At 47.1% G+C, this 288,358-nt stretch overlaps 1 protein-coding gene across 1 annotated transcript; it reads left to right on the forward strand.

The window, feature by feature from the left end:
• Positions 1–137,635: 137,635 nt before the first annotated feature.
• Positions 137,636–242,588, forward strand: STING1 (stimulator of interferon response cGAMP interactor 1). The gene is made up of 7 exons (XM_073649597.1): positions 137,636–137,948; positions 156,759–156,997; positions 160,939–161,116; positions 182,564–182,672; positions 197,382–197,620; positions 209,449–209,635; positions 238,350–242,588. Exons 1-7 carry the CDS (start codon positions 137,916–137,918, stop codon positions 238,457–238,459), a joined length of 1,095 nt encoding a protein of 364 aa, XP_073505698.1. The 5' UTR covers positions 137,636–137,915; the 3' UTR covers positions 238,460–242,588.
• Positions 242,589–288,358: the final 45,770 nt, after the last annotated feature.

The raw sequence follows: 288,358 nt of genomic DNA on the forward strand, positions 1-288,358 counted from the left end.
TAATTCAATGGTAATCCCAGGTCCTTCGTGCATTGCCTCTGGCCGAACCACTTTGGGATCAACTATGGTGAGAAATGCCCCAGAATCACGAAAACCAAGAACTCTCTGACCATCCAGCACAACCTCCTGTAAGTGCATTCTTTGATGATTAGAGTAACTCATGGCTATGGCCCGCACCCCATAAACCCCTAATGGTCGAACATGGGTGTCTGAGTCATTAGGCAAGTCAACTTGGAGGGGTGACACATCTTCCTCCATGATATTTAGTTTTAAATAATTTATAAGCCAAATTGGTGCAGGGTCATTCCTCAATTGACCACAAGGACAGGTGTCTTGCAGATGTCCAGGCTGGCCACATCAGTAACATCTGTGCTGTGTCACAAACCTTCCCATTTGCATTCTGGGGAAGGAGGTAAGGGGACCTGAAGGCTGATATTCCCGTGAAGGTACATGAGGTGGACGTTGGGGTTGAAGACTATTCCTCCTCTTGGTAGGTGGGCATGTGACCTGCAGATGCCCAAGATGCCCACAACCATAACACCTATGCTCACTCTACTACTTTCTTTCCTTGTCGCATTCCAAAGAATGAGGTAGGACTAGCTGGAAGGCGATTCACATAGGTATCAATATGAGGTGATGGTCTAGTTGGACAGCAAACTTTGGGGACTGAAGTGTTGGTAGTTTTTTCTCCATCCACCAGCAGCTTTTTCCACTGAGGCTTGATGGTGAGAACCTCATCAGCTAAAACGGCAGCTTGTTCTACTGTCACTGTTTTTCTCTAACGCACCCATTCTTTGATTTCAGCGGGGCATTTGGCAAAGAACTGTTCTTTTAGAATGACCTGAAGGATGGTCTCCCGAGTTAAGGCTCCCTCTCCCTCCAGCCAGCGATGACATGTCTGTTTGATCCTATGGGCATACATTTTAAAACAGCCTTCCCCATTACAGGCTAATGAGCAGAACTGAGTCCTTTAAGTGTCTGGAATAACCGCATAATTTTCCAGAATGGTTTCTTTAATGTCCTCATACTCACGGTTCCACCGTGGGTCCGTAGCTCGATATGATTCCGCAGATCCACCCTCTAATAGCCGGACAAGATGTCTGACCCATTCCATTTCTGGAACTTCCATTAAATGACATTGATGTTCAAAGTCTTGGAAGAATCCCTCAATGTCCCCTAAAGCCTCATTAAATGGCTTAAAGTACTTTCAGGCCACTCTTGGGGTTTTCTTCATGGTGGGTGTGGTGGTTAATGTCTGCCTGGGGCTTCTACCTGCTTCCACAGTGAGCTGCCTTTCATGAGCTGTGCGAATGGCCTCCCGTTTATCTTCTTTGGTGGCTTCATCCCCAAGCAATGTCACCTCCTCCTCATACCACACAACCCACTGACTTTTCCGAGTATTTACCTCCAGGTCCCGTCTTTCCTTCATTTGCCCTGGTAATCCCTCTCTTGTGCAGTCTTGAAGGCTAATTCCTTCCATAGGCTTAATTAGTTGCTCTTTGGACAGTCCTTTATAACTGACCCCTAATTCACGGGCCTTTGTTTGTAGATTTCCCACAGTCCAATTCCTGTATCCTGAGGTTCTGGCTCCATTAGTTGCTGGGCCGCTTTTCTCCATTCTGCTCTGATCCCTCCGTGGCCAACCAGTTTGTGACGGTTTGTGAGATGGAGTTGGCAGAGACAGCAGACCAATGAACAATCCAACAACCTTTATTGGGACTGGGAGAATAAAACACCCAACGTAGCTATAGTTCCTTAGAGTCTTCAAGGTAGCCACACAAAAAGTAACAAATCCGGGGGCGCCACCTGGTAATCCGGTGCAAAGGAAAATGCAACAACAGTCTCAGACTAAGTCCTAAAATCCAGCAGGGTGGAAAGACATCACAATCCCATGTGGCAACTGATCTCCAATAGTCCAACAGATCTCCAATAGTCCATACATGGCACCAGGATCTGACCTCAGCAACAGATCCTCGCTAGTGTTGAGCATTCCGATACTGAAATATCGGGTATCGGCCGATATTCGCGGTATCGGAATTCCGATACTTAATTCCGATACTTTTACAATATCGAATACCGGAATCGGAAGTTCCCATAATGCCTGCGCTCTGCAGTGTCTCTGAAGTATGACAAGCTGGATGGCAGCGCTCAGCTGAGATCCAGCCTGTCATCAGAATGCCATCCCAGCGTGGGAGAATTCTCCTGATTGTTTAAAAGCTGGCGGGCGGTAAAAAGCCGCCGGCTTTTAAACAATCACACAGCCCCATACTGCTTCCCCGCAGCCTCCCACCCCGATCCTCTGCTCCCCTCGCCACCTCCCATCCTGATCGTAAGTTAGGACCGAGCGGGGAGCGCAGCACCAAGGAGCGGGGAGCGAAGGACCTGGGTGGGGAAGCCGGCAGTGAAAAGACTTCACCGCCGGCTTTCCCGTTCTGTGCTGCGCTTTCCTGCCGGTTATTTCAAATGAACAGCTGAGGTATCAGGTGATGCTGATCAGCTGTTCATTTGAAGTAGCCGCGGTGCCCTCAGAGGGTTCATGTGAGTTCATGCTTGACTGCATGAACTCACATGAACTTTCCCACAGCCGAACAGGTCAGCCTCACCTCCCAGACCCGTCATGATTGGTGTGTGTGGGTGTCTGTGCGGGTGTGTGTGCGGTGTCTGCGGGTGTGTGCGTGCAGGCAGACATAGGCCGATGTGACACTACTACTCCAATCGGCCTATGTCTGTCCCCTGTCCACTCGTGCCAGCAGGATCAGCTCGATGGGAGCATTAGTTCCCATCAGCCTGATCCTGCTATTTAAATTGCCCTACTGTGTCCCCAATAAATTTTAAATACATGTCATTGGTGGCCAGTGGTTGCCTACAATAAATTAGTTCATACATTACCTGTCCCCGCCGATCGCCACCTAAAATAAAGTAAAAAATAAAAAACTACACCTATACTCACCTAGACACCTAATTCCCCGAAGCCATCAATCTCCTGTAATAAAATATAAAATAATAAACCACAACCTTATCCTTACCCCTCCGTAGTAGTTCACGAGTGTCCCACGAAGATCTCCAGTTTAGAGCAGCCACATAGAATGTGACCGCTCTGAACCGCTGCCGCCGCTAGAATGATGGGGCCGTAAAGCAGCCCAGTCATTGCATAAGCGGGTTCGCCGGAGTTCAGGCAGCGCTGCTCCGGTTAGCTCCTTTACGGCGCTGCTGTATCGTGAGAAATTCCCACGGTACAGCAGTGCCGTAAAGGAGGTCTCCGGAGCTGCGCTGCCTGAATGCACTCCGGTGACCTCAGTCAGTGTCTCCCGCTGCCGGGAGCGGACGTGTTCCCGGCAGTGTGAGCTTACAGCAGCCATGCACAGCTGTCACTATCTCCAGATGTGACAGCTGTGCATGGGAGATCAGCGCAGGAACGTGGTAACGCTTCAGCGTGAGAATTTTCCCACGCTGTCAGTGACGTGAATGAGGTGAGGTCATGTCCAATGAACTCAGCTCACCTCATGCACGTCACTGACAGCGTGGGAAAATTCTCACGCTGAAGCACTGAGTGCAGGAGAATTCTCCCACGCTGTCAGTGACGTGCATGAGGTGAGCTGAGTTCATTGGACAAGAACTCGGCTTATCTGGATGCCGTCACAGAGAGACACTGAGGAGCGCAAGCATGCCTGCGCTTCTCAGTGTCTGCGGGATGACAGGCTGGATGGCAGCGTTCTGCTGCGGTCCAGCCTGTCATCTCGATGTAGCAGAGCTGAAGCTGTCGTGGGAACCATGGAAAGGTAAGGATGAGGTTGGTTTATTATTTTTCTTTTATTGCAGGAGATCGTTGGCTTCAGCTGGAATGGGCGTGATGGTAAGTAGAGTTTAATTTAGAACAATAAAGAATTGTGTGTTTATTTCAATTAAAGGACTTTATTCTGGGTGTTTGTGTTTTTTTTTTTAACTTTGACTATGGGGTTAGTAATGGGGGTGTCTTATAGATGCCTCTCCATTACTAACCTGGGCTTGATGTCAGCTGGCATTATAAGCTGACATCAACCCCAACCCTATTACCCCACTGCCACCGCTACAGGTCAGTGGGAAGAGCGAGGCTAAGTGCCAGAATTGGCGCATCCTATGGATGCGCCATTTCTGGGGCGGCTGACGGCTGGTGTTTCTAGCCTGGGAGGGGGCCAATATTCATGGCACCCTTCCTGGGCTATTAATATCAGCCCCCAGCTGTCTGCCTAGCCTTTGCTAGCTATTAAATTAGGGGGGACCCCACGTCATTTTTTTGAGGGGGTCCCCCATTTTAATAGCTAGTAAAGGCTAGGTATCCTTTATTTTAACACTAAATGACAAGTACAGTAATCAACACTGTCACTGTACTTCATATATATGTGACTGACATGTTTCTATCTATCTAATCTATGTGTGAAGCTCTATTCTGTCTGTTATAAATTGTCGGGTACCGCTGCTGAATTGCCGGCCGGCTTTTTTAAAGAGACAGTGCATGAAAACACAATTATTTTTTTAAATAAATCCTTTACACTAAATGACAAGTACCATAAGCAATACTGTCACTGTACTTCATATATATGTGACTGACATGTTTCTATCTATCTAATCTATGTGTGAAGCTCTATTCTTTCTGTTGTAAATTGTCGGGTACCGGTGTATGCCGCTGATGAATTGCCGGCTTTTCGTGTAATACATTCTACATTATTCTTAGTTGTTTTACTTCATGTAGAATTAACCTACAAGGAAAGAAAGGGTTTATTTTCATTCCGATATTTGTGTCCCATTGACTTGCATTGGTTTCCAGTATCGGAATCGGCGATATCCGATACTTCTTGGGTATCGGTCCGATCCAATCCGATACGATATTTCCTGATATCGGAAGGTATCGCTCAACACTAATCCCCGCCCTTCACACAGCACAACAGCAACTAACTCCAAACATATGGCTTATGGTTCTCTTTCTCTTTGGATCAGCCCCCTGGTTGGGCAGAGATACTCACACCCCACCCCTTAAACATTTACTACAGGAAATTCAAAGACTGAAGAATCTTCTAGAACTCCAGTCTCCAGCCGGTCTGCCGAGTTGTGTATTTAAGGGAAGCCCCCTAAAGAAAGGAATAAAGACACACATGCCCCCACTAGCTGCAGGACACAAAAAGCTAATGTGGGCCTGATTACAGTATGGTCCATGAAAACAGGCTGGGGGGACACTCTGTCACAATGGTGTCCGCTACTTATTCAATCAAATTATACATTCAAGAAGTCAAATGGCTCTCATCCTTCCAAGCCCTGCTGTGCGCCCAAATGGTGGTTTTCCCCCACATATGGGGTATAGACTTACTCAGGAGCAATTGCACAACAAATGGTATGGTGCAATTTCTCCTGTTAACCTTATGAAAATGCAAAATTTGACACTGAAAACATTTTTGTGGGAAAAATTTTATTTTCACGGTTCAATGTTATAAACTTCTGTAAAGCACCTCGGTGCTCATCACACATCTAGATAAGTTCCCAGAGGGGTCTAGTTTCCAAAATGGTGTCACTTGTGGGGGGTTTCCACTGTTTAGGCACATCAGGGGTCTCCAAATGCGACATGGCGTCCGCTAATTATTCAAGCAAATTTTGCATTCAAAAAGTCAAATGGAGCTCCTTTCCTTCTGAGCCCTGCTGTGTGCCCAAACAGTGGTTTTCCCCCACATATGGGGTATTGTCTTACTCAGGAGAAAACGCACAACAAATTGTATGGTGCAATTTCTCCTGTTACCCTTATGAAAATGCAAAATTGGGGGCTGAAAAACATTTTTGTGGGAAAAATGTGAAAATGTTATTATCACGGCTCAATGTTATAAACCTCTGTGAAGCACCTGGGGGTTCAAGGTGCTCATCATACATCTATATAAATTTTCTGAGGGGTCTAGTTTCCAAAATGGTGTCACTTGTGGGGGGTTTCCACTGTTTAGACACATCAGGGGCTATCCAAAAGCGACATGGCGTCCGCTAATTATTCAAGCAAATTTTGCATTCAAAAAGTCAAATGGAGCCCCTTCCCTTCTGAGCCCTGCTGTGCACCCAAACAGTGGTTTTCCCCCACATATTGGGTATTGGCTTACTCAGGAGGAATTTCACAACAAATGGTATGGTGCAATTTTTCCTGCTACCCATATAAAAATGCAAAATTTGGAGCTGAAAAAACAATTTTGTGGGGTATTGGCGTGCTCAGGAAAAATTGCACAACAAATTTTGGTATCCATTTTTTCCTGTTACTCTTGTGAAAATAAAAAAATCTGGGTATAAAGTAAAATTTTTGTGAAAAAAGTTAAATGTTCAATGTTTTCTTCCACATTCCAAAAATTTCTGTGAAGCACCTGAATAAACTTCTTAAGTGTGGTTTTGTGCACCTTTTTAAGGGTGTAGTTTTTAGAATGGTGTCACTTTTGGGTATTTTCTGTCATAAAGGCCTCTCAAATTCACTTCAAATGTGATGTGGTCACTAAGAAAATGGTTTTGGAAATTTTGTTGGAAAAATTAGAAATCACTGGTCAACTTTTAACCTCTATAACTTCCTAACAAAAAAAAATTTGGTTCCAAAATTGTGGTGATGTAAAGTAAACATGTGGGAAATGTTATTTATTAACTATTTTGTGTGACATATCTCTCTGATTTAAGGGGATGAAAATTCAAAGTTTGAAAATCCTGAAATTTTCAAAATGTTCACCAAATTAATGGCTGACTTGTTAAAAAGCAAATACACAGCAGCTTATCATATACTGTGAGGACAGCCAGGAGGGAGGCTAAGGTAAGGTTCCCCCAAAATTAAAATTTACAAAGTAGGCTTTAACTAAATGATAAAACTGAAATAAAGAACTGCAAAATATAGATTGGTAAAAAAAAAACAGTATGCTAAATATGAAAAAAATAGATTGCAAATCATCAAATGTAACAATATCATCATCATTAGCAGCTGTTGCACTACAAGGCACAGTTATTAGGCCTCATTCAGACTTCAGTTTTTTGGACATATGAGAAAAATGGACCGGGGTTCATCAGTGATTTTCATCAGAGTTTCATTGGATTTTCATCAATGTCATCAGTTTTTTTTCACTGATAAAAAAAAAAAGTTTTTCCATCTTCTTTCTGTCAGTCAGTAGTGTTGAGCCACCCCCGTAGTGTTCGAGTTCGGTTTGGTTCGTCGAACACCCGTATGTTCGTCGAACTGTTCGTCGAACACCGTCGAACACCGTTAAAACCAATGGCAGGCAAACAAAAACACATAGAAACACATAGAAAACACCTTCAAAGGTGTCCAAAAGCTGACAAACTGCTCAGAAGACACAACTAACACATGGAAAAGTGACAAGTACATATAGTCATGCGAAAAGAAAAGAGGTGGAGGAGTAAAAGAAGGGGGAGACACAGATAAAGGCATGTCATGCCCTTCTAAAATCAAAAAAGTGCGAAGCCGACATGGCCAGTCCGTTCTTGCCCGTGCCACCTCCGTGTCGCCGGGTTTGTGCCAGAGCTGCGGTGGACCCTGACGGCCAGCCCCCCTCTCCCAATACTGGTGCATGTCCGCTGGTGGGTCGAGCGAGCCCCCCTGCGGTGGAGGCAGGTCTAAGCTTTTTAATTTAAATTGTCTCTCTAATTTGAATGAATACACTTTAAATCCTTTTACAAGGATCTACTGGAGGGCAAGTCTCACGCCAGCAGCCGCGTAATTCCAGCTCCAGTAGCGTCCACTAAAGCTGCTGCTGTTAAAAAGCCTTTATAAGGATCGAGCTCGGCGGTCCACCGCAAGGCGTCCTACCGCCAGTCCCAGCCCCTATGCCTTGGGGTGCCTCCTCGATGCTCTTCACTGAGTGTCCCGGGGGCCCGAACCATTTCCTTTGAAAAAATTAAGCGTCTAAACTACAGGTGGTGTAGCTTGCTTAACAGCTGGGATAATCCGCTGACTAGCAGACACTGCTACTAGGCACAAAGTATTTCCTGGGCTAGATGTAGTTAAAAATTTGTAATTAGATACTCTCGTTGGATGCTGAGAAAGCACTCCATAGGGTCTCCTGGCACGCCATATATTATTCCCTTAAAAAGCTTGGGGTAGGGGTCTAGGGGACCCTTTTATAGGCAAAATCACGGCCCTGTATCGCAATACGTCACCTAGGCTGAAGATAAATGGAACATTTTCATCACCTTTCATAATCACCAATGGGACAAGGCAGGGATGTCCTCTGTCCCCTCTCTTATACATCCTAGTGACGGAGCACCTTCTCTCATCAATTCGCCATAACCACAATATTAGGTGGATTGAGGTGGGAGGCACTGAGTACAAGTGCTCTGCATTTGCTAATGATGTCCTAGTATATATCACTCAATCATATATATCCATCCCCGCTGTTATGGCTGAAATAGATCACTTTGTTACATGGTCAAATTTTAAAATCAATGCAGCGAAGTCTGAGGCCCTCGATGTCTCCCTCCCCAAATCCATACAGGATTCCATCCAGTCCAACTTTCCCTTTGCCTGGCCCTCACAGGGTATCAAATACTTAGGAATTCCTATTCATAGAGACCTCTCCCGTCTATGTTATCTTAATTTTGGGCCCTTTATTGAACAACTCCATACAGACCACGGTTGGCAAGTTAGAACTGTAAGATTCACTACGTGAACCACTGGTGTTTTGTGGAAAAGCACATGTACACTGTGTTCCAAATTATTATGCAAAAAGTGTTTAGGAGTGATAAGGTAAGAATTTTTTTGTTTGTCAGTTAAACTCATTGATGGTGATGTGTGTCAGGGCTCTTTATATCACTGTAAGCAATTGCAGACACCTGTGCTAATTAGTTTGGCAGGTGTGTCCAATGAAAGGCAAGACTACTTAAGAAGGCTGTCCCACATTATTAAGCAGCCTACATTTTCCGCCAAAATGGGAAAGAAAAAGGATGTGTCAGCTGCTGAGGAGCAACAAATTGTGGAGTGTTTAGGTCAAGGCATGACTACAATCAACATTACCAAGACACTTCATCCTGATCATCGCACAATCAAGAAGTATGTAGCTGATTCACAGTACACACGTGTGCATGCTGATAAGGGAAAATTGAGGACTCTTTCCTACAGGCAATTACGTCAGGTTAAAAGAGCAGCGGCAAAAAAGCCTTGTCATAGCAGCAGACAAGTTTTTGAAGCTGCTGGTGCCTCCAATGTCCCCCGAACAACAAGATGCAGTCCTTCAAAGGTTTGCAGCTGTGCGTAAGCCATCCTGTCGACCTCCTCTATCCACTGCACACAAGCAGAAACGGCTCCAGTGGGCCAAACAATACATGAAAACTGACTTCAAAACTGTTTTGTTCACCGATGAGTGCCGTGCAACGCTCGATGGTCCAGATGGATGGAGTGGGGGATGGCTGGTTGATGGACACCCCACGCAAACACGGCTACAGCGCCAACAAGGAGGAGGTGGAGTAATGTTTTGGGCTGGAATCAAGGGGAGAGAGATTGTTGGCCCCTTTAGGATCCCTGAAGGGGTAAAGATGAACTCCATAATGTATGTGGAGTTTCTCAAACAGCACTTCCTACCATGGTTCAAGAAGAAGAACCGTGTATTCCGCAGCAAGATCATTTTCATGCATGATAATGCACCATCTCATGCTGCACATAACACATCTGCATCTCTGGCTGATATGGGCATAAAAAGGGACAAACTTATGGTGTGACCCCCATGCTCCCCTGGCCTCAACCCCATTCAGAACCTCTGGAGCATCATCAAAAGGAGTGTCTATGATGGCGGGAGGCAGTTCACATCTAAGCAACAGCTCTGGGAGAGTATTCTGTCCTCATGCAAAACAATTGAAGCAAAAACCATCCAAAACCTGACAAATTCAATGGACGAGAGAGTTGAGAAGCTCCTTTCGAACAAGGGATCCTATGTGCAAATGTAATATCACCTAGAATAAAGTTTTGAGTTGAAAACTGTTTGATTTCAGTTTCTAATAACCTGCTAATGCTTATAATTTCAAAAATGACCATTTTTTTGTTCTTTATTAAAATGAAAAGGTTGATCGAAGAGTGTGGGGGATCTAAGAGTGTGGCAACCCAGTAGTCAGGATTACTTCGAATTCTGACAATTGCAGACACCTGTGCTAATTAGTTTGGCAGGTGTGTCCAATGAAAGGCAAGACTACTTAAGAAGGCTGTCCCACATTATTAAGCAGCCTACATTTTCCGCCAAAATGGGAAAGAAAAAGGATGTGTCGGCTGCTGAGAAGCAACAAATTGTGGAGTGTTTAGGTCAAGGCATGACTACAATCAACATTGCCAAGACACTTCATCCTGATCATCGCACAATCAAGAAGTATGTAGCTGATTCACAGTACACACGTGTGCATGCTGATAAGGGAAAATTGAGGACTCTTTCCTACAGGCAATTACGTCAGGTTAAAAGAGCAGCGGCAAAAAAAGCCTTGTCATAGCAGCGGACAAGTTTTTGAAGCTGCTGGTGCCTCCAATGTCCCCCGAACAACAAGATGCAGAGTCCTTCAGAGGTTTGCAGCTGTGCGTAAGCCATCCTGTCGACCTCCTCTATCCACTGCACACAAGCAGAAACGGCTCCAGTGGGCCAAACAATACATGAAAACTGACTTCAAAACTGTTTTGTTCACCGATGAGTGCCGTGCAACGCTCGATGGTCCAGATGGATGGAGTGGAGGATGGCTGGTTGATGGACACCCCACGCAAACACGGCTACAGCGCCAACAAGGAGGAGGTGGAGTAATGTTTTGGGCTGGATTCAAGGGGAGAGAGATTGTTGGCCCCTTTAGGATCCCTGAAGGGGTAAAGATGAACTCCATAATGTATGTGGAGTTTCTCAAACAGCACTTCCTACCATGGTTCAAGAAGAAGAACCGTGTATTCCGCAGCAAGATCATTTTCATGCATGATAATGCACCATCTCATGCTGCACATAACACATCTGCATCTCTAGCTGATATGGGCATAAAAAGGGACAAACTTATGGTGTGACCCCCATGCTCCCCTGGCCTCAACCCCATTCAGAACCTCTGGAGCATCATCAAAAGGAGTGTCTATGATGGCGGGAGGCAGTTCACATCTAAGCAACAGCTCTGGGAGAGTATTCTGTCCTCATGCAAAACAATTGAAGCAGAAACCATCCAAAACCTGACAAATTCAATGGACGAGAGAGTTGAGAAGCTCCTTTCGAACAAGGGGTCCTATGTGCAAATGTAATATCACCTAGAATAAAGTTTTGAGTTGAAAACTGTTTGATTTCAGTTTCTAATAACCTGCTAATGCTTATAATTTCAAAAATGACCATTTTTTTGTTCTTTATTAAAATGAAAAGGATGATCGAAGAGTGTGGGGGATCTAAGAGTGTGGCAACCCAGTAGTCAGGATTACTTTGAATTCTGACAATCTGAGGGTCATGTTGCAGGTAGTGCAGCAAGAAGGCACTCATGTGTCTTGCGCATCTAGGAGCCCCAAAATTATTTTCCGGGCTAGATGCAGCTAAAAATTATTATTAATTTGAAAGCAGGTGGAGCTTAGTAGAGATGGCCTAATAGAATCAGTACTGCAAACTGCTACAAAGCCCAAATTATTTTCCAGCCAAGATACAGATAAACATGATTAGTAATTTTAAATCTGGTGGAGTTTAGTATAGATGGCCTAATAGAATCAGTACTGCACATGCTACAAGGCCCAAATTATTTTCCAGCCAAGATACAGATAAACATGATTAGTAATTTTAAATCTGGTGGAGCTTAGTATAGATGGCCTAATAGAATCAGTACTGCACACTGCTACAAGGCCCAAATTATTTTCCAGCCAAGATACAGATAAACATGATTAGTAATTTTAAAGCTTAAATCAAATCATCAAGCTTTTACTCTCCCCAGGATGACACAGAGGTAGAAAAGTCGTTTTGGATCCATGATTTGTTCATCTTTATGAACGTGAGTCTGTCTACATTATCAGTGGAGAGCCGCGTGCGCTTATCTGTCAGCACACCACCAGCAGCGCTGAACACACGTTCAGACAGAACGCTGGCTGCGGGGCATGACAAGATCTCCAAGGCGTAAGTGGCGAGCTCCGGCCATTTATCCAGATTGGAAGCCCAAAAAGAGCAAGGGTCCAGTGACACAGTCATGGCTTCAATGTTTACTTGGAGATACTCCTGTACCATCGTCTCTAGGCGTTGACTATGTGTCAGACTTCTTGTCTCCTGTGGCCTTACAAAGGATGGGCTAAAAAAGTGGTGAAATGATTCCGCAAAATTGATGTTACCAGCAGATACTGTGTTTCTGTTACGTTTTGAGAGCTGAACACTCGACGGTCCCATGGTTGGCAAGTTGGAACTGTGAGATTCACTACGTGCACCACTAGTGTTTTGGGGGAAAGCACATGTAAGATTCTGCAATAGTCTCTGCTGATACTCCTGCATGCGTGCATCTCTTTCTATGGCAGGAATAATTTCTGCAAATTTACGTTTGTACCGGGGATCTAACAGGGATCTAGGAGGGATAGCTAATACTAGAGAAGAGAGAGAGAGGATTCAAAAAGACCTAAATAAACTGGAGCAGTGGGCAGCAACCAACAGAATGATTTTTAACAGGGAAAAATGCAAAGTACTACATCTGGGCAATAAAAATGAAAAAAGCATATACAGAATGGGAGGAATAGAGCTAAGCAACAGTACATGTGAAAAAGACTTAGGTATACTAATAGATCATAGACTGAACATGAGTCAACAGTGTGATGCAGCAGCAAAAAAGGCAAATACAATTCTGGGATGTATTAACAGAAGCATACAGTCTAGATCACGTGAAGTCATTATCGGTCTTTACTCCTCTTTGGTCAGACCTCATCTGGAATACTGTGTACAGTTTTGGGCACCACATTTTAAAAAAGACATAGACAAACTGGAGCAAGTTCAGAGAAGAGCGACCAGAATGGTGACTGGTCTGCAAACCCTGTCCTATGAGGAACGGTTGCAGGATTTGGGAATGTTTAGCTTGCAAAAAAGAAGACTGAGAGGAGACTTAATAGCTGTCTACAAATATGTCAAGGGCTGTCACATTGTAGAAGGATCATCTTTATTCTCATTTGCACAAGGAAAGACTAGAAGCAATGGGATGAAACTAAATGGGAGGAGACACAGATTAGATATTAGAAAAAACTTTTTGACAGTTAGGGTGATTAATGAGTGGAACAGGCTGCCACGAGAGGTGGTGAGTTCCCCTTCAATGGACGTCTTCAAACAGAGGCTGGACAGACATCTGTCTGAGATGATCTAGTGAATCCTGCTTTGAGCAGGGGGTTGGACCAGATGACCCAGGAGGTCCCCTCCAACTCTACCATTCTATGATTCTATGATTCTATGATTCTATGAGTGTGGCAACCCAGTAGTCAGGATTATTTCTAATTCTCACAATTCGAGGGTCATGTTTCAGGTAGTACAGCAAGAAGGCACTCATGTGTCTTGCGCATCCAGGAGCACCAAGTCCCTGTTGTATTGGTGGCGAGGTAACAATCATGCTTCCTTCCTCTGCCCTCTCCCCCCAACCTCACACAAGAGAAATGTGATCAAGGTCTCCCTCATCTGATGAGTCTTCCATCAGTTCGTCCTCCACTTCTTCCTGGGCTCCTGCACCTTCCTCACTAGTTTGGCTGCTACCATGCGCCCTGGTAAAACCATCTCCCCCAACCTCACATGCCTGCCGCCTTGGTGCTGCCGACTGTCTGGACCTTGCAGATGTTAGCCCTTCCGCATACAACTCCTCCTCCTCTACTTCCTCCACCTCCTCTTGTGCCACCACCTGACTGAATTCTGTTTAACATGTGCTCCAGCATGTAAATCACCGGAATAGTCATGCTGATAATGGCATCGTCAGCACTAAACATCTTCGTCGCCATTTCAAAACTGTGCAAAAGGGTGCATAGGTCCCTGATCTGAGACCACTCCTCCAGCGTGATTTGCCCCACCTCTGGATCTCGTTGGCCCAGGCTATACGTCACAACGTATTGCACCAGGGCTTGTCGGTGCTGCCACAGTCGCTGCAACATGTGCAGAGTTGAATTCCACCGGGTAGGCACATCGCATTTTAGCCGGTGAAGTGGCAGGCCCAACGACTTCTGTAGACATGTAAGTCGCTGAGCTGCGGGATGCGAACGGTGGAAGTGAGCACACAGCGACCGTGCCCTCTGCAGAAGGCCATCTAGTCTGGGATAGTGGGCTAAAAATTGCTGGACAACCAGGTTCAACACGTGAGCCATACAAGGCACGTGTGTGAGATTGCCCCGGCGAAGGGCCGCACCCAGGTTTGCAGCATTGTCGCACACGGCCTTCCCTGGTTTCAGGTCCAGTGGAGACAACCATTCATGAAACTGGTTCTCCAGAGCTGACCACAACTCCTCAGCTGTGTGACTCACATTTCTCAGACATTTCAAAGTAAAAACTGCCTGATGACGTTGAGCCCTGCTGCCAGCATAGTAAGGAGATGTGCAGGATCCCTTCTGCGCAGTTAGAAAGCTTGTGGCATGACCAGGCAGGCTTTGGGTGCAGCTGGAGGACCGAGAGGAGGTTGAGGAGGCAGAAGCAGTGGAGGAACTTTGAGATAAAGAGGATTGACGCACAACTCGTGGGGACGGCAAGACTTGGACAGCAGCCCCTTGTCCTGCTGTCACCATAGTTATCCAGTGCCCAGTCAGTGACATGTAACGCCCCTGTCCATGCCTACTCGTCCAAGTGTCTGTGGTGAAATGCACCGTCACACACAGAGTTTCTCAAAGAAGCGGTGATGTTGTGTGCGACATGCTGGTGGAGCACAGGCACACCTTTCTTTGAGAAGTAGTGCCGACTGGGCATCTGGTACTGGGGCACTGCGACGGACATAAGGTCTCGAAAATCCTCTGTGTCCACCAGGCGGAAAGGAAGCATTTCTGTAGCCAAGAGCTTGCAGATGGTGAAATTCAACCTCTTAGCTTTCTCATGGCTAGGAGGAAATGGTCTTTTACTTGTCCACATCTGAGGGACCGAGGGCTGCCTGTTGTGCTTAGACGGGGTTGAGAAGGGTGTCCCCGGCAAACTGCCGGTCTGTGAGGAAGATGCAGGCGGACATGTTAGGTTGCCTTGATCCAAAGGTGGTGCTATCGATGTCGGACAGCGCTGAACACCAGCTGGTGTTTCCACCTCCAAAGAAAATGATGACCTGCCAATCACGCTGGCTGTTGCGGGTAAAGAGGTGGCAGGTCTGCGTCCCAAAACAGGTGTGACTGCTGTCCCCTCAGTCACAGAGGATGAAGAGGCCGCGGATGCACAAGATGTGGCAGACGGTGGTTGGCCCGGCCGGCTAGGCCGCATTGTAGCACAGTGAGCTTCCCATTGCAACTTATGCTTCATATCCATGTGCCGGTTCATGCATGAAGTACTCAAACTATGTATTTTTTGGCCTCTACTTAGCTTTTGCTGACAAATGTTACAGATAACACGAGTTGGGTCATCTTTATCGATATGAAAAAATGCCCAGGCTATGCAAGGCTTAGCACCCATGCGACCTGAAGAGCCACCACGACTTGTGGTCAGAGGCAGAGTTGTGTCTGAGGATGCAGTTGTTGACGTGCTTCCAGTACTACGTCTCTGTCCAGGAAGGCGCAACCTGACCTCGTCGTCACTAGCATCCTCCTCCACCTCCTCTGCTGACCTCATCTCTTGGCTGACTGTGGGTTGACAGTAAGTGGGATCTCCAACCTCGTCATCATCACCCTGTGTGTTATCACACCCGTCGTCCTCAGAGTCAACCTCTTCCTGCCCTGACAAAAAACTAAAGTTGTCGCTCCAATCAGGTATTTGAGTCTCATCATCGTCTTCCTCATTGTCTCCACCAACAGGAGTTACAGTTTGGGAACGAGGGTCTACATTATGGTCAGAACTAGTGTTGAGCCACCCCCGTAGTGTTCGGGTTCGGTTCGGTTCGTCGAACACCGGGATGTTCGAGGAACTGTTCGTCGAACTGTTCGTCGAACACCTTAGAACACCGTCGAACACCGTTAAAACCAATGGCAGGCAAACAAAAACACATAGAAACACATAGAAAACACCTGCAAAGGTGTCCAAAAGCTGACAAACTGCTCAGAAGACACTCTCTTTAAAAAAGCCGGCCGGAAAATTCAGCAGCGGCATACACCGGTACCCGACAATTTAGACAAGAAGGAATAGAGCATCACACATAGATTAGATAGATAGAAACATGTCAGTCACACATATAAGAAGCACAGTGACAGTGTTGGTTACTGCACTTGTCATTTAGTGTAAAGGATTTATTAAAAAAAATATTAGTGTTTTCATGCACCGTCTCTTTAAAAAAGCCGGCCGGCAATTCAGCATCTGTACCCGACAATTTAGAACAGAAAGAATAGAGCTTCACACATAGATTAGATAGATAGAAACATGTCAGTCACATATATAATAAGTACAGTGATAGTGTTGCTTACTATACTTGTCATTTAGTGTAAAGGATTTATTTAAAAAAATAATAGTGTTTTCATGCACTGTCTCTTTAAAAAAGCCGGCCGGCAATTCAGCAGCGGTACCCGACAATTTAGAACAGAAAGATAGAGCATCACACATAGATTAGATAGATAGAAACATGTCAGTCACATATATATGAAGTACAGTGATAGTGTTGGTTACTGTACTTGTCATTTAGTATTAAAATAAAGGATTTATTATTAAAAAAATTGGCGTGGGGTTCCCCTTAATTTTAGGCTCTAGCGGAGGTTAAGCAGACGGCTGGGGCAGATGTTTGAAGCCTGGGAAGGGGGTAATACCCACGGAGCTTCCCAGGCTACTAATATCAGCCCCCAGCTGAATACATAGCCTTTACTAGCTATTAAAATGGGGGACTCCACCAAAAAAAATGACGTGGGGTCCCCCCTAATTTAATAGCTAGCAAAGGCTAGGCAGACATCTGGGGGCTGATATTAATAGCCCAGGAAGGGAGCCATGAATATTGGCCCCCTCCCAGGCTAGAAACACCAGCCGTCAGCCGCCCCAGAAATGGCGCATTCATAGGATGCGCCAATTCTGGCACTTAGCCTCGCTCTTCCACGCTGCCCTGGTGCAGTGGCAGGGGGTAATAGGGTTGGGGTTGATGTCAGCTTATAATGCCAGCTGACATCAAGCCCAGGTTAGTAATGGAGAGGCGTCTATAAGACACCACCATTACTAACCCCATAGTCAAAGTTAAAAAAAACACAAACACCCAGAATAAAGTCCTTTAATTGAAATAAAGACACAATCCTTTATTGTTCTAAATTAAACCATACTTACCATCACGCCCATTCCAGCTGAAGCCAACGATCTCCTGCAATAAAAGAAAAATAATAAAGCAACCTCATCCTTACCTTTCCATGGTTCCCACGACAGCTTCAGCTCTGCTACATCGAGATGACAGGCTGGACCGCAGCAGAACGCTGCCATCCAGCCTGTCATCCCGCAGACACTGAGAAGCGCAGGCTTGCTTGCGCTGCTCAGCGTCTCTCTGTGACGACATCCAGATGAGCCGAGTTCATGTCCAATGAACTCGGCTCACCTCATGCACGTCACTGACAGCGTGGGAAAATTCTCACGCTGAAGCGCTGATTGCAGGAGAATTTTCCCACGCTGTCAGTGACGTGCAGGAGGTGAGCTGAGTTCATTGGACATGAGCTCACCTCATGCACATCACTGACAGCGTGGGAGAATTCTCCTGCACTCAGCACTTCAGCGTGAGAATTTTCCCACGCTGTCAGTGACGTGCATGAGGTGAGCCGAGTTCATTGGACATGACCTCGGCTCATCTGGATGCCGTCACAGCGAGACAGTGAGGAGCGCAAGCATGCCTGCGCTTCTCAGTGTCTGCGGGATGACAGACTGGATGGCAGCGTTCTGCTGCGGTCCAGCCAGTCATCTCGATGTAGCAGAGCTGAAGCTGTCGTGGGAACCATGGAAAGGTAAGGATGAGGTTGGTTTACTATTTTTCTTTTATTGCAGGAGATCGTTGGCTTCAGCTGGAATGGGTGTGATGGTAAGTATGGTTTAATTTAGAACAATAAAGAATTGTGTCTTTATTTCAATTAAAGGACTTTATTCTGGGTGTTGTGTTTTTTTTAAATACTTTACTAGAAATTCATGGCGGTCATGTCTAATACTGGCGTGACCCCATGAATTTTGGGCTTGGGGCCAGCTGATAATACCAAGCTGGCCCTAACCCCTTTATTACCCAGTGAGCCACCGCACCAGGGCCCTGGATGAGTTGGGTACAGCGCCAGAAGATGGCGCTTCTATGAACGCGCCATTTTCCGGGGTGGCTGCGGACTGCAATTTGTAGCGGGGGGGGGCCCAGAAAGCTTGGGCCTCCCTGCGCTGCAGATTCCAGCCCCCAGCTGCCTAGTTGTACCTGGCTGGACACAAAAATAGGGCGAAGCCCCACGTACTTTTTTTTTAATTATTTCATGAAATTCATGAAATAATTAAGAAAAAAAGGCCTTCCCTATATTGTTGTGTCCGGCCAGGTACAAATAGGCAGCTGCTGGTTGGGGGCAGCCCGTTCCTGCCTGCTGTACCTGGCTGGACACAAATATAGTGCGAAGCCCCACTTCAATTTTTTTTAATTATTTCATGAAATTCATGAAATAATTAAGAAAAAAAGGGCTTCCCTATATTGTTGTGTCCGGCCAGGTACAAATAGGCAGCTGGTGGATGGGGGCAGCCCGTTCCTGCCTGCTGTACCTGGCTGGACACAAATATAGTGCGAAGCCCCACTTCAATTTTTTTAAATTATTTCAGGAAATTCATGAAATAATTTAAAAAAAATTGACGTGGGGCTTCGCACTATATTTGTGTCCAGTCAGGTGCAGCAGGCAGGAACGGGCTGCCCCCATCCACCAGCTGCCTATTTGTACCTGGCCGGACACAACAATATAGGGAAGCCCTTTTTTTCTTAATTTTTTCATGAAATAATTTAAAGAAAATTGACGTGGGGCTTCGCCCTGTTTTTGTGTCCAGCCAGGTACAACTAGGCAGCTGGGGGCTGGAATCCGCAGCGCAGGGAGGCCCAAGCTTTCTGGGCCACCCCCGCTGCAAATTGCAGTCCGCAGCCACCCCGGAAAATGGCGCGTTCATAGAAGCGCCATCTTCTGGCGCTGTACCCAACTCATCCAGGGCCCTGATGCGGTGGCTCACTGGGTAATAAAGGGGTTAGGGCCAGCTTGGCATTATCAGCTGGCCCTAAGCCCGAAATTCATGGGGTCACGCCAATATTAGACATGACCACCATGAATTTCTAGTAAAGTATTTAAAAAAAACACAACACCCAGAAAAAAGTCCTTTAATTGAAATAAACACACAATTCTTTATTGTTCTAAATTAAACCATACTTACCATCACGCCCATTCCAGCTGAAGCCAACGATCTCCTGAAATAAAAGAAAAATAATAAAGCAACATCATCCTTACCTTTCCATGGTTCCCATGACAGCTTCAGCTCTGCTACATCGAGATGACAGGCTGGACCGCAGCAGAACGCTGCCATCCAGCCTGTCATCCCGCAGACACTGAGAAGCGCAGGCTTGCTTGCGCTCCACAGTGTCTCTCTGTGAGGGCATCTAGATGAGCCGAGTTAATGTCCAATGAACTCGGCTCACCTCATGCACGTCACTGACAGCGTGGGAAAATTCTCCTGCACTCAGCGCTTCAGCGTGGGAGAATTCTCACACTGAAGCGCTGAGTGCAGGAGAATTCTCCCACGCTGTCAGTGACGTGCAGGAGGTGAGCTGAGTTCATTGGACATGAGCTCACCTTATGCACGTCACTGACAGCGTTGGAAAATTCTCCTGCACTCAGCGCTTCAGCGTGGGAGAATTCTCATGCTGAAGCGCTGAGTGCAGGAGAATTCTCCCACGCTGTCAGTGACGTGCAGGAGGTGAGCTGAGTTCATTGGACATGAGCTCACCTTATGCACGTCACTGACAGCGTGGGAGAATTCTCCTGCACTCACCGCTTCAGCGTGAGAATTTTCCCACGCTGTCAGTGACGTGCATGAGGTGAGCCGAGTTCATTGGACATGAACTCGGCTCATCTGGATGTCGTCACAGAGAGACGCTGAGCAGCGCAAGCAAGCCTGCGCTTCTCAGTGTCTGCGGGATGACAGGCTGGATGGCAGCGTTCTGCTGCGGTCCAGCCTGTCATCTCGATGTAGCAGAGCTGAAGCTGTCGTGGGAACCATGGAAAGGTAAGGATGAGGTTGCTTTATTATTTTTCTTTTATTGCAGGAGATCGTTGGCTTCAGCTGGAATGGGCGTGACGGTAAGTATGGTTTAATTTAGAACAATAAAGGATTGTGTCTTTATTTCAATTAAAGGACTTTATTCTGGGTGTTTGTGTTTTTTTTAACTTTGACTATGGGGTTAGTAATGGGGGTGTCTTATAGACGCCTCTCCATTACTAACCTGAGCTTGATGTCAGCTGGCATTATAAGCTGACATCAACCCCAACCCTATTACCCCCTGCCACCGCACCAGGGCAGCGTGGAAGAGCGAGGCTAAGTGCCAGAATTGGCGCATCCTATGAATGCGCCATTTCTGGGGCGGCTGACGGCTGGTGTTTCTAGCCTGGGAGGGGGCCAATATTCATGGCTCCCTTCCTGGGCTATTAATATCAGCCCCCAGCTATCTGCCTAGCCTTTGCTAGCTATTAAATTAGGGGGGACCCCACGTCATTTTTTTTGGGGGGTCCCCCATTTTAATAGCTAGTAAAGGCTATGTATTCAGCTGGGGGCTGATATTAGTAGCCTGGGAAGCTCCGTGGGTATTACCCCCTTCCCAGGTCTCAAACATCTGCCCCAGCCGTCTGCTTAACCTCCGCTAGAGCCTAAAATTAAGGGGAACCCCACGCCAATTTTTTTAATAATAAATCCTTTATTTTAATACTAAATGACAAGTACAGTAACCAACACTATCACTGTACTTCATATATATGTGACTGACATGTTTCTATCTATCTAATCTATGTGTGAAGCTCTATTCTGTCTGTTATAAATTGTCGGGTACCGCTGCTGAATTGCCGGCCGGCTTTTTTAAAGAGACGGTGCATGAAAACACTATTATTTTTTTTGATAAATCCTTTACGCTAAATGACAAGTACAGTAAGCAACACTGTCACTGTACTTCGTATATATGTGGCTGACATGTTTCTATCTATCTAATCTATGTGTGAAGCTCTATTCTGTCTGTTATAATTTGTCGGGTACAGATGCTGAATTGCCGGCCGGCTTTTTTAAAGAGACGGTGCATGAAAACACTATTATTTTTTTTGATAAATCCTTTACGCTAAATGACAAGTACAGTAAGCAGCACTTTCACTGTACTTCGTATATATGTGGCTGACATGGTTATATCTATCTAATCTATGTGTGAAGCTCTATTCTTTCGGTTCTAAATTGTCGGGTACAGGTGTATGCCGCTGCTGAATTGCCGGCTTTTCATGTTTCACTGTTGGCACTGTTCCCATCGATTTGGGCAATCACTGTAATGCCACAACCACCATGGCTGTGGCATTACAGTGAGTGGCAGACAATCCCTGCATGATTGGTGCTCTAAATAGCGCCAGACATGCAGGACACGCTTTTGGTGCACGAACAGTTATCGAACATAACCTCGAACAGCCGAATTTTTTGCAAATCGTTCGGGTTCGTCGAACAACTCCAACACCGCCCAAAACAGCTCGAATTTGAGATTGGCGAACAGTTCTAGTCGAACACCGCTCATCTCTAGTCAGAACCTTCTGCGTCTGGTCCTGGATCCGACTCATAAAGATTCTGGGCATCAGTGCAGATCATTTCCTCGTCTGGATTCACAGAAGCTCTGGAGCCGACCTCTGATTCCCAGGCTATAGTATGAGTAAACAGCTCTGCAGACTCAACCAGCTGTTCTACCCCATACTCAGACGGGCAGCTGGAGACTTGGGAGCTGTGAGCAAGCAAGTGCGATTGGGATGACACCTCTGAGGACTGGAGTATTTGTGATGTTGAAGTTGAGGTGGAGGAGAGCCCACTTAAAGGAGCACTTGATATCCATTGAAGCACCTGCTCTTTTTGTGCCTCATCTGGAATTTGTAGCGATTGGCGTGGCCGTAAGAAAGGGATCTTATCACATTGTCCACTAAAAGAAGTAGACATCTTAGTTTTGCTGGAAGATGGTCTTTCTTCTGCAGATGTTACTGTTGCTTTAACACCTACCCCACGGACACAACCTTTTTTTCCCTTCCCAACACGCCTGTTCCCCTTTCCACCAGCAGCAGGCCTTTTTCCACTCATTTTGGTGGTTATCTAATTCACAACTCTGGAGTTGTTTGCACAAAAAACAATGGATGGGAACCGAGCAGAGCTGAGTGGCCAAACTGTGGTATTAGCCCAAAAGTATTGGCTGGGTTAGATGCAGATAAAAATTATTTTGAATTTGCAACCTGATGGAGGTCAGTATAGATGGACTAATAGAACAAGTCCCACACACTGCTACAAGCCGAAATATTTTTTCAGAGCTAGATGCAGAAAAAAATTATATTGAATTTGCAACCTTATGGAGGTTAGTATAGATGGACTAATAGAACAAGTCCCACACACTGCTACAAGCCGAAATATTTTTTCAGAGCTAGATGTAGAAAAAAATTATATTGAATTTGCAACCTGATGGAGGTTAGTATAGATGGACTAATAGAACAAGTCCCACACACTGCTAGAAGCCAAAATATTTTTTCAGAGCTAGATGCAGAAAAAAATTATATTGAATTTGCAACCTGATGGAGGTTAGTATAGATGGACTAATAGAACAATTCCCACACACTGCTACAAGCCGAAATGTTTTTTCAGAGCTAGATGCAGAAAAAAATTATATTGAATTTGCAACCTGATGGAGGTTAGTATAGATGGACTAATAGAACAAGTCTCACACACTGCTAGAAGCCGAAATATTTTTTCAGAGCTAGAAGCAGAAAAAAATTATATTGAATTTGCAACCTGATGGAGGTTACTTTAGATGGACTAATAGAACAAGTCCCACACACTGCTACAAACCCAAATATTTTTTCTGAGCTAGATGCAGAAAAAAATCATATTGAATTTGCAACCTGATGGAGGTTAGTATAGATGGACTAATAGAATGATGCAATGCCCAAAAGGTTTTACTTCACTAGGTGCAGTAAAAAAATTGTATTCTATACACAGGTAGTGTAGCTTGCAACACAGATAGGCTTCTCCACTGACTAACACACACTGCAAGAGGACAAAAAGGATTTGCTTTGCTAGATTTAGCCAAATGCTGTGAAAAAAACTTGCACAGCACTGGCACAGACCTGCCTGTCAAAAAGTGATAGGAACTGATGTAACCTAGCCCTGAAAAGGACTGCAATTACAATTAGTCTTTACTCCCACAACCTATCTATTTAAGAGCACAGACCTGCCTGATAAAAGTCGTAGGAAATGATGTAACCTAGTCCTTAAAAGGACTGCAATCACAACTATTCCCTACTCCCAAGCTATCTGTAGATTTGTGCGAAAATTGGCTTGAAATTAACAAAGTATAGCGCACAGAGCAACAGCGGTGCCGTCTAACACGCAGCTGCAGCAGTGAGAAAATGGTGGCGACGGGGAAAATGGCTGGGTCTTATAGGGCAAGAACATGTGACATACACTGCCAATGACACATGCCCTTGCTTGTGTGAAAAAAAGCAGTTCGCTCCGTGTGTGCGCTGCTGATAGGCTGACAGATTGCACCTCCCCACTGTAAATGCGGGAAAGAGAAAAAAAATGAAGATCTTCATTATTTCTGCAGAGATCCATCCACTGCCCCTCCCCCCCGCCCCGCTGTACACTCAAACTGCGTATTAACATTAATTTTCAGCATTACTGAGAAAAAATCCAGTTATGATTTTGGTGCACGAACAGTTATCGAACATAACCTCGAACAGCCGAATTTTTTTCAAATCGTTCGTGTTCGCCGAACGGCTCGAACACCGCCCAAAACAGCTCGAATTTGAGATTGGCAAACAGTTCGAGTCGAACACCGCTCATCTCTATCAATCAGTGAAACATGGATGGCATGCGAGTTCTGTCCAATTTTTTTAACAGTCCATAGATTTTCATTGACAAGTTTGAGCTGACACTCGGATCAATATCGGCCAAGGATCTGCAAATTTGCACGGGCCTCTCAGTCCGCAAAAAAAATGCTGACATTTGAACAGTGCCATGGGCTATTACAAGTGCGAGTGCTATTCATAAAAAAAAGGATATTACTCATTCGTGATATACAGTACTAACGTGTGAATGAGACCTTAGTTTTTTATCAGAAGCTTTTTGACCCTTCTCCAGTCCTGTTTTGGACTTTCTCTGTGCTGTTTCACTACCCTTACTTGATAAGGAAGAAAAACTTCAAACAAATAATGATGGTGGGCTATTGGTGAAAAAATGACTTTCTTCACTTCTCTCTACACACAATATCTTCTCTCAATGTCTTTGTCGCTCCTCTTCCTCGGCGGCGGGACCGTTATCTCTCTACACACACTTACATCATTTAAATAAACAATTCTACTCTTTCCATGTGATCTGGTCTAAGGTCAGGTGAGTTTGCTGCCCAATCAAGCACAGTGATACTGTGGTTTTTAAACCAGGTATTGGTACTTTTGACAGTGTGGACAGGTGCCAAGTCCTGCTGGAGAATGAAATTTCCATCTCCAAAAAGCTTGTTGGCAGAGGGAAGCATAAAGTGCTCTAAAATTTCCTGGTAGAGGGCTGCTCTGACTTTGGTATTGATTAAATACAGTGGACCTACGCCAGCAGAGGACATTGCTCCCCAAACCATCATTGATTGTGAAAAAATCGCACTAGACCTCAAGCAGCTTGGATTGTGTGCCTCTCCACTCTTCCTCCAAACTCTGGGACCTTGATTTCCAAATGAAAATTGGAACTCTGGGACCTTGTGGATTGTGTCAATGACTGCCTTCTGGACATCTTTCAAGTCAGCAGTCTTCCCCGTGATTGTGGAGCCTACGGAAACAGACTAAGGGACCTTTTTAAATGTTTAGGAAGGCTTTACAGGTGTTTTTTGTTAATTATTTTAATTTACTGAGATAATGACTTTTGTGTTTTCATTGGCTGTAAGCCATAATCATCAACATTAACAGAAATAAACACTTGAAATAGATCACTCTGTTTGTAATGACTCTATATAATATATGAGTTTCACTTTTTGTATTTAAGAACTGAAATAAATTAACTTTTTGATAATATTCTAATTTAGTGAGTTAAGATAGTGACACAGAGAGAAATTAGATGAAAGGCAGAATAGGCCAGTGGGCTAATAGCATAGAAAAGTACGGAACTTTTGGGAGCAGCATGCGGATGGCTGCCACTAATTTCAGCAGTCCTTCCCAGGATATCCGGGGCCTACGGCCCGAATTAGGTACGTAAGTGGGACCAAAAGTGAGTATTATCCAATTTACACAGACCAAACGACAGACAGGACATTATTTACTTGTGGGGTGCCAGGGTGTGGGAAAACAACAGCCCCTTGCCCATGACCAACCCTCTTTGCACCTTACAAAATACCAAACAAAGAATAAACCAAGTGCTGTTAGAAAATATACTTCCTACTTACTAATGATAAACAGAAGATAGGTGCAAGGTATAGCAAAGATACGGCAAAGCAAAAACCCTTAGCTGGAATCTCACAGACTCGCTCAAAGCATCAAGAATATGTCAGAATATCCAAATGAATTTATCACCAGCGGGAAATGCCAGCAGGGGGACAGAATATAAAACTTAACTCAAAGGTGATAGACACACAAATGAAAACACCTGTGTTAAGCTAAGCAGACTGCAGCCAGAAAAGCAGAACCCAAACACCAAGAGAAAAGGTGTTTCTCCTGTGGCTTGGCAGAAAGAGAAGTCAACCACAGAACACAGGCACAAGGGATCAAATCCAGAAGCATGACAGGAAAATAAAAGTCAACTTCTTTTTCTTCTTACATAGCAACCAAATCTGAGATGTGTATGCTGAGATTGAGAGAATGAACTCTTGAGATATTTACTTTTAAAATATTTATTTTTATTGTAGAATTTTTTTTAAAATCAATATAAAAAAGTGAACAGGAGCTTTCCAAATTGTAGCCAGCTGATAATGTCAGACACTTGCCTAGTTTAAATAGCAGTACTTGAAAATCAGGCAGTAGCAGCCTAATAGCCTATAGGTGATTTTTTTTCCAGCAGAATTTTTGTACATAAATAAATTTATGTACAGGGGCCCCCTGTGGAAGAAGCTTAGGCGAAATGGCGTCATCGGGGTGGTAGCCCTGACATGTACAGACCCTGCATCTCATAATTGTAAGCACACTCTTGTTTAATAATGATATACAGACACCATGAATAACTTATTGCATCTTAAGCCCATATCTCATACTTGAGTTTACATAAATTACATAGCACTTGCACTTTATGTTTAATCATATTTTATTTTTATAAAGACAGAAAAGAACAGTCACAGATTCAATAAAAAATATACTGCCGCGCAGGGCTAAATTGTGAACCACATTATCTGTAGTCTTGCACAAAACCTTATAAAAAGTTCCTTAGCTCTTTTATATGAAGAGTGTGAGTAGTAGTTCCCACTTCTTAAATTCCTTGTTACAATCTAACGAGGTATACAAAACTACTGTATATTTCATTCTTGTCAACAGGTATCTAAAGCATAAAATATGTCGCTTACATCGTAGCAATCATGCTGTTCACAGCCTATAAGTGACTAGTAGTGTTGAGCGAGTATGTTCTATTAACCCTTTCGCCGAGTATGCTCGGGCCGAGCTCCGAGTATTTACAGCAGCTCGGTGATATGGTTGAATCGCTCCCGTGTGCATGATTTGCGACTGTTTGACAGCTTTATTACATGTGAGGAATGTCTATTTCTTACACATTCCTCACATGTAATAAAGCTGTCAAACAGTTGCAAATCATGCACACGGGAGCGATTCAACCATATCACCGAGCAGCTGTAAATACTCGGAGCTCGGCCCGAGCATACTCGGAACAGAACATACTCGCTCAACACTAGTGACTAGTAGTCATGAACGAACGTGCTCGCCACTGCTCGGTATTCGCCCGAGCATCAAGGTGCTCGACAAGCTTGGCGCTCGGCGAGTATTTCCGGGTTGCTCAGGCGGGAACTCGGGTCCCCGTCCTGCATGTTTGGCACTCTTTAGAGAACCAATGAACATGCAGGGATTGCTTGCCACGCACTGTAATGCCGTAGCCATGTTGGTTGAGGGCATTACAGTGAATGGCTTACATTACAGTGGCTGGCTGCACAGCATCATCAGGTCTATATGCTCATCACAGGCTACCCTGGAATCAGGCAGAGTAGGGAGAGCTGCTGCTGAGTCAAGGAGAGATTTGCTTGTTTAGAGTTAGCATAGGTATTCCACAACACATACAGTACAGACCAAAAGTTTGAACACACCTTCTCATTTAAATATTTTTCTGTATTTTCATGACTAGGAAAATTGTACATTCACACTGAAGGCATCAAAACTATGAATTAGCACATGTGGAATTATATACTTAACAAAAAAGTGTGAAACAACTGAAAATATGTCTTATATTCTAGGTACTTCAAATTAGCCACCTTTTGTTATGATGACTGCTTTGCACACTCTTGGCATTCTCTTAATGAGCTTCAAGAGGTAGTCACCGGAAATGGTTTTCACTTCACAGGTGTGCCCTGTCAGGTTTAATAAGTGGGATTTCTTGCCTTATAAATGGGGTTGGGACCATCAGTTGTGTTGTGCAGAAGTCAGGTGGATACACAGCTGATAGTCCTACTGAATTGTATTATGTTAGAATTTGTATTATGACAAGAAAAAAAGCAGCTAAGTAAAGAAAAACGAGTGGCCATCATTACTTTAAGAAATGAAGGTCAGTCAGTCCGAAAAATTGGGCAGACTTTGAAAGTGTCCCCAAGTGCAGTTGCAAAAACCATCAAGCGCTACAAAGAAATTGGCTCACATGAGGACCGCCCCAGGAAAGGAAGACCAAGAGTCACCTCTGCTTCTGAGGATAAGTTTATCCGAGTCACCAACCTCAGAAATCGCAGGTTAACAGCAGCTCAGATTAGAGACCAGGTCAATGCCACACGGAGTTATAGCAGCAGACACATCTCTACAACAACTGTTAAGAGGAGACTTTGTGCAGCAGGTCTTCATGGTAAAATAGCTGCTAGGAAACCACTGCTAAGGACAGGCAACAAGCAGAAGAGACTTGTTTGGGATAAATAACACAAGGAATGGACATTAGACCAGTGGAAATCTGTGCTTTTGTCTGATGAGTCCAAATTTGAGATCTTTGGTTCCAACCACCGTGTCTTTGTGTGACGCAGAAAAGGTGAACGGATGGACTCTACATGCCTGGTTCCCACTGTGAAGCATGGAGGAGGAGGTGTGATGGTGCGGGGGTGCTTTGCTGGTGACACTGTTGGGGATTTATTCAAAATTGAAGGCATACTGAACCAGCATGGCTACCGCAGCATCATGCTATTCCATCCGGTTTGCGTTTAGTTGGACCATCATTTATTTTTCAACAGGACAATGACTCGAAACACACCTCCAGGCTGTGTAAGGGCTATTTGACCAAGAAGGAGAGTGATGGAGTGCTATGCCAGTTGACCTGGCCTCCACAGTCACCAGACCTGAACCCAATCGAGATGGTTTGGGGTGAGCTGGACCGTCGAGTGAAGGCAAAAGGGCCAACAAGTGCTAAGCATCTCTGGGAACTCCTTCAAGATTGTTGGAAGACCATTTTCGGTGATTACCTCTTGAAGCTCATCAAGAGAATGCCAAGAGTGTGCAAAGCAGTCATCAAAGCAAAAGGTGGCTACTTTGAAGAACCTAGAATATAAGACATATTTTCAGTTGTTTCACACTTTTTTGTTAAGTATATAATTCCATATGTGTTAATTCATAGTTTTGATGCCTTCAGTGTGAATGTACCATTTTCCAAGTCATGGAAATACAGAAAAATCTTTAAATGAGAAGGTGTGTCCAAACTTTTGGTCTGTACTGTATACACAGTGGGTACGGAAAGTATTCAGACCCTTTTAAATTTTTCACTCTTTGTTTCATTGCAACCATTTGGTAAGTTCTAAAAGTTCATTTTTTTTTCATTAAAATACACTCTGCACCCCATCTTGACTGAAAAAAAACAGAAATGTAAAATTTTTTGCAAATTTATTAAAAAAGAAAAATGAAATATCACATGGTCATAAGTATTCAGACCCTTTGCTCAGTATTGAGTAGAAACACCCTTTTGAGCTAGTACAGCCATGAGTCTTCTTGGTAATGATACAACAAGTTTTTCACACCTGGATTTGGGGATTTTCTGCCATTCTTCCTTGCAGATCCTCTCCAGTTCCGTCAGGTTGGATGGTGAACGTTGGTGGACAGCCATCTTCAGGTTTCTCCATTGATGCTCAATTGGGTTTAGGTCAGGGCTCTGGCCGGGCCAGTCAAAAATGGTCACAGAGTTGTTCTGAAGCCACTCCTTTGTTATTTTAGCTGTGTGCTTAGGGTCATTGTCTTGTTGGAAGGTGAACCTGCAGCCAAGTCTGAGGTCCAGAGCACTCTGGAAGAGGTTTTGATCCAGGACATCTCTGTACTTGGCCGCATTCATGTTTCCTTCAATTGCAACCAGTCGTCCTGTCCCTGCAGCTGAAAAACACCCCCATAGCATGATGATGTCACCACCATGTTTCACTGTTGGGATTGTATTGGGCAGGTGATGAGCAGTGCCTGGTTTTCTCCATACATACCGCTTAGAATTATCACCAAAAAGTTCTATCTTCGTCTCATCAGACCCGAGAATCTTATTTCTCATAGTCTGGGAGTCCTTCATGTGTTTTTGAGCAAACGCTATGCGGGCTTTCATATGTCTTGCACTGAGGAGAGGCTTTCATTGGGCCAGTCTGCCATAAATGCCCGACTAGTGGAGGGCTGCAGTGATAGTTGACTTTGTGGAACTTTCTCCCATCTCCCTACTGCATCTCTGGAGCTCAGTCACAGTGATCTTGGGGTTCTTCTTTACTTCTCTCACCAAGGCTCTTCTCCCACGATTGGCTGGATGGCCTGTTTGGCTGGATGGCCAGGTCTAGGAAGACTTCTGGTGGTCCCAAACTTCTTTAATTTAAGGATTATGGAGGCTTGTAACCAGGGTTAGACAAAAAGAGGCATACTATAGACACACTACTGCAAAGTGGAAAGACTGCATAGAATAAGCAGACAAAAAAAGATATAAGTAAATAAAAGATCACAGGGATAACCTGAGTGTTGAGGCGGTGGGGGGAGGGGGGTGCTGGAAAACCCCATGCATATCGCTACAAGAAATATAGCTTCCTTCAGGGGCAGCAAAAAAATACAAATGAAAAGAATCAAGCTGTCAGTATTTATACATATTGCAAATTACCAGGTGCAGGAAGCATTATCCTTGGATCCGACGGTACGGCGTTTCAGGAGATGACGTCAACCCATGTTGAAATCATATGCCGTGAATGACCCAATAAGATCAGTCATACGGCAGGGGAAGGGCGGAAGTAGAGAGTTACAGCGCTAGACGCATGTGCGCCCGGCCTGTGAATGAGCCGGAAGTCACAGTTGCGGTGCAGATAAGGGCAAAAATACGATATAGTAGCGCTGTGCGCATGCGTGCCCGGCCTGTAAATGAGCCGGAAGTCACAAATGCGATAGGAGAAAACAAAAAATAGCAAATTGATACAGGTGTGCGCGCCTGACCATGGTGACTCGCCCCCTGGGCAGTGGGGCACGCGGATCCGGGCGATAGGGAAACGATGGGGGTAGTAGTGGCGGCCCGGTCCCGCGGCTCAGGGTGGTCAGGTCAATGGTAGTCTGCTACGTACTGATGATAATGTCCGACTACGCCACCCGTGGATTGCAGTTATTAGGAACCGCCGCTGCAAGGCAGTCCGCTGGGGCTGATGATGTATGCTGCTGGGATGGTGTGACTCCCCACGGGAAGAGTGCAGCCCCAGGGCAATGTAGTGAATGGTGGGAGTGATGGTAGTGAGAGTCCCAGTACCGGTAGTGCTGGAGGAGCGAAAGAGCACACAGACAACGTACTGCAGTCCAAGGTCTTTTACTCACAGTTCAGGTACTCCAGGTCACTTCTGTACAGGTAGTGACCGCCCGAGCCATGCTGCGTCCACCAGGTGAGGGGCTCGGTCAACTCCAAGGCAATTCAGGAGTATGGCACAGGACCCCCTTCCTTCCTTTCTCTGGCCTGCCTCACCAGTGACCCACTTCTGTCCGGTCGCCGCGGACCTGCGCAGGTAAACGTGGGCCCCGTTCCCCGCTGTCCTTTATGGTGCCTTCCTAGCAGGTTTGATGAGGTGCTGCACCAATATATGGTCACAGCCTCCGGTCTTTGGCTGAGGGTTGTTTCTCCTCCACCAACTTGGGATCCGGTACCCTTAATCTGCCTGACCCTTCACCCTGGATTCTCGTGGGTTCTTAGGGTCCCTTCCACCTTCTTGTTCCTGAGCCCTTCTGTTTCTCTCTCTCTTCTCCTTCTTTCCTGTTCTGTCTTCTCCTCCTTCCCTTGGCCTCTTCTCCAGGCCCACTTCTCCTTCTCCTCTCAGGCTCCGGCCTCTTCTCTAGGCCTGCCTCTGGAGCAGCACTCAGCCTGAGCTGCTGCTCCCTGTCAGCTCTCCTCTCAACCTCTCCTCACAGACTGAACACTAAACTAAGATGGCTCCTCCCTTTTATACCTCCCTCTGACCATGAGCCCAGGTGACCAGCAACCAATGGGCTCCTTCCTACGCTCAGGAACCAACCCCTATCTGCCCCTACAGCACTGGGTGTTCCACCCCCCTCCCCACTCCAGACAGGGACATAGTCGGTCGTGCCTGCATTTCTGTCTAGTGGGAGCACCGTTGAGCTGTCCCTCGGAAATGGGGTGTGTGTGCTGTATGCAGCTAACTGAGCCCTGGTCCACACTCCATCCTTACCTGGAAGTGGAATATCACACCTCTGGTCTGAGGTGCAATACCCCTGTAGCGGCCGAACCCTCGGGGCGCTACAATGGCACAAAACGAGGATCGCACACAAAGTCCAAAGGTCAATTCTCTGGAAACAGTGCCAGCACATCGCCCAGGCAACACACACCGCGCCACGCACAGTGCATGTGCACCCAGCCCAACACAGGTTTAGAAATAAAAAATAGGCAATAAAAAAAATTTACGCACAGCACAGAGAATCATAACGCCATAGGCACGTAAAGGGAGGATGCAAAAGGAAAGCCCCAAACCATATCATTAGTACAGATATTGACTCCACACTGAGGTATGTATATGCAGACCAAACAATGAACATGTGAGTCACGAGGTGTAAATGCATATATATGACATATGCGCATCTATGAAAGTGGAGAGAGCCATGATGAAGAAGCGGAGGCACAGGGGAACAACTCTATCCATAGGGGCATGATCCAATACCAACATGATGCATGTATACAAAGACATAAATACATAAAAATAAACCATCCATGTAAAAAATAAATAAATAAATAAATAAGTGCTACTTTATTACTTAGTAACTATTAAGAATGCTTACCCTAAAGGACTAAGGTTAACCACCCCTGATCACACACAATATAGACAAAAAATACAGAAAGATCTTGGACATTTTAGAGGATCTAGGGATGGTCCAAGCCGTAAAATGCATGGATGAAGAAGGCAGTTGTATCATGTGGACCATTCTAGTTGTGAGACCAAAAACCTGGAGGAGACAGAAAAGGGGCACAATAAGGAAAACACACTAAAAATAAATAATAGGCTATGTGTCCTGATAGGAGTCCACATATAAGAGTTCCTCATTAATGAAATAAGGCACCAAGGTGTTGAAGTCGAAAATCCACCTGGATTCGCATCGTAGGAGTTCCTTAGTGACCGAGCCCTCTCTAATATTGACGGTGACCAAGTCAATACCCATGACCCTCAATCCCAATGGGCGACCACCATGGTGTGGTAAAAAGTGGGATGCTACGGACGAAATAGTCTTACCCTTATCCTTGTCACTTCTTGCTGTCGAGATATTAGAAAGGTGTTGTTGAACTCGGCGTTGCAATTCCTGTATGGTTTGGCCCATGTACAACTTGGGACAAGGACAAATTAATACATATATCAAATTGCGAGTGCGACAGTTGAAGTAGAAACGTGAGCGAATGGATCCAGGGTGAATGGGAAGGGATACATCCCTGTCCGCCACCAAATACTGACAATTGCAATTCTCGCAGGGAAAAGAGCCGGTATGTCTAATCCCTCTATTTGTTGTCATAGTGGATCATCTGAAATGGCTCCTTGTTAGATGGTCCTTCAAATTCTTTGCCCTCCTGGCGATCAGCCTAGGTTTGGCTGAGATGAGAGTGGACAACTTGGGATCACTGAGAAGGATGGTCTGCATCGGTGGTCACACACAAGGCTCCAAAGCACTGGAAAAGTCAGTATTCAAAGAATGCTGATACGCTTGGGATATAATCCTACGTGGATAGCCTCTAGTTAGGAGTCTGTCCGTCAGGTCCAAAGCATGTCCCCTAAAGTCATCACTGGAGCTGCAATTTCGTCTCAACCTAAGGAATTGTCCCTTGGGTATTCCGTTCTTCTGGTGTAGAGGGTGGAAGCTCGTATAATGCAAAAAACTGTTGCTAGCTGTAGCCTTCCTGAAGAGAGAGGTCGTTAGGGCGGTGCCAGACTTTGATAATTTAAAGTCCAAGAAATCCACTGTAGAGAGGGAAAGATGAGAGGAAAGTTTAATATTCCAATTATTATCATTTAAATTCTCGATGAACAGATGACACTCGTCCATCGAACCAGTCCACAAAAAAACAATATCATCGATGAAAAGGTACCATTTTTGTACATGCCTCCCAAAGGCCGGAAAGTTGTACACTACCGTTTCCTCCCAATGGCCCATGTAGAGATTCACGTATGCCGGTGCACATCTAGCTCTCATAGCAGTCCCCGAAGATTGTCTATAAAAGACCCGATCAAACGTAAAATAACTCTTTTCCAGGACAAGCCTAAGGAGATCCAAGAGAAAGAAGTCATGTCCGCTATCCCTTGTGGTCCTTTGGTTAAGGAAATATGACACAGCCTCCATACGTTTAGCATGGTTGATGCTAGTGTATAAGGCTTGGACATCCATGGTGGCAAGAATAGTATCCATCTTCACAGACAGGTTCTCCACCTTATGAATTAGTTCCAAAGAATCCCTTAAGTAGTAGCCTAAAGTGAGAACAAAGGGTTGTAAAAAGTAATCTAGATATATACAAGGTCTTTCAAAAAGGCTTCCTATTCCCGATAACAACCAAGGAGTATTGGTGAGAAAGACACAAATGCAATCCAGCAGAGGCAGGGGAACACTGTCAAAGTTCTGGGACAGTTGTCTCAGACCCTCCCATCGCACAGGCCCTGAGGAGCGGGGTACTCTCACAAGGAGGGAAAAGTTTCAAAAGATGCTGAGGGAGTACCTTGCCGACCGTACCAACATCCTCCGTAATTCCTCTGTGCCTTATAATTATTGGGTATCCAAGCTGGACACATGGCATGAACTGGCTCTCTACACCTTAGAGGTCCTGGCCTGCCCTGATGCTAGAGTTTTGTCAAAGCGGGTTTTTAGTGCCACTGGTGGAATTATAACCGACAGATGCATCGGCCTGTCAACTGAAAATGCTGACAGGCTGACTCTTATATAAAAGAGAACAAGGGCTGGATTGGGCCAGACTTCTCAACACCACCGAATGACAGCAGCATAGCATAAACTCAAATACAGTGTCTTTTTTTTTGGAAGGTCTAACTCTATTCGCATGCACCTCTGTCTTCACACCCAGACATGGGTATATGCTTCCTTATTTTGTCTATTTGCTCTTGTCCTCCTCCTTCTTCTCATCCTCCACCACCATATCACCACAATATCTACCATATCACCATATCTACGTCTTTTGTAAAAGGCATTGGAGTTCCTCCAAATTTTTGGCAGCAGTTGCATTCACTGCATAAGCAAACAATATGGGTGACCCACTTCCTAATAATGGTAACATTGTTTTCAGGAGGCCCTACGACCTCTACGTCTCTTGCAAGTGATATTGGAGTTCCTCCAAATTTTTGGCAGCCGTTGCAGTCACTGCATAAGCAATACCAGTAAAGGAGACACACTCCTTTCTAATGGGAACATGTCCTTACTGTGGCCCAGCTCTATGTGTCTTTAAATAGGTTTGGGGGTTTTTCCTAAATTTTGGCAGCCGGTGGACTCACTGCATACCCTATAACTGTATAGCAGACTCGCTCCTTTCTTTTTTTTTCCGTAAATATATTTATTAAAATTTTGTCAAAGATAAGATGCAACAATCAAGAAAAATAGTATACATATGAATACATGTGAATTCAGATTCAGGTATAATGTGATACCTCTAGTTGGACTCATCTTGTCCAAACACCACTTAATAAATTTTAATCTAAACATTCTTAAATTGTGTAGGAAAAGGACAGTAAAGAAGAAAAAAGTCAGGAAAAGAGAAAGGAAAAGAAATAGAGACAAAAGATTGGAAGTGGGGAAAAGTGGGGGAGGAGCAAAACCAGCCTCGGTCCCGATTACCTTATATGGAGGTTATGAGGACTCACTTAACCAGTCCCGAAACTCTAAGCTCACGTTGAATATCTCCCAAAGGAACCATGTTTGGCCCTGAACAGTCACAGAGTCGCTATCTTGAGCCATCATTGACTCCATGCAGCCCAATCTATCCATTTCGGACACCCACTCAACCGCAGATGGAACCCTCACCGCTCTTCAGTATCGGGGGATAATTGTTCTGGCCGCCACTAAGCAGAACCTCAGAATTCCCTTCTTTATGGTTGTTATAGACCCAGGAATCAATGAAAGGAGGGCAATTTGAGGGGATGGTTCACAGTGGACACCCGTCATCAAGCAAAAGGCATTAAAAACCGCACCCCAAAATGGACGCAGAAGCCTACAAGACCACCATATATGAAGCATAGACCCCTCCTCATTGTCGCATCTCCAGCATGTATTCGGGATTGCAGGATTTAATTTATGGAGAAGCACAGGACACCTATACCAGCGTGTTAAAATTTTATAATTTTTCTCTTGTAATCTACAAGAGACAGAGATCTTGTGAGTAAGGGTAAAGATCTTCAGGCAGTCAGCTTCAGAGAGGGTAGTCTGCATGTCTCCCTCCCATGCTGTAATAAAGCTATGGGTGTCAATAGATACCGTTTCCAGGATCAAATTATAAAGCAAGGAGACTGTGTGGGTAGGGCCCTCTGTAGACAGCATAAAGGACTCAAATCAGGTCGGTCTGTTAAAAGAAATACCTGAGAGGAAGTCCTTCAATTGGGTGAATTCAAAACAAGACCGTGGCCTGCCATGGCATACGTCCCCTAACTCCCCCACATCGAACAGCCCAGAGAGCCTGTCCGCCACCTGTCCCAATCTCACTCGGTCAACAGACCTCCAACATAAAAACGTAGTCCTATCCACCGCTGGGGGGAAATCAATGTTGTCGAAGAGGGGGCTTAATCTGCACGGTGTATTACTAAGTTTCAGTTTCCCCCGATTTCTATCCCAAAATCTCAGCACTATCTGCGTAAGTGGTGGAAAGTCTGAGATTAGGGGCCTAGAATTGGCACCACACCATGGTGCCCAATATAGAGAGTCAGGGGAGAAAAGTTTTTCTATAGTCACCCATTGTTTGTGCAGGTCATTATATCTCCAGTCAACCAATCTAGACAAGAGAATAGCTTGATAGTATCGTTTGAAATTAGGAAGACCTGTGCCTCCCTGTGTCTTGGATCTAGTCAAAACCGAGAGCCTAATTCGGGGTCTATGAGCGCCCCAAACAAAACTATTGATAGCAGATTGTAAATGATTAAAAAAATAAACAGGTATTGCTATTGGGGCAGTTTGAAAAAGATAAAGGAAACGAGGGAGAATATCCATTTTAATAACGTTTATACAGCCGAACCATGAAAGCTGAGGTCTACTGTATTTTTTAACCGCTCCCTGACCGCCCACTGTAGATAAACATCCGCGCTGCCTGGGCTCTGTGCAGCGCGGACGTTTAAAAACGGTGGGTGGTCCCGCAGCGCTCAGGACCCCCAGGGTCTTGCAAGCGCTGCGGGAGCGGTGCAGAGCGATAGCTCTGACAGGGAACATCATCGGGACCTGATTGAATCAGGTCCCAGTGATGTTAACCCTTTGCTGTCTTCTATATGCCGCGATCTATAGTGATCGCGGCATATAGAAGACAGCAGGAGGAGAGGGGGTCATCCACTTACCTCTCCGACGGCCCCCTTATACCTTCCAGGACCTGACGTTGCTATGGCAGCTGGAGGTCACATGACCACCTCCAGATCTGCCATATATGGTGTCCTGCTTGGCTCAGCCTGCAGCTGAAGCCAGGCAGGAGACTGACTGTGAAACAGTCAGGGAAGATCTCATGTAATGTAATACATGTCTATTACATTACATGAGATCAGTGATCAGAAAAATAAAAATTAATGTCCCATACAGGGACTAAGTAAAAATGTAAAAAAAAAGTAAAAAAAAATGTTTTTAAACTGTTAAAAAAAATTTACAAAATAAATGAAAATAAATAAATAAAATATTAAACCGATAAATCCGTATATTTATGCAAAAATAAAAAAAGTACACATATTTGGTATCACCGCGTCCGAAACAACCCGAGCTATAAAACTGTCACACTAATTAACTCCTTCTGTGCACACCGTAATAAAAATAAATAAAAAACGGAGCAAAAAACTATGCTTTTTACTCATATTGCCAAACAAAAAGTGGAAAAAAATGCGATCAAAAAGCAAAATGGAAATAAAAATGGTACCGCTGAAAACATCATCTTGTTCCGCAAAAAACAAGCCACAATACAGCTCCATCAGCCGAAAAATAAAAAAGTTATACCTCTCAGAATAAAGCAATGCAAAAAAAATATTTTTTCTATAAAATTGTTTTATTGTGTAAAAGCGCCAAAACATAAAAAAAAATACAGTAAGTGTAGTATCGCTGTAAACGTACTGACCCGAAGAATAATGCTGCCTGATCACTTTTACCACACGCAGAACGGCATAAAAAAAAAACTCAAAAAACAATTCCTGAATTGTTGTTTTTTGTTAATTTTACCTCCCAAAAAACGCAATAGAAAGCGATCAAAAAATGTCACGTATCCAAAAATGGTACTAATAAAAATGTCAACTCGTCCCGCAAAAAACAAGCCGTCACATGACTCTGTCGGCTAAAATCTGGAAAAATTATAGCTCTCAAAATATGGCGATGCAAAAACTAGATTTTGCAAAAAAAAGCGTCTTTTAGTGTGTGACAGCTGTCAGTCATAAAAACCTGATATAAATCTGGTATCTCTGTAATCGCACCGACCCGAAGAATAAAGTAATCTAATCAGTTATATCACACTAGGAATGGCGTAAAAAATAAATAAAACCAATTCTTCACCTGCTACTGATTAGTTTATTATGTCTCCCAAAGATCGTAGTAAGGCGCAGAGCCTTACATTTATCCTGCGCTCTGCGCTGAGCACTTACCCCAGAGTTTCCATGTAAATCTCTGAAATATGTGATTCAGCCGGAACCCATGACGGAAGATTACCTGTAATGAGGCAGATATAGGCTGTAGCGCCGGCGTCCCTGCCCTCTGCTAGGCAGGGACGCTGTTCCCCTCACCCCTCTGCTCCGAGCCCGGCGTCCTCCTCCCGCTCTGCTGGCAGCGCGCGCTCCTTCCCGGCCACTGTGCTTAGGGCGCGCGCGCGCTCCCTCCCTCTTAAAGGGGCCGCGCGCGCCGTCCTAAGGAGTCCCCGGCCAATGGCCGGAGGACTTCACCATATATAAGGCACCTCCTCCAAAATGGAGGTGCCCGAGCAATGTTGTTGCACTGTTCACTACTCTGCTTCAGCCCTCAGGTCCCGTTGCCAGTTACCTGCCAGATTCCTGCCAGTTTGCTGTCTGATTCCTGCCTGATATTCTGCTTACCTGCCTGCTAGCCTGAGGTCCGACGGTCTGCCTACCGACTCCTGTCAGTCTGTCTAAGGACCAGCTTGCCCGCTCACCTGGGAGCGCTCCTCTGCTACCTGCCTGCTAGCCTGAGGTCCGACGGTCTGCCCTCCAACTCCTGTCAGTCTGTCTATGGACCAGCTTGCCCGCTCACCTGGGAGCGCACACCTGTTACCTGCCTGCTAGCCTACCTGGAGGCTCCGCCGTCACGTGCTGTGACCACCTGCCATTCCAGAGACTCCTGCCCGCTCACCTGGGAGCGCACACCTGTTACCTGCCTGCTAGCCTACCTGGAGGCTCCGCCGTCACGTGCTGTGACCACCTGCCATTCCAGAGACTCCTGCCCGCTCACCTGGGAGCGCACACCTGTTACCTGCCTGCTAGCCTACCTGGAGGCTCCGCCGTCACGTGCTGTGACCACCTGCCATTCCAGAGACTCTCGCTTGCTCACCTGGGAGCACACATCAACAATCTGCCTGCTAGCCTACCTGGAGGCTCTGCCATCACAGGTCGTACCTACCCTTTACCCAGAGACTGCCCCGGTCACTTGCCGTGACCTCCTGCCCGTTCATCCAGAGACTGCCCCGGTCACTTGCCGTGACCTCCTGCCCGTTCATCCAGAGACTGCCCCGGTCACTTGCCGTGATCTCCTGCCCGTTCATCCAGAGACTGCCCCGGTCACTTGCCGTGACCTCCAGCCCGTTCACTCAGAGACTGTCCCGGTCACCTGCTGTGACTGCCTGCCCGTCTTCCCTGGTCGCCACCCGCTCCCTTACAAGGACCGCCCCCTTGTATAGTAGCTCAGAGGTTCCGCCTCCCAGACCCGTTACATAGGCACTGTGGATGCCATCTGGCCTGGGATCCCACGGTGTCATTTGTTTTAGGCGTGCATAAAAGTGCGGTTGGCCACAGTTTTGTGCACTTCTGAAAAAAAGGACACCGCTAAACAGAGGCCAGACGGAGTCCAGAGTAACTCTGCTGCCTCATTACAGTAAATGGATCTGGCAGGGGTTTCATCTGAATTACATCACTTGGAAATTTAGATGGAAACCCCGATGTAAGTGCTCAGCCTAGAGTGCCGGATAAATGTTACGTAAAATGTTCCCAATAAAAGCTTCAACTCAGTCCTCAAAAAAAGCTAGTCCCCACTCAGGTCCGTCATCTGTTAAAAATATAAGAGACTTCCAAGTTACTGGTAGCAGAAAGGCTCTGGAAAAGCGAAATGGCCCTTGCCCCCCAAAAGAAATTGAGAAAATTTTGTGCTCCCAAATCCAAATGCCTATTCTACAATAATTTTTCCTCCAATTGTCAAATAGCACTCCGTCCCCCCCAGATCTCGCCGTATGGCTGAGCGGTACCATACAGCCACATATGGGGTATTGCCACTTTTAGAAGAAATTGTGTGACACATTTCGGCACCATTTTTACCCATTGCCCTGTGTGAAAATGTAAAATCTGAGGGTAAAACATTTTTTTGTGGTAAAAATATAATTATGCTTTTTTCACTGCCCAATGGTATAAATTTAAAAATTAAAAAATACTCACTACTTCCCTAGATGAATTCCTTGAGAGGTGTAGTTTACAAAATGGGGTCACTTGTGGGGGTTTCTGCTGTTTCGGCATGTCAGCGACTCTTCAAATGTGAAATGCGCTCCTTTCTCTTCCGAACCCTGCCGTACACCAAAGCAGTGGTTTTCCCCCACATATGGGGTATCGGCGTACTCAGGAGAAATTGCAAAACAAATTTCATGGTGCAATTTATCCTGTTACCCTTATGATAATGCAAAATTAGGGAATGAAAAACATTTTTTGTGGGAAAAATGTGAAAATTTTATTTTTACGGCTCAATATTATAAACTTCTGTGAAGCGGCTGGGGTGCAAGGTGCTCACCACACATCTATATAAGTTCCCTAAGGGGTCTAGTTTCCAAAATGGTGTCACTTGTGGGGGGTTTCCACTGTTTAGGCACATCAGGGGCTCCCCAAATGCAACATGGCATCCGCTAATTATTCAAACAAATGTTACATTCAAAAAGTCAAATGGCGCTCCTTCCCTTCCAAACCCTGCCGTGCGCCCAAACAGTGGTTTGCCTCCACATATGGGATATCAGCGTGTTCAGGAGAAATTGCACAACAAATTTCATGGTACAATTTTTCCTATTACCCTTATGATAATGCAAAATTAAGGGATGAAAAACGTTTTTGTGGGAAAAATGTGAACATTTTATTTTTACAGCTCAATATTATAAACTTCTGTGAAGCACCTTGGGGTTCAAGGTGCTCACCACACATCTAGATAAGTTCCCTAAGGGGTCTAGTTTCCAAAATGGTGTCACTTATGGGGGGTTTCCACTGTTTAGGAACATCAGGAGCTCTCTAAACGCAACATGGCGTCTGCTAATTATTCAGACAAATTTTATATTCAAAAAGTCTAATGGCGCTCCTTCCCTTCTGAACCCTGCAGTGCGGCCAAACAGTGGTTTTCCCTCACATATGGGGTATCAGCGCGCTCAAGAGAAATTGCACAAAAAATTTTGGGGTCCATTTTTTCCTGTTACCCCTGTGAAAATAAAAAAAATTGGGTCTAAAGTAACATTTTTGTGAAAAAAGTTAAATGTTAATTTTTTTTTTACACATTCCAAAAATTCCTGTGAATCACCTGAAGGGTTAATAAAGTTCTTGAATGTGGTTTTGAGCACCTTGAGGGGTTCAGTTTTTAGAATGGTGTCACTTTTGGGTATTTTCTGTCATAAAGACCCCTCAAAGTGACTTCAAATATGATGTGGTCCCTAAAAAAATGTTTTTGTAAATTTTGTTGGAAAAATGAGAAATCGCTGGTCAACTTTTAACCCTTATATCTCCCTAACAAAAAAAAATTTGGTTCCAAAATTGTGCTTATGTAAAGTTGACATGTGGGAAATGTTGTTTATTAACTATTTTGTGTGACATATCTCTCTGATTTAAGGGCATGAAAATTCAAAGTTTGAAAATTGCAAAATTTTCGCCAAATTTCCGATTTTTTCACAAATAAACGCAAGTGATATCGAATAAATTTTACCACCATCATGAAGTACAATATGTCACGAAAAAACAATCTCAGAATCAGGGGGATCCGTTGAAGCGTTCCAGAGTAATTACTTCATAAAGTGACAGTGGTCAGAATTGAAAAAATTGGCCCGGTCACGAAGGCAAAAACAGTCTCTGGTGCGAAGTGGTTTTAAGATCCAAAAACGTTTTGTGTAAAAGTGGGACATAGTTCAATGAAAACAGGTCTACCCCATCTCTGGGGATCCAAACTCCCAGGTACTTTATTGCTTTATCCTCCCATTTAAATGGGAAGGAAGTTTGAAGTCTCCGAACTAAATAGTCAGGGAGAGATATATTTAGGGCCTCTGTCTTGGAACAGTTAACTTTAAAATTAGATACTTCTCCAAACCGTTGGAACTCTCTCATCAGCACTGGGAAGGCAATGATCAGATTAGTGATATAAATCAAAAGGTCATCTGCATAGATGGACAATTTAAAATGATTCTGACCAACATTGACGCCTCTGATATCTGATGCATTCCTCAGTGCTACCGCTAGATGCTCCATTGCAATGATGTAGAGTAAGGGAGAAAGAGGGCACCCCTGTCTTGTGCCATTAGCTATATGAAAAGGGGATGAGAAAATACCATTAACTTTAAGTCGGGCTGTGGGACCCCCATATAGTGCCATAATCCTACCTAGCATGTCCGGACCCAACCCAAGTTGTGTCAAGGCAGATCTCAGAAAGCTCCACCCCAAGCGATCAAACGCCTTTTCTGCGTCAATAGATAATAGACATGCTGGGATCTTATGTTTACGCATATGGGAGGTAAGGAGCAATGTTTTTATAGTATTATCTCTAGCCTCTCTGCAGTGTACAAATCCAGCCTGATCTCCATGAATAGAGCTAGGAAGTAGAGAGCTTAATCTGTTTGCAATAGCTTTGGCATATACTTTTACATCTACGTTAATTAGGGAGATAGGCCGATAATTTACGCATACCAAGGGATCCTTTCCTGGTTTGGGAAAAACAACAATCGTGGCAGCTAAGGTTTGAGGGGCAAAATAGCAAATCTCGGAGATGGAATTGAAGAGCTTCACCTTAAATGATATTAAATTTGGTGCAAATAACTTATAAAAATTAGCCGGGAATCCATCCGGGCCGGGGCTTCTGCCATTTGCCAAAGACTTGACCGTATCCAGTACCTCCTGTTCTGAGAACGGGGACTCAAGGGCCACCACATCCTCAGATAGCAGAGGGGGAATTGGAGTGCAATTTACATAATCATCCACTCTTTCCTAGAAGTCGGACATGGCCATGTCTGCCAAAGGTCCCCTAAGGTTGTAAAGGGAGTTGTAATAATCCCTAAATGAGTCTACAATCTCCAGAGGGGAATAAAGAGATTTACCTGATTTAGATTTAATGATAGGTATATAGGTAGTAGGAATTCGAAGATGCAAAAATCGTGCTAAAGCTCTACCAGGCTTGTCTGAGTATTCATATAGATATCTACGGAAGCGGTCTCTCTGTCTCGCTGTTGCTGTATCTAGCAATGAGCTCAAGACAGTTCAAGCTTTCAGCAGATCAATCATGACCTGTGGATTATGTGATCTTTTGTGATCCAACTCTAAAGCCTGAATACGCGTCAGCAGATTAGTAATGGCAGAAGCCCTATCCTTCTTCAATCGTGCCCCTTGTTGGATGAGTACACCCCGTATGACTCCCTTTAGGGCCTCCCACTGAAATGGCAAAGCTGTGGGGTCATCTTTATGAATATTGGAGAAATCTGAGATTGCTGTCCTGATTGCCTCTTGGCAAGTGGGATTTTTAAGAAGCCCCGGGTGCAAGGACCAAGTCCACTCGCTCGATGAGAGTTCTGGTAATGTTAAGGATAATAAGACTGGGGGGGGGCATGGTCTGACCAAATCATTGGGTCAATTTGTGTCAACGGGTGAAACGAGAGCAGTCTGTGACTAATTAAAAAATAATCTATTCTGCTATATGAATCATGTACTGCGGAGTAAAAAGTATAGTCACGTGTGGAGGGATGGGTCAGTCTCCAGACATTGACCAATCTAGATTCCGTTAGTTTAGCTCTCAGGCTCTCCAACTGGGAGGGGGGGACGGCCGACCTACCCGTAGAAGAGTCCAGGACCCGATCCAGCGTGAAATTGAGGTCTCCTCCGACTATTACCGCACCCTCGGCGAATACTGTAAGGTCGCGTAAGTATGCTTTACAATTTCTAATCTGATCCTGGTTAGGGAGATAAAAGTTAGTGATGGTAAATACATCTCTGATAATTTTAATCTTTAGAAACAAATACCTTCCTTGCGTATCAGGTTTAGAGGCAAGTACTTGAACCTGTAGCGACTTGTGTAGGGCAATACTGACCCCTTTAGATTTTGAGTCTGGGTTGCCGCTGTGGAACCAATGTGAGCAAAATTTATGGTTGAGTGACGGTATCCGATCTGACCTAAAGTGTGTATCCTGAAGAAGTAATATATGAACTTGTTTCTTATGCATATGGTAAAGTACCTGTGAGCGTTTTTCTGGGGTATTAAACCCTCTAATGTTCAGAGAACAAAGTTTCTAAGTGGACATTGTAGATTAATACAAGAATCAGTGGTGGGACCGAGTGATGGTATGAGGGGAAGAGGTATTGGGTGTAGAAGAGTAAGCCCTTAAGAAAGAAGATATGGAAAATAATTCAGTAGGAAGATTAGAAAGGACAGAATATGTATAAAAGGTTCAGACGGAGAAAGAAATTCCGTCTTATTAGACCACAGGTAGCTACACCTATGGACTAAGTTTAAACAGAGAAATCTCTGTAAGTAGTGTCAAAGACACACCCTAACTTGGGAGGTGACTGTACCCTAAAACACGAGCAATCAGCCAGGCCCCCACAGCAAATTAGTTATACATGCTAATTAATTTATGCAACTAAACAAATCCAGTGCCCCAGACTTATCAAAATTCCCCTTAACACTTCATAAAACCAGAGGCAATTAAAAGGTGGTGGAAATCCCTGTGGACTATTTACTAGACATAATAAGCCAATGCAATGCATAGTGAGGTTCCACCCAAGGACTGCAAAGCCCCCCATAAGAAATCTACTAATATTAAAATTAATAAACTCCTAAGGCTCAGGAGTCACCAGAGGGACCAGTGGAGTCACTGCGTGGGTATCTTCTCCTCTTCCTCACAGTTCCCATTGTCTCTCTCCCACATCTCCTTGCTCCTCTGAACCCAAAAGAGGATAAACGGGGCCACTCTCCCAGGGTGACTGGTGGCAACCCCAGAGACGATGAGAAATCCAGAAGATCCAATGGCGATCTCAGGGTCACCGTGCCAGTGTCCCCACAAGCATGAAACTGAAAGGGGTATCCCCACTTGTAAGTAATGTTCTTCGCACGCAGAGCCTCCAAAAGAGGTCGCAGAACCCTTCTTTTAGCCAGCGTTATAGGGGAGAGGTCCGCTAGAAGTTGAATATTTGAGCCATTAAGCTATGGCATCGTTCTCTCTAGCTTTACGCATAATGTCTTCCTTAATTTGGAAGAAGTGGATCCTGCAAATGACGTCTCTAGGTCTAGATGAGTCAGGGTGTTTGTGGCCCAAGGATGGGTAAGTTCTGTCCAGCTCGAGATGTTCTTCCGTGGATCTACTCAGCAATGAGTTGAGAAGGTGCTGTAGGGCTGAGTTCAGGTCCCGTGGAGCCACCAACTCCGGGAGACCTCGGAGTCTAATGTTGCTTCTCCGATTTCTATTTTCGGAGTCTTCTAGCATATCCAGAACTAGATCAAAATTCTGGGAGTGCTGATCCAAAAGATGCTGCTGGGTGTGGAGCTGGGTAGATAGTTCATCCACTTTAGCTTCAAGTCCAGTGACGGCAGAGTTTATATTAGAAACATCCTCTTTGAGGGAGCCAATTTCGCCCCTGCATACAGCCTCCAATCACTGGATATAACCCTCCATATTGGTCTTAGTGGGGATGACACTTAAATGGGCCCGTAATTCCCCAGCGTTCATAGTCAGGAGCGAGGGATCACCAAGGTTTGCAAAGTTAATAAGGGTCCCAGGGCCATCCTGGGTAATCATACTGCTATTCTCAGTTACGCCAGCTTCAGATGCAAGGGGTCCCAGAACAGTGCTGCTTGTAGCTCCTGCACTCCTCAGAGATTCAGTTGGGGTAGAGGAATGGGTTAACTGAATAGCTGCTGAAGCTGACTTGGAGGGGGGGGGTGGGACCCGGAGCTCTCCCCTCTCTGCATGCCTGCATTGCTACTGTCTCTAACACCGGATCCCACTTGGACTGCCTCCCACTTTCCCTGTGTCTGTCTCCCCGGAGTGCGGCCTCCATGTGATAATCTGGCTTCAGCAGCAGGTAAGCTTGCTCCCCTCTGGCTCTGCACACTGGGTCCGCCCACAGCAGCAGCCATATCTGCACGTGTGGTCTGTTTTCCCGCGCAGCCTGAGACTGATAAATACCGGGTGATGCCAGGGTCAGTGGATCCAGAGATGAGCTCCCGTGGTGCCTGGGAGCGGAGACCGGATTTTCTTCTCATGTAGAGGCTGGGATCTGCTTGTGCTGGCTAATGCTTTGCTGTAAGGGCTCTGGAAAGCACGAGCTCTCTCTAAGTGCGTCTGCTCTGCTTCATGGCCAGGCCACGCCCCGACTCGCTCCTTTCTAATGGGAACATGTCATTACTATGGCCCAGCTCTATGTGTTATGATCTGCAACAAGAACTAAGGAAAGATAGGGGAAAGCTGTCCCTACAGTAAGACTAAGCTGAATCCCTACGATATAGCGGGCTGCCTGTTCCTTGTGAACAGACCCGCCTTAGTCCTCGGCTAGTCTGAATGAATACCTATAGCATAAGGGGAGGGGTCCCTAAAAGAACTAAGGACTGGGACAAAAATTGGACACCTCCTAAACAGAGAAGTTGTTGCAGAACACAAAAAGACAAACTGACAAAAGGTACTAGAGGTCCCAGAGCGACCAAGCGAACTGACAGAGAATGGCACCGAAGCACCTGGCTAGAGAAACAGTCAAACACTGAAGTCCAGCACAGCCAAAAGGGCGGAGCTGGAATATAAAGGCAGATGGTCACATGACCGCAAAACACAAGATGGAAAAAAACAAACAGGAGGGTTCTAACACTATGTGTCTTTAAATTGGTATTGGGGTTTTTCCTAAATTTTGGCAGCCATTGGACTCACTGCATACCCTATAACTATAGAGCAGACCCTCTCCTTTCTAATGGGAACATGTCGTTACTGAGGCAGAGCTCTATGTGTCTTGAAATTGGTATTGGGGTGTTTCCCAAATTTTGGCAGCCCTTGCAGTCACTGCATGGAAATTACCACTATAGGAGACAAATTCCTTTATAATGGGAAATTTTTTTTTACTGAAACCCTCCTCTGTGTCTCTTCAAAGGGGTATTGGGGTGCGTCCAAATTTTTGGCAGCCCTTACAGTCACTGTATACTCAATAACAGTATAGGAGACCCACTCTTTAATAATGGGAACAACAAAGCATAGCCGACTGCTGGCCCTTTAAGAATAGTATTTGTGATTTTCATAGTCCCTCCTTCATAAATGTGTCTGATCATGTCTCACACACCACATGGGAAGATAAGGTAGTAAAATGAACCAGTGAATGCATTTTTCACCGTTGAAAGCAATGCAGAAGTGCAAAATGCATTAAAAACGCTACGTGTTACCATAGCCCAAGGTGTAGAGAAGAATTTTTTTTTGCATATTTATTTTGACTTATATACAAGTCATTACCCTGGAAAGAATGTTCCTTAACATTTTCCCCCGGAAAATCCATTTTGGTTTCGTTTTTGTATGTTTTATTGTGAGTCCGTAAAAGTGGTGTAATACCTCTGATAACATTGCTGACAGCATTGACCTGGGAGTCAGAGATGCTTCCAGGGGTCTGCCCCATGCTGTTCCCATGTAATTTGAGCACTGTTCCCATCGATTTGGGCAATTTTTAGGCCCGCTGCAGACTGCCAGGGAGGGGGCTACGGGAAAAATGCTCGAGTTTCCCATAGACTTACATTGGGCTCGTTGCTCAGGTTGAGCACTCGAGTATTCCAATTTGCTCGACCCGAGCAACGAGTACCCGAGCAATTTAGTGCTCGCTCATCACTAGTGGCTAGTAAATAGTGTAATATTGAAGTTATTTACCTAGAAAAAAAGGTACTTTAGAGAAATTAGAAAGGAAAAGGAAGAAAGAGATATAGACAAGAGTAAGGGGAGATAAAAAGGATGAAAAAAGGGGGACTGGGGTGTGGGAAAGGGGAGAGAATATATGATAAGGTAAAACTATATATTGTCAATATTATCACTATTCATAGAATGCAAACAGTCTGATTGAGTCCTTACACAGAAAATAGACTCGGAAATTCAGCAGATTCCTTGAAAAGAATCCAAGGCCTCCAAATCTGAATGAATTTGGTATTATCCCCAGAAGCGTCTGCTGTTAATTCCTCCATTTGATGAATATAGGCAAACTCCCTCATCCATTCTGACATTAAAGGTGTCTCTGCTGCACATCAGTATCTAGGGATTGTGGTTCTGAGATGCAATTGAATCTGGTAACATAGAAAAGAGAGCTATCTGAGGAGTTGGCTTAATTTTATCTCCTGTAATTTTATGGTATGCAGAGAAAACCCATTGCTACAAATGTCTTATTTTTTCACAATCCCACCAAATATGTAGCATCGAACCATTCCCATGTCCACAGCGCCAACACAGATCCGAAACCGAGGGGAAGATAGAATGCAGTTTTACAGTACAATGGTACCACATTGTTAGAATTTTGTAATTTTTTTCCTGTGCGAAGCCTGCTGAGCATAATTTCTGGGTAAACAAATATGCCTTCTGAATATCTTCTTCAGAGATGGAGCATCCCATTTCCGACTCCCAGGCTCGCAGATTGTAAGGAATTGCTGCTACTGATGTCTGATTTAGTAGTAGGCAGCACGGCGGCTCAGTGGTTAGCACTACAGCCTTGCAGCGCTGGGGTCCTAGGTTCAAATCCCAAGGACAACATCTGTAAGGAGTTTGTATGTTCTCCCTGTATTTTCATTGGTTTTCCCAGGGTTCTCCAGTTTCCTCCCACAGTCCAAAGACATACCGATAGGGAATTTAGATTGTGAGCCCCAATGGGGACAGCAACAATAAAATACATAAAGCGCTGCAGAATATGTTGGAGCTATATAAAAAAATAAAGATTATTATTATTAGTCCGTATATAAGGGGTATCACATGAGATGGGGGTGATCTCTGTAGGAACAGTTTCTCAAAGGGAGTCACCAAAGAAGGTGGAGACTGCCGTCCCCCTCCTCTCCACCCATACAAAAAGGACCTCAAGTGCCCATACTCTAGCCAAGATCATTTTTGTGGAGGATCCTGGTTTTGCATCTCATCAAAGGAAGGAACCCCTGCTTCCTTCACAATATAGCCGCGTATCTGAGTCAGAATTCCACCTAAGGAACCTACCTCTATTAAGGCCTGGGGTTTAAGTCCAGGTTTGAAAAAATGAGGGTTAGGAGGATATAAGAACTTATTAAACCTTTTTTCTGATTTATTGTGTCCCATATCTTTAACGTGGCTTTAATCAAAAGCTCCTGAGGTGCTATCAGTGCTTTATTTACAATCCAAGGTAAGTATTTTAAGGGAGGATAAGTGCAGTCCTGTTCAATAGTAACCTACTGTTTGGATCTCGCATGAAAATGCCAGTCAATAAGTCTATCTAGTAAGGCAGCTTGATGATATAATTGCAAATCTGGAAGACCGATACCTCCCATAGTTCTGGACCAGGTCAGTATCTGATATTTAAGTCTAGGTCTAGCTTGTCTGCACACAATCAAATCAAAGCTGATTTAAGTATTTTAAAAAAAACTAGATGGGGGTATGATTGGGACCATTAGAAAAACATATAAAAATTTAGGGAGAATGTCCACTTTAAATGTTTTAATTCATCCGAAACACAGAATAGGTTTCTTATATTTTGCAAGGTCTTTTAGAGTTTTTTCACAAAGCGGTTGATAATTTAAAGAATAGAGGTTATTTACCTGTAACGGTATGAAAATACCAAGATATTTAATTGCATTTGTTTGCCATTTAAAATAAAAATTATTTCTGGCCAACTCAACCTCTCTTGGATCCAGAATAATATTTAGTGCTTACGTTTTAGAACCATTAACCTTAAAGTTACTTAAATCTCCAGAACGATCAAACTCTCCCCAGCGCCGGCAGAGTAATGTGAGGCTGAGATATATATAACAGGAGGTCATCTGCATGAAGAGCAGTTTTATACTGATTTTGACCTACACGTAGACCATGTATACTGGGGTTATTCCTCACTGCATTTGCTAGATGTTCCATGACAATCATGTATAATAGGGGAGAAAGCGGGCAACCCTGTCTAGTCCCATTGCAAATTATTATTGGAGAAGACAGGCCGCCGTTAATCTTGATACGTGATGTTGGACACGAGTATAGAGACAAAATTCCATTGAGGAAACATTTACCGATTCCCATTTTCCTTAGAGCTGCTGTCATAAATCCCCAGTGTACACAGTCAAAAACTTTCTCCGCATCCACCGATAGCAGATCAAGTGGCTGTACAGTAGATCTGGCACTGGAGATGAGTGAAATCATCTGGTTTACATTATCCCTGGCTTCTCTCCCCTGCAGAAATCACACCTGATCCGAGTGTATTATTGAAGGTAAAAGCGGTGTCAGTCGGTTTGGCAAAATTTTTGAGAACATTTTGATATCTATATTAGATATTATATATACAGTACAGACCAAAAGTTTGGACACACCTTCTCATTTAAAGATTTTTCTGTATTTTCATGACTTTGAAAATTGTACATTCACACTGAAGGCATCAAAACTATGAATTAACACATGTGGAATTATATACTTAACAAAAAAGTGTGAAACAATTGAAAATATGTCTTATATTCTAGGTTCTTCAAAGTAGCCACCTTTTGCTTTGATGACTGCTTTGTACACTTTTGGCATTCTCTTGATGAGCTTCAAGAGGTAGTCACCGGAAATGGTCTTCCAACAATCTTGAAGGAGTTCCCAGAGATGCTTAGCACTTGTTGGCCCTTTTGCCTTCACTCTGCGGTCCAGCTCACCCCAAACCATCTCGATTGGGTTCAGGTCTGGTGATTGTGGAGGCCAGGTCATCTGGCGTAGCACCCCATCACTCTCCTTCTCGGTCAAATAGCCCTTACACAGCCTGGAGGTGTGTTTGGGGTTATTGTCCTGTTGAAAAATAAATGATGGTCCAACTAAACGCAAACCGGATGGAATAGCATGCTGCTGCAAGATGCTGTGGTAGCCATGCTGGTTCAGTATGCCTTCAATTTTGAATAAATCCCCAACAGTGTCACCAGCAAAGCACCCCCACACCATCACACCTCCTCCTCCATGCTTCACGGTGGGAACCAGGCATGTAGAGTCCATCCGTTCACTTTTTCTGCGTTGCACAAAGACACGGTGGTTGGAACCAAAGATCTCAAATTTGGACTCATCAGACCAAAGCACAGACTTCCACTGGTCTAATGTCCATTCCTTGTGTTCTTTAGCCCAAACAAGTCTCTTCTGCTTGTTGCCTGTCCTTAGCAGTGGTTTCCTAGCAGCTATTTTACCATGAAGGCCTTCTGCACAAAGTCTCCTCTTAACATTTGTTGAAGAGATGTGTCTGCTGCTAGAACTCTGTGTGGCATTGACCTGGTCTCTAATCTGAGCTGCTGCTAACCTTCGATTTCTGAGGCTGGTTACTCGGATAAACTTATCCTCAGAAGCAGAGGTGACTCTTGGTCTTCCTTTCCTGGGGCAGTCTTCATGTGAGCCAGTTTCTTTGTAGCGCTTGATGGTTTTTGCAACTGCACTTGGGGACACTTTCAAAGTTTGCCCAATTTTTCGGACTGACTGACCTTCATTTCTTAAAGTAATGATGGCCACTCGTTTTTCTTTATTTAGCTTCTTTTTTCTGGCCATAATACAAATTCTAACAGTCTATTCAGTAGGACTATCAGCTGTGTATCCACCAGACTTCTGCACAACACAACTGATGGTCCCAACCCCATTTATAAGGCAAGAAATCCCACTTATTAAACCTGACAGGGCACACCTGTGAAGTGAAAGCCATTTCCAGTGACTACCTCTTGAAGCTCATCAAGAGAATGCCAAGAGTGTGCAAAGCAGTCATCAAAGCAAAAGGTGGCTACTTTGAAGAACCTAGAATATAAGACATATTTTCAGTTGTTTCACACTTTTTTGTTAAGTATATAATTCCACATATGTTAATTCATAGATTTGATGCCTTCAGTGTGAATGTACAATTTTCAAAGTCATGAAAATACAGAAAAATCTTTAAATGAAAAGCTGTGTCCAAACTTTTGGTCTGTACTGTATATTATAAGTAATGAGATTGGGCTATGGTTGGAGACTACCGATGGATCCTTCCCGGGTTTTGGTATTACTGCAATATGAGCTTCTAAGGACTGCGGTGCAAAGGGGAAGAATCTGAGAACGAATTAAACACTTTGGTGATAAAAGGGGATAGAATTTCCCTATTTTTAAAAAATAAAGGTATAAACCCATGTGGGCCCGGACTCTTGCCTGCTGGAGTATTTCTTATTGCATTGTCAATTTCTTCTACTGAAAACTGGTTCTCCAATTGTTCTATGGTCTCATTACTCTAAGCGGGAATGGCTGTATCAGCTATACAATCCGTTGTTGTAAGATCTGAGGGTCTATATCTGACAGTTTACCTTTTATGTTATATAGGTTGGAATAATATTTACACATTATATCTAATATTTCTACTGGGATATGTGTATCTTTCCTATTCTGCCCTTGAAGTTTGGAGATAAATGATGTTTGATTACGTGGATCTAGTAATCATGAAAGGGGGCGGCCACACTTATTGGCAAAATCTTAAAAATAAATCTTCTAAACTAGTTACTATATCTCAAAAATGTTTCATTTAGGAGGGATTTCAGTTCTTTTCTGTGTTTTATTAAATCTGCCAATATTACCAGGGAGAGATTATTCTTATGTGCCGTTTCTATTACAAGTATCTTTTCGATGAGTTTAGCAACCTTGGAAGCCTTCTCCCTTTTATGACGTGTACTTTGTTTAATTAGTGTTCCCCGAATGATGCTCTTAAGAGCTTCCCATTGTAAAGTTAGAGGAGTAGTGTCTACTGTGTGGGTAGTCAAGAAGAGATCTATTGTTTCTTTAATATCCTGAACACAAATACTATCTTTAAGCAGATTATCTCCATGTCCAGGAGCGATTTAAGATGTCAGGGGGGAGAGGTTAAAAAGATAGGAGTGTTAATCATGGAACCTTTTGCCAAAACCATTAGAACAAATTACTTAATAAAGGGAATACCATTTAACTTTAGGCAACTTAAAATAAGTCTATTCACGGATGACGTGCTAATCTTTACCACTGACCATATCAATTCATTGACAATTATTACTTCTATTATAAGAGACTTATCAGCGGTTTCATACTTTAAAATAAATGATAAAAAAATCAAAGATTTTAAGCTTTTTCATAGGCAATATAACATCATATCCCATATTTAGGAATTATAAGTACCAATTCTTTACGTAAGGTACTAGATGAAAATCTGAATCTCCTGCAAAAACAAATTAAAAAAATATTGATAATTTTGATAAAACAAATACCTCGTGGCTTGGTAGGATTGTCTTATATAAAATGATAATCCTAACAATACCGGTAAGTGGATAATTAGCTTGCACTCAGTCGATATAAAGAGGTGCTGATCCAACAGGCTTGTAGTAACCAGACAATGTAGTTAGAATTAATTCATTGCACACTCATGAATCGCTAATGCGGTGTACATTTATTTACAGGCAAAGTAAAATCCATACCATAGACGTGAAGGTGACAATAGTAGGCGACAGTATAGACGTTTCGGCCACTAGACAGGCCTTATTCATTAAGTCGCTACTGCAAAACGAGAAAAAATATCAGGATGAGAACATAAAATATGCAGAAAATATACATATACATTTTTCCAAAAAATGAGAAGTAAAGAAAGCATGACAGAGGAAGGGGAGAAAAAGGGGGAGTGGGGGAGGAAGAAGAGGTGGGAGGTAAGAAGTAGAAGAGGGAGACAGTAGTTAGGAAATAGGGAAATAAACAGGTACATATATACATTTACTTATATACATTTATATACATTCAGGAAGTATCATAGACAGCCCCGAGTAGAGGAGGGGGGTTCCTTACTTGAGTTGAGATTAGAGTGTGCCAGCAATTCATGAGTGTGCGATAAATTAATTCTTACTAAATCCTACCAATACTTCACTATATCTTTAGAACTGTTTCAATTCAAATTCCAGATACATGGATTAAGAACTTCCATAAACAAATGTTGAAATATATCACCAAGAGTAGCCAAATCATTACTATATAAGAACAAAAGAAATGGAGGCATTGTCTCCCAAATCTACAGGCCTACTCCGAGGCTAATATCATAATGCAGAGCAGGAAATGGCTTATAGATGAAGCAAAAACCAGCAGGGCAGAAATGGAAAAATCATACAATGGGAATTCTCCCGTAGACGCGCTTATTATTGCAAATTTACTAGACCAATCCCTCCCTCTACCACAGAATATACTAATAAAATCTACAATTATGACTTGGAGGAAATTATATAACATTTCTAACAACAGCCAAGTTAGTTACCCATTAGAAAACCTTTCTTTATTTATATTATGCCCTGCTCTTCCGAACTTCCCTATAGACAAATGGAGAAAGAATGGTATAACAAATTGTTCGGCCTTATTTACTGGACCTAAAAAAGATTCAATCATAAATTTTCTATCCTTGGCTCTATCATGCAACCTTCCCAAAGAGGAAATTTATAACTTTTTAGAACTAAGGAAATATATTAGGGAGGAATTCTTTCTCCCCATATCTCTTCCAAGAGTTATCATATCTTTTCTGGAAAATCCCTTAAAAAATGCTATTTGTAACACCAAAAATCTGTATACACTCTTCAATAGTGACATAACTATTGAAAAATCAAAACACATGGTTAAGTGGGAAGAAGATATGAATGTATGTTTTTCGCCTGAGACATGGAAAGGAGCAATTGAAATAACATACAAATCAAATGTAAATGCTAATATTCATGAGAATTATTTCAAAATCTTATCTTGTTGGTTCTATACACCTGTCAGATTAAAGAAGATTTTCGAGGACGGATCGGACTTATGCTGGAGGATCTGTACTCAAAAAGCTAACATATTACATATTTTCTGGTCCTGTCCTAAAATAATCGACCTGTGGAAAGAAGTAGCTAATTTATTGAGCAATATTAACAACTCTGTAGTTGAAATCTCTCCTCAACTAGTTTTGTTCTCGCTTGTTTCAAATCGACTCCCCCCAAAAATTCAACATTTCTCAATCCATCTATTTTCTGTAACAAAAATACTTATAGCATCTAAGTTGAAATTAATATAGGTTCCTTCCATTCTAGAAATAATGAAAAGAATGTCTACCCATAATTCTTTTGAACATTCTTACGCTCTAAGAAATAATTAAAAAAAAAAATACTTTTCCACATGGTCACCTTGGAATCTATTTCTTTCCTCAAGTCAGAATGCCCCCTTTTAGATAAAAAGTTATTAAATGCCAAGAAGTACAAGTACATTTATATATTTAACTAAGAAAATTGAAGTGTTTTGTTATAAATATTGTTTCAATAAAGGATGATCTTTTCCCCTGTCCCAACTCTCCACATTTATCTGATCCAACTTTCCCCTTGGCCCTTTTCTTTCTTTACCCTTCCCCTCTACCTTTCCTAACTTTTCCTTCCACATCCTTTTCCTCTTGCACTTACCCTTTTTTCTCTCTTGATTCTTCTTTGGGTAGAATTTACTTGTTTAATTGAACAAGTTTTAGATCATACTGTTATGTTTTATCACTCACTTTATTGACTAAAACTATAATCCCTTCCCTAAAAATTGTTAATAAATCACCCAAATAAAAAGAATATTATTAAAAAGATAGGAGTGTGATCAGACCATAGGAAATTGCCTATGGAAGGTTGTGGATGCCATGACAGTGCATGATGACTAAGCAAAAAGAAATCAATCCTGCTGTGTCATGTGGGGTGAAATAAAAGGTGAAATCTCTGCCTTTTGGATTCATAACCCGCCATACGTCAAATAACTAAAGGTGTTGGAGATCTCTTTTCAGCAAAGCAAGTTGATTGGGGGAACAGCACTCTGCCTCGCAATGGTATCCACAAGAGGGTTCAGAGAAAGGTTAAAGTCTCCTCCGACAACTATTATTCTTGCAAAATCAGACAAGACCTTTAGGAAAGAACGACAAGCATTAGTTTGTCCCTGGTTTGGTGCGTTCCATCCTGCCATAGTATACAGAGTTGAGTTTATTTTAATTTTTAGAATGATGTACCAACCTTCCACGTCAAGATGCACATCTACATTTGTATGTGCAAGGGACTTATGTATTGCTATAGAGACTCCCCTCGATCGCTCCTCTGGGCTGATGCTGTGGAACCATTTGGTATAATATCTATCTCTAATATTGGGGACATGTCCCTTCTTAAAGTGTGTCTCTTGAAGGAGCAGTACCGGCACCTGTTGTTTATGCATTCCATACAGTATCTGTGATCTTTTTTGAGGGACACTGCACCCAGGGTCGGTCTGGGCTGGCGGGATACCGGGAAATTTCCCGGTGGGTCCCGCCCCCTGCTGCAGAGTAGAGGGGGGAGAAGAGAACAAAAAAAAAATCCTGCGGTTTTAAGGGGCACGGGCCCTTTAAAAGCGCAGGCACAGTGTATGCAGGGACGCGCGCACGCAGCGTTCATTACCTGAACCACCGCGGCGCACGTCCCAGTGAATCAGCTGAAGCTGCGTGTCTCCCTTCGCCGGCCGGCGTATGACGTCATCGTCATGCGCCTGCTGTGAGAAGGAGGACACCGCAGGAGAAGGAGGACACCGCACGGGAGCGCAGGAAGGTAAGAGGTGTGTGTGTGTGTGTAATGGTCTGGACCCACTGGCTGGACACACAAGGGGGGCCCAGCTGGACACACAAGGGGGGGCCCAGCTGGACACACAAGGGGGGCCCAGCAGGACACACAAGGGGGGCCCAGCAGGACACACAAGGGGGGGCCCAGCTGGACAGACACACAAGGGGGTAGCCTGACTGGACACACAGGGGGGGAACCCTGGATGGACACACAAGGGGCAACCCTGGCTGGACACACAAGGGGAGCCCAGCTGGACACACAAGGGGGGGCCCAGCAGGACACACAAGGGGGGGCCCAGCTGGACACACAAGGGGGGGCCCAGCTGGACAGACACACAAGGGGGTAGCCTGGCTGGACACACAGGGGTGGAACCCTGGATGGACACACAAGGGGCAACCCTGGCTGGACACACAAGGGGGGGCCCAGCTGGACACACAAGGGGGGGCCCAGCAGGACACACAAGGGGGGGCCCAGCTGGACACACAAGGGGGGGCCCAGCAGGACACACAAGGGGGGGCCCAGCTGGACACACAAGGGGGGGCCCAGCAGGACACATGACGCGCCCCTGGGACTGTGTCGCGCTGCGTTGCGCATGCGGGAGCTTACCCGGAGCCGGATCTCTTGAGGGTTGTAGTCTCGTGGCGGTGATCCGGTCCGTGCCCAGGGAGTCAGACTAAGTGGCGCTGTATCAACGGTAGATGTTGGACGACTACGCCACCCGTTGAGTACAGCTAAGGAGCTGCTGCTGCAGGGCAGACCGCTGAGGCCGGTGGTAGAATTGTGCAGCGTGATAGTATAACCCCCAACGGGAGGGGTATGGCCTCAGGGCAGCCGACGTGGATGATGGGGGTAGCAGGAACCACTCGGAGACGGTACGGTGTAGTTCAGGGTCTTTACTGGTGACAAAGATAGACCCTCCCGGAGTACTGGCTAGCGATTGGGGCCTGGTCAGTCCTTGAGCAGATGGGATCTCCCCTAGCCAGGCGGAGTTGTAGGCCTCCCAAACTAACTGTACTCTTCTGGCTACCTTGCTAGAGGCGGGTATAAGTAGCCCACGTCCCTGAGTGTACCGTGTGGTGCTCACCCGTATGGCCGGTGACTCGGGGCCTTCTAGTAGCTTCCGCTCCACGACGGCGGTGCTGGTCCCATGCGTGTGACCGTGCCTTCGGGTTTCTTGGCCAGAGGACCTGGAATCCCCTGCCTGACGGATTCTGCTGCTGGGTAGGAGTTAGTCCCCACAGCCTCGGACTCCGGGTCCGGTAAGAAATCTTCTCAGTCAGGGCGAGCTCTGCAGCTGCCAGCCCCTGACTCCTTGAAACACTGCTCCCACAGAGCTCCTGTTGTTTCTTCCCATAGCTGCTTCTCTTCTCTGTCTCTACTTCTGGCATGGCCCAGGAGCTGGGCCCAGCCGGAGCCACAGCTCCCTGTCAGCCCTCCTGGCTGAACTCTCCCTCTGAACTCTCTAACCCTGCCTCAGCCCCAGGTTTATATAGGGGAAGTTCTTCCCCTCCCAGGACTGGGCAGGAGGTGTGGCATGCATAGGATTCCTGACCAAGAGACCTCCCACCTGCTCTCAGACATAACATTGCCGTTACTGTGGAAACCAGACCCCTGGGGTGCCACATTCCCCCCTAGTGAAATTTAGTACTCCGGGACTAAACATATTTTTAGAAAAACATAACAAGGTATAAACAATAATAATACAATAAGAAAAACACATAAAGATGGTTTCGGCGTGTCCGCAACCGGGTGCAGTCTTTGAAGAAAAGCAAGGTGTCCATTTCACCAAAACAGGGAGACGTAACCAGGTAGGGGTCTGTCCTGCCCCGAGTCCTTAACAGTCTTTAGTCCGTCCTGGGTTACGCTCCAACCATGTACAAAGGATTCCCGGTAAATCCACCAAAGACTCCCATAAATTACTAGAAACACATAATTATTTACAGGATATGGCCGCTCTCAGTCCTCGGCCAGTGGGCATAAGGAATGGCTGCTCACAGTCCTCAGCCTGGTTTAAGATAGGGGCACATGGGGAACAATTCACTAATCCCAACGGGGACCATATTTTAATTAGCAGCAGTCCTTGTACCCTTACGGGTAACTATTTACAGCTCTTTATTCACGCTACTTCCCTTCAGTAGCTATGTCCTCTTTGTGCTCCCTCCTGAGGGTAGTCCTCAGACCCGTCCGGGTCCTCTTGGCTTTCCTCGTATTGGTAGTACTGCAGCTCCTCCTCGGTTAGCTGGGTTAGTATCTCTGCGACAGTCCTCCTCCCAGGTGGCCAGGACTTTACCTCCCTTTGGGCTGCCCCGGTTAATTGGGCCACCAGGATGCTCACTTTTTGCTCCTCTGTGAGGGGGTACACCTGGAAGAGGCTATCCAGCTTTTCTCTATAGTCTTGCAGGGTATGTGACTCCCCTGAGTACTGGGGTAGCCAGGCTGCCCCCGGGATATAGGGCATGGTAAAGGCATGACCGCAACAGCGGTGGCGCTGGCGGGGGTTGAAGCGGTGAAGCTCTCCTCCGTATCCGACATCCTTCTCCCCCCTAGTGGACCGTGGCCTACCTTGCGATGATCCTCTTCCGTAGGCCGCGGCTCCGCAGTGGATCGTCAGGGTTGAGGACCTTCCGTCGCGCTCCTGTGACGTCGGCGTCTGCTGGGCTCCTTCCAGGACCTTACGCAACGTCCGGACGTGAGGCGGGGCTTCAGTTCTCGCGCGCTTTCGGAGTCCACGCCCCTCTTCTTCCCGCGCGGCGTCCTCAAGATGGCGTCCAATGGCGGGAAAACTCCACGTATGGCGGGAAGAAGGCCGAAGATGGCGCCGGATGGCGGGAAAACTCCACCGATGGCGGGAAGGAAGCGGAAGATGGCGCCGGATGGCGGGAATCTTCACCACAGGTAAGTTTGAACAGTCTTTTTCAGGCACGCAGTACCCGGTGGTTGCGGGCACGAGATCCTGCCGACTACGCCAAAAGTTGACGCGCCCCTGGGACTGTGTCGCGCTGCGTTGCGCATGCGGGAGCTTACCCGGAGCCGGATCTCTTGAGGGTTGTAGTCTCGTGGCGGTGATCCGGTCCGTGCCCAGGGAGTCAGACTAAGTGGCGCTGTATCAGCGGTAGATGTTGGACGACTACGCCACCCGTTGAGTACAGCTAAGGAGCTGCTGCTGCAGGGCAGACCGCTGAGGCCGGTGGTAGAATTGTGCAGCGTGATAGTATAACCCCCAACGGGAGGGGTATGGCCTCAGGGCAGCCGACGTGGATGATGGGGGTAGCAGGAACCACTCGGAGACGGTACGGTGTAGTTCAGGGTCTTTACTGGTGACAAAGATAGACCCTCCCGGAGTACTGGCTAGCGATTGGGGCCTGGTCAGTCCTTGAGCAGATGGGATCTCCCCTAGCCAGGCGGAGTTGTAGGCCTCCCAAACTAACTGTACTCTTCTGGCTACCTTGCTAGAGGCGGGTATAAGTAGCCCACGTCCCTGAGTGTACCGTGTGGTGCTCACCCGTATGGCCGGTGACTCGGGGCCTTCTAGTAGCTTCCGCTCCACGACGGCGGTGCTGGTCCCATGCGTGTGACCGTGCCTTCGGGTTTCTTGGCCAGAGGACCTGGAATCCCCTGCCTGACGGATTCTGCTGCTGGGTAGGAGTTAGTCCCCACAGCCTCGGACTCCGGGTCCGGTAAGAAATCTTCTCAGTCTGGGCGAGCTCTGCAGCTGACAGCCCCTGACTCCTTGTAACACTGCTCCCACAGAGCTCCTGTTGTTTCTTCCCATAGCTGCTTCTCTTCTCTGTCTCTACTTCTGGCATGGCCCAGGAGCTGGGCCCAGCCGGAGCCACAGCTCCCTGTCAGCCCTCCTGGCTGAACTCTCCCTCTGAACTCTCTAACCCTGCCTCAGCCCCAGGTTTATATAGGGGTAGTTCTTCCCCTCCCAGGACTGGGCAGGAGGTGTGGCATGCATAGGATTCCTGACCAAGAGACCTCCCACCTGCTCTCAGACATAACATTGCCGTTACTGTGGAAACCAGACCCCTGGGGTGCCACACACACAAGGGGGGGCCCAGCTGGACAGACACACAAGGGGGAAGCCTGGCTGGACACACGGGGGGGAACCCTGGATGGACACACAAGGGGCAACCCTGGCTGGACACACAAGGGGAGCCCAGCTGGACACACAAGGGGGGGCCCAGCAGGACACACAAGGGGGGACCCAGCTGGACACACAAGGGGGGGCCCAGCTGGACAGACACACAAGGGGGTAGCCTGGCTGGACACACAGGGGGGGAACCCTGGCTGGACACGCAAGGGGGGAACCCTGGCTGGATATGCAAGGGGGGAACCCTGGCTGGATACGCAAGGGGGGAACCCTGGCTGGACACGCAAGGGGGAACCCTGGCTGGACACGCAAGGGGGGGCCCGGCTGGACACACAAGGGGGGGAGCCCTGGCTGGACACACAAGGGGGGGAGCCCTGGCTGGACACACAATGGGGGGGAGCCCTGGCTGGACACACAAGGAGGAGCCCTGGCTGGACACACAAGGGGGAGCCCTGGCTGGACACACAAGGGGGGACCATGGCTGGACCCAGGCAAAGGGGAGTGGGCAGGCTGGACACATGGAGGCCGGGATGGATATATTGGGGGCAGGATGGATATAATGGGGGGCAGGCTGGACTCATGGAGGTCAGGAAGGATTTATGGGGGGGGCAGGCTGGACTCATGGAGGCCAGGATGGATATATGGGGGGGGCAGGCTGAACACATGGAGGCCAGGATGGATATATGGGGGGAAACAGGCTGGACACATGGGGGGCTAGGATGAATATGTGGGGGGGGCGGGCTCGATACACATGGGCTAGCATAAATATATGGAGGGGCACGCTGGATATATGGGGGATGTCAGGATGGATATATGCAGGGGGTAAGGGCAGTATGGATATATGAGGGGGGAGGCTGGACACATGGAGGCCAGGATGGATATGTAGAGGGCAGGCTGGACACATGGAGGATATATGGGTGGGATATATGGGGGCGCAGGCTGGAAACATGGAGGCAAGGATGGATATGTGGGGGGGCAGACTGGCCACATGGGGGGGCTAGGATGGGTATATGGGAGGGGGCAGGCTCGATACACGTGTGCTAGGATAAATATATGGAGGGGGTCACACTAGACAAATGGTGGCCAGAAGGGACATATGGGGGTGCCTGGCTAGACAAGGGACTTAATTACTGTTTGGGAGCCAGATTGAGGAACATACTTTATTAGTTTATGGTGACCAGTGGGGAACATTATTACTTTAGATTCCAATTATTATTATTTCATTATTACTTCTGTAATATAATTTACTTTTTAGGAAATTGTTTTCCATGGGATGGGACAAAAGAGGGCTCCTGTTACTGTGCAGGACGGCACTATGTTGCTTTTTTTCTTCAACTGGTGTAGTGTAGAAGTCGGGGGGTGGGGTGGGAATATTCTCTAGAAGAGATCAGTTATTGATAACTGTGTGTTATTTTCTGCAGAGATGATTCCTGGCTGGAAGAAGTGATGGCCGTCTGTGCCAGATGAAGAAGAAAAGCGAAGATGAAGGACTTCACCTAGAGACGTCACTGGTGAGTCAGTGTATTACATGTACACTTACACTACACACGTGGTCAAAATTGTTGGTACCCCTCGTTTAATGAAAGAAAAACCCACAATGGTCACAGAAATAACTTGAATCTGATAAATTACTAATTTTTGAAAATGAACAAATGAAAGTCAGACATTGCTTTTCTGCTTCCACAGAATTAAAAAAAAAATGAAACTCATGAAATCGGCCTGGACAGAAATGATGGTTCTTCTTCTTAAGTTAATATTTTGTTGACCCTTTTGAGGCAATCACTGCAATCACACAATTCCTGTAACTGTCAATGAGACTTCTGCACCTCTCGACAGGTATTTTGGAGACTCCTCATGAGCAAACTGCTCCAGTTGTCTCGTGTGTGAAGGTTGCCTTTTCCAGACGACATGTTTCAGCTCTTTCCAAAGATGCTCAATAGGATTTAGGTCAGGGCTCATAGAAGAATAGTCCAATGTTTTCCTCTTAGCCATTCTTGGGTGTTTTTAGCTGTGTGTTTTGGGTCATTATCCTGTTGCAAGACCCATGACCTGCGACTGAGACCAAGCTTTCTGACACTGGGCAGCACATTTCTCTCTAAAATCACTTGATAGTCTTGAGAATTCATTGTACCCTGCACAGATTCAAGACACCCTGTACCAGATGCAGCAAAGCAGCCCCAGAACATAACAGAGCCTCCACCATGTTTCACAGTAGGGATAGTGTTCTTTTCTTGATATGCTTCATTTTTCCATCTGTGAACATAGAGCTGATGTGCCTTGCCAAAAACTTCCATTTTTGTCTCATCTGTCCATAGTACATTCTCCCAGAAGCTTTGTGGCTTGTCAACATGTAGTTTGGCAAATTCCAGTCTGGCTTTTTTATGATTTTTTTTTTTCAACAATGGTGTTCTCCTTGGTCGTCTTACATGAAGTTCACTTTGGATCAAACAACGGTGGATAGTACGATCTGACACTGATGTTCCTTGAGCTTGAAGTTCACCTTTAATCTCTTTAGAAGTTTTCCTGGGCTCTTTTGTTACCATTCATATTATCCGTCTCTTTGATTTGTCATCAATTTTCCTCCTGCGGCCACGTCCAGGGAGGTTGTCTACAGTCCCATGGATCTTACATTTCTGAATAATATGTGCACCTGTAGTCACAGGAACATCAAGCTGCTTGGAGATGGTCTTATAACCTTTACCTGTAACATGCTTGTCTATAATTTTCTTTCTAATCTCCTGAAACAACTCTTTCCTTTGCTTCCTCTGGTCCATGTTGAGTGTGGTACACACCATGTCTCCAAACAGCACAGTGAGTATCCGTAGCTCTATATACAGGCACAGTGAGTATCTGTAGCTCTATATACAGGCACAGTGAGTATCTGTAGCTCTATATACAGCACAGTGAGTATCTGTAGCCCTATATACAAGCCCACTGACTGATTACAAGATTGTAGACACCTGGGATGCTAATTAGTGGACACAACTTGATTTAACATGTCCCTTTTGTCACATTATTTTCAGGGGTCCCATCATTTCTGTCCAGGCCGATTTCATGAGTTTAATTTTTTTTTAAATTCAGTGGAAGCAGAAAAGCAATGTCTGACTTTCATTTGTTCATTTTCATAGATTTTTAATTTATTATTACTTTTGTCAGATTCAAGTTATTTCTGTGACCATTGTGGGTTTTTCTTTCATTAAACGAGGGGTACCAACAATTCTGACCACGTGTGTATATAGTATATACAGAACTCCTGTGTATGTCACTGGTGATCACTGTATTATGTATACACTATATACAGAGCTTCTGTGTATGTCACTGGTGACCACTGTATTACCTGTACACTATATACAGAGCTCCAGTGTATAATGTCACTGGTGATCACTGTATTACCTGTACACTGACACTAAATACAGAGCTCCTGTGTATAATGTCACTGGTGATCCCTGTATTACCTGTACACTATACACTATATACAGAGCTCCTGTGTATAATGTCACTGGTGACCACTGTATTACCTGTACACTATATACAGAGCTCCTGTGTATAATGTCTCTGGTGACCACTGTATTATCTGTACACTATATACAGAGCTCCTGTGTATAATGTCACTGGTGACCACTGTATTACCTGTGCACTATATACAGAGCTCCTGTGTATAATGTCACTGGTGATCACTGTATTACCTGTACACTATACACTATATACAGAGCTCCTGTGTATAATGTCACTGGTGACCACTGTATTACCTGTACACTATATACAGAGCTCCTGTGTATAATGTCACTGGTGACCACTGTATTACTTGTACACTATATACAGAGCTCCTGTGTATAATGTCACTGGTGACCACTGTAATGCCTGTACACTAAATACAGAGCTCCAGTGTATAATGTCACTGGTGATCACTGTATTACCTGTACACTGACACTATATACTGAGCTCCAGTGTATAATGTCACTGGTGGTCACTGTATTACCTGTACACTGTACACTATATACAGAGCTCCTGTGTATAATGTCACTGGTGATCCCTGTATTACCTGTACACTGACACTATATACAGAGCTTCTGTGTATAATGTCGCTGGTGGTAATAACAGTGTTGTTAGTATTGTGGTTTGTATTCATGATCAGTATTGTAGTATTTGGTCACTTTGGGGTGGTAATATGTGGTCTGGTCATGGTGTGGCCGTATTTGTTCCTTGTATGTGGTATTATTCGGTCACTATGTGGTGGTAATATGTGATCTAGTCATGGTGTGGCGATATTTGTCCCTTTTGTATGTGGTATTATTGGTGTTGATATAGTGGACTGTGTTGTGTATGGCAGTCATTTTGTTCTTGCTGATATTAACTAGGAAAATATGTTTTTCCATTAGGCCACGGCCCCACCATTAGTATTCGGTCAGTATTTTTTCTCAGGAGTTGCTGCCAAAGCCAGGAATGGTTGATAAATGCAGAATTGGTGACTTGTTTCTATTCTACCTTTTCTCTGATTGTTCCTCACCTGGTTTTGGCTCCCACTCCTGAGAAAATATACTGACCGAATACTGACCAAATACTGATAGTGGGGCCGTGACCTTAGAGATTAAATACTTGGACCAGAGCTGCAGAGATGCACTTACAGGGGTTCTCCGGTGAAAGCAAGTAATCACCTCTCCACAGGATCAGTGATAATATTGATTGGTGGGGGTCTGACTGCTGGCACACACCGGCGGAATGTGGAGCTTTTCTCCCCATTAGACTGGAGCGGCATGTGAGATGCGACCACTGATCCATTCATTCCCTCAGTGACTGTGAGCGCTGTTCTTTTTTGGAAGCTGAATTTTAAAATGGGGATAAGTGTCCTGTCAGGGATGAAACTTCCCCATTCTTCCGATAGGTGCGTTTTCCAATGTTCGGACCCAAACGATCAATAAGTGATCACCGATCCTGTGGATCCCATGGATCGGTGATAACTTGTTTTAACCAAAGAACCCCTTTAATGCAAACTACCGTAATTGTACATCCCAGTTAGTGTCGCCCAGTAGATGTGCAGGAGCCGCCAGTCAATGCTCCACTATAACAGGGAGAGCGGATAACAGATATTTGCATATGGCTGTAGGTGGGCCCCTAGAGTCAGTTCTCCCTGTGGGCCCCAGACACCCCAGTCCGACCCTGATTGCACCCCTTCGTATTCAAGGAACCAAACTTTAAAGGTTGCAACCTTTACCTTATCCTAAGGTAAAGATATAGGGTGGGATGGGGAAAAACAGAGTATGGGATAGAAAAACAAAGAAAGGAAAGATAAGAGAATAGAGAAATATAGAGTATTTAGATTATAAGCTCACTACTTAGGAGTGAACTATGTGTAGCCCCTTAGCCAGAGGTTATGCAATCTATAATATAACGGTTGATGTGTCCGTCTGTCCTTAGCCTCTGTAGACTGCGCAAGCACGATGCACCTGCGCAGTCTGGCCAGAGACAGAAGAAAACATCAGCCGTTATAGGTGAGAGGGAGGAGGATGAGGATGAAGGACTGTGGTGCCACATACTGCTATCTCCGGTGCCATTAGGACACATACCTCCATCTCCAGCAAGTCAGGAGGAGGAGTGTGGTGCCGGAGTTCGCACCTGCACACAGCTATGCGCAGGTGCAAACTCCAGCACCACACTCCTCCTCCAGACTCGCCGGAGAATGAGGACGCGCTACAAGGGAGAGGGGGAAAAAGGTGAGTAGGAGTGTTTTTCTTTTTGGATGGATGGGGGCAGCACAAATACCAGGATGGAGGCACCACAAATACCAGGATAGGGGAGCACAAATACCAGGATGGGGAGGCAAAAATACCAGGATGAGGAAGCAGGACGGGGGCACAAATAACAGGATGGGGGAGCACAAATACCAGGATGGGGGAGCACAAATATCAGGATAGGGGCAGCACAAAACAGGATGGGGGCGCAAGATGGGGACTGCACAAAACAGGATGGGGACCAGGATGGGGGGAGCAGGATGGGGGCAGCACAAACAGGATGTGGCGTAGGATAGGGGCAGCATAAAATAGGATGGGGGCGCAGGATGTGGGCAGCACAAAACAGGATGGGGGCAGCACAAAAACAGGAAGGGGCAACACAAATACCAGGATGGGGAAGCACAAATACCAAATTCCAGGATGGAGAAGCACAAATAACAGGATGAGGAACAAGAATGAGGGCACAAATACCAGGATAGGGGAGCATGGACCATGATGAGGGTGCAAATATCAGGATGGGGGAGCAGGATGGGGGCAGCACATAACAGGATGGGGGCGCAGGATGGGGAAGCACAAAACAGGATGGGGCACAGGATGGGGGCTGCACAATAGAGGATGGGGGCTGCACAAAAGAGGATGGGGCAGAACAAAAGAAGATGGAGAGCACATAACAGGATGGAGGCACAGGATGGAGGCACCACATAACAGGATGGGGGAGCAGGATAGGGGCAGCACATAACAGGATGGGGGAGCAGGATGGGGGCAGCACATAACGGGATGAGGGAGCAGGATGGGGGAAGCACATAACAGGATGGGGCGCAGGATAAGGGCGGCACATAACAGGATGGGGGCAGCACATAACAGGATGGGGCAACACATAACAGGATGGGGGCAGCGCATAACAGGATGGGGGAGCACATAACACGATGAGTGCAGCACATAACAGGATAGTGGGCAGCACATAGCAGGATGGGGGCGCAGGATGGGGGCAGCACATAACAGGATGGGGGAGCACATAACAGGATGAGTGCAGCACATAACAGGATGGGGGTAGCACATAAAAGGATGGGGGAGCACATAACAGGATGGGGGAGCACATAACAGGATGGGGCAGAACATAGCAGGATGTGGCAGAACATAACAGGATGAGGACAGCACATAGCAGGATGGGGCAGCACATACCAGGATGGGGGCAGCACATAACAGGATGGGGGGAGCACATAACAGGATGGGGGGAGCACATAACAGGATGGGGGAGCACATAACAGGATGGGGCAGAACATAACAGGTTGGGGGCAGAACATAACATGATGGGGGCACAACATACCAGGATGGGGGCAGCACATAACAGGATGGGGGCAGCACATAACAGGATGGGGGCGCAGGATGGGGACAGCACATAACAGGATGGGGGCAGCACATAACAGGATGGGGGCAGCACATAACAAGATGGGGGAGCACATAAGATGGGGGAGCACATAACAGGATGGGGCAGAACATAACAGGATGATGGCAGCACATAACAGGATGATGGCAGCACATAACAGGATGAGGGAGCACATAAGATGGGGGAGCACATAACAGGATGGGGCAGAACATAACAGGATGATGGCAGCACATAACAGGATGGGGGGCGCACATAACAGGATGATGGCAGCACATAACAGGATGGGGGGAGCACATAACAGGATGGGGGAGCACATAACAGGATGGGGCAGAACATAACAGGTTGGGGGCAGAACATAACATGATGGGGGCACAACATACCAGGATGGGGGCAGCACATAACAGGATGGGGGCAGCACATAACAGGATGGGGGCAGCACATAACAGGATGGCGGCGCAGGATGGGGACAGCACATAACAGGATGGGGGCAGCACATAACAGGATGGGGCAGAACATAACAGGATGATGGCAGCACATAACAGGATGGGGGTTGCACATAACAGGATGGGGGAGCACATAATAGGATGGGGCAGCACATAGCAGGATGGGGGAGCACATAACAGGAAGGGGGAGTACAAAACAAGATGTGGCAGCACAAAACAGGATGGGGGAAGCATATAACAGGATGGGGGCAGAACAAAACAGGATGGGGGCAGAACAAAACAGGATGGGGGAGCACTTAACAGGATGGGGGAGCACATAATAGGATGGGGGCGCAGGATGGGGGCAGCACATAACAGGATGGGGGCAGCACATAACAGGATGGGGATGCAGGATGGGGCCAGCACACAACATGATGGAGGAGCAGGATGGGGGAGCACATGCCAGGATGGGAGACCATATACCAATAAAAATGCTTGCCACCCAGGCGTAGAACGGGTTCAATAGCTAGTAAGAAAGAACGATACCACGACCAGTGAGGTACAGCTCCTCCGTCTGGGTAACAGGCATTCCATAAAGAGATCCTCCCTGCAAGCCAAGAAAGTGCCCATTGTTGCACTACTGTACAAATGATTAAGCTAACCAAGAGCCAACATTTTTAGAAGAAAAACCACAAATGGGTGCAATTTAAATAATGCCTCTATTGTGAAAAATACGCCCACCCCTAACAGTATAAATCATTTTAACCATTAACTTGTGTGTATGACCGCTGTTACTTATTAAGATTACTTTTTAGAAGCTAACAGCATAACTAGGTATAACATTCTATATCCAAGCAATTATATACTATACTCTTGAAGGCTATCAGTCCCCAAAGGTGGGACTTACTATACTTAGGTACACTATATTATATGTTCATGTAACAAAATCAAAAGAGTATAACGGTATTATACTAGATTATATTGCATTTGGAGCCATATTATATTCCAATTTTATGCCCAATTATACCTTGTCACTTCCCAACAAAAGCAAAAAGCAATCAACTGTTGTATAGGACAGTCCCAGTATCCAAACTGTTTAGGTCTAAATGTTTATAGCTATGTATATCTATACAGATATTCCATCAAATAAAGGCGGCACGAGCCTGTGGAATGTCGTCTCCTCTGGCTCGCCTCCTGTCATTTCTCCTTCTAGGTTCCCTTTGTCTTTGTGGAGGGGAATGAGGAAAATCTTCATCCATGGCTCCTGTAGGTAGGGAAGGCCAATCCAAGACATCCACATGAGGAATGCATAGGGCCTGGGTGAATGCCAAAATGCCACTAAGATGACTCAACACATGAACCTTTCCAGCCTGACGAGCCCTTAATCGAAAATGGAATCCCCAGGTATAAGAAATATTGTGTCTTCGTAAAACTTCTAGAACTGGTTTCAGAGCTCTTTTTTTTTGCAAAGTCCATCTGGAAAGATCTGGGAGAATATGAATATTTTTTCCCTGCCTAATATTGTGGATTGCCTGTTAACCAAGCCTGACATTATGTTATCCTTTAATTGATACCTATGAACTCGGCAAATCGCTTCTCTAGAATAGTCAGGGTCCAGAGGTTTGGGACCCAGCTCTCTATGAGCTCTAATCAATTCAATTGGGGAGTACAAAGGAGCGTTTTATTCAGCTCATTTGGTTCGATTGTTTTGCGTAAGCCTCTAATCCTAATATTCTGTCTGCCCCTGTTCTCTGCATCATCCAGCATGTCTGTAAGCAGTATCTGGTATGAATGTGTCAACAAAGTAGAGTCCTAGGTATCCACTCTAGTGGGCAGAAAGGATGTAGCAGATTCAGTGCCTGCAACCCTTTCACCCCACTGTTGTACTTCATCTCTTAGAGTAGATAGTTCTGTTCTATGTGTATTTTCAAGGCGTGAGACATAGTGTTTCATGTCTTTCCTAGTAGGGATGTCTTTAATCCTTGCACTTATTTCACTAAAGTTCACCATCACTGTATTAATCTTAGATGACTGCAATTGTTGTGAAGAGATTTTCCGGATAGAAGTAAAACGCGTTTGTCCCTTATGAGAATAAACTGTGAGATTGGCATGCTCCTCACTTGCATCTGTGGCGCCCTGCTACGCACAGGTGCCACAGAACCCAGTAGGGTGCATGGATGGACTTCTCCACAAGAGGCCCTCATTACATTCACACACCTCCACCCTACCACCTCAGACCAGCAGAGGGAGCCCGTTAGGGATATATATAGGGAGGGTAGAGCCAGGCAGCTCAGTTTAGTTTTGTGCAGTGCGTGAGTGAGGGCGTGCTGCCGGCGAGAGCAGCGAAGACGCAGCTCGTCTGCTGCTGCTGTAGTGAGGGCCCTAAGTGTGGCCGACGGCAAGGAGGAAAGGAGAGAGGAGTTGAAGGGGCAGAGGAGCGTACCAGGCTCACCCTGAACTATACACCGGACACCGGGTCCGCGCCTACAGGGACCCTTTACACCCAGTAGGGACCACCGAGAGCACCCTGCGTACCGAGTACCCTGGACCATACCTGCATCAACACCAGTAAAGGTACCGAAGCGAACCCCTGTGTGAGTGTCTGTCATTTCTCCCTGAACCGTCCTGGCCGTCTCTCCCCTGTACCACCATCCATTACCCCACGCTGCCCTGAGGCCCGCTCCACCTGTGGGGAGCCGTTCCATCACAAGCTGCCCTACCATCTGCTTCAGAGGACTGCTCCGCAGCGGCGGCTCCCTTTAGCCGCATTCCACAGGTGGCGTCACAAACTTTCCAAATCCCCTATAAATAATTCCCCTTTTCGGTGACCGCCCTGGGCCACGTACCGGGCCAGCCACCGTGATATCCCCCACCGGCATCCAGAGGCCCGGCTGCCGAGTACCTCACGGCCCTGGGGGCGCATCATCTTCTGGCGTCATGAACAGTATTCCCTTCCCCTTTCCACCGGGTACTGTGCGCCTTAAAAGACTGTAATACTCACTGTGGTGAAGTTTTCCCGCCAATTGCCGCTGTTTCCCACCATTGTCCGCCATTTTCCTGTCGCCGCGCGGGAAGAAGAGGGGCGTAACCGCGGGAACCCGAGAGGCGCGACTGTGAAAAGCGCGCAAAGCCCAGGACACGCCCCGCCCCTGACGTCGAACCAGGAAGCGTCAGGTCCTGGAAGGAGTCCAGAGGACGCTCTGACGTCAGACTGGAGCGACACAAGATCCTGGAAGAAGACCGTCGCCCGCGGAGCTGCGGCCTACCTGATAAAAAAAAGTGAAGAAGGTAGGCCAGATGCCCAACTTGCGCCCGGCGCTGCACAGGCCGGAGCGGCCGCCCCACCAGCAGGGGTCATGACTCTGTTGATACCCATGGCCCTGCCGTATATCCCTGGAGTGAAATGGCTTCCCCGGTATGATGGCAGACCGGACACCCTGTCCGGGTTCAAGAGGAAAATATGCGGTGTACTGGACATGTATTCTATGACTGGTAAGCAGAGAGCCGCTGTCGTGCTGGGACAACTGACTGGTGCCGCAGAGCGGGAAGTGGAAACGTGGCCAGCTGCAGACCAGGAATCAGTATCCATCATCTTTAAGAGACTACAAACTGTGTTTAAAAACCGCACTGAGACAGATCTCCGGATGAGGTTCTACCACTGTGTCCAGCAACCTGAGGACAGTATCCGGGACTACTCCTGGCGCTTACAGGAAGCCCTGCGGGCACTGAAACAGGTTAGTCCAGCCAGCATACAAGATGAAAATAAGATGCTGATGGAACAGTTCATACGGGGGTTGAGGTCCCAGGAGGAGAGCAGAACTGTACGGTGGCGTGCCTTAGATCATCCAGATGCCACCTTTGACACCCTGAAGGACATGGCTATTAAGGGCCTTCAGCCCCTGGAAACATCAGGGACTGCGATCCAGCGCTACCAGGGTGGGGCCACCCCAGTGCCCGCAGCACCCACTGCTCCTTCATTGACGGCTGAAACAAAGATGCAAACAGTGCCCCCTAGCGAGCTGGACAGCCTGCGCTCTGAAGTGCGTCAGCTAAGTAAAACCCTGGCCACTGTCCTGAGCACCCTGCAGCTCCAGGAGGAGCCCGAGCCAGAAGGGAGGATCCTACTTGCCGACACCCCTGAGGATGTCCCCTGGATGAGGAGAAGAAGGAGGACAACACCACCCCGTAGGAGGACAATGCCACCCCGTAGGAGGACAATGCCACCCAGGGGAGGACAATGCCACCCCGTGGGAGGACCAACGACCCACATCGCCCTCCAGCAGACTTCATCTGCTACCGTTGCCACAAGGCAGGCCACAACGTGTGGAACTGTCCTTTAAACGGGTAAACCCTGGGGCCGAGGGCCGACACCCAGGAGTAAATCAACCAGGCCCATCAAGCTGGTACCACCGGTTCGTAGGAGGAAGGCCTTTCCTGTCCATCGTGCTGGACGGCATTGCTACACCTGCGTTACTGGACACCGGTTCACAGGTAACCATCATATCTGATGTCCTCTAAAAAAGGTACTGGTCCGTAGATGAACTCCGCCCGCCAGCCCCGAACCTCTCTGTGTATGCCTCTAATGGCCTTCCTCTTAACCTAGTAGGGGTTAAGGACATGACAGTGAAGGTGGGGAGAGTGGAGCTAAAGGACCAAGGACTAATTGTCATAGAATCGAACCCTGGTGATACAGACTTGTATATGATACTTGGTACAAATATTGTTGGTAACTGTTTGGGAGATGTGCTCTTTTTGCTCCAACAGATTGCTGACACAGCCAAACCAGGGCAGAGGAAGGTGCTCCAGAGAGAGATTTGAGCCCTCCTGTACCAGCAACAGGTAAAGCTAACAGGTGGTGAGATTGGTAATGTACAGGTGACAGACCTGATACCCATTGTGATTCCCCCAATGAGTGAGAAGCTGATTTGGTGTAGGGCAGCAATAGGTCTCAATGGACAGAACTACCAGGCGGTAGTGGAGCCCATTAGCTCGGAGCACAGACCTACACTCTTGACTGCTAGAGGGGTAGTTGATGTACGCAATGGGAGGGTACCCATACGTCTCCTAAATTGTGGGGAGGAGAAAGTTAAATTACCAAGATACGCCACTGTTGCCAGGTTGTGTACTGTGAATGATGATGCCATACACCCAGTGGAATCCTTGACCCCACCAGATACAGTGGAGGACAATGACTCCGAAGCTCAGCTGGAGGATTGGTGTCAACAGCTCCATGTTGGGACTGACGCCACTCCTGTCCATCAAAAACAAGGTGTACACAGGGTGGTCCAGGAATACAAACAGGTATTCAGCAAACACCCACTTGATTTTGGGAGGATTAAAGGGGTACAACACCATATACCCACAGGTGACCATCCACCCATCAAAGAACGTTACAGGCCCATACCACCAGCACACTACCAGAAAGTGAAGAAAATGTTGCATGACATGAAGAAAGCAGGGGTAATAAGAGATAGCTGTAACCCCTGGGCAGCTCCCCTGGTCCTGGTCAGGAACAAGGATGGAAGCATGAGAATGTGTGTAGATTACAGACAGGTAAACCGCATAACACATAAAGAAGTATACCCTTTTTCCCGTATAGAGGAATCCCTGGCTGCATTAAAGTCTGCAAATTACTTCTCTTACCTTTGACCTCACTAGTGGGTACTGGCAAGTAACAGTTGCTGAGGAGGACCGGGAGAAGACGGCCTTCACTACCCCGATGGGACTCTGCGAGTTCAACAGTATGCCGTTCGGACTCTGCAACGCCCCCGGAACGTTCCAGAGATTGATGGAGTGCTGTTTGGAACACCGTAACTTCGAGACCGTGCTGCTATACCTGGATGACGTGATAGTGTACTCCAAGACGTATGAGGACCATTTGAAGCACCTTGCGGAGGTATCTGAAGCATTGTCCCGGTATGGAATGAAATTGAAGCCATCCAAGTGCCACCTGCTCAAACAGAAGGTTCAGTACCTGGGGCACATCGTCAGTCCAGAAGGAGTAGCACCAGACCCGGAGAAGGTCACTGCCATCCAGAAATGGCGGGAACCGAAGAATCTCAAAGAGGTACGTCAGTTCCTGGGACTGGTCGGGTATTACTGGAGATTTGTAAAGGACTACACCAAGAAGGCAGAGCCTTTGCAAGATCTCCTGGTAGGACAGTCCCACAGAGGCAAAAACATCCCCTTCCAGTGGGGTAAAGAGCAGGCTGAGTCCTTTGCAGTGATGAAAGAGATCCTGACTGACGAAGAAATCCTGGCCTACCCTGCCTACAGCCAACCATTCCTGCTGTACACTGATGCCAGCAACAAGGGACTAGGAGCTGTGTTAAGCCAGAAGCAGTATGGCAAAGAGAAGGTGATTGCCTATGCCAGCAGGAAGCTCCGTCCTACCGAGAGTAATCCAGAAAACTATAGCTCCTTCAAGTTGGAGCTCCTGGCCTTGCTCTGGGCCATCACTGAACGATTCAAGCACTACCTGGCCTCCACTAAGTTCACGGCCTATACTGACAACAACCCCTTGACACATCTAGAGACAGCCAAGTTGGGAGCCATGGAACAGCGTTGGATGACCCGACTGTCAAACTATCAGTTCACCATCAAGTACCGGGCAGGCCACAAGAACGCCAACGCCGATATCCTATCCAGAATGCCTCACCAGTCGGTCACTGAAGAAGAAGTGGATGACCTGGAGGGGATTGAGCTACCTGCCTTCCATAGAAATGGGATGGTCCACGAGCAGCGTACCTCCAGGAGGTATCGTGGTAAGACACTAAACCCTTTACCTCATCACAGTTGGAAGGAGACCCAGGACAGCGACCCGGTTGTCAGCCATATCAAAGAACTGATAACCCAGGAAGGTTCCTCCCTGGAGAAGGAAGGTTCCTCCCTGGAGAAGGACGCTTCTTCACAAGCCAAGCAACTGTGGAATGAGAGAAGCCGGCTGTTCATCTATAGAGAGAAGCTGTGCCGGAGGTATGTTAACCCTAGGACCCATGAGATGGTATGGCAGATTGTAGTGCCCAGGACAGACATCCAGATGGTGTTGGAGGCCTACCACGATGAAGCAGGGCACTTTGGCTGGAAGAAGCTGGAAACCCTCCTGAAGAGTCAGTTTTATTGGGTTGGAATGCGGAGTTCCATAGAGAGGTGGTGCCGGGATTGTGGACCCTGTAGCCTCAGAAGAAAGGAGTACAGCAGCCAGAAAGCACACTTGCAGTCCATCAAGACAACCCAGCCCCTCTAGATCGTTGCCCTGGATCACGTCAAGCTGTCACCCAGCAGGTCGGGCTACTCTTATGCACTGACCATGGTGGATCACTACTTCCGGTTCCTGGTGGTAGCCCCCGTCAAGGATCTGACGGCAGAAACTGCAGCAAGGACGTTCCAAGCATACTTCTGCAGGCCCCATGGATACCCAGATAAGGTGCTGACGGATCAAGGCCCTGCCTTTGAAGCCGAGCTGTTCAAAGAGTTTTGCCTTCTGTAAGGGTGCAAGAAGATTCGGACTATGCCGAACCACCCTCAAACTAATGGTCTATGTGAAAAGATGAACAATATCGTCATAGACCTGCTGAAGACCTTACCTCTAGAAGAAAGGAATCAGTGGCCAGACAAACTACCTGACCTAGTAGATCTGTACAATCACATACCTGTGAGTTCCACCAATTGTACTCCAGCGTACCTCATGAGAGCAAGACCCGGAAAGTTGCCCATGGACCTGGAGCTTGGAGTGGTAGAGCCAGAAGCAGACATCTTCACTGAAGACTGGGATACGACTCGACAGGAGCAGTACAAGAAAGTACAGGCCTGTGTCGAAGACAGTCTAAATAGGGTGAGAGATAAGCAGGAAGCGCAGTACAAGCGTGCACCCGCAGAACCCTTAGCACCTGGAGAAGTTGTGCTGAAGCGAAAGAGAAGAAACCACAAGCTTGATGGCCAGTGGAAAAGAGAGCCTTACACTGTTTTGGATTCCAGGTTCGATAATAGAAATAACTGCCTAATCAGTAAACATGGAGGTAAGACAACTGCAGCAGTCTCAAGAGACCATTTGAAGTTGTGCCCAGGTCTATTGAAGCCACAGGAAGAAGTACCTCTTATAGTGACTGAAGAACCCAAAGAAGATGTACTCCATACTGTCTTAGGAGATTTCCCGGCAGATTGGCCTCAACTGGATGGAGCCGTAATAATACCTGTGATGCACTTCTACCAACAGCCAGAAGACCCGCCACCGCAAGTAAGACCTGTAAGTGCCCCAGAAGAGCCTGCTCAGGAAGAATCCTCGGAAGAAGGATCACCGGTAGAAGCAGAGCCAGAAGGCCCAGTAACCAGTGTACTTGCCAGTCCCATCGAGAGGTTAAGACAGTTTTACAATTTCCCCACACGTAGATCTGACAGGGTAGCAGACAGTGCAAACACAAACATCAACAACACCCCAGTACTACGTAGGTCAACACGCAGTACAAAAGGCCAGGTCCCTGCCAGGTACAAGGAATAAGTTAGAAATACCTGCAGTGTAAATAGTTACCCAGTTGGGTATTGCCTACTGTATTGTTTATTGTATAAACTAAAATATATGTGTTTATTTAGTTACCCATCAGGGTATAAAGACTCGTAGGCTGAGGACTGTGAGCAGCCCAAAAACTGTTCCTGTACATAGTTGCACTCCCTGGAGTGCCCCTTTAAGTGACCACGGAACAAAAACCCGTTTGGCGTGGCCGAAGATCCAGCACCTGGATCTCCTATGCCCTGTAGCCACGCCCAGGGCCTACGCTGAGGGTTTTTAGACGGGTCCCTCATGTTCCTTCATCGGTGAAATGGACACCAGGTTACGGGACTTACTGTAACTTTATTAATGTTCTTATACTTGTTGTTATTATAATTGTTATTTGTTGACCTGTTACAAAATGCTTCAGTCCAGGAGTACTGAATTGTACTAGGGGGGAATGTGGCGCCCTGCTACGCACAGGTGCCACAGAACCCAGTAGGGTGCATGGATGGACTTCTCCACAAGAGGCCCTCATTATATTCACACACCTCCACCCTACCACCTCAGACCAGCAGAGGGAGCCCGTTAGGGATATATATAGGGAGGGTGCAGCCAGGCAGCTCAGTTTAGTTTTGTGCAGTGCTTGAGTGAGGGCGTGCTGACGGCGAGAGCAGCGAAGACACAGCTCGTCTGCTGCTGCCGTAGTGAGGGCCCTGAGTGTGGCCGACGGCAAGGAGGAAAGGAGAAAGGAGTTGAGGGGGCAGAGGAGCGTACCAGGCTCACCCCGAACTATACACCGGACACCGGGTCCGCGCCTACAGGGACCCTTTACACCCAGTAGGGACCACCGGATACTTGGAGGACTACAAGTCCCAGGTCGACCAACGCTGACTCTTGTACCAGGGCTAGGAGTCACGGAGGCCCCAGCGTCCAGGGAGAGTGATCTCCAAGAGAAGGCCCTACCACCACATCAGCAGGTGCAAGAGAGAGAGACAGTAATTAAGCCAGGCCTAGCTCCAGGCAGGTCAGAAGCTTAGCAAGTGGAAGCAATGGATCAGGAGGACCTATACCCACTCACTGGGGAGAGTCCAGAAGTGTACCCTGCGTACCGAGTACCCTGGACCATACCTGCATCTACACCAGTAAAGGTACCGAAGCGAACCCCCATGTGAGTGTCTGTCATTTCTCCCTGAACCGTCCTGGCCGTCTCTCCCCTATACCACCATCCATTACCCCACGCTGCCCTGAGGCCCGCTCCACCTGTGGGGAGCCGTTCCATCACAAGCTGCCCTACCATCTGCTTCAGAGGACTGCTCCGCAGTGGCGGCTCCCTTTAGCCGCATTCCACAGGTGGCGTCACAAACTTTCCAAATCCCCTATAAATAATTCCCCTTTTGGGTGACCACCCTGGGCCACGGACCGGGCCAGCCACCGTGATATCCCCCACCAGCATCCAGAGGCCAGGATGCCGATTACCCCACGGCCCTGGGGGCGCGTCACATCCACAGAAGAAAGGTCAGTTGCCGCCATGCTGGGGATCTCTAGGGCTAAGGAGGAAGGAGATAATGGGTGCCGTTCCATAGCCAACATTCCTCCCCGTCTCACATTTGGCCCCTCTGTCTATGAAGTCGTATTCCTCCAATATACTTTTGGTTTGATGGAGGTGTGGTTCTGAGATTCCTGCATCTTGGCGCCATCTTGATTTTGCTGTGCCGCAGAAGACACATCTTCCGATGCTGTGGATGGGCCTGGGATGTTCCCAAATGATCCCTGAGTTGCCTTTTCTGCTAACTGAGCTCCATTGTGCTCAGACTTGGATGCCTCAAGTGTCGGCTTCTTATGTGAGGACGTGAGATTGCCGTCGGCCATTTCCCCCATGTGCTCCTCTCTGGAAGGCCCCGACAGAAAGCGCTCAATGGTATGGAGGGGCTGATCAGGAGATGTGATCAAGGTACTCTGGGATACCTTCTTCTTTTTGGCTCCCATCTGTGGTATTGAATACTCCGTTAAAGCTTGCAGATTAGTGGTTTCTTTGGCTTGGCTTGGGTTGGGAGAGAAGCAAACACGCGTCTCTATCCCTTCATGGCCAGGCCACCCTCCCCCCCAGCTGCATTTCTTTTATAAGTTTTCCCCCTTATTGATGCGTTTTTGATGCAAAATGAAGCTGCACTTTTAACTCTTTATTTTAATAGTACAAACAATATTTGATTCTGCACTTGAAAATGCAGAGGAATTTTTTATTATGAGTTTTTTTCAGGTTTCACTTAGAAGCCTACGGAGAAAAAATGCACCAAAACTGCACAGCACAAATTCTGCTGTGTTTAACTGTCCAAACAAAGTGGATGTGATTTCATGAGAACTCTGCCCACTGTCCATCTAAAGATGCTGCTGAACTGTGTGGTCTTGGTGCTTTTTATCACTAGAGGCTTCAATGTGGAACCTAAAAAAATGCATGTAAAAAACTGCAGTTTTTTTTTCCAAAGAAATGGTAAATGGGTGTGGCTTGGGGTGTGGTCAAATGTATTGCAAGGTTTTGTTTGCCCCTCTTTCTCTTCTGCAAAAGTTGGAAGGTATGCTACAAACTACTTCTACACTAGACTATTTTCTGCTGAGTAAAAAGCCACAGCTGTAGCAGATTTACTGTAGCTTCTTTGAGCACCTGTCCAGAAGGCTGCCACTTCTGAGATGGTGTGCTAGAAAGAATGTTAATTTTGCTTACACACTTGGGCCTGACTGTTGTGTGATTGGATTTTTCACCAATGTATTCCTCTGATCTGTGAGGACTAGTGTTGAGCGAGCACTAAAATGCTCAGGTGCTTGAAGCTCGGGCCGAGCTCACAGTGATACTCGGGTGCTCGACCGAGCAACGAGCCCAATGTTAGTCTATGGGAGACCCGAGCATTTTTGCGGCGGCACCCCCGGCAGTCTGTAGAAAGCCTAAAAAGTGCCCAAAACGATAGTGACAGTGCTCAAAAGACATGGGGACAGCATGGGGATCGCCCCAGGAAGCATTTATGACCCCCAGGTCACTGCTGTCAACAACGTGGTCAGAGGTATTAAGCCACTTTTACGGGCTCACAATAAAACGTTCAAAAACTAAACTGAAACTGTTTTCCTGTGAAATATGTTAAGGAGCATCCTTTCCAGGGTAAAGACTTGTGTATAAGGTAAAATAAATAACCAAAAACAAAAATACTCCTCCACACCTTGGGCTATGTTCACAAGTAGCATTTTTTATGCATTTTTGCACTTTTGTATTGCTTTCAACAGTGACAAATGCATTCACCATGAAATGTCATTTTAACATTTTACAACCTTATCTGGCCATGTGCTGTGTGACACATGCATACAGTGCTGGGAACAGCATGGGGAAGACCCCTGGAAGCATCTCTGACACCCAGGTCACTGCCTAAAAGTGTGCCCATCAGAAGTGATCCTTGCCGCATCAGAAGATGCAGACTTGCAACTATCCCCGTGCAAGTTCTTGTCTATCTGGGATGTATATTAGTCCTCAGAAGGACTGTTTGTTTGATTTTGCAGGCTTTTGAGACCCTACACTACGTATTTCGCAGTATAAATCTCTCCCTAGCTCAGCAGCACTCTCCCTACACTTTCTGATCCGGAGCGACTGTGTCCAAGATGGCGACACCCGGTTTTAAATACTCGAGGTGACGCTGTGCGGCGAGCCAATCACTGTAATGCCCACAACCAACATGGCTACGGCATTACAGTGACTGGTTGTCAATCCCTGCATGTTCATTGGCTCTGTAAAGAGCGCCAAACATGCAGGGCGGAGACCCGAGCTCCCGCCTGAGTAACCCGAAAATGCTCGGTGCTCGCCGAACATCCCGAGTAGTGAGATGCTTGGGCGAGTACCGAGCAGTGTCAAGCATGCTCGCTCAACACTAGTGAGGACCTTGTAAACAATGCTAAACAACCTCTCAAATGAAGCATTGTTGTTGGGAATAAGAGGAGATTTTTCCAGCCTGTATAACACACTATACCGATATTGCCAGGTTATGGGATCCTTGAATTGTGACAATTCATGCCATAATTCATGAAGTCTTTCATTTGCAAATCCAGATCTTAAGTACTGGGTCCCAAAAAGACATCACCTTTTTCATATAGTCCTTTGCTTAACAATAAAAGTCAACTGTCTCCCTGGCAAATTGCAGGAATATTTGCGTTCTTTTTTTTTGATCCAATTGTTCCAAGGGCCATAGCTGTTTTTTTCAATTCACGAAGAGGTATGAGAGTTCTGTCATTTTGCAGTATGAATTGTACTTTGGAATGACACCTTTTTATCACACGGGGAAAATTCCAAGTGCGATGAAATAACGAAAAAGGCGTAATTCTGACATTGTTTTTTGAGAATGGTGGTTACGGCATACATTGTGTGGTGGAAATAACATGACACAATGATTCCCTGTGTCAGTACAATTACTGTAATACCAAACTTGTCAAGTTTTTCTTTCATTTTAGTGGTGAAAAAGGAAATTTATAAAAACAAAAACTATTTTTGATTGTGTCACCATTTTCAGAGATCTGGAATGTTTTCATTTTTTGGATGATGCGGCTGTAGGGGCAAGACAACATTTTTATTACCATTTTGTGTTGTATTAATTTTTTCGATGTATGGTGTTTTTTTATTTGAATATGAATTTTATATTTTCATATATCTGACTTTTCTGGACAAGGTGATACGACATGTGTATTTTATTGTGTATTTAATTGTTTTAATATCCTTAATTTTAAAGGGAATCTGTCAGCAGGTTTTGCAATTTAATCTGAGAGCAGCATAATATAGGGCACAAGAACCTGATTACAAGGATGTGTCACTTATTAGGCTGTGTGTTTTTGGATTTTATCAGAAGGAGATTATCATTACATGACTACATCTCATGTGCAGGCCAGTCAGGCTAATCTGTGTAACCCTGCCCCTACCACTGATTAGAGGCTTGCTCACAATGCACAGTGTACACAGGAAGCTGCCAGTCAGGGGTGTGGATGGGGTTATACACAGCCCAGAAGTTTTAGCTTTGCTATATTTAAATCAGGTATTCTATCAAATCTACAACAAGCAGACCAGTAAGTGACACATTTCTGGAATCAGGCTCTCTGTCTGTTCATTATGCTGCTCTCAGATTATATGGCAAAAACCTTGTGACACATTCCCTTAAAGAAGTTGTCCATTACTTTATATTACCCCCCCCAAAGTATCCCCCTGGGGTCCCTAAGGATTTTTGCAAATACCTTACGTTGCTTTTTCTGCCTGTGAGCGTCGCTATCCTTGGCCGCTCACAGGCATCACGTGACCCCGCGCTGACATCGCGACAAGTGAGGCGTGACTCAGCGCTTGGGTCCCCGCGGTGGCTGCTGGGCTGTGGGCGGGGTTATCCCCCGCGTCACACCCAGCATCCACCGCGTGCTTTCCCAATGAATGGGGAGAGGCAGAGCACGCGGTGGATGCCGGGTGTGACGAGGGGGTAACCCCGCCCACAGCCTGGCATCAACCGTGGAACCAGGAAGACAGAGACCCCGGCTGCTGCCAGTACTTGCAGTGACGTCAGCGGATGTCAGAGCCGGCTGCAGCCGGGGGTCACGTGATGCCTGTGAGTGGCCAGTGATAGCGCCGCTCACAGGCAGTATCTGCAATGTAAGCTAATAACAAAAATCCTTAGGGGTCCCGGGGGAGATACATTTGGGGGGTAATCTAAATTACTGGACAACCCCTTTAATGGGGGAAATGGTGGTTGATTTGAAATTTTATTTTTTTTCATATTTTTTTTTACTTTGTTAGTTCCCTTAAAGGACTTGAACCTACAATCTTCTGGTTGCTTGTGCTATACAGTGTATACACACCAGTAACACAGTATTGCTACACACCAGTAACACAGTATTGCTGAATATAGTGAAGAACACACTCTTCTTTGAAGCTCAACCATAGGCTTGGTTTCAACAGAGTTTTGTGATTGCAGGCACAGGGTTCTTCAGCCAACCCCCGACTACCATAGCAACCCATCGGCACCCCACGATCACATCACAGGGGCGCAAATGGCCACATAGAATGCTGCCCCGCCATGCAGGCTAGATGCCGGGTATGGGGCGGGATCGGCCTGTGAGCCAGCTTAGTACACATGCTCCTGAGTTTCCGTGCACGCGTATGGCGGATGTTGGTAAGGGGTTAAAAGCAGGGCCGGCGTCAGCACCCGGCGTACCCGGGCAAGTGCCGGGGCCCTGGAAAATCAGAGGGGCCCAGCCGCCCACTCACTGTCGGGGCCGGGCCCACACACCCACCCGCCCACTCACTGTCGGGGCCGGGCCCACACACCCACCCGCCCACTCACTGTCGGGGCCGGGCACACACACCCACCCGCCCACTCACTGTCGGGGCCGGGCCCACACACACACCCACCCGCCCACACACTGTCGGGGCCCTGGCCGCTTCCTCGGCACCTGTTCAGGGACGCAGGCGCTGCTTGATTGCCGGCACTTCCCCCAGACATGGCCGCGCGCTGTCCGACTGTGTCTGCTAGTAATGACACGGCAGGGTCGACGGCACTGCACCTTTAATTGTGCTTGTGTGTCGCTCCTGCCGCGTCATTACTAGCAGACACAGCCGCACAGCGCGCGGCCATGTCTAGGGGGAGTGCCAGCAATCAAACACCGTCGGAGCGGAGGTCCTGCACAGATGGGCGGGAGGGGCCCGGACCCGACCGCAAGTGGGCCCCTCTGATGTTCCAGGGCCATGAAGTCTGTGACACGCCGGGGGCCCTGCACTGCCCCATACCCGAGGAGCTGCTGGACAGGACACTGGACCGGGGACAGGTGAGTGAGGCTTCCCCAATCCCCATATTAAAAATATTAGTAATGGGTCTGTGTGAGTGCATGTATGTGAATGTCAGTGTGTATGACTGTGTATATATATTTGTCTGTTTTATCTATGTGTATGTCTGTATGTGTACATATGTCTGCGTACCGTGTGTGCGCACGCATATGTCTGCGTACCGTGTGTGCGTGCATATGTCTGCGTACCGTGTGTGCGCGCGCATATGTCTGCGTACCGTGTGTGCGCGTGCATATGTCTGCGTACCGTGTGTGCGCGCATATGTCTGCGTACCGTGTGTGCGCACGCATATGTCTGCGTACCGTGTGTGCGGGCATATGTCTGCGTACCGTGTGTGCGCGCGCATATGTCTGCGTACCGTGTGTGCGCGCGCATATGTCTGCGTACCGTGTGTGCGCGCGCATATGTCTGCGTATGTGAAGGATGAGGGGGCAGGCTGGGCCATGTGTAATAAATAAATAAATATATATATGTATATATATATATATTTATTTCTCCGCCGTATCTGTGCGTCACGAATCGTGTATGTGTTAAAAGGGCCCACTGAGACTCTTTCGCCCGGGGCCCAGAAAAACCTGGAGCCGGCCCTGGTTAAAAGAATCAAATTCAGTAATAACAAAGTGAAATGTAAAATGTAAGTTTTTATCATAGCATTTTGGATACTGACAAGAATGTGCTTTCCCTAGTGCCAAGTGAAACACTGTCTTCCTCAAATGTACTTATAAAATATAACTTGAGAGCATCCAAATTAAAGAACAGGCTTAGATGGACCAGGTGGCAGGGACGGCGTACGGCATATATCTCGTTCTGAAGTCTGAGTGCGTCTAATTCTTGACAACGCACTGCTATTGTTTCCCTGCATACATATTCCAGCCTACATTATGTTTTTTTGAAAACATTATATCTGCATCATTAATAATGTCTTGAGCTTAACTAAATGGGCATGATACCATGTCTAAAACTCCATCATAATTAGGCAACACGTTCAGTATTTGGTGAGTAATATTTTACATCAGTATTTGTGGCCAAAACCAGGAGTGGGTGATAAATACAGAAGTGGTGACATTTCTATTATACTTTTCCTCTGACTGCTCCACTCCTGGTTTTGGCTTATAAATACTGACGCAAAATACTGACCAAACACTGAAAGTGTGAACTTGGCCATAGCCTATTTCTGGATGTGCGTATGTGATAATTAGGGTTCGATCACACTGGCGTATAAGTCGGATGAGTGCAATTCGATAAAAAATGGGATTGCACCATGTTACTCAATGAGGCAGAACACATCTACATATTTTTTCTCAGCTGTATTCGGCAAGAGAAAAAAAATCACATCATGCAGCGATTTCACTCCGAAATCTGTACAGTGAGAGAGAAAAATCGCATGTCATACGGACCATCAGTATGGCATCCAATTCATACAGATACATTACAATTCTGTAACATAGGAAACTGTAAATAGTCCAGCAAAAGATTAATAGCTGCTGAGTAAAAAAACGGATTGCACACGGACAGCAAACATATGACAAATGAGAAAAAATCATCCCACTCTCCTGCATGACAATGGGACCAATTTTTTTATGCGCTAGTGTGAGCAAACCCTTTTACGGGGAAGTATTTTACAAATTCATCAGAACTTGCATCCAAAGGGCTGCCAAAATATTTTTTCAAGCCCAAGATGACATCATTAACATTATGGAGTGCCTATGGAGCTATAGCACCATGAAAAATATATGTGGCCATGCATGGTCACTTGTGGCTGCTGAGGTGTTATGCTCAGCCAAAAACTAGTAAATAAAACATCTGCTTTGATGACATTTTCTACAAATTTTGAATAGGAAACTGGAAAGGATGTGGACACTGGTTTGGACCGTGCAATCGCTGTGGCTAATCCTACCTGCTTATAAGAACTTGTATATATGGTTACAACATTATAACCAGCATTGGTCACTACAAAATCAGTTGCACAAAGTTCACAAAAAGCATATAAAATTCCTCGCCATAATCTATATATATAATCGTCTTATCCCGTCTGTCTGTCTGTCTGTCTGTCTGTCTGTCCAGGAAATCCCGCGTCGCTCATTGGTCCGGCAGCGGCCAATCAGCGCCGGGGGATTTCTAAAAAAAGATGGCGGCTGTTAGCGGCTCATCTGCGGGACGGAGCTGAGCGGCGATGCAGAGGCGAGGCGCTCATCTCCCGGCCGGCAACAGCAGAAGGAACCCGACCGCTGGACCCATCTGCGGGACGGAGATGCAGCCGGGAGATGAGCGGTGCGAGGCGCTCATCTCCCGGCCGGTATAAGCGGAAGGACAGCCGCTGCGGGTCGGGATACTTCTGCTGCGAGCGCCCGCGATGTCCCGGGTTCTCGCAGCGTAAGTATCCGCACAGGCAGCGCCGCTCCCCGGTCCTCACCAAGACGATTCGATGATTGGTCACGGTCTTCGGACCCGACCAATCAATGATCTTAGCGCAAAACTTAAACACCGCTGTGCTGATTGGTCGCCGACGCTGCCCGCGACCAATCACCGATTTGGGCGCCAAATTTAAATATCGGCCGCGACCAATCACCACAGCGGTGTTTAAATGTGGAGCCAAGATCGGTGATTGGTCGCGGCCGATATTTAAATTTGGCGCCCAAATCGGTGATTGGTCGCGGTCAGCGTCCGCGACCAATCAGCACAATAGAGTTTAACTTTGGCGCCAAGATCAGTCATTGGTCGCGGGCCAAGACAGCGACCAATCACCGATTTGTGCGGCAATTTTAAATAGTGTCCGCGACCAATTGGATGTCAGCGCCGCTGCCTGTGGGGATACTTCCGCTGCAAGAACCCGGGACATGAGCGGGCGCTCGCAGCGCAGTGATTTTGGCGCCAAATTTAAACCCCGCTCTGCATCGCTCTGCTGATTGGTCGCGGTCGGCGGCCGCGACCAGTCAGCAGTATTGGCGCCAAATTTAAACACCGCTCTGCTGATTGGTCGCGACTAATCAGCGATTTTGGTGCCAAATTTAAACACGTTCTCCAGTCCTCACTAACACGGTTCACTGATTGGTCGCTGCCGCCGCCCGCGACCAATCATCGATATTGCCGCCAAATTTAAACACCGCTTTGCTGATTGGTCGCGGTTGCCGAACGCGACCAATCAGCGATTTTGGCCCCAAATTTAAACACAGCTCTGCTGATTGCGCCCGGTCGGCCGCATACCTATTCTAGAATACCCGATGCATTAGAATCGGGCCACCATCTAGTTTCTTTATAATTGAGTACTCTTTTAGCCAAGTATCTTGGCAGAGCCTTTTGCCTTTATCTTAGGTGATTCACAAGATTCTTCAGACATGATGTTTTCTGGAACACGTTTGATAGATTGAAAGGTATTTGTATCGAAAAGAGAAGCATGGAGAATACATTACACTTAAAACAGATGTTATTTTGTAGCAAAAAATATATAGCCCCTAACAGATATACAAAAAGGCTTGTTTTACATGTTCAGTTTATGATATGTTATTTAACTACCACTGAAACAAAAATAAAGAGTATAGTGTCAGTCAAACCTCAGTATCACAAAAAAGTATTACGTGCACATGTAAAATGGATAAATGTTTGGCTATGGGTTTATGGACTTGAGTCTTTTTGAAGAGTTTTTTTGATTGGAAATTAAGCAGAAATTCCAAGTTTTTGAGTAGTGGTAAGTTTTTCAAAAGTATTTTGAGATATGGCTATTTTCAGATCTCATCTCACAGTGGATGTCAGCTCTCAACCTCCTCCCACACTGATTGCCATGAGAAGTGGAAGTGTTTGTAATGATACATAACTCAGCTCTGTTGTATATCTACACAGCAGCTGCAGAGATCAGTGAAGAGAGGAAGGTGTGTTATTTTCTTCCCTGCAAGACATTGCCTGCTTACTATTGGTCAACCTCTAGCAGACTTAAACACCACAGTGACATATCTCTGGTAACACCCAGTTGAAGTATAACATAAATTCTAACCTAAACTTTACAAGCTACAACAATGGAGAGAAGAAATTAAAAAATAAGAAGTATATTTTTCTGCATCCAGTATTCCATGTTGTAACCAGTTTAACATACTTAAACTTGTGAAAGGTCCTCTTTGAAGAATCCAAGAAAACTCTATATGCCTCAGTTTAAAATTAGAGGTAAATAGAGTTATAAGGGAAACCTCACATACATTTATGAAAGCCCATAGTTTATGGATATGCGTATGATAAGTGGTTATATATTAGTGTGGCTATATTGGTCACTGGTATTTTTTTGACATGTCATTTATGTATCTTGTGCTTTGTGAGTTATTTGGCCATTATTTTCACTAATGGGAAAATTTACATTTTTCATTTAGTTGCATAGTAATTTTGCACGCTAATAGTTGCCTAATGATTATCACCTATAGATATTCTCCTAAGAAAGACAAAACATATTATATGTAGGTTTATAACCTTTTGGATTGACCAACACAGTTGTAGTTGTTCAATAATAAAATTAATAATCAAAAATACAAATTGCCTAATAATTGTGCACACAGTGTAATTTCTAATCCTAGCCTTATCCCTAGCCCTAATCCTTATCCTTGATCATCCCTAAAACTAATCCCTAGCCCTAACAGTATTTAGTAAAGTATGTAAAATACTAAAAGCAGCTCCTGGCAAAGCACAATTCAGTCTGATTTAATTCAATCTTATGTGTCTGACAATGTTCCTGCACGGTCAGACACAATCATTACACAGCACACAGCAGGGGCACATTTATAAGATTATCTCAGGACAGGAACATTTTTTTAACACATTCAATTGTGGAACTTATTTTTATGCCAACAGATTCTGATTAAAATGTACTTTGCTTGTGGGATAACCCCGTTAAGTTCCCTGTACTCAATACATGGTATTAGATCACCATTTTTTAGAAACCCCCAAAAAACCTACCCAAACTTTTGACTTGGAAGGTCTGATGACCTCTACTTGCAGACTATCTGCTATATAATTTTTCATGGCCTGACTTTCTGGATCCAAAAGATTATATAATTTACCATTGAATAGGAGGGAGATAGGTATCAGATGAATGGACCAATCATATTCACTATGTGAGGATATGTTTTCAAAATCGGACAAAGAAAAAATTGTTGTTGTTTATGGGATTGGGTCTCCCCAATCTATATGTGCTCCTCATCAGATGTAGTAAATACATACCGTACTTTTCGGACTAGAAGACGCACTTTTTTCCTACAAAATTTTGGAGGAAAGTGGGGGGTGCTTCTTATAGTCCGAATACTAGCCATAGTATATACTATATACTGTGGGTGGTGGGGATTGTGGGGGGGAGCGGCAGCGGGGGATGAGCGGGGCACAGGAGGCAGCTGCTGCCTGCTGCAGCCTACGCTGTGTGCCCGCTGCTAAAGAAAATGAATATTCACCGCTCAGTATGTCCATGGGCATGGAGAGCAATGAATATTCATTTTCCTTAATAGCGCGCACACTGTAGCCGCAGCACAGCTCCTGCTGTGCTCGGCGATCAGTGTGTCCGCTATTAAAGCCCATGAATATTCACTACAACCCACTCCCATGGGTTGTAGTGAATATTCATGGTCTTTAATAGTGGGCACACAGACCGCCGACGCAGCAGGAGCCGCGCTTCAGCTACAGTGTGCGGGCTATTGAAGAGAGTGAATGGTCACTGCTCCCCACACAAACAGTCCCGGCATGGGGAGCAGTGACTAGTCCGGCACAGCACTTCACTGTGTGATGGTGCATGGCAGTGAGAGTGTCGGCAGCAGAGCGGGACCCAGCGCTGGAGGAGAGAGGAGGTGAGTATAACTGTTTATTTTTGTGTGCGCAGTGTAATGGTGATCAGGGGGGCCATGCATTACCAGGATGAGGATCAGGGGTGCCATGCATTACCAGGATGGGTATAAGGGGGGCGTGCATTACCAGGATGGGTATCAGGGGGGCAATGCATTACCAGGATGGGTATCATGGGGGCCATGCATTACCAGGATGGGGATCAGGGGTGCCTTGCATACCAAGATGGGGATCAGGAGGAGCCTTGCATACTAGGATGGGGATCAGGAGGTGCCATGCATTACCAGGATGGGGATCAGGAGGTGCCATGCATTACCAGGATGGGGATCAGGAGGTGCTATGCATTACCAGGATGGGGATCAGTGGGTGCCATGCATTTCCAGGATGGAGATCAGTGGGTGCCATGCATTACCAAGATGGGGATCAGAAGGTGCCATGCATTACCAGGATGGGGATCAGGGATGCCTTGCATACCAGGATGGGGATCAGGGGGTGCCTTGCATACTAGGATGGGGATCAGGAGGTGCCATGCATTACCAGGATGGGGATCAGGGGTGCCATGCATTACCAGGATGGGGATCAGGGGTGCCATGCATACCAGGATGGGGATCAGGGGTGCCATGCATACCAGGATGGCGATCAGGGGGGCCATGCATTACCAGGCTGGGGATCATGGGGGGCCATGCATTACCAGGATGGGGATCAGTGGGTGTGATGCACTACCAGGATGCGGATCAGTGGGTGCCATGCATTACCAGGATGGGGATCAGTGGGTGCCATGCATTACCAAGATGGGGATCGGGGGGGCCATGCATTATCAGGATGGGGATCAGGGGTGCCATTCATTACCAGGATGGGGATCTGGGGGTGCCATGCATTACCAGGATGGTGATCGGGGGTGCCATGCATTACCAGGATAGGGATCAAGGGTGCCAAGCATTACCAGGATGGGGATCAGGTGTGCCATGCATACTAGGATGGAGATCAGGGGGTGCCATGCATACCAGGATGGAGATCAGGGGGTGCCATGCATACCAGGATGGGGATCAGGGGTGCCATGCATTACCAGGATGGGCATCAGGGGGTGCCATGCATAGCAGGATGGGGATCAGTGGGTGCCATGCATACCAGGATGGGGATCAGGAGGTGCCATGCATTACCAGGATGGGGATCAGGGGTGCCATGCATACCAGGATGGGGATCAGGGGTGCCATGCATTACCAGGATTGCGATCAGGGGGGCCATGAATTACCAGGATGGGGATCAGGGGTGCCATGCATTACCAGGATGGGGATCAGGGGTGCCATGCATTACCAGGATGGGGATCAGGGGTGCCATGCATACCAGGATGGGGATCAGGGGTGCCATGCATACCAGGATGGTGATCAGGGGGGCCATGCATTACCAGGATGGGGATCAGTGGGTGCGATGCACTACCAGGATGGGGATCAGTGGGTGCCATGCATTACCAGGATGGGGATCAGTGGGTGCCATGCATTACCAAGATGGGGATCAGGGGGGCCATGCATTATCAGGATGGGGATCAGGGGTGCCATGCATTACCAGGATGGGGATCTGAGGGTGCCATGCATTACCAGGATGGTGATCGGGGGTGCCATGCATTACCAGGATGGGGATCAAGGGTGCCATGCATTACCAGGATGGGGATCAGGAGGTGCCATGCATTACCAGGATGGGGATCAGGTGTGCCATTCATACTAGGATGGAGATCAGGGGGTGACATGCATACCAGGATGGAGATCAGGGGGTGCCATGCATACCAAGATGGGGATCAGGAGTGCCATGCATTACCAGGATGGGCATCAGGGGGTGCCATGCATAGCAGGATGGGGATCAGGGGGTGCCATGCATACCAGGATGGGGATCAGGGGTGCCATGCATACCACGATGGGGATCAGGGGGTGCCTTGCATACCAGGATGGGGATCAGGGGTTGCCTTGCATACCAGGATGGGGATCAGGGGGTGCCATGCATACCAGGATGGGGATCAGGGGGTGCCATGCATACCAGGATGGGGATCAGGGGTGCCAATCATACCAGAATGGGGATCAGGGGTACCATGCATACCAGGATGGGGATGAGGGGAGCCATGCATATGGAGATGGGGGCCACGTATAACAGGAAGGAGGGAGACATATATACCAGGATGGGGGATATTAACAGAATTGGGGGACATTACCCCTAACAGTATCAGCAGCGGACCCCCTCCCCCTTAAAAGTGCATCAAGACCACATTTTTTGCTTAAGTTTTCTTGTTGTTTTCCTCCTCTAAAACCTAGGTGAGTGTAACGGGTCTGGGAGGCGGAACCTCTGAGCTACTATACAAGGGGGCAGTCCTTGTAAGGGAGCGGGTGGCGACCAGGGAAGACGGGCAGGAGGTCACAGCAGGTGACCGGGACAGTCTCTGAGTGAACGGGCTGGAGGTCACGGCAAGTGACCGGGGCAGTCTCTGGATGAACGGGCTGATGGTCACGGCAAGTGACCGGGGCAGTCTCTGAATGAACGGGCAGATGGTCACGGCAAGTGACCGGGGCAGTCTCTGAATGAACGGGCAGATGGTCACGGCAAGTGACCGGGGCAGTCTCTAGGTAAAGGGTTGGTACGACCTGTGGCGGCTGATGATAGACGTGAGCTCCCAGGTGAGCAGGCGAGAGTCTCTGGATGAACGGGTGGTCACAGCATGTGACGGCGGAGCCTCCAGGAAGACCAACAGACAGGCGGCAGATGAGCGCTCCCAGGTGAGCGGGCAGAAGTCTCTGGACAGGCGGGTGGTCACAGCACGTGACGGCAGAGCCTCCAGGTAGGCTAGCAGACAGGCAGCAGATGAGCGCTCCCAGGTGAGCGAGCAGGAGTCACTGGACAGGCAGGTGGTCACAGCACGTGACGGCGGAGCCTCCAGGTAGACTAGCAGGCAGGTAGCAGGTGTGTGCTCCCAGGTGAGCGGGCAAGCTGGTCCATAGACAGACTGACAGGAGTTGGAAGGCAGACCGTCGGACCTCAGGCAAGCAGGCAGGTGGCTGATGTGCGCTCCCAGGTGAGCGGGCAGGCTGGTCCTTAGACAGACTGACAGGAGTAGTAAGGCAGACCGTCGGACCTCAGACTAGCAGGCAGGTAGCAGATAATCAGGCAGGAATCTGGCAGGTAACTGGCAACGGGACCTGAGGGCTGAAGCAGAGTAGTGAACAGTGCAACAACATTGCTCGGGCACCTCCATTTTGGAGGAGGTGCCTTATATATGGTAAAGTCCTCCGGCCATTGGCCGGGGACTCCTTAGGACGGCGCGCGCGGCCCCTTTAAGAGGGAGGGAGGGCGCGCGCGCGCGCCCTAAGCACAGTGGCCGGGAAGGAGTGCGCGCTGCCAGCAGAGCGGGAGAGGGACGCCGGGCACGGAGCAGAGCGGTGAGGGGAACAGCGTCCCTGCCTAGCAGAGGGCAGGGACGCCGGCACTACAGTACCCCCCCCTTTAGGCCCCCCCTTTTTTAGGCCAGATAGAAATTTAGCTAGGATGAGAGGGGCATGGATGTTCTCCCGGGGCTCCCACGTTCTCTCCTCAGGACCAAACCCCTTCCAATCTACCAGAAAAAAGGTCTTTCCTCTTACCCTTTTGGTGGCAAGAATGTTCTCTACCTCAAACTCGTCCTCAGCAGAAACCGGAGCAGGAGGCGTACCTGTAGACTTGGAAAAAGAGTTAAGCACCACGGGTTTGAGGAGAGATACATGGAAGGAGTTAGGGATCCGTAAGTTGGCCGGGAGTTTCAATTTATAGGCCACCGGGTTGATCTGACTGATGACCTCCAGAGGACCGATGAACCGAGGCCCTAACTTGTAAGAAGGTATCTTGAGTCGAACATATTTAGATGAGAGCCAGACTTTATCTCCTGGACGAAATTGTGGAGGATCCAGGCGTTTTTTGTCAGCGTGTCTTTTCATACGCTCGGATGACAGAAGGAGTGCGGACCGGGTACTCTCCCATATGGAGGAAAATTTGCTAACGAGAGATTCCGCAGCCGGGTTGTCCACAGAGGTGGAGACAGGAAAAGGAATCCGAGGATGCTGACCAAAGACTACAAAAAACGGGGATTTGGAGGAGGATTCGCTCTCGTGATTATTATAAGAGAACTCGGCCCATGGTAGGAGATCCACCCAGTCAGAATGGTGGGCATTAACGAAGTGCCGGAGGTAACTGGTCAGGTTCTGATTGATCCGCTCCACTTGACCATTGGACTGTGGGTGGTAAGCGGAAGAGAAGTCCAGGGTGACGTCTAGTAGTTTACAAGTGGCTCTCCAGAAACGTGAGGTGAACTGTACCCCACGATCCGACACGATGTGGAGGGGCAGGCCATGAAGACGGAAGATGTGGCGGATAAAGTCTTTAGCCAGCTCGGGTGCAGACGGAAGGCCTGGCAGGGGAATAAAGTGAGCCATCTTGGAAAAGCGGTCAGCGACCACCCAAATGACCGTACAACCGGCAGAGACGGGGAGATCAGTTATAAAGTCCATTGCTATATGCTGCCAGGGGGCAGCAGGTACAGGAAGCGGAAGGAGGCGTCCGGCTGGCAGATGTCTCGGGACTTTGTTGCGGGCGCAGGACACACAGGCAGAAACAAAGTCTATTATGTCCTTGTGCAGGGTAGGCCACCAATAGTGCCGGGCAATAAGCTGGAGGGTCTTTTTCTGACCGGCGTGGCCAGCTAGTTTAGACGAATGGCCCCAGTGTAGGATCCTCTCCCGATCAGGTACTGAAACAAACGTCTTACCGGGAGGGAGACGATTTAGACTCACGGGAGCCACCTGCATTACTCTGGCGGGATCGATGATATGTTTAGGTTCTTCCTCGAGATCGGACACCAGAAAGGATCGGGACAAGGCGTCTGCTTTGACGTTTTTGTCAGCCGGGCGAAAATGAAGAACAAAATCAAAGCGAGCAAAAAACAAGGACCACCGGGCTTGGCGCGGGTTAAGTCTCTGGGCATGCTGGAGGTAAGCCAAGTTCTTGTGGTCAGTGTAAATTATTACCGGATGAAGAGCCCCCTCGAGTAGGTAACGCCACTCTTCCAACGCCAGCTTGATGGCCAATAACTCTCGGTCTCCTATGGAATAGTTGCGCTCAGAAGAGGAGAAGAGTTTGGAGAAGAAGCCACAAGTTACCATTCTCCCGGAAGATGATTTTTGAGTAAGTACCGCTCCGGCTCCAGAGGAGGAGGCGTCAACTTCCAGGAAGAACTGCTTGTTGCCGTCCGGGCGATGCAGCACCGGGGCGGAAGAGAAGGCCTGTTTTAGGGAAAGAAAGGCCTCCTCTGCTTCGGGCGGCCACTCTTTGGGATTAGTACCCTTACGGGTGAGCGCGGAAATTGGGGCAGTCCGGGAAGAGAAGTGCGGGATGAAGAGGCGGTAATAGTTGGTGAAGCCCAGGAACCGTTGAATAGCCTTCAACCCCTCTGGTCGGGGCCATTTCTCGATGGCAGACAGTTTCTCAGGATCCATTTGTAGGCCGGTCTGAGAGATAATGTAGCCCAGAAACGGAAGCGAGGTCTGCTCAAAGAGGCACTTCTCATATTTAGCGTAGAGATGGTTCTGCCTGAGCCTGAGCAGGACCTGACGAACATCCCTCCGGTGAGTCTGGAGATCCGGAGAGAAGACCAAGATGTCGTCCAGGTACACCACTACGCAGGAGTAGAGAAGGTCCCGGAAGATGTCATTGACCAACTCTTGAAAGACGGCAGGAGCGTTACAGAGGCCAAAGGGCATTACCAGATATTCATAGTGGCCGTCCCGGGTGTTGAATGCCGTCTTCCATTCATCCCCCTGACGGATACGAACCAGGTTGTACGCCCCACGGAGGTCCAGTTTGGTGAAGATTCTAGCCCCCCTCAGACGATCAAATAACTCCGGAATGAGCGGAAGGGGGTACTTATTCTTCACCGTGATCTGGTTAAGGCCTCTATAGTCTATACAGGGACGGAGAGAGCCGTCCTTCTTTTTGACGAAAAAGAAGCCTGCTCCCGCCGGGGAGGTAGATTTCCGGATGAATCCCCTGGCCAGATTCTCCTCAATATATTCGGACATCGACCGGGTCTCAGCAGCGGATAATGGATAAATACGCCCACGGGGAGGAGAAGTACCAGGTAACAGGTCGATAGGGCAGTCGTATGGTCTATGAGGGGGTAGTGTCTCTGCCTCCTTTTTATTAAAGACATCAGCATAAGACCAATAAGGAATCGGAAGTCCAGGTAGATTAGCTGGGGTAGGAGAAGGACGGACGGGATGAACGGGAACCAGACAGGTCTTATGGCAGCCCTGTCCCCAGCGAAGGACTTCTCCGGTCTGCCAGTCAAGAACGGGTGCATGTTTCTGGAGCCAAGGTAGGCCTAGCAAGAGGGCGTGAGAGAGTCCAGGCAGAACATGGAAGGAGATACTTTCAGAATGCAGCATTCCCACTTGCAGAGTAATGGATTCGGTGATGAGTTGGATGGGGCGTGGTAAGAGCCCCCCATCCACGGCAGCAACAGACAAGGGTACAGCCAGAGGTTTGGTGGGGATGCGGTATTTCTCTACCAGGGACTGTGAAATAAGATTCCCGGCTGCTCCAGAGTCCAGTTGGGCTAGTTCGAAATAACGGTTCTCCCCGTAGACGATTGAAACTGACAACAGCAGGGATGGAGAGGATTTATTCTTGTCTAGGTGGACCTCTCTGAGTGAACCTAGACACAGGCGTTTCCCGACCTCTCCGGGCAGGCACGGATCCGGTGCTCCTTACTGCCACAGTAGAAGCAGGTCCCCTCGGCACGGCGTAAATCCTGACGGGTCTTGACCATCTTGGTCTGGTCGACCTGCATAGGCTCAGGAGGGTGTACCTGGTTAGAGACAGAAGGAGTGACGGGTTTCTGAAAAGAAGGAGCTAGACGTGGTAACCTCCTCTCACGGGTGACCTCTCTGGCACGCTCCTGGAACCGTAGGTCAATCCGGGTGGCAAGAGTTATTAAGTCATCGAGAGTGGTAGGAATGTCCCGACCGGCAAGTTCATCTTTAATACGGCCGGACAGACCCTCCCAGAAGACGGAAACCAGAGCGTCGTTATCCCAGGCCAGCTCCGAGGCAAGGGTACGGAACCGTATGGCATATTGACCCACGGTGAGACTTTCCTGACGGAGGCGTAGCAACGATGATGCGGATGAGGTCTTCCGTCCGGGTTCGTCGAAGACTTTCCGGAAAGCCGTGAGAAAAGCAGGCAAGTTGGACACCAGGGGGTCTCCTCTCTCCCATAGAGGATTTAGCCAGGCCAGGGCCTCCCCGGTGAGATGGGACATGATGAATGCAATTTTGGCTCAGTCGGAGTTAAACTGGTGGGACAATAGTTCAAAGTGCAGGGTGCACTGATTTATGAAGCCCCGAGCCTTGGCTGAGTCGCCTCCGAAGCGAGGAGGTGCAGAAAGCCGAGGTCCGGGGTAGGATATCATGGTGTTAGTGGACAGCGGAGCTGCCGGATTGCGAGACATGGCACTGGCGGAGGTTGTTGGTGGAGCAGTCAGAGTGTCCAGGCGAGTATTGACATTCCGCAGGTGACCCAGGATGGACTCCTGTTGGGACCTTTGACGGGACAGTTCATGACACAGGTCCGAGAGCGAGGGAGCTTGGGTGCCACCGGGTTCCATGGCCCGAGCAAACTGTAACGGGTCTGGGAGGCGGAACCTCTGAGCTACTATACAAGGGGGCAGTCCTTGTAAGGGAGCGGGTGGCGACCAGGGAAGACGGGCAAGAGGTCACAGCAGGTGACCGGGACAGTCTCTGAGTGAACGGGCTGGAGGTCACGGCAAGTGACCGGGGCAGTCTCTGGATGAACGGGCTGATGGTCACGGCAAGTGACCGGGGCAGTCTCTGAATGAACGGGCAGATGGTCACGGCAAGTGACCCGGGCAGTCTCTGAATGAACGGGCAGATGGTCACGGCAAGTGACCGGGGCAGTCTCTAGGTAAAGGGTTGGTACGACCTGTGGCGGCTGATGATAGACGTGAGCTCCCAGGTGAGCAGGCGAGAGTCTCTGGATGAACGGGTGGTCACAGCATGTGACGGCGGAGCCTCCAGGAAGACCAACAGACAGGCGGCAGATGAGCGCTCCCAGGTGAGCGGGCAGAAGTCTCTGGACAGGCGGGTGGTCACAGCACGTGACGGCAGAGCTTCCAGGTAGGCTAGCAGACAGGCAGCAGATGAGCGCTCCCAGGTGAGCGAGCAGGAGTCACTGGACAGGCAGGTGGTCACAGCACGTGACGGCGGAGCCTCCAGGTAGACTAGCAGGCAGGTAGCAGGTGTGTGCTCCCAGGTGAGCGGGCAAGCTGGTCCATAGACAGACTGACAGGAGTTGGAAGGCAGACCGTCGGACCTCAGGCAAGCAGGCAGGTGGCTGATGTGCGCTCCCAGGTGAGCGGGCAGGCTGGTCCTTAGACAGACTGACAGGAGTAGTAAGGCAGACCGTCGGACCTCAGACTAGCAGGCAGGTAGCAGATAATCAGGCAGGAATCTGGCAGGTAACTGGCAGGTAACTGGCAACGGGACCTGAGGGCTGAAGCAGAGTAGTGAACAGTGCAACAACATTGCTCGGGCACCTCCATTTTGGAGGAGGTGCCTTATATATGGTAAAGTCCTCCGGCCATTGGCCGGGGACTCCTTAGGACGGCGCGCGCGGCCCCTTTAAGAGGGAGGGAGGGCGCGCGCGCGCGCCCTAAGCACAGTGGCTGGGAAGGAGCGCGCGCTGCCAGCAGAGCGGGAGAGGGACGCCGGGCACGGAGCAGAGCGGTGAGGGGAACAGCGTCCCTGCCTAGCAGAGGGCAGGGACGCCGGCACTACAGTGAGTCTTATGGTACGGTGCGTCTTATAGTCCGAAAAATATGGTAAATGCTAGGTGTAGAGACTAGTGTTGAGCCACCCCCGTAGTGTTCGGGTTCGGTTCGGTTCGTCGAACACCGGGATGTTCGAGGAACTGTTCGTCGAACTGTTCGTCGAACACCTTAGAACACCGTCGAACACCGTTAAAACCAATGGCAGGCAAACAAAAACACATAGAAACACATAGAAAACACCTTCAAAGGTGTCCAAAAGCTGACAAACTGCTCAGAAGACGCTTTCTTTAAAAAAGCCGGCCGGCAATTCAGCAGCGGCATACACCGGTACCCGACAATTTAGACAAGAAGGAATAGAGCCTCACACATAGATTAGATAGATAGAAACATGTCAGTCACATATATATGAAGTACAGTGACAGTGTTGCTTACTGTACTTGTCATTTAGTGTAAAGGATTTATTAAAAAATATAATAGTGTTTTCATGCACCGTCTCTTTAAAAAAGCCGGCCGGCAATTCAGCATCTGTACCCGACAATTTATAACAGACAGAATAGAGCTTCACACATAGATTAGATAGATAGAAACATGTCAGTCACATATATATGAAGTACAGTGATAGTGTTGGTTACTGTACTTGTCATTTAGTATTAAAATAAAGGATTTATTATTAAAAAAAATTGGCGTGGGGTTCCCCTTAATTTTAGTCTCTAGCGGAGGTTAAGCAGACAGCTGGGGCAGATGTTTGAAGCCTGGGAAGGGGGTAATACCCACGGAGCTTCCCAGGCTACTAATATGAGCCCCCAGCTGAATACATAGCCTTTACTAGCTATTAAAATGGGGGACCCCCCCAAAAAAATGACGTGGGGTCCCCCCTAATTTAATAGCTAGCAAAGGCTAGGCAGACAGCTGGGGGCTGATATTAATATCCTAGGAAGGGTGCCATGAATATTGGCCCCCTCCCAGGCTAGAAACACCAGCCGTCAGCCGCCCCAGAAATGGCGCATTCATAGGATGCGCCAATTCTGGCACTTAGCCTCGCTCTTCCACGCTGCCCTGTAGCGGTGGCAGGGGGTAATAGGGCTGGGGTTGATGTCAGCTTATAATGCCAGCTGACATCAAGCCCAGGTTAGTAATGGAGAGGCGTCTATAAGACACCCCCATTACTAACCCCATAGTCAAAGTTAAAAGAAAACACAAACACCCAGAATAAAGTCCTTTAATTGAAATAAAGACACAATATTTTATTGTTCTAAATTAAACCATACTTACCATCACGCCCATTCCAGCTGAAGCCAACGATCTCCTGCAATAAAAGAAAAATAATAAAGCAACATCATCCTTACCTTTCCATGGTTCCCACGACAGCTTCAGCTCTGCTACATCGAGATGACAGGCTGGACCGCAGCAGAACGCTGCTATCCAGCCTGTCATCCCGCAGACACTGAGAAGCGCAGGCATGCTTGCGCTCTGCAGTGTCTGGCTGTGACGGCATAAAGATGAGACGAGTTCATGTCCAATGAACTCGGTGCACCTCATGCACGTCACTGACAGCGTGGGAAAATTCTCACGCTGAAGCGCTGAGTGCAGGAGAATTCTCCCACGCTGTCAGTGACGTGCATAAGGTGAGCTCATGTCCAATGAACTCAGCTCACCTCCTGCACGTCACTGATAGCGTGGGAGAATTCTCCTGCACTCAGCGCTTCAGCGTGAGAATTCTCCCACGCTGAAGCGCTGAGTGCAGGAGAATTTTCCCACGCTGTCAGTGACGTGCATAAGGTGAGCTCATGTCCAATGAACTCAGCTCACCTCCTGCACGTCACTGACAGCGTGGGAGAATTCTCCTGCACTCAGCACTTCAGTGTGAGAATTCTCCCACGCTGAAGCGCTGAGTGCAGGAGAATTTTCCCACGCTGTCAGTGACGTGCATGAGGTGAGCCGAGTTCATTGGACATTAACTCGGCTCATCTGGATGCCCTCACAGAGAGACACTGTGGAGCGCAAGCAAGCCTGCGCTTCTCAGTGTCTGCGGGATGACTGGCTGGATGGCAGCGTTCTGCTGCGGTCCAGCCTGTCATCTCGATGTAGCAGAGCTGAAGCTGTCATGGGAACCATGGAAAGGTAAGGATGATGTTGCTTTATTATTTTTCTTTTATTTCAGGAGATCGTTGGCTTCAGCTGGAATGGGCGTGACGGTAAGTATGGTTTAATTTAGAACAATAAAGAATTGTGTGTTTATTTCAATTAAAGGACTTTTTTCTGGGTGTTGTGTTTTTTTTAAATACTTTACTAGAAATTCATGGTGGTCATGTCTAATATTGGCGTGACCCCATGAATTTTGGGCTTAGGGCCAGCTGATAATGCCAAGCTGGCCCTAACCCCTTTATTACCCAGTGAGCCACCGCATCAGGGCCCTGGATGAGTTGGGTACAGCGCCAGAAGATGGCGCTTCTATGAACGCGCCATTTTCCGGGGTGGCTGCGGACTGCAATTTGCAGCGGGGGTGGCCCAGAAAGCTTGGGCCTCCCTGCGCTGCGGATTCCAGCCCCCAGCTGCATAGTTGTACCTGGCTGGACACAAAAACAGGGCGAAGCCCCACGTCAATTTTCTTTAAATTATTTCATGAAATAATTAAGAAAAAAAGGGCTTCCCTATATTGTTGTGTCCGGCCAGGTACAAATAGGCAGCTGGTGGTTGGGGGCAGCCCGTTCCTGCCTGCTGCACCTGACTGGACACAAATATAGTGCGAAGCCCCACGTCAATTTTTTTTTAATTATTTCATGAATTTCCTGAAATAATTTAAAAAAAATGAAGTGGGGCTTCGCACTATATTTGTGTCCAGCCAGGTACAGCAGGCAGGAATGGGCTGCCCCCAACCACCAGCTGCCTATGTGTACCTGGCCGGACACAACAATATAGGGAAGGCCTTTTTTTCTTAATTATTTCATGAATTTCATGAAATAATTAAAAAAAATTGAAGTGGGGCTTCGCACTATATTTGTGTCCAGCCAGGTACAGCAGGCAGGAACGGGCTGCCCCCAACCACCAGCTGACTATTTGTACCTGGCCGGACACAACAATATAGGGAAGGCCTTTTTTTCTTAATTATTTCATGAATTTCATGAAATAATTAAAAAAAAAATACGTGGGGCTTCGCCCTATTTTTGTGTCCAGCCAGGTACAACTAGGCAGCTGGGGGCTGGAATCTGCAGCGCAGGGAGGCCCAAGCTTTCTGGGCCCCCCCCGCTGCAAATTGCAGTCCGCAGCCACCCCGGAAAATGGCGCGTTCATAGAAGCGCCATCTTCTGGCGCTGTACCCAACTCATCCAGGGCCCTGGTGCGGTGGCTCACTGGGTAATAAAGGGGTTAGGGCCAGCTTGGTATTATCAGCTGGCCCCAAGCCCAAAATTCATGGGGTCACGCCAGTATTAGACATGACCGCCATGAATTTCTAGTAAAGTATTTAAAAAAAACACAACACCCAGAATAAAGTCCTTTAATTGAAATAAACACACAATTCTTTATTGTTCTAAATTAAACCATACTTACCATCACGCCCATTCCAGCTGAAGCCAACGATCTCCTGCAATAAAAGAAAAATAATAAACCAACCTCATCCTTACCTTTCCATGGTTCCCACGACAGCTTCAGCTCTGCTACATCGAGATGACAGGCTGGACCGCAGCAGAACGCCGCCATCCAGCCTGTCATCCCGCAGACACTGAGAAGAGCAGGCTTGCTTGCGCTCCACATTGTCTCTCTGTGACGGCATAAAGATGAGCCGAGGTCATGTCCAATGAACTCAGCTCACCTCATGCACCTCACTGACAGCGTGGGAAAATTCTCCTGCACTCAGCGCTTCAGCGTGAGAATTCTCCCACGCTGTAAGTGACGTGCATGAGGTGAGCCGAGTTCATTGGACATGACCTCGGCTCATCTTTATGCCGTCACAGAGAGACAATGTGGAGCGCAAGCAAGCCTGCTCTTCTCAGTGTCTGCGGGATGACAGGCTGGATGGCGGCGTTCTGCTGCGGTCCAGCCTGTCATCTCGATGTAGCAGAGCTGAAGCTGTCGTGGGAACCATGGAAAGGTAAGGATGAGGTTGCTTTATTATTTTATTTTTATTACAGGAGATCGTTGGCTTCAGCTGGAATGGGCGTGACGGTAAGTATGGTTTAATTTAGAACAATAAAGAATTGTGTCTTTATTTCAATTAAAGGACTTTATTCTGGGTGTTTGTGTTTTTTTTAACTTTGACTATGGGGTTAGTAATGGGGGTGTCTTATAGACGCCTCTCCATTACTAACCTGGGCTTGATGTCAGCTGGCATTATAAGCTGCCATCAACCCCAGCCCTATTACCCCCTGCCACCGCACCAGGGCAGCGTGGAAGAGCGAGGCTAAGTGCCAGAATTGGCGCATCCTATGAATGCGCCATTTCTGGGGCGGCTGACGGCTGGTGTTTCTAGCCTGGGAGGGGGCCAATATTCATGGCTCCCTTCCTGGGCTATTAATATCAGCCCCCAGCTGTCTGCCTAGCCTTTGCTAGCTATTAAATTAGGGGGGACCCCACGTCATTTTTTTGGGGGGGTCCCCCATTTTAATAGCTAGTAAAGGCTATGTATTCAGCTGGGGGCTGATATTAGTAGCCTGGGAAGCTCCGTGGGTATTACCCCCTTCCCAGGCTTCAAACATCTGCCCCAGCTGTCTGCTTAACCTCCGCTAGAGCCTAAAATTAAGGGGAACCCCACGCCAATTTTTTTAATAATAAATCCTTTATTTTAATACTAAATGACAAGTACAGTAACCAACACTATCACTGTACTTCATATATATGTGACTGACATGTTTCTATCTATCTAATCTATGTGTGAAGCTCTATTCTGTCTGTTATAAATTGTTGGGTACAGATGCTGAATTGCCGGCCGGCTTTCTTAAAGAGACGGTGCATGAAAACACTATTATTTTTTTTAATAAATCCTTTACACTAAATGACAAGTACAGTAAGCAACACTGTCACTGTACTTCATATATATGTGACTGACATGTTTCTATCTATCTAATCTATGTGTGATTCTCTATTCCTTCTATTCTAAATTGTTGGGTACAGATGCTGAATTGCCGGCCGGCTTTTTTAAAGAGACGGTGCATGAAAACACTATTATTTTTTTTGATAAATCCTTTACACTAAATGACAAGTACAGTAATCAACACTGTCACTGTACTTCATATATATGTGACTGACATGTTTCTATCTATCTAATCTATGTGTGATTCTCTATTCCTTCTATTCTAAATTGTCGGGTACCGCTGCTGAATTGCCGGCCGGCTTTTTTAAAGAGACGGTGCATGAAAACACTATTATTTTTTTTGATAAATCCTTTACGCTAAATGACAAGTACAGTAAGCAGCACTTTCACTGTACTTCGTATATATGTGGCTGACATGTTTATATCTATCTAATCTATGTGTGAAGCTCTATTCTTTCGGTTCTAAATTGTCGGGTACCGGTGTATGCCGCTGCTGAATTGCCGGCTTTTCATGTTTCACTGTTGGCACTGTTCCCATCGATTTGGGCAATCACTGTAATGCCACAACCACCATGGCTGTGGCATTACAGTGAGTGGCAGACAATCCCTGCATGATTGGTGCTCTAAATAGCACCAGACATGCAGGACACGCTTTTGGTGCACGAACAGTTATCGAACATAACCTCGAACAGCCAAATTTTTTGCAAATCGTTCGGGTTCGTCGAACAACTCGAACACCGCCCAAAACAGCTCGAATTTGAGATTGGCGAACAGTTCTAGTCGAACACCGCTCATCTCTAGTAGAGACAGCAACATGTTCCTGTCTGCAATCATGCAGCCACTTATTCGGAAGGATAGTTAAAGCCTGGCGGTCTCGCTGCAGTAGGGATATCTTAAGTTTAACGCTCTCTGAACCAGATGATTTGTGGATAGAGTCTAAAGTGCAATTGACAGCTCTATCTACAGGTAATAAAATCTTTACCATCACTATAGAAGGTCATGAACAACTTGGTCAGACCTTGCATTTGATCAACCACATTCTTTTGGGCCAATTATATTGGCAGCTCTTTCACGTAGGGCTTCCACAGATAAACTTTGCTCAAACCACTCCACTTAGCAGGTCTCAGGGGAAATCTTGATTTTTCCCTTTTACTCTGGTACATGTATCTGGACTTACTGTAGGGTCTCCTGGGTTACGACTAGAGATGAGCGAACCTTTAAAGGTTCAATTAGTTTCAGATTGGCGGACTTCCCAATGTTCGCCGAACAATTCGTTGAACGGTTCGTCGAACATATCCGAATCCCATTGGATTCAATGGGAGGCAGAACCAAACGCATATATAACACCTTCAAAGGGGCCCAAAACCTGCAAAAACAGCTCAAATTAGGGGCAGATACCATGGAAAGTGGTATCAATTGACCCACAGTACATATTTTATAATGTTTCATGGGCCACGCATGAAGTATCGGAGTCTGGGCCAGCATTTACAGCTTTGAATTTAACTTCTAAATAAGGTGGGTGAGGGATCGGTATAGGTCTGCTGTGCTGGGAGCCCTGATACCACATGCAACCTGCTTTTCTGCTCAGCCACACTCAGATGGCAAAAAAATCAGTTTCATAGACTACTATTGGTACAAAAATGTAAGGATAGTGTAGTGCGGTGGTGTTCACACTGTGTGGTAATGAGGCAGTGACCCAAGGAAAGGCCAACTTAAACGTCTTTATTTGCCAAAAACTCACAACTCAAATGCAAAATCTGTCCTCCGGATGGCAGCTTGGGTATCCACGCAGTCCGTGTAAACCTGTTGCCGTGGGAGATGGCCCACCGTGTCATCAGATATGTTGCCTTCACAGGCCTGAGTTCAGCTTCATACAAGCTTGCAGAGCTTCCTGCTCTGCTGCTAGCAATCCCAACACTGACACCCTAAACCTTTGCTGCAGGTTTTTAAAAGGAATCTGTGGCCATGAGCCACTTGTAAGCCCCAGCTGGAGGGAGTGAACCCCCACACTGCCACCTGTAGTTCACTCCCAGAATAAAAACCCATGCCGGGTTTTCTTAAATCCAGCTTAGCCAAATAGCTTGACCAAGTTCAAACTTTACTTTTATTCTGCACTGCAATCACAGCTGTGTCTGTGATTGCAATGCACTCCAGCGGGGTCAATATGCCTCTATACACATCATAGGCGACACATACCGTCCCTCGCATATGATCCCTCTCACTTACTCACAATAGTAACACAGGTAGTTGGCTGAAAGTAAGTGGAGGTCAGCCTGTCTGGGAGCCCTACTGCTACAGGCAACACACATAAAGGAGAGACCAACCAAGAATCTCCCAATTTAAAAAACTAGGGGCAGACACCACCAAAGTGAAAGTGGCATCAATTTCACTAGAATAGAAATAATATAATGGGGACAGACACTTCTTCCACTACAGCCAACCCAGCAGATAGAGACCCAACCACGAGTCTTCACATTTCCAAAAATTAGGGGCAGACACCAGCAAAGTGGCATCAATTTTACCAGAGTAGAACTAAAATAATGGAGCACTGACACGCCTTTCACTATAACTACATTTCCAAAAATTATTGCTAACATCAGCAACAGCAGCAACAGCAAGAGCAGGCACAGAAGCCACTACAAAGATTTCACAGACTGCAATAATGCGAGAGGAATGCAGCACACTAAAAACTACAACATCGACTAGTCTGCACAGTCTGCAATTGGGGTGCAAAAGTCCTTATGAAAGTTTGGCGGACTACACTTTGAGGGGAAAGCCGGATGCGCTTATACATCAGAACACCACCAGCAGCACTTAAGACACAATCTGAGAGAACGCTGGCTTCTGGGCATTATAAAACCTCCAAGGCGTGACAGGCAAGCTCAGGCCACTCTTCCATTTTGAAGAACAAAATGTAAAAGGATCCAAACTCTCCCCGATGGTATTAATATGGAGCTCGAGACACTCCTGCACCATCCTCTCCAGTCATTCACTATGTATCAGACTTGTACTCTGTTGTGCTGGTGCACGAGCTGATAAAAAAATGTGTGAAATGACTCACAGAAATTGCTTTTGACACACTGCTGCTGCTGTAGCTGCTAATGTTTTTCCATTGACGAATTGACATACCTGGGGTTGGAAGTCTAGAAAGAGGATAGGTCAAGAAGTAGGAGTATAGAGAATTGTCTGTTAGCTTTGGCTGTAAGTCATTAGTAATTTTGGTCAGGGCAGTTTCGATGGAATGGTGGGGGCGGAAGCCAGATTGTTGTTTGTCTAAGAGAAAGTTAGATGAGAGGTGAGAGCAAAGTTCAGCGTGAATGTGTTGCTCAAGGAGTTTCAAAGGTGTACTCCTGCATGGAGCACAATATCAGCACAACAAAGTTCTATGCTGAAATGCGGCCTGGTGTTTCTGTCTGGACCACACTAACAGCAAAAACAATTGATCTGCTGGAAGGTCGATTTCACAGCCACACAGGATCCTATCTATCTAAATTATCTAACTTACAAGCAACCGCCTAGCTAACTATCACAATCTCTCAGTATGCAGTAGCATCAGCAGGTTACACTGACAAATTGGCGCTAAAATAACATGTCCGCTCTTTATATGGAGAGGGACATGTGACTTCAGCAGCCAATGGCACAAGCCCTTATGTCTGGACATTTGGATTGTTCTTGTGCCCTGATTGGCTTGCCGGAATCGCCACACATTAAGTTAAGAAAAAAAAATTTAAGATTAACAGTCCGCCGCTACTCTCACCTCCACCCCTCATCAAACACGTCCCCCCACTCATCATACAGGACCACTATCCTAGGCTCTGTTGTGAATTCTGCTGGCCGGCTGCATCACAGCGGAGAAGGCACACCCACACTGCAGCCTGGTTGCGTGAAGTGAAGGGAGCTACTGGCTGCATTTTTTTCATGCTGGAGAGGAGGTTGTGGACTGGAATGAGAGGAGACATCTGTAAGTAGGAGCTCCTGCTCTCTGTGCAGCAAGGAGGTGGCTGCTGCTCACCTCCTTATAACTCCAGGGCCAGTCCTGCATTGTGTCTATGGCCGCTCTGCTGATGCTCACAGATTTATTGCAGTAGTCTGAACTTTCAGGGTCACTCTGTCAGTGCCGGGTCTTTGGCTCCAGCATCAACAGACTCGCAGGAAAGTTCAGTCTGCTGCAATAAATCTCCCTATACTGAGAGTGACAATAGACACTGTAAAGAATCCAGCACTGGACTGATCAACCCGGAGCCTGGCTACTGGACATCACATGTTACTGTATATATGGCCATCTATATATAATAATGTATATACTGTAATATGTATAGCCATACAGTACAGCATCTTAAAAACATTACTCCCATTATTGGGGAGTGCGTCTCCCATAGTCTTTGCTTATGTCTTCCAAGCAAAAGCTGCCAAAAATTAGGACGGAGGAACTTGCAATGCCCCTTACAAGAGCCATGCAGTACAGCATCTTAAAAATATTATTCCCATTATTGGGGAGTGGGTCTCCCACAGTCTTTGCTTATGCCTTCCAAGCAAAAGCTGCCAAAAATTAGGAGGAAATGTAATGCCCGTTCGAAGAGTCGTGGAGGTTAGAGTTAATTAAAAACAACATTTCAATGCCCCTTGGAAGAGCTGTGGAGTTCAGAGTGGTTTAACAAGACGCTTTTAATGACCCTCAGAAGAGACGTGGAGGTCCCAGTAGCTTAACAAGTCGGTTTTAATGCCCCTCGGAAGAGACGTGGAGGTCGCAGTAGCTTAACAAGACGGTTTTAATGCCCCTTGGAAAAGTGGTGGAGGTCACAGTAGCTTAGCAAGACGGTTTTAATGCCCCTTGGAAGAGACGTGGAGGTCCCAGTAGCTTAACAAGACACTTTTAATGCCCCTCGGAAGAGACATGGAGGTCACAGTAGGTTAACAAGACAGTTTTAATACCCCTTGGAAAAGTGGTGTAGGTCGCAGTAGCTTAACAAGACGTTTTAATGCCCTTTACAAGAGCCATACAGTATAGCATCTTAAAAATATTATTCCCATTATTGGGGAGTGGGTCTCACATAGTCTTTGCTTATGCTGTCCAAGCAAAAGCTGACAAAAATAAGGACGGAGGAACTTTCAATAATGGCAAAACGGACCACGGTCACCCTGGTGGTATAGTGGTGGTGGAGGCTGAGGATAAGGAGAAGAACATAAAACAGCCAAAATGAGGAAGTGTATACCCATGTGTGGGTGTGAAGCGGTGCATGTGAATACACCTCCCGAAATAACACAGTGGATTTGACTTTATGTTACTCTGCTGTCATTTGGTGGTGATGAGAAGTCTGGCCCAATCCAGCCCTTGTTCATTTTGATAAGGGTCAGCTTGTCAGCATTGTCAGTTGACAGACGAGTGTGCTTATCAGTTATAATTCCCCCAGCGGCACTAAAAACACGCTCCGATAACACGCTAGCGGCAGGGCAGACCAGGACCTCCAAGGCGTACAGAGCGAGTTCATTCCAAGTGTCCAGCTTGGATACCCAATAATTAAAAGGCACAGAGGAATCAAGGAGGATGCTGGTACGGTCGGCAAGGTACTCCCTCACCATCTTTTGAAACTTTCCACTCCTTGTGAGAGTACCCCGCGCCTTAGGGTCTGTCCGAAGGGAGGGTCTGAGAAAACTGTCCCAGAACGTTGACAGTGTTCCCCTGCCTCTGCTGGATTGGAGTTGTGTCTCTCTTGCATGTACGCCTTGGTTGGGCAATGAACTGTGACCTCTGCCGCTAGCGTGTTCAGATGGGAATTTTTTTAACAGTTCTGCAGCAAGGGCCTTCTGGTACTGCCCAATTTTTGTAGACCTCTCCACCTCAGGAATAAGAGAATGAAAGTTCTCCTTGTAGCGGGGGTCTAAAAGTGTCACCAACCAGTAATGACTGTCACCCAACATTTTGACAATGCGAGGTTCACTGTTAAGGCAGCGTAACATAAAGTCAGCCATGTGTGCCAGACTGGTAACGGGCAAGACTTCCGTGTCCTCATCAAGATGACGACTGACCATGCTCTCCTCCTACTCCTCCTCCTCCTCCCCCCTGTCCTCAGGCCACCCACGCTGAACCAACGGTATGACAGTTGTACAGGAGCTCCTGCTCTTCCTCCTCCTCCTCCTCCTCTCCCTCATTGTCCCCAATGCACGTTGGGATGAGATGAGGCTGGGCTGTGTGTAATCGACCGCTACGGCTTCTTAATCCATCTCATCATACTCTGGCTGCAATTCCTCCTCTTTAATTCTCTGCAGAGAGCATTGCAAAAGACAGACAAGTGGAATGCTGACGCTAATGATGGCGTCATCACCACTCACCATCTTGGTGGACTCCTCAAAGTTTGTCAAGATGGTACATACGTCAGACATCCAGGTCCACTCCTGAGGTCTTATGTGTGGAGTCTGACCTGAATATCGACGGCCTTGTTGCAGCTGGTACTCCACAACTGCTCTCTTCTGCTCACAAATCCTTTGCAACATGTGGAGGGTAGAGTTCCAACGTGTGGGGACATCACACACCAGTTGGTGTGACGGAAGCTGCAAACGCTGTTGCAACACAGCAAGGGCGGCGGAAGCTGTAGCCGACTTGTGAAAATGAGCTGACAGGCGGCGTACTTTGACGAGCAGATCTGGCAACTCGGGGTACGAATTAAGAAACCGCTGAACCACGAGGTTAAGCACATGAGCCAGGCATGGTACGTGTGTGATCTCGCCTCGCCTCAGAGCCGCCACCAGGTTACGGCCATTGTCACACACGACCACGCCTGGATGTAGGTTCAGCGGTCTCAGCCACAGATCTGCCTGCTCTTTCACAGCTGTCCACAACTCACAAGCAGTGTGAGGTTTCTCATCTAAGCTTATGAGTTACAGCACAGCCTGTTGCCACTTGGCGGAGGCAGTACTGCAGTGCTTCCAGCTTGTAACTGATGTGGTGATATCAGAGATGGAGGCTGAACATGAGGAGGAGGAGGAGGATGATGCGCAGGAGCTGTACACTGTGGGGGCAACTCTGACATAGGGCCCGCAATCCTCGGTGTTTACACAGTGTGCCGTCAGGGAGATGTACCGTCCCTGGCCACAAGCACTTGTCCACGTGTCCATTGTCAGGTGGACTCTCCCAGTAACTGCGTTGTTGAGGGCACGGCAGATGTTTTGGGACACGTGCTTGTGCAGTGCAGGGATGGCACACCGGGCAAAATAGTGTCGGCTGGGGACCGAGTACCGAGGGACGGCCACCGCCATAAGGTTGCGGAAGGATTCCGTCTCCACCAGCCTAAAAGGCAGCATTTCCAATGCAAGCAGTCGTGAAATGTGCGAATTTAGGACTGTGGCCTGTGGGGCGTTGGCTGCGAATTTCCGCTTTCGTTCAAAGGTCTGGGATATGGACAGTTGAACGCTGTGGACCTGGACGTTGATGCTGTTTCTTGAGAAACTGCCATAACAAGTGAAGACTGAGAGTAGGGGGCATCTTTGCATGCAGTATGGACAGGGGATTGCCTTGCACCCCACAAAGTCGGTTGCTTTGCTGCCATGTGCCTGATCATGCTGGTGGTGGTCAGGCTGGTAGTTTTGTCACCCCTGCTGATGCTGGCATGGCAGGTGGTACAAATGGCCTTTTTGGGGTTATCAGCAGAGTCTTTAAAAAAATTCCAGACTCTGGAAGACCTACAGGTTGTACTGGCAACCTCCCTCGTGTTGGTGTTACGGGGAACTGTTGCCTGCCTTCTGTGTGCGGCCACCACACTGCTTCTTCCTGCCTGTTGGGGTACTCTGTCTCCCTCTCCCTGTGTGCTGCTGGCCTCGCTCTGCATGTCCTCCTGCCACGTTGGGTCAGTTACTAGATGATCCACCACCTCCTCCTCTTCCACTTGTGCACCACGATCCTCCTCCTCACTTCCTGCCAATTGTGTCTCGTCATCGTTCACCTCTTGTGATAAATTGCCAGCGTCGACTTCCTGTGGCCGTGGCTGTTCAAATATTTGGGCATCGCTACATGGGATCTCCTCTTCCACCACTTCAAGCGGAGCAGGTGAGGGGCACAAATCTGGAAATGGACCAGTGAACAGCTCTTCAGAGTGTCCAAGTGTGGGATCAGTTGCTGTCTGATGACACTCGGCATGGTGGGAGGAAGGATCATCAGGGTAAGGAGGAGTATGCGGTCGAGACTCACGGCTACTAAGATTTGACCGTGTGGAAGACAGACCGGAGGTGGTGGTGCCCAGGTAACTGGAAGTATTATCTGCTATTCAATTAATAACCTGTTCGCACTGATCAGTTCGCAATACTGGTGTTGTTCTGTGCTTCCCTAGTAATTCGGTCAAGAAGTGGGAGCGAGAAGATGTGGCTGTTGGTTGTGGCACATTTTCACCTTGGCCACGGCCCCGTCCTCTGCACGCACCATCACCAGAACATCCAGTTCCCACGTCCCTTGCCACGCGCCTTGCCCATTGTAAAGGAAGTAAAATAGCTTACAATCGCACTATCAATGGAAAAAGGGTAATAAAAAGTAGATTAGAACCGTGGAAGAGGAAAAACCACAGTTCTATTTCTCTGGCCTACACCCGACTCTTTTAAACAATCTGAACAATCAGGGAGAAACTATTACTGTTTTTCTTTATGGAAAAAATACCAAAAGCTGAATACTAGAGATTTTTTACCGTGGAATGGCAAAACCACAGTTATTGTTTACTGGAGTATACCAGACAATTTTAAATAGATATATTTGCGGCTGAACAGTGAGCGACACACTCAAACTGGTTTTTTTTTAGATACAAATGGCCCAAAAGTGGATAATACAGAGGTTTGAACCGTGGGACTGCAAAACCACACTTCTGTTTCTCTGGCCTACACCGGACTATTTTCAACAGATATATTTGTGTCTGAAAAATCAGGGAGACACTATTATGTTTTTTTTATGGCAAAAAATGCCAAAAGCAGGATAATACAGAGATTTGACCCATGGAACTGCAAAACCGCACTTCTGTTTCTCGGGCCTACACCAGACTATTTTCAACAGATATATTTGTGTCTGAAAAATCAGGGAGACACTATTAGGTTTTTTTTTACGGCAAAAAATGCCAAAAGCAGGATAATAGAGATTTTTACTGTGGAATAGCAAAACCACAGTTATAATTGACAGGTGTATACCAGACTTTTTTAATTATATATATTTGCGGCTGAACAGTGAGCAACACACTCAAACTGGTTTTTTTTAGATACAAACGGCCCAAAAGTGGAAAATACAGAGGCTTGAACCGTGGAACTGCAAAACCAAACTTCTGTTTCTCTGGCCTACACCAGACTATTTTCAACTGATATATTTGTGTCTGGAAAATCAGGGAGACATTATTAGGTTTTTTTTTGGCAAAAAATGCCAAAAGCAGGATAATACAGAGATTTGACCCATGGAACTGCAAAACCACACTTCTATTTCTCGGGCCTACACCAGACTATTTTCAACAGATATATTTGTGTCTGAACAATCAGGAGACACTATTACTGTTTTTCTTTACGGCAAAAACTGCCAAAAGCAGGATAATACAGTGATTTGACCCGTCGAACTACAAAAGCACACTTCTAATTCTCGGGCCTACACCAGACTATTTTCAACAGATATATTTGTGTCTGAACAATCAGGAGACACTATTACTGTTTTTCTTTATGGTAAAAAATGCCAAAAGCAGGATAAAAGAGATTTTTTACCATGGAACAGCAAAACCACAGTTATAATTGACTGGTGTATACCAGACTTTTTAAAATATATATATTTGCGGCTGAACAGTGAGCGACACACTCAAACTGTTTTTTCTTAGATACAAATGGCCCAAAAGTGGATAATACAGAGGTTTGAACCGTGGAACTGCAAAACCACACTTCTGTTTCTCTGGCCTACACCAGACTATTTTCAACAGATATATTGTGTCTGAAAAATCAGGGAGACACAATTAGTATTTTTTTTATGGCAAAAAATGCCAAAAGTAGGATAATAGAGATTTTTTACCGTGGAACAGCAAAACCACAGTTATAATTGACTGGCGTATACCAGACTTTTTTAAATTTATATATTTGCGGCTGAACAGTGAGCGACACACTCAAACTGTTTTTTTTAGATACAAATGGCCCAAAAGTGGATAATGCAGAGGTTTGAACCGTGGAACTGCAAAACCACACTTCTGTTTCTCTAGCCTACACCAGACTATTTTCAACAGATATATTTGTGTCTGAAAAATCAGAGACACACTTTTTTTTTTGGGGGGGGGGGGTGACACCAAAAGGTTAATAAGACGGGTATTTGTACAGTGTGAAGGAGGAAAAAAAAGAGGATTTAGATGAAAAAAAAAGGATTTTTCCTGGCCCCCGAGACCTGGAGCTAAGTCCAGCAATTTCAGCAACAGGAGCACACAGGACTGTAATGCAGCGTTTGCTGGTATAACCACTGCATCTCCTATACAGCCTGCCTGCCTGCCTGATATCTGGGATGGATATTAGTCCTGAGAAGGACTGTTTGTTTGATCTGGCAGCCTTTATAGACCCTACACTAACTATTTCGCAGTATATATCTCTCCCTAAATCAGCAGCGCTGTCCCTACACTGTCTGATCCCAGCCGTCTGTGTCCAATATGGCGGCGCCCGGTTTTAAATACTTTAGGTGACGCTGTGCGGCCAGCCAATCAATGTAATGCCCACAACCAACATGGCTGCGGCATTACAGTGACTGGCTGGCAATCCCTGCATGTTCATTGGCTCTGTAAAGAGCGCCAAACATGCAGGGCGGAGACCCGAGCTCCCGCCCGAGTAACCCGGAAATGCTCGGTGCTCGCCGAACATCCCGAGTAACGTGATGCTCGGGCGAGTACCGAGCAGTGTCGAGCATGTTCGCTCAACACTATATATGACCGATGTATGATACACTGACTACAGACATCACATTATACACTGTACACACTGTCACATATATATATGTACATATATACAACAATGTGTATACTGTATAACATCTGATGTATGTATAATAGTGTATCATATGCCAGTCAGATATTACACTGTATGTGGTATAGTACGAGTACAGACATCAGATGTTGTATACGGGATAATATGTGATGATATATATTATACTATGAGTACAGACATCAGATATGACACCAGCCCCATAGTATACTGAATACTGTATATCCTATACTATATGCACAGATAGATGTTATATAGAGGATAGTATGACTGTTGTACACTATACTATGAGTACAGACATAAGATATTACACCATCACATATTATCTCCTATATAACATCTGATGTCTGTAATGTCTGTAGTCATACTATAGTATATATAGTATATATACCGTCATCTTGTATGTACTTTGTGCACAAACATGGTATATACAGCATAATAAGTGACTCATATACTTTAAACCCTTTCCATATTGTGGAATTTAGTTATGACTTGCTTGAGCAAGTAGATTTAAAAACACACAAAAAAAAGAGACATTCCTAGGTAACTATGTAGGACCCCTATACTTATGTGTGACCACATTTACTCCTGCCATATGTTTTTCTCAGGAGTGTAGAACAGCACAGCATACCTTGCTTTACTGCACCTCTAAAAACGTATACTCTGCCTAAGGCCTCATTCACGCGTCTGTGTCTCCGGTACGTGTGGTAACAGTTTCCACACGTACTGGAGACACTGACACACGTAGATCCAATGGGTGTGCACACATGTCAGTATGTTTCCACAGACCATGAGTCCGTGGGCAAAACATGCTGACATGTCCGGTCTTTGCGCGCCGCACGGGCTGCAAAACGTCCCACACACGTGCACACTGATGACACACGGATGACATCCGTGTGTCATCAGTGTGACATGGTACTGGCACCTGGGAATCAGCGGTGCAGTTCGTGCTGTTCCCCGTCGCTGGATGCTGGAGGCAACTCTCATGATTGTCTTCTGCTTGCATTGATATTAGCGTGAGCAAGTGACAATGGTGAGAGTAATATTCAGCCCCTGCTGTCTCCAACAAGTGTAAAGTTAAGAATAAAATAAAAAACACATTATACTCACCTTTACAACTAATCCCCTGAAGCAATTGTCCCCTGTAAATAAACCAAAATTAAAAAGAATAATATCCCTCACCTGTCCGAAGACGAAATAATCCAGTGTCCAATGTCGTAATCCATTTGTCCGACATTTCTGCATGAGCATGTGTGGTAGCATGAGTCGAACAAACACGCTAAGGAGAATGACTCGCTGCAATGAGCGGACCACTGACCTGCGCTGAGCTCACTGAGTGACAGGACACCGCTCACTAAGGTCAGCACAGTTCAGGGGCCTGCTCGCAGCATCGAGTCATTCTCCCCTGCTCCTCAGCTTGACTTGAGGCAATAGCACACGCTGATGAAAAAATGTCACACAGATGGATATGGGACACTGGATTATTTAATCTTCGGACAGGTGAGGGATATTGTTCTTTTTTATTTTTGGTTTCTTTACAGGGGACAATGGCTTCAGAGAATTAGGTGTAAAGGTGAGTATAATGTGTTTTTTTTTATTCTTATCTTTACACCTGCTGGAGACAGTGGGGGCAGAATACTACTCTCAACATTGTCACTTGCTCGCGCTGATATCAGCGCAAGCAGGGGACAATGATGAGACTTGCCTGCAGCCCCCGGCATCGGGGAAGAGCGCGAACTGCGCCGCTGATTCTCAGGCGCTGGTACGTGTGATTCTAATGTGGCACACGTATGCCACACAAGGATGCACAGAGACGGATATCTCCCATACTGTTTTTTCCAACACCAGAAATATCAGGATGTGTGAAAGATAATAAATGGATATGAATAGCGGTACCAGAGCGCCAATAACAGGGCAAAAATATTAAAAGGACTGATTTATTAATATACACACAACGCGTTTCGGTGGACACAGCCACCTTCATCAGGTGACTGACACCTGATGAAGGTGGCTGTGTCCACCGAAACGCGTTGTGTGTATATTAATAAATCAGTCCTTTTAATATTTTTGCCCTGTTATTGGCGCTCTGGTACCGCTATTCATATCCATTTATTGTCCCTTTCCCCCTGTTGGGGTGCGGTAGAGCTGCCTTTAACTTATTGTTCTTTCACCTGTGGGAGGAATTTAATTAGAATCACTACCCTGGTTTTCCAAGCTGCGCTGCCCTAACCCCTCCGGAACGCTGCCGGGGGTGTTGGTGAAGCTGGGCGTCCATCTCGGCGTTACATGCAACTAACCTGACCACGTGATCCACCACCGAGAGATCAGGATCTGTGAACGCCGCTGGAAATAGATGACAGCCACCAACAGAGCGGAGCTTGTGGAGCTTTACACTGGGGTTGTGCAGAGGTGCACAACTTCATAAGGTTAGTAGCCATCCTCACACCCCTCTAACAATTGCAATACTGAGTCACCCATTGCGCCTTGTTCTCTCCTCTCTTTACAGGATGTGTGAAAGAGGCCTAAAGCCAGTGATACAGAAGCATAGCTGTACCACTGACTACTACAGTGTATGGCTCTGCAGAGCGTCACCTCTCAATTACCGTATTTTTCAGACTATAAGACGCACCTGACCATAAGACGCACCCCAAACTTTGTGGTGGAAAGTAGGAAAAAATTTTTTTTTATAAAATGGGGGGCTGTAGGTCGTCTCTCCTTGCACAGCCGGTCACCAAGACTGTTCTGCGGGTCACTGTATAGCCGCACTCTTGCGGAACAGCTTTTCATACTTGTATTGCATTCACAGGCCTGCAGCAGCTGGGATGGTCGGATGGATGGATTACGCAGCACAGGGCTGCAGCAGCTTGAATGGTCAGATGGATGGATGGATCACACAGCTGCACAGAGCTCACACAGCCCTTTGCAGGGGGTGGTAACAATCTCCCCACCCAGTCTGATGCTAAGGGGAAGGCTGGCACCTTTCAGCTCCAGTGATAGACAATTCCAGGTACAGTCTATGCAAGTGGGAGGGGCCTCTTTTGGCGCTGTTTCCGAGGCTCCGCCCATGATGGGACACCCCATATATCATTAACTCCACATGTGCTGCTGTAATGGCTGCTCTTACAGTTCCAATGCACCACACAGCATGCAGCGTTTCGCACAGTTCACAACAGTTCAGAAGCAGGGATTAGACGCACAGCACTCCGCTTGGCGGCGGTTATTTAATCCTGTTCGTGACGCCAAGTTATTGCCGCAGTCGTGTCGGCCGGGGTGCTCGGTAACCAGGCAGACTGTCCGATGGGGTATCACGGTGGCGATTGCCCAGTCCCGTGGCCCTGATTGGGCAAGTGAAAAGGGGAAATTATTTATAGGGGATTATAGTTTATGGATGATCCATGATGCCAGCTGAGGAATCTGGCCAGGGATGGCCAGCACTGCATGTGGGGTCCCCAGGGGATAGATGGTAGTGCAGCAAGGTAGATCACTCCCCTCAGCTGGAGAGGGCCCCTGGGGTGATGATTGGGGTTGTGATGAGCAGTGCAGGAGACAGAAGCAAAGAGGCAAATTAATTCAGTCTTTACCTTTACTAATGCAGGTTGCAAGTTGATTCCAGGAGGGGTACTGGTCAGTAGGTTTCATGGTCCAGCCAGACTGGAAGCAGATGGAGTCCACTCCACCTGGTGGGATCAGTATGCCTTCCTTCTGCTATTTATATTTAGGTTTTCAGATGCCTGTGAGCTGATCTGTCTCTCTGTGTGCTTCCTTTTCCTTGTAGTTCTTCCAGCAAGCAGAGCGAGCCTAACAGGGTGCTATACTGTGTCTTATAGCTCCTGGCTCTCTATTCTGCTGTGCTGTTGAGCCTACACTTGTGACCAGAAAACTTTGTATTCCTCTGGTTTCCAGACTTGGCTGCTGGGGCTTGCAATCCTCTGAATAGCCCAGGACTCTGGTGTCCTCTTCTCAGCATGAGAATGGGGTCAGTCTTCCTAAACCCTGACCTCCCAGCCACTTCTCCCTTCCTATCCTCCCACTCTCTCTCTGACTCCTCCCCCAGCCAGGAAAAGCCCTGACTCTCCTAAAACTAGGTGCTTGTGCTCCCCCTTCTGGTGAGGGATGAGGCGTGTGTGTGGATGAGTGGATACCTGATGTAGGGAGCTCTATTTTCCTCCAGACATGATACCACCCCCCTTTAGGGAGGCAATACCATTGTGGCGCTTGACCGCAAGGGCGTGACAGGTCACCCGCCCTGTGTCCAGTGAGGAAATGGAGAAGTGGGAGGAGGAAGCAGAGTTTGAGAGAAAGCATCGCCATCAGCGCCTTAACCCCCTTTCTGAACCCATATTCCCTGGACAGAAAAGTCCCTGCAACCACAACAACATAAGTAGGAAGATGGTACCCAGACCCCCATTCATACAGAGGAGAAAAAGAAGGAACACCTTGGCACCGAAGCTCCCCAAGTGGCCGGTTCCGGAACGAGTATGTGCCTGAAAGGTAATGCTTCAGCTCAGGTATTTGTGTCAGGAACAGGACTGTTGCAAGACGACCATGGGAGGCGACAGTATCCAGAACAGCCGTGGAGGAGGGACTGACCTCCATCCCTTGACTCCTTGGAAGCCTGGAAGAAGAGTGTGTGAAGCTGACATTTTCAGGCTGGCCCAGGCTCTTCTTTTTGTTTTTTCCTAACTTGGCCAAGTTCTGAAGGCCTCGTGCTGAATCCAAGGGGACTCCATCTGCTACAGGAATTCCCCCAGTCTGTTCCAGTTTGGCATCCGGTTGCTGCATTGGGCCTGTTGCCCCACCTAAAAGAGACATGAACACTCTCTTGTCCAGGCTCACAACCCAGAAGGACTGGGGTCAGTCAGTTCAAGTGACCCGCAGATTCCAATAGACGAGAATGTTGTACACAAGAGAAGAACAGAGTTGGTTAGACTGCTACCTTAGTTTGAATCTTAAATTTGTGTGACGTTTTAATTATATTTTACAGTACAATATTGTTGGGGACGACCATTATTTGCCGTGGGGGCATGTAAGAGGGTGAGAAGAAAACACCAAGAAGGAGTTGAATCTTATAGTAATTTATAGTACAGTTTTTATTGTTATATGTTTTGTATATAAATCTGCATTTTATCCTTATGGCCGGTTTGTGTCTCGATTTCCTGGAGGTTCTTCCTCAAGGCTGACCCCTGGGTTCAGGGAGGGCTGTCTATTGGGGAACCAGTGGAAGACATAGGGATACATTTAGCAGCATTCAGGGTAAGACATAGTCAAAAGCTTGGGAATTGCTCACATATTGGGAGGGGTTAGATCAGATAAAAAAGGAAAGCACTTCCTAGTCAAGAAGAGAGTAGAGGAAGTCTCAGACAGTGACAGTGAGTGAGAGGTTCAAGTTCAGTGGATGCTTCAGCGGTGAAGGGTCCTGTCAGTTTCAAGTCTCCAAAACAGTATGATGAAGTTTCGCGCAGATCCCGGGGCGAACTTGACCCTAGGTCCTAGGGCCCAGTAGAGGCATCGGATTCCATGGTTCTGTCCCTGAGTGGAAGAGGTCGGTCGGGTCACAATGAGAGGGAAAGGAGGTGGGCATCAGAGAAGCTGTAATGCCGGATAGAAAGTCACTGTTACCAACAGGAGCTGTTTGGTGGGTGCAGGTCAGGCAGAATGGAGGCAAGAACTGATAGTGTACTGGGCAAAAGGAACACCAACTGGAGGGGACTCTCTCATTCTGTATGCCACAACCGCATGTATCCGAATTGCACAGTAAAGCTGAACCTGTTGAAGTGGACTTAATGTCTCCTGTTATTTGTGCAGCTATATCTGGTCCCAAGGACGGGGAGGTAACAAGGACTTCTGAACAACAAGTGAGTACAGAATGAATCCCACATCACAACACACAAATGTCAGATTCCTGTTTAGAAGAGGGAGTTCAGGGTGAAGAGAACTCTGTTCTGGCCCACAGAACCGGCCCTGGCCCCCCTTCACTGCACCACTGCTATGAGAGGTGAGAATACATGGTTTTTGGCTTGCTGTGCTTGACTTTTGGATATGGGATGGACCCCCACTCCATCTTAAAACAACCATAACTACAGTAAACCTCTGGAATAAATACACAAAACCCATTATTTTGGCTGTGAAAATAGTCACAGCTTTTATTTAAATCACAGGATTAAATAATAATAATAATAATCTTTATTTATATAGCGCCAACATATTCCGCAGCGCTTAACAATTCACAGGTTCATGTACAACAGTCATAAGTAACATAGCTAAAGATAATACAATAATTACAGCAAAAATAATGACGACCCTGCTCCTAAGAGCTTACAATCTACAATGATGTGGGGGTGACACAAAGTACAATGGCTTATTTACAAGGATGGTCCAGCCATCTTGAGGGGATGAGGGATAGATGAAGGCTGCATGAGCTTATCACCTGCCAGTATTTGTGGTGCTTTTTGGTTGGGTGGAGACTTATGTTTGGAGAAATAAGGAATGGGCTATGAGAATATAAAAGGACTTTGATTAGGGAACGTGATAGGCCACCCTAAACAGATGTGTTTTTAGGGAGCGCCTAAAACTGTGTAAGTTGTGGTTCATCCTAATTTCTTGGGGTAGAGCATTCCAAAGAATAGGTGCAGCTTGAAGCCGGGAGTGGGAGGTACGGATTAGTGCGGATGTTAGTCGAAAGTCGCTTGCAGAGCGTAGAAAACGGGTAGGCCGATAGACAGAGATGAGGGAAGAGATGTAGGGGGGTGCCACACTGTGGAGAGCTTTGTGGGTGAGAACAAGCAAATTAAATCGGATCCTATAATTCATGGGCAGCCAGTGCAATGACTGGCACAGAGCGGAGGAGTCTGAGTAACGATTAGCCAGATAGATGACCCTGGCTGCAGCATTAAGGATGGACTGGAGGGGGGAAAGTCGAGTGAGGGGGAGGCCAATTAAGAGAGAGTTACAGTAGTCAAGGCGGGAGTGGATCAGGGCAACAGTGAGGGTTTTTGTTGTTTCCAAGGTGAGAAAGGGGCGGATTCTAGAGATGTTCTTCAGGTGCAAGCGACAAGAGCGGGCAAGAGATTGTATGTGGAGGGTGAAGGAGAGATTGGTGTCAAACACAACGCCCAAGCAACACGCCTGCTTGCTCGGCATTATTGTGGTGCCACACACTGAGAGAGAGATGTCAGATTTAGAGAGGTGAGTAGACGGCGGGAACAGAAGAAGTTCCGTTTTTGAGAGGTTGAGTTTCAGATAGAGAGCGGACATGATTTTAGAAACTGCGGCCAGACAGTCACTGGTGTTCTGTAGTACAGCGGGGGTAAGGTCAGGGGATGAGGTGTATAGTTGTGTGTCATCAGCATAAAGATGATACTGCAAACCAAATTTGCTGATTGTCTGTCCAATTGGGGCTGTGTAGAGAGAGAAGAGAAGAGGGCCAAGGACTGAACCCTGAGGAACCCCAATAGTGAGAGGAAGAGGGGAAGAAGTGGAGCCAGCGAACGATACACTGAAAGAGCGGTCAGATAGGTAGGAGGAGAACCAGGAGAGAGCAGTGTCCTTTATGCCGATTGAGTGAAGCATAGAGAGTAGGAGGTGGTGGTCAACTGTGTCAAAGGCTGCAGAGAGGTCAAGAAGAATGAGCAAAGAGTGGTCACCATTACGTTTTGCTGTCAGAAGGTCATTGGTTACTTTGAGTGCAGTTTCTGTAGAATGTAGAGGGCGGAAGCCGGACTGTGATGGGTCTAGAAGAGAGTGAGTGGAGAGGTGGCTGGTAAGGTGGGAGTAGACCAGGCGCTCCAAGAGTTTAGAGATGAAGGGAAGATTGGAGACTGGTCTGTAGTTGTTTGTGCAGGAAGGGTCAAGAGAGGGCTTTTTTAATAATGGAGTGATGATGGAGTGTTTGAAGGAGGAGGGGAAGACACCCGAAGAGAGGGAGAGGTTGAAGATTTTAGTTAGGTGAGTAGTGACGACTGAAGAAAGAGACTGGAGTAGATGTGAGGGGATGGGGTCAGTGGTGCATGTGGTGGGATGAGAAGAAGAGAGGAGCCTGGAGACTTCATCTTCTGTGACTGGGTCAAATGTGGAGAGGGATCCAGAGGGGATGTGCGGGGGGGTGGGAGTCACGGCACTTTGTGGCTGGGAGCTGATTTCCTGACGGATGGTGTCTATTTTCTCTGTGAAGTAGGAGGCCAGGTCCTCAGCACAAATGTCCGTGGTGGGGGCCTGCGCTTTAGGACTGAGGAGGGAGTGAAAGGTATCGAAGAGTTTTTTGGGGTTGTTGGATAGTGAGGAGATCAGGGTGGTGAAGTAGGTCTGTTTGGCGAGGTGAAGGGCAGAGTTATATGTTTTTAACATAAATTTGTAGTGGATAAAGTTTTCTGGTGTTCGAGTTTTCCTCCATAGCCGTTCGGCACTTCTAGAGCATCGCTGGAGAAATCGGGTTTGCGGCGTGAGCCAGGGCTGTTTTAATCTGTGTTTAGAGGTTCTGAGGGTGAGGGGAGCTAATTGGTCCAGCATGCTTCTGAGAGTGTCATTGTAGTGGTTTACAGCCAGATTAGGACAGGAAGAAGAGGAGATTGGGGACAGTGATGAGTGAAGGGAGTCTGTGAGTGTATGAGGGTTAATGGCTTGTAGATTTCTGAATGTGTGATAGGTAGGAGTGTGCTGGGGCGGGCGAGGATTTGTGAGCGTGAAGGAGAGAATGTTATGATCAGAGAGGGGAAGAGCGGAGTTATTTAGGTGGGGGATTGAACTAAGCCGGACAAAGACCAGATCAAGGGTGTTTCCATCTTTGTGTGTCTCAGAGGTTGAAAGCTGTGAGAGGCCGAGAGAAGTGGTTAAAGATAGAAGCTGGGATGCGGATGAGGAGGTGGGGCTGTTTATGGGGATGTTGAAGTCTCCCAGGATAAGGGTTGGTAAATCTGAGGACATGAAGTGTGGCAGCCAGGCAGAAAAATGGTCAAGGAACTGGGTGGGTGAGCCTGGGGGACGGTATACGACCGCTACTCTGAGGGAGAGGGGATGGAAGAGCCTGATGGTGTGTACCTCAAAAGAAGGGAATGAGAGTGATGGTACTGGCGGGATGACCTGGAAGGTGCATTGTGGGGACAGGAGTAAGCCGACTCCACCACCAAGTCTGTTTGCAGGTCTCGGGGAATGGGAAAAATGCAAGCCGCCATGAGAAATAGCAGCAGGGGAGACAGTGTCAGAGTCCTGGATCCAGGTTTCAGTGAGGGCCAGCAGATTGAGAGAGTTGGTCAGAAAGTAATTGTGCAGGAAAGGAAGCTTGTTGCATACAGACCGTGGATTCCACAGTGCGCAGTTGAAGGAGGGAGATGAAGGAGTACAGCTGATGTTAATTAGGTTAGCAGGGTTTCGATGTGAGGTGGGGGAGAGGTTGAGATTGGTGGAGGGTGGTCCGGGGTTAGGCGAGATGTCCCCTGAAATGAGTAGTAGCAGCAAAAAGAGAAAGAGCAGATAGTTTTTGGATTTGTGACATGGTTTCTTGTGCAGTACCTTTGGATGGGACAGAGTGAGATTTTTAAGGAAATTCAAAAGAGCATGGGAGCTGTACATGGGAGAGGGAAGGAGTGAGGGGCAGATATGGATGTGTGGTGCTGGAGGGGGGATGGGGCGGTGAGTGTGTATGAAAAAAGCACATAGAAATAAGGACACAGGAATAAAATACATAGATAGCAAAGAGTACAAAGTGTGGGTTACCTGACTCCTGCCCTGAATGACTGCCATTGAAATGACTGTCAGAGACACTTGTCGAATAGGACACTTTGCTGAAGAGGACACGTGCATGCACCCCACACCACATGCACCCCTTACAATGCATCTAGATTTATAGGAAGGACTATAGCATCAGGTGAGAGGGATTGTGGGAGCTGCTTGTGACTAAATTGCTAGCTGTTCAGCTCACCAGGGGAGTGGAGGCCTGATCAAAGACACAGGCCTAACACTACTATGCCTGACACAGTATAACACCTTTCACCATCAGATAAAGTCTACAATGATGGAAGGACACAGTGACTATTGAATACAATGCATCAAATGACAGAGCACAGATCCAGCAAGCAGACACATTTGTATACCATAGAATAGTTTCAACATGAGGGTTCAGCAGATGACAGAAACAGCAAGCAGAGATTGTATACCATAGAATAGTTTCAACATGAGGGTTCAGCAGATGACAGAAACAGCAAGCAGAGATTGTATACCATAGAATAGTTTCAACATGAGGGTTCAGCAGATGACAGAAACAGCAAGCAGAGATTGTATACCATAGAATAGTTTCAACATGAGGGTTCAGCAGATGACAGAAACAGCAAGCAGAGATTGTATATGACGCACCCCCTGGGCCAGTGCTGTTTGGGGGATACCCGGAGCCGGATCAGATGGGGGTTGTAGTCTCCGAGTGGCGGTGACCCGGTCCGTGCCCAGGGTGTCAAGCTCAGTGTGTGGCAGTCCTACAGATGTTGCTGGATGTTCTTTAGTGTCGACTACGCCACCCGTTGATTTGCGGTCAATACGGCCGCCGCTGCAGCAGGGTCCGCTGAGGCTGATGGTGTGTGTGCAGCTTCTGATAGTATAACCCCCAACGGGAGGGGTATAGCCTCAGGGGGTCAGATGTAGAGGATGGTGGTTGTGAGGGTGCAGGATGAATCAGCAAGAAGACTCAGAGTCGGGCTGTGCAGTTCAGGGGTTTTTACTTACGGGTGTTCTTATGGTCACTCTGGCCTGAAGCGACCACCCGAGCCGTGCTGCGTCCACCAGGTCCTGGACTCGGCTAACCCCCAGGCAGTTCTGGAGCGTGGTCCTGAGCTCCTGTCTGACTTTCCCTCTCTTCTGGCCGTTCTCACCAGGGATCCACCTATGTCCGGCTCCCTCGGGTCTCTTGGTGGGTACACCTCCTCTGGGTTCCCTGACCCTATACTTGGTCTGCCTTCCTGGTGGATTTGGTGAGGGTCGTGGCAGATCCTGCCCACGACCTCCGCTCTCTGGCTAAGGTGTGCTTTTCTCTCTGCCAGCTTGGGATCCGGTACCCTAGGTGCCAACCCTTCACCCTGTTGTTTGTATTCTGGGGTCTTGGGGTTCCTGCTTGTTTTCTCTGGGTCCTTCTGACTCCTCTCTCTCTCTTGGCCTTGGAGCTGGGCCCAGCCGGAACCACAACTCCCTGTCAGCCCTTCTGGCTGAGCTTCTCTGCTCTGCTCCTCTGACTGACTCTACAAAAGACTGACTCTACAAAAGACCCTGTCCTAAGATGGTGCCCACCTTATATACTCCCTCTATGTGTGAGCTCAGGTGACCAGCACCCAATGAGCTCCTAGCTTTACCCAGGCTGCTCCCCCTATCTGCCCCTACACTACTGGGATGTTCCACCCCCCTCCCACTCCAGCCAGGAACAGACACTGTTGTACCTGCACATTTCTCTAGTGGGAGTACCATCGGTCTGTTCCCCGGAAATGGGATGTGTGTAGTGCATGCAGCTAACTGAGCTCAGTTCCACACTCCATCCTTACCCGGGAGTGGAATATCACACCTCTGGGTTGAGGTGCAATACCCCTGTAGCAGCCGAATCCTCAGGGTGCTACATTCCCCCCTGGTAAATCACAGCACGTCCTCGGGCTGTAAGATAACAAAACATCAAAACATACATTTTTTTTTTTTTTCATAAACATCAACATATAAAACAATATATATATATCATAAAACTTTTCATATAAAACTCCTCATTAGAAACATTCTTGTTCCTCCGGCCACGGTGCAACTTGTGACCGGGTAAGGTGCGACAGTCTCTCTTGGAAGAAAACAGTTTCCTATAAAACCGGTAGGGGGCGCTTTAGGAAGCGCAACTATATACAAGGGAATTATGGCCGCTCTCAGTCCTCGGCCAGGTATTAGGGAGGATTGACCGCTCTCAGTCCTCGGTCAGTGGGAATAGGGACACACGGGTTTCAGTTCAATCTGCTGGTCCCAACGGGGACTATATTTTAACTAGAACAGTTCTTATACCCTGACGGGTAACTATGTACAGTCTCTCTCTACTGTACTTCAACGACGGCGTCCTCCTGCTCCTTCTTTAGATTCTTCAGACCCGTCCGGGTCCTCTTGCTTCTCCTCACACCGCAGCTCCTCCTCCGTCAGGCGATGCACATGGAGGGTGTAGGGTCCTTTGGCACACTTGTGCCGGGTGAAGGTGACCTCGTCCCCTACATACAGGTCACGACCTCTGTGTCCCTCCGGCAGATGGCTTTCTACGTCTCTGCGGGTGACCAAGACGTCGCCGGGGGTCTGATGGTCTCTGATAAAGCCACATCCGTGCTGCATGTTGAATTTTATCACAGTCCCGGTGGCACGGGGACCATGAGCTGCACGGGGTTTCCTCCTGGTCCGGCTCTTCTGCTCCGCGCTCCTTATCTGCATTTGCTGTTCCCGGACCCGCCTCTCTCTCCGCTCCCTCTCGAAGACCTCGAGCTGCTGCCGGCAGCACTCTGCACGCTCCGCTGCGGCCGCCCGAGTCTCCTGAGTGAACCCCATGAGGTCTTCTCCGGTGGGGTCCCACTCGAACTGGATCTCCTCCAGTGGGGGCGAGGTCCTCCTTGCGGGCTTCGGAGCCGGAATCAGGGGCTCGCACATGGGCCTTGCTCTCTGGAGTTCCAGCTGAATATACTCCTGAGGCCATACAAAGGGCTGCCCATCCGGGCACGTGTGCTGGGCGAACAGGTCTTCACCCAGGTGCGGCACTCTAGATGTTGAGGGCGCGTTGATGGTAGCTGCGCCCGGGTCGACCAGGCCTTGCGACCAGGCTTGGGGCACCCTAAAGGCAAAGGGCACCGTAAGAACGGCGGCGCCCTGGGTTACTCGGCCCTGCGACCAGGCCGGTGGCTCCGCGGAGGTAGGGGGCGCTGTTGGTATTGCGGCGCCCGGAGGTACTAGGCCTTGCGACCAGGCCGGTGGTATTTCCTGCTTGGCCACGCTCGAGGTCGAGGCGTGTGACGTCACAGGGGTCGCGGCCGCGGTTTCCGGTTGAGGCCTAGTCTGCGGCGGTGACGATGCAGCGACGGGCACGGCAGGGGGAATTTCGGGCTCTGCGACGGGGAGCTGGGGCAGGCACGCGGTTTCCCGGCTCGGGGTAGAGACGTCCCCTTTACCTGCCTCCGTCCGTTCAGCTCCCTTCTCGGCGCCGTCTCCTGCCTTCATTCCTCCTGCGCCATCCTCAGAGGCGGTCTGTCTCCTCGTCTCGGGTGGCGTGCTCCGCTGACGGGTTTCGGTCTGCTGGGCCATCTCTCGGCTCCACTCCGCCAACGTCTCCCGCTGCACCCGGGCCATCCTCCGTGCGAGGCCCTCCAGCGCGGTCTGTGCACACTCCCGGTCTCGGGGGAGCTGTGCTAGGATCTCCAGCAGGCCTTCTGGAGTGGCGACCTGCAACAGGCTCCTGACCACTGGGTCGGTGCTGCCTGACTCTCCCTCCATCTCCGGGTACGCTCTCTCTGGACTCTCCTCCAGACGTCTTGTCTCCGGGTGCGCTCTCTTCAGACTGCTCCAGGCTGCACCCATCTTCGTTCTCTTGTTCTGTCTCCGCCCACATTGAGGGTGGTCCCGGGGCAACTTCAGTTCCAGGGGCAGTTCTCTCACGCTGATGGACACTTCCAGCATCACAGTCTCTGTTGGTGGGCGCGGTTTCCGCTTTTGGCGCCATTCTTCGACCTGGCCCACGATGGGAGGTGGCCTTTTGCCACCCTCTGGCACGCCCATAATGGCGTCCGCTCCCCCAAGGCGGGAAATCTTCGGAAATGGCGGGAATCGTCTCCCAGTGGCGGGAAACTCCATGGATGGCGGGAAAAAGCTGCAAATGGCGGACAACCGGCGGGAAACGACCTGTGATGGGGTCCGTTGGCGGGGACCCTCCGGAACCGGCGGGAGACTTCTTTTTGAGGTAACGGTGAACTTTTCTTCGGGCACGCAGTACCCGGTTGTTGCGGGCACGTGATCCTGCCGACTACGCCAAAGTTGACGCACCCCCTGGGCCAGTGCTGTTTGGGGGATACCCGGAGCCGGATCAGATGGGGGTTGTAGTCTCCGAGTGGCGGTGACCCGGTCCGTGCCCAGGGTGTCAAGCTCAGTGTGTGGCAGTCCTACAGATGTTGCTGGATGTTCTTTAGTGTCGACTACGCCACCCGTTGATTTGCGGTCAATACGGCCGCCGCTGCAGCAGGGTCCGCTGAGGCTGATGGTGTGTGTGCAGCTTCTGATAGTATAACCCCCAACGGGAGGGGTATAGCCTCAGGGGGTCAGATGTAGAGGATGGTGGTTGTGAGGGTGCAGGATGAATCAGCAAGAAGACTCAGAGTCGGGCTGTGCAGTTCAGGGGTTTTTACTTACGGGTGTTCTTATGGTCACTCTGGCCTGAAGCGACCACCCGAGCCGTGCTGCGTCCACCAGGTCCTGGACTCGGCTAACCCCCAGGCAGTTCTGGAGCGTGGTCCTGAGCTCCTGTCTGACTTTCCCTCTCTTCTGGCCGTTCTCACCAGGGATCCACCTATGTCCGGCTCCCTCGGGTCTCTTGGTAGGTACACCTCCTCTGGGTTCCCTGACCCTATACTTGGTCTGCCTTCCTGGTGGATTTGGTGAGGGTCGTGGCAGATCCTGCCCACGACCTCCGGTCTCTGGCTAAGGTGTGCTTTTCTCTCTGCCAGCTTGGGATCCGGTACCCTAGGTGCCAACCCTTCACCCTGTTGTTTGTATTCTGGGGTCTTGGGGTTCCTGCTTGTTTTCTCTGGGTCCTTCTGACTCCTCTCTCTCTCTTGGCCTTGGAGCTGGGCCCAGCCGGAACCACAACTCCCTGTCAGCCTTTCTGGCTGAGCTTCTCTGCTCTGCTCCTCTGACTGACTCTACAAAAGACTGACTCTACAAAAGACCCTGTCCTAAGATGGTGCCCACCTTATATACTCCCTCTATGTGTGAGCTCAGGTGACCAGCACCCAATGAGCTCCTAGCTTTACCCAGGCTGCTCCCCCTATCTGCCCCTACACTACTGGGATGTTCCACCCCCCCCCTCCCACTCCAGCCAGGAACAGACACTGTCGTACCTGCACATTTCTCTAGTGGGAGTACCATCGGTCTGTTCCCCGGAAATGGGATGTGTGTAGTGCATGCAGCTAACTGAGCTCAGTTCCACACTCCATCCTTACCCGGGAGTGGAATATCACACCTCTGGGTTGAGGTGCAATACCCCTGTAGCAGCCGAATCCTCAGGGTGCTACATATACCTGTGTGAAGATAGAAGACATGGATGGACGTTAGTCAGTTGCCATTGAAATGACTGTCAGAGACACTTGTCGAATAGGACACTTTGCTGAAGAGGACACGTGCATGCACCCCACACCACGTGCACCCCTTACAATGCATCTAGATTTATATGATTAAAACAATCTCATTAGGAGTCAGGTGAAATGCTAGTTCATTGGGATTCACCAGTACTGTGATATCCCCAGCTGTCTGACAAACAGCACCAGGACAGACAGCCATAAAGGGGTGGCACGCACTGGCTTGACATTCAAGCAGAGCCAGTAAACTTTCAGGGCACCAATGACCCTATTATTCTCACTCCTGTGCTTATCCACCGTGCCTGCCCCTGATTGATGTTACATTTACAACATCCTTGAGGCTGGCCACCAAAGCCGAGCCTCTTCACCACCATGAGGTTTTACATCCTCTATTAGTTAAAATGAGTCCATCTTAACTTGTCTGCAACTTCCATCTGACTCCTAAACCGGAAAGCTGTGATGGATTTTAAATTCCAAGCCACATATGACACTTATAAATCACTTTGGTAAACTTACAAAGTAGATGCCCCTGCAAAGGGCAAACTTGGCAAACCTCTGACTCACAAAGAGTCATCTTACAGCACTCAGGAAAGGAAAAAAACCCTGTGGAAGAAACCTCTAGGGAAACATGGCTGAAGGATTGCCCTTCCCTTGGGCTTAGAAGGATAATGTTAATCTTAACTCTTTATAGCCATGATAAAATTGGACATGGTACAAGATATACAGTGGCTAATTAAACAAATACAATAAAGCATTCCTCAATATACAGGTTATGGTTGAATATAGTGTTGTAATACGGTTATAATAGTTCGGGAGGGCGGGTGATGTTTCCTACCAGTTCATCCGGTCAGAGAGTTACCTCCTCTAAGTAAGCCCCACCCTCCTCACAGTAAGACACCAGACAATACTGTAATCCTTCCTCTTTAATGCGCTATGATACGCTATGTTCCCTGCGCATGCGCAGTGAAGCGGATAATCACACAGCCTCACTGCACAGGCGACCGGACATATACAAGTGCGCCTGCGTCCCACAATATCAGCGCTTGCCGGGAGCAGGATCTAAATACATGGGCGGCGCCAGCAGTGAGTGAATGCTGCGCCCGCCTATAACTAAATATGACAAGCATGCCCCTATGACTGAAAACGCAGGTAGGATCTAAGTATATTAAACTTTATAAAACCATTATAGCTGCGTCAATTTTCAAGAAAACAGCTTGTTAGTGATGCACATTGCATCACTAACAACGCTATGGGGGCAGTCTAGAGGGCAGCTAGGACGTGACAGGTTCCCTGTAAACAAGAGTGATTCTGCTTTAAGTCTGTACAGCTATACAAAGAAAGCTGCAGGCGTTAAAGGTCCACCCCTCTCAAAGTCATGTTCCCCTATGCTTAGTGCTCTGGGGGTTTCTTTATAATTGCTGCATTACATGAGATGTACCCATCTCAATTCCTGACCAAATAAGAGATGTAACACCATGATGACAATGGTATGGAAATTGTTTTGAAATGTGTCTTCCTATTGAACACCTTCCTACTGCAAAGTGCTGGCTTATTAATAGCACATATAATAGTGCGCAGCCAGGGATGCAAACTAACTTTGTCTGATCATGTGACTCTATTGTTAGGAGGAGGTGATTTTTTTTGTGATTATAAAGACAATTGTTTTTGTTTAAATTAAATGCTGCAGAGAGAACTTGTCTGTTCTTTCTCTGACCTGCTATGTGTTTTATTGTAATTACATTTATATAATTGATGTCAATTGTAGAAAAGTATATTTTACTCAAAGGGGTGAGAAAATGTTTTATCCCAGCAAAGGCTTCTATACATATAACATAACAAACACAGTTGTTCCTCACCCTCTGTAGCTCCAGCGCTGGCTCACCTCCACTGCCCAGGTCTATGTTTACTGGATGCAGCTGTTCATGATTGATGTACGGTATATTATTATTAATGTTATTAATGTATGGGGCCATTAAGGGGGATGTTAATGAATGGGTTTACAAAGGGGGTATTGATATTGTATGGGGTCGCAAAGAAGATTATTAATATCCTATGGTTGCCACAAAGATGGAAACTACTACTGTATAGGGGCCATAAGGTACATGCTCCTACTGTATGGAGCCGCAAAGAGGAATGATCATTTTTATGATAGCATAAAATGTAGACATTAATACTGTATGGAGGTATAAAAGATGGACATTACTATTCTATGGCACCACAGAGTGAGGGGAAGCATTATTAATATAATTGGGATCAAAAAGGAACATTTTGACTGTATGGGGGCACAAAGGGGAATTTCATTATTGTCCGAGAGCCACAAAAGGGGCCATAAGCATTATTATTGTATGTGTGACACAGAGGTAAACATTTAGGTAAGGGCACAAAGTGGGACTTCATTACTGTAATGCACTTTATTTTTGGGGATACTGTTACTGTTATGTATGAAGAAGAAAAGAGAAAATGAGTGTGTCCAGTTGGAGATGTCACCGATGATACTGGATATATCTGTCCTATATGCATATGATGTATATGATTTAATCACCAATTTGTATGTTGGTAATATGTGGTCATGGTGAGACAGTATTTGTATTTGTCCCTTGCATAAATTATTATTGATATATTGGTCATGGCTTAGTGGATTTTGTTCAGTAACAGGATTATGACAATAATTTTTAGTTTTTAAAAACTGTATTATTTTTTAAGTATTATTTAGGAAATTATCTTATTTCTGCATTTGCTGTGAGACTTTAGTAGTATTTTTTCAGGGGGATAAACATATAGAAAAAATTCACTGATAAAAGACCTTCAAACACACAATTATAAATCCACCAAAACAAAATAATAAATTAATTGACTATGGTGGACTAGATTAGTATTAAAATGTAATGTTTAATTATTTATTAAAATATTAAACCTTATTCACTGTGTTTTTTGCAGTCTATCCACTATGCCCTAATAGGTAAGTATCAGGGTCATATCGTGAATACTAATAAAGATAAAATCTACAAATATGTGCCTTTTAATAATCATGAAACCGTCCACTAATAACTCCTTTGGGGGGGATGCTGTCACCGGTGTGTCAGATGTGACAGACAGTCGCTCTGCAGTTGGCTGCAGAAGATCTCTTCGTTTGGCATTGCAGACACCTTCTTCAATCCATCTTACTTTAGGACCCAGTCGCTACCTCCCTTCTGCTCTGATTGACACCCTGGCCTAGGTGTTTAAATACTTTCAGTTTGCTACAGGGAGACGCTGGTAATATTCACATGTTCCTTTGTGAAGGTTTAGAGCTATTGCAGTCTGCTTACTTCCTCTCTGGTGCTTGGAGGACTTTTGGTGTAATCTCTCTGAAGTCGGCTCAAGCTAAGTTGCTTCCCCCTGTGTTTGTCTCCCTTGTTGTCTTTATTTGTTAGTGGGAACTGACAAGTGCTCCCCCCCCTTCCCTATCCAGGGCCTAGCTCTAGTTAAATAGAGGGCTTAGGTTTCCTGTACGGCGATTGGTGAGGAACCAATATAGGGATGGTAGGGGAGACAGGATGATATTAGATCAGCCTAGGAGGTCTCCACTCCCCCTTCCCTTAGTGTCTGGGCTCCCTTCCCCTCATCCCTTCATGTTGCACTTTGTCTTTCCTACACTGTGCGTGACATTTGCCCACTCAAGACTCGAAACCCACCTATATACAGCTATGTCAGAAATGCTTATAGAGGATTTTATATAGAGCCTCATATAGATATAAAGTGCATTGTTCTAATCTGACTTTATTTATTGCATTTTGCCCTATTATTTAGGTTAGATTGTTCATTAACAACAAAGTATCTAATACACTGGGACTTGATAGATCCACATCAGGATATATCCTCTCTATTTGGACACTCTAGTATAAGTTTGCAAATGAGTCTAAACTCTCCAATATAAAAAAACTGACTGTCTGGTACAAAACAGAAAACTGGTGTGTACAATTGCTTACTAAGAGTAGCCATCTCCATATATAACTAACAAATAAAGTAGCACTCTGTGGCGCTAAGTATGCAAATATGAAATATAAGAAATTTGAATAGTATTACTGCTCTAGAGAATAGAAATAGTTGAGAAATCTTAGCGCATAAATTGGCCAATTCATGTGTACTATGTAACCATGGTAAGGCGTTTCTCGTTACCTGGAACCTACCTAATGTGAATCCTCTCTTAGAGACTAAAGTATACATAGGCCTTCTGACTGAGCACTCCGCCTCTAGGCCACTAGCGGTTTTAATTACATAAGGATCTTACCTTCCCACACTCATGCAGACTTTAGTCTCCAGAAGCAGTTTCCATTAATATTTTAATGCAAAATATGCATTGAGGAAGTTTTAATTAAACCAGTACATTATATACCAGTCTAAAGGGGTTGTCTCGTATTTTTCAAATGGGTAGAATTGTAAAGTGCTCTTAAAAAGAAGAATCTTTACAATTTATCCCTTATTACAAATCCTCTTAATTCTCAAGAACGGAGGGATTATTAATTATTTTGTTTACTGCTCATTGCTAGGGTTAACTGGCCACTTTTGCAGTCTACACACACAACCTTACACAGTATCATGGCCCTCCATACAATATAATGGCCCTTCATACAGTATAATACACCCACACAGCCCCTCCTACAGTATAATGGCTCCCATACACCTCCACTCAGTATGATTGCACTATATACTGTATGGAAGGCCCTCTAAATCGTTTAGTGTCCCCCACATAACACTCCAAACAGTATAATGACTTCCACATGACCCTCCAAACAGCATAATGACCCCCTACATAGCCCCCCAAACAGTATGAGCACTCTAATGAGTACAATATACTCATTGATTTAAAAAAATAAAAAATACCCAACTAACCCATTCCCTGGCTGCTTTGGTCTCTGCAGCGTATCTGTAGTGACATCATTGCGCCCACTATGCTGAGCCATCAGAAGTTGGATTCCATAGTTGTTTGTGCTTTATTTTTTACTGTATTACACACACCACTCGCTGTTAAGATCCTTTTCTCTATTATATCCCTTTACACCAGGCTTTTTCTATCTCTGTATCTTATGTACATTCCAGTATTCTGACAGCCTTATCATGTGTGTTGTCTGGTTTTTCTACCACACACATTCTTTGCAATACTCTGTAGATATACTGTACTTATGATTGTGATATTTATTTGCACTTTATTCATATCCTCATTGCCTTGAAATTGTTAGTATTTGACTCACTACTCCTTGATTTCATTATTGCATGGGTATGGCGGCATAAACATAAGTGATACCTACTATTTATAACTCAGGGAGGGCTGGTCTGCATTTGTATTTTTTTGACTGGTTATATGATCCATAATGTGGATATTTAATTGACTTTGTTCTGTACTGAGCTCTTGTTTGGGACATCAATATTGCTGAATTACCTAGCATAATTACATGGATCCATACCGTCTTATATTTATTAACATGCATATTTGTGGCTTTGTATATATGTTTTATTATTTAAGTGCCTAGCTTTTCATATACAGTGCTGGCCAAAAGTATTGGCACCCCTGCAATTCTGTCAGATAATACTCAGTTTCTTCCTAAAAATGATTGCCATCACAAATTCTTTGGTATTATTATCTTCATTTAATTTGCTTGCAAGGAAAAAACACAAAATAGAATGAAGCAAAAATCAAATCATTGATCATTTCACACAAAACTCCAAAAAAGGGCCGGACAAAAGTATTGGCACCCTCAGCCTAATACTTGGTTGCATAACCTTTAGCCAAAATAACTGCGAACACCCGCTTCCGGTAACCATCAATGAGTTTCTTACAATACTCTGCTGGAATTGTAGACCATTCTTCTTTGGCAAACTGCTCCAGGTCCCTGATATTTGAAGGGTGCCTTCTCCAAACTGCCATTTTGAGATCTCTCCACAGGTGTTCTATGGGATTTAGGTCTGGACTCATTGCTGGCCACCTTAGAAGTCTCCAGTGCTTTCTCTAAAACCATTTTATAGTGCTTTTGGAAGTGTGTTTTGGGTCATTGTCCTGCTGGAAGACCCATGACCTCTGAGGGAGACCTAGCTTTCTCACACTGGGCCCTACATTATGCTGCAAAATTTGTTGGTAGTCTTCAGACTTCATAATGTCATGCACACGGTCAAGCAGTCCAGTGCCAGAGGCAGCAAAGCAACCCCAAAACATCAGGGAACCTCCGCCATGTTTGACTGTAGGGACCGTGTTCTTTTCTTTGAATGCCTCTTTTTTTTTCCTGTACACTCTATGTTGATGCTTTTTCCCAAAAAGCTCTACTTTTGTCTCATCTGACCAGAGAACATTCTTCCAAAACGTTTTAGGCTTTCTCAGGTAAGTTTTGGCAAACTCCAGCCTGGCTTTTTTATGTCTCGGGGTAAGAAGTGGGGTCTTCCTGGGTATCCTACCATACAGTCCCTTTTCATTCAGACGTCGACAGATAGTACGGGTTGACACTATTGTACCCTCGGACTGCAGGGCAGCTTGAACTTGTTTGGATGTTAGTCAAGGTTCTTTATCCACCATCCACACAATCTTGCGTTGAAATCTCTCGTCAATTTTTCTTTTCCGTCCACATCTAGGGAGGTTAGCCACAGTGCCATGGGCTTTAAACTTCTTGATGACACTGCGCACGGAAGACACAGGAACATTCAGGTCTTTGGAGATGGACTTGTAGCCTTGAGATTGCTCATGCTTCCTCACAATTTGGTTTCTCAAGTCCTCAGACAGTTCTTTGGTCTTCTTTCTTTTCTCCATGCTCAATGTGGTACACACAAGGACACAGGACAGAGGTTGAGTCAACTTTAATCCATGTTAACTGGCTGCAAGTGTGATTTAGTTATTGCCAACACCTGTTAGGTGCCACAGGTAAGTTACAGGTGCTGTTAATTACATGAATTAGAGAAGCATCACATGATTTTTCAAAGGGTGCCAATACTTTTGTCCACCCCCTTTTTTTAGGTTTGGTGTGGAATTATATCCAATTTGGCTTTAGGACAATTCTTTTTATGTTTATTTCATTGAAGACAAATTAAATGAAGAGAATAATACCAAAGAATTTGTGATTGCAATCATTTTCAGGAAGAAACTGAGTATTATCTGACAGAATTGCAGAGGTGCCAATACTTTTGCCCAGCACTGTATGTACTATTTGGTCTATTATATCTGATACTCATGGTGAGACTATGGTTGTAATTGTTTTGAATTTTGGAGCATTACTGTGTGAATAAAATATATTTTTTGCATTTATAGGCGTGCACTTATTTCTGTATCGTTTTCTCTCTTTTAGTTACAGACACCAGAAGTCAGAGGCACAGGGAGATTGATGGAATGGGAAGCTGATGGCTCCATGATGCAGATACAGGCATGATGCTCGGTGGGGTGGAGGCATGCCTCCCCTGATTCACAGGCCCTATGGCTGCCTCCTGACCTGCCACTATTAGTGGTACACCAGTATCTCTAGCTACTGATTACATGGTCTTGCAGCTATCAGCAGTTAACAGTTCTGCTTTTAGAACAAAAAATCACCATAGTTGTAGTCTTAATGAGTCACATGAAAATGAACACCGAAAGTAACATAGTAGGTCTAACAAGTTCCTCCTTTGTGAACTTCTACTTTTACTTTCATTTCCCAGCCTGAGAATGAGGTGGTAAAAAACACTCCCAGTGATTCTTATGCTCAGCTACAGATTAGTACAAGGATTAAAGGTAAGAGTCTTTAGATTATGCCAGCCTCACCAGTCAATATGTAGGTTACTCCAGTCAATATGTAGGTTACTCAACAAAAAATGTGAACAAAGCTTTAGCAGTATTATTGGCTTGCATAGTATTGATGGACTATATATGTGCATGGCATGGAGTGTTTAATAAGCACAGTACTATTTATGTGTATTTCGGGGCTCTTTATTTGTACTATGTTGTATATAGTAGAACATTACTATTTTTATGTCTGATACTGGCAACGCTCAGTATAGAGTGAATATGATTGTTATGGTTAACATGGTATTGTGAGCAGTATAGCAGGACTATTATGTGTATAGCATGGTAGAAATTTTTTTGTATTGTGTGCCTGCATTAATTCTGTATGGTGACATTTTTAAATTCTTTTTTTTTCATGAAAAGGCAGCTGAATGTTTCTAGCACTACATATATGTTGTTTTACCTGTGTACATACATGTAAGTTATATGCAATTGTTAAAAAGTAAACAATGGTGTCCAAAAAAGAGAGGGGGTCTTAAAGCCAAGTTTAAACTGGTCCACTTATTATAGTACTCAGATTTTCTAATTTTGCCTAGTTTTGACAATAGCTGTATTTGTTGCATAAAAGGCTGGGGAAACCCATACCCTGGTAATTCAATTGAAGGGATTTTGCTTCCTCACCATTGGTCACTACGAGGAGGACTTAAAAAAGAGGAAAGAAGGACTCTGCACAATGTGACAAATAAAAATTTGGGTGTTAAAAACTAATAATATGGATGACCATGAACAGGGCTGCCACCAGGAATTTCAGGGCCCCATACTGGCAAAATTTTCAGGCCCCCTTGAGGCTCCACTCAGGCTTCACCCCAGCTCTGGCTCCACCCCAGCCCCTCCTCCATCTCTCAAACCTTCCACAGTCCCACTGCCCACTCTTGAAAAAACTCAACTTTCTGCACCACATCCTCACCAATCACACATTTAGGCTGTGTGCCCACGATGCGCTTTTTAAGCATTTCCGCAGCGGCAAAAACGCTGCAAAAACGCTTAAAAAACGCATGGTAGAAGGCCTGCCATGTTCCCCAATGATAATCCGCATGTGCTGTGCACATGCTGTGGAAATTTCCGCTGCGGATTATCATTGCGGAAAAAAAAGCAGCACTACCAATTATTTTGCGAAAACGCTGCGTTTTCGCCGCCATTGACTTGTATTGGAACGCATGGATTCTGCATCACTGTATATGTAGATGCGCATTCCATGCGTTCCAATGTGTGGATTGTACCCGGGTGTGGAGGACAGGAGACTCTCCTCCGGACCCAGGTAACACAGAACCAGTAAAAAAAGAATAAAATAAAAAATAAATGTTATATTTACCTTCTGACGGCCCGCGGTGCGCTTGTCTTCACTTGCCGGCAGATCGCGGTTGGCTGAAGGACCTGCGCTGACGTCATAGTCATGTGACGGGTCACGCGATGCTGACGTCGGCGGGTCCTTCAGTGTACCGCGATCTGCCGGCAGCCAGGACGGAGCGAAGCAAGACTGCAGGGGCCATCGGAAGGTAAGTATAGATTTATTTTTTTATTTTTTACCATTCTTTCGGTCACACTATATAAATCCATGCCGTTTGCATGGATTTATATAGTGTGACCAAGTTGACAAGCACTTTCCAAGTGATGCTAAAATCGCTTGGAAAGCGCTTGTCAACCAGCATGCGGAAATGCAAGTGAAGAACGCTTCACATCCGCATGTCACTGGCAGGAAAAACGCATGTACAATCCGCATGTACAATCCGCATGTACAATCCGCATGCATTTTTTCTGCCATGGGAGATGCAGAAACGCTCAGGAAAAATCCGGAGCATTTCTGCATCGTGGGCACATAGCCTAACAGTTCCCATCAAACACCATATCACATACATAGCCAGCAGCTTTTGTTTTTGGCCAAAAGATTTTTTAAGCCGCCACCAGGACAAGGTGAATGTGCATCCGAGGACACACGTTCAGTAACTGAAATGGCAGAACCCTTATGCTGGGGCCCGGTGAGCAGAAGAACGGGGGCCCGACCGAGCCCCTCTGCTCACCGGGCCCCATATGCCAGTATGGGCAGTAATGCCCTGATGGCGGCCCTGACCATGAGGTTTCAAACCATTGCTTATTGTGCCAAAAACTTAATGGGGTTTTCCAGTTTTGAGTATGAATATTTCAATATTTCAGTTTTGTGGTAAACCACACGTGATGAAGAAACCTAAGTCGTCATGAAAGTTTGCTATTTGCCATCTTATCAATTAGGCTACAGCCCCACTATCAGTATTTGGTCAGTGTTTGGTCAGAATATTTCTCAGTATTTGTAAGCCAAAACCAGATGAGGAACAGTTAGAGGAAAAGTATAATACAAACACGTCACCACTTCTGTATTTTTGACCCACTCCTGGTTTTGGCTTACAAATTCTGAGACAAAATACTGACCAAATATTGATAGTGGGACCATAGCCTTAGTCAGTAAATAGTAACAACACTTTTAACAACATTGAATTCAACTCTGAGATGTTTTGCATTGAAATGTGATAGATAACACCCCATTATTATATCTTCTCAAATAATAAACAGCATGAATAGATGTGTGGCGATTTCACAAGAGGAAGTGTTTTTTTTCTCCTATTGCAGAATATGCACATGAATGTCTGCAGATTTTTAGAGCCAAAGGAGGCTGTTGTGATATTCATGTACTGTATATGGAAGCCGATCAAATACATCTTATCTATACAGTGCTTGTCTGCATAGATTTTGCAGATGTGTCCCCCGGGGACACCAGTACAGCTGTTTTACAAATAAAGTTTTTAGTCAGGAAAATTCTTCAAACTATGTTCTTCATTAAATTAAAGTTTGTCAATTTGAGGTTGGCTGAGATGTTTCACATTGTCATTTTATTTGTGTGTAGTACGGTATTTATATTATAGATTCATATGTCACTCTCTATAAATTGATAAAGTTTGAAAGAAGGATGTGTAGCACCCTGAGGACTCGGCTGCTACAGGGGTATTGCACCTCACTCCAGAGGTGTGGTATTCCACTCCCGGGTAAGGATGGAGTGTGGGACTGAGCTCAGTAGGCTGCATGCACTACATACATCCCATTTCCGGGGGACAGAACTACGGTACTCCCACCAGTTAAATGTGCAGGTACGACAGCCTCTGTCCCTGGCTGGAGTGGGAGGGGGGGGTGGAACATCCCAGTAGTGTAGGGGCAGATAGGGGGAGTACTCTGGGTAAAGCTAGGAGCCCATTGGGTGCTGGTCACCTGGGCTCACACATAGAGGGAGTATATAAGGTGGGCACCATCTAGAGACAGGGTCTTTTTAGTCAAGTTCAGCCTGAGGAGAAGCAGAGCAGAGGAGCTCAGCCAGGAGGGCTGACTGGGAGCTGTGGCTCCGGCTGGGCCCAGCTCCAGGGCCAAGCATGAAGAAAGAGGAGGAAGAAGGACCCAGAGAGGCAGAGCCAGAGGGAACCCTAAGATCCCAGAATCAGACCAAAAAGGGTGAAGGGTTGGCAGAAAAGGGCACCGGATCCCAAGCTGGCGGAGGCAAAAGTAACCCTTAGCCAGGAACCGGAGGTCGTGGGCAAGCTTTGCCACGACCCTCACCACATCCACCAGGAAGGTACACCAAGAGTAGGGTCAGGAAAGCCAGAGAAGGTTTTGCCATCAGAAGGCCCAAGGGAACCGGACAAAGGTGGATCCCTGGTGGGGACGGCCAGCAGAAAGAGAGAGAGAGAGAGGGGAGCTCAGGACCACGCTCCGGAACTGCCTGGGGGTTAGCCGAGCCCCGCACCTGGTGGACGCAGCACAGCTCGGGTGGTCACTCAAGGCCAGAGTGACTAAAGCAACATCAGTGAGTAAAAACCCTGAAACTGCATCCCACGTCTCTGTGCCTCCTTACCGCACCATCACAACCTCCATCATCTACTCCTGCTGCCCTGAGGCCATACCCCTCCCGTTGGGGGTTATACCATCCCTGCTGCACCCATACCACCGGCCTCAGCGGACTGTTTTGCAGCGGCGGCCTTGTGACCGCAAATCAACGGGTGGCGTAGTCGACACACATTCTAACATCTACTGCTAATAGACTCGCCGCTTAGTTTGACTCCCTGGGCACGGACCGGGTCACCGCCACGAGACTACTACCCCCATCTGATCCGGCTCCGGGTAAGCCCCCGTGCGCGCGATGCCACACGACACAGAAGGCCCAGGGGTGCGTCAACATTGGCGTAGTCGGCAGGATCACGTGCCCGCAACCACCGGGTACTGCGTGCCTGAAGAAAAGTTTATCTGTACCGTAAAAAGAAGTCTCCCGCCAATTCCGGAGGGTCCCCGCCATCGGACGTCGTCCGGAGTCGTTTCCCGCCGGTTGCCCGCCATCTGCAGTCTTTTCCCGCCATCCACAGAGTTTCCCGCCATTGGGAAGCGGTTCCCGCCATCTGAGACGATTTCCCGCCCTGGCAGAGCGGACGCCATTATGGGCGTGCCAGAGGGTGGCAAGAGGCCACCTCCCATCGTGGGCCAGGACCAAGAATGGCGCCAAAAACGAAGACCGCCCCCACCAGCAGAGACTGCAATGATTGAGATGTCCGTCAGCGTGGGGGGTCTGCCCCTGGAACTGACAATCACCAAGTTGCCCCAGGACCGCCCTCAAAGTAGGCGGATCAAGAACAAAAGAGAGAGGATGGGTGCAGCCTGGAGGAGTCTGGAGAAGCCGTACCCGGAGATGGAGGGAGAGTCAGGCAGCACCGACCCTGTGGTCAGGAGCCTGTTGCAAGCTACTACCCCACAAGACCTGGTGGAGATCCTGGCACAGCTCCCCCGAGACCGGGAGCGTGCACAGACCGCGCTGGCGGGCCTCGCACGGAGGATGGCCCAGGTGCAGCAAGAAATGCTGACTGCGTGGAGCAGGGAGATGGCCCAGCAGGCTGGAACCCGCCCGCGGAGCACGCCACCCGAGACGAGGTGACTGACCGCCTCTGAGGATGGTGCGGGAGGAATGAAGGCCGGAGACGACGCCGTGGAAGGAGCTGAAGAGACGGAGGCAGGTAAAGGGGACATCACTACCCCAAGCCTAGAAACCGCGAGCCTGCCCCAGCTCCCCGTCGCAGAGCCCGAAATTTCCCCTACCATGCCCGTCGCTGCACCGCCACCGCTCCAGACTAGGCCTCAAGCAGGAGCCGCGACCACGCCCCCTGTGACGTCACGCGCCTCAACTACGAGCGCGACCAAGCAGGAGACGCCACCGGCCTGGTCGCAGGGCCGAGTACCCCCGGGCGCCGCCGTCCCCGCTGTGCCCTTTACCTTCAGGGTGCCCCCAGCCTGGTCGCAAGGCCTGGTGAACCCGGGCGCCGCTGCCACCACCGCGCCCTCAACCCACAAAGTCCTACCCCTGGGTGAAGACTTGTTCGCCCAACATACTTGCCCGGATGGGCAGCCCTTTGAGTGGCCACCGGAGTACTACCATCCCCGACTCCGGAAGGAAAGGCCCCTGGATGAGCCCCTGATTCCGGCTCCGGCGCCTGTCAAGATCGTCCCGCTCCCGCTGGAGGAGGCCCAATTTGAATGGGACCCCACCGGGGAAAACCTCATCGGCTTCACCCAAGAGACCCGGGCGGCCGCAGCCCAGCGAGCAGAGTGCTGCCGGCAACAGCTGGAGGTCTTCGACCGGGAGCGGCGAGAGAGGCGGGTCCGCGAGGAGCGGCTGCAAGTGCAGAGTGCAGAACAGAAGAGCCGGACCCGACGGAACCCCCGTGCAGCCCACGGTCCCCGTGCCACCGGGACTGTAATCAAATTCCAACTGCAGCACAGATGGGGCTTCATCCGGGATCACCGCACCCCCGGCGACGTCTTCGTGACCCGCAGAGATGTCGAGTCCCACCTGCCGGAGGGACACAGAGGACGAGATCTGTACCTGGGTGATGAGGTCACTTTCACCCGGCATCAATGTGCCAAAGGTCCATATGCTCTCCATGTACACCGACTGACCGAGAGAGAACTACAGTGCGAGGAGGAACAAGAGAACCCGGACGGGTTTGAAGGTCACCCGCGAGAAGGAGCAGGAGGATGCCGTTACTGAAGTACGGTAAAGTGAAACTGTACATAGTTACCCGTAAGGGTACAAGAACTGTTACAAGTACTTCTGCTAAGTAAAGTATAGTCCCCGTTGGGACCAGCAAACTGTTACCCGTGTGTCCCTATCCCTTAACAGGCTGAGGACTGTGAGCAGCCATCCCTTTATCCCCACTGGCCGAGGACTGAGAGCGGCCATACCCTTGTATATAGTTGCGCTTCTTAAAGCGCCCCCTACTGGTTTTATAGAAGAACTGTTTTTCTTCAAGTGACTGTTGCACTTTTACCTGGTCACAAGTGCACAGTGGCCAGAAGAACAAGAACATTTTATAAGAAGAGTTTTATATCAAAAAGTCTTATAATATAAGTAGTTACCCGTAATGTTATGTTGCTGATAATGTTTATAATGTTTTATATATTCGTGTATGTTTTGAAAAAATTTTGTATGTTTGCATGTTTTGCTCTTTTACAGCCCGAGGACGTGCTGTGATTTACCAGGGGGGAATGTAGCACCCTGAGGACTCGGCTGCTACAGGGGTATTGCACCTCACTCCAGAGGTGTGGTATTCCACTCCCGGGTAAGGATGGAGTGTGGGACTGAGCTCAGTAGGCTGCATGCACTACATACATCCCATTTCCGGGGGACAGAACTACGGTACTCCCACCAGTTAAATGTGCAGGTACGACAGCGTCTGTCCCTGGCTGGAGTGGGAGGGGGGGGTGGAACATCCCAGTAGTGTAGGGGCAGATAGGGGGAGTACTCTGGGTAAAGCTAGGAGCCCATTGGGTGCTGGTCACCTGGGCTCACACATAGAGGGAGTATATAAGGTGGGCACCATCTAGAGACAGGGTCTTTTTAGTCAAGTTCAGCCTGAGGAGAAGCAGAGCAGAGGAGCTCAGCCAGGAGGGCTGACTGGGAGCTGTGGCTCCGGCTGGGCCCAGCTCCAGGGCCAAGCATGAAGAAAGAGGAGGAAGAAGGACCCAGAGAGGCAGAGCCAGAGGGAACCCTAAGATCCCAGAATCAGACCAAAAAGGGTGAAGGGTTGGCAGAAAAGGGCACCGGATCCCAAGCTGGCGGAGGCAAAAGTAACCCTTAGCCAGGAACCGGAGGTCGTGGGCAAGCTTTGCCACGACCCTCACCACATCCACCAGGAAGGTACACCAAGAGTAGGGTCAGGAAAGCCAGAGAAGGTTTTGCCATCAGAAGGCCCAAGGGAACCGGACAAAGGTGGATCCCTGGTGGGGACGGCCAGCAGAAAGAGAGAGAGAGAGAGGGGAGCTCAGGACCACGCTCCGGAACTGCCTGGGGGTTAGCCGAGCCCCGCACCTGGTGGACGCAGCACGGCTCGGGTGGTCACTCAAGGCCAGAGTGACTAAAGCAACATCAGTGAGTAAAAACCCTGAAACTGCATCCCACGTCTCTGTGCCTCCTTACCGCACCATCACAGCCTCCATCATCTACTCCTGCTGCCCTGAGGCCATACCCCTCCCGTTGGGGGTTATACCATCCCTGCTGCACCCATACCACCGGCCTCAGCGGACTGTTTTGCAGCGGCGGCCTTGTGACCGCAAATCAACGGGTGGCGTAGTCGACACACATTCTAACATCTACTGCTAATAGACTCGCCGCTTAGTTTGACTCCCTGGGCACGGACCGGGTCACCGCCACGAGACTACTACCCCCATCTGATCCGGCTCCGGGTAAGCCCCCGTGCGCGCTATGCCGCACGACACAGAAGGCCCAGGGGTGCGTCAGATGTATTGTGAGTTGTACATCCTCGTACATGTACTACCTAAGCCATGTAAGTAGAGATGAGCAAAATAGCTTCACAAAACCCTGGTCCATCAGCCATGTTGATAGTTTATGGCCTCTGGACCAGAGCCCTGCAAATCCCCTCCTACCTGCAGTCATCACCGACACTTCTTCCAATTAGAAGACCTGACGCAACATCATGCGTGTGTCATACAACAAAGATGATGTTGCACTGGGCCTATTAATCAAAAGAGGTGCTGAGAATATCAGGTAGGAGGAGGATCGCAGGGGTCTTGTTCAGCTGCCACAGATGACTGATTTAGCCACTGAACCAGGGTCCTGTGAATATTTTTGCTTGTCTTTGTATCTGATAGGTAATTGAGACATTTGTATAAAATAATATGTCACTATTCTTCTGAACTGTTAGGCTTTGTGCACACGGTCAGCGCTTTGAACACAGCATACTTCAAGCTGCGTCCAAAGCGCTGCATGCAAGTGAATCCGCATGTGTTCATTGATCCATGCGGATTCACCGTAAACAATACATTGCACTGATCTAATTTCTCTTGCGGGCACTAGCGACTCCGCAAGAGAAATTTACATGCTGCAATCTGGAAAAACGCGCCACATCCGTGTCCGCGGGTGACCGCAGGTGGACGGGGACGCATAGTGGGCAAGGGATTTCTTAATATCCCATCCACTTTGCTTGTAATGTAGAACGCTTCAGTTTGCATGCAGCGCAAGCGCACTGCGTCCAATCCGTGTGCACATAAACTAACCGTGTGCACATAAACTAAGGAAATAAGACATCATAAGACTGTACTCTATGTCTTTAATCACTCTGGTATATTCACAAAGTGAAAAAAATGGCATAGAAGCAAACCGGATTCTGATAGACATATTGGCATAGTGGGGTGGTCCAGCACCTAAAATGTTTTTTCTACATATCCATCCTTCCACCCTAACCACTTTTGTAATTTGCTCTATTATACAATACCCTATACTTTTTTTTATCAAGATAATCCCTAAATTTGTTTTTTTTACTGTACTTCCCATGACGTTTCGTTTGAGAGGAGTCTCAACTTTGTTTCTTGCATTGTCACCACCTCTGAAGACGTCCTGCATCCTGGGTGATGGATGCTCTGGAAGTTGTAAGTTCACTGCTGTTACTCTGATTCTATCTCCACCGCAGATTCTAACAGAAGGAAGACATCATTAGAGGGTAAATATAGAAGCAGTAAGTGACTAGAGCGCCACCTCTTAGCTTCTAGCACCACTCTCTAACGTGCCCTCAGCTCCCCTATACAAAGCATGATGGGCCCACAGCTCTCCTATGCACAGTATGATGCTCCCACGGCCCCCCTATATACACATTATAATGCTCCCCACTCTATGATGAAACCACAGTATTCTACACACAGTATGATGGGCCTACAGTAGTCCCCATATTGTTGGAATGCACCTTCAGTTGCCCCAACACTGTCCAATGGCCACTGCACTGTGTAATGGCTCCCACAGTAGACCCCATATTGAGTGATAGACCCACACTGTGTAATAGCTCCTACACTGTATGACAGTCTTCACAGTAAGCCTCATGCTCTATGATTTCCCCCACAGTAGTTCCCACACTGAATGATGACACTCACATTGTATGATGCCTCCATAGTTATCCCTACCCTGTATGATGCCTCCACAATAGTCCCCATACTGTATGATGGCCCCCACAGTAGAGCCCACATTTATAATACCCCCCACATTGGATTGTGGCCTACAAAGTAATCCCCACACTGTATAATGGCCCGAACCACTGTACAATGGACCCACAGCAATCCAGCCAATGTATGAAGGCCCCCACTCTGTGTGATGACCCACATGTTGCATTATTTCTCCTACGCTGTATGATGGCCCTTACGTTAGCCTCCACACTAACCCCTCACTGTATTATGGCCCACACAGTAGCACTCACACTGTATGATAGCCCCCACAGTAGCCCACACATTGTATGATGGCCCCCATGCAGTGTGATGGCCTGCACAGTCTCCCTCTAAGTTATATTAAACAAAAAAAATCATATACTTACCTAACCCCAGCGAGTCCACTGGCAACCAGCGGTAAAGCGCGGGTGGACTGATGCGGTGAGGTCATCATTCTGGGGTATGTACAAAATGTCAATGATGTGTGACATGCAGAAGTAGTGCTGTTGCTTCAAAAGCATCCAGCAACTATAAGAGTTAACACAGTCACAAGAGACAGGAAATGTTGTGCTTCAGAAGCATCCAGCAACTAGAGGGGTTAATACAGTCACAGAAGGGATTGTGGGGCAGTTGTTTACTGTCTGGCTGGAGCCGAAGAGAAAGGTGGTGTGTTATCTGTATCTGACAAAAAGCAACGGAACAGGATTCAGATCAGGAGAGAAACTAAACACAGGTCAGATAAACTCCCTGAACTAAAAGTGCAGAGTATTATCGGGCAGGAAGATAAGGACTGGAAGGAATTGTGTCACAGGGATTATCTCCCTCATCAAACCCTCCCCCCTCCATCTCCATGCAGGATAAAAAAGGCTGTGTACTAGTGAGTCCTTGTGAAGGAAAAGCCTGCTGTTTATGCATAGAAGTGTGCTGCCAAGAGATCTAATCTGTGCTGAATTGTGCTACTGAAGAGACTGCCGTTACTGTGCCTGATTTATGAGACTGTACTGTAATGAAGATTGTTGTTGTAATATCCCTGAATTGCACTGGCCGTGCTTCAGATTAAATTCCACTGTTAAACTGTTGAAAAAGACTCTTGTCAGATGTGTCTGGTCAGTAACTGAATCTATAATGTGCCTGAGAAAAGCTGCCACCTATGGTCACCCTGAGTAATGGTTCCCCTAGAATTCCAACAAATTCATGAAACCCATCTCGCCCTATCTGAACCTAGCGGTGTGCGTGTAACATTGGTGGCCCGTACAGGGAGTCCTGAGCGGGAATTAGCTTGTAGAGGGAGAAGAGGAAAAGTGTCTGGAAAAACACAGCAGCACAGCACCTCAATTCAACTCTGCTACACCAGTTAAAGGGGACCAGCCCTAAAGAAAACTCACTAGCAGCAATGGATGTGGAAATACAAATGGACAGAATTAGTGAGCTGTTTCTTCAGTTAACCTGTGAAGAATTGAGAACAGTAGCAGAACATATAAAGATGTCAGAAGAACAGATTTCTAAAGCACACAACCGCAGGCAACTGATAGCTGCCATTAATGCAAAAATGGATGAGCTGGGGGAGAAAGAAGCTGAAGACATCATGGGGACATTCCTCCAGGAGCTAACACAGTTTCTAACCAGGTTGAAGTTGGAGGATGGAGCGGCGGCACCAATTACCAAAAGCGGGAATCTCCGTCCGCAGACTGAACTTCAGGAATTGAATGAACAACTCAAAGCCCTAACAACAGCCCTGCAGGAATCGACCAAAACCTCTGAACGGGTGACAGACTCAGACAGAACCTTTATCCTGCTTGGGTTATATAAATTAGGGAGACAGTCCTCTCTAACATCACAAATCACCATAAGGAAAGAATTCAAGATCCTGGGACAGATTGGAGAGTGTGAACAGAAAGAGAAACTGTCTTATATGAACTTGTTGCACCAGATCGATGCAGGCTTACAGAAAGGCAACCAGCCAGATAAGATCGTTGAGGGGGTGGTGAAAATGATCAACCCAGGATTGAACCTCCGTAGTATGCTAGAAATGAAGAGTTAATTGACTTTGCAACAGCTGAAGATGATTTTAAAAGAGCACTATAAAAAGAGAGTACTTCAGAATTGTTCCACCGACTCATTAACTTCTCACAGAAAAATAATGAATCACCCCAAAGGTTCTTGTTCAGAGCAATTGAACTGAAGGATAGACTGTTGTTTGCATCCAGAGATGTAGAAGCGGAGGAGAGGTTTGATGCAGGACAAGTCCAGAAGAAGTTTTTGAGATCATTGGGAACGGGGTTAATCAGCAAAGACATCAAGTTGCAGCTGAAACAGTACCTAGAAGATCCTGGCATTCTGGATGAAGTCCTAATTGAAAAAATGAATGAGGCAGCTAGTTTGGAGTCAGAGAGCGAGCAGAAGTTAAAGAAAGGCTCTGCTCCTAAAATCACCAAAATGAGTCAGCTGAAGTTGGAGACCCCTGGTGGCCAGTCCCAAGATAATCATGGAGACCCTCCAGTGCCACCTCCGAGAGGGAACCTTAAAGCACCAACAAAAGAGAGGACCGCCAGCACTGACTGGGAGGAAGTAATGGGAGAACTGCGAGACGAATTGATTGAGGTGAAAAAGTTGATTCGTTCCAGGCCAGAACCTGTATCCCTCAGACCCAGGACTGAGTTCCAAAACAGAAGATACCCAGCTTATGAAGCGTGCCGTTCATCAAATCAGAGTACGATATGTGTCCACTGTCTAAGATGTGGTGAGGAAGGACATTATGCCAAGGAATGCCAATGGTCACGGTCATTTGGGGTTAAAAGACAGGAGGTTGTCAGTCCGGGGCGACTGGTAACCATGACACGGAGGAGGCCCCAGAAGCAAATCCAAATCTCACCAAACCCCAGAACGGCACATGAGATAAAACGGCTGCATCAGTACTATCACCAAGTGTGTTCCTGTCTACAACAGCTGCAAGAGAGACAGGGGCATCAGTTACTTAATGCCCAGTGCAGAGATCAAATGATGTACTCCTGGGAGGAGGAGGATTCCTCGATCAGTAAAGATAGCCTCATCAGCCTAATTGGTGAAAGATGCTTTATACAGTGCCAGCTAGATGGACTCTTGGTAAAAGCACTGTGGGACACAGGAGTCCAAGTGAGCCTTTTAAATGAAGACCCGAGAAGGCGCTACCTGCCACATACCTGCCTTCGGTCGCTAAAAGAACTCTTAGGACCAGTGTAACTCCACGGCAAAGCCGTCAAACAGACCGAAATCCCTTTCATAGGCTGGGTGAAAGTGACTTTCCAGCTAAGAGCCTCGAAGAACAGCAACACCATTGAGCTTTTGGTTCCTTTTCTCATGACCAGTGATCAGAACGTGGCAGAGGATCCTATCCTTGATTATAATGTAATCAGAGAGGTCATCACGAAACACAAGTCAGGGACGCTGGTGGTGGATGCATTTGCCACATCGCTTGCCATACCCAATGCCGTGGCGGAAAATGTGATTCATAGAGTAAAGAAAGCACAGAATACAATGGACCTAAAAGAAGTCAAGGTAGTCTGGTGCCCAACCATCATCCCTGCAAACCAAATGGTGGTGGTGAGGTGTGGAGTCTGGGTAGAACCAGGAAGAAAAGTCCAGAAAAGACTGTTCGTGTCTAAAGACTCTTCAGAACTTCCGGAGGCATAGTTCTGGTGCCCAACCATCATCCCTGCAAACCAAATGGTGGTGGTGAGGTGTGGAGTCTGGGTAGAACCAGGAAGAAAAGTCCAGAAAAGACTGTTCGTGTCTAAAGACTCTTCAGAACTTCCGGAGGCATAGTTCAAGGTAAGACTGTGCTTACGATTCCTATTGGTCGGTTTGCTCGAGTGACAGTACCGGTGATGAATACTACGAAAAACGAAATTAGACTGAATCCAAAGACTGTGTTAGGTCACATTGAAACCATTAAAATGGTATATCCTTCCAGTGTGAGACCCGCCCAGGGGTCTACCGTGAATTCAGTCTCCCCACCAAGGAACAGGAGTTGCCCAGGGGAGGAAATTGCACGTCCTACCTCAGAGTCATGGGATCCCCCAGTACTCCTGGAACACTTGTGTGCTGAAGATATAGCGATAGCAAAACAGATGCTGAAAGAAGAGTGTCATGCATTCCCTAAAGATGACTCTGCTATAGGCTGTGTCCCATCGTTGCAGTTGAAAATCAATTTGAAAGACACAACTCCAGTAACCAGAAGTTATATGTCTGTGCCGAAACCATTACACCGTGAAGTGAGAGAGTATTTACACAACCTAATCAACAGAGGTTGGGTCCCAAAGTTGAAGTCGTCTTATTCCTCTCCTATTGTTTGTGATAGGAAGAAGGACGGTATGTTGAGACTCTGCTGTGATTACCGGGAACTAAACCGAAAGTCAGTACCTGATCGGCACCCGATACCAAAGATTCAAGATATGCTGGATAGCCTATCAGGAGGTACCTGGTTCTCTGTTCTTGATCAGGGTAAAGCGTACCATAAAGGATTTGTTGAAGAGTCCAGTAGACCTTTGACAGAATTCATCACACCGTGGGGGTTATTCGAGTGGTCCACATACCATTTGGGCTTAGTTCAGCTCCAGCAGAATTCCAGAGGAGCATGGAGACATGTTTAGAAGTATTGAGGAATGATATCTGCCAGCTGTACTTGGATGACAATGTGGTACACAGCAAAACCTTCCGGAAGCATGTTGAACACGTGAGGACCGTATTACAGCGGTATCAACAACACGGAGTTAAGTTGACCCCAAAGAAGTATGAACTGTTCAAAAGGCAAGTCCGATTTCTAGGGAAAATTGTGTCCGGAGAAGGATATACCATGGACCCATCAGAAATCGCTCCGGTACTGGCCTTAATATACAAGCGGCCCTCTATTGTCGGGGAGTTGAGGCAGATATTAGGATTCCTCTCTTACTATTGTACTTGCGTTTGGAAGTTCTCCAGGATTGCCGCCCCACTATACCCCCTCTTGGGTATACCCACGGAGAAAAAGAAGAACGCGGGTATGACCGGGTTTAAAAGAAACAATGCCTTTTCGTCCCATCAGCCCATTCTCTGGACAGCAGATCACCAGGAGGTATTGGAAGAACAAGTAGATGACCTGGTAAAACCACCCATCTTTGGATATCTGGATTTCAGTTTACCATTTGTTCTTCATTGTGACGCTTCTCAAGTTGGACTGGGAGCTGCCCTGTATCAGCATCAAGATGGAAAATTGAGAGTCATTGGTTACTGTTCTAGAATGCTGACAGACACTGAGAAGAATTACCATCTACATTCCGGAAGATTGGAGTTCCTGGCATTGAAATGGGCTATCTGTGAACGATTTAGAGATTATCTGTACTGCAGCAAAGAGTTTGAGGTATACACTGACAACAACCCGTTGACCTATGTCCTCACTGCAGCCAAACTGAATGCAACGGATCAGAGATGGGTCGCTGAACTAGCTGACTTCAATTTCAGCATCAAGTACAGGCCAGGAAAGTACAATGCGGATGCTGACGGATTGCCGAGAATGCCACAAGAGCCTGAGGATTTCATGCAAGAATGCTCGGAGGAAGTCAGTCTGGAAGCAATTGAGAGCACTACCCAAGCAGTACAAGCTTATTAAGAGGAAGACACACCATTGTGGTGTCCGTTGACCGTGGAAACCACCATAAAAGCGAGAACAAGATCACCCCCTGTCCATTCAACAACTACCAAAAGGAAAAATCCATAGAGCTCAACGGGAAGATCAGATAATTGGTAGAATACTACTTTATGTGGACCAAAATCGGTTTCCAAGTAAACGGGAGAGACAATGAGTCACCAGCAGTATCTGTTTTAGTTAAAGAATGGACAAAGCTCTACCTCAGTGAAGACGGTATCCTGCATCGTAAAGGAGGACAAAACCGGCAGTTGGTACTACCCAGAGTATTCCGTAGGTTGGTCTTCAAAGAACTCCATGAAAACATGGGACACCTGGGAGTGGAAAGGACAACCAACTTGATCCGTGAACATTTCTTCTGGCGATACATGCAGAGAGATATTGAGAGGTACATGACCAGGGAGTGTGGGTGTCTGAAAGATAAACATCCCAACACATCAACCCGGGCACCTATGGGCAACATCCATATTACGTATCCATTTGAGATGGTCTCAATAGACTTTCTACATCTTGAGACGTGCAAGGGTGGTTACGAATACATATTGGTAGTGATGGACCATTTTACTCAATTTGCTCAAGCATATGCCACCACCAATAAAGCAGGTCAAACAGTGGCAGAAAAGATCTTTAATGATTTTACTTTTGAGGTTTGGGTTCCCTACGAGGTTACACCACGACCAAGGTAGAGAATTTGAGAATCAGCTCTTTGCCAAGCTAGGAAAGTACTGTAGAATTCAGAGATCCCACACAACACCCTATCACCCAAAGGATAATAGACAAGTGGAATATTTTAACCGGACATTATTGTCGATGTTGCGCACTGCTGACGAGAAGAAAGACTGGAAGAGTTCTCTGTCAAAAGTGGTACATGCCTATAACTATACAAAGAGCGATGCAACGGGTTACTCACCCTTCTTCCTATTGTATGAACGATCGCCAAGACTGCCAATCAACATCATGTTCGATACTCCGGTGTCAGAGACTTACAGAATTTATCTGAAGTATGTTCGGAAATGGAAGGAATGGATGGCAGAGGTATACATAGCGTCCAAAGTGGTTACGCAAGGACAGAGCAAGGGTAAGGAGTACTATGATCGAAAATGTTATGGAGCAGAATTGGCACCGGGAAGTCGGTTGCTAGTCAAGCACCTACTTGAGAAATTTGGCCCAGGAAAACTTCTTCATACTGGGAAGATAAGGTGTATGTAGTCGTAAGGAGGAAAGCCGATGACAGTCCAGTGTATGAAATCCGATTGGAAACGGGAGACAAGAAAACCAGAATAGTCCATCAGAATTTGCTACTACCCTGTGATTATCTCCCACCACAACAAGATTTCTCAGAAGTAGACCGACATCGTCCGAGATCGACTAAGGGACTACCACAGACTGAAGCTCCGGAGGTGGATAGCGACCTTGAAAGTTCCGATGGAGAAAAGCACATCGTTCTATTTCTTGGACCGGCAAGGAGAGGGATGTACCATCCACAGAAGAGTGAACTAAGTCCCGAGGCTCCAGAGTCTGTACCAAGGAGTAGAGATGAAGTCCAATTCAGATCTGATGATCAAACACCGGCCCCTGAAGAGACCAATCGATACTCAGGAGGAGTGGAATTACCAGATCGTGCTGAAACAGGTGACTCAGGAGAATTACAGGAACTTACAGAGGCAGCTCCAAGAGCATCTGAGGAAGCACAGGAAATGAATGTGGCGGAAGAAACTCCTGTGACCAAAGAACCCGTGGTCTCTGAGGAACAACCCACCAGGAGGATGTCGACTCGAGAATTGAGGAGGCTCGTTATTCTGATGTATGAGACACTTGGTGAAACGAGTCAAGTGCCGAGGACTGTCGACTGGAAACAGGTATCTCTTTTTGTGGACCAGGTAAGCCCACTTGGATGGTATTCACTGCCGAGAGGCAGTATGGAAGATGTTGCCTGGTGGAAAGACTTGTTTTCATGCTTTGATTTTCCTTAAAAGACTTTGTAGAAACAAAGAACTGTTAAGGCCTAGTGAGAGAGCGAACTGGTTTCTTACAGAAATACTACAAGAAAAAGGTCATAGAATAGGTTGTTATCAATGTTTATAAATGCTATGCCAATTTGACAATGCCCTTTTGTATATAAAGTTACTCAACTTTCACCACTGTTTCAGATTTGGTCAGATTGACCAATTAAGGCGAATGTTGAGGATGACATTCAAAAAGGAGGGAAGAGTGTGACATGCAGAAGTGGTGCTGTTGCTTCAAAAGCATCCAGCAACTATAAGAGTTAACAGTCATAAGAGACAGGAAGTGTTGTGCTTCAGAAGCATCCAGCAACTAGAGGGGTTAACACAGTCACAGGAGGGATTGTGGGGCAGTTGTTTACTGTCTGGCTGGAGCCAAAGAGAAAGGTGGTGTGTTATCTGTGTCTGACAAAAGACAACTGAACAGGATTCAGATCAGGAGAACTAAAAGTGCAGAGTATTATCGGGCAGGAAGATAAGGACTGGAAGGAATTATGTCACAGGGATTATCTCCCTCATCAAACCCTCCCCCCTCCATCTCCATGCAGGATAAAGAAGGCCGTGTACTAGTGAGTCCTTCTGAAGGAAAAGCCTGGTGTTTATGCATAGAAGTGTACCAAGAGATCTAATCTGCTCTGAATTATGCTACTGAAGAGACTGACGTTACTATGCCTGCTTTATGAGACTGTACTGTAATGAAGATTGTTGCTGTAATATCCCTGAATTGCATTGCCCGTGCTTCATATTAAATTCCACTGTTAAACTGTTGAAAAGGACTCTTGTCAGATGTGTCTGGTCAGTAACTGAATCTATTGTGTGCCTGAGAAAAGCTGCAGCTTATGGTCACCCTGAGTAATGGTTCCTCCAGGATTTCAACGAATTCATGAAACACGTCTCGCCTTATCTAAACCTAGCGGCGTGTGTGTAACAGATGTCATTACATCGCTCTTCTTGGGGCTGACTGACAGCTGGCTCAGCATTAGAGCTCATCATTAGAGCTGGCTGTCAGTCAGTGTCTGTGGTGCATTTAAAGCCACCACTCTCTGTACGCAAATCAATGACTTAACCCATGCTGGTGCCACCTCTATGACTGGACTGACTGACAGCTGGCTCAGCATTAGAGCTCATCATTAGAGCTGGCTGTCAGTCAGTGCCTGTGGTGCATTTAAAGCCATCACTCTCTATACGCAAATCAGTGACTTAACCCATGCTGGTGCCACCTCTATGACTGGAAGCTGAATGCTGCCTGAGAGAATAAAATTTGTCTGCTCCCGGCCGCGGGGCTCTCAGTGCTGGTACCGCACAGTGTCAGAATGCTATTAACCTGCAGATTAATGCCATATCTGCAGTTTAAAAGCGTTATTTTACTTGACAGGTTCCATTTAAACAGCTCATTTTCTGGCAACACATTCCCTTTAACAGGATGCAGCATACTTTTTTCATTTTTGTCGCACAACATCTATTTTTAATCTAGATTGCTTTGAATGGTCTAAGTAATAAAGTTTTCGTAAAACCCTGTAAATTATGGTAGTTGCATTACTTCAGGAATAAATATTATGTGTTTTTGTCTAAAGATGTCAAATTTTTATATTTTATTTTATATCTCAGATGACATCTATAATAAGGAATAGCTCAATTATTCCGAAACCAAGAGGAAACCGAGCTGCTAAAGTCACCTATTTTTTTATTCTTGTATGTACTCTGTTACTCCACCTACTTGGAATAGTAAATTGCACAAGGAGTCAGATTGCCTTTGCCATTGCTGTTAATTGTTTAATTTCACAAGGTTGGCACTGCATGGTCGAATTATTTGAATTTTATGAAGAAATTGCTCATGTTCACACCAGGTAATTATAGAAAAAAATTAGATTTTAGTAAATAGTATAGCTAAAGCAGTATATTTCTGTTAAACGTAACCTCATATTACACAGGAAAAATATATCTTTGTACCGTGTTAGCCAGTGGATGAATAATATTTAGATTTGAGAGTCCTTAGTGGTTGATACCTTTTAATGGCTAACTGAAAAGATGGTAGCAGGCTTTCGAGACTACTCAGGCCTCTTCATCAGAGCAGGATGTGACTCTTCAGATTTTCTGTTATACTAGCCTGATGAAAAGACCTGAGTAGTCTCGAAAGTTTGCTATTTGTTACCATCTTTTCAGTTAGCCATTAAAAGGTATCAACCAATGAGGTCTCTCAAATTTTAATATTTCTCATATTGTATAAACTGTCTTGTTATACTCCATTCATATCTGCATTGTGATGCACTTTATCAGATCCATCACTGATGGATCCCAATGGCACTCAATGTACCACTGTGGCTTATAGTAGCTTCTCACACATTGTGAACTTGCATTATATAGCCAAAAGTATGTGAACACTTGAAACTACACATACATGTTATTAAGGAGATAGCCAACCATTTGTAGCTATTACAGCCTCAGCTTTTCTGAGAAGACTTTTAAGTGTGTATGGAAGAATTAGTGCCCATTCATCCAGAAGAGCATTTGTGGGTTCAGACTCTGATATTGGCTTAGAAAGTCCATCCAACAATCTGTGTTCCAATCAAGTTCAAAGCTGTTTAGTGGGGTTTAATATAAACACTGTGTGTGGGCTTCTTTACACAAATGTTATCAATCCATGTCTTTGTGGACCTTGCTTTATACACAGGCCAGTGTCTTACTTAGAACATGAACAATCCTTCAACAAAGTTGAAAGAAGTGCAAGCGATTGCATTGTGCATGGTGACCTTACACTTGGGTGCCATTGTGTGAATACAGAAAACAATTCAATGGAGCTGTCATGTACAATGCAAACAGCTCTGGCAATTTTTATGTACTACAGAAGTCAGCGACTCCGCTATGTGAGTTTGCATGATCAACTGCTATGTGCTGAGTTGCTTTATTCCTAGACAGATACCAATTATAATAAAATAATTTATTGCTAGCTAGGGCAGATTGAGCAAATCAGAAATGTTGCTAACTGGTAAAGGTGACATTCTAGGACAGTGTCATGTTTAAAGTTACTTTGCTCTTCTGTACAACTCATTCTGCTACCATGTTTGTCTATGGGGACTGTGGGCCTAATTTTACATAATTGAAGTAGATTTTCTGCACCACTTCTGTTGCTCCTGCTTCACTAGTATAGCCATTCACCACAGCTATCAGTAACCAGAACTAGAACAAATTCCAAGGCTTCGAGCTCAAATAAAATATAACTTTCAGTTTGTCATAACATGTGGCTTACACAGCTGTTCTCAATGATGCGGAGGGGCGTCCACATACTTTTGGCCATATCGTGTGTTGTTACTATTCTATTACATAGAAGGACAGTGTGCAATAATTGTTATTTCACATGTTCTGTACTTTTTTTGTTTTGGTGCGGAGGCCTAGTGTTATACTCTAAGTTACAGACTTTTACAAATTTCTGATCATCTGCAAAGGCATCCACTTACAAGTCAGTGGACATATTAGAAGACCTGCTTATAAAATGCAATTTAATGAGATTTTAACTGTAAAAGTACCTGTGGGCTCTTCTGACATGTCTGATGTAGTAAATGATTGTATTCCACATTATGTATAAATTCTGGGGGTCACTTTTCTTAGAACTCTGTGTTATTCAGCTTGTCTATTGCATGTTATGATTTGGGGGTGTATCCATATATAAACTGACATACAATCAGCTTTTTTAGAGATATACCCCTCTAAAAACATAAATGGTAACTCCAAGATGCTAGTATATTCTTAAATTTCTAGGTTGAATGAACTGCAGCATTGGTTTAGGCTACGTTCACACCTGCAATTTGAAATTTTGTTTGTTACAATTTTAAGAACCAGTAAACAGAATTAATGTAAAAAATGGATCTGTTGTATGACTGATGCAAACAGAAGCCAAGAACCCCATTGATTATTGTGGGGTAGCTAAATCCTGGTGACATATTTGTTAGGGTATGTGCCCTCGATCAGTAATCGCTGCGCATTGGATGCAGCGCACATGCGCCGCGTGCAAACCGCAGCGGCCAGATGTTACAGCATAGTGGATGGGATTTGTAGAAATCCCATGTTCACTATGCGTCTGTGGATCACCCACGGAAACTGACATGCGGCACATCTTTCCGGAACGCAGCATGTCCATTTCTTCGGCGGGTCCGCATGCGGGCTTTCCCCATAGACCTAATCTCTATGAGGAATGTCCGCATGTGAAATAAAAAAATCGGTGCCTCTCATTAGCATATTGAGCGGAAGCTTCTTTTCAGGCTCCGGATGGTGGGAACGTAGCCTTATAATGAATGTGTTTGTTCACCTTATCTCATTGTAGTTATTTATTTTCTGCTTATATCAATATACAGTACTGTGCAAAAGTTTTAGGCAGGTGTAGACAAAAATCATATAAAGTAAGAATGCTTTCAAAAAGCAGTAATGCTCATAGTTTATTTTCATCAATTAACAAAATTAAAATTACCAAAATGCAAAGTGAATGAACAAAAGAGAAATATAAATCAAATTAATATAATCAATATATGGTGTGACTACACTTTGTCTTCAAATCTTGGAAGAAAAGTAAGCGATGTGACTTTCATCTGCTGCAAGTTTCCTTAGTTGACCACTTTGTCTAGGATATTCAACGTTGGCCATTTTCTGGTGTCCTCAATGCTGAAAAATACCGGGAGAAACTTTTCTATCATGCAATACCAAAAGGGAGGTGTCTCATTGGCCCTAAATTTATTCTTCATCAGGGCAGTGACCCCAAACATGCAGCCAATATCAAATAAAAACAAGGGATCTTGTAAGTGATGATATGGCCCCCACAGAGCCCTGATATCAGTGTAAAGTGCGGCAGAGCGGCGGTCATGACCGAGCTGCTGTCCGGTTACGCTCTGGCACTTTACAGACAAACTGTGTCCCAGTCCCAGTGTGCTGTAGGGTGTCGGATGCATCACACTCACTTGGAGGCATCAGGCCTCCGCAGCCTCCAGGCTTCTGTCCTCAGGAGCCGCCGCACGCCATTATTTTATTAACATTATTTCCCACCCACTCGGCTAGTTCTATCATTAACTATTTCCTATCTCATAAACTGAACTTATTATTCTTATCCTATGTCCTATACTGCTGCTAAACCACTCACTGTGTACACCATACTTATGCTATCCTAAGCTAATCCAATGCTTATCCTGTACTATACCCTACTCACATTATACATTAACACCTTACATGACCCACATACCGTACATTACCATAATACATTACATAACACGCACATCACTTTTTACTTATAAACTCGCATGATGATATACACACAATGCGGTTGTTGTCTTAAGGGGCAGGAACAGGGTAAAACAGTCCACATCCCTACATCAGGATCATCAAGTCTGTTTAGAATTACATGAAGAAACAGAGGGGTTTGCACAAGCCTACATCCCCAGAAGATCTGTGCTTAGTTCTCCAAGATATTTAGAACAACCTCCCTGCTAAGTTCTTTCAAAAACTGAGTGCACATGAACCTAAAAGAATTGATGCCGTTTTGAAGGTAAAGGCTGGTCACACCAAATATTGATTTGATTTAAATTTCTTTTTGCTCACTCACTTTGCATTTTATTAATGGATTAAAATAAACCACTAACACTTCTATTTTTGAAAGCATTCTTACTTTTCAGCATTTTCTCTCACACCTGCCAAAAACTTTTGCAGAGTACAATACTTATAGGGTTGATAAAAGTAGTAAGAACTAGAGACTTTGTGGAAATAAAACATAATGAAAATAAAATAATATAATATTCTATTGTTAAAGGTATAATGGAGAATACCTTAAGGCATTCCATGCAAGTGTCAGCTCCAGGAACACATTTTTTATGATCTTTGCTGCCATTTTCTTCTTCATTCTTTACAAAGAAGAGCCATTGCCAGTAATGATGAATGTGGTGTTGCTGTTCCTCTGTAATTTTCTGTGCAGGTGTTTTGGACTTCAGGTATGTAACAATTTACATTATGTGCCCCTTGCTCTGCATCATTATTATGGTTAGGCTTATATGTATAGATGAAATAATGGTATTTTAATATGATCCTGTACATAGATATCATGACCCCTGCTTTTAACAAGCCCCATCCCCAACAGGGCTAATGCAGTTTGGTGGAGAGCATCCCCACTTTTATACCTTGAAATCTTCTTGGGTGGGGGGGCACAACGTACAATAATTTAATGAAGACTTATAAGAGATCAGAGGGTTAGAACTCCAAGAAAAGCAGGCAAGTCCCCAACATGAGCTGGAGTCTGTACCATGGGAACAGACAACCCCCAACTGATAGGACATGATGATGCTGAGGTCTCAGTACTGGGAGAGAAAGAAGAATGAGTGGACACTCAGCTGATCACCTATAACTCACTGGAGGAGCACAGTTGTGTAATGCGGAAGTGACTATGGCATTTTTTTTTACTCTTTACTTTTTTTATATTTTAAACTTAGGTAGTCTAACCAAACACTATCTGTGAGGGGGCACGCTGGTTGTCATTGACTGTGGCAGGGAGGAAAGGGATTGGGGTTAATGTGACTGTGCAATATCATTTGGAAACTTCTCATTGCAATCATGCAATCATGGGTGTCGAGTGTATGGTGAGAATTGGAAGTTATGCTCATTCATGCCAGTCACCATCATGAGGAGCAGGAGAAGGTGGGGACTTTAGTCATAAATATAGAGATATACAGTATTTTCTACACATAGTTATTTCATATCTAGTTGCTATCCCTGACAAAAAACCCTAATAGTAACCTCACAACAATTCTCTATTACCAGCGGAGTTATGATCTTCAACGATATACGAGGCTAGATTATATAATATGCTGGCTTTACAACATACAGTAGGATAATGAAATTCTATCCATCATCATGTTAAATATGTCTTCCATAGTTAAACATGTCTTTTCAATATCACAGAAGATAGAGAAATGAGATTAGTAAAATATGACATAACCTTTTAACAAGTCCAATTACAATCAATTTTATTCAGCCTTAATTTCAAATTAGGTTTATTAGCAAAATTTACAAACTTTCTGCCATTTCATCTCAAAATAACACTTTTAATAACTACTGTAGTCTCAGAATTATTCAACCCCTTCATGACAACTGTAGCATCGGCGTCTCTGCCTCCTGCCGGGCAGAGACTTAATTCCCCTCACCGCCCCGTTCCTTGTCCGGCGTCTTCCGGCTTCCCTGCTGCTGTGGCGCGCACCGTGCACAGCTTCCTGGGCACAGCTTCCCGGGCACTGTGCTTAGGGCTTGCGTGCTCCCTCCCTCTTAAAGGGGCCGTGTGCGCCATCCTAAAGAGTCCCCGGCCAATGGCCGGAGGACTTCACATATATAAGGCACCTCCTCCAAAATGGAGGTGCCTGTGCAAGGTTGTTGTTCCGTGTGCTAACACTTGCTTCAGCCCTCAGGTCCTGCTGCCTCTCAGTCCTGCCCGCCAGTTTGTTTAACAGTCCAGCCCGCCGGTCTGTCCACAGTCCAGCCCGCCAGTCTGTCTAATAGTTCTGCCCGCCAGTCTGCCAGTTACCTGCTGTGCCCGCCAGCCTGCCTACCTGGAGCACCTGCCAGTTACCCGTTGTGCCCGTCAGCCTGCCTACCCAGAGCACTCGTCTGGCTATCAGCCGAACCAGCCTGCTTGTCTACCCGGACCACCCGTCAGCCTGCCTGCCGTGCTCATCTGCTGTACCGGTCAGTTCCTGCCATTTGACCCGTGGGAGTCACCTCCTCTCATTCAAGGTCGGTCCCAGAGTGGCACCTGGTTCACCTGCCTGGTCCCTCCCTGGTTGACGGAGTCAACTATGCCGCCGTGTGACCTGGGTCAGGCCGAGTAGGCACTTAGTCATGCCCCTCTGGTCCCTCCTTGCACCGAAGCACAGAGGTTCCACCACCCTGTCCCGTAACAACAACTGTCTTTGGTACTTATTAGAGCACTCTTGGGCTGTTATGACCTGCTGGAAACATGATGCAAAGATAAACACCAGCTCCAGGCAGCATTTCTGAGGAATCTCAGCCAATTCCAAGGTGGTCAAGGTCAAAGTGCAAAGGGGTACAGGTTGGTAGCCGCGGGTGAGGTACTCGTATCCAACGCCCTGGCCTTCTACAGAAAAATGAGGTCTTGCTTTGGTGTGTGTGTCGACATGCTACCATAATGGACACCTCCCAGCTCTTCTGGTCTGCCACGCATTGTACGGCTCCGATCCCACGTGACCCCCACGAACAGAAAGCCACACCAGTCCATAAAAACAAAATCCTCTTTACTGACAGTTTGACTTGTACACAAAGAACAGCAGGAGATGCAGATGTCTTTCTCTTGGTTACAATACAGTGACATGTCTTCAATATACATTTTCCAGCGGCCAGTTGGTATATTATAGAACAAGTTAGAAACCTACAACCGTTTTAAATATAGCAACACTTTAGCTGAGCTCTTAGAGTGACTACTATCCTTCAGACCACTTTTCGGGAACAATGTAATGATGTGCCTGCCACCTTACTGAGTGTGTCTCCAGCCTTGTTGACCTATCTGTCACTTGTCTGTTCACCAGAGACCCTTAGAGACTCTAACAAAGTTCCTGGCCATGCTTACCTTTCCTCAACCCGCCTGATAAAAGTATTCCACTGCCAATGATGAAGTTCTTCTTAGACGCTTCCTTTCACTCTCTACTTTTCTGCTCCCTTCATCCACACAACCATCCCAGGTGATGATCATCTTAACCACAGGGTGTCTTTACTTCTCTCTTTCTATTACTTCCCTAATTCCCTAACCCTACAACTAACCCAATCCTACTCCTCACTATGGACCAGGCTTACAGTTAACCCTGTCCTGCCTAACTAACAGGGACTGCAGCCTACTGAAGGATAACAATAGAATAAAGTACAATGAAATACATTTTCCTACATAAAAAAGTCAGGGGTTGTCAGGGAGATGGAACTCCATCCACGCCACACTCCCCTATACTTTAATGATGGTCGTCCGTGACCATTCAGGACCTAAAAAAGAGTTTATAAAGAGTGCATAAATAGTAAAACACAATAACGTGTTCAGGACTGAAGTCTTGATCTAGGCGTATTCTAGTCCATTGGACTACCAGCCCTTCTATTTCAAGGGCCCCAGAAGATCAACAACACAGTCCCGAGGACAGTCCATATTTTTTAAAACTTTCACTCAGACCGGGCCTTCTTGGTAAGGACCACAGAAACCATCAGAGTGTCCATAAAAAGAACAGTCTCTGTTATTGAGGGTATCAGACCCCCACAGATGCACCAGTGCCTGCGATCCAGCAGAAAAAGGTACAGCAGGCGCAAGAAAACAAAATCAAGAAAAATAAAGATTAAGCCTACTCGGCTGTTACAGGCCCACCTGGCCTCGAAGGTATCTCAAACAGTCCCTCAGATCCCTTAAACTGCAAGCAGGGCTTCACGCGGCTACGGAGGTGTCAATACTGAACCCTCAACAGGAACTTATCTCCAACCTCAAGACGTCTTTTCTGAGACCTGATTGGTCTCCAGCCAGTTCAGGGATAGGGGTGCTCCGGAACTCACCCCCCTTAAAAGATGGCCCTTTAATTCAAGAGAACTGTAAGTTCTTGACGTCTTCAAGCTTCTTCAGGGTCACTCCACTCCTCAGCATTGAATTTAAAAGGAGATTTCCTTCCTCTTTCCGGCTGTTCGGTCTGATGCAGTGTAATCTGAGGCTGATTCACGCACACAAATGCCACAGCCTAGCCTGCAGAGTGTGGGGGTCCTCCTCCCACACCTTGGCTGCCTTCTCTCCCTTGCAGGCCTTTTGGATCTTGGCTGCATTCTCCCCCTCATGGGCCTCTCAGATCTCGGCTGCCTTCTCCCCCTCTCATGCCTCTCGGATCTAGGCTGCCTTCTCCCCCTCTTGGGCCTCTTGAATCTCGGCTGCTTTCTCCCTTTCACAGGCTTCTCAGGTCTTGCATGGTGGGATTTCCCCGGACTCACTGTAGAATGGTTCACCGGTCTTTATGATCCTGCCACTAGCCTGCTCTGGTCACTTCAGCAATTATTGCTGCACTCTCAGACCACCAGGACCTTCGGTGTCGTCCCTCCCCTGCCTCCCCCGGCCGCCTTATGGGCCTTCGTCACTGTCGCAATGCTGGGGGTCTCGATATGTAGGATATCCTCCTGGTCCGCCTCTTTGCATGGGACAGCTGACTCCATGTCTCCACCGCTAGCATCAGCTTCTTTGACCGCTCTCTTGGACGCCATATCACCACAAACGCTCTGTGACTCTTTCAGCTGCACCACCATCTTCTCCTTACAACAGAATGGCGCCAGCTCCAACTTATGCACAATGTTTTTCCTTTGGCCCTGCATTTCCGAGGGTCGTTCTTCTGACACGTCCGCAGCATTACACGCCACTCCTAGCGACTCTGTCCTCAGCCATGCCACTTCTACATGTGCAGCCCCTGTGCAGATCAGGTCAGAAAGAGATAAATTGTTTTTAAAATTATTAAACTAAAATTCTTTGAATTCCTGAAATTTTCTGTCAAAAAATTATCAATTTTTTCCAAAATTAAGATGTTTCGCGGCAGGGGGAAATGCCGTATTGACAGGGTATTAAGAGTTCCCTGATTCCTGTAGCTCTTGAACAGTGGACGGTTGTCAAACGTGTCACTAGGTGATCGCTGTGCGCTCCCTGCAGTCAACAATTCTTTGAGGGTTCCGCCCCTTTCTGAAAGAGAAAAATTATCAGAAATGTCAAATAGTTTAAAATGTTCAAAAACAAATTCTTTGAATTTCATAAGTGCAATTTTCTTTCACAACATTTACAATTTTGCAAATACCTGCAGCAGCACCAATTACAATCTACAGTGGTGTGAAAAAGTGTTTGCCCCTTTCCTGATTTCTTCTTTTCCATGTTTGTCACACATAAATATTTCAGATTACAAAACAAATTTAAATATTAGACAAAGATAACACAAGTAAACACAACATGCAGTTTAAAATGAAGGTATTTATTATTAAGGGAAAAATAAATCCAAACCTACAGGGCCCAGTGTGAAAAAGTGATTGTCCCCCCCCTCCTTAAAAAATAATTTAACTGTGGTTTATCACATCTTTGGGAAGCTGAGTTACATTTCCCTAGCAACACACAGGCCTGATAACTGCCACACATGTTCTCAATCAAGAAATCACTTAAATAGGACCTGTCTGACAAAGTGAAGTAGACCAAAAGATCCTCAAAAGCTAGACATCATGCTGCGATCTAAAGAAATTCAGGAATAAATGAGAAACAATGTAATTGAGATCTATCAGTTTGGAAAAGGTTTTAAAGCCATTTCTAAAGCTTTGGGACTCCAGTTAACCACAGTGAGAGCCATTATCCACAAATGGCGAAAACATGGAACAGTGGTGAACCTTCCCAGGAGTGGCGACAGACCAAAATTACCCCAAGAGCGCAGCGACGACTCATACAAGAAATCACAAAAGACCCCACAACAACATGTAAACAACTGCAGGCCTCACTAGCCTCAGTTAAGATCAGTGTTCATGACTCCACCATATGAAAGAGAACAAAATGAACATAAAGGCTCTTCTCCGTTTTGCCAGAAAACATCTTGATGATCACCAAGACTTTTGGGAGAATACTCTATGGACTGATGGAGCAAAAATTGAAATTTTTGGAAGGTGTATGTTGCATTGCATCTGGCGTAGAAATAACACAGCATTTCAGAAAAGAAACATCATACCAACAGTAAAATATGGTGGCGGTAGTGTGATAGTCTAGGGATGTTTTGCTGCTTCAGGACCTAGAAGACTTTCTGTGGTAAATGGAACCATGAATTCTGCTGTCTACCAAAACATCCTTAAGGAGAATGTCCGACCATCTGTTCGTGACCTCAAGTGAAGCGTACTTGGTTTATGCAGCAGGACAATGATACAAAACACACCTGCAAGTATACCTCTGAATGGCTTAAGAAAAACAAAATTAAGACTTTGGAGTGGCTTAGTTAAAGTCCTGATCTTAATCCGATTGAGAAGCTGTGGCATGACCTTAAAAAGGCGGTGTCACAAATAATTTGGGAATTCGTGGCAGCTCTGGGTATGCTGTAATTTAAATGTAGTTTTTTTCCCTTTGGTCCAGCAAAGGTTAATGTTAGTCTCTTGCTGGCAGCCTTCTGAGGATGGTCAGCTGATGTTGGTTGGTGCCACTCCCACCTCCCTTTAAATAGCCACATGATTCATCAGCTGACCACCAGTTATAGTTCATTCTATGTTGACCTCTTTGAAGGAGCCAGTCTTTGGAGAAGCTGTGGTTTTCATTGCTGTTGCAGCGGTGTAGTTTGCTGTAGGAAAGATAAGTGCATTCTGTGTTTTTGTCTTCCCATTGTTTGTCTTACCTTCTTCATGTTGTCCTATTGTATTGGCGAGACTAGTGTCTCACTGGCCTGCGCACTAGCCAGGTTAAGTTCAGGGCCAGCGAAGGCTTAGGCACATGATCGCGCACGGGGGGAAGGACCAGTCTAGTGATGAAAGGGGAGCTTAGGGACAGACACAGGTTAGTCTCAGGAGGTGTCCCTTACCTCATCCCCTACCGTTAGAGCCTTCCTCCCCCCTATATCACCCCGTTGCATCCGTGTGTTGTGCTGTCCGCCGGACATCCCCTTGCCTGTCCGTGACAGGCGGTTCATACTCGGTAATGTGGCTAAATGACAACAATTTTGCAAAAATGAGTATGCCAAAATTTCTCCAGAGCATTGTAGAAGACTCATTGCCAGTTATCACAAACACTTGATTGTAGTTGTTGCTGCTAAGGGTGGCCCAAGCACTTATTAGGTTTAGGGGGCAATCACTTTTTCACACAGGCCCCCGTAGGTTTGGATTTATTTTTCCCTTAATAATAAAGACTTTCATTTAAAACTGCATTTTGTTTACTTATTTTATTTTTGTCAAATATTTACATTTGTGATCTGAAACATTTAAGTGTGACAAACATGCAAAAGAATAAGAAATCAGGAAGAGGGCAAGCACTTTTTCACATCACTGCATACATGACATTTTGGACTGTACAATCTGCCTGCCTGACTGTCCATTGACTGTCATCTACATAGTTCTGCTGCCATCAGTGCCGAAGAACTACACATTGCTGGGCATCAAATCCCTGTCCATCGTGTCATTTGTATTGTAGTACTGCTGTTGCAGCGGCTGCTGTTGCAGTCCCTAAGATTCCCAGCAATTCAAGGCCTGCCCTGTCCTAATTCTCTACCGTGCTGCTTCTGTCGCAGCCACTTCAGTCATTCCAGTCACACATCTCCTGGCTGCCCACTGTGTTTCTTAGTGCTAGACCATACTGCTGCTGCTGGGGCTGCCATTGCTTGCCTTAAACTGCATAGCATCTTCTTGCCTGCCCCATCTTAATTCTCTACCTTGCTGCTCTTGCTGTATTCACTGCACAGCAACGCTAGCCACACACCTCCTTGCTGTCCACTGTGTTTTATAGTGTCAACCAGTACTACTGATGCTTGGAAATGTACCCTTATGTTTTTGTACCCTTAAGAAACAACTCTGAAAATAGGGCTAATTTTTTAAAAGGCTTGGTAACTACAAGCCATAACTTTTTCACGTTCAAAACAAAGCAACTGTTTGGTCTCCAGAAAACAAGAGTATAATTTTTGAATGGCTTGATAAAATGCCTTTGCAATTGATTAATCATTTGATGATTAGTAGTGATGAGCAAGTACTAAAATGCTTGGGTACTCGTTGTTCGAGTAGAGCAAATTGGAATGCTCTAGTGCTCGGTCTGAGTAACGAGCCCAATGTAAGTCTATGGGAAATTCAAGCATTTTTCCGGCAGCTCCACCAGGGGGTCTGCAGAGGGCCTAAAATTTGCCCAAATCAATGAGAACAGTGCTCAAATGGCATGGGAACATAATGGGGAAGACCCCTAGAAGCATTTCTAACTCCGAGGTCACTGCTGCCAGCAACGTTGTCAGAGGTATTACGCCACTTTTACGGACTCACAATAAAACATACAAAAACGAAACCAAAATGGATTTTCCTGGGAAATATGCTAAGGAACATCCTTTCCAGGGTAATGACTTGTATATAAGGCAAAATAAATATACAAAAACAAAAATGCTCCTGCACACATTGGGCTATGTTCACACGTAGCGTTTTTGATGTGTTTTTGCACTTTTACATTGCTTTCAACCAAGACAAATGCATTTACCGGGAAATGTCATTTTAACATTTTACAACTTTATCTGGCCATGTGGTGTGTGACACATCATCAGACACATCCTGTTTCATTTATGATGGAGGGACTCTGAAATTCACAAAGCCTATTTTTATAGGTCCATCAGGCGGCCCTTACTATTCTTAAAGGGCCAGCAGTCGTCCCTCGCTATTGTTAGAGATCCATCAGCTGACTATGCTTTGTTGTTCCCATTATTAACGAGTGGGTTTCCTATACTGTTATTGCGCATGCAGTGACTGCAAGGGCTGCCAAAAATTTAGACACAACCCCATTTGAAGAAACATATAAAGGAGCGGGTCTCCTATAGTGGTAATGCCCATGCTGTGACTGCAAGGGCTGCCAAAATTTGGGAAAAACCCCACTAACAATTTAAAGACACATAGATCTGGGCCACAGTAACAACATGTTCCCATTAGAAAGGAAAGGGTCTGCTATACCTTTATAGGGTATGTAGTGAGTGCAACGGCTGCCAAAATTTAGGAAAAACCCCAATAACAATTTAAAGACACATAGAGGTGGCCTCAGTAATGACATATTCCCATTAGAAAGGAGCGGGTCTCCCATACTGTTTGCCTATGCAGTGACTGCAATGGCTGTCAAAAATTTGTAGGCACTCCAATGCACCTTGCAAGAGACATGAAGGTCAGAGGGCCTCCTGAAAAAAATGATCCCATTATTAGGAAGTGGGTCTCCCATACTGTTTGCCTATGCAGTGAAGCAACGGCTGCCAAAAATTTTAGAGGAACTCCAATGTTCCTTGCAAGAGATGTAGATATGTTGATATGGAACATATGATAGTGATGTGGTGGTGGAGGATGAGGATGCAAAGAAGGAGGAGGACAAGAGCAAATAAACAAGTTGTGAAGACAGAGGTGCATGGGAATAGAGTTAGACCTCCCAAAAAAATACACTGTATTTGAGTTTATGCTACGCTGCTATCATTCGGTGGTGTTGAGAAACCTGGCCCAATCCTGCCCTTGTTCATTTTTATAAGAGTCAGCCTGTCAGCATTTTCAGTTGACTGGTGGATGCACCTATCGGTTATAATTCCACCAGCGGCACTAAAAACCCGCTCTGAAAAACGCTAGCGGCAGGGCAGGCCAGGACCTCCAAAGAAAAGAAAGTCAGTTCATGCCACGTGCCAGCTTGGATACCCAATAATTATAAGGCACAGTGGAATCACGGAGGACATTGGTACGGTCAGTAAGGTACTCCCTCAGCATCTTCCCAAAACTTTTCCCTCCTTGTGAGAGTACAAGGCGCATCAGGGCTTGTGCGATGGGAGGACCTGAGAAAACTCCCAGAACTTTGACAGTGTTCCCCTGCCTCTGCTGGATTGGATTTGTGTCTCTCTCACCTGTACTCCTTGGTTGTCCAATGAACTGTGACCTCTGCCGCCAGCGTTTTCAGATGGGAATTTTTTAAATAATTACGCAACAAGGGCCTTCTTGTACTGCCCCATTTTATTAGGCCTGTCCTGCGCAGGAATAAGAGACAGAAAGTTTTCCTTGGAGCTGGAATCTAAAAGTGTCATCAACCAATAATGACTGTCACCCAAAATTTGGACAACGTCAGGGTCACGGGAAAGGCAGAGTAACATAAACTCAGCCATGTGTGCCAGACTGCAAAGAGGTAAGACTTCTGTGTCCTCACCAAGAGGGCGACTGACCATGTTCTCCTCCTCATCCTCCTCCTTTTCCTCCTCCTTCCTGTACTCAGGCCATCCACGCTGAACAGACGGTATGACAGTTGTGCAGGTAGTACTGTCTATAGCACAGGAAACTAGCTCCTGTTCTTCCTCCTCCTCCTCCTCTTCCTCATTGTCACCCAATCCACATTGGGATGAGATGAGGCTGGGCTGTGTGGAATAACCCTGTATGGTTCCTTGCTCCATCTCATCATGCTCCGCCTGCAATACATTCTCTTTGATTGTGAGCAGAGAGCATTTCAGAAGACTGAGAAGTGGGATGGTGATGCTAATTATGGCGTCAGCACTGCTCACCATCTTGGTGGAGTCCTCAAAGTTTTGGAGGATGGTACATATGTCTGACATCCATGTCCACTCCTGAGGTCTTGTGTGGAGTCTGAACTGAATACTGACGGCCTTGTTGATGCTGGTAGTCAACAACTGCCCTCTTCTGCTCACAAAACCTCCCCAACATCTGCTACATAGAGTTCCAATGCGTGGGGACATCGCAGATTAGTCAGTGAGCTGGAAGCTGCAAACAATGCTGAAGCACGGCAAGGGCGGCGGAAGCTGTAGCTGGCTTTCTAAAATTGGCACACAGGTGGCGTACTTTGACAAGCAGATACGACAGATCCGGGTAGCTTTTGAGAAACCTCTGAACCAAGCACAATGGCCAGGCATGGTATGTGTGTGAGCTCGCCTCGCCTTAGAGCTGCCACCAGGTTCCTGCCATTGTCACACATGACCATGCCTGGCTGTAGGGTCAGCGGTGTTGGCCACAGATATGCCTGCTCTGTCACAGCTGTCTGCAACTCTTCAGCTTTGTGCGGTTTGTCACCTAAGCATATTGGCTCCAGCACAATCTGTTGCCGCTTTGTCGAGGCAGTGCTGCAGTGCTTCGAGCTTGCGACTGATGTGGTCATTTCAGAGATGGAGGATGAAGAGGAGGAGCATGAGGTGCAGGAGCCTTAGAATGTGGGGGCAACCTTGATTGACCCAGGGCCTGCAATCCTTGGTGTCGGGAGGACATGTTCCGTCCCAAGGTCCGACTGGGTCCCGGCTTCCACTATATTAACCCAGTGTGCCGTCAGCGAGATATACCGTCCTTACCCACAAGTACTTGTCCACGTGTCTGTGGTTAGGTGGACTTTCCCAGTAATTGCATTGTTTAGGGCACGGCTAATGTTGTGGGACATGTGCTCATGTAATGCGGTGGCGGCTGGGGACCGAGTACCGAGGGACGGCCGCTGCTATAAGGTTGCGGAAAGCTTCCATCTCCATGGGCCTAAAAGGCAACATTTCGAGTGCATGCATTTAGTAGTGTGGCCTTTGGGGTGTTGGCTGCGTATTTACGCTTGCGTTCCAAGGACTGGGGTATGGACAACTGAACGCTGCGCTGGGACAAGAATGTTGACGTGCTTGCTGATGGTGCTACTTAAGAGTGTGGATGACAGGTGCAGGGCGAGAGGCATCTTGGAATGCGCCATGGACAGGCGATTGGCGTGCACGCACAACAGCGGAAGAAGCAGTGGTGTCACCTGCAGACACTGTTGCTGGACCTGGGGTTCAGCCTACTTAGTTGGGTGCTTTTCTGCCATGTGCCTGATCATGCTGGTGGTGGTCAGGGTGCTGGTTTTGCTACCCCTGCTGATGCTGGCCTAGCAAGTAGTGCAAATGGCCTTTTTGGAGTTATCTGTAGAGTGTTTAAAAAATAACCAGACTTGGGAAGATCTAACAGTTGTACTGGCAACTTCCGTCGTGTTGGCGTTACGAGGAATGCTTTCCCGCCTTGTGTCAACGGCCACCACACTGCTTCTTCCTGCCTGTTGTTGTGCTACCCTCCCCCTGTGTGCAGCTGTCCTCGCTCTGTATGTCCCCCTGCCAGGTTGAGTCAGTTACTATGTCATCCACCATCTCGTCTTCCACTTCCGCAACCTGGTCCTCCTCCTGACATTCTGGCAATTGTGTCTCAACATAATCATCCACCTCCTGCAACAGTAATTGCACTTTCCCACCATCGCCTTTGTGTGACCGTTGCTGCTCCAATATTTGGCATCGCTACACACGTTCTACTCTTGACTCGCTTGAAGCTAGCCAGGCAAGAGGCCCGAATCTACAAATGGAAAAGTGAACAGCTCTTCGGAGTGTCCAAGCCTGGGATCAGTTGTCTCCGGGCACTCGGCATGGTGGGAGGAAAGAGGATCAGGGTGAGGAATATGCGGTCCTGACTTACAGCTACTGAGACTTGACCGTGTGGAAGACAGGGTAGTGGTGGTGGCAAAGTGATTGGAAGCATTATCTGCTATCCAACCAACAACCTTTTGACACTGCTCTGGGTTCAATAGTGGTGTATTGTGGTCCCCTAGTAATTATGACAGGAAGGTCGAGAGACAAGATGTGGGTGTTTGTTGTGGCACAATTTGAGCTTGCCCACCGGCACGTCCTCGGCCTCTGCATGCACCAACACCATCATGTCCACTTCACCATCCCTTGCCACGCACCTTGCCCATTTTAAATGGAGGACAATATTTTCCACGTTCATGAGAAATGGCTGATTTTGGAACGCAGTTATATGTGATACATCTGACAGAGAACCACGATTGTAAATAGCAGGCCTGTAATTTACTAATATTATTCTACACAGAGACCTAGTTTGAATAGCTTCACTGACACACTGCTACAGAATGGAAAAAAAGGCCAATATTTTCCACATTCAGTTTAAATTTCTGGATTTTTATCGCTGAAATATGGAACAGATCTGGCTTTATTCTGCAGTGCTGACAAGCAAATGGAGCAGAAAAATGGTGTTCTCTGAATTGCTTTTTAAGCAAATAACCAGGATTAAGATATAAAAAAAAATTGTCCTGACCCCTGATATATCGGGCTATGTCTACAAATATCTGTAATTATTACAGCAGCAGCAGACAGGAAGTTCAATGGACCCTCTTGTGCTGTATCATACACTGCAGTCTGCCACATACACTGCCTGCCTGCCTAGCATGGATTATATGCAGCTGGATTAGTCCTCAGGTGGACTGTTAGTTCATCTGACAAAAGTAATAACAAATAAAAAATCTATGAAAATGAACAAATGAAAGTCAGTCATTCTTTTTCAACCCTGCTTCCATAGATTTTTTTTAAAAAATTAAACCCATGAAATAGGCCTGGACAGAAATGATGGTACTCTTAACTTAATATGTTGTTGAAAAACCTTTTGAGGCAATCACTGCAATCAAACGATTCCTGTAACTGTCAGTGAGACTTCTGCACCTCTCGACAGGTATTTTGGTCCACTCCTCATGAACAAACTGATCCAGTTGTCTCGTGTTTGAAGGTCGCCTTTTCCAGTCGGCATGTTTCAGCTCTTTCCAAAGATGCTCAATAGGATTTAGGTCAGGGCTCATAGAAGGCCACTTCAGAATAGTCCAATGTTTTCCTTTTAGCCATTCTTGGGTGTTTTTAGCTGTGTGTTTTGGGTCATTATCCTGTTGCAAGACCCATGACCTGTGACTGAGACCAAGCTTTCTGACACTGGGCAGCACATTTTTCTCTAAAATCCCTTGATAGCCTTGAGATTTCATTGTACCCTGCACATATTCAAGACACCCTGTGCCAGATGCAGCAAAGCAGCCCCAGAACATAACAGAGACTCCTACATGTTTCACAGTAGGGACAGTGTTCTTTTCTTGATATGCTTCATTTTTCCCAACTGTGAACATAGAGCTGATTTGCTTTGCCCAAAACTTCCATTTTTGTCTCATCTGTCCATAGGACATTCTCCCAGAAGCTTTGTGGCTTGTCAACATGTAGTTTGGCAAATTCCAGTCTGGCTTTTTTATAATTTTTTTTCAACAATGGTGTTCTCCTTGGTCGTCTCCCATGAAGTCCACTTTGGATCAAACAACAACGGATGGTGCGATCTAACACTGATGTTCCTTGAGCTTGAAGTTCACCTTTAATCTCTTTAGGAGTTATCTTGGGCTCTTTTGTTACCATTCATATTATCCGTCTCTTTGATTTGTCATCAATTTTCCTCCTGTGGCCACATCCAGGGAGGTTGGCTACAGTCCCATGGATCTTAAATTTCTGAATAATATGTGCAACTGTAGTCACAGGAACATCAAGCTGCTTGGAGATGGTCTTATAACCTTTACCTTTAACATGCTTGTCAATAATTTTCTTTCTAATCTCCTGAGACAACTCTTTCCTTTGCTCCCTCTGATCCATGTTGAGTGTGGTACACACCATGCCACCAAAGAGCACAGTATCTGTAGCCCTAAATACAGGCCCACTGACTGATTACAAGATTGTAGACACCTGTAATGCTAATTAGTGTACACAACTTGATTTAACATGTCCCTTTTGTCACATTATTTTCAGGGGTACTATCTTTTCTGTCCAGGCCTATTTCAGGAGTTTAATTTTTTTTTTAAATTCTGTGGAAGCAGGACTGAAAAGCAGTGTCTGACTTTCATTTGTTCATTTTCATAGATTTTTAATTTATTATTACTTTTGTCAGATTCAAGTTATTTCTGTCACTATTGTGGGTTTTTCTTTCATTAAATGAGGGGTACCAACAATTTTGACCACATGTGTATACATACACAACCGTTCAAAAGTTTGGGGTCACCCAGACAATTTTGTGTTTTCCATGAAAACTCATACTTTTATTTACCAAATGAGTTGCAAAATGAATAGAAAATATATTCCAGACATTGACAAGGTTAGAAATAATGATTTTTATTTGAAAGAATAATTTTCTCCTTCAAACTTTGCTTTCGTCAAAGAATGCTCCCTTTACAGCAATTACAGCATTGCAGACCTTTGGCATTCTAGCTGTTAATTTGCTGAGGTAATCTTGAGAAATTTCACCCCATGCTTCCTGAAGCCCCTTCCACAAGTTGGATTGGCTTGATGGGCACTTTTTGCGTACCATACGGTCAAGCTGCTCCCACAACAGCTCAATGGGGTTGAGATCTGGTGACTGCGCTGGCCACTCCATTACAGATAGAATACCAGCTGCCTGCTTGTTCCCTAAATAGTTCATGCATAATTTGGAGGTGTGCTTTGGGTCATTGTCCTGTTGTAGGATGAAATTGGCTCCAATCAAGCGCTGTCCACAGGGTATGGCATGGCATTGCAAAATGGAGTGATAGCCTTCCTTATTCAAAATCCCATTTACCTTGTACAAATCTCCCACTTTACCAGCACCAAAGCAACCCCAGACCATCACATTACCTCCACCATGCTTGACAGATGGCGTCAGGCACTCTTCCAGCATCTTTTCAGTTGTTCTGCGTCTCACAAATGTTCTTCTGTGTGATCCAAACACCTCAAACTTTGATTCGTCTGTCCATAAAACTTTTTCCAATCTTCCTCTGTCCAATGTCTGTGTTCTTTTGCCCATATTAATCTTTTCCTTTTATTAGCCAGTCTCAGATATGGCTTTTTCTTTGTCACTTTGCCCTGAAGGCCAGCATCCCAGAGTCGCCTCTTCACTGTTGACGTTGACACTGGCATTTTGCGTGTACTATTTAATGAAGCTGCCAGTTGAGGAGCTGTGAGGCGTCGATTTCTGAAACTAGAGACTCTAATGTACTTGTCTTGTTGCTCAGTTGTGCAGCGGGGCCTCCCACTTCTCTTTCTACTCTGGTTAGAGCCTGTTTGTGCTCTCCTCTGAAGGGAGTAGTACACACCGTTGTAGGAAATCTTCAGTTTCTTGGCAACTTCTTGCATGGAATAGCCTTCATTTCTAAGAACAAGAATAGACTGTCGAGTTTCACATGAAAGTTCTTTTTTCTGGCCATTTTGAGAGTTTCATAGAACAAACAAATGTAATGCTCCAGATTCTCAACTAGCTCAAAGGAAGGTCAATTTTATAGCTTCTCAAATCAGCCAAACTGTTTTCAACTGGGCTAACATACTTGTGCAAGGGTTTTCTAGGGTTTTCTAAACATCCATTAGCCTTCTTACACAGTTATCAAACACAATATACCATTAAAACACTGGAGTGGTGGTTGTTGGAAATGGGCCTCTATACACCTATGTAGATATTGCAATAAAAACAAGATGTTTGCAGCTAGAATAGTCATTTACCACATTAACAATGAATAGAGTGTATTTCTGATTCATTTAATGTTAGCTTCATTGAAAAAAATGTGCTTTTCTTTCAAAAATAATGAAATTTCTAAATGACCCCAAACTTTTGAACGGTAGTGCATGTTGTGGAATACCTATACTAACTATAAAGAAGCACAACTCTCCCTGACTCATCAGCACCTCTCCCTACGCTGCCTGTTTCTGGGGTAGACTGTGACGAGCATAGCAGTGCTAGGTCTTATATACAGTGGGTAAGGAAAATATTCAGACCCCCTTAAATTTTTTCACTCTTTGTTTCATTGCAGCCATCTGGTAAATTCTAAAGAGCTTTTTTTCTCATTAAAGTATACCCTGCACCCCATATTGACTGAAAAAAAAACAGAAATGTAGAAATTTTGCAAATTTATTAAAAAAGAAAAACTGAAATGTCACATGGTCATAAGTATTCAGACCCTTTGCTCAGTATTGAGTAGAAGCACCCTTTTGAGCTAGTATAGCCATGAGTCTTCTTGGGAATGATGCAACAAGTTTTTCACACCTGGATTTGGGGATCCTCAGCCATTCTTCCTTGCAGATCCTCTCCAGTTCTGTCAGGTTGGATGGTGAACGTTGGACAGCCATTTTCAGGTCTCTCCAGAGATGCTCAATTGGATTTAGGTCAGGGCTCTTCCTGGGCCAGTCAAAAATGGTCACAGAGTTGTTCTGAAGCCACTCCTTTGTTGTTTTAGCTGTGTGCTTATGGGTCATTGTCCTTTTGGAAGGTGAACCTTCTTCCAAGTCAGTCTGAGATCCAGAGGACTCTGGAAGAGGTTTTCATCCAGGATATCTCTGTACTTGGCTGCATTCATGTTTCCTTCAGTTGCAACCAGTCGTCCTGTCCCTGCAGCTGAAAAACACCCCCATAGCATGATGCTGCCACCACCATGTTTCACTGTTGGGATTGTATTGGGCAGGTGATGAGCAGTGCCTGGTTTTCTCCACACATACCGCTTAGAATTATCACCAAAAAGTTCTATCTTCATCTCATCAGACCAGAGAATCTTATTTCTCATAGTCTGGGAGTCCTTCATGTGTTTTTGAGCAAATGCTTTGAGGGCTTTCATATGTCTTGCACTGAGGAGAGGCTTCCGTCTGGCCATTCTGCCATAAAGACCCGACTGGTGGAGGGCTGCAGTGATAGTTGACTTTGTGGAACTTTCTCCCATCTCCCTACTGCATCTCTGGAGCTCAGCCAGAGTGATCTTGGTATTCTTTACCTCTCTCACCAAGGCTCTTCTCCCACGATTGCTCAGTTTGGCTGGACAGCCATATCTATGAAGACTTCTGGTGGTCCCAAATGTCTTCCATTTAAGGATTATGAAGGCCACTGTGCTCTTAGGAACCTTGAGTAATGCAGAAATTCTTTTATAACCTTGGCCAGATCTGTGCCTTTCCACAATTCTGTCTCTGACCTCTTTGGGCAGTTTCTTTGAGCTCATGATTTTCATTTGGTCTGACATGCACTGTGAGCTGTGAGGTCTTCTATAGACAGGTGTGTGCCTTTCCAAATCAAGTCCTATCAGTTTAATTAAACACACTCCAATGAAGGAATATGGCATACGAACTGTGGTGTTATAAAATACAACATTTATTATCAGAATCAGATAAAAATCACATAAAATGTCTTTAGAGGTAAGAGCACGACACAAAAAGAAGGTCAGATTAGGCAGTATAGGCAGATGAAAATAATTAATATTAACAAGGCTGCCACTCAGATGTTGACATTTGATGAGTACTATGCATTGAGATATTACAATACCAAATAGATAAATAATTTCATGAATAAATAGTGAGGTATGTAGAGAGTGAATATAAAGTGCTTAGTGCATGATACACTACTCCACACTATAATCTTTATTTTTATATAGCGCTAACAAATTCCGCAGTGCTTTACATACATTATTGTCACTGTCCCCATCGGGGCTCACAATCTAAATTCCTTATCAGTATGTCTTTGGAGTGTGGGAGGAAAGTGGAGAGCCTGGAGGAAACCCATGCAAACACGGGGAGAACATACAAACTCCTTGCAGATGTTGTCCTTGGTGGGATTTGAACCCAGGACCCCAGAACTGCAAGGCTGCAGTGCTAACCACTGAGCCACCGTGCCGCCCCTGGATATAACCAATGCTATGAGATGTGGTATTGTCAATATCAACAGTAATATCACTTCTACTCAAACCGAATTCTGTGTCAAAAGTCATCAGAGTAGATGATATAAATGATAAATACTATATAACATGTATAACAACAGATGAAAAAGTGGCCACAAGTGTACAACAATGATAGATATTACTGACCCCTGAGTGCTGACCAGATCCAACGCACGTTTCGCCACTGGCTTTGACAAGGATATCGCTCGTTGGATACCACATCTTATAGCATTGGTTACATCCAGGGTAGTGTGGAGTAGTGTATCATGCACTAAGCACTTTATATTCACTCTCTACATACCTCACTATTTATTTATTTATGAAATTATTTATCTATTTGGTATTGTAATATCTCAATGCATAATACTCATCAAATGTCAACATCTGAGTGGCAGCCTTGTTAATATTAATTATGTTCATCTGCCTATACTGCCTAGTCTGACCTTCTTTTTGTGTGGTCCTCTTCTCTCTAAAGACATTTTATATGATTTTATCTGATTCTGATAATAAATGTTATATTTTATAATACCACAGTTCGTATGCCATATTTATAGGAGTTGATTTAATATGGTGGACATATGAACACTGCAAATTTCCCTTTCTCTTTTCTGATATTGTACTCCAATGAAGGAGTAGAACCATCTCAAGTAGGATCACAAGGAAATGGACAGCATGTGACTTAAATATGAGTGTCTGAGCAATGGGTCTGAATACTTATGACCATGTGATATTTCAGTTTTTCTTATTAAATAAATTTGCAAAAATTTCTACATTTCTGTTTTTTTCAGTCAAGATGGGGTGCAGAGTGTACTTTAATGAGAAAACAAATTAACTTTTCAGAATTTACCAAATGGCTGCAATGAAACAAAGAGTGAAATATTTAAAGGGGTCTGATTACTTTCCATACCCACTGTAGACCTGATGATGCTGAGTGGCCAGCCAATCACTGTAATGTCCACAACCAACATGGCTATGGCAATACAGTGCGTGGCAGGCAATTCCTGCATGTTCATTGGCTCTCTAAAGAGTTCCAAAAATGCAGGGAGGGGATCCGAATTCCCACTCGTGCAATCCAGAAATACTCGCCGAGCACCGTGATGAGCTGCACAGTGATGCTCCGGCGAGTACCGAGCAGGTGCGAGCACATTTGCTCATCACTAGTGATTAGACAACCAGTTGCGGACCCCAAAAATAGGATAATTGTTTTAACTTCTAGTTGACAGGCCATTACTTCACATTCAAAACAGTACAGTGTGCCTGTTTTTTCTCCATAATTAAAGGTATAATTTTTGGACAGCTTATGATAAGCTTCTTCATTTAGCAAACTGCAAAGCTTTTTATACTCTCTAGTGATGAGCGAGTATGTTTTGTTAACCCTTTCACCGAGTATACTCAGGCAAGCACCGAGTAGTTACAGCTGTGAGGGATGTGTAAGAAATAGACATTCCTAACATGTATTAAAGCTGTCAAACAGTCGCAAATCATGCAAACGGGAGTGATTCAAACATATCATCGAGCAGCTGTAAGTACTCGGTGCTCGCCCGAGCATACTCGGCAAAAAGGTTAAGAAAACATACTCGCTCATCTCTACAACTCTCCAAACAGGGATATTTGTTGCACCCAACCATGTGAAAAATGTCACGTTTTCTTCCATTTGCACCACCTGTCTATAAACAATAGCAATGCACAAAAAAGGAATAATTTTAGGCCATTTATTCAATTTATGTAGCATAAAAAGTCTGTTAAATAAAATGTTAGTTACTTCTGGGTACCATCCTTTTTCCTGTAAACGGATAGGTTGAAATCACTTGGACATTAAAAATGCAGTGTTTGCATTACAGAGTTGAAAATGTGTCCAAATGTCTCCATTCAGAACTCACAGTATTCTACACATATTTTGGCAAATTCAAATTTCAAAATATTCGCTCATCTCAAGTGTATAAATAAAAATTATAAGACTTTGTTCCCCAGAGAGTGGCACGCTGCACACAAATATGCTTCATGTCTGCATCGTTGCGTGCGGTATTATTTATTATAAACCTGAGTGGATCACGAGCCAGAAGATTTCAGTTTGATCCTACATTAAGTACTCTGACCGGTGTCATTAGACCTTTCAACAAGACAATGATCCCAGGCTTACCTCAAAATCCACCATGGCTCAGTTTCAGAAAAGGTCCTGAAAGATTCTGGAGTCAGTCTGGAGACAAAGTCGCTAAAACTCCCATGGAAAATCTATGGTTGGATTGGAAGAAGGCAGTTGTGTCATGCAAACCCAAGAATGTCTGGCTATTGATCATGTTTGTAGCAGGTCATAACAGCAAAAAGGGCTCTACTAAGTGCTGAAGATGTTTGTCACGTAGGGGCTGAATAATTCTGAGACTGCAGTAAACAGTAAATCTGGCATTTTGTGTCCAATTTGAAGAAACCGCTTGTTGTATTAGTTGTGTTGAACTATGTAAATTGTTCTTGTTTGCCTGGCTTATTGCAAACAGCAGAAAGTTTGCAAAGTTTGCTAAATTTGCAATCAGGGTTGAATAATTTTGATTGATATGTAACTTTGTATTATGCCCAAATCTCTTTTCCTCACCATCTCTAATCAATCAATATGATTGACATACAATGAATCCATTTATATGCCTAAAATGATCAATCTATGTTGTAAAATTTCACTGTTATAATGGTGCTTGTAGCCACTGCTTAGGCCACTTTCAGGAGGATGTAATATGAACATTTTTATTGCTCTAAGGATCATTTGGTGATCAACATGTGGCTCAGTATAACAACATGAACTCATGGTATTGCGTCCAAAATATGGACTCTAAAATCCATCCATATTACAGGTATTGTATCTGAAAACAGCCTTATTATTTTTCTGTTAATGCTGACATTACAGTTTATCAGTTTTGAGCAGCTTTTTCAGTTAGTCATCTTAATCTCATGTACTAATCCCAAAAAAGGCTTCAGCTCTGAGCAGGAAGGACACTGTGCATGGTTCTGCCCATCCCCATCCTTTCAGTAGTTCCCTCAGCATCATGATTCATGACAGCCAAACGAAAAATTACTAATATTGCAGGTAATGCATTGGCGTATTCTATGTGATATGGAGGGTATATAGAAAGCCATGGAAATCTGTTAAAACTGTCAGCAAGGCATATATCATTTGAGCTTTAACAGCAGTACATGTGTTTTCCTGCAGAACCCAACACAGGCTGTGATATCTGAAATAACTGAAAAGAAGAAGTTGAATGTGGCTCATGGCCTTGCATGGTCCTATTACATTGGATATTTAAAGTTTGTCTTGCCAGGTAGGAAGCTTTATGTTACATGCTGTGATGGAAGATCTGGTACATAGTAAAATAAATATTACCATAATCTAACCTTACCTGGTCTCATAAAACACCTAGTCTTTAGGTCTGATACAGTTCAGCGGGTATAGGCCCCCATACATAATAGACTAATGTTGGCTGAACCTGCCAATATCAACATGTTCAGCCGACTGTCTAATGTTTATGGTGGCGATGGCCAACTGATGATCGAGAGAGAGGTAGATCTCACATTTCCGATTTAAGACTGCTGATCACATTGTTCTCTCTGAGATAAGCCTCCTGTCGACGTGTCAGTCGGTGGCTTTGTCATAGAGAACACAGGAGCGCATGGTCGAACGAGTATATGGGATGTCGGCTGAGATGGCTGACGACCAAACCATCGGCGAACCATCGTTCACGACTGCCATCTAATGTGTATGGCAAGCCTTATTTTATGAGTTTTGTGATCCTTTTTGGAAATTATACTGCTATCTGTAACTTTTTATTTTTACTAATTACCACTCCACAGCTTTGATATGCCTTCACAGGACACAGTATTCATTTTTACATTTAGGAAAGTTTAGTGACAACCTCTATACATATACAAACATCGTCAACATTGTTGGTACCCCTCGTCTAATGAAAGAAAAACCCACAATGGTCACAGAAATAACTTGAATCTGACAAAAGTAATAATAAATTAAAAATCATTGAAAATGAACTAATGAAAATCAGACTTTGCTTTTCAGCCCTGCTTCCACAGAATTTAAAAAAAAATTAAACTCATGAAATAGGCCTGGACAGAAATGATGATACCCCTGAAAATAATGTGACAAAAGGGACATGTTTAATCAAGTTGTGTCCACTAATTAGCATCACAGGTGTCTACAATCTTGTAATCAGTCAGTGGGCCAGTATATAGGGCTACAGATACTCACTGTGCTGTTTGGTGACATGGTGTGTACCACACTCAGCATGGACCAGAGGAAGCAAAGTAAAGAGTTGTCTCAGGAGATTAGAAAGAAAATTATAGACAAGTATGTTAAAGGTAAAGGTCATAAGACCATCTCCAAGCAGCTTGATGTTCCTGTGACTAGAGTTGCACATATTATTCAGAAATTTAAGATCCATGGGACTGTAGCCAACCTCCCTTGACGTGGCCGCAGGAGGAAATTGATGACAAATCAAAGAGACGGATAATACGAATGGTAACAAAAGAGCCCAGGATAACTTCTAAAGAGATTAAAGGTGAACTTCAAGATCAAGGAACATCAGTGTCTGATCGCACCATCCGTCATTGTTTGAACCAAAGTTGACTTCACAGGAGACGACCAAGGAGAACACCATTGTTGAAAAAAAATTATAAAAAAGCCAGACTGGAATTTGCCAAACTACATGTTGACAAGCCACAAAGCTTCTGGGAGAATGTCCTATGGACAGATGAGGCAAAAATGGAAGTTTTTGGCAAGGCACATCAGCTCTATGTTCACAGACGGGAAAAATGAAGCATATAAAGAAAAGAACACTGTCACTACTGTGAAACATGGAGGAGGCTCTGTTATGTTCTGGGGCTGCTTTGCTGCATCTGGCACAGGGTGTCTTGGATCTGTGCAGGGTACAATGAAATCTCAAGACTATCAAGGGATTCTAGAGAGAAATGTGCTGCCCAGTGTCAGAAAGCTTGGTCTCAGTCGCAGGTCATGGGTCTTGCAACAGGATAATGACCCAATATACACAGCTAAAAACACCCAAGAATGGCTAAGAGGAAAACATGGGACTATTCTGAAGTGGCCTTCTATGAGCCCTGACCTAAATCCTATTGAGCATCTTTGGAAAGAGCTGAAACATGCCGTCTGGAAAAGGCAACCTTCAAACACTAGACAACTGGATCAGTTTGCTCATGAGGAATGGACCAAAATACCTGTCGAGAGGTGCAGAAGTCTCATTGACAGTTACAGGAATCATTTGATTGCAGTGATTGCCTCAAAAGGTTGTTCAACAAAATATTAAGATAAGATACCATCATTTCTGTCCAGGCCTACTTCATGGGTTTAATTTTTTTTAAAATTCTATGGAAGCAGGGTTGAAAAGCTATGTCTGACTTTCATTTGTTCATTTTCAATGATTTTTAATTTATTATTACTTTTGTCAGATTCAAGTTATTTCTGTGACCATTGTGGGTTTTTCTTTCATTAAACGAGGGGTACCCACAATGTTGACCACATGTGTACGTACACGATGCGTCAGCACACTGCGACTAATCATACCTGATCACCAATATTGCTGCAAATGTTAAAAACATAAAAGGTACTTAGTTAGTGTTTTTTGATTAAAGAGTGCAAAAGCCATCCAACTATGTCCAGGTGTACCTTTTAATGTGGATTGTCCATAGCCACTAAATGTCTTACCTCTCTATGTGCCAAAACAGCCTGATGTGAATGGGGAGTAAAAAGGAAACCAGACATATCTTTCAATTAAAACCTTATGTGGGAAAGATAGGTGGATAAGGATGTGGGGCCCTGGAGGGGGCCACATCCCCCAATAAGTACTACGCAAAAAAGAAAAAATAGGACCCGCACACCTGAGCCTTTTTTGGTACATACAGTGATAAAACGTTTAGTGGCTAGGTACCATCCATATTAAAAGGTCACATTGACATGGTTGGATTTCTTTTGTGCTCTTTGATCAAAAAACCCTAACTAAGTACCTTATGTTTTTAACGTTTGCAGCAATATTGGAGTTTATGTATTCATTAGTCGCAATGTACTGATGCATCGTGTGTGTAGATGTTTATATATTGGCCACATAGTGTGTTTGTTCAACTGTGCATTCATTTAATACTAAAGGTGTGCAGGTGCTATTTTTTCCTTTTTTGTGTAGTAACCTCTATAAATAGATGCTGAAATTTCTACCATTATCATTGTTGCCTTGTTTCTAAAACGATCCCAAATTTTCAGAAATAATCCTATATATTTGGGTATTTGCTGGGCCAAAAAAGGGTGAGGTTAACATAAACCCTGCCCAAACATGATATTAGTTATTATGGTCCCTACCTAGCCTCACAAAAAAAAACTAGTTAAGAAATGAAATAGTATTCAGAAAATAATTGAATGCTAGGAGTCAGTTTTTGTCATACGTAAATTATTAAAAGAAACTGTTCCCTGATGTTTTATTTAATCTTTCTTAAAAAGGAAACCTCAAGATGATTTTTCATTTAGATATTTACTTTGCTTGTATTCTAGCTGTTCACACTGAGCAACAGAAAAGTTTAGTCTCTGTTTCTTTATATTTTGAGAGTTATATAAAACTGAATGTTAGTTTAGTTGCTGAATGTACTAATAGTTAGGACCTCAAATATTTATTGATACTTACTATAATGCATGATGATAATCATTTTTCATTGATTTGTTTGCTAACAATATTTGTATAACACTTACATTCTGATGTCAGGACCTGATAATCATGCAGTGCTACATGCTATTTATGTCCCCTCTTGATGCAGATTACAGTACTGGATGGCTTTTCTGTCCTAAAGCAGCAGCATCTGACGCGCCCCTGGGCCTGCTTTCTGGTGTAGCGTTGCGCACGCAGGGGTTACCCGGAGCCGGATCTATTAGGGGTGGTAGTCCTTGTGGCGGTGACCCGGTCCGTGCCCAGGGAGTCAGACTGAGTGGCGGTGTACGTAGCAGTAGATATTGGACGACTACGCCACCCGTTGAATGCAGCTATGGAGCCGCCGCTGCAGGGCAGACCGCTGAGGCCAGTGACACAGTTGTGCAGCGGAGATGGTATAACCCCCAACGGGAGGGGTATGGCCTCAGGGCAGCCGACGTGGATGATGGGGGTAGCAGGAACCACTCGGAGACGGTACGGTGTAGTTCAGGGTCTTTACTGGTGACAAAGACAGACCCTCCCGGAGTACTGGCTAGCGAATGGGGCCTGGTCAGTCCTTGAGCAGATGGGATTTCCCCTGGCCAGGCGGAGCTGTAGGCCTTCCCAACTAACTGTACTCTTCTGGCTACCTTGCTAGAGGCGGGTAAAAGTAGCCCACGTCCCTGAGTGTACCGTGTGGTGCTCACCCGTATGGCCGGTGACTCGGGGCCTTCTATTTGCTTCCGCTCCACGACGGCGGTGCTGGCCCCACGCGTGTGACCGTGCCTTCGGGTTTCTTGGCCAGAGGACCGGAAATCCCCTGCCTGACGGATTCTGCTACTGGGTAAAAGTTAGTCCCCACAGCCTCGGACTCCGGGTCCGGTGAGAAAGCTTCGATCAGGGCGAGCTCTACAGCTACCAGCCCCTGACCTCTTCTTAGCACGATTCCCACAGAGCTCCTGGTCTTTCTTTCCTATTACTGCTTCTCTTCTTCTCTCTACTCTTCTTCCTAACCCTGCCTCAGCCCCAGGTTTATATAGGGGAAGTTCTTCCCCTCCCAGGACTGGGCAGGAGGTGTGGCATGCATAGGATCCCTGACCAAGAGACCTCCCACCTGCTCTCAGACATAACATTGCTGTTACTGTGGAAACCAGACCCCTGGGGTGCCACATTCCCCCCTAGTGAAATTTAGTACTCCGGGACTAAACATATTTTTAGAAAAACATAACAAGGTATAAACAATAATAATACAATAAGAAAAACACATAAAGATGGTTACGGCGTGTCCGCAACCGGGTGCAGTTTTGAAGAAAAGCAAGGTGTCCATTTCACCAAACAGGGAGACGTAACCAGGTAGGGGTCTGTCCTGCCCCGAGTCCTTAACAGTCTTTAGTCCATTCCTAGGTTACGCTCCAACCAATTGTACAAGGATTCCCGGTAAACCCACCAAGGACTCCTAAAAATAACTAGAAACACATAATTATTTACAAGTAACAGACAGGTGACCACAAATAAAACAATTTAAATACTTCAAATCCTCCAACGTGCGGGTAACTGGCCTCTAGTGGCCCTAGTGGACCTACGGAGCTGACTGTCTGGCCCTGAACTACAGGGTGTAGGAGCTGTCAAGGGTAAACTGGGCAGCTGTCTACGGGCTCTTTGGCTCACTAGGGGTACGGCAGGCTCACTATAAGCAGAGGGTTGATCCTCCTGTTCTGCTTGTGTGGAGTCTCTTGCCTCCTGGACCGGCTGCTCTCCCAGCTCTACCTGTTGCTCCGTAGGCACTTGGGATGCTGGTTGGAGGAACGTGAGGACGGGTACCACAACTGCACCATTGACTTGAGTCCAGGACCGAGGGAAGTCTCCGAGCACAGTACTAACCATATCTTCCCTTTCCTCTACGGGTCGAGGGTCTTCTTGTTCCCCTTCTGGGTTCCGTAGCTGTTCGGGACACTTCTTCAGGTGATCCCGGGATACAATGGCTGTGGTTTCCCCTCCGTCTTTACTGATGGTACAAACCTTTGGGTTGTCGTGGCTTGAGGGCAGTACGGTGTACGGGTCCTTCTCCCACTGGTCGTCCAACTTGTGGAGCCGTCTCTTCCTCTTCAAGACCTGCTCTCCGGGTACCAGGGGAACAGCGGGAGCATACTGGTTGTAAGTTTTCTCTTGTCTTTCCCTAGCCAGACAGAGACTTCGCTCCACGCTCTCCTGTACTTTCTGGTACTGCTGCTGCCTCTCTGTGTCCCAGTCTGCTTCCGGTGAAGTGTCCTCGGGTGTCAGGACTCCCATCTCCAGGTCAACAGGTAGCTTACCAGGCCTTGCCCTCATTAGGTAAGCCGGGGTACAGTTGGTGGAACCTACAGGGATGTACTTGTATAGGTCCACCAGGTCGGGCAGCTTCTCAGGCCACAGACTGCGTTCTTCCAGGGGCAATGTTTTTAGAAGATCTATCACCACCTGGTTCATTTTCTCACAAAGTCCATTAGTTTGCGGATGATAGGGTGTCGTCCTGATCTTCCGGCAGCCATACAGAGTACAGAATTCTTGGAAGACCTCCGCTTCAAAGGCAGGTCCCTGGTCCGTCAGCACCTGCTCTGGGTAGCCGTGTGGACGGCAGAAGTGCTGCTGGAAGGCTCTTGCTGCTGTTTGAGCCGTTAAGTCCTTGACGGGGACGACAACCAAGAACCGGGAGTAGTGATCCACGATGGTTAATGCGTAGACGTAGCCACTTCTGTTTGGGGTCAGTTTTACATGATCCAAGGCCACCAGTTCCAACGGCTGCCGGGTGACGATGGACTGAAGGGGGGTCTTCTGGCTGGCACGGTCCTTCCTTCTTAGGTTGCATGGGCCACAGTCTCTGCACCACCTCTCGATGGTTCCTCTCATGCCTACCCAATGGAACCGCCCGCGCAGCAGGAACTCCAGCTTCTTCCATCCGAAGTGCCCAGCCCCGTCGTGGTATGCCTCCATCACCATAGCTGCGTCCCTTCTTGGCAACACTACCTGCCAGACCAGTTCATGCGTCCGGGAGTTAACCATTCTGCGGCACAACTTCCCCTTGTAAAGGAACAGTCGACTCTTCTCAGCCCACAGTTGCTTGGTCTCCTCCGGAGCGTCCGGGTCAAGGCGAGCTTCTGGCTGAGTCAGCATCTCCTTCACCAGCCGGACGGCAGGGTCACTGTCTTGCGTTTCCGCCCAGTTGTAGTGAGGTAAGGGGTTGAACGTAGCGGCTTGCTTACCCCTTACACGGTGGGAATACTGGACAGTCCCATGACGGTGGAACGCAGGGAGTTCGACCTCTTCCAAATCTTCTGAATCCTCACCCTCGTCTGGTAGGTTTGGCATCCTAGACAGGGCGTCCGCGTTGGTATTGGAGCGTCCTGCCCGGTATTTGATTGTGAACTCATAGTTGGACAGGCGGGCCATCCATCTCTGCTCCAGGGCACCGAGCCTTGCCGTGTCCAGATGCGTCAACGGGTTGTTATCCGTGTACACGGTGAACCGGGAAGAGGCGAGGTAGTGCTTAAAGCGTTCGGTGACTGCCCACACCACTGCCAGGAACTCCAGCTTGAATGAGCTGTAATTCTCAGGGTTTCTTTCGGTGGGTCTCAGTTTTCGGCTGGCGTAAGCAATTACCCGTTCTTTCCCCTGATGGGTCTGGGACAGTACGGCTCCTAGCCCAATGTTACTGGCGTCGGTGTAGAGGATAAAGGGCTGGCTGTAATCAGGGTATGCCAGGATTTCATCCCCCGTGAGGGCCATCTTCAGCTGGCGGAAGGACTCTTCTTCTAACTTCTCCCATCTGAAGGGCGGCTTCTGGTTCTTGGCCTTCCGGGACTGGCCTATCAGGAGGTCCTGCATAGGAGCTGCCTTTTTGGTGAAACCGGGAATGAATCTGCGGTAGTAGCCTACCAACCCTAGGAACTGCCGCACTTCCTTTACACTGGAGGGACTTGGCCATTCCTTAATTGCGGTGATCTTATCAGGGTCGGGAGCCACTCCGTCAGCGCTCACCACGTGTCCCAGGTACTGCACCTTTGGTTTCAGGAGGTGACACTTGGAGGGTTTCACCTTTAGGCCGTAGTTTGCCAGAGCTTCGAACACTTCCGCCAGGTGTTTCAGGTGATCCTCGTAGGTTTTGGAATAGACGATGACATCGTCCAGGTATAGCAGGACCGTCTCGAAGTTTCGGTGTCCCAGACAGCATTCCATCAACCGTTGGAAGGTTCCTGGTGCGTTGCAGAGTCCGAACGGCATGCAGGTAAACTCGCTAAGTCCCATCGGGGTGGTGAATGCGGTCTTCTCCCGGTCCGCCTTTGCTACAGGAACCTGCCAGTACCCGCTAGTAAGATCCAAAGTGGAGAAGAAATTAGCAGATCTTAAAGCAGCCAAAGACTCCTCTATCCTTGGTAAAGGGTACGCATCTTTGTGTGTGATATGGTTGATTTTCCGGTAATCTACACACATTCTCATGGTGTTGTCTTTTTTTTAACCAAGACTAGTGGAGCTGCCCAGGGGCTACAGCTATCCCTGATTACCCCAGCCTCCTTCATGTCTCTGAGCATCCCCTTGGCGTGTTGGTAATGTGCAGGGGGTACGGGTCGGTATCTCTCCTTTATGGGAGGATGATCTCCCGTGGGGATGTGGTGTTCTACCCCCTTGACTCGCCCGAAGTCTAACGGGTGTTTACTAAACACTCTCTCATACTCTTGAATCACCCGATAGACTCCCTGTTTCTGGTGTGAGGGAGTGGAGTCAGTACCCAAATGTAGTTGCTGATACCAGTCCTCCATTGTTTTCTCAGAGCCGTTACCTTCCTCCGGAGAAGATGGAGGCAAGGGTTCTATGGACTGTATGGAATTTCGATTGATGGTATACAATTTGGCCAGCGTGGCATACCTGGGCAGGTACACTTCCCTCTTCCCGATATTCACTACGCGAACGGGCACCCTCCCATGGCGTACATTGACCACCCCCCGTGCTGTCAAAATGGTGGGCCTACTGTCTGAGTAAACTGGTTCTACCATTGCCTGGTAATCTCTACCTCTCAGACCAATAGCTGCCCTGCACCAAATCATCATTTCACTTTTTGGGGGCATGGCAATAGGGAAAGGGTCACACATTCTCACGCTACCAATCTCACCACCGGAGAGTTCCACCTGTTGCTGTCGCATCAGTGCCCGGATCTCTTTCTGGAGCACTCGCTGCTCGCCGGAGCTGGCGTTCTTGGCAACCTGCTGTAAAATGAAAATCACTTCTGCAAGACAATTTTCAATCACATTAGTTCCTAGAGTTATCTTTGGGTGACTCTCGTGTTTGTCAATGTCTACAATGATCAGTCCCTGTGCTGCCAGTTCGACTCTACCGATTTTAATGGTCACCTCTTTAAATCCGATCTGTGGCACGGGCTGACCATTGCTGGCGATGATACTCAAGTCGTCGTCAGGGTAGCGGGTTATATCCGAGTCATTCCAGTACTGCTTGAAGAGCACGTACGGGATGGTGGTGACCTGTGACCCGGTGTCCAGTAGGGCACTCATAGGAATGCCATCCAGTACCACAGGCAAGACTGGACGTCCTCCCACGTATTTGTCACGCCAGTTCGATGGGCCTGATGATCTTTTTCCTAGGGGTTGGCCCTCTACCCTAGCTTGGGCCAGTTTAAAGGACAGTACCTTGCCATATGTCCGGGTTGATTGCAGCGGCGGCAGATGGGTTGTCCGTCCTCGTTGTATCGGTCGCTGGGTCTTCCTCTGGCCGGTGGGGTCCTCCTTGGTCGACGCCACGGGATGTCCTCCGGTCCGGATGCCAGCTGGATCTTCCCCGAAGTGGAAACCTGTAAAGACTGCACAGTTCGGGTTAGCGCAGCAACGCTTTTAGCTAGCTCTTGGACCTGATGGTGCAGGTCTGGAGCCGGGTCATTGCTCAAAGCCTGCGCATCAGTTCCCACAGGCCCTGCCGACAAGGGCGCCGCCTCCTGGTGGTAAGTGGTAGTGGGGCATCTGTGGGTCACAACGCCACCTGGTGCTGGTTCTCGGAGCACCCGGATGGCTCTGTCCTTGAACTGTGCAAATCCTAGATGAGGGTCCTGTAAGGCCATTGCCCGCAACTGAGTTCGGTGGGCATTGCAATATAAACCCTCTATAAATTGTTCAGTCAACAGCCTGTCCTTGTCTCCCACGCCGTCAGGGTCGGTCTGCTTAATGGCTCTCAGGGCCTCTTGTAGTTTCAGGGCATAGTCCCTTATACTCTCTTGTGCTCGCTGCTTGCACCCGTAGAATCTAAGCTTGATCTCGGCTGAGGTGCGGGTATCAAAGGTGTCCCTCAGCCGGGTTAGTATCCCTGCGACAGTCCTCCCCCCAGGTGGCCAGGACTTTACCTCCCTTTGGGCTGCCCCGGTTAATTGGGCCACCAGAATGCTCACTTTTTGCTCTTCTGTGAGGGGGTACACCTGGAAGAGGCTATCCAGCTTTTCTCTAAAGTCATGCAGGGTATGTGACTCCCCTGAGTACTGGGGTAGCCAGGCTGCCCCCGGGATATAGGGCATGGTGAAAGGCATGACCGCAACAGCGGTGGCGCTGGCGGGGGTTGGAGCGGTGAAGCTCTCCTCCGTATCCGACATCCTTCTCCCCCCTAGTGGACCGTGGCCTACCTTGCGATGATCCTCTTCCGTAGGCCGCGGCTCCGCAGTGGATCGTCAGGGTTGAGGACCTTCCGTCGCGCTCCTGTGACGTCAGCGTCGGCTGGGCTCCTTCCAGGACCTTACGCAGCGTCCGGACGTGAGGCGGGGCTTCAGTTCTCGCGCGCTTTCGGAGTCCACGCCCCTCTTCTTCCCGCGCGGCGTCCTCAAGATGGCGTCCAATGGCGGGAAAACTCCACGGATGGCGGGAAGAAGGCCGAAGATGGCGCCGGATGGCGGGAATCTTCACCACAGGTAAGTTAAAAAGTCTCTTTTTCAGGCACGCAGTACCTGGTGGTTGCGGGCACGAGATCCTGCCGACTACGCCAAAAGCTGACGCGCCCCTGGGCCTGCTTTCTGGTGTAGCGTTGCGCACGCAGGGGTTACCCGGAGCCGGATCTATTAGGGGTGGTAGTCCTTGTGGCGGTGACCCGGTCCGTGCCCAGGGAGTCAGACTGAGTGGCGGTGTACGTAGCAGTAGATATTGGACGACTACGCCACCCGTTGAATGCAGCTATGGAGCCGCCGCTGCAGGGCAGACCGCTGAGGCCGGTGACACAGTTGTGCAGTGGAGATGGTATAACCCCCAACGGGAGGGGTATGGCCTCAGGGCAGCCGACGTGGATGATGGGGGTAGCAGGAACCACTCGGAGACGGTACGGTGTAGTTCAGGGTCTTTACTGGTGACAAAGACAGACCCTCCCGGAGTACTGGCTAGCGAATGGGGCCTGGTCAGTCCTTGAGCAGATGGGATTTCCCCTGGCCAGGCGGAGCTGTAGGCCTTCCCAACTAACTGTACTCTTCTGGCTACCTTGCTAGAGGCGGGTAAAAGTAGCCCACGTCCCTGAGTGTACCGTGTGGTGCTCACCCGTATGGCCGGTGACTCGGGGCCTTCTATTTGCTTCCGCTCCACGACGGCGGTGCTGGTCCCACGCGTGTGACCGTGCCTTCGGGTTTCTTGGCCAGAGGACCGGAAATCCCCTGCCTGACGGATTCTGCTACTGGGTAAAAGTTAGTCCCCACAGCCTCGGACTCCGGGTCCGGTGAGAAAGCTTCGATCAGGGCGAGCTCTACAGCTACCAGCCCCTGACCTCTTCTTAGCACGATTCCCACAGAGCTCCTGGTCTTTCTTTCCTATTACTGCTTCTCTTCTTCTCTCTACTCTTCTTCCTAACCCTGCCTCAGCCCCAGGTTTATATAGGGGAAGTTCTTCCCCTCCCAGGACTGGGCAGGAGGTGTGGCATGCATAGGATCCCTGACCAAGAGACCTCCCACCTGCTCTCAGACATAACATTGCTGTTACTGTGGAAACCAGACCCCTGGGGTGCCACACATCCATTATATATTAGTATGTAACTGCTGCAATAGAAGATCATATATAAATGTCAGATGCTGCAAATCTCTCTGAAAACAATGACAGTTTTTTATGTTAGCCAATCAATAGTAGAATGGAAATGCCACCTTATCTTTTGGATAAGCAATTCTGCAGCTGAGGTGTGTATTATAAGCAAATGTATACTCAATGTTATAAAATATTAATAGGATTAGAAGTAGCTTTAGAACACCGGTTACCAAAGTCCTATTATTTTTTTTTTTACAGCAGAGTTACATTATTCTATATCTTGTGCACATGGTCAGTCAGATCCACAAACCTTCAATAATATTGCATATCTTGAGTTAGATGTATACTATGTATGCAGTAGGCAATTATTTCGCAGCCTTAAAAAGTCATGAATAAAACTAAGTACACCATCTTTGAAGTCTATGGTTTCATGTATCAAGGCATAATAAAAAAAAATCTGATCCTTAGAAGGTCTTAAAATTAAGTAAGTATAACCTCAAGTGAACAACATCATATATCACATCTACTTCTCCGCATCTCCGCTCTGCAAATCTCTTCATTGGTTCCCAATTTTCCAATGGTTACAGTCTAAACTACTAACACTGACCTACAAGGCGATCCACAATCTGTCTCCTCCATATATATTTCTGATAATTTTGTAAGTTTTGGCTGACTCTTCTTTGCAATGCAACTAAATGGGAGTCTGTCAGACCAAAATGACAGCATATAGCAAACAAGTAACCTTTTCCACGATATATCACCTATAAAAAGTGTATGCTTCCATTCTGCAGAAACTGAAGTTTAAGCAAATATGCTAATTAGGCTATACACTGCACACTAGGTGTGTCCGAGAGACTCCTTGCACTGTTCTCCCACTGATTTTGCCTCTGCCTCTCTCACTAGTGACTGACAGTGGCGGTCTGAGCTTTCTCTGCAGACAAGCTAATATGAACTGTAAGGGTGGTGGGACATTCCAAACCAGTGGATGGAACATTGCACGGAGTCTCATGCCCACACTAAGGGTAAACCAAATACCCTAAGCAGCATTTTTGATTAAACTTCAGTTTCTGCAGAATGGAGGCAGGGATTAGAACACATAAGAAGCATTTTTTTAGGAGTTATAAGCTTTACAAAGCTATGAACTAATTTATCCTTCAGTGGTAATGTGGAGAAAACTGGAAGGACAAAAAGTGCAATATGATTTTTATCTCGATAAAAGATAGGACAAAAATTAAGCAGTCCTGTTTACCTGGTCAGGCAGTGTGCTACAACCACTGAAAAAAATGAAAAAACTTAGGCTGCTGCAGACCCACGAGGTTGGAAACATGGAAAATTGGAAACAAATGGGTTAAACCTGCTCTGCTGTCAAAGGATGATGAGAAGACAGAGATCCAAAGTATGTAGTTTGTTAGTCAACACTTTTCGAAGTTTCCAACTTCTTCATCGGGACAAAACACGATGAATACAAATCACGGTGGTTCTCCTGATGAAGAACTTTGAAACTTTGAAATGCATTGAGTAATAAACGCATACTCTGGATCTCTGTCTTCTCATCATCCTTTGACGACAGTGCAGGTTTAACCCATTTGTTTCCAGCTTTCCATACTAATTTATCCTGTCAGTTTGGGATGACAGACTCCCTTTAAGTCTATAGAGGTTTCTGAGCATTCGATTATACACAATTATCTTAAGGTCAGCACTTCAATTGGGTTGAGGTCTGTACATTGACTTGGCCATTGCAGTACCTTTTCTTTTTTAGCCATTATGATAAAGATTTGCTGGTGTGCTTAGGATAATTGTCCTGCTGCATTACTTTTGGATAGATGGCTTCACATTTGATGATAAAATACTTTGGTGTACAGAGGAGTTCATGATCATCTAAATGACTACAATGTGCCTATGTCCTTTAGCTGCAAAAAAACCCAAATAATATCTCTTCTACCAGCGTACATGACAATTGGTATGAGATCTTTGGTTGTGCTGCGTTTCATTTTTGACAAACGTGTCATAGGGCATTAAAGCCAAACATTGTCATTTTGATCTTGTCTGTCTATAGGAAATTGTTCTAGAAGTTTTGTGGTTTGTTCAAATGCAACTTTGCAAAGTTTAGCCATGTAGCCACATTTTTATTTTAGAAAGAAGAGGTTTTCTCTGATGAAAAGTTATATTTGTTCAGTCTTTTTCTAATTGATCTGTCTTGAACATTTAACATGACAAATGAGCCCTTTAGAGAGTGAGTTATAGCTCTTGTTTTTTTTGTTAGGTTTTTTTTTTTGCAATTTTTCGATCATTGGATGAATTTGTTGTGATCTGCACTGCTGGGAATATTGTCAACTGTCCTGAATTGTTTGAAAATGGCATTATAACTTTTCCCAGATTTATTAGCAGCAACAATTACTTCTCTAAGATCATTGCTACAGTTTTTCCTCTTTCAGGCAAGCCTGAATGCTCCAGACCAGCAAACTGACCAAACTTATGCTTTTATAAAGGTGGTCACACTTGGTGATAATCAAGAGCACTTGATTAACAACTCCTGTCTGTTATTTAACCTCTCTAATTCTTATGGAAGCAGCCGGAGTGTACCTTATGCACGCTGCTTCTGTATTTTGGTGTAGGTTTTTGTTAAATAAATAATGATAATGTCTAATCCAGTAATCCCAAATTCCATTCCTCATGGCTAGTGTTGAGCGAATTTGCCACGCTGCGTGACAGCGTGGCAAATCAGGGATGTTATGGGCGGAGCCGATTTTTTGGCGCGAACATGCCGGAACCCCGAACACAAACCCGAATTTGAAATGCCGAACAAATTCGCTCAACACTACTCATGGCCTCTCAAAAGATTACTTTTCAGAATTTACTTATTGTTGCTGAGGTGATGGACTTATTATCAAGGCATCAGAAATTTACATTGGTTCTCTCATTTGTGCAATACTGAGGAAATATTGAAAACACAAACTGTTGGGGGCCATGAGGAATCGAGTTTGGAAAACACTGATCTAATCTATCATCTGTTGTAGCTCATCTCAGGTTTACCTTTAATTACCAAATTTTAAGACCATCTAAGAACTATTTTTTTTTATTATATACCTGGTAATTAAGTTCTCATAAATAAAGCCATAGAATTCAAAAAGGGTATACTTGGTATTGCTCATGGCTGTATTTGGTTGTGGACAAGTAATAGTCAATGTCTGAGGTATAACAGAAAATTATTACCGAGTATCAGTTGCTGTATGGAAATCTACAGATAATATATAATTAATCTACACTTCCAATGACTTTTAATATTTCATCTGATTAATGCACATTTGTTTTGTAGCTTTAAAAAATTTGGTAAAAAAATTTAATGAAGAAAACAACAATTTATTGAGGTTTCCAGAAACTATGAAGCTGAATATCTTAATTCCATTAAGCTGCAAAATATATAATGACTTGCATGAGGAAGATGAAAACATAACATTTTTGAAAGAGATTCCTCCATTCCAATTGGATCGAGCTGGCATCAAAGCAAGAGTATTTAAAAACAATGTGTATCGCATACTGGATGATGAGCACAGGGTACGTTTTCATTATTTAGTGTAACTGTTGGAACACTTTTGTGGGGTAAGCACAAGTATATTTACATCTTGGGGCACTGATCACATTCAGGGCATGAAGAAAAGATAGAAAGAATGCTTTGCATATTTAAATGGTCATTCTTAACTTTCATGTTCAGGAGCATACTACTACACAGCCTTTGACTTCCTTGTTTCTGGGAATGGCAGACATTCCTTCTTGAGTGACAGTTCTGGTTCAGTAGCTTCATCATTGTCATAGAAAATATTAATATCTCTGAAACCCCTCTCCGCCTCCCTACTCCCCTCTGTCATTTGCAATCTGAGCTAACACTCTTAGATGTAGGATTGTACAATAGACTAATACAAGTAAGAAATTGAATAGTGAACCAGCTTAATTAACTTGCAAGAGCTGACAGTCTAGTCTATTAGATGTGAATTACACAGTTTAACATATGGGCCAGGTGACTGAACGAGGATTTATATTCTGCACTGACAGAGTACAGATTGGAGAAATAGTTAAGACAGGAAAAGGCTTTTTAAGTTTTGATACGATTAAAGGGAATATCTCACACCCTTTAGAAATAGCCATTGTCACCCAGCATACACATAAACAGGACAGTGGAAGTCCTTTTGTCAACAAGAAATGCATGTTGGATTCATGTGACATGGGTTTCCTGCAAGGGAAATGTTACAATAAGCCTGGTCAGACTTAATACCTCTGAAAGGAAATATTGAATATCGAAATTTGTATAAATCCAATATTGATGAGACATACATTTTTGGTGCCGGGGAAAATTGGAGAAGAAGACTCATCATTTTTCATAAATGTAACTGACGCGTCCCCTGGGCCTGTGCTGCTGCTGCTGTGCAGGGGGAATACCCGGAGCCGGATCGCTGGGGGTTGTAGTTCTCCGTGGCGGTGACCCGGTCCGTGCCCAGGGTGGTCAAACCAGTGGCAGTCTATCTGTATTGGAATAAGTGTCCGACTACGCCACCCGTGGATTGCGGTCAGTGGGGACCGCCGCTGCGCTGCAGACCGCTGAGGCTGATGTTGTTTGCGCAGCTGAGTATGGGATGACTCCCCACGGGAGGAGTATTGCCTCAGGGCAGCTAATGTGGAAGATGATGGGAGTGATGGTGTGAGTGTCCCAGTACTGATGGTGCTGGTGCGGCGATGAAACACATAGACTTGTGGTGCAATTTCCAAAGCTTTACTCACTGTTGTTGTTCAGATCACTTCGGCCAGCAGTGACCGCCCGAGCCGTGCTGCGTCCACCAGGTGAGGGACTCGGTCAACTCCCAGGCAATTCCAGAGTGCGGTTCAGAGCTCCCCTCTCTTCCTTTCTACTGGCCGTCCTCACCAGTGACCCACCTTTGTCCAGCTTCCTCGGGCCTTCTGTTGGTGAAACCTCTCTCCGGTTTCCCTGACCCTATGCGGTATGCCTTTCTGGTGGATGTAGTGAGGGGTCGCACCAAGATGTGGTGACAACCTCCGGTTTTGGCTGAGGATTAGTCGCCTCCACCAATTCGGGTTCCGGTACCCTGCTCTGCCAACCCTTCACCCAGTATCTCCTCTGGGAATATGGGGTTCCTTCTGCCTTCGTGTCTCTGGGCCTTTCTCTGTGTTCCTCGCCTCCTTTCTCTTTCTGTTTCAGTTCCTTTTCTACTCTCCTTGCTGTTCCTTCTCTTCTCTCCCTCTCTGCTGTCTCAGGCCTCTACTCCAGGCCTGGCTCTGGAGCTGGGCCCAGACTGAGCCACAGCTCCCTGTCAGCCCTCTCTGGCTGAGCTCCTCTCTGAACTGACCACTGACCTAAGATGGTGCCCACCTTATATACCTCCTTCTGACACCCGAGCCCAGGTGACTAGCAACCAATGGGCTCCTACCTATGCCCAGGAACCCACCCCTATCTGCTCCTACATCACTGGGTGTACTTTCCCCTCCCCACTCCAGCCAGGAACAGAAGCTGTCGTGCCTGCACTCTGTCTAGTGGGAGCACCGTTGGTCTGTTCCTCGGAAATGGGGTGTGTGTGGTGCATGCAGCTTACTGAGCCCTGATCCACACTCCATCCTTACCCGGGAGTGGAATACCACACCTCTGGTTCGAGGTGCAATACCCCTGTAGCAGCCGAGTCCTCGGGGTGCTACATTCCCCCCTGGTAAATCACAGCACGTCCTCGGGCTGGAAAAGAGCAAAGACAATTTAAACATACAAGTTTTTAGAATGCATTCATATATAAGACAATAACTTTTCACTCATCCCTTTATGGGAGGTATTCTTCTCTTTTTAACGTTACTGGTACTCCTTTTCATAAAACATCTTGCTAATGCCACTGGAACTCTTTTAGCATATAAAACATCACATAAAACTTTTGGCATTACTATTCTAGCAGCACATAAACTTTTTCACATTAAGGCAGTTTCAAGTAAAACATTTTCAAAACATTTTCTTGAGTTCTGGCCGCTGTGCAACTTGCGACCAGGAAAAGGTGCAACAGTCCATTTAATCCGTCTTGAGGTAGACGTTGCGGTTCTTGTATAAAACCAGTAGGGGGCGCTTTAAGAAGCGCAACTATATACAAGGGATGGCCGCTCTCAGTCCTCGGCCAGTGGGGATATGGGAATGGCTGCTCACAGTCCTCAGCCTGGTTAGGGATTAGGGGCAATTTTTAAACAGTCAACAGTTCACTATTTGTCCCAACGGGGACCACACTTTCACAAACAGGAACAGTTCCATTTTACCGCTTACTGGTAACGGTGTCCTCCTGATGCTTCTTCCTTGTACTCTTCAGACCCGTCCGGATCCTGAGGTAGTCCATGTCTGGGCGGTACCGCAGCTCCTCCTCAGTTAGACGGTGGACATGGAGAGCATACAGTCCCTTTGCGCCCTTGTGCCGGGTGTAGGTGACCACGTCGCCGGGGTACAGGTCACGTCCGTGATGTCCCTCTGGCAGGTGGCTTTCGACGTCCCTTCTCGTGACGAAGACGTCGGTGTCAGCCTCCGGGTCTCTGATGAAGCCCCAGCCATGCTCCAGCTGGAACTTGACTACGGTCCCGGTGGCTCTGGGTCCGCGGATGGCGTGGGTGTCTTGTCGGGCCCTCCTCTTTTGCTCCACGCTCCTGGCCTGGAGTCGCTGCTCCCTGATGCGCCTCTGCCGCCGCTCTCTTTCATAGGTGGCTAGCTGCTGACGGCAGCACTCCAGGCGCTGGACTTCTTCCGCCCGGGTCTCCTGGGTGAAGCCCATGAGGTTCTCGCCAGTGGGGTCCCATGCAAACTGGGCATCCTCCGGCAGGGGTGGAGCGATGTTGGCGGGCTCCGGGGCCGGGATCAAAGGCTCACTCAGGGGTCGCTCTTTCCGGAGACGGGGGTTGGCGAACTCCGGCGGCCATTCAAAGGGTAGCCTGTCCGGGCTGGTATATTGGGCATACAGGTCCGCGCCCAAGGGTGGCACTATGGGCTTCGGACGGGTGGCAGCGCCCGGGGGCACTCGGCCTTGCGACCAGGCCGGTGGTCGCTTGTTGGTCGCGCCCGGGGGTGGCACCGCCAAGGTAGGGGGCGCTGGTGAGGCAGCGGCGCCCGGGTGTGCTGGGTCTTGCGTCCTGGCCCGTGACGTCTCACGCTGTACGGCGCCAGGGTTCAGAGGGCACAGCGCGGGGCGGGGCGTGACGATGGTGCTTGCTGCCTGAGGCCTAGCTGGTGGCGGTGGAGGCGTGGTGTCAGGTACGGTCCCCGGGGCTTCGGGTCCCGCAACGGAGGGTGAGGGCAGGCTGGTGTTCCCCGGGCTTGGGGTGGTGGCGTCCCCATTACCTGCCTCGGTCTCCGTGGCCTCCTCCGCGGCGTCATCTGCAGCTGCCGGTCCCTCTTCTCCGCGCCCAGTGGTAAGCGCGCTACCCGGTTCCGGCGGGGTCCTCTGCTGGTCGCCTCCGTGCTGCCGGGCCATCTCCTCTCTCCACCCGGCAAACACATCCCGCTGCGCCCGGACCATTCTTCTATTCAGATCTTCCAGCGCTGCGCGCGCACGGTCCGGGTCTCTAGGCAGTTGGGCCAGCAGTTCTGTCAGGCTGCAGGGTGGTTCCGCTTGCAGCAGGCTGCGGGCCAGGGTGCTGGTGGAGTTTTCTGCTCCCTCCATCTCCGGGTGCAGCAGGTCCAGACTGATCCAGGCCGCACCCAGCCCCTCAGTTTTCTTTCCTATCCGCCCCCATGGGGGTTGGTATTGGGGGCATCTGCTGACAATCACCTTCAGGGGCAGCCCCCCCACGTTGATGGACATCTCCATTGCTGCATTCATGGCTGGTGAGGGCGGGCTCCTTCTTTGGCGCCACTCTGGGACCTGGCCCACGATGGGAGGTGGCTTCCTGCTGTCCTTTGGTGCACACATAATGGCGTCCGCTCTGCCAGGGCGGGAAAAACGAATCAAGATGGCGGGAAACGGTCCAAAATGGCGTCTGATGGCGGGAATTGGCTCCGGATGGCGGGAAACGACTCCGGACAGCGGGAAACTTCTGGAAATGGCGGGAGACTTCTTTTTAAGGTACATGTGCAGTTTTCTTCAGGCACGCAATACCCGCTTGTGGCGGGTTGGTAATGATCCTGCCGACTACGCCAAAGTTGACGCGCCCCCTGGGCCTGTGCTGTGCAGGGGAATACCCGGAGCGGATTGCTGAGATGCTGGGGGTTGTAGTCTCCGTGTGGCGGTGACCCGGTCCGTGCCCAGGGTGGTCAAACCAGTGGCAGTCTATTTGTATGGTAATAAGTGTCCGACTACGCCACCCGTGGATTGCGGTCAGTGGGGACCGCCGCTGCGCTGCCGACCGCTGAGGCTGATGTTGGTTGCGCAGCTGAGTATGGGATAACTCCCCACGGGAGGAGTATTGCCTCAGGGCAGCTAATGTGGATGATGGTGGTAGTGATGGTGAGAGGATCCCAGTGCTAATGGTGCTGGTGCGGCAAGGAATCACAGAGACTTGTAATTGCAGTTTCCAAAGCTTTACTCACTGTTGTTGTTCAGATCACTTCGGCCAGCAGTGACCGCCCGAGCCGTGCTGCGTCCACCAGGTGAGGGACTCGGTCAACTCCCAGGCAATTCCAGAGTGCGGTTCAGAGCTCCCCTCTCTTCCTTTCTACTGGCCGTCCTCACCAGTGACCCACCTTTGTCCAGCTTCCTCGGGCCTTCTGTTGGTGAAACCTCTCTCCGGTTTCCCTGACCCTATGCGGTATGCCTTTCTCGTGGATGTAGTGAGGGGTCGCACCAAGATGTGGTGACAACCTCCGGTTTTGGCTGAGGATTAGTCGCCTCCACCAATTCGGGTTCCGGTACCCTGCTCTGCCAACCCTTCACCCAGTATCTCCTCTGGGAATATGGGGTTCCTTCTGCCTTCGTGTCTCTGGGCCTTTCTCTGTGTTCCTCGCCTCCTTTCTCTTTCTGTTTCAGTTCCTTTCCTACTCTCCTTGCTGTTCCTTCTCTTCTCTCCCTCTCTGCTGTCTCAGGCCTCTACTCCAGGCCTGGCTCTGGAGCTGGGCCCAGACTGAGCCACAGCTCCCTGTCAGCCCTCTCTGGCTGAGCTCCTCTCTGAACTGACCACTGACCTAAGATGGTGCCCACCTTATATACCTCCTTCTGACACCCGAGCCCAGGTGACTAGCAACCAATGGGCTCCTACCTATGCCCAGGAACCCACCCCTATCTGCTCCTACATCACTGGGTGTACTTTCCCCTCCTCACTCCAGCCAGGAACAGAAGCTGTCGTGCCTGCACTCTGTCTAGTGGGAGCACCGTTGGTCTGTTCCTCGGAAATGGGGTGTGTGTGGTGCATGCAGCTTACTGAGCCCTGATCCACACTCCATCCTTACCCGGGAGTGGAATACCACACCTCTGGTTCGAGGTGCAATACCCCTGTAGCAGCCGAGTCCACGGGGTGCTACATTACCCCTTCCTTTAAGCCCGAAATCCATAGTAACCAGATAACTGCCAAAAGCCATGCCATGTTTGGTCTCTAAGTAATGATAAAATCCCAATGGAATATATGGCGGCGATCTCGAACTTATGTGATCATCAAGAGAGGAATTATCACAGAAGTTGGGTTTTCATAAAATCCCAGAACCCTGCCCAAGTGAGGTCATCATGGGGGGATGTGTGGGTGGGACTCAGGGGCTGATAAAAGATCAGACGGAATTATGATCTGGGTTCCTGTATCGTGTATGCAGGAATCCCGTCCACTGAACGTCCAATCGAGCTGCTCTCCTTTGGTTAAACTGAATCATCTCTGCGATCGGTGTAGTAAATTTTCTTGTTAATCCCTTTTATTTTCTGTAACGGTATGTGCTGTATTGTTTTGTTCCCTTTGTAAATTCTTTTGTTTTTTATAAACACTGCCTCCTTTTGGATTAAATATAACATTTAATAGTTCTGTTCCTTTTGTTCTGTAACCGCACCTCAAAGCCATACGCTGTCAGAAAGCAGGCCTCCAATCAGCCTGTGTATTTTGAGTAAAAAACAACTGGTATTGACAGCGAGTAGTCTGGGGTTATCGCGCAGCTAGCCGTGTCCATTTGGAGGTATATATACATATATATATAGTCCATGTGTTTTAATCCGGAGGTGTATATACCATACACTCACTGTCAGTTTTCCGATAACCGGCCTGTTAGTGCGAACTGCCTGCGGCCTCCTCCGTTGATCGTCAGCCAATCTTGTAATTTCCATATGATAGGGGGCAGCAGAATGCTCCAAAGATCACAGCGGGTGGTTCTGCGTTACTCCCGGCCTGTGATATTTTGGATATAATTTTGACAGTCATACTGCTGATTTCTGGCTACTGTGCCACAACCTGTCAGTGCTTGTTCTAAAGTTTACACTGTTATTACTGTTTTTGTATAGATATATACAGTTGTGCTCAAAAGTTTACATACCCCGGCAGAATTTTTCCTTTCTTGGCCTTGTTTCAGAGAATATGAATGATACCAAAAAATACTTTTTCTCCACTCATGGTTATTGTTTGGGTGAAGCCATTTATTGTCAAACTACTTTTTAAATCTTAATGACAACCAAAAACATCCAATTGACCCTGATCAAAAGTTCACATACCCCAGTTCTTAATACCGTGTATTGCCCCCCTAACATCAATGACAGCTTGAAGTCTTTTGTGGTAGTTGTGGATGAGGTTCTTTATTTTCTCAGATGGTAAAGCTGCCCATTCTTCTTGCCAAAAAGCCTCCAGTTCCTGTAAATTCCTGGGCTGTCTAGCATGAGTTGCGCACTTGAGATCTCCTTAGAGTGGCTCAATGATATTGAGGTCAGGAGACTGAGATGGCCACTCCAGAACCTTCAATTTGTTCTGCTGTAGCCAATGACAGGTCGACTTGGCCTTGTGTTTTGGATTGTTGTCATGTTGGTACATCCAAGTACATCCCATGTGCAGCTTCTCAGCTGATGAGTGCAAATTTGCCTCCAGTATTTGCTGATAATGTGCTGCATTCATCTTTCCTTCAACTTTTTCCAAGTTTCCTGTGCCTTTGTAGCTGACACATCCCCAAAACATCAGCGATCCACCTCCGTGCTTGTCTGTAGGAATGGTGTTCCTTTCATCATAGGCCTTGTTGACCTCTCTCCAAATGTAACGTTTATGGTTGTGGCCAAAAAGTTCAATTTAGGTCTCATCACTCCAAATTACCTTGTTCCAGAAGTTTTGAGGCTTGTCTCTGTGCTGTTTGGCGTATTGTAGGCGAGATACTTTGTGGCATTTACGCAGTAATGGCTTTCTTCTGGCGACTCGACCATGCAGCCCATTTTTCTTCAAGTGCCTCCTTATGGTATATCTTGAAACAGCCACACCGCTAGTTTTCAGAGAGTCCTGAATTTCAGCTGATGTTCTTTGTGGGTTTTTCTTTGCATCCCGAACAATTTTCCTGGCAGTGGTGGCTGAAATTTTTGTTGGTCTACCTGACCGTGGTTTGGTTTTTACAGAACCCCTGATTTTCCATTTGTTAATCACAGTTTGAACGCTGCTGACTGGCATTATCAATTCCTTGGATAAATTTTTTTGTACCCCTTTCCTGTGTTATACAGTACAGCTACCTTTTCCCGTAGATCCGCTGACAATTCTTTTGCTTTCCTCATGACTCACAATCCAGAAACGTCAGTGGCTGGAGGAAAGATGCAAGAGTCTGTCTGGATCCCAGAAACTCACTCAGCTTTTATGCACACACCACTGATTACAAGCAAACAAGTCACAGGTGAGGATATTACCTTTAGTAGCCATTCAAACCCATTTGTGTCAAATTCTGTGCATGTTATCAGGCCAAAATCACCAGGGTATGTGAACTTTTGATCAGGGTCATTTGGATGTTTTTGGTTGTCATTAAGATTTAAAAAGAGAAAACACAGCAGTTTGACAATAAATGGCTTCACCCAACCAATAACCATGAGTGGAGAAAGTTTTTTTTTGCTATCATTCATATTCTATGAAACAATGGCAAGAAAGGAAAAATTCTGCTGGGGTAGGTAAACTTTTGAGCACAACTCTGTATGTGTATGTATACCAGGTACCCCAGCAGACCCTTCAGACTAGCAGAGCATATCTGTACAGTTTTTAGACATTTCTTGCAACAATTAGGGCCCCATTTAACAATAACCCTCTGACACCAATCAATGAGAGGATTGTGAATCTGCAACCATGGAAGCCCCAGTACCAACCAAGCAGGTAAATTATCCAACACAAAACATGAGAGGGATTCAGAGTGGAGAGCTCCTACTTGAAGCGTGAAATCCACCGTAACCTTCTTGACCAAATTCCTGGATAAGTTTTGTCAAGGGCGAAGACTTGCAAGGGTCTATCTAAACTAACTGTCCCTAAACCTAACTACAGAACCAGTCCTGAATCAATAAAGTTAGCAGCAGACCCACAGTCGATGAACGCCAATGTTGATAACACCTGGCTCTCAAAGGATAACACAGTATTTATCAGTACCTTAGAGGAGGAAGAAAAAGGTACCTGGGAGTCTGAATGACCTCCTCGGCCGTCACCCAGACTCAGACGTTCTGGTGGTTTAATAGCCTGAATATGAGTAGGACAATCCTTGAGAAAATGTCCAGAGAGACCACACTACAGACAGAGTCTGAGATCTTGTCTGCGTCTTCTCTCCACAACACCAAGACTGGCAACTCTGATCTCCAATGGTTCCACCTCAGGTAAATGGCCTTGCTCCAGGGAAATATAACGGGCTGCCTGCTGTTCATCTCGTAACTCACGGATTCTATGGTACATTTGTATGGCCTGGGTCATGGCCTCTGCCAAATAACTAGGAGCGTCAGTGAGGACCAGGGCATCCTTAAGGGTTTCAGAAAGGCCTTTCGCAGAACAGGCACATGAGAGCTGCATTGTTCCACAGAACTGCAGTAGACCACTGCTGGAACTCAGTATAGTAGTCCTCAGCTGTGCGACCCCCTTGTGCCAGGTTTGTGATCTTAGCCTCAGCAACCTGGATCATGTCGGGTTCGTCATATATCAGTCCTAAACTGTCAAAGAACGTATCAACACAAAACCGTTCTGGTGCTAGGGGGGATAAGGAATATGCTGAGGTCTGAGAACCCCCTCACAGTAGGGACATGATTATTCCCACCCGCTGGAACTGCTCCCCTGACGATGGGGGGTGCAGGGTAAAGAATAACCTACAGCTCTCCCTGAAGACTCAAAACTGGTCTCTCTCCAGAGAATTTATCAGGGAGGTCTATTACAGGTTCTGGAGAGACCAACTATACATCAGTGGGTACTGACATCACAGCGACTGCCGGCAGTGAAGGGCTATCAGAGGTTTTCATTATATTACTTATCTGACACTGCAGCTGACATTGTGATGACTCCAGACTCTGGCATTCCTTAGCCAGATCCTGAGTCATCAGCTTCAAATGCACCATCTGGTCACAGAGCGTGTGAATAGGTTCCATACAGGCGAAAAAGAAAAACGTATTGGCCAGACGTAATTTGACGCTGAGTCACTTTTCACGGCCAGGCCGTGAGACGGGATAGTCAAGGAGTCCGAAGTCAAAGCCAGGAGAGTACGTCATAAACAGAGGGAAGAGGCAAAGGCATGGCCAGGTAACGTTCCATAGATAAGAATACCAGGAGGAAAGCAGATCAGAGCAGAAGGGGGTTAAACAGACGGATGGTCAGAACAATTTCTAAGGTCAGGCAACAGAAGATCAATAAACAGAACTCAAGGCACGGAGAACAAACCAGACACTAGCAGAATGTACGTGTGGCAGAGATCTGGGGGAAACAGCTCAGTTAAGTAGCCAGGCATTCAACTGGGATAATGAACACCTAAAGATAGCCAGTGCCTCCCAGTCTCAGATTGGACAGCCGAACTGTCAATCACCACTCTGACAGCTATTGCATGCCCCTGTACCAGATAAGATGGTCAAGCTGTCAATCACAGTACTGACAGCTGCAGCACGCCCCTGTACAAGATTGGATGGCTGAGCACAGTGAGGGGTAGAACCGTGACAGTAGGCATACCGGTCCACCCATCAGCTGAAATTGTTGAGTAGAAATTTTACAGTATAGTCACAGTATTACATCTTTGGTGATATTTGTGATTCAAGATGAACAGGCCTTTAGCAGTCAGTTTAAGAAATTTGAAATGGTTATGCTCATTTCTCCAGACCAATTGTACTACTATAATATTGAGATTGCAACACCAAGAAGGAAAAGTTGCAGAATTGTTGAAATCACAGGAACAAAAGACATGGTAATGATATACAAATGATAAAACAATGGAAACAACATTTTCAATGCATCTCAATATTGAGATTCATCATGTTGGACAAGTATTCATATCTATGCACTATCGCTATGTCTGAGGAATGTTCTGACATGCGGAATGCACTTGGGCACACAAATTATCAAGATCCAATTCTGGTAGCTCACTTTACAATTGCCAACCAATAACATACCGCAAGTGCTTGATGGGAGACATGTCCGGATATATTTCCAGACCAATCTCCAGTTATCATTGCATCCAAAACAGAAACTCATGACTCAAGAGGATAGAGCTTCATTCCAGTCTCCATTGCTCCATTACAGACTCCAGTCTCTGTCTGGAACCTATGTGGAAAACGCCATAAAGAGACCTTCACAGGGGAACATCTCACTAGTCATACTTTGGGATTATGATGTTGGGTGGTATAATGTACAGTAGCCGAGCCCCTCTAGTCTTCATTCCATATACAATAACAGCTCAGTGATACATTGATTTCATGGTGGAACCATTGGTACAGCAATTTCAACATGGCCGTGCTACTTCAGCAGTCTGCATGGCCTAAATATGATAACATGGCCTGCATCGTCTCTCATTGAGCACATCTGGGACATCATTAGTTGGCAATTAAAAAGGGAGCTGCCAGCAGTGGATCATGATGATTTGCATACCCTAGTGTATTTAGTATGGCAGAACATTCTTCAGACAACCGTAAATAACCTCATTGATAACAGCTAAGGCGTAAGTGCATATATTTCTGCATTTGGTGCTTAAATTCGATACTGAAAAAATCAAGATGTTTTGAAAATGTTGATTCCATTTTTTCATCATTTACATAATATTAACATGTTTAACCATCCAGTGATTTCCTTAATTTCATGACTTTTCCCTCTTAGAGCTGGAATTTCGCTGCTGAAGAGAAGTATATAAATGTCTCACTGGATTTAAGTGTAGTATCATAATACTCCAGAAAAGTGGTGGTTCACTCTTAAAATGCACTATGGATGACTGCTGATAGACCGAACACCCTTGGCATTTATCTTATTTCATGTTGTTTCCTTTTTACATGACATAGCCACATTACTGTATCGTGGAATATGCTACACCTCTTGCATCTCTGTGTGAAATGTCAAATATCGCCAGTGCAGGCTTTAGCAAGCAAGATCGCATGGAGCAAGCCAAACTGTTTTACCGCACCCTAAACGATATCCTAGAGAGTGCACTGGAATGCAACAACACTTTTCGATTAGTAATATATGACGGTAAGAAACTACTCTTCTAATATGCCTTTTAACTTTATCTCAATATTTATCACTATTTGCATTGCAAAAGCAAAATGCATTTGTCTATTTTTCGATGGATCCCTTATACTGGTTCGCATTGTGAAACATCTGCAAATCCTTCCTGTTACCACAGACTTGTGGTTTTATGCTATTTTATTTTCTCCCAAACAGCAGCAGTCATAAAAAGAAAGAAATATTAATTTTACATGACTACAGGAAGGAAGTGCACTCATTTGCTGAACACTATCATCCTATTTTAGGAACTTAGATTGTATAATTCATCCATCTAGAGCTGTGAAATAGGAATTCTGCATCCCTGTTAGTGCCGAGACTGTGTTACACTGACTAATGTGGAGCTAAGAGATAAAGTCGCAATATAGAATGGGGTGGCCTTGTGGTTGGAGGTATAATATACACATTGACAAGGGAATATTAATAATGTTTGTGATATTAAATGTTATTTTATAATATTACTGATACTTAACATTGCAACAAAGGAGCACAGGAAAGGTACCAGGCCAGTTTATAGAGATGTATGTTCTTATCTGTAGTATTAGTTAGATTCATGCCCATGGCTTATTCAGATTTAATTCTATAGGTGCATAATATATTGTATCTGCATATATCTCAGATTCTAAGAAACACATATGTAGTTTTCTCACAGATTCTACTAGAGTTTTTAAAAGGAATCTGTCATTGGGTTTTAACTCCGTACATTATGATGTTCTCACTATGTGGCAGAGACCCTGATTCCAGTGATGTCTCACTTACTGGGCTGCTTGCTGCAGTTTTGATAAAATCAGTGTTTTATCAGCAGGTGATTATCACTGGCGTACTAATAAACCGGCTGCCATGTAGCCTTCCATACTCATGAGTTCTAAATAACACCAGCCCCACCACTGATTGGCAGCTTTATGCCTATGCACAGTGTACACAGGAATCTGCCAGTCAGTGGTGTGGGTGGGGTTATACAGAGTTCAGCATTCAGAGAACTGGAAGATGTGCAGCAGATAAAACACTGATTTTATCAAAACTGCTGCAAACAGCCCAGTAACGATCCATTTTCACAGACTGACCACCGATCGGTAAACCTTTAGTGTAACAGAGTGTTTACACAGGTAGACCAAAGTAAACAATGTGCACTGAGGAATATATAATAGTGGTTAACGCCGGTGCCAGTCAAGTTTACACAGGACCGCAGAGAACGATGATTTTTTTGCACTGCACAAAAGATCTTTTCACCCAATGAACAAGCCTTTTGCTCATTCATTGGGTGATTAGCAGCATACTTACAGTACAACAAACGATAATCATGAAACAAGCATTTTTAATGACCGACTACACAAAACAGCCTGCTACCACCCTCCACTCCCACTTTCTCACCTTATAGGATTCTATATTAGGAAGCACCATTCTGATTCTTCATCGCAAATTCTGTTTTGTCTCTTTCCCATTTCTTCTTCCCACATACATTTAAATATCTATATATGACCATGTCACATCCTATTTCTACATGTGTCACTGCTGTCTAACAGCCATGACACTTGCAGGCGCGGCGACAATGAATGAAACGCCGAGCAAGCCAAAATACTCGGCGAGCACCCGAGCATGCTCACCGAAAGGGTTAATGAGGCATACTCGATCATCACTACTAAAGACCCATGCTGTATTAGTAACTCTGTGGCAGATCTCAATAGAAGAACTTTGACAGGACACAAATCTCTATTGTGCCAGCAGTCAAGCAATTACATGTTCAAGTCCGGAATTCTAGCAAAAAAAGTGTAAAAAATTTGTATTGAAAAAATCAGAAAAAAAAACCCTCAAAACCATACAGTAACAGTCAAAAGTTTGGACATACCTTTGCATGCAATGTTTTTTCTTGTTTTTATTCGAATGCTCCCATTACAACTGAAATCAGCAAAACCATAAATGAACACATATGGAAACAAGGAGTGAAGAGACACATGTGAAACCAACCAGAATATGGATTAATCTCAGATTCCTTAACCCCTTCACAACATTTGACTTATATTTATGTCATATGTCGTGTCCCTGACCTTGATGCAAGCTTCCACGCTACATGTTTCCCATCAGATGATCGCTGATTTAATCAGCCATCATGTGCCTTTAACAGCCATAAGTGGAGCGGAGTTGAGCCTGTGGCTGTTAACCTGTTAAATGCCACTGTCAGTCTATGCCACAACATTTAACACGCGCTGGCGCCATTCCTCGCGTCCATCAGCATGCCCATGAGGTGATTGCGAGGTGCCGATAGGTTGCCATGATAGCCGGACGTCTGCTGAAGACCCCTGTGCTTGTTATTACAATACTTCTGTGAAAGCCAGCCTCTAGTTCTCACTCATAGGGGATCGTGATTTTCACTATACAGAGCAGTGCTAAATACCACAAGCTATCAGACCATTACAACATCAAGTCTCCTAAGGGGACTATTAAATACAGTAAAAAGTTTAAAAAAAAGTTTTGAAAAATATTTAAAAAAATGTTAAAAATCCCACAGAAGTTCAAATCGCCCCTCTTTTGCTCCATTAAAAATATAGCAATTAAAAAAAAATTAAAAATACACATATTTGGTATCACTGCATTCATAAAAGTCTGATCTATCAAATTATAAAGTAAATGAATCCGATCAGCAAAAGACGTAACGAGAAAAAAAATCAAAACGCCAGAATTACATTTTTTAGACCACCTCAACATTCCAATAGAATGCAATAAGAGGCGATCAAACATTGTATCTACCCCAAAATGGTATCATTAATGTTAGCTTAAGGCACAAAAAAGAAGCCCTCACACAGCACTATATCTCAAAAATTGAAAGCGTTACGGGTCTCAGAATACAAGCCAAAAGGCATAAGACACAAAACAGAAGCAGAGGCTTATACCCTCACCGATTTCTGAGCCAGGGCCGAAAAGTATGTATGAGTTATACACACTCCCAGCCAGGGCCCGTCTAGTGGGTGTGGCCTCTCTCAACACACTTGAATTGAGCAAGGCCGCACCCTGACTAGTGACAGGGCTGTCCAGTGGGTGTGGCCGATTAGAGGGTGCAGCCTCTTTCCATAAAAGTGTATGAAAGCGAGGACGCTCCCACTGGCTTGGAGTATGTATAACGCATACATACCCTCTGGTCTTGGCTCATAAACTAGTGAATCCCCTTAGCTCATAGTGCTTGCCTTGGGGGGGATTCATAACCCTGCAGTCACACAGAGTGACTGCAGACTTATCGATTTGGACCAGACAACCCTTTTAAGGTACCCTCCTTTAAAGCCACGTTCACACTTTCAGTATTTAGTTAGTATTTTATCTCAGTATTTATAAGCCAACACCACTCTGCCCTGTCAGTCCTCTGAGCTGGCACTATCTTTCTCTCTGCGTCTCTGTAACTCTCTCTTTGTCTTGATACATTCCTCAGAATTACGCAATCTCTGACCTGGTCTATTTTCTCTCTTGCCACAAAACACCCACTGCATATGGTCTTGCTGAGCACTCAGACCAAATGTGACATGCAGAAGTAGTGCTGTTGCTTTAAAAGCATTCAGCAACTATTAGAATTAACACAAGCACAGGAGACAGGAAGTGTTGTGCTCCAGAAGCATCCATCAACTAGAGGGGTTAACACAGTCACAGGAGAAGTGCTTCAGCAGAGCCCCAGGGGGAATGTGGGGAAGTTGTTTACTGTCTGGCTCGAGCCGAAGAGAAAGGTGGTGTGCATGTTCTGTATCTCACAGAAGCGCCCCTGTAAGTGAAAAGGATTCAAGTCAGGAGTGAAGCTAAGCACAGGTCAGGTAGAGTTCCTGAACTATCAGTGCAGAGTATTGTCAAGCAGAAATATAAGGACTGTAAGAAATGGCGTCACAGGAATTATCTCCCTCAGCAAACCCTCCCCCTCCTCCATCTCACTGTGCTGTATAGAATGCTGTGTTCATTAATGTGCCTTTGCATTAGAACTGTGCTGTCCTGTACTACTGGGAAGAATGTGAACTGCTGTGCTGCTAAGGAAACTGTACTGTTTGTCACTGGAGCCTGTTGCTCATAAGACTTAACTTACCCTGGTTGTGCGGCTTCTTATTAAATGCTACTATTCTACCGTTCATGAGGACTCTTGTAAAGTGTGTCTGGTCAGCAAGTGAAACAACCAACATGTCTGTGCCTGAGGGTCAATACTCCTGTGTGCCTGAGAGAAGCTGCAGCACATGGTCTATGGTCGCCCTGAGTAACGGTTCCCCCAGGATTCAAGAGAATTCATGTAACCTGTCTCGCCCCTATCTGATTCTAGTGGCATGCGTGTGACACAAATGTCAGCTCTAGCTGCAAGCTAAACCCTGTCTGACTCACTACCAGGAATTCCTTTCTGATCCTGCTACATAGTCCTTTCTTCTCTGGGCTAGTCTCAACACTTAACTCTATCTTACCCTACTCACTGTTGCTGGGCAGAACTCAACTTCCTCACAGTAAAGTGCAAAACATTACAATACACCACATCACAATAACTCATGACATTATACACACTACACTTTACTTTATATACAGCACTGATGTCTTCAAGGGCAAAAAGGGCAATATGTCCATCTCCTTACAGTTATATAATCTTGAATTCATGTAACTTAGAGGTTCGGCAAAATGCCAAATTAAAACTAGCATTAGAGGATCTGGACTCGATATTGTTGAAATGTGAGAATGAATGGATCTTTAAGATGAATTTGAAAAACCCACTAGGATTGAATGAGAGCTTTCATTTTGGCTTCTTCTTATACAGCTATCTTTTAGATCTTGGGATTTTATATAATATCACAATGGTGTTTTTTTAACATCTCATGGTTATGAGATACAAAAGACTGAAATAATTAAAATCTGTAAAAGACCTTTCCATGAGAAGTTGCTATTCTTATGAATGATAAATAGCTTATCTAGCGACCTATAAAAGGAAAACTCCCTATAGTTTTAAGTTCCATAATAATGTCCTGTAGAAATTTGACAGCCGTTCAAATAGCCGCATAGGCTGTCAATCAATATGAGACCTATAAAGATGCTGCTTGTCTGGCAAAATGCATTGGGATGATTGTCCTGACCTGGTATAGGGAGATAAACACATATACGTGGTGACCCCCAGAACCACGGGGCGCTCACCCCGAGCTACGCTACACCGATATACTGAAGCAAAGCCACGGCTGCACGGCTTCCCTGTGCTCACTGCTCAGATGTATTCACGTCTCTTAGACGTGAATACATCTGAGCAACACTGCAGCGCTAGGAGGTAGGGGAGCGCTCGTCATCTCCCCCTCCCGATTTGCAGTGGAGTGATGATGTCACACACTGCTGACCTTATCACTCTGCTGCTGTGACCACAGAGCCGCTGAGCGGCAAAGGATGTGTCTTGCCTGCATATGGGGCAGTGTGGAAAATTGTGAAAGGGTGCAGCGTGGGGGTGGGAGGACCAGATGGAGAAGTGTTGGGACAGTATGGAAAGGAGGGAGCATGGAGGACAATATGGAGGAGTAAAGGGACCATTTGGAGAAGTGGATGACATTATGGAGAAATGGGTGTTCAATATGAAGAAATGGGGGGACAGTATGGAGAGGTGGGAGAGTAGGGGACAATATGAAAGAACAGGATGCAGAACTGGAAGTGTCGGAGGACCATGGAGAAAAAGGACTCTGGGGGAATTGTATGGAGAAGTGGGGGCACAGTATGGAGAAGTGGAGGACAATATAGTGGAGTGGGGGGACCATATGAAGAAGTGGGGGATATTATAGAAAGGTGGGGGGACTGTATGGCAAAATAAGAGCATGAGTGGACCGTGTGTAGAAGTGGGTGTACAATAGGAAGATGTGGGGGGACAGTATGGTGAGGTGGGAGCGTAGGGGACAATATTGAGAAATAGGGGAACAGAATGGAGAATTTGGAACGAGTGGGGACCATATGGAGAAGTGGGAGTGTGAGTAAATTGTATGGAGAAAAGGGGAGCAGTATGTAGAGATGGGAGCATGGGGGAACAGTATGGAGAGGTGAGAGTGTGGGGGACAATATGGAGAAGTAAGGGCACAGTATGGAGAAGTGGGGGAACAGTATGTAAATATGGTAGTATGACATGACAGTATGGAGAGGTGTGAGCTTTGTGGACAATATGGAGAAGTGCAGGCACAGTATGTAGAAGTTGAATTCATGTACTGACAGTTGATCTGGTAATGGTTTAATGTGCTGACTGTGGTTCTGATCATGCACAAATATACGAATCCATAACTGATCAGAGGTCTTCACCCGGCTGAGGCGGTTACATTTCTGCCACTGGTTCCCTACTGTGGCTGTCACCCTGCTGCCACCATCACCCTGCGGCCGAAGTGGGAAAGGTAAGCTCCTTATAGAGCCAAAGGTTATAGTACTTTTATTGTATATCAGGGAAGTTAAAGTGAACGCACAGTGTATTGTGGGCAGTATTTAGAGGAGGAAAAGTGTGGTTCTTGTTTTGTATTCATCTACTGACGGTGGTCTGGCACTGCATTCATTTACCAATAGTGGTTCTGGTGCTGCATTTGACTCGCCCCCTGGGCCGTGGGGCACCCGGAACCGGACTTCAGTGCGATGATGAGGGAAGTAGTGGCAACCCGATCCCATGGCTCAGGGTGGTCAGACCAAATGCTGTGGCAGTCTATTTGTAGAGTTATGAATGTCCAACTACGCCACCCGTGGATTGCGGTCAGGGACGACCGCCGCTGCTAGGCAGACTGCTGAGGCTGATGTTGGTGTGCAGCACAGGGGTAGGAAAACTCCCCACGGGAACAGTGTAGCCTCAGGGCAGCGTATGTGAATGCTGGGGGTGATAGTGCAGGCCGCAGTAATAAGAGTCCAGAGTCCTCTTCAAACAGTCCAGGGTCTTTATTGTTGGTATTACTAATGACCCAACAGGAGTACCGGGCAGGGATGGGCCTGGGTGTCTGAGAGCATTCGGGCGAGCCTCACTGGTCAGGGTGAGTGTGAAGACCTTCCGTTCTCTCTCTGCCCTTGCTGACTATCCCCCTTTTCATGGTGTAATAGCCCATGTCCCTGAGCTGGCCGTGTACTTCACCTGTATGGCTTGCAACTCGGGCCTTAGGTACCTTTTGCTTCTCCGTGCTGTACTGGTCCCTCTGTGTGGCGGAGCCTCCAGGCTTCTTAGGCCAAGGGACCTGAAATCCCTCGCGGGTTGGTTCTCTGCTGCTGGGCTTGCAACCCTGACAGCCTCGGACCCCAATGTCCGGTGGTGATTCTCTCAGCCAGGACCGACTCTCGTCGCCTCTGTCCCTGGCTCGCAGCTTCTCCTCTGCCTCACGGACTCCTCGGCTACAGCTGAACTGTCCCTCCTTCTCTGGGACTAGTCTCCGTCCTGAGCTAGGTCGTCCAGTTCTCTCTAACCCTGCCCCAGTACCAGCTTTTATAGGGGCAGCCAGCTCCCCCTACTGGCCTGGGACAGGAGGTGCTGTATGCTAATTGTCCCTGACCAGGGAACCTCCCTCCTGCTCTCAGACACAGCCTTTAATATTTGTGGCATCCAGGCCTGGGGTGACACATTCCCCCCCAGTAAAATTTACTACTCCGGGACTAAACAGGAAACACAAATACAGGGTATAAATGCATGAACATAAACACAACAGGGAAGGAAATAACGAACAACATCACATATTGAGTTCTTTAGGTCACAGTGTGGTCTGTGACCGGGTGTCCATATCACCAACAAAAGGAGAGGGTCACAGTATGATCCGTGACCGGGTGTCCATTTCACCAACACAACGGGAGCCTTAACCAGGTGGGGGTCTGTCCTTGCCCGGAGTCCTTGACAGTCTTTATTCATTCCTTTGGTTAGGCTCCGAACATATTTACAAGGGAGTCCCGGTTACTCAAAGTTCATAACCTGTTAGTCCATATATCTAGAAAAACTGGGAAAACAGTATTAATAACCAGGGTACAAACATAAAACATTAAATATATACACTGTGCATTTAGATCTTCCAGCGAGCTGGTATTTGACCCCTAGTGCTCCGGGTTGACCTGCGTAACCCACTGTCTGGTGGTGGTCTAACCTGGCTTTCCCCACTATCATTTAGGGTACAGCTACTAGCTGGGTTTACAGGCAGGGCAGCTGTCTGCGGGTTCTTTGGCTTACCGCAGGCATGGCAGGCTCACTGTCAGCAGAGGGTTGACTCTCCTGGGCTGCTGGCAAGGGTTCTTTTGCCTCCGGTGCTGCTTGTTCCTCTTGTTCTTCCTGCTCTCCTGTAGGCTCTTGCTGGGTAGGTTGAAGGAAGATTAGGACGGGTACCACTATGGCATCATTTATCCGAGTCCAGGTCCGGGGGAACTCTCCGAGAACAGTGCTGACCATTTCTTCCTTGTCCTCTGCGGGTTCAAGGCCATCTTGATCTTCACTTGGACTCTGCAGTTGCTCGGGGCACCGTTTTAGGTGGTCTCTGGAGACGATGCTAGTGGTTTCTCCTCCATCCTTGGTAATCACACATACCTTTGGGTTGTTGTGGTCAGACTGCAGTACTGTGTACGGGTCTCTCTCCCACTGGTCATCCAGCTTGTGAAGCCTTCTATTCCACTTCAGGACCTGCTCACCAGGTTCCAGGGGACCAGCAGGGGCGTGTTGGTTGAAGAGCCTCTCTTGCTTTTCTCTCGCTTGAGCCAGACTCCTCTCCACACTCTCCTGTACCTTCTTGTACTGTAGCCGCCGTTCCGTATCCCAGCCCGCATCTGGGGAGGTGTCCTCGGGTGTCAGGACTCCCATCTCCAGGTCCATAGGCAGCTTACCTGGTCTTGCTCGCATCCGGTAAGCCGGGGTGCAGTTGGTAGCATTCACCGGGATATGGTTGTACAAGTCTATCAGGTCTGGCAGCTTCTCCGGCCACAGGCTGCGTTCTTCCAGGGGCAACGTCTTAAGGAGATCAATGATGATATTATTCATTTTCTCACATAGCCCGTTGGTTTGCGGGTGGTAAGGCGTTGTCTGAATCTTCCTACAGCCGTAGAGGTTGCAGAACTCCTGGAAGACTTCTGCCTCAAACGCTGGACCTTGATCTGTCAAGACCTGTTCAGGATACCCGTGTGGACGGCAGAAGTGTTGCTGGAAGGCTCTGGCCGCTGTTTGGGCTGTCAGGTCTTTAACAGGAACCACCACCAGGACCCGGGAGTAATGGTCCACAATCGTGAGGGCATAGATGTAGCCGGACCGGCTTGGAGCCAACTTCACATGGTCCAGAGCTACCAGCTCAAGAGGCTGCCTGGTGACGATGGGCCTCAAGGGTGTCTTCTGGCTGGTACGGTCCTTCCTTCTGAGGTGACATGGGCCGCAGTCCCTGCTCCACTTCTCAATGGCCCCTCTCATACCGATCCAGTAGAACCGCTCTCTCAGTAGGAACTCCAGTTTCTTCTACCCGAAGTGTCCCGCTCTGTCATGGTAGGCCTCCGGACCATTGCTGCATCCCGTCTCGGGACCACTACCTGCCAGGTCAGCTCATGCGTCCGGTGGTTGACAAGCCTTCTGCACAGCTTACCTTCGTAGAGGAATAGCCTGCTTTTCTCCTTCCATAACTGCTTGGCTTCCTCTGGAGCGTCCAGCCCAGGGCTAGCGTCTGCCTGGGTTAACAGGTCTTTCACCAGGCGAACTGCAGGGTCACTATCTTGTGTTTCAGCCCAGCCATGGTGGGGTAAGGGGTTGAACATGACGGTGGTTAGGTCTTTGTCTCTTACCCGGTGAGAATACTGAGTGGCCCCATACCGGTGGAACGCAGGGAGCTCTACTTCCTCCTTCTCTTCCGAGTCTTCTTCTCCTTCGGGTAGGTGGGGCATTCTTGATAGGGCGTCTGCGTTGGCGTTGGTTCTGCCTGCCCGGTATTTGATTGTGAAGTCATAATTTGATAGCCGGGCCATCCACCGCTGTTCTAGGGCACCTAGTCTTGCATTGTCCAGGTGTGTCAGCAGGTTGTTGTCCGTGTACACAGTGAACTTTGCGGAGGCCAGGTAATGCATAAACCGTTCTGTGACGGCCCACACCACTGCCAAGAATTCTAGCTTGAAGGAGCTGTAATTCTCCGGGTTTCTCTCTGTGGGCCTCAGCTTCCGGCTGGCGTACGCGATCACCCTTTCTCTGCCCTGTTGGTTTTGTGACAGTATGGCTCCCAGCCCCACATTACTGGTGTCTGTGTGGAGGATAAAAGGCTGGCCATAATCGGGGTAGGCCAGGATCTCATCCCCCGTGAGGGCCATCTTCAACTGGCGGAAGGACTCCTCTTCTGGCTTGTCCCACTTGAAGGGTGGCTTTTGACTTCTGGATTTAGATTGACCTATTAGGAGGTCCTGCATTGGAGCCGCCATCTTTGTGAACCCGGGGATGAACCTTCGGTAGTAGCCTACCAGCCCGAGGAACTACCTCACTTCTTTGATGTTTGAAGGGCTTGGCCAGCTCTTGATTACTGTGACGTTGTCGGGGTCAGGGGCTACTCCTCCTGCACTCACCACATGCCCCAGGTACTGTACCTTCGGCTTTAACAGATGGCACTTCGAGGGTTTCACTTTCATGCCATAGCCTGCCAGGGCTTCGAACACCTCTGCCAGGTGTTTTAGATGGTCCTCGTAGGTCTTCGAATAGACGATCACGTGGTCCAGGTAAAGTAGGACCGTCTCGAAGTTTCGGTGCCCTAGACAGCATTCCATCAGCCTCTGGAAGGTCCCGGGTGCATTGCAGAGCCCGAATGGCATACAGTTGAATTCACTTAATCCCATCGGGGTGGTGAAGGCGGTCTTCTCCTTGTCAGCCTCTGCCACAGGAACTTGCCAGTACCCGCTAGTAAGGTCCAAAGTAGAGAAGAAATTAACTGATTTTAGTGTGGCTAAAGACTTCTCTATCCTAGGTAACGGGTACGCGTCTTTATGGGTGATACGATTGATTTGTCTATAGTCCACGCACATTCTCATGGTACCGTCTTTCATTTTTACCAGAACCAAGGGTGCTGCCCAGGGGCTACAGCTGTCTCTAATGACCCCGGCTTCTTTCATTTCTCTCAGCATGCCCTTTGTGTTCTGATAATGTGCGGGGGGTACAGGTCTGTATCTCTCTTTTATTGGTGGGTGGCTCCCCGTGGGGATGTGGTGTTCTACCCCTTTCACCCTGCCGAAGTCTAGCAGGTGCTTACTAAAGATTCTCTCGTACTCCTGAACCACCCGGTAGACTCCTTGTTTTTGGTGCAAGGGAGTGGAGTCAGCACCCACGTGGAGTTTCTGGCACAAGTCCTCCTTAATTTTCTGAGAGTCATTACCCTCCACCGAGGGAGATGGAGGCTAGGGTTCCACGACCCTGAGAGCATTGTGTTCGACGGCAAACAATTTGGCTAGTGTAGCGTACCGGGGCAAGTGTACTTCCCGTTCCCCGATGTTTAAGATCCGGATGGGCACCCTTCCATGGCGGACATCAACCACCCCCCGCGCTGTCAATATGGTGGGCCTGCTGTCTGAGTACACGGGTTCTACCATGGCTTGGTAGTCTCTCCCTCTTAACCCGATTGCAGTCCGACACCAGATCATCATTTCACTTTTGGGAGGCATGGCAATGGGGAACGGGTCGCTCATCCTCACGCTACCGATCTCACCACCAGACAGTTCTACCTGTTGCCGTCTCATCAGGGCTCTTATCTCCTTCTGGAGGACCCTCTGTTGGCTGGAGCTCGCATTCATCGCCACCTTCTGCAAAATTACAATCACTTCTGAAAGACAATTTCTCGATGGTCAATGTCCACAATGATCACTCCCTGTGCCGGCAGTTCAACCTTACCAACCTTGATGGTCATCTCTCTGAACCCCACCTGCGGCACGGGTTGGCCATTGCTGGCGATGATGCTTAAGTCATCGTCTGGATAGTGGGTTATGTCAGCGTCACTCCAGTACCGCTTGAAAAGTACTTAGGGGATGGTAGTCACTTGAGACCCGGTGTCCAGCAGTGCACTCATGGGGATACCGTCCAGCACTACGGGTAAGACCGGGTGTCCCCCCACCTACTTATCGCGCCAATTAGATGGGCCTGATGACCTTATGCCTGGGGGTTGGCCCTCTGCCCCAGGTCGGACCCATTTAAAGTACAGTACCTGGCTATGTGTCCTGGCTGGCTGCAACGGCGGCAAATCGGCTGTCCATACTCAGTGTAACGGTCGGCGGACCTCCCTCTGAACGACGGGATCCTCCTCTGTCGATGCCACGGGACATCCTCCGGACTGGAAGCCAGCTTGATTGGTCTTGACTAGAGATGAGCGTTGTTCTACTCGAACTGTTCGCCAATCTCAAATTCGAGCTGTTTTGGGCGGTGTTCGAGCCGTTCGGCGAACACGAACAATTTGAGAAAAATTCGGCTGTTCGAGGTTATGTTCGATAACTGTTCGTGCACCAAAATCATAACTGGATTTTTTCTCAGTAATGATGAAAATTAATGTTAATACGCAGTTTGAGTGTACAGCGGGGTGGGGGGAGGGGCAGGGGATGGATCTCTGCAGGAACAATGAAGATCTCCATTTTTTTTCTCTTTCCCGCATTTACAGTGGGGAGGTGCAATCTGTCAGCCTATCAGCAGCGCACACACGGAGCGAAGTGCTTTTTTTCACACAAGCAAGGGCATGTGTCATTGGCAGTGTATGTCACATGTCCTTGCCCTATAAGACCAAGCCATTTTCCCCGTCGCCACCATTTTCTCACTGCTGCAGCTGCGTGTTAGACGGCACCGCTGTTGCTGTGTGCGCTATACCTTGTTAATTTCAAGCCAATTTTCGCACAAATATACAGATAGCTTGGGAGTAGGGAATAGTTGTGATTGCAGTCCTTTTAAGGACTAGGTTACAGCATTTCCTACGACTTTTATCAGGGAGGTCTGTGCTCTTAAATAGATAGGTTGTGGGAGTAAAGACTAATTGTAATTGGAGTCCTTTTCAGGACTAGGTTACATGAGTTCCTATCAGTTTTTGCCAGGCAGGTCTGTGCCAGTGCTGTGCAAGTTTTTTTCACAGCATTTGGCTGAATCTAGCAAAGCTAATCCTTTTTGGCCTATTGCAGAGTGTGTTAGTCAGTGGAGTAGCCTATCTGTGTTGCAAGATATAACACCTGTGTATAGAATACCAATTTTTTTACTGCACCTAGTGAAGTAAAATCTTTTGGGCATAGCATCATTCTATTAGTCCATCTATACTGACCTCCATCAGGTTGCAAACTGAATATAATTTTTTTCTGCATCTAGCTCTGAAAAAATAGTTGGGCTTCTAGCGGTGTGTGGGACTTGGTCTATTAGTCCATCTATACTGACCTCCATCAGGTTGCAAATTAAAAATAATTTTTTTCTGCATCTAGCTCTGAAAAAATATTTGGGCTTCTAGCAGTGTGTGGGACTTGGTCTATTAGTCCATCTATACTGACCTCCATCAGGTTGCAAATTAAAAATAATTTTTTTCTGCATCTAGCTCTGAAAAAATATTTGGGCTTCTAGCAGTGTGTGGGACTTGGTCTATTAGTCCATCTATACTGACCTCCATCAGGTTGCAAATTAAAAATAATTTTTTTCTGCATCTAGCTCTGAAAAAATATTTGGGCTTCTAGCAGTGTGTGGGACTTGGTCTATTAGTCCATCTATACTGACCTCCATCAGGTTGCAAATTAAAAATAATTTTTTTCTTCATTTAGCTCTGAAAAAATATTTGGGCTTCTAGCAGTGTGTGGGACTTGTTCTATTAGTCCTTCTATACTGACCTCCAGCAGGTTGCAAATTGAATATAATTTTTTTCTGCATCTAGCTCTGAAAAAATAGTTGGGCTTCTAGCGGTGTGTGGGACTTGGTCTATTAGTCCATCTATACTGACCTCCATCAGGTTGCAAATTAAAAATAATTTTTTTCTGCATCTAGCTCTGAAAAAATATTTGGGCTTCTAGCAGTGTGTGGGACTTGGTCTATTAGTCCATCTATACTGACCTCCATCAGGTTGCAAATTAAAAATAATTTTTTTCTGCATCTAGCTCTGAAAAAATATTTGGGCTTCTAGCGGTGTGTGGGACTTGGTCTATTAGTCCATCTATACTGACCTCCATCAGGTTGCAAATTAAAAATAATTTTTTTCTGCATCTAGCTCTGAAAAAATATTTGGGCTTCTAGCAGTGTGTGGGACTTGGTCTATTAGTCCATCTATACTGACCTCCATCAGGTTGCAAATTAAAAATAATTTTTTTCTGCATCTAGCTCTGAAAAAATATTTGGGCTTCTAGCAGTGTGTGGGACTTGGTCTATTAGTCCATCTATACTGACCTCCATCAGGTTGCAAATTAAAAATAATTTTTATCTGCATCTACAGTACCTCTGAAAAAATATTTGGGCTTCTAGCAGTGTGTGGGACTATTTGTATTAGTCCATCTATACTGACCTCCATCAGGTTGCAAATTCAAAATAATTTTTTTCTGCATCTAGCTCTGAAAAAATATTTGGGCTTCTAGCAGTGTGTGGGACTTGGTCTATTAGTCCATCTATACTGACCTCCATCAGGTTGCAAATTAAAAATAATTTTTATCTGCATCTACAGTACCTCTGAAAAAATATTTGGGCTTCTAGCAGTGTGTGGTACTATTTGTATTAGTCCATCTATACTGACCTCCATCAGGTTGCAAATTCAAAATAATTTTTTTCTGCATCTAACCCAGCCAATAGTTTTGGCCTAATACCACAGTTTGGCCACTCAGCTCTGCTCGGTTACCATCCATTGTTTTTTTGTGCAAACAACTCCAGAGTTGTGAATTAGTTAACCACCAAAATGAGTGGAAAAAGGCCTGCTGCTGGTGGAAAGGGGAATAGGCGTGTTGGGAAGGGGAAAAAAGGTTGTGTCCGTGGGGTAGGTGTTAAAGCAACAGTAACATCTGCAGAAGAAAGACCATCTTCCAGCCAAACTAAAATGTCTACTTCTTTTAGCGGACAATGTGATAAGATCCCTTTCTTACGGCCACGCCAATCGCTACAAATTCCAGATGAGGCACAAAAACAGCAGGTGCTTCAACGGATATCAAGTGCTCCTTTAAGTGGGCTCTCCTCCACATCAACTTCAACATCACAAATACTCCAGTCCTCAAAGGTGTCACCCAAATCGCACTTGCTTCCTCACAGCTCCCAAATCTCCAGCTGCTCGTCTGAGTATGAGGTAGAACAGATGGTTGAGTCTGCAGAGCTGTTTACTCATACTATAGCCTGGGAATCAGAGGTCGACTCCAGCGCTTCTGTGAATCCAGACGAGGAAATGATCTGCACTGATGCCCAGAATCTTTATGAGTCGGATCCAGGACCAGACGCAGAAGGTTCTGACCATAATGTAGACCCTCATTCCCAAACTGTAACTCCTGTTGGTGGAGACAATGAGGAAGACGATGATAAGACTCAAATACCTGATTGGAGCGACAACTTTAGTTTTTTGTCAGGGCAGGAACAGGTTGGCTCTGAGGACGACGGGTGTGATAACGCACAGGGTGATGATGATGAGGTCGGAGATCCCACTTACTGTCAACCCACAGTCAGCCAAGAGATGAGGTCAGCAGAGGAGGTGGAGGAAGATGCTAGTGACGACGAGGTCAGGTTGCGCCTTCCTGGACAGAGACGTAGTACTGGAAGCACGTCAACAACTGCATCCTCAAACACAACTCTGCCTCTCACCACAAGTCGTGGTGGCTCTTCAGGTCGCATGGGTGCTAAGCCTTGCATAGCCTGGGCATTTTTTCAGATCGATAAAGATGACCCAACTCGTGTTATCTGTAACATTTGTCAGCAAAAGCTAAGTAGAGGCCAAAAAATACATAGTTTGAGTACTTCATGCATGAACCGGCACATGGACATGAAGCATAAGTTGCAGTGGGAAGCTCAGTGTGCTACAATGCGGCCTAGCCGGCCGGGCCAATCACCGTCTGCCATATCTTGTGCATCCGCGGCCTCTTCATCCTCTGTGACTGGGGGGACAGCAGTCACACCTGTTTTGGGGCGCAGACCTGCCACCTCTTTACCCGCAACAGCCAGCGTGATTGGCAGGTCATCATTTTCTTTGGAGGTGGTAACACCAGCTGGTGTTGAGCGCTGTCCGACATCGATAGCACCACCTTTGGATCAAGGCAACCTAACATGTCCGCCTGCATCTTCCTCACAGACCGGCAGTTTGCCGGGGACACCCTTATCAACCCCGTCTAAGCACAATAGCCAGCCCTCGGTCCCTCAGATGTGGACAAGTAAAAGACCATTTCCTCCTAGCCATGAGAAAGCTAAGAGGTTGAATTTCACCATCTGCAAGCTCTTGGCTACAGAAATGCTGCCTTTCCGCCTGGTGGACACAGAGGATTTTCGAGACCTTATGTCCGTCGCAGTGCCCCAGTACCAGATGCCCAGTCGGCACTACTTCTCAAAGAAAGGTGTGCCTGCGCTCCACCAGCATGTCACACACAACATCACCGCTTCTTTGAGAAACTCTGTGTGTGACAGGGTGCATTTCACCACAGACACTTGGACGAGTAGGCATGGACAGGGGCGTTACATGTCGCTGACTGGGCACTGGGTAACTATGGTGACAGCAGGACAAGGGGCTGCTGTCCAAGTCTTGCCGTCCCCACGAGTTGTACGTCAATCCTCTTTATGTCAAAGTTCCTCCACTGCTTCTGCCTCCTCAACCTCCTCTCGGTCTTCCACCTGCACCCAAAGCCTGTCTGGTCATGCCACAAGCTTTCTAACTGCGCAGAAGGGATCCTGCACACCTCCTTACTATGCTGGCAGTAGGGCTCAACGTCATCAGGCGGTTTTTACATTGAAATGTCTGGGAAATGTGAGTCACACAGCTGAGGAGTTGTGGTCAGCTCTGGAGAACCAATTTCATGAATGGTTGTCTCCACTGGACCTGAAACCAGGGAAGGCCGTGTGCGACAATGCTGCAAACCTGGGTGCGGCCCTTCGCCGGGGCAATGTCACACACGTGCCTTGTATGGCTCACGTGTTGAACCTGGTTGTCCAGCAATTTTTAGCCCACTATCCCAGACTAGATGGCCTTCTGCAGAGGGCACGGTCGCTGTGTGCTCACTTCCGCCGTTCGCATCCCGCAGCTCAGCGACTTACATCTCTACAGAAGTCGTTGGGCCTGCCACTTCACCGGCTAAAATGCGATGTGCCTACCCGGTGGAATTCAACTCTGCACATGTTGCAGCGACTGTGGCAGCACCGACAAGCCCTGGTGCAATACGTTCTGACGTATAGCCTGGGCCAACGAGATTCAGAGGTGGGGCAAATCACGCTGGAGGAGTGGTCTCAGATCAGGGACCTATGCACCCTTCTGCACAGTTTTGAAATGGCGACGAAGATGTTTAGTGCTGACGATGCCATTATCAGCATGACTATTCCGGTGATTTACATGCTGGAGCACATGTTAAACAGAATTCGGAGTCAGGTGGTGGCACAAGAGGAGGTGGAGGAAGTAGAGGAGGAGGAGTTGTATGCGGAAGGGCTAACATCTGCAAGGTCCAGACGGTCGGCAGCACCAAGGCGGCAGGCATGTGAGGGTGGGGGAGATGGTTTTACCAGGGCGCATGGTAGCAGCCAAACTAGTGAGGAAGGTGCAGGAGCCCAGGAAGAAGTGGAGGACGAACTGATGGAAGACTCATCAGATGAGGGAGACCTTGATCACATTTCTGTTGTGCGAGGTTGGGGGGAGAGGACAGAGGAAGGAAGCATGATTGTTACCTCGCCACCAACACAACAGGGACTTGGTGCTCCTGGATGCGCAACACACATGAGTGCCTTCTTGCTGCACTACCTGCAACATGACCCTCGAATTGTGAGAATTAGAAATAATCCTGACTACTGGGTTGCCACACTGTTAGATCCCCGGTACAAAAGTAAATTTGCAGAAATTATTCCTGCCATAGAAAGGGATGCACGCATGCAGGAGTATCAGCAGAGACTGTTGCAGAATCTTACATGTGCTTTTCCACAAAATACCAGTGGTGCACGTAGTGAATCTCACAGTTCCAACTTGCCAACCGTGGGACCGTCAAGTGTTCAGCACTCAAACCGTAACAGAACCACAGTATCTGCTGGTAACATCAATTTTGCGGAATCATTTCACCACTTTTTTAGCCCATCCTTTGCAAGGCCACAGGAGACAAGAAGTCTGACACATAGTCAACGCCTAGAGACGATGGTACAGGAGTATCTCCAAGTAAACACTGAAGCCACGACTGTGTCACTGGACCCTTGCTCTTTTTGGGCTTCCAATCTGGATAAATGGCCGGAGCTAGCCACTTACGCCTTGGAGATCTTGTCATGCCCCGCAGCCAGCGTTCTGTCTGAACGTGTGTTCAGCGCTGCTGGTGGTGTGCTGACAGATAAGCGCACGCGGCTCTCCACTGATAATGTAGACAGACTCACGTTCATAAAGATGAACAAATCATGGATCCGAAACAACTTTTCTACCCCTGTGTCATCCTGGGGAGAGTAAAAGCTTGATGATTGGTTAAAATCACCCTACCAACCGTTTTAAGCTTTCAAATTACTAATCATGTTTATCTGTATCTTGACTGGAAAATAATTTAGGCTTTGTAGCAGTGTGCAGCACTGATCCTATTAGGCCATCTATACTAAAGCTTCACCAGATTTAAAATTAAAAATAATTTTTAGCTGCATCTAGCCCGGAAAATAATTTTGGGGCTCCGAGATGCGCAAGGCACATAAGTGCCTTCTTGCTGCACTACCTGCAGCATGACCCTCATATTGTCAGAATTCGAAGTAATCATGACTACTGGGTTGCCACACTCTTAGATCCCCCAAACTTTTCGATCAACCTTTTCATTTTAATAAAGACCAAAAAAATTGTCATTTTTGAAATTATAAGCATTAGCAGGTTGTTAGAAACTGAAATCAAACAGTTTTCAACTCAAAACTTTATTCTAGGTGATGTTACATTTTCACATAGGACCCCTTGTTCGAAAGGAGCTTCTGAACTCTCTCGTCCATTGAATTTGTCAGGTTTTGGATGGTTTCTGCTTCAATTGTTTTGCATGAGGACAGAATACCCTCCCAGAGCTGTTGCTTAGATGTGAACTGCCTCCCGCCATCATAGACACTCCTTTTAATGATGCTCCAAAGGTTCTGAATGGGGTAGAGGTCAGGGGAGCATGGGGGTCACACCATAAGTTTGTCCCCTTTTATGCCCATATCAGCCAGAGATGCAGATGTTTTATGTGCAGCATGAGATGGTGCATTATCATGCAGAAAAATGATCTTGCTGTGAAATACACGGTTCTTCTTCTTGAACCATGGCAGGAAGTGCTGTTTGAGAAAATCCACATACATTATGGAGTTCATCTTTAGCGCCTTCAGGGATCCTAAAGGGGCCGACAATCTCTCTCCCCATGATTCCAGCCCAAAACATTACTCCACCTCCTCCTTGTTGGCGCTGTAGCCGTGTTTGCGTGGGGTGTCCATCAACCAGCCATCCTCCACTCCATCCATCTGGACCATCGAGCGCTGCACGGCACTCATCCGTGAACAAAACAGTTTTGAAATCAGTCTTCATGTAATGTTTGGCCCACTGGAACCGTTTCTGCTTGTGTGAAGTGGATAGAGGAGGTCGACAGGATGGCGCATGCACAGCTGCAAACCTCTGAAGGACCCTGCATCTTGTTGTTCGGGTGACGTAGGAGGCACAAGCAGCCTCAAAAACTTGTCTGCTGCTATGACAAGGCTTTTTTGCCGCTGCTCTTTCAACCTGACGTAATTGCCTGTAGGAAAGAGTCCTCAATTTGCCCTTATCAGCACGCACACGTGTGTACTGTGAATCAGCTACATACTTCTTGATTGCCAAGACACTTCATCCTGATCATCGCACAATGTTGATTGTAGTCATGCCTTGACCTAAACACTCCACAATTTGTTGCTTCTCAGCAGCCGACACATCCTTTTTCTTTCCCATTTTGGCAGAAAATGTAGGCTGCTTAATAATGTGAGAGAGCCTTCTTAAGTAGTCTTGCCTTTCATTGGACACACCTGCCAAACTAATTAGCACAGGTGTCTGCAATTGCTTACAGTGATATAAAGAGCCCTGACACACATCACCATCAATGAGTTTAACTGACAAACAAACAAATTCTTCCCTTATCACTCCTAAACACTTTTTGTATAATAATTTGGAACGCAGTGTACATGTGCTTTTCCACAAAACACCAGTGGTTCACGTAGTGAATCTTACAGTTCTAACTTGCCAACCGTGGTCTGTATGGAGTTGTTCAATAAAGGGCCCAAAATTAAGATAACATAGATGGGAGAGGTCTCTATGAATAGGAATTCCTAAGTATTTGATACCCTGTGAGGGCCAGGCAAAGGGAAAGTTGGACTGGATGGAATCCTATATGGATTTGGGGAGGGAGACATCGAGGGCCTCAGACTTCGCTGCATTGATTTTAAAATTTTACCATGTAACAAAGTGATCTATTTCAGCCATAACAGCATGGATGGATATATGTGATTGAGTGATATATACTAGGACATCATCAGCAAATAGAGAGCACTTGTACTCGGTGCCTCCCACCTCAATCCACCTAATATTGGGGTTATGGCGAATTGATGAGAGCAGGTGCTCCGTCACTAGGATGTATAAGAGAGGGGACAGAGGACATCACTGCCTTGTCCCATTGGTGATTGTGAAAGGTGATGAAAATGTTCTGACGCACCCCCTGGGCCTTGGGACACCCGGAGCCGGACCCTTTTTGGTGGATGCTGGTGGTTGTAGTCTTCGTGGCGGCGACCCAGTTCCGTGGCTCAGGGCGGTCAAACCAGTGGCGGAACTATTTATGTGGTTTTGATGTTTAAATGTCCGACTACGCCACCCGTGGATTGCGGTCAGAGTGAACCGCCGCTCCAGGGCAGACCACTGAGGCTGGTGTTGTGGGTGCAGCAGAGCGTAGCATAACTCCCCACGGGAGGAGTATAGCCTCAGGGCAGTGTATGCGGAGGATGGGGGTGATGGTGCAGGGCAGCAGCAGTAACGACACGGAGTCAGTGATGCAGTTCAGGGCCTTTACTCACAGTTCTTATTATCCAGACCACGTCTGCAGGTAACGGCTGCCCACGTCGTACTGTGCTCACCAGGTGAGGGGCTCAGACAACTCCCAGATAACTTTGGAGCACTTCACAGGACCCCCTTTGTGTGTCCTTTGTCTGGCCTTTCTTACCAACACTTCTGTCCGGCTGCCTCGGGCCTCCTCTTGGTAAACTTGGCGCCAGTTTCCCTGACCCTATGTGGTGCCTTCCTAGCGGGTGTAGCGAGGGGCTGCGCCACATAAAATGTCAGAGCTTCCGGTTTCTAGCTGAGGGTCGTTTCCTGCCTCCACTAGTTCGGGGACCGGTCTCCCCCTTTGGCCTGACCCCTCCACGCAGGTGGATTCGGGCGTGCGGTGGCGACTCGCCCGTCCGCACCCCTGGGATCCCTTCATTCCTCGTTCCTGGAGCCTTCTCCGCTCCTCTTCCTTCCTTCTCCCTCTTCCAGGCCTGGGCCTCTGTTACTAGGCCCGCCTCCGGAGCAGAGCTCATGCAGAGCCCCTGCTCCCTGCCACTTCTGCTCAGACTTCTCTGCACTGAACTAAGATGGTGCCCACCTTTTATACTCCCTTCTCAATGCACCCAGGAACTGCTTCCTCCCTGCTCCTGCACTACAGGGTTCCCCTTCCTCAGTGTTCCCTCCCCCCACTCCAGCCAGGGACAGGGACTGTCGTGCCCATCTCAGGGGCATATTGGTCGCCCTGCCCCACGGCAATGTGGTGTAATGCATGCAGGTGTCAGGTCCTGATCCACACTCCATCCTTACCTGAGAGTGAGATATCACACCTCTGGGTGAGGTGCAATACGTCTGTAGCAACCGAGCCCTCAGGGTGCTACAGTTCCATTTATCTTCAGCCTAGGTGACGTATTGCGATACAGGGCCGTGATTTTGGCTATAAAAGGGTCCCCTAGACCCCTACCCCAAGCTTTTTAAGAGAATCATATATGGCGTGCCAAGAGACTCTATGGAATGCTTTCTCAGCATCCAACGAGAGTATCTAATTACAAATTTTTAACTGCATCTAGCCCAGGAAATACTTTGTGCCTAGTAGCAGTGTCTGCTAGTGAGCGGATTATCCCGGCTGTTAAGCAAGCTGCACCACCTGTAGTTTAGACACTTAATTTTTTCAAAGGAAATGCTTCGGGACCATGGGATACTTAGTGAAGAGCATCAGGAGGCACCCCAAGGCATAGGGGCTGGGACTGGCAGTAGGATGCCTTGCGGTGGACAGCCGAGCTCGATCCTTATAAAAGCTTTTTAACTGCAGCAGCTTTAGTGGACGCTACTGGAGCTGGAATTACCGCGGCTGCTGGCATGAGACTTGCCCTCCAATAGATCCTTGTAAATGGATTTAAAGTGTATTCATTCAAATTAGAGAGACAATTTAAATTAAAAAGCTTAGAGCTGCCTCCACCACAGGGGGGCTCGCTCGACCCACCAGCGGACAGGCACCAGTATTGGGAGAGGGGGGCTGGCCGTCAGGGTTCACCGCGGCTCTGGCACAAACCCGGCGACACGGAGGTGGCACGGGCAGGAGCGGACTGGCCGTGTCGGCTTCTCACTTTTTGGATTTTAGAAGGGCATGACATGCCTATATCTGTGTCTCCCCCTCCTTTTACTCCTCCACCTCTTTTATTTTCGCATGACTATATGTACTTGTCACTTTTCCATGTGTTAGTTATGTCTTCTGAGCAGTTTGTCAGCTTTTGGACACCTTTGAAGGTGTTTTCTATGTGTTTCTATGTGTTTTTGTTTGCCTGCCATTGGTTTTAACGGTGTTCGAAGGTGTTCGACGAACAGTTCGACGAACAGTTCGGCGAACACACGGGTGTTCGACGAACCGAACCGAACTCGAACACTACGGGGGTGGCTCAACACTAGTCTTGACGGTTCCATCTGCAATGACTGTACGGTCCTGGTCAGTGCAGCCACACTCTTTGTTTGTTCTTGGACCTGATGGTGCAGGTTTGCAGGCTGGGATGGATTTAGGGCCTGTGCATCAGCCCCCACAAGGTCTGCGGGGTAGGGCGCCGCCCTCTGGTGGTAAGTGATGGCAGGGCACCGGGAAGCTACAGCGCCACCTGGTGCGGGTTCTCGGAGCACCCGGATGGCCCTATCCTTGAACTGCGCAAAAGTCAAATCAGGGTACTGTAGGGCCATGAGGCGCAGCTGGGTTCTGTGGGCGCTGGACAGCAGACCTTCTATGAACTGGTCAGTCAACAGTTTATCGGTGTCGTGCACGCTGCCAGGGTCAGCTTGCTTGATTGCTCCCAGAGTTTCTTGCACGTTCAAGGCATAGTCTCTGATACTATCTTGGGCTCGCTGCTTACAGCCATAGAACCGCATTTTGATTTCTGCTCAGGTACGGGTGTCAAAGGTACCCCGCAGCCGGGTCAGAATGTCCTTTACAGTCCTTTTCTCCTCATCTGACCATGATTTAAATTCCCGCTGGGCTGCTCCGGTTAGCTGCCCCGTCAGAATGCTCACTTTCTGTTCTTCTGTCAGGGGATAAACTTTAAATAAACTGTGCAGTCTTTCCTTAAAGTCAGTTAATGTATGGGATTCCCCTGAGTATTGGGGCGGCTGCTCCGGGGATGTAGGGCATGGAGAATGGCATCACCGCTGCTGCAGCAACGCTGGTGGTAGAGGGGGCCTCCGCTTCCGACATCTTCCTCCCCCCTAGTTAACCGTGGCCTACCTTCCGACGATCCTCTTCTGTAGGCCGCGGCTCCGCTGGTGCTGCTCCGGGCGAGGACCTTGCGTCGCGTCCTGGTGACGTCAGCGTCGCTCTCTCTCCTTCCAGGACCTTGCGCAGCGTCGGTGCGTAGGGCGGGGCTTCAGGTCTCGCGCGGTGTGGACGTCCACACCCCTCTTCTTCCCGCGTGGTGTCCCGAAGATGGCGCCCGATGGCGGGAAAATGGCTGAGGATGGCGGGAAACGGCTGAAGATGGCGGGAAACCTCTTTTTAAGGTACGGATACAGTCTTTTTCAGGCACGCAATACCCGTTTGTGGCGGGTTGGTCACAATCCTGCCGACTACGCCAAAGCTGACTCGCCCCCTGGGCCGTGGGGCACCCGGAACCGGGTTTCAGTGCGATGATGGGGCTAGTAGTGGCAACCCGATCCCGTGGCTCAGGGTGGTCAGACCAAATGCTGTGGCAGTCTATTTGTAGAGTTATGAATGTCTGACTACGCCACCCGTGGATTGCGGTCAGGGACGACCGCCGCTGCTAGGCAGACCGCTGAGGCTGATGTTGGTGTGCAGCACAGGGGTAGGATAACTCCCCATGGGAAGAGTGTAGCCTCAGGGCAGCACATGAGAATGCTGGGGGTGATAGTGCAGGCCGCAGTAATAAGAGTCCAGAGTCCTCTTCAAACAGTCCAGGGTCTTTATTGTTGGTATTACTAATGACCCAACAGGAGTACCGGGCACGAATGGGCCTGGGTGTCTGAGAGCATTCGGGCGAGCCTCACTGGTCAGGGTGAGTGTGAAGACCTACCGTTCTCTCTCTGCCCTTGCTGACTATCCCCCTTTTCGTGGTGAAATAGCCCACGTCCCTGAGCTTGCCGTGTTCTCAGACACAGCCTTTAATATTTGTGGCATCCAGGCCTGGGGTGACACACATTCATGTACTGATGATGGTTCTGTGTATAGGGGAGCTATGGTCCCACCATACTGTATATAGGGAAGTTGTGGGAACATCGTACTCTATATTAGGGAGCTATTAGGGAGCTATGAGTCCACTATACTGTATATAGAGGAGTTGTATATTTGGGGACCCAGTGGACATTATTAAATGTCAAGTGGGCACTTAAGAAACATTTTTATTGGGGCACTCAAAGTATTGTGAACATCAAAGGGGCAAAAAGGTGGACCCTTTTCTAGGGCATTTGCACAGTGCATTAATCTTTTCAAGGGAGCAATTTTACCATCTAGAGAGCACAAAGGAGTCATTATTACTATGTAAGGGACACAGGGTGGCATTATTGTGTGGGGCAGTAAGAGAAGCGCTGTTTTTATACCACACAGTAGTTGCAGTAATAGGGTTACATACGGCAGTAGAGGCTCAGTATTGGGGTATCAACAGGATAAAGAGTTTGTGCAGGTTGGGAATAGATGGAGACAATACAGGAAATGTGAGAAGTCAGATATGTTTTCGTTGTAATCTCTGAAGACGAGTCGTGACTGGATGAAGTCGTCATGTCGGTCTGGGCCAGATCGAAAAGGCGAGAAAATGAACTACTCCACCAGAAAGAACGTCAGCTGTAAGTTACTATATATAACTGTACAGTAATCTCTTGTATGTTCTGCAGGACTGGTATCTACCACTATATGGACACCATATGGCAGTAATATCAGTGTTGGTCTTTGTGTGGAGATTTATTTTCAGTAACAGTGCGGTCATCTGCTGAGGTTTCTCTATACCCATGATCAGGGTTCACCACCATAGTAGTTGTACATACAGTTACCTGGTTAGGGGCCCACTAAGATGTTTCGCCCCCTCTGAGCTGAACCCCTAGCTACGCCTCTGGTGCCTCACAATGGTTCACATAAAAATTATAGCTCATCCCAGAAAAATAAAATAAAAGTAAAAGTTTTCAAAATATAGTGACACAAACCTTTTTTTTTGTTGTTATTTTTACTTTTGATTTAACAGTAGTAATATATTAAAAACTACTGTATATAAGTTTGCTATCATCATAATCATGCTGACCCACAGAACAAAGTTAACATTTCATTATTAAAAAAGAGCAAATGATATCAAAGGAAAGTGAAAAAAACAATAGAACTTCTGTTTTTATTCTCCCTAATCCAATCCAGAAGATTTTTTAGATATATTATACATTAGAATAAAAGTGAAAGATTAAAAAAAAAACGTGTCCATCCAAAAAATTTTTTGTTCAGTAGTGCAACTGCAAACTATAGTAGTAGTAGTGATTTCTGCATGTATAATAAGCACCAATAAACTTCTCCTATAATCAATCAGTTTTTTTACCTGTGTAGAATCTGTGAAGAACATTCCAAAAAGTGTTGCTTCTTGAAGCAATCTGGGTCTGTATAGTAGTTAGTACAGCATGACCTACACTCACTTTCTGAATCCCTCCTCCCTCTTGCAGACATAAGTTCCTTACACGATGCAGACATTGCTGCTGCTTTATGTAACACCACAACAGCTGCAGTTCTCGATTCGGCCTCTCACACAGATCAAAGCTCGCACAATCAATAGACAACCATGGCACACCAACCTGACTAAAGAACTGCGATGGGCCTCCAGGGTTGCTGAGCGGAGATGGAAAAGGTCACACTCCAATGAACACTTCATCGCATTCAAACAGTCCCTCACTACCTTCAAGTCCACACTCACTACAGCAAAACAAACCTACTTCTTATCTCTCATATCCTCCCTGTCTCACAACCCTAAACAGCTATTCAACACTTTCAATTCTCTCCTTCATCCCCCAGCGCCTCCTCCCTCTCCTCTCATATCAGCTGAAGAGTTTGCCTCATTCTTCAAGCAGAACATTGACATCAGACAAAGCTTCTGCCTTAAGTCCCCACAGCCCCTCCTCATATCTACCTAATCTTCGTCCTCCAAAACCAGCTTCTCCACCATTACAGAAGATCAAGTTTCCTCTTTACTCTCCAAATCACACCTCACCACCTGTGAACTCAACCCAATCCCGTCCCACCTCATCCCTAACATTACCACAGTCTTCATCCCAACCCTACCTCACCTATTCAACCTGTCACTAACAACTGGTGTCTTCCCCTCATGTTTCAAACATGCCTCAATCACACTCATAGTCAAAAAGCCCTCCCTTAACCCATCCTCTCTGTCTAGCTATCGCCCTATAGCACTCCTCCCCCATGCCTCAAAACTACTGGAACAAAACCTTGAACTGTCCTCCCACCTCTCCTCCTGCTCCCTCTTTGACCACTTACAATCAGGTTTCCGACCGCACCACTCTACTGAAACTGCCCTGACTAAAGTCACCAATCACCTACTAACCGCCAAATCCAAGCACCACTACTCTGTCCTTCTCCTCCTAGACCTGTCTTCTGCCTTCCACACAGTGGACCATTCCCTCTTACTACTGACTCTCTCTTCTCTTGGCATCACAGACTTGGCCCTATCTTGGATCTCTTCGTACCTAACAGACTGGACATTCAGCGTCTTCCACTCACACACCACCTCCTCATCTCGCCCCCTATCTGTCGTTGTCCCCCAAGGTTCAGTTCTAAGGCCCCTGCTTTTCTCCATCTACTCCTTCGGCCTGGGACAGCTCATAGAGTATCACGGCTTTCAGTCTCACCTCTATGCTGATGACACACAGAGCTACCTCTCTGGACCCGATATCAACTCCTTACTAACCAGAATCCCACAATGTCTGTCCGCTATTTCATCCTTCTTCTCTGCCAGATTTCTAAAACTAAACCTGGATAAAACTGAATTCATAATCTTTCCCCCACCTCAATCAACCCCCCCCATCTGACCTATCTATCAAAGTTAATGGCTGCCCACTCTCCCCAGTAACACAAGCTCGCTGCCTCGGTGAATCCTGGACTCTGATCTCTCCTTCAAACCACATATCCAAGCCCTTTCCACTTCCTGCTGGCTCCAACTCAGAAATATCTCCCGGATCTTCACATTCCTCAGCAAAGACTCTGCAAAAACACTAGTGCATGGCCTCAGCATCTTCCGCCTCGACTACTGCAACCTCCTGCTCTGTGGCCTCCCGTTTAACACTCTTGCACCCCTCCAATCTATCCTAAACTCTGCTGCCCGACTAATCCACCTATCCCCTCGCTACTCCCCGGCCTCCCTCCTCTGTCAATCCCTTCACTGGCTCTCCATTACCCAAAGACTCAAGTTCAAGACCCTAACCTTGGTATACAAAGCCATCCACAACCTGTCTCCTCCATACATCTGTGACCTAGCATCCCGGTACTTACCTGCGCGCAACTTCCGATCCCCACAAGATCGCCTTCTCTACTCCCCTCTTATCAACTCTTCCCACAATCGCATACAAGATTTCTCCTGTGCATCCCCCTACTCTGGAACTCTCTACCCCAACACATCAGATTCTCGCCTACAGTGGAAACCTGAAAAGGAAACGAGGACCCACCACTTCTGACAAATCTATAACCTGCAGTAACCACCGCTACACTATACCGCTGCACGACCAGCTCTACCCCCACCTACTGTATCCTCACCCATCCCTAGTTATTTGTGAGCCCTCTTGGGCAGGGTCCTCTCTCCTCCTGTACCAGTCGCTGACTCATTTTTTTCAAGATTATTGTAAGTGTTTTTGCTACGTATACCCCTTCTTCACATGTAAAGCACCATGGAAAAAATGGTTCTATAATAATAAATAATAATAATAATTGTTTCGATAGAACAGTCAACCTCTTTTCAGCTTCAGTTTCTTCACTCGCACAGCTCGCAAGTTGTCTCCTTTCTTGAAAAGCTTTTTTTTTTTTTTCATTTCCAAACACTGGTGATTGTAGTACTCCATACTGTACTTGAGATAAATTACATTTATAATACAATTGTGACCTCTTTTTTCCCTTACAGATTGTCCAAAGACTGAAAACGATCTCTTGTCCCAAATAATACTAAAACATTTAAACCAACAACATTCTGAGGAATATGATGTTGAATTTAGAACATTACGGAGTGAATAAATATCTGCCATCTCTAACAATTTCCTTTAAGGGGTGTTTCCTATAATAAACAGGATATATGATAAGTTTTTGATCACTGGGGTCTCATTGTTGGGAACTCCGCAGATCACCAAAACAGATTCTCAACAACAGCTTTTTGAAGTATTTTCTTCCTACTTATGTCAACATGCCTTAGGGCTACACAATGTTGGGTTTCATTCTGCTGCTATGTATGCTATGGGTCGCTTGCCTCTCTGCTGCTATTAGGACTGCTGAAGAGGACCTGCCTCCTCTGTTCCCTATTTTATGGTCCTAATATCTCTACATATTGCCCAATTTATCAAGACTCTTAACTGTGTGCTGCAGAAAGATGCACCTAATGTATTAATTAATTTGCTGTTTCTTTCAACTTCAGTGTGCCATCATCAGAAATGTTACTCCAGTCAACTAATGGAGTACATTTTTAATGTAATTTATGCCTCTTTAGTGTACATTTGGTCATTTCCTGTTTTGCCTCAGTGCTGCCCACTTTTCTGAAAGTTTCTAAAACTAATCAGAGCATAGCCTTCTTCTTTACGCATGAGTTCTCTACTGCATTTGCTTTTCTTCTATTAGGGTATGTGCCCACGATCAGGAGCCGCTGCAGGTTTGAAGCTGCGTCAAACCCACAGCGTCCAGATGTTACAGCATAGTGGATGCGATTTCTAGAAATCCCATGTCCGCTATGTGTCTCTGTGCACCTGCGGCTCACCCGCGGAAACTGACATGCGGCGCGTCTTTCAGACCCGCAGCATGCCAATTTCTCTTGCGGGTCTGCATGTGGAAAAAAAAATCACAGCCTCTCATTTACATAATGAGGGCGGAAGCTGCACGGTTGTTCTGCAGTGTTGGGGCCGCAGGCAGCCTCGGATCGTGGGCACATACCCTTACAGTGGAATTTGATGTAACCACCCTTTTTCACCTGTCAGTAGAGAAGCAGCATAGCAAGTGAATACAGAAATCACTAGCAAGAGGAGTAAGTGGGTACTACACCTGTTAAAATAACACTTGCTTCAGAATAAGACCACCAATGCTTTGTTCCTTCTAGACTTAAAAATTGCAAAGTTCTGGGTCTAAGGCTTTTAACAGAAGCTTTACAGTATGACATAGAATATCCACTATTAGGCAAAAATGCTCAAAGATACATCTGGACTGAGACCTCGCCTCCTCCTGAGTTTTGCTTTGATAGTATTTCTACCAGAACCTTCACCATTAAACGATCTGTAGAAAAAGCCTTAACTTGCACATATACTCCCTCGGCATTGGTTCCTATTTCCACTTTTCCCTACTTTTTAGCCCATAACTTTTCAGATGTATACAGCTTATGGTCTTCTGTACCTAATTAAAACATCAATATTTATCTAATAACGTCCCCATGATAGACTCCTGGCTAGAAGAACCCACCCCTCTCCCCGGTAATTTCCTACAATGTATCCATGCTTCCCATTTCTTAAATCTCTTTAAAGTACAATTCCATGCCCCCAGAGAATGGACCTGGTTTGATCTGGTCTCCAAACTACCATTGCCAGTCCCCAGAGGAATCTCTAAACCATGTATACCAGGATAGGGATGAGGGGTACCATGCATACCAGGATTGGGGGATGAGAAAGCTATGCATACCAGGATAGGGATAAGGTGTACTATGTATACCAGGATAGGGATTAGGGGTACCATGCATACTAGGATGAGGGAATGGAGTGCCATGCATACCAGGCCGAGGGGTACCATACATACCGGGATAGGGATGAGGGGTGCCATGCATACTAGGATTGGGGATGAGGGGTGCCATGCATACCAGGATAGGGATGAGGGGTACCATGTATAGCAGGGTAGGGATGAGGGGCCATGCATACCAGGGTAGGGATGAGGGGCCATGCATACCAGGATAGGGATGAGGGGTACCATGCATACCAGGATGAGGGATGGGGTGCCATGCATACCAGGATAGGGATGAAGTGTACCATGTATACCAGGATAGGGATGAGGGGTACCATGCATACCAGGATGAGGGATGGTGTGCCATGCATACCAGGATAGGGATGAGGGAGCCATGCATACCAGGATGAGGGGCACCATGCATGCCAGGATGGGGATGAGGGGCGCCATGTATACCAGGATTGGGGATGAGGGGTGCCATGCATACCAGGATTGGGATGAGGGGTACCATGTATAGCAGGGTAGGGAAGAGGGGCCATGCATACCAGGGTAGGGATGAGGGGCCATGCATACCAGGATAGGGATGAGGGGTACCATGTATACCAGGATAGAGATGAGGTGTACCATGCATACCAGGATGAGGGATGGGGTGCCATGCATACCAGGATAGGGATGAGGTGTACCATGTATACCAGGATAGGGATGAGGAGTACCATGCATACCAGGATGAGGGGCGCCATGCATGCCAGAATTGAGATGAGGGGCGCCATACATACCAAGATTGGGAATGAGGGGTGCCATGCATACCAGGATTGGGGGTGAGGGGTGGCATGCATACAGGATTGGGGGTGAGGGGTGAAATGCATACCAGTATTGGAGGTGAGGGGTGCCATGCATACCAGGATAGGGATGAGGCATGTCATGCATACCAGGATAGGATTGAGGGGTGCCATGCATACCAGAATTGGGGGTGAGGGGTGCCATGCATACCTGGATTGGGGGTGAGGGGTGCCGTGCATACCAGGATAGGGATGAGGGCAGCACATAACAGGATGGGGGAACAGGATTGGGCAGCACAAATACCAGGATAGGGGGAAGCACAAATACCAGCATGGGAGACCATATACCAATAAAAATGCTCGCCACACGGGCGTAGAACGGGCTCAATAGCTAGCAATTAAAAATCACCTTATCTGAATCTGACGTAAAGTCCATTCTACGAGGGTCAGTCAATAAGTAATGCCTCCTATTTTTTTTTCTCCTTTTAATTGGCAAGAAATTCAAATGCAATTACATAGGTTGAAAACCACAACATTAACTATTAATTTGTCACTTTTCAATATAATCTCCATCCATTTCCACAGTCTTGGTCCACCGTTTAACAAGGGCATGTATTCCAGCATGGTAAAAAGCATTCTTGGTACCCACCGTGCACAAACTTTTCTGTATCCCAGTTGTCCAATAATTTTCATCACACTGCCTTTACTGAGGCAGATAATGCCACACAATTCATCTGCAGTCACCCGCCGGTCACCACGAATGATGTCATCGACTCGCTGAATGTTGCTTGGAGTCACTGCAGTTACTGGCCTGCCACTCCGCATTTTGTCAGCCAACGGTGATGGCCCTTCAGCTGTGTTACAGCGACAAACCCATCGTCTAACAGTACTGACATCCACTGTTGCATCACCGTACACATTTTTCAGTCTGTCATGAATTCGAATGGGCGTTTCACCTTCTGCATGCAAGAATTCAATCACAGAACGCTGTCTAATACGAACATCGATGTCAGCCATTTTGCAAACAGATACAGTCCTGCCACCTGTTGGTGCAGGAAGTTGCAATTGTTGTGGATTGGAGAAGAAGATTTGAGGAATTGTGCCAAATTCGAATATTTAACATAACTACCTTATTTAAGGAGAAAAAAAAATAGGAGGCATTACTTATTGACTGACCCACGTAGAAGAGCTTTCTAGCTGGGAATCTCACAAGCACCCACAATTCCTCAAAATATTGTCGCCCTGGAAGCACAAAACTCCCAACCTATCATACCAAATTAGACAATCCACATCACACCTTCCCTAATGTATCTCTTCCTCTGGCTCCGTTTCTCCACCAACTATATATATTTCCTCTCCCACTGTATGATCCCCTATGATACCCAATGTAGACCTACAGTATATTGCATCCTACTTTTTATCTCTCCTTTATATATTGGTTCCACCTAAACTCTCTCCATAACTCTGGACACTCCAGTTTGTTTTGTATAAAATTGCTTACTTATCCTTCAAGTATTTTGTTGCTTTATTTTTATTGCAAGCAGGGCCCTCGCTTCTCAAGTAACTGTTGAACTATGTGTTACTTTGTGATGTTTTATTTTTTGTACATGTCAATTGTAAAGTGCTGCTGAATATGTTGGCATTATATAAATAAAATTATTCTTATTATATTACGATCCTGATTGTATCCCTAAGTTTAATGCACTATATAATCTGGTCATTATACTGCATGTTGTTCATTGTTCAATAAATAAAAAATTATTAAAACATAAATGGGATCACTAGAGTAAGTGGCTCGCCCCCTGGGCCGTGGGGCACCCGTAACCGGGCTTCAGTGCAATGTTGGGAGTAGTAGTGGCAACCTGTTCCCGTGGCTCAGGGTGGTCAGACCAAATGCTGTGGCAGTCTATTTGTAGGGTTTTGAATGTCCGACTACGCCACCCGTGGATTATGGTCAGGGATGACCGCCGCTGCAAGGCTGACCGCTGAGGCTGATGTTGGTATGCACCACAGGGATAGGATAACTCCCCACGGGAAGAGTGTAGCCTCAGGGCAGTGTAATAGGATGCTGGGGGTGATGGTGCAGACCGCAATAATAAGGGTTCAGAGTCTGCTTCAAATAGTCCAGGGTCTTTATTATAGGTAGTACTAATGACCCAACAGGAGTACAGGGTAGGAATGGGCCTGGGTGTCTGAGAGCATTCGGGCGAGCCCCACTGGTCAGGGTGAGTGGGTAGGCCTACCGTTCTCTCTCTGCCCTTGCTGACTATTCCCTTTTCATGGTGTGATAGCCGACGTCCCTGAGCTGGCCGTGTACTACGCCTGTATGGCTTGCGACTCGGGCCTTAGGTACCTGTTGCTTTTCCGTGCTGTACCGGTCCCTCTGTGTGGCGGAGCCTCCAGGCTTCTTAGGCCAAGGTACCTGAAATCCATCGCGGGTTGATTATCTGCTGCCGGGCATGCAACCCTGACAGCCTCGGACCCCAATGTCCGGTTGTGTAGTTCTCTCTCAGCCAGGACCGGCTCTCGTCGCCTCTGTCCCTGGCTTGCTGTTCCTCCTCTGCCCCCCGGACTCCTCAGCTGCTGCTGACCTGTCCCTCTCCTCTGGGAACCCTTCTGGATGCTTCAGAAGTGGGTCCTGGTCTATCTAACCCTGCCCTCAGTTCCAGTTTTTATAGGGGCAGCCTGCTCCCCCTACTGGCCTGGGACAGGAGGTGCTGCATGCTAATGGTCCCTGACCAGGGAACCTCCCTCCTGCTCTCAGACACAGCCTTTAATGTTTGTGGCATCCAGACCTGGGGTGACACATAAGATGTGCCTAATACAGTAGGAGATATATGCCATCTAATGAATTATGAGCATTTCAAGGTCCTCATAAACAGTAGTCACACACTGATGTCTTAGCAGAGGCGGATCTGGCACATCCAGTTTCAGACTTCTGATACCTTTTGTCAGCACAGAGATAAGCTGCTGTCAGAGGAGCCTGGCAGCAGCTTTCTTGTAGAGAACACAGGTGCGAACAGAACAAAATGATTAAGCATTAAGGTCCCAATTCTTTAAGGTGTTACTGCCAGTTTTCTTCATGCCAGTCTTGACCAGCTTTGCCAAAATGGGCAGGGCATGGGTGGGACGGGGCGAGACTACATCTATCCATCTAATTATGCCACAATCCCCTAGAGGCACACTGCTCTTGTAATATGCTCTAAACAGTGGAATCCCCCCCACAAGTGACACCATTTTGGAAACTAGACCCCTCAGGGAACTTATATAGATGTGTGTTGAGCACCTTGAACCCCCCCAGGTGCTTCACAGAAGTTTATAACCTTGAGCGTAAAAATAAAATGTTTACATTTTTCCCACAAAAATTTTTTCAGCCTCCAATTTTGCATTTGTATGAGGGTAACAGGAGAAATTGCACCATAACATTTGTTGTGCAATTTCTTCTGAGTAAGTTGATACCCCATGTGTGGGGGAAAACCACTGTTTGTGCGCACAACAGGGCTCGGAGGGGAAGGAGCGCCATTTGACTTTTTGAATGTAAAATTAGTTTGAATAATTAGCGGACGACATGTCGCATTTTGAGAGCCCCTGATGTGCCTAAACAGTGGAAACCCCCCCACAAGTGATACCATTTTGGAAACTAGATCTCCTCAAGGATTTTATCTAGGGGTATAGTGAACATTTTGAACCCAGAGGTACGACACAGAATTTGATAACATTAGATTATTATATTGAATCAGTTGTCATTAGTCTTGAGCACAAGTGGTCATTACTTAAGTTTGCATCTGGTACTCATGTATGCACCAAGGATTGCGGGTGCTTGAGTGACATGCTTGAGTCTCCGCCCTGCATGTTTCATGGTTGTTAGACACCCCCCAAAAAAAACATGCGTGGATTGCCCGTGCATGGCAGGCAATCCCTGCATGTTTTTTTTGGCTGCATAACAGCCGCAAAACATATGGGGTGGAGACTCGACCATGTCACTCGAGCACACGCGGTACTCGGTGCATACCCGAGCACCCAATACAAAGTCAAGTAGCAAGCACTTGCACTCAACACTAGTCACCATATCGCCATCATTTTTTACTTTACTTTTGAAAAAATTTCAACCCCAAAACCACCCTAACCCCTACCTTAATACAATCCCAATCCTAACACAACCCTAACCCCAACCCTAATACAACCCCAACCCTAATACAACTCTAACCCTAACACAACCATAACCCTAACCCTAGAGTTTATTTTTTACGCCGTTCCTCGTGCAGTATAAGTCATTAGATCAGTTTATTCTCCGGGTCGGTGCGATTACAGCGATACCAGATTCATATTGGGTTTTTATGTTTGGCAGCTGTCACACACTGAAAGACACTTTTTTTTGCAAAGACTAGTTTTTGCAATCATTTTTCCAGATTTCGGCAGACAGAGTCATGTAAGGGCTTATTTTTTGTGGGACAAGTTGATGTTTTTATTGGTACCATTTTTGGGCAAATGACATTTTTTGATCGCTTTCTATTCTGATTTTTGGGAGACAGAATAAACGAAAACCAACAATTCAGGAATTTTTTTTTTTCTGACGTTCCGTGGGGGATAAAATTGATAAGGCAGCGTTATTCTTCGGGTCAGTACATTTACAATGATACTACATTTATATATATATATATTTTTTGTTTTGGTGTTTCTACACAATAAAACCTATTTTATAGAAAAATTTATTTTTTTGCATCGCTTTACTCTGAGAGCTGTAACTTTTTCTTATTTCAGCTGATGGAGCTGTATGGCAGCTTGTTTGTTTGTGGGTCAAGATGACATTTTCAGCGGTAACATTTTTATTTACATTTGTCTTTTTGACCGCATTTTATTCTTTTTATTTTTTGGTTTGTTTTTTATTTATTTTTTTACCGTGTTCACTAAAAGGGTTAACTAGTGGGACAGTTTTATAGGTCAGGTCGTTCTGGACATGGCGATACCAAATATGTGTTCTTTTATTGTTGTTTTTTCATAATAATATTTATTTATAGGTACAGTATATATATATATATATATATATATATATATATATATATACATATAAACAGTACAGACCAAAAGTTTGGACACACCTTCTCATTTAAAGATTTTTCTGTATTTTCATGACTTAGAAAATTGTACATTCACACTGAAGGCATCAAAACTATGAATTAACACGTGTGGAATTATATACTTAACAAAAAAGTGTGAAACAACTGAAAATATGTCTTATATTCTAGGTTCTTCAAAGCAGCCAACTTTTGCTTTGATGACTGCTTTGCACACTCTTGGCATTTTCTTGATGAGCTTCAAGAGATAGTCACCGGAAATGGTCTTCCAACAATCTTGAAGGAGTTCCCAGAGATGCTTAGCACTTGTTGGCCCTTTTGCCTTTACTCTGCGGTCCAGCTCACCCCAAACCATCTCGATTGGGTTCAGCTCTGGTGACTGTGGAGGCCAGGTCATCTGGCGTAGCACCTCATCACTCTCCTTCTTGGTCAAATAGCCCTTACACAGCCTGGAGGTGTGTTTGGGGTCATTGTCCTGTTGAAAAATAAATGATGGTCCAACTAAACGCAAACCGGATGGAATAGCAAGCCGCTGCAAGATGCTGTGGTAGCCATGCTGGTTCAGTATGCCTTCAATTTTGAATAAATCTCCAACAGTGTCACCAGCAAAGCATCCCCACACCATCACACCTCCTCCTCCATGCTTCACTGTGGGAACCAGGCATGTAGAGTCCATCCGTTCACCTTTTCTGCGTCGCACAAAGACACGGTGGTTGGAACCAAAGATCTCAAATTTGGACTCATCAGACCAAAGCACAGATTTCCACTGGTCTAATGTCCATTCCTTGTGTTCTTTAGCCCAAACAAGTCTCTTCTGCTTGTTGCCTGTCCTTAGCAGTGGTTTCCTAGCAGCTATTTTACCATGAAGGCCTGCTGCACAAAGTCTCCTCTTAACAGTTGTTGTAGAGATGTGTCTGCTGCTAGAACTCTGGGTGGCATTGACCTGGTCTCTAATTTGAGCTGTTGTTAACCTGCGATTTTTGAGGCTGGTGACTCAGATAAACATATCCTTAGAAGCAGAGGTGACTCTTGGTCTTCCTTTCCTGGGGCGGTCCTCATGTGAGCCAGTTTCTTTGTAGCGCTTGATGGTTTTTGCAACTGCACTTGGGGACACTTTCAAAGTTTTCCCAATTTTTCGGACTGACTGACCTTCATTTCTTAAAGTAATGATGGCCACTTGTTTTTCTTTACTTAGCTGCTTTTTGCTAGCCATAATACAAATTCTAGCAGTCTATTCAGTAGGACTATCAGCTGTGTATCCACCAGACTTTTGCACAACACAACTGATGGTCCCAACCCCATTTATAAGGCAAGAAATCCCACTTATTAAACCTGACAGTGCACACCTTTGAAGTGAAAACCATTTCCGGTGACTACCTCTTGAAGCTCATCAAGAGAATGCCAAGAGTGTGCAAAGCAGTCATCAAAGCAAAAGGTGGCTACTTTGAAGAACCTAGAATATAAGACATATTTTCAGTTGTTTCACACTTTTTTGTTAAGTATAGAATTCCACGTGTGTTAATTCATAGTTTTGATACCTTCAGTGTGAATGTACAATTTTCAAAGTCATGAAAATACAGAAAAATCTTTAAATGAGAAGGTGTGTCCAAACTTTTGGTCTGTACTGTATATATATATATATATATATATATATATATATATATATATATACAGTTATATGAAAAAGTTTGGGCACCCCTATTAATCTTAAGCTTAATGTTTTATATAAATTGGTGTTTTTGCAACAGCTATTTCAGTTTGATATATGCGATAACTGTTGGACACAGTAATGTTTCTGCCTTGAAATGAGGTTTATTGTACTAACAGAAAATGTGCAATCTGCATTCAAAGAAAATTTGACAGGTGCATAAGTATGGGCACCTCACCAGAAAAGTGACATTAATATTTAGTAGATCCTCCTTTTGCAAAAATAACAGCCTCTAGTCGCTTCCTGTAGCTTTTAATGATTTCCTGGATCCTGGATGAAGGTATTTTTGACCATTCCTCTTTACAACACAATTCCAGTTCAGTTAAGTTTGATGGTCACCGAGCATGGACAGCCCTCTTCAAATGATCCCACAGATGTTCAATGATATTCAGGTCTGGGGACTGGGATGGCCATTCCAGAACATTGTAATTGTTCCTCTGCATGAATGCCTGAGTAGATTTGGAGCGGTGTTTTGGATCATTGTCTTGCTGAAAGATCCATCCCCTGCGTAACTTCTACTTTGTCACTGATTCTTGAACATTATTGTCAAGAATCTGCTGATACTGAGTGGAATCCATGCGTCCCACAACTTTAACAAGATTCCCGGTGCCGTCATTGGCCACACAGCCCCAAAGCATAATGGAACCTCCACCAAATTTTACTGTGGGTAGCAAGTGTTTTTCTTGGAATGCTGTGTTTTTTTGCCGCCATGCATAACGCCTTTTTGTATGACCAAACAACTCAATCTTGGTTTCATCAGTCCACAGGACCTTCCTCCAAAAAGAAATGTGCTTTTGCATACCTCAGCCGACTCTGTTTGTGGCGTTCTTGCAGAAACGGCTTCTTTCGCATCACTCTCCCATACAGCTTCTCCTTGTGCAAAGTGCGTTGTATAGTTGACCGATGCACAGTGACACCATCTGCAGAAAGTTGATGCTGCAGCTCTCTGGAGGTGGTCTGAGGATTGTCCTTGACTGATCTCACCATTCTTCTTCTCTGCCTTTCTGATGTTTTTCTTGGCCTGCCACTTCTTGCCTTAACAAGAACTGTCCCTGTGTTCTTCCATTTCCTTACTATGTTCCTCACAGTGGAAACTGACAGGTTAAATCTCTGAGACAGCTTTTTGTATCCTTCCCCTGAACAACTATGTTGAATAATCTTTGTTTTCAGATCATTTGACAGTTGTTTTGAGGAGCCCATGATGCCACTCTTCAGAGGAGATTCAAACAGGAGAACAACTTGCAAGTGGCCACTTTAAGTAGCTTTTCTCATGATTGCATACACCTGGCTATGAATTTCTAAGCTCAATGAGGTTACAAAACCAAAAAAAGGGCTTTAGTAAGTCAGTAAAGAGTAGGTAGGAGTATTTAAAACAAGAAAATGATAAGGGTGCCCATACTTATGCAACTGTCAAATTTTGTTTGAATGCAGATTGCACATTTTCTGTTAGTACAATAAACCTCATTTCAAGGCAGAGACATTACTGTGTCCAACAGTTATTACATATATCAAACTGAAATATCTGTTGCAAAAACACCAATTTTTAGAAAACATTAAGCTTAAGATTAATAGGGGTGCCCAAACTTTTTCATATAGCTGTATATATATATATATTTTTTTTTTTTTTTCATTTTTTTATATTTTTAAAAATTAGTTTTCACTTTCTTTCACTTTTACACTTTGTCCCACTATGGGGCGTTTTTGAAGGCTGATCGCTTGCATAGCATAGGGATACAGCAGCATCCCTGTGCTATGCAGACTGTCAGCTCTGCACTGGCACAAGTTACGTAGATAGTGCACTGCGCATGAGCTATTTAACTTCCTGATGCCTGGCGACCTGGATGTCATCATGATGGATTCAGCCAAGGAGATTCACTCAGGATCATCATAGATGAGGGCCAGAGCCCCAAAAAATCCCTCAACTGACTGGAAACAAACAAAACCCTGTGACAAAGAGAGAGCCCAAGATTGAGGATCTCCTTGCAACAGTGAGATCACAATCCCCACTTGCTGCTCCTCGTCTCCAGAGGAGTAAGGTTTGAAGCTTAAAATACAACTTACAAGATTCTTTAAAAACAAAAAAATTGTCTCTACCTCCTGAAAGCCTGTCTGGGAGGACAATTTTGGGGTTCAAGCTGGACCAGCCTATCATCAGAGTCCACAACATTAGGAGTCTGCTGCTGAACCTCAAATAAAAGGACAGTCACCTCCAGTGACAAACTACGAAGCTGCTCTGCCAGCATTGAAATGGGGTCCAGAAACAAAAAAAGAAAAACACCAACCCCCCCCCTAAAAGTAAGGTTTTTTTTTGTTTTTTTTTAGATGGCTGGTGATAATGTCATACTAGGTATGGAAAGGACACAGCATACGACAACGGGAAAAGGGAGGAGGTCCAGCAACTAGGGAAAGGGAGAGTGGAGACCCCCAGGCAGATCTAACAACACCCTGACTCCCTGAATAGATTCTGAACCTATTGCCGAGCAAGATACCTAAGCCCTGGCTAGGCCCTAGGAAGGGAGGGGGAGGGGTGAGCATTAGTCAACCCCACTGCAACTAAAGACAAACAAGGGAAAAAGACAAGGTGATACACTTAGCTTTGAGAAGACACCAGAGAGATCGCGACTACAATCCACAAAGGAACTCCAAGAAGAATTTAGCTGACTGCTAGCAATCCAGACCTGAACAGAGGAATTTACTCTATCACCAGCGATTCTATGGAGAAACTGAGGGTATTTAAAGATCCAGCAGGGGCGTGTTAATTAGTAGCAGGAGGTGGAGATCACTGCTGGGTCCTAGAGAGGGAGGGATGATGAAAGGATCAAGGTGTCTTTAAGGCCAAGCGCAGCAACCTTCTACAGCCGGATCCATAATGACTGCCTGTCAAACCTGATACAACCTTGACATCTACTTACCATCAATACCCAGCAGCTTATGAACAATCAACAGTCATCTTTAGCTCCCATCCTCTCCCACTCCTGTCTAGGCTCAGCATTGTCATGCTATAACAACACATTGCAGAGTGCCCTGGATGAAGTAGCACCTGCTACACAAAGAATGACCCAGCATAGATGGCAGCCCTGGCACATGATGCAAACACATTTTCTCCAGCGCTGCTCAAGGTGCGCTGAACGTCTGTGGAGAAAATCACTTTCAGCAGAAGACTTAATCCACTATAAGTTCATACTCAAAACTTATAACTCTACTCTCCATCTGGCTAAACAAGTCTACTTTACCACCCTCATCACATCTCTAGCTAACAGTCCTAAATGACTCTTTTAAACCTTCCACTCTCTCCTGAGTCCTAAAGTACAGACCCACATCATCACCAACCTAAGCGCTGACTAACTGGCCACTTATTTCCTACAAGAAGTCAATCATATCCATCAAGACATTTTTGCACAATCCCCTTAGAGTCTGGATTCCCTTCCCTCCCGCACCTCAAGGTCACTTTCCATCTTAGAGCCTGTCACAGAAAAACTAGTGACCAGACACCTCGCTTCTTTTCACCCTACAACCTGCAACAGTGGCCCTATTCCCTCACATATCCTTCAATCCCTCTCCCCAACTGTCACTACCCACTTAACTTAAATATTTAACCTCTCTCTTTCTTCGGGTATCTTTCCCTCTTCATTCAAACATGCAATCATGACCCCTTTTCTTAAAAAGCCATCCCTGGACCAGAATTGCGCTGCTAACTACAGACCAGTCTCTAATCTTCCTTTCATCTTTAAAGTCCTGTAACACTTGGTCCATTCCCATCTCATTTGCTATCTCTCAGATAACACTCTTCTCGACCCTTTACAATACGGTTTCCGCTCTTCACACTTTACTGAAACTGCCCTCACTAACGTCTATAATGATCTACTAACAGCTAAATCCAATTGCTACTACTTCCTGCTGTTTCTCCTGGATCTCTCTGCTGCATTTGACACTGTGGATCACCAGCTCCTCCTCACTATGCTCGGCTCTATAGGCCTCAAAGACACCATGTTCTCCTCATTCTCCTCCTCGTTCTCCCTCTCCTCAGGCCATCCACGCTGAACAGACTGTATGAACGTGGTGTGGGTAATATCGTCTGCAGTGCAGGAAACCAGCTCCTGTTCCTCTTCCTCCTCATTATCACCCAATCCGCATTGAGATGAGATGAGGCTGGGCTGTGTAGCATCACCCTGTATAGTTCCTTGTACACTAGCAATGTCTCCTCTTTCATTGTGAGCAGCGAGCATTTCAGTAGACAGAGAAGTGGGATGGTGAAGCTAATTATGGCATCATAGGCGCTCACCATCTTGATGGAGTCCTCAAAGTTTTGGAGGACGGCACAGATACCAGCCATCCATACACACTCATTAGCTCTTATGTGCGGAGGCTGACCTGAATTCCGACAGGCATGTTGAAGTTGGTACTCAACAACTGTCCTCTGCTGCTTACAAATCCTTCCCAACATCTGCAACATTGATTTCCAAAGCGAGCTCACATCGCACACCAGTCAGTGAGCTGGAAGCTGCAAACACTGCTGAAGCACAGTCAGGGCGGCAAAAGCTGAAACTGACTTTCTGAAATCAGCACACACGCGGTATACAAGAAGCTCAGGCTGATCTTTGTAGGCTTTGAGAAACGTGTTCGATCCCAGGGTCCGACTGGGTCCCGGCTTCCACAATATTAACCCAGTGAGCCGTCAGTGAGATGTACCGTCCCTGGCCACAAGCACTTGTCCACGTGTCCGTGGTTAGGTGGTCCTTACCAGTAACTGTGTTAGTGAGGGTACGAGTAATGTTCTGGGACCCGTGCTTGTATATGCGGGGATGGCACAAGAAATAGTGGCGGCTGGGGACCGAGTACCGAGGAACAGCCACCGCCATGAGGTTGCGGAAAGCTTCCGTCTCCACGAGCCTAAAAGGCAAAATTTCTAGTGCAAGTGCCTCACCCCCTGGGCCGTGGGGTACCCGGAAACGGGCTTCTGTACGATGCTGGGGGTAGTAGTGACAACCCGATCCTATGGCTCAGGGTGGACAGGCCTAATACTGTGGCAGTCTATTTATAGATTTGTGAATGTCCGACTACGCCACCCGTGGATTGCGGTCAGAGATAACCGCCGCTGCAAGGCAGACCACTGAGGCTGGTGTTGGTGTGCAGCACAGGGGTAGGACAACTCCCCACGGGAAGAGTGTAGCCTCAGGGCAGTGTAGATGGATGCTGGGGGTGATAGTGCCGGTCGCGATAGTAAAAGTTCAGAGCCCGTTTCAAACAGTCCTGGGTCTTTATTGCCGATGTTACTAATGACCCAACAGTAGTACCGGGTAGGAATGGGCCTGGGTATCTGAGAGCATTCGGGCGAGCCCCACTGGTCAGGGTGAGTGTGCAGGCGTATCATTCTCTCTATGCTCTTTCTGACTATCCCCCTCTTCGTGGTGTAATAGCCCACGTCCCTGAGCTGGCCATGTACTTCTCGCCTGTATGGCTTGCGACTCGGGCCTTGGGTACCCGTTTGCTTTCTCTTGACTGTACTGGTCCCTCTGTGTGGCGGAGCCTCCAGGCTTCTTAGGCCAAGGGACCTGAAATCCCTCGCGGTTTGGTTCTCTGCTGCTGGGCTTGATAACCCGGACAGCCTCGGACCCCAATGTCCGCTTAATTAGGTTCTCTGCCAGGACCAGCTCTCGTCGCCTTTGTTCCTGGCTTGCAGTTTCTCCTCTGCCTCACGGACTCCTCGGCTACAGCTGAACTGTCCCTCCTTCTCTGGGACTAGTCTCAGTCCTGAGCTAGGTCGTCCAATTCTCCCTAACCCTGCCCCCAGTTCCAGCTTTTATAGGGGCAGCCAGCTCCCCCTACTGGCCTGGGACAGGAGGTGCTGTATGCTAATTGTCCCTAACCAGGGAACCTCCCTCCTGCTCTCAGACACAGCCTTTAATATTTGTGGCATCCAGGCCTGGGGTGACACATTCCCCCCCTAGTAAAATTTAGTACTCCGGACTAAACACAAATACAGGGTATAAACAATAACATAACATATGTACAAGTATATTTTGTCCTTAAGGCCACGGCGCTTACGTGACCGGGTGTCCATATCACCCAACAAGGTGAAGTTTTGAACGGTGCGGGGACCTGTCTCCATAAACCCCAAGTTCCTGGCCTTGGGCGTGGCGACAAGGCTGAGCTACCTAATTTGGGCCACAAGGGGGCCACGCCGGACAGGTTTTTCTTGTGTGGCCAACTTCGCAAGAGGGCACAAAGTGCAACTATCTACAAGACAGTTCCGACCATTCAGTGTCCATGACCTGTCAGTCCATTGAACTAGGAAAACTGGAAAAACAGTATTTATAATCGGGTAACAAACATAAAACATTAAATATGTACTTTGCATTTAGATCTTCCAGCGAGGTGGTATTTGACCCCTAGTGAGCCGGGTTGACCTACGTAAACCACTGTCTGGTGGTGGTCTAACCTGGCTTTCCCCACTAGCATTAAGGGTACAGCTACTAGCTGGGGTTACAGGCAGTGCAGGCAGCTGTCTGCGGGTCCTTTGGTTTACTGCAGGCATGGCAGGCTCACTGTCAGCAGAGGGTTGACTCTCCTGGGCTGCTGGCAAGGGTTCTTCTGCCTCCGGGGCTGCTTGTTGCTCTGATTCTTCCTGCTCTCCTGTAGGTTCCTGCTGGGTAGGTTGAAGGAAGTGTAGGACGGGCACCACTATTGCGTCGTTTATCCGAGTCCAGGACCGGGGAAACTCTACAAGAACTGTGCTGATCATTTCTTCCTTGTCCTCTGTGAGTTCAAGGTCATCTTGATCTTTTCCTGCACTCTGTAGTTGCTCGGGGCACCTTTTTAGGTGGTCTCTGGAGACGGTGCTAGTGGTTTCTCCTCCATCCTTGGTAATTACACATACCTTCGGGTTGTTGTGGTCGGACTGCAGTACTGTGTACGGGTCGCTCTCCAACTGGTCATCTAGCTTGTGAAGCCTTCTGTTGGTTGAAGAGCCTCTCTTGCTTTTCTCTCGCTTGAGCTAGACTCCTCTCCACACTCTCCTGTACCTTCTTGTACTGTAGCCGCCGTTCCGTATCCCAGTCTGCGTCTGGGGAGGTGTCCTCGGGTGTCAGGACTCCCATCTCCAGGTCCATAGGCAGCTTACCTGGTCTGGCTCACATCAGGTAAGCCTGGGTGCAATTTGTAGCATTCACCGGAATATGTTTGTATAAGTCTATCAGGTCCGGCAGCTTCTCCAGCCACAGGTTGCGTTCTTCCAGGGGCAACGCCTTGAGGAGATCAATGACGATATTATTCATTTTCTCACACAGCCCGTTGGTTTGCGGGTGGTAAGGCGTTGTCCGAATCTTCTTACAGCCGTAGAGATTGCAGAACTCCTGGAAGACTTCGGCCTCAAACACTGGACCTTGATCTGTCAAGACGTGTTCCGGATACCCGTGTGGACGGCAGAAGTGTTGCTGGAAGGCTCTGGCCGCTGTTTGGGCTGTCAAGTCTTTAACAGGAACCACCACCAGGAGCCGGGAATAGTGATCCACTATTGTCAGGGCATAGACGTAGCCCGACCGGGGCATGGTCCAGAGCTACCAGCTCAAGAGGCTGCCTGGTGACGATGGGCCTCAAGGGTGTCTTCTGGCTGGTACAGTCCTTCCTTCTAAGGTTACATAGGCCACAGTCCCTGCACCATTTCTCTATGGCCTCTCTTATACCGACCCAGAAGAACCGCTCTCTCAGTAGGAACTCCAGTTTCTTCCACCCGAAGTGTCCCGCTCTGTCATGGTAGGCCTCCAGGACCATTGCTGCATCTCGTCTTGGGACCACTACCTGCCAGGTCAGCTCGTGCGTCCGGTGGTTGACAAGCCTTCTGCACAGCTTACCCTCGTAGAGGAATAGCCTCCTTCCATAACTGCTTGGCTTTCTCTGGAGCGTCCGGACCAAGGCTAGCGTCTGCCTGGGTTAACAGGTCTTTCACCAGGCGAATTGCAGGGTCACTATCTTGCGTTTCAGCCCTGCCGTGGTGAGGTAAGGGGTTGAACATGACGGTGGTTAGGTCTTTGTCTCTTACCCGGTGAGAATACTGAGTGGCCCCATACCGGTGGAACGCAGGGAGCTCTACTTCCTCCAGCTCTTCCGAGTCCTCTTCTCCTTCGGGTAGGTGGGGCATTCTTGATAGGGCGTCTGCGTTGGCGTTGGTTCTGCCTGCCCGGTATTTGATTGTGAAGTCATAATTTGATAGCCGGGCCATCCACCTCTGTTCTAGGGCACCTAGTCTTGCATTGTCCAGGTGTTTCAACGGGTTGTTGTCCGTGTACACAGTGAACTTTGCGGAGGCCAGGTAATGTTTAAACCGTTTTGTGATGGCCCACACCACTGCCAAGAATTCCAGCTTGAAGGAGCTGTAATTCTCTGGGTTTCTTTCAGTGGGCCTCAGCTTCCGGCTGGCGTACGCGATCACCCTTTCTCTGCCCTGTTGGTTCTGTGACAGTATGGCTCCCAGCCCCACATTACTGGTGTTCGTGTGGAGGATAAAAGGCTGGCCATAATCGGGGTAGGCCAGGATCTCATCCCCCGTGATGGCCATCTTCAACTGGCGGAAGGACTCCTCTTCCTGCTTGTCCCACTTGAAGGGTGGCTTGTGACTTCTGGATTTAGACTGACCTATCAGGAGGTCCTGCATTGGAGCTGCCATCTTTGTGAACCCGGGGATGAATCTTCGGTAGTAGCCTACCAACCCGAGGAATTGCCTCACTTCTTTGATGTTAGAGGGGCTTGGCCAGCTCTTGATGGCTGTAACTTTGTCGGGGTCGGGGGCTACTCCCTCAGCACTCACCACATCCTGCACTACGGGTAAAACTGGGCGTCCCCCCACGTACTTATCACGCCTATTAGATGGGCCTGATGACCTTATGCCTGGGGGTTGGCCCTCTGCCCCAGGTCGGACCCGTTTAAAGTAAAGTACCTGGCTACGTGTCCCGACTGGCTGCAACTGCGGCAAATCGGCTGTCCATCCTCCGTGTAACGGTCGGTGGGCCTCCCTCTGAACGACGGGATCCTCCTCTGTCGACGCCACGGGACATCCTCCGGACTGGAAGCCAACTTGATTGGTCCTGACGGGTCCATCTGTAACGACTGTACGGTCCTGGTCAGTGCAACAACACTTGTTAGTTCTTGGACCTGATGGTGCAAGTTTGCAGGCTGGGATGGGTTTAGGGCCTGCGCATCAGCCCCCACAAGGTCTGCGGGGTAGGGCGCTGCCCCCTGGTGGTAAGTGATGGCAGGACGTCAGGAAGCTACAGCGCCACCCGGTGCGGGTTCTCGGAGCACACGGATGGCCCTATCTTTGAACTGTGCAAAAGTAAAATTGGGGTTCTGTAGGGCCAGAGGCGCAGCTGGGTTCTGTGGGTGCTGGACAGCAGACCTTCTATGAACTGGTCAGTCAACAATTTATCTGTATCCTGCACGCTGCCAGGATCAGCTTGCTTGATTGCCCCCAATGCTTCCTGTAAATTTAGGGCATAATCTCTGATGCTATCTTGAGCTCGCTGCTTACATCCATAGAACCGCATTTTGATTTCTGCTGAGGTACGAGTATCAAAGGTGTCCCGTAGACGGGTTAGAACCCCCTTTACAGTCCTTTTCTCCTCAGCTGTCCAAGACTTTACCTCCCGCTGGGCCGCACCAGTTAACTGCCCTATCAGTATGCTTACTTTCTGTTCTTATGTCAGGGGATAAACTTTGAACAGGCTATACAGCCTTTCTTTAAAGTCGCCCAAGGTATGCGACTCGCCAGTGTACTGTGGCAGCCAGGCCGCTCCGGGGATATAGGGCATGGAAAACGGCATCACAGCTGCAGCGGCTACGCTGGTGGTAGAGGGCCCCTCCGCGTCCGACATCTTCCTCCCCCCTAGTTAACCGTGGCCTACCTTCCGACGATCCTCTTCTGTAGGCCACGGCTCCGCTCGCGATGCTCTGGGTGAGGACCTTGCGTCGCGAGGTGATGACATCGGCGTCCCCTGGATCTCCTTCCTGGACCTTGTGCAGCGTCTCAGCGTAGGGCGGGGCTTCAGGTCTCGCGCGGTTTTGACGTCCACGCCCCTCTTCTTCCCGCGCGGCGTCCCGAAGATGGCGCCCGATGGTGGGAAACGGCTACGGATGGCGGGAAATGGCCCCGAATGGCGGGAAACTTCACTCAGGTAAGTATAAAGTCTTTTTCAAGCACGCAATACCCGTTTGTGGCGGATTGGTCACAATCCTGCCGACTACGCCAAAGCTGACTCACCCCCTGGGCCGTGGGGTACCCGGAACCGGGCTTCTGTACGATGCTGGGGGTAGTAGTGACAACCTGATCCCGTGGCTCAGGGTGGTCAGGCCAAATACTGTGGCAGTCTATTTATAGATTTGTGAATGTCCGACTATGCCACCCGTGGATTGCAGTCAGAGATAACCGCCGCTGCAAGGCAGACCACTGAGGCTGGTGTTGGTGTGCAGCACAGGGGTAGGACAACTCCCCACGGGAAGAGTGTAGCCTCAGGGCAGTGTAGATGGATGCTGGGGGTGATAGTGTCGGTCGCGATAGTAAAAGTTCAGAGCCCGTTTCAAACAGTCCTGGGTCTTTATTGCAGATGTTACTAATGACCCATCAGTAGTACTGGGTAGGAATGGGCCTGGGTATCTGAGAGCATTCGGGCGAGCCCCACTGGTCAGGGTGAGTGTGCAGGCCTACCGTTCTCTCTATGATCTTTCTGACTATTCCCCTCTTCGTAGTGTAATAGCCCACGTCCCTGAGCTGGCCGTGTACTTCTCGCCTGTATGGCTTGCGACTCGGGACCTGAAATCCCTCGCGGTTTGGTTCTCTGCTGCTGGGCTTGATAACCCGGACAGCCTCGGACCCCAATGTCCGCTTAATTAGGTTCTCTGCCAGGACCAGCTCTCGTCGCCTCTCTCCCTGGCTTGCAGTTTCTCCTCTGCCTCACGCACTCCTCAGCTACAGCTGAACTGTCCCTCCTTCTCTGGGACTAGTCTCAGTCCTGAGCTAGGTCGTCCAATTCTCCCTAACCCTGCCCCCAGTTCCAGCTTTTATAGGGGCAGCCAGCTCCCCCTACTGGCCTGGGACAGGAGGTGCTGTATGCTAATTGTCCCTAACCAGGGAACCTCCCTCCTGCTCTCAGACACAGTCTTTAATATTTGTGGCATCCAGGCCTGGGGTGACACACAAGCAATTGAGAAATGTGGCAGTTTAGTATTGTGGCCTAGTATTGTGGCCTGTGGGTGGGCGGTTGGCTGTGTATTTGCGCTTGTGTTCCAAGGACTGTGGTAGGGACAATTGAACTCTGCGCTGGGACAAGGACGTGGTTGCTGACGGTGATGGTTGCAAGTGTACAATGACAGGTGTAGGGTGGGAGGCATCTTCGACTGCATCATGGACGGAGGCTTGGCGTGCACGTACAATCGGTGGAAGATTTAGTGGTGTCACTCGCAGACACTGTTTCTGGACCCTGGTGTTTGGCCCAACTAGTCAGGTGCTTTTCTGTCATGTGCCTGAGCATGCTGGTGGTGGTCAGGCTGGTAGTTTTACTGCCCCTGCTCATGCTGGCATGACAGATGTTGCAAATGGCCTTTTTTGAGTTAACTGGACAGTCTTTAAAATAGACCCAGACTCGGGAAAACCTAGCAGTTGAACTGGCAATTAGAAGACAGGTTTTCGATGGCTTGGTATGCCAAAGTTAGGCTTTTCAACTGGAGTCTCTGGGCAACAGGGAGCAACCACAGGGATTGACAGAGGAAAGAAGCCTGTGAATAGCGGGGTTACAGGTGGATTAATTGGCCAGCACAGTTTAGGATAGATTGGAGGGGTGCGAGAGTGGTAGAAGGGAGGCCACAGAGCAGGAGCTTGTAGTAGTCAAGGCGGGATATGATGAGGGTGTGCACTGGTGTTTTTCTAGATTCATGGATGAGGAATGTGCGGATCCCTGGGATACTTTGAAGATGGAGTCAGCAGCAAGTGGAAAGGGCTTGGATCTGACATCTGAAGGACAGATCAGAGTCAAGCTTGCGGGACTGGGGAGACAGGGCAGCCATTCACTTTGATGGATTGGTCAGTTGAGATGAATGAGATGGTGGAAAGATGATGCATTTGGTTTTATCTATGTTAAGTTTTACAAATGTAGCAGAGAAAAAAGAGGAAATAGAGGACACACATTGTGGGATTCTGGTTAGTAAGGAGGTGATATCAGGTCCAGAGAGGTAGATCTGTGTGTCATCAGCATAGAGGTGATACTGAAAACCATGAGACTATAAGCTGTCCCAGGCCAAAAGTGTAGATGGAGAAGAGCAGGGGTCCTAGAACTGAATCTTGGGGGACACTGACACATAGTGGGTGAGCTGAGGAGGTGGTGTGTCACTGAATGTCCTGTTGGTTAGGTATGAAAAGATCAAAGACACGGCCAAGTCTGTGATGCCGAGAGATGAGAGTCTGTAGTAAGAGGGAATGGTCTACTGTGTCAAAGGCAGATGACAGGTCTAGGGGGAAGAGGAGGACAAAGTAAGCTTGCTTGGATTTGGCAGTTAGTAGGTCGTTGGTGACTTTAGTCAGGGCAGTTTCAGTGGAATGGTGGGGTCAGAAGACAGATTGTAAGCGGTCAAAGAGGGAGCAGGAGGAGAGGTGGGAGGACAGTTCAAAATGGATGTGTAGTTTGGAGGCATAGGGGAGAAGTGATATGGGGCAATAGCTAGACATAGGATGGGTCAAGGGAGGGCTTTTGGAGCATGAGTGTGATTGAGGTATGTTTTAATCATGAGTGGAAGACGCCAGTTGTTTGTGACAGGTTGAAGAGTGTAGCATCGGCGTCTCTGCCTCCTGCTAGGCAGAGACGCCGTCCCTCTCACCTTCCTGCTCAGCGCGCGGTGTCCTCCAGCGCTCCTTCCCTCGCTGCTGCCGGCGCGCGCTCCTTCCCGGGCACTGTGCTTAGGGCGCGCGCTCCCCCTCTCTTAAAGGGGCCGCGCGCGTCGTCCTAAGGAGTCCCCGGCCAATTGCCGGAGGAATTCCCATATATAAGGCACCTCCTCCAAAATGGAGGTGCCCGAGCAAAGTTGTTTACACTGTGTCTAATCTGTGATTCAGCCCTCAGGTTCCGATGCTAGCCTGACTCCTCGTCCTGCCTGTCAGCCTGTTATCTGCCTGTTACCTGTCTTGACTATCAGTCCGCTCACCTGGAAGCATCCGCTTATCCTGTCTCTCAGACCGCTCACCTGGGAGCGCCCACCAGTTACCTGCCTGTTACCTGCCTCATCTGTCAGATCGCTCACCTGGGAGCACCCCTCTGTTACCTGCTGTGTCCGTCAGCCCGCTCACCTGGGAGCGTCCACCAGTTACTCGCCTGTTACCTGCTGAGTCCGTCAGCTCACTCACCTAGGAGCGCCCACCAGTTACCTGCCAGTTACCTGCCTCGTCTGTCTGCTCGCTCACCTGGGAGCACCCGCCTGTTACCTGCTGTGTCCGTCAGCCCGCTCACCTGGAAGCGCCCACCAGTTACCTGTCGGTTACCTGCCTCGTCTGTTTGCCCGCTCACCTGGGAGCACCCGCCTGTTTCCTGCCAGCCTGCCTGGAGACCCTGCCGTCACTTGCTGTGACCACCTTCCTGGTAAAACTATAGACTGCTACTTGCCCTGCTTTCACGAACTGTGTCCACCTGTCAGCTACCAGAGACTTCCGCCTGCTTGCCGTGTCCATCCGCCATACCGGTCAGTCCCAGCCATCTGACCCGTGGGAGTCACCTGCTCTCTTACAAGGTCATCCCCAGAGTAGCACCTGGTCCCTCAGCCCGGATCCTCCCTGGTCGCGGTGTCGTTAGCTGCCGTTCGACCAGGGTCGGTTCGGGTGGATACTTAGTCACGCCCCTCTGGGTCCCTCCTTGCACCTCGGAACAGAGGTTCCACCACCCGGACCCGTAACAGTTTGCTCAGGCCATGGAATCCGGTGGCACCCAAGCTCCCTCGCTCTCTGACCTATTCCAGGAAGTCTCCCATCAGAGATCCCAGTAGGAGTCCATCCTGAACCACCTGCGGAATGTCCACTCCCGCCTGGACACACTAACTGCTCCACCAGCAACCACCGCTAGCTGCACGACTCGCACCCCGGCAGCGCCGCTGCCCATCAATACCATGGCATCCTACTCTGGACCCCGGCTTTCTGCACCTCCTCGTTTCGGAGGCGAACCCGCTCAAGCTCGGGGCTTCATAAACCAGTGCACCCTGCACTTTGAACTCTTGGCACATCACTTTACCACCGACCGGGCCAAAGTGGCTTTCATCATGTCCCATCTCACTGGGGAAGCACTGGCTTGGCTAAATCCCCTGTGGGAGAGAGGGGATTCCCTAGTATCCAACTTGTCAGCTTTCCTCACTGCTTTCCGGAAAGTCTTCAATGAACCGGGACGAAAGACCTCGTCAGCCTCCTCTCTTCCTCTCTGCTACATCTCCGCCAAGGGAGTTTCACCGTAGGCCAATATGCCATACGGTTCCGTACCCTCGCTTCTGAACTTGCCTGGGATAATGAGGCCCTGCTGTCCGTATTCTGGGAGGGTCTTTCCGGTCGGATTAAAGATGAACTTGCCGGTCGGGACATCCCTACCACCCTGGACGACCTGGTGTCACTTGCTACCCGGATTGACATCCGGTTCCAGGAACGTACCAAGGGGACCACCCGTGAGAGAAAGTTTCCCCGCCTTGCTCCTAACTTCCAGAGACCTGTCTCTTCTTCAGTCACTCCCCGGGCGCACTCACCCGAGTCCATGCAGGTCGACCAGACCAAGTTGGTCAAATCCCGCCAGGAGTCACGCCGGGCCGAGGGGAGCTGTTTCTATTGTGGCAGCAAGGAGCACCTGATCCGTTCCTGCCCGGAGAGGCCGGGAAACGCCGATGTCTAGGATCGCTCGGAGAGGTCGTCCTAGACAAAAGTAAGTCCTCTCCCTCCCTGACTTTGTCTGTCTCTCTCTCCTGAGGAGAGGATCGGCACTTTGAAAACGCTCACCTGGACTCTGGAGTGGCTGGGAACCTCATTTCCCAATCCTTAGTAGAGAGATACCGTATTCCCACCAAGCCTCTCACTGAACCTTTGTCAGTTGCCTCCGTGGATGGTAAACTCCTTCCAGTACCCATCTTGCTCGTCACTGAACCCTTAACTCTGCAGGTGGGAATGCTGCACTCTGAGAAGATCTCCTTCCATGTGCTATCCGGACTCTCTCACTCCCTGTTGCTAGGTCTACCTTGGCTCCAGAACACATGAACCCGTATTGAACTGGCGATCTGGCGAAGTACTCCGGTGGGGTCCAGACTGCCATAAGACCGGCCTGGTTCCGGTCCGCCCAGCTCGCCCTCCGCCTACTCCAGCTAATCTTCCCGGTCTCCCGGCTCCATACTGGCCCTATGCGGTCGTCTTCGGTAAAAAGGAAGCAGAGACGTTGCCACCCCATAGGCCATATGACTGCCCGATCGACCTGGTACCTGGCGCCACTCCTCCCCGTGGGCGTATTTACCTGTTGTCTGCAGCCGAAACCCGTGCCATGTCTGTATACATTGAAGAGAATCTGGCTAGGGGATTTATCCGAAAATCTACCTCCCCGGCTGGAGCCGGATTCTTCTTTGTTAAAAAGAAAGACGGCTCGCTATGTCCCTGTATTGACTACAGAGGACTCAATCTAATCACTGTAAAAAACAAATACCCCCTGCCGCTCATCTCCAAATTGTTTGACTGTCTCAAGGGTGCCAGGATCTTCTCCAAGCTGGATCTACGAGGAGCATATAACCTGGTCCGTATCCGTCAAGGAGACGAGTGGAAGACAGCATTCAATACCCGGGACGGTCACTATGAGTACCATGTGATGCCCTTTGGTCTCTGTAACGCCCCCGCTGTCTTTCAAGATCTGGTCAACGACATCTTCCGTGACCTCCTGCACTCCTGCGTAGTGGTTTACCTGGACGATATCTTGGTCTTCTCTCCGGATCTCCCCACACACCGGAGGGATGTTCGTCAGGTCCTGCTTAGGCTCTGGCAGAACCACCTCTATGCCAAATACGAGAAGTGCCTCTTCGACCAGACCTCCCTTCCATTCTTGGGCTATGTTATCTCCCAGACAGGTCTACAAATGGATCCAGAGAAGCTCTCTTCTGTTCTAAAATGGCCCCGTCCAGAAGGTTTGAAGGCGATACAGCGATTCCTGGGCTTCGCTAATTACTATCGTCTTTTCATCCCACACTTCTCGTCCCGTACTGCTCCCATATCTGCGCTTACCCGTAAGGGGGCAAATCCCAAGGTATGGTCGCCTGAAGCCGAGGAGGCCTTCCTTTCCTTAAAGAGAGCCTTCGCCTCTGCCCCCATCCTGCATCGTCCGGACTGTAATAAACAATTCTACCTGGAGGTTGATGCCTCCTCCTCCGGAGCCGGAGCGGTACTCACTCAAAAATCTTCTACCGGGAGAATGGTAACCTGCGGCTTCTTCTCCAAAATCTTCTCCTCGTCTGAGTGCAACTACTCCATAGGAGACCGTGAATTGCTAGCCGTCAAATTGGCACTAGGGGAGTGGTGCTATCTGCTAGAAGGGGCTCTTTACCCGGTAATCATCTACACAGATCACAAAAACCTGGCATATCTCCAAAATGCCCAGAGACTCAATCCTCGCCAGGCCCGGTAGTCCTTGTTTTTTGCCCGCTTCGACTTCATTCTTCATTTCCGCCCGGCGGACAAGAACGTCAAAGCTGATGCTTTGTCCCGGTCCTTCCTGTCCTCTGATCAAGAGGAGGAGCCTACGCACATCATTGACTCCTCCAAGGTGATGAATGTGGCCCCCTTGGATCTGACTCATCTTCCACCCGGTAAGATGTTTGTAGCAGTACCAGATTGGGAGAGGGTTCTTCGCTGGGGACATTCTTCTAAACTAGCTGGCCATGCTGGCCAAAAGAAGACCTTCCAGCTCATTACCCGGCATTACTGGTGGCCTACCCTGCGTAAGGACGTTGTAGACTTCATTGCGGCCTGTTCATCCTGTGCCCGTAACAAAGTTCCCAGAAATTTACCAGCTGGCCATCTCTTGCCCCTGCCCGTACCTGCTGCTCCATGGCAGCACATTGCTATGGACTTTATCACCGATCTTCCTATTTCTGCCAGTTGTACAGTCATTTGGGTGGTCGTTGACCGCTTTTCTAAAATGGCCCACTTCATTCCCCTGCCTGGTCTCTCATCTGCACCCGAGCTGGCTAAAGACTTTATCCGCCACATCTTCCGTCTCCATGGCCTACCCCTCCACATTGTGTCGGATCGTGGGGTTCAGTTCACCTCACGCTTCTGGAGAGCCACATGTAAGCTGCTTGACGTCACCCTGGATTTCTCCTCCGCTTACCACCCACAGTCCAATGGTCAAGTGGAGCGAATTAATCAGATCCTGACCAACTACCTCCGGAACTTCGTTAATGCCCACCATTCGGATTGGGTGGATCTCCTACCATGGGCCGAGTTCTCTTATAATAACCATGAGAGCGAATCCTCTTCCCAATCCCCATTCTATATTGTCTATGGCCAGTACCCCCGGATGGACAACCCTGCCGCAGAGTCTCTTGTCAGCGAATCTTCTACTATTTGGGAGAGTACCAGATCCGCTCTTCTTCTGTCCTCCGATCGGATGAAGAGATATGCTGATAAGAGACATCTGGATCCACCTCAATTCCGTCCGGGAGACAAGGTTTGGCTCTCCTCCAAATATGTGCGGCTCAAAGTACCCTCCTACAAGTTGGGTTCTCGGTTCATCGGACCATTCGAAGTCCTCAGGCAAATTAACTCAGTGGCCTACAAATTAAAACTCCCGGCCACCCTACGCATTCCCAACTCCTTCCACATATCCCTCCTCAAACCCGTTGTCCTTAACACTTTTTCCGACAATCCAGGTACTCCTCCTACTCCAGTTTCTGCTGAGGACGTCTTTGAAGTGGAGAGTATCCTGGCCACGAAGAGGGTAAGAGGGAGAACCTTTTTTCTGGTGGATTGGAAGGGGTTTGGTCCTGAGGAAAGAACTTGGGAACCCAGGGAGAACATCAACGCTCCGCTTCTCCTTGAGAAATTTCTCTCTGGCCTAAAAAAGGGGGGGCCTAAAGGGGGGGGTACTGTAGCATCGGCGTTTCTGCCTCCTGCTTGGCAGAGACGCCGTACCTCTCACCTTCCTGCTCAGCGCGCGGCGTCCTCCAGCGCTCCTTCCCTCGTTGCTGCCGGCGCACGCTCCTTCCCGGGCACTGTGCTTAGGGCGCGCGCACGCTCCCCCTCTCTTAAAGGGGCCACGCGCATCGTCCTAAGGAGTCCCCGGCCAATTGCCGGAGGACTTCCCATATATAAGGCACCTCCTCCAAAATGGAGGTGCCCGAACAAAGTTGTTTGCACTGTGTCTAATCTGTGCTTCAGCCCTCAGGTCCCGCTGCTAGCCTGACTCCTCGTCCTGCCTGCCAGCCTGTTATCTGCCTGTTACCTGTCTTGGCTATCAGTCCGCTCACCTGGGAGCATCCGCTTACCCTGTCTCTCAGACCGCTCACCTGGGAGCGCCCACCAGTTACCTGCCTGTTACCTGCCTCATCTGTCAGATCGCTCACCTGGGAGCACCCCCCTGTTACCTGCTGTGTCCATCAGCCCACTCACCTGGGAGCGTCCACCAGTTACCCACCTGTTACCTGCTGAGTCCATCAGCTCGCTTACCTAGGAGCGCCCACCAGTTACCTGCCAGTTACCTGCCTCGTCTGTCTGCTCGCTCACCTGGGAGCACCCGCCTGTTACCTGCTGTGTCCGTCAGCCCGCTCACCTGGGAGTGCCCACCAGTTACCTGCCGGTTACCTGCCTCGTCTGTCTGCCCGCTCACCTGGGAGCACCCGCCTGTTTCCTGCCAGCCTGCCTGGAGACCCTGCCGTCACTTGCTGTGACCACCTTCCTGGTAAAACTATAGACTGCTACTTGCCCTGCTTTCACGAACTGTGTCCACCTGTCAGCTACCAGAGACTTCTGCCTGCTTGCCGTGTCCATCCGCCATACCGGTCAGTCCCAGCCATCTGACCAGTGGGAGTCACCTGCTCTCTTACAAGGTCGTCCCCAGAGCAGCACCTGGTCCCTCAGCCCGGATCCTCCCTGGTCACGGTGTCGTTAGCTGCCCCTCTGGGCCCCTCCTTGCACCTCGGCACAGAGGTTCCACCACCCGGACCCGTAACAAAGAGGAGGGTTAGGCTTGGGATGAAGACTGGTACGGTTTAGAATGATTGTATTGGGTCAAGTTCTCAGAGGGTGAGGTGTGATTTGGAGAGTAAATATGATCTTCCTAAAAGACAGAGAAGCTGATTTTGGAGGAGGAGAGTTGAGTAGTTATGAGGAGGGGCTATTGGGACTTTAAGCAAAAGCTTTGCCCTTCGTTGTCAATCTTATGCTTGAAGAATGAGGCTAAGTCTTCAGTTGAGATGAGAGGAGAGGAGAGGGAGAGGGAGGGGGAGCTGGTGGACAGAGAAGGGACTTGAAAGTATTGAATAGCTGTTTAGGGTCGTGAGGCACGTATGACATGAGAGATGAGAAGTAGGTTTGTTTTGCTGCAGTGAGCAATTGAACAATATTTTTAAAACTTCTCTTACTGGACTCCACTTCCCTTCTTTGGCAGATGCACAGCAGTACGCCTTGCAGATGAGGGCCAGGAAGAACATGCGCTCCAGTAGATGACAAGCGCTGCATCAAGTGGCCTCTGCTCCTCTTCTTCCACCTTAACATCACACACAGTACAGTCCTCAGAGGTGAAACCCCAATTACCTTTGTTTTCACCAGCGTCACAACTCTACAACCACCCAACTGACTGTGGGGAAGCAAAGATGAGCGAGTCTGCAGAGCTGTTCACACATTCTATTCCGGGGCATCAGAGGTCTGATCCAAAACTTCACAGACTCAAGAGGGGGAAAGCATGTGTAGCAATGCCCAAAATTTTTTAAAGTTGATCTGGGCCCGGACGAAGTAGGGTCCGAAAATAATCCAAACCCTTGTCACTAGACCAGACCAGTTAACTCCAGAGGGTGGGCATTGATGGGTTGGAGAATGAAATAAATACACACCAGAACACGTGGAACTAAACTAATATACAACAGAAGTTGGAAAACTAAACTACTAAACAGCTAGGGTTGGATAACTAAACTACTACACACCAGGGGATGGAGAACTAAACCACTAGACACAAGAAGATGGAGAACTAAATTAATAGACAACAAGTGTTGGAGAACTAAACTACTAAACAGCTAAGGTTGGAGAATGAAACAAATACACACCAGAATATGGAGAACTAAACTAATAGAAAACAGGGGTTGGAGAACTAAACTAATAAGACAACAGGGGCTGGAAAACCAACCTACTAAACAGCTAGGGTTGGAGAACTAAACCACTACACACCAGAGGATGAAGAACTAAACCACTAGACACTAAGGTGTCACTACACAGCAATTGTTGAAATCTCCAAGGCTTGCGGGACAAAGCTCTGTATCTAACACTTCCTCCAGTGCTTCTGCATCCTTCACCTCCTCTATGGCCTCCACGTGCACCCTCAACCTCTGCTTTAATGAGACACATGTTCCAACAGTGCAGAGAGAATCTCCCCCACCTCTATACTGCGCAGCCAGGGCTCACCGCAATCAGGCAGTGTTAAAATTAATATGCCTTGAAGATTGCAGTCATACAGCTGAAGAGTTGTGGACCGCTCTCCAGGCCGAGTTTGAGCAATGGCTGTCTCCACTGAACCTGGAGCAAGGGAAGGCCGTGTAAGATAACAGTGAAAACCTGGTGGCGGCCCTACCCTGGGGCAACCTCACACACGTGCCTTGCATGGCTCGCATCCTCAACCTGATGGTACAGCACTTTTTCCGCCTCTATCCCGGCCTGGATTCACTGCTGCAGAAACCATGGTCTCTGTGTGCTCACTTAAAACTATAAAAATGAGCAGGATCTTTAGTATAAAAACCAGACTACTAGACAACAAGCAAACTCCTTCATGATGATAGAGACCAAATCTCGTTAGCTTGCTGGTACTTTTCTGTGGGAATGAGCTTGTGTACAACCAGCCAGGAATATCCAGTGAATGGCAAGGGGTTTGGTATTAGCACTCAGTACCAGAAGCAAAGTCATCCACAATATCCATACCTCAGGAATTTTATTTGGTAGACTGGCTGCCCAAACATTAGCTTCTCAATAAGGAGCTGAAGACACTGAGTGGCTGTAGGTGCCAGTTTCTCCAGCATAACCTGTTTGTTATTGTAAGATATCATAACTGGGCTTTGCCAAAGTGCCATATTACATCTTAAGTCTTATAAACCCTGCACTTGCAGCTTTACATTCTACAGGATGGTGGGGAAGGAGACAGTAGGTTGTGGAGTTGCATTAGCTCCAGTGGTGTTGAGGTGGTGGCGAGGCAATGGCAGGCTGTAGGCTGTCTTGAAGAGATGGGTTTCTATCTGAAGGTTCCGAATGTGGTGGCTAATCAGACGTATTGAGGCACAGAATTCCAGAGGATGGGGGATGTTTGGTAGAAGTCTTGGAGGCGATTGGGTGAGGAACAAATAAGTGTGGAGGAGAGAAGGAGGTCTTGTGACGACTGGATATTATGGAATATATCGGGAGATTAGTTCAGAGATGTACAGAGAAGAAAGGTTATGGATGGCTTTGTACGTCAGTGTTATTAGTTTGAACTGGATACTGTCACGGGTGTATTAGAGGTGATAGACAGTCGCCCTTTAGTTGGTTGCAGGAGATCTCTACATTTGGCATTACAGATATCTTAGATGAGAGCCTGTCTCTAGGACCTAGCCGATATTTTCCTCTGGTAATTAGCTCCCTGGCCTGGGTGTATATATACCTGGTGAGTCTTTAAGGGAGGTGCCGGCTATATTCATTTCTACTTGTGAAGGTTTAGCTAGAGCAGTACTTCATCCTCTCTTGAGCTTGAGGCCAAGTTTGCATCTGTCTGGAGTCGTGTAAAGCTAAGCATTCTCCCCCTGTTTATCTACCCTTGTTGTCCATAGAGGGCGAGGCACGCGTGTGGCGATTGCTGAAGAGGCAATATAGGGACGGTAGTTGAGACAGGGTGACAATAGACCAGTCTAAGAGGTCTCCACTTCCTGCTTTCCCTAGTGTCTAGGCTCCCTTTCCCTCTTCCCTCTGTGTTGTACTAAGTCTTTCCCATACCTGGCATGACAGATACGCTGGGCAATTGGGAGCCAGTGAAGGGATCTTATAGATTGCAATCTTATAGATTGCTGGAGCCAGCCCACAGTAAAAAAACAGCCATAAAGTGTCCCAGAACCATCACACAGATTTTTCTTAGCCAGGGCTGCTTCTCGGCAGGGTTGGACAGGCCCACTAGAGAACCAGAGACTCCTCCGGTGGGCCCTGGCTTCTCCTTCAGGAGAGTTCATAGCACAAACCTTGCAGCTGCTATGGGGCTCTTGAGCGGGGGAGAAAGGAGGGCCCTCAGAATCAAATCCTCTGGTGGGCCCAATGTTCTTCAGTCTTACACTGCTTCTCGATGACAGTTGTATTTCACCTCAGCCATATTCTTTAGCTCAATGAAAGGACTGGCGTAGAGGGAAACCGTATCTACTCCGGCTGTCATTTCTCCCAGGAAAGTCCTCTAATGCAGCTTGTTCCATAGGCAATGATAGCCCATCCAACATCAGCTCACAATTCTCGGTGGTGCTTCGACCCACAAAGATCTTTCTTTGCGCCTTGAATTTCATGACTACAGAGTTGGGTAATGGCCTGACCTGCAATACGCTTTGAGAAATAACTTGCATAAGTAAAGCCACAGTTTAGCCCTCTCGAGGTCATCATTAAGCGAAACTCATACAGCTTCTCCACAGACTGAAAGAGGGATATCAAGACTTCCAAGACCACCAAGACTTCCCTTTCCTCACCAAGAGGACGATTATCCATGTTCTCCTCCTCCTCTTCATTATCACCCAATCCGCGTCGAGATGAGGCTGGGCTGTGTATTATCACCCTGTATAGTTCCTTACTCCGCCTGCAATACCTCCTCTTTAACTGTGAGCACCGAGCTTTTTAGTAGACAGAGAAGAGGGATGGTGACGTTAATTATGAAGTCATCGGCGCTCACCATCTTGCTGGAGTCCTCAAAGTTTTGGAGGATGGCACAGGTATCAGACATCCATGCCCACTCAACAGCTCTTATGTGCGGAGGCTGACCTGAATTCCATTGGGTGTGTTGAAGCTGGTGCTCAACAACTGCCCTCTGCTGCTCACAAATCCTTCCCAACATCTTCAATGTTGATTTCCAATGGGTGGTGACATCGCACAATAGTCGGTGAGCTGGAAACTGCAAACGCTGCTGAAGCACTGACAGGGTGGCGGAAGCTGTAGCTCACTTTCTGAAATGGGAACACACGCGTTGTACTTTCACAAACAGCTCTGGCAGATTTGGGTAGGTTTTGAGAAACCGCTGAATCACTAAGTTGAGCACATTTCATGCTCTCTCATTATTAATGTGTACCCCTGTATGGAGAACAATATCAGCACTAAAGAATTAAAAGATGAAATATAGCCTGCTTTATATACGACGGTACTAAGAAAACCAATTTCGATTATATCTTGTGTACCCCTGTGATAACAATATCTGCACCAAAGAATTAATTTCACTAGAGTAGAACTAGCATAATGGGGACCGACACACTCTTCCACTACAGCCATCCCAGCGGATGAAGACCCAATCAGGATTCTACACATTTCCAAAGATTAGTGGCAGACACCACTGAAGTGGCATCAATTTCATTAGAGTAGAAGTAGAATAATGGAGACCAAAACCTCTTCCACTACAGCCAACCCAATAGATGGAGACCCAATTAGGATTCTCCACATTTCCAAAAATTAGTGGCAGACACCAACAAAGTGGCATCAATTTCAGTACAGCAGAAATCGTAGAATTAGGAATGACACCTCTTCCACTACAGCCAACCCAATAGATGGAGACTAGTGATGGGCGAGCACTAAAATGCTCGGGTGAACGATGCTCGGGTCGAGCAAATTGGAATACTCGGGTGCTCGACCCGAGCAACGAGCCCAATGTAAGTCTATTGGAAACTCGAGCATTTTTCAGACGGCTCCCCCCCAGCGGTCTGCAGATGGCCTAAAAATTGCCCAAATCGATGGGAACAGTGCTCAAATGACATGGGAACAGCATGGGGAAGACCCCTGGAAGCATTTCTGACTCCCAGGTCACTGCTGTCAACAATGTTGTCAGAGGTATTACGCCACTTTTATGGACTCACAACAAAACATGCAAAAGTGAAACCAAAATGGATTTTCCTGGGAAATATGTTAAGGAACATCCTTTCCAGGGTAATGACTTGTATATAAGGCAAAATAAATAGCCCAAACCAAAAATACTCCTGCACACCTTGGGCTATGTTCACACGTAGCGTTTTGGATGCGTTTTTGCACTTTTGCACTGCTTAAAACAAAGACAAATGCATTCACTGGGAAATGTCATTTTAACATTTTACAACCTTATCTGGCCATGTGGTGTGTGACACATCATCAGACACATGCATACAGTGCTGAAAAGACATGGGAAAAGCATGGGGAAGACCCCTGGAAGCATCTCTGACTACCAGGTCTTTGCCTAAAAGTGTGCCCATCATAAGTGATCCTTGGCGCATGCGAAGATGCCTCCCGCCATGCACTTGTCGTTGCAGACTTGCAACAATCACCGTCCACGTCCTTGTCCCAGTGCAGCGTTCAGTTGTCCCTACCCCATTCCTTGGAATGCAAGCGCAAGTATGCAGCCAGCTACCCACCCACAGGCTGTAATACTATACTGCCAAATTTTTGACAGCTGCTTACACTTAAAATATGGCCTTTTAGGCTTGTGGAGGCGGAAGCTGTCCACAATATTATGATCACGGCGGCTGGGGACCGAGTATGGATTCCCAGTCGCCATCATCATAATATTGTCTATTTGTCCCGGTGTCGTCTCCGCCTTCCATAAGCACGGGTCCTACAACATTACCCATACCCTCCCCAGTGAACATACTGGGAAGAACCGCCTAACCACAAACACGTGGTCAAGTGAATGTGGCCAGGGACGTTACGGAGCCAGTCCACAGCTTTTTTTGCTGAGAGTTGTATTTCACCACAGCCATATTCTTTAGCTTGGTGAAAGGACTTGGGAAACCATATCTACTCCAGCTGTCATTTATACCAGGAAGTCCTCTAAAGCTGCTTTCACTTGAAATGTGGCCTTTTAGGCTCGTGGAGGTGGAAGCTTTTCACAACCTCATACCGGCGGCGGCCGGGTGTCCATACTCAGTCCCCAGCCGCCACTATTTCTCTCAGTATCGTCTCCATCTTCTACAAGCACGGGTCCCACAACATTACCCGTGCCCTCCTCAGTGCACTTACTGGGAAGGACAGTCTAACCACAAACACGTGGACTGGTGAATGTGGCCAGGGACGGTACGGAGCCAGTCCACAGCTTTTTTTGCTGAGAGTTGTATTTCACCACAGCCATATTCTTTAGCTTGGTGAAAGGACTTGGGAAACCATATCTACTCCAGCTGTCATTTCTCCCAGGAAGTCTTCTAAAGCTGCTTTCACTTGAAATGTGGCCTTTTAGGCTCGTGGAGGCAAAAGCTTTTCACAACCTCATGCTGGCGGTGGCTGGGTGTCCATACGAGGTACCCAGCCGCCACTATTTCTCTCGGTATCGTCTCCGCATTCCACAAGCACGGGTCCCACAACATTACCCGTGCCCTCCTCAGTGCACTTACTGGGAAGGACAGTCTAACCACAAACACGTGGACTGGTGAATGTGGCCAGGGACGGTACTGAGCCAGTCCACAGCTTTTTTTGCTGAGAGTTGTATTTCACCACAGCCATATTCTTTAGCTTGGTGAAAGGACTTGGGAAACCATATCTACTCCAGCTGTCATTTCTCCCAGGAAGTCTTCTAAAGCTGCTTTCACTTGAAATGTGGCCTTTTAGGCTCGTGGAGGCAAAAGCTTTTCACAACCTCATGCTGGCGGTGGCTGGGTGTCCATACGAGGTACCCAGCCGCCACTATTTCTCTCGGTATCGTCTCCGCATTCCACAAGCACGGGTCCCACAACATTACCCGTGCCCTCCCCAGTGCACTTACTGGGAAGGACCGCCTAACCACAAACACATGGACAGGTGAATGTGGCCAGGGACGGTACGGACCCAGTCCACAGCTTTTTTTGCTGAGAGTTGTATTTCACCACAGCCATATTCTTTAGCTTAGTGAAAGGACTTGGGAAACGATATCTACTCCAGCTGTCATTTCTCCCAGGAAGTCTTCTAAAGCTGCTTTCACTTGAAATGTGGCCTTTTAGGCTAGTGGAGGTGGAAGTTTTTCACAGCCTCATGCTGGCGGTGATCGGGTGTCCATACTTGGTCCCCAGCCGCCACTATTTCTCCCGGTATCGTCTCCGCCTTCCACAAGCACGGGTCTCACAACATCACCCGTGCCATTCCCAGTGCACTTACTGGGAAGGACCACCTAACCACAAACACGTGGACAGGTGAATGTTGCCAGGGACGGTATGGAGCCAGTCCACAGCTTTTTTTGCTGAGAGTTGTATTTCACCACAGCCATATTCTTTAGCTCGGTGAAAGGAGTGGCATAGAGGGAAACCGTATCTACTCTGGGTGTCATTTCTCCCTGGAAGTCCTCTAATGCAGCTTGTTGCAGAAGCAATGGCAGCCCGTCCAACATCAGCTCGCACTTGTCGGTGGTGCTTCGACACACAAACATCTTTCTTTGCGCCTTTAATTTCATGACTACAGAGTTGGGCAATGGCCTGATCTGCAATGCGGTTTGAGAAACAACATGCATAAGCACGTCCAATCCGCAATAAAAAAGCAGCCATAGAGTGTCCGGGAACCTTCCCACACACTTTTCTTAGCCAGGGCTGCTTCTTGACAGGGTTGGACGGGCCCACTAGAAAACCGGAGACTCCTCCGGTGGGGCCTGGCTTCTCATTCAGGAGAGTTTATAGTGCCGAGTTGAGGCCATGATGATGATAGAGGCCACCATCTGCTTAGTTTTCTGTTACTTGGAATGCAAGCGCAAGTGTGGGCAACTGCTTGTACTTGAAATGTGGCCTTTTAAACTCATGGAGGCAGAAGTTTTTCACAGCCTCATGCCGGCAGCAGGCGGGTATCCATGCTCTGTCCCCAGCCGCCACTATTTCTCCCGGTATCGTCTCCACCTTCTACAAGCGCAGGTCCCTGAACATTACTTCTGGTACTTTTCTGTGGGAATCTGCTTGCCTCCTACCAGCCTGGAATATTTCCAGTAAACTATGGTACAACGCCATGGTATTAGCACTACCCCCAGTACCAGTAGCAAAGCCATCCCCAATTTCCTGCTCAGGAATTTTATTTGGTAGATTGAGTGGCTGCCCAAATACATTAGTTTCTCACAAAGGAGCTGAAGATAAAGTGGCAGTAGGTGCAAGTTTCTCCAGCCTGATAGCTATCAGAGGATGAACTGAAGCCTTGCAGTGCTGTGATCCTGGGTTCAAATCCCAGCAAGGACAACATCTGCAAGGATTTTGTATGTTCTCCCCATGTTTGCGTGGGTTTCTACCTCAGTAAAAAAGCAGCCATAGAGTGTCCGGGAACCTTCCCACACTCTTTTCTTAGCCAGGACTGCTTCTCGGCAGAGTTGGACGGTCCCACCAGAGAATTCTCTGGTGTGCCCTGGCTTCTACCTCAGGAGAGTTCATGACAGCGCTAACTTTGCAGCTGCTATGGGGATCTTGAGCGGGGGAGAAAGGTGAGCCCTCAGAATCAAATCCTCTGGTGGGCCCAATGTTTTTCAATCTGAAACAGCTTCTCAGTGGGAGTTGTATTTCACCACAGCCATATTCTTTAGCTCGGTGAAAGGACTGGCATAGAGGGAAACCGTATCTACTCCAGCTGTCATTTCTCCATAACCAGGTTCCGCCCATTGTCCCACACGACCATGCCTGGCTGTGTGTTCAGCGGTAAGAGCCACAGATCAGGCTGCTGTGCTACAGCTTTTAACAATTCTGCAGCGCTAGGCGGTTGTCACCTAAGCATTAGGCGTGTTATCTTCAGCACAGCCGGTTGCTGCTTGGCCAAGGCAGTGCTGCAGTGCTTTCAGCTTGTGACTGATGTGTTCATTTCAGAGATGGAGGAGGAGGTGCAGGAGCTGAACAATGTGATTACATTGAGGTTACATTGGTGAGTCTGTTTTTATACTAAAGAAAGATCTTACAGTTTTTTTGTTTTTACATTATTTTTTAAGACAAACGCATTCACCAGGAAATGTCATTTTAACATTTTATAACCTTATCTGGCAATGTGGTGTGAGACACATCATCAGACATATCCTGTTTCATTAATGATGGAGGGATTCTGAAAGTCACAAAGCCTATTTTGATAGGGCCATCAGGCGGCCCTTACTATTCTTAAAAGGTCAGCATTCGGCCCTAGCTATTGTTAGAGAGCCATCAGCCAGCTATGCTTTGTTGTTCCCATTATTAACGAGTGAGTCTCCTATACTGTTATTGCCTATGCAGTGACTGCAAGAGCTGCCAAATATTCGGATGCAACCCAATACCCCTTTGAAGAGACATAGAGGAGGGTCTCTGTAAAAAAAATGTTCCCATTATAAAGGAGCGGGTCTCCTATAGTGGTAATGCCCATGCTGTGACTGAAAGGGCTGCCAAAATTTGGGAAACACCCCACTTACAATTTAAAGACACATAGAGCAGGGCCACAGTAACGAGTACGACATGTTTCCATTAGAAAGGAGCGGGTGTGCTATACAGTTACAGGGTATGCAGTGAGTTCAACGGTTGACCAAATTTAGGAAAAATCCCACTAAGAATTTAAAGACACATGGAGCAGGGCCACAGTAACGAGTACGACATGTTTCCATTAGAAAGGAGCTGGTGTGCTATACAGTTATAGGGTATGCAGTGAGTCCAACAGCTGACCAAATTTAGGAAAAACCCCACTAAGAATTTAAAGACACATAAAGCAGGGCCACAGTAACGAGTACGACATGTTCCCATTAGAAAGGAGAGAGTCTGCTATACAGTTATAGGGTATGCTGTGAGTCCAATGGCCGACCAAATTTAGGAAAAACCACTAAGAATTTAAAGACACATAGAACAGTAACAGCAAATTCCCATTAGAAAGGAAACAGTCTCCCATAGTGTTGGCCTATACAGTGAATGCAAGGGCTGCCAAAAATTTGGAGGCACTTCAATGCCCCTTGGAAGAGACGTTCAGGAGGGCCTCATAAAAAAATGTTTCCATTAGAAAGGAGTAGGCCTCCTATACTTGTAATGCCCATGCGCAAGTGTATGGGCTGACAAACATTTACCCCTGGGGGTATACATGAACATACTGTATAAAAAATTTTTTTTACGGGCATCATAAACACCCTTTAAAAAAATTATGTGAGTGTTGCATCACAGACCACTGTCACCCTAGTGATATGGTGGTGGAGAATGAGGATGAGGAGAAGGAGGAGGACAAGAGCAAATAGACAAAATCAGGAAGCGTATACCCATGTGTGGGTGCGATAAGGTGCATGGGAATACACCTCCCAAAAAAAGACACTGGATTTGAGTTTATGTTATGCTGCTAGTCAGCCTGTCAGCATTTTCAGTTGACAGGCGGATGCGTTTATCAGTTATAATTCCACCAGCGGCACTAAAAAACCGCTCTGATAAAACGCTAGCGGCAGGGCAGGCCGGGACCTCCAAGGCGTAGAGAGACAGTTCATTCCACGTATCCTCCTTGGATACCCAATAATTATAAGGCATAGAGAAATCACGGAGGACGTTGGTATGGTCGGCAAGATACTCCCTCAGCATCTTCCCAAACTTTGCACTTCCTGTGAGAGTACCCTGCGCCTAAGGGCTTGTGCAATGGGAGAGGCTGAGAAAATTCTCCCAGAACTTTGTCAGTGATCCCTTGCCTCTGCTGGATTGGAGTTGTGTCTCTCTCGCCTGTAGTCCTTGGTTGTCCAACCAACTATGACCTCTGCCGCCAACGTTTTCAGATGGCAATTTTTCTAATAATTCCGCAACAAGGGGCTTCTGGTACTGCCCCATTTTTCTAGACCTGTCCACCTCAGGAATAAGAGATATAAAGTTTTCCTTGTGGCGTGGGTCTAGAAGTGTCACCAATGAGTAATGACTGTCACCCAAAATTTTGAGAACGCGAGAGTCATGGGAAAGGCATTAACTCAGCCATGCGTGCCAGATTGCTAACAGGCAAGACAGGCATGAAAATATCTCCTGTTCTTCCTCCTCCCCCTCCTCTTCCTCACTGTCACCCAATCCACGTTGGGATAAGATGAGGCTAGGCTGTGTGTAATCACCATGTATGGTTCCTTGCTCCATCTCATCGTGCTCCGCCTGCAATGCATCCTCTTTGATTGTGAGCTGAGATCGTTTCAGAAGACAGAGAAGCGGGATGGTGACACTAATTATGTCGTCATCGTCGCTCACCATCTTGGTGGAGTCCTCAAAGTTTTGGAGGATGGTACATATGTCTGACATCCATGTCCACTCCTGAGGTCTTATGTGTGGAGTCTGAACTGAATACCGATGGCCTTGTTGATGCTGGTACTCAGCAACTCCCCTCTTCTGCTCACAAATGCTTCCCAACATCTGCAGTGTAGAGTTCCAACACGTGGGGACATCACACATCAGTCTGTGAGCCGGAAGCTGCAAATACTGCTGAAACACGACAAGGGCGGCGGAAGCTGTAGGTGACTTTCTAAAATGGGCACACAGGCGGCGTACTTTAACAAGCGGATCCGGCAGCTCCGGGTAGGATTTGAGAAATCGCTGAACCACGAGATTAAGCACATGGGCCAGGCATGGTACGTGTGTGAGCTCGCCTCGCCTCAGAGTCGTCACCAGGTTCCAGCCACTGTCACACACGAACATGCCTGGCTGTAGGTTCAGCGGTGTGAGCCACAGATCTGCCTGCTCTTTCACAGCTGTCCACAACTCATCAGCATTGTGCGGTTTGTCACCTAAGCATATTAGCTTCAACACAGCCTGTTGCTGCTTGGCTGAGGCAGTGCTGCAGTGCTTCCAGCTTGTGACTGATGTGGTCATTTCGGAGATGGAGGCTGAACAGGAGGAGGAGGAGGAGGTGCAGGAGATTTAAACTGTGGGAACAACCCTGATTGACCTAAGGCCTGCGATCCTTGGCATAGGGAGAATGTCTACCGTCCCAAGGTCCGACTGGGTCCTGGTCCCTAATGTACCATCCCTGCCCACAAGCACTTGTCCATGTGTCCATAGTTAGGTGGACTTTCCCAGTAACTGCGTTAATGAGGGCATGTCTCATGTTTTGGGACACGTGCTTGTGTAATGCGGGGACGGCACACCGGGAGAAATAGTGGTGGCTGGGGACCGAGTACCGAGGAAAGGCCGCTGCCATCAGGTTGCGGAATGCTTCTGTCTATACGAGCCTAAAAGGCAACATTTCTAGCGCAAGCAGTCTCGAAATGTGGGAATTTAGTAGTGTGGCCTGTGGGGCATTGGCTGAGTATTTGCGCTTGCGTTCCAAGGACTGGGGTATGGTCAACTGAATGCTGCGCTGGGACAAGGACGTGGACGTGCTTCCTGATGATGCTACTTGAGAGTGCGCAATGACAGGTGCAGGGCCAAAAGCAGCTTCACATGCACCATGGACAGGGGATTGGCTTGCATGCACAACAGCGGAAGAAGCAGTGGTGCCACCCGCAGACACTGTTCCTGGACCCTGGGGTTCGGCCCACAAAGTCGGGTGCTTTGCTGCCATGTGCCTGATCATGCTGGTGGTGGTCAGGCTGGACGTTTTGCCACCCCTGCTGATGCTGGCCTGGCAGGTGGTGCAAATAGCCTTTTCGTGGTTATTGGCAGAGTCTTTAAAAAACAACCAGACTCGGGAAGACCTAACAGTTGTACTGGCAACTTCCTTCGTGTTGGTGTTACGGGGAACGGTTGCCTGCCTTCTTTCTGCGGCCACCACACTGCTTCTTCCTGCCTGTTGGGTGCTCTGCCTCCCTCCCCCTGTGTGCTGCTGTCCTCGCTCTGTATGTCCTCCTGCCAGGTTGGGTCAGTTACTATATCATCCACGACCTCGTCTTACACTTCCGCACTCTGGTTCTCCTCCTGACTTTCTGGCAATTGTGTCTCATCATCGTCCACCTCTTGTGACACTTTCCCACCGTCGCCTTCGTGTGACCGTGGCTGTTCAAATATTTGGGTATTGCTACATGCGATCTCCTCTTGCCCCGCTTCAAGTGGACCGGGCGAGAGGCCCGAATGTATAAATGGAACAGTGAACAGCTCTTTGGAGTGTCCAAGTATGGGATCAGTTGTCTCTGGGCACTTGGCATGGTGGGAGGAAGGAGATTCCGGGTGAGGAATATGTGGTCCAGACTCACAGCTACTGAGACTTGACCGTGTGAAAGACAAGGTGGAGGAGGTGGTGGCTAAGAGACTGGAAGCATTATCTGCTATCCAACCAATAACTCTTTCACACTGATCTGTGTTTAATAGTGGTGTTCTGCAGTCCCATATTAATTGGGACAGGAAGGTCGAGCGAGAAGATGTGGGTGTTTTTTGTGGCACAATTTCAGCTTGTCCACGGCCTCGGCCTCTGCATGCATCATCACCATCATGTCCACTTTCCCGTCCCTTGCCACATGCCTTGCCCATTTTAAGAGGAGGACAATATCTTCCACGCTCACTACAAATGACTGAATTTGGAGCGAACTTATATGTGATCCGTATGATGGATAAACCACAGTTTTAAATACCTTGCCTGTAGGTAACTATTTTGAACAGCAAACTGGTGTTAATTGCTTCACTGACATACTGAAACACATTTTTAATGGAGGTCAGAAATGGCAGTATTTTCTGAAAACGTATATGTGATCCATGTTATGGACAAACCACAGTTTTAAATACCTGGCCTGTAGGTAACTATTTTGAACAGCAAACTGGTGTCAATTGCTTCACTGACTCACTGAAACACATTTTTAATGGAGGTCAGAAATGGCAATATTTTCTGAAAACGTATATGTGATCCATGTTATGGACAAACCACAGTTTTAAATACCTGGCCTGTAGGTAACTATTTTGAACAGCAAACTGGTGTCAATTGCTTCACTGACACACTGAAAAATCTTTTTAATGAAGGTCAAAAATGGCAGTATTTTCTGAAAACGTATATGTGATCCGTGTGACGGAGAAAGCACGGTTTTAAATACCTGGCCTGTAGGTAACTATTTTGAACAGCAAACTGGTGTCAATAGTTTCACTGTCACACTGAAACAAATTTTTAATGGAGGCCAGAAATGGCAGTATTTTCAGAGCAATTATATGTGATCCGGACAAAGCACAGTTTTAAATAGCTGGATTTTTAGCGCTGTAATATGGAAAGGACCTAGCTGTATTCTGCAGTGTCAACAAGCAAATGGCACAGAAAAACGGTGTTCTCTGGATTGCTTTTTAAGCAAATAATGAGGATTAAGATCCAAAAAAAATTATTCCTGGCTCCTGAGACCTGGGCAACTTTCTAGAAATATCTAACAGCAGCAGCAGACAAAACTGGAATGGAGCCTCTTGTGCTATGTGCACTGCAGTCTGCTATATACCCTGCCTGCCTGCCTAAATACACTGCCTGTCTGATATCTCTGCAGATGGATTAGTCCTCAGAAGGACTGTTTGTTGAAATGGATATGTGTCTCTAATGTAGTTTGGTACACCTACACTAACTAGAAACAAGCAAATCTCTCCCTAGCTCAGCAGCACCTCTCCGTACACTGTCTGATTCCAGAGTGACTCTGATGAGCATGGCGTCGCCAGGTCTGATATAGACCTGATGACGCTGTGCAGCCAGCCAATCACTGTAATGCCACAACCAACATGGCTGTCGCATTACAGTGAGTGGCGGGCAATCCCTGCATGTTCATTGACTCTGTAAAGAGACCCGAGCTCCCACCGAGCAACCCTGGAAATACTTGGCGAGCTCCGAGCATCTCGAGCAGTGAGATTCTCGGGCGAGCACTGAGCAGTAGCGAGCATGCTCGCTCATCACTAATGGAGACCAAATAAGGATTCTCCACATTTCAAAAAAATTAGGGCCTAAAGCCACCAACGTGGCATCGATTTCAGTACAGTAGAATTAGTAGAATTAGGAACGACACCTCTTTAACTACAGCCAACCCAATAGATGGAGATCCAATCAGGATTCTCCACATTTCAAATAACTATGGCCTAAAACCACTAAAGTGGCATCAATTTCAGTACAGTAGAAATTATAGAATTAGGAACAACACTTCTTCCACTACAGCCAACCAAGCAGATGGAGAACCAATCAGGATTCTCCACATTTCCAAAAATTAGTGGCAGACACCAGGAAAGTGGCATCAATTTCAGTACAGTAGAAATTGTAGAATTAGGAACGACACCTCTTCCACTACAACCAACCCAATAGATGAAGACTCAATCAGGATTCTCCACATTTCAAAAAATTAGGGCCTAAAACCACCAAAGTGGCATCAATTTCACCAGAGTAGAAGTAGTTTAATGGAGACCGAAACCTCTTCCACTACAGCCAACCCAGTAGATGGAGACATAATCAGGACTGTTAACATTTAAAAAAATTAGGGCCTAAGACCACCATTTCTGTGGCCAACAGAATGGAGATGGTGGAGTTCAACCTCTTAGCTTTGTCATGTGTAGGAGGAAATAATCTTTTACGTGACCACAACTGGGGGACTGACGGCTGGCTGCAGTGCTGAGAAAGGGCAGAGTATGGTGAACTGGACAAACTGCTGGACCGTGAGTGAGGTGCAGATGAAGATGTTACGGTGGATTGAGAAACATGTGGTGTGCTCGGTGAAACAAATACAACAGGCATGTCTGCTTCCGTTAGAGCTGACGGGCTCTCACTGAGCCGAACTGGAGCAGGTATACAACCAGAGGTTCTGTGGTTGGAGACCTGCGTGACAAATCTTGGCACGGTAACAGAGGAGGAGGAAGAAGCAGCAGATGCGTTTGATGGGGCAGCTGATGGTTGTTTATTGAAAACCAATTTTGAGTTTATCATGTTTGTGTACCCCAGTGTGGAGAACAATATCTGCACCAAAAAATGTATTTCACTACAGTATAACTATTATCATGGAGACCAAAACCTCTTCCACTACAGCCAACTCAGCAAATAGAGACCCAACCAGGAGTGTTCACATTAAAAAAAATAGGGCCTTACACCACCAAAGTGGCATCAATTTCAGTAGATTAGAAGTAGTATAATGGGGACAGACACCTCTTCCACTACCTCTTCCACTTCCAAAAATATTTTTTGGACTCTGCCTAGCAACAGAAAAAATATATCTTTTGTTACTGCTGAATTTCACCCACCAAAAAATGACAAAGTGGGCTACCACAGCTTCCACTATCACATTAGCAAATAAAAAAAAAGGTTTTTGTGCTCTGCACTGAGAAGCTCTGCAGAGTCTGCATACAGCGAATTCCAACCCCACAAAATCAAAAGGTGGGCTACAAGGGCTTGCTTGCTTTATCACATTAGCAAGTGAAAAAATAGATTGAAGGGATACTCGTGCATACAACACAATACAAGCAGTGCAAAACACAGTTCTATGCCATGGGCCCTGCTGTTAATATCTGAATCAGTAATTGCACAAGAAAAAAAAAAGTGCTGCTAGGTCGATTTCACAGGTATACAGCAGAGGACTTATCTACACTATCTGACTTTTAAACACGCGCCCATCTATCTAGCTAATATCTCTCATTAAACAGGAGCACACTGAGCAGCACCGTCTATCACGAGTGACATGCATAAAATGGTGCTGAGGGAACATGGTGGCTCTTTATATCGAGAGGACATGTGATTTCAGCAGCCAACGGCAGAAGCCCTTGTGTCTGGACGGTGTGGATGCTTCCTGCGATCTGATTGGCTAGCTAGCTTTCCTCACTTAAAGTTACAGGAAAAAAAAAAAGATTACAAGCGCGCCGCTGCTCTGACATCTTCTGAGCTCTCACCAGGGCCTCCACTCCTCTAACACGTCCCCCCGCTCATCATATGCACTATGCTAGCCAAACTGTTAAAAATGGGTACCCCATATCTGCAGACCACCTCACTGATCAATTTCTTGGCGGTGGTTTTTGTGTTCGCTTTAGTCAATGCATACCAGGACATATTCATAAGTACTCACCTTAAGTAGCTGTATGTAGTCGACCTGCAGTCTCTGAAACGGGTAATCTGGTTTTGGTGTGCATTTCTGTGACACTCGAATAGGTCTACCGTGGTTATGTTTTGCACAAACAAGACATTCCTGAAATACTTTGCAGTCACATTCGAGAACCCTGGGGTGCACCAATTTTGAAGCGCTACTGCACACATCACACCCTTTGAATTATGCACCGAGGAATGTGCCAGGGCAGCCATCATGGAGAACAGGCAGAGTGGGAGGCAAATCCTGGTGTTTACCTGCCATACCCCTGACTCTGACCGTACAGCACCCGCTTTGGCCCATGTGTTTTGTTCGTGTGGGGAAACCTGGGTCTGAAAGACCTGCAGTAGTTCACAATCAATGGCCTCTGGGGCCGGTGCGGTGACAGTCTCCTCTGTGAAAATGGGGCTTCCCGCAATTTCGGTCACTGAGTCTCCTAGCGGGGCATTGTCTGCTATGGCCAGTATTCCAGTCAGAGGTAGTCATGCTGCTTTCTGGTCAGCTAAGGCATTCCCTACTGCAAGGGGAGTTTGTTCCCATGTGTGCACTGATACTTTGACTATGGCTGCACTTAGGGTAAGGGTGAGTGCTGTGAGTAGCTGCTCTACTGCCTGCGCATTCTTGATAGGTTTGCCAGCAGAGGTCAGGAAATTATGGCTCTGCCAGATGGCGCCAAAGTCATGTGCCACCCCAAAAGCGTATCGCAAGTCGGAAAATACATTAATCTCTTTACCTTTTTCCCAGATTGCACGCTGCAGTGAGTGCCTTCAGCTCAGCCTCTTGCACGGGGCAGCTGGAGGGGAGTGGTTCTTGTATTACTGCCTTACCATTGAGGACTACTGCATATCCAGTAATGAACCGTCCTTGCTCACTGTTCCAAGCTTTGGAGCCATCTACAAAATACTTAGCAGAGGGGTTAGTGAATGGTACATCAGTGATATTTGCATAGCCCTTTGCTTCTGCCTCCATCAATGCCTGACAGTCATGTTCATGTGCCATGTCAAACTGAGCTTCCTCATCTGCTAGTTTGAAAAACAGGGGTGGATCTTGCCTCATGGTCCCTCCCTCTTCTCCACCCTAATATTCTCCTCCCTTTTCTAAATCCACTGGTAATAACGTAGCAGGGTTTAGAACATTACAGCATTTGATAGATATATGGGGGGGCATGAGGGAAACTTCATATTTGGTGAGCCTGGATGCTGAGAGATGGCGGGTCTGAGCTTGTTGGAGTATTTCAGATACAGCATAAGGAACATGGAGTGTGAGGGGGTTTCCTAATACTATGTCCTCTGTCTGTTTAACAAGTTCTGAATCAGCTGCCACAGCTCTAACACAAGCAGGGACTCCATGATGACTGGATCTAGGGTTACAGAGGGATACCCTAGAGGGCACTCTCTGCCACCATGTTCTTGGGTGAGGACCCCAGATGCATGTCCAGCTTGTTCCTGACAGGACAGGGTAAAGGAATTGTCAAAGTTTGAGATATCGAGAGCTGGTGAGGTGGATATGACGCGCCCCTGGGCCTGTGTCGCGCTGCGGTGCGCACGCGGGAGCTTACCCGGAGCCGGATCCGTGGAGGGTTGTAATCTCGTGGCGGTGACCCGGTCCGTGCCCAGGGAGTCAAACTAGACGGCAGTCTATTAGTAGTAAATGGTTGATGACTACGCCACCCGTTGAGTGCAGCCAGGAAGCTGCTGCTGCAGGGCAGACCGCTGAGGCCGGTGGTAGGATTGTGCAGCGTGATAGTATAACCCCCAACGGGAGGGGTATGGCCTCAGGGCAGCCGACGTGGATGATGGGGGTAGCAGGAACCACTCAGAGACGGTACGGTGTAGTTCAGGGTCTTTACTGGTAACAACGACAGACCCTCCCGGAGTACTTGCTAGCCAACGGGGCCTGGTCAGTCTTTGAGCAGATGGGATCTCCCCTGGCCAGGCGTAGTTGTAGGCCTCCCAAACTGACTGTACTCTTCTGGCTACCTTGCTAGAAGCTGATGTAAGTAGCCCACGTCCCTGAGTGTACCGTGTGGTGCTCACCCGTATGGCCGGTGACTCGGGGCCTTCTAATGGCTTCCGCTCCACGATGGCGGTGCTGGTCCCACGCGTGTGACCGTGCCTTCGGGCTTCTGGGCCAGAGGACCTGAAATCCCCTGCCCGACGGATTCTGCTGCTGGGTAGGAGTTAGTCCCCACAGCCTCGGACTCCGGGTCCGGTAAAGAATCTTCTTAGTCAGGGCGAGCTCTGTAGCTGCCAGCCCCTGACTCCTTGTAACTCTGCTGTTTCCTATGCTGCTTCTCTTCTCCACTCTCCTTGTCTGACTCACCCTGCCTCAGCCCCGGGTTTATACAGGGGAAGTTCTTCCCCTCCCAAGACTGGGCAGGAGGTGTGGCATGCACAGGATCCCTGACCAAAGGACCTCCCACCTGCTCTCAGACATAATATCTCTATCACTGTGGCAACCAGACCCCTGGGGTGTCACATTCCCCCCTAGTGAAATTTAGTACTCCGGGACTAAACACATTTAGAAAAACATAACAAAGTATAACAATAACAATACTATAAGAAAAACACATAAGATGGTTACGGCGTGTCCGCAACCGGATGCAGTCTTTGAAGAAAAGCAAAGGTGTCCATTTCACCAACACAGGGAGACGTAACCAGGTAGGGGTCTGTTCTACCCCGAGTCCTTAACAGTCTCTAGTCCATCCTGGGTTACGCTCCAACTATATACAAGGATTCCCGGTAAATCCACCAAGGTTTCCTAAAAATAACTAGAAACACAAAATTATACACAAGCAACAAGACACAGAAAAACATAAATAAAACAATTTATACACTTTAAATTCTCCAGCGTGCGGGTAACTGGCCTCTAGTGGCCCGAGTGGACCTACGGAGCTGACTGTCTGGCCCTGAACTACAGGGTGTAGGAGCTGTCAAGGGTAAACTGGGCAGCTGTCTACCGGCTCTTTGTCTCACTAGGGGTACGGCAGGCTCACTATAAGCAGAGGGTTGATTCTCCTGTTCTGCTTGTGTGGAGTCTTCTGCCTCCTGGACCGGCTGTTCTTCCAGCTCTACCCGTTGCTCCGTAGGTTCTTGGGATGATGGTTGGAGGAAGGTGAGTACGGGTACCACAACTGCACCATTGACTTGAGTCCAAGACTGAGGAAAGTCCCCGAGCACGGTACTAACCATATCTTCCCTTTCTTCCACGGGTCGATGGTCTTCTTGTTCCTCTTCAGGGTTCCTCAGTTGTTCGGGACACTTCTTCAGGTGGTCCCGGGATACAATGGCTGTGGTTTCCCCTCCGTCTTTACTGATGGTACAGACCTTCGGGTTCTCGTGGCTTGAGGGCAGTACGGTGTACGGGTCCTTCTCCCACTGGTCGTCCAACTTGTGGAGCCGTCTCTTCCTCTTCAAGACCTGCTCTCCGGGTACCAGGGGAACAGCGGGAGCATACTGGTTGTAAGTTTTCTCTTGTCTTTCCCTAGCCTGACAGAGACTTCGCTCCACGCTCTCCTGTACTCTCCGGTACTGCTGCTGCCTCTCTGTGTCCCAGTCTGTTTCTGGTGAAGTGTCCTCGGGGGTCAGGACTCCCATTTCCAGGTCAACAGGTAACTTACCAGGTCTTGCCCTCATTAGGTAAGCCGGGGTACAGTTGGTGGAACCTACCGGGATGTGGTTGTATAGGTCCACCAGATCGGGCAACTTTTCAGGCCACAGACTGCGTTCTTCCAGGGGCAACGTTTTTAGAAGATCCATTACCACCTGGTTCATTTTTTCACAAAGTCCATTAGTCTGCGGATGGTAGGGTGTCGTCCTTATCTTCCGGCAGCCATACAGATTGCAGAATTCCTGAAAGACCTCCGCTTCAAAGGCAGGTCCCTGGTCCGTCAGCACTTGGTCCGGGTACCCGTGTGGACGGCAGAAGTGCTGCTGGAAGGCTCTAGCTGCTGTTTGAGCCGTTAAGTCCTTGACGGGGACGACAACCAAGAACCGGGAGTAATGATCCACGATGGTTAACGCGTAGACGTAGCCACTTCTGCTTGGGGTCAGTTTTACATGATCCAAGGCTACCAGTTCCAACGGTTGCCGGGTGACGATGGACTGCAGGGGAGTCTTCTGGCTGGCTCGGTCCTTCCTTCTCAGGTTGCACGGGCCACAATCTCTGCACCACTTCTCGATGGTTCCCCTCATGCCTACCCAGTGGAACCGCTCGCGCAGCAGGAACTCCAGCTTTTTCCACCCAAAGTGTCCAGCTCCGTCGTGGTATGCCTCCATCACCATGGCTGCGTCTCTTCGTGGCACCACTACTTGCCAGAGTAATTCATGCGTCCGGGAGTTAACCATTCTGCGGCACAACTTCCCTTT

This window comes from Phyllobates terribilis, unplaced genomic scaffold (assembly GCF_046119375.1).
Source record: "Phyllobates terribilis strain yellow unplaced genomic scaffold, ASM4611937v1 Scaffold_10__3_contigs__length_209671492, whole genome shotgun sequence".
Classification (NCBI taxonomy): Eukaryota; Metazoa; Chordata; class Amphibia; order Anura; family Dendrobatidae; genus Phyllobates; species Phyllobates terribilis.

Coding starts and splice junctions, on each gene's coding strand:
- STING1 (XM_073649597.1), top strand. CDS start 137,916: ATGCTCAGCTACAGATTAGTACAAGGATTAAAG. Junction 156,998..160,938: donor ATTGCTCATGTTCACACCAG/GTAATTATAGAA, acceptor CTATTGTTAAAG/GTATAATGGAGAATACCTTA. Junction 209,636..238,349: donor TCGATTAGTAATATATGACG/GTAAGAAACTAC, acceptor TTTCCCTTACAG/ATTGTCCAAAGACTGAAAAC.